The sequence below is a fragment of the Callospermophilus lateralis genome, chromosome 2 (assembly GCF_048772815.1).
Source record: "Callospermophilus lateralis isolate mCalLat2 chromosome 2, mCalLat2.hap1, whole genome shotgun sequence".
In the NCBI taxonomy this organism is placed as follows: domain Eukaryota; kingdom Metazoa; phylum Chordata; class Mammalia; order Rodentia; family Sciuridae; genus Callospermophilus; species Callospermophilus lateralis.
Genome location: NC_135306.1, coordinates 2688580 through 2966694, shown reverse-complemented (window position 1 = coordinate 2966694; position 278115 = coordinate 2688580). Strand labels below are relative to the sequence as shown.

Genomic DNA, 278115 nt, shown 5'->3' with positions numbered 1-278115 from the left:
GGAGTACATGTGGAGCGCAGGAAGCGCGGTCTCTGAGGCCGGGCTCCAGGGGAGCTCCCAACCTGACCCGTCTCCCCTGTGAACCGGGCTGTGGGGAAGGGGAAGGGGAAGGGGAAGGGGCTAGTCAGGGCCAGGCTGGCCTGCTGGAGAGGACAGCTGGGCCACGGCCAAGCGTGGTCAGTGACATGGCTTCTGATGACGGACCTGGGCTATCAGTCCTGCCCAGGGCCCCAGAGGTGCTCCCTGATGGCTGGAGACAGTGGCCCCGGGTCCCTTGGACACACCCTCTGGGCCCTCCTTGGCCTCACCAGGGCTCAGTAGCTCAGGTGGTGGCTCTTTGATCTGAGGGCAGAAGCAGTACCCTGAGAGTCACCCTGAGTAGCCTGCAGCTCAGCGATGACACTGTCTGAAGACCAAGATGTGTCCAGTGCTTCCTGAGGGCCTGCTGTGTGCTGGCCTATTGAGTTGCACTGAGCCTCCTTGCCGCCCTGGGGCAGTGGGGCAGGAGAGGCCTCGGGGCCACTCTGCACCTTCCACTCTGGGCTTCTCCTGAACTCCAGGCTTCTGGGGGCTGGGCAGGGGCAGGGGCAGGGCCAGGATGGATGACAAGGACCCCCTCCCAACTGGCCAAATGTGACGGATCCAAGCAGAGGCCAAGTCTGTGTGAGTTTCTTCCCCAAATACCCAAGCCTTCTGCTGTCCAGTGCACCCTGGCTCTTGAGGGAGCGTCCTGCGTGGCTCTGGAAACTTCCAGCCCCCTGGACTCCCTGGGAGGCATGTTGTGAGGTTTCTGATCCCTTCTGTGAGTCCCGGGGAGATTGGCCTCCAGAGGCTTCCTTGCCCAAAGCCCTTCCAGGTGGGCAGCATGGGGGAGGAGCAGGGGAGGGGGCTTCGGAGGACTGTGGCAAGAAGGATTGGCCTGTCCAGAGGCACTGGGAGGTGACTGGGCGGTGGCAACCTGTGGGCTGGGCACTATGAGCCCCCTAAAGAGGTGGGAGGAGGCTACGGGTGGCAGGTGGGCAGCTGCGTGGCAGAGGGAGGGGCCCAGAGCTCAGGGAACAGAGGCGGGCGGGGAGGAGACGGCTGGACGAGGCGCGAGACCCAAGGCCTCTGGGCACAGCTGGGAAGGCAACAGGGCAGCGGCCTTTGTTGGACTTCAGAGACCTGGGTTCCGGCTGCCCTGACGGCGCTGGCCCTGGGGCTGGCTTCTTCCCTGGAGATGGGCTGGTGCTTCTTGCTCTGCCCTTGTCCAGCTACGGAGGGTGGGATGAGCTGGTCCAGGTGACAACAGCTCCTCTGCGGAGGTGTCCCCAGGGCCTCCGTCCTTTTCCTGCAGCTGTAGCCGAGAGACGGTCATCGATAGGAAACTGGCCGGCAAGTCCAGGAGCAAGGCAGCGGGGCCTCGCTCTGCAGACGAAGGGCAGAGGGAGAAAGGGCCACACAGAGGAGAGGGGGAGCCCCCCTGCAGCACACCAGCCTCGCGGTGACAGCCCCGACCCAGGAAGGCGCTGCCTCGAGACCGTCACTTCTGAAAGGCCCGTCTCTTGATCCCGTGCCAGCAGCCATGACATCCCCACTTGAGCTCTGGAGAGGCGTGGCGGCCACGTGCTGGATGGAGGACACTCCCCTGGTTCTCAGTGCCCGGCCTGCCTTGAGAGCTGCCTGTCCGCACAGTGCCCTGGGCCCCCCGGCCCCATCGATGGGCAAACCAACCCTCCTGATGCATAGATGCCCCCTGTGGATGCGACACCTTGCTGGGCCCACAGCCATGGCGGACATCACCAATTCACTGCAGAACCCCTTCCTGCGGAGGGGCTCTGCCCCCCGAGTCCTTGGGCTCAGCTCTGTAGGTGGATCCCAGGTGCTCCCAAGACACGCCCCCACCCCCACCCAGGCCGAGCATCCACTGAGTTGCTGGGTTCTGGGACCGAGCAAAACAGAGGGCCCAGTCGCACGTGCCGACCTTTGTCTTCTGAGGACACTCTGTGGAATGCGTGCTCTGGGCAGGGGCCAGATCGCCTGAGAAGGAGAGGAGGTCCTGTCGGGGGCATCTGGACACCAGACGTAGAGGTTGAGCTCATCCTGGTGCAGGGCCAGCCGCTCGCTCTTCCCGAGGATCCTGGAGCCAGGCCAGGCCTGGGGTGGGGGTCAGGGCGGGGTCTGAACCGTCGCTACATGGCTTCTCTAGAATCTCAGAGGGTCAGTGGTGCATGGGCAATGTGTTCCCACTGTGCAGAGAGTGGCTTTTCCTTGTCCTGGGTTCTCAGATGTTTTGGGCACAGGAAAATGGGGACCTCGGGGAGGCCTAGTGGGCCAAAGGCCTTGTGTTTATTCCAGGCCATCACCACCATGCTGTGTGGCCATGGGCACTTCTGTGGCCCTCTCTGGGACACTGTTTCCCCATTTGTGACTCTGTTTCATCCCTCGATGGGCATTGCCCTCATGGACTCTGCTTTCTAGGCCAACAGTTAACACTGCATAAATGAAGAGCTGGCCGAAGGAACCTGGCCTACGGTGTGAAGTGTCTTGGAAGACATCGGAAGAGGGCTGGGATGTGGCGCAAGCCGTAGCGCGTTCGCCTGGCATGTGTGGGGCGCTGGGTTCGATCCTCAGCACCACATAAAAATAAAATTAAGATGTTGTGTCCACCGAAAACTAAAAAATAAATATTAAAAAATTCTCTATCTCTCTCTCTCTCTCTCAAAAAAAAAAAAAAAAAAAAAAAAGACATCGGAAGAGATAATGAAGGATCCCAGGAATTTTTCTCTCCTGCCCCCAGATCTGGTTGAATCACCAGCCCAGCTGGTCCATGCAGGAAGAAATCCAAGACAGCTAACAGAGAGGGGTCAGAAAGCATCATTGATGGCACTGATCGGTACAGTTGGCTGCCCCTAGGCGGCGTGGCCAGCGGGTGGAGGGAGGGACCTCTGAGATGTGGTGGTGGAGGGGAACTTGCATATTCCCTGTCACACAGCAGGGTTTACGGTCACATTGCAATCTCCGGGTGCCCCTGGTCATTTCACACTGTCAAACCATGTCTAAAGTTGTATTTTAGACATGGTTTGGGCCATACTTTTTTTTTTTTTTAAGTTGTAGGACACAATACCTTTATCTTTTCATTTGTTTATGTGGTGCCGAGGATCGAACCCAGTGCCCCAGCATGCAAGGCTGTACCTTTTAATATGGAAATGCACTTCAATCAGGGTCACTGTCCCTCAGGCGTGGTCAGTCCTCTGGGTCGGCCAGATGTGTTCTTCTTCATCTTGGACGGGCTGTAGCTGGGCCTTTCTGTCATCCGTCTCAAGCATCAGGCCGAAAGGCACGTTCCTTCCCACCGTCTCCAGCTGACCCCACTCCTCGGCTCCCACCCCTGCTGTTCACCGTGGCGTGAAGCACGAAGAGGTTTTCCAGCTCCAACCTGAACCCTGGGCCCCTGCCTGGGCAGGGCGGGCGGGCGGTTTGCAACTCCTGGGTAGCCACCGTGCTCTGGAAGGAGGGCTCTGGGAGCCAGCGGGCGCTGCAGGTGAGTGCTGGTCCCTGTTTTCAGATGAGACTCAGAGGAGGGCAGGCCTTGCCCAGGGCCCTGCAGGCTGGCTCTGCTTGGGTGGCTCTGGTCCAAAGAAGGTCACAGTGGCGCTCTCACCGGACCCCAACGCTGTCTCCTTGACCTCCTCTGGGACACGCTTCTCCCTCAAGAACCTCCCGGTCCCAGGAGGCCAAATCGGAAGTTGAAGTGGAGTCAGGGGCCCCTGGGAGGGTCAGGATCACGCCTGCTGGGCTCCTGCCCTCCTGCCCCAAGGCCAACGACCTCATGCTGTCAGTGTGGGGTGGGACAGACGTCTGGGGGCTGGACATGCTGACTGATGTGTGCTGAGCACACCTCACTCTAGCCGCCCCCCACCGAGTCCTCTCAACAGATAGGGCAGATTATATCACCCCCATTTTATAGACAAGAAAGTGGAGACCGTGAAGGGCAGCGACCCCCTGCCCACGTCCACACAGCAGTTTGGTGTCAGGTTGTCAGGGACCTTGGCCAGATTGGGCTGTGCGCCCCCCAGAAGAGGCACACTTCCGCCAGACGTCAGGGTCCTGCCGCTGAACCAGGGAGGGTCTCGCGATGCTGGCTGGACAGTGAAACGCCGGGGAAGCCTGCCAGCACCAGTGGGCCTGGAGCCAGTGGTGTGTCCAGTGCTCGAACCACGTCAGCTCGGCCTAACCCTGTGTGGGGCCCAGATGGCCTGGCCACTTCTGTACATCATCGTCTGCCTGAGATATGTGGTCTGCAAGGAACACGATTCACACAGAACACTGGGCTCCAGGTCCCCCAGGGCCCGTGGCGGGGGGGGGGGGGGGGGGGTGTGTTCTAGCAGGGCAGGAAGCGAGCGGGGGTGGGGCCGCGCTCCTCACGCAGGGAGATTAGGCCGTCCTGCCCAGCCAATCAGCCTGCAGAAAAGTCCCTTGGCCTGCACATGTGCAGGACAGAAACGGCCTACGTGGGGAGCAGTAAGCATGCCAAAGGGTGGACCTTCTCTTCCCAGTCCCCAGGCCCAGCTGCCTGTGGGCTGTCGCCTGGAAGGGTTCAGGCACCATATGCAATGGAGCCCTTCTGCGTGTCCTGTCCCTCCGGGACTCCTTCCTGCACACGGGCTGCTTTCCAGGGTGCTTTTCCCCATAGGCTTTGCATTTATTTATTTACAGATTTTTATCACAAGATGCATTTTAAGTGGACAGTAGCAGCTGGAACACAGCGTGATGTCTTACACGTATGCAAGGTGTGACCATCAGATCAAGGTGATTACAGGAGACAAGTCATGATGTCAACTCCACTGCGGTGAGCATGGGGGTGCTTCCCGCCCCCTCAGCTGCACCCTGTATCCATGGCCACGTTCTTTCTACCGCCTCTTCCTGCCCTCTTCCTGGAATCTGGAAATCACTCTTCTCCTTGGCATCCAGGAGATCATGGCCAGCAGTCTAGAAGGCCTGAGAGGCAGAAAGCATGCCAGGGGAGGTTCAAGCTGTTTTGCACCCACCCCGAGAGGTTCTTCTCCATAGCTGTGGCCTCCAGGCCAGGATCCCCCCAGCACAGCCGGCCGCTGGTATTGGGAGGCCAACCACGCCCAGTGGAAGCTGCAGGGAGATGTAGGGGGACAGCCAGGCAGTGGCATCCGACAGCTGTTCCCACCTAGCTTCATGAGTGACCCTGGGCAGCACAGATCCCTGGGCACATCCTGCTTGTTTGCTTGTTTGTTTCTGCCCATTCACACCTGAGCGTCACGGCACCAACACGTGAAAAGACTGTACTTTCCCACTGAATTCTCTATATGCCCAGTTGAAAAACACCCCAAACTATGAATTACTTACGCATAAATCTTACAAAACATGCACAGGACTTAGAGTGAGAAAGTGCAAAACATTGGTGAAATAAGTGGAAGATCTAAATATACGGGGAGAAGACAGGAATGAGAGACTGAAGAATCTTATGTCGGATTAAGGAGTGTCATCCAGCACATACCAGGAGCCCTAGAACTACCAAGAAAGCCAACCCAACTGAAAATGAGCAAAACATCTCAACAGACTCGTACCAAGCAAGAGATAGAGCCAATGAGCTCGAGAATGCTCGGCGTCATCGGGCGAGAGAAAGGCAAACGCAGGCAGCAGCGAGGGCTCACCATGCACCTGTCGGAGTGCCCAGCGCAGCCACCGGACCCTCATCCGAGTGAGGATGCAAGATGGTGTGGCACCTGCGGATTTCCCTCCACCCAAGGCAGACCTGCCCCGTGAGCCAGAGTCGCACTGCTGGGGGGTCACCAGGTGAACTGAAACAGCCCACACCTGTGTGTTTGTAGGAGCATTACTGAGATCCCCAAAGACAGGAGGCAGCTGTGGTGCCCTCTGATAGCCCACCACGGGCCCTCCCTACCCAGGAAGCCTCAGCCATGGAAAGGGGCGGGCTGTTGGTTCACGAGCGTTAATCTAAGGCGTGAGTCTTAAATGCATCTCATGGGAGAAGTCGGGTGGAAAAGCCCACACATCGTGCTCTGTTTGAATGGCGCCCCGGAAGAGGCAGAACCGTGGGCAGAGCAGATCTGTGGCTGCCAGGTTAGTATGGGAGTGTGGTTAGTGCTGAAGGCCACACACAGGACACCCTCGTGGTGACAGGGTGGAACGGCTGGACACAGTGGCTGTGGACACTGTGTGTGTGAAAACCAGCAGCTCACGACCCAAGGGGCAAAATTCATGCATGAAATTAGAAAAACTCCCGACCCAGATGCTGAGGGGATCCCAGGATGAACTGCAGGTGGTGAAAAGAAGCCGCAGGACACAGCGTCTCTGAGGGCTGGGAAACTCGGGGAACAGTTTGGACTAGCTGGGACCCAGGAGAGGAAGAGCCCAGCCGGAGCCCAGGTGAGGGGTGCTTGTCACAGGAGTGGGCCACAGACCCGCCGACGGCCTGGGTTGACCAAGTACCCTGGGGCTAGCGGTTCCAGGTCCTCCCGTTGGAGAGGCAGTCTACACAGGGGCACGGGCCACAGTCGACGGCGCTCTGAGCTCCTGTGAGCTCCACGTAGCCACCAGTGGACAGATGCAGAAAGAACTAGAGAGACCGTGGCTACGTGGGCTGTATGGACCGTTGACATTGTTCCTGGGCCGTCTGCTGACAGAGGCCTGGCACTACAGTGGCCCGTGCTGGCAAAGGCACCAGGTCCAGACCTTGGCTTTGAACACGATTCTCCGCCAGAAGGGACCAGATGAGCATGGAGCCTCCTGTGCTGCCGGAAGCAGAGAAGTGGGCAGCACCCCCAAGGCTGGAGTGGGTCCCAGGGACGCTACCTCGGGAGCACCCTGTGGCCAAAGCTGGAGTGATCTGACTTGTGTTGGAGTAAAACCCAAAGTATCGTAAGAACGGACAGCTATGGTTCCATACCCATGGGCATGGACGACCGGCCACATCAGCAGACGGGAAGGGGCACAGGGGAGCGCAGGGAGTCAGCAAGATGCCCACCCCCGGCCGCCACCTTGGGTGGGCGCTGCACTTGTTCCTGAGCCCAGGAGTGAGAGTGGGAAGTCACATCAGGAGAAGCTCCAGAAGGCCCGTCCGCGGATGCATGCACCTGTGTGACACAGGGTGGGGGGGCACCTCCCTCCCACACTACCCTCCCTCGAACCCGAATGGGAGCACGAGAGGCACGTGGGACCATGTCCATCTGGGAAATGCTGGCCAAGTGTATCCGACAGAGGCAGACAGAGCTCAGCCCGGAGGAAGCAAGGGCCACGGTGACTAAATGCCATGCAGGTCCTGGGACAGAGGAGCGGGGTGTGTGTGTGTGTGTGTCACGGTTGCTCGTGGACGGACGTGCGGTGATCAGTCGCTGGGACCACAGTGGAAAGATGACCGTGGGGTGCTGGCTGTGGGGAGAAGTGGATGCGTGTCCCTGGGAGCTCTGTGGGTCCTGGCAGATTTTCTTTAAATTCAAAACTATTTTAAAATTTAGAGCCCACTTTTGGAAACCATTCGAGTGTATTCCTGTGGTTCTGTTTCCAGACTTTCTACCCCACCCCCTCCCTGGGTGGATGGACCCTTTGCCATCAGGGGTGTGTGGCTTTAGGGAGTGACTTCGAGCTGGGCAGCACCAGTCCTCCCTGAGGGTGATGACGGGGGACGTTCTGGGTCCCCTGAGCACATGGGGCTTGCAGAGGGCTTCCGCCTGCAGGCTCTGGAGGCGGAACACCTGCACCGGGGGTCAGCTGTGTGACCTTGGCTGACTTACTCAACCTTCCTGTGCTTGTCAAACAGGAGACGCTCAGAGCTTTCAGGGCTGAGCAGAGTAGAGTGAGCTCACGTCCACAGAAATGCTGAGAGCCGTGCTTGTGCAGGGTAAGGGCTCAGGGACATTGGCTCCGGTCTCCTTGCCGTTGGCACTGGCATGTTCAGGAGGAATGCATGAATGGTGGTGGCAGGGACTCCTGTGTCCTCAGTGCCACTGGCCTCAGGATGTGGCCCTTGAGGGGAGGGTTCAGGGGTCTTGCCAGTGAGTTCACGTGGGGGTGGCCTCAGCTGCCCATGCTGAGGGTAGTGTGGCAGTGGCCCTCCTACTCAGCTCGTGGCTCCGGAAGGCTACTGGACATACAGTCATGTTGAGATGGTGACCAATGACCGCTGGACAGGTGAGGACAGAAACTCTGCCCTGCCTGGTGACGCCTGCCCTCTGTGGGAGGAGGGAAGTGGGGATGCGCCCGGGGAAGCCCAAGCTCACCCCAAGGCACGCTCCTGCTCCTCAGACGCTCCTGAGGCTGTGCCAGGAGGAGAAACCATGGACCTGGGCAGCTTGGCCTGCCCTGGCGACCATCCAGGTGTGGCACCTTCTCACAGTGAAATACCATTCAGCAGAACAAAGCAGCTACAGCAAAACAAAACCACAGACCCACGCGGAGGCACAGGGACAGACCGAGCCACACGGGACAGCATGCACACACCCAGAAACATAATTGCAAGGGGAAGGAGCCAGACTTCAAAGAAAACTGACTGTGGGTTCCATTTATATGACATCGAGCACAGACAAAACTGTACTATATTTTTAGGGCTGCAAAATTAGATAGTAAATCTCCAAAGAGAAGAGAAGGAGGCAATCACCCCAGGAGCCTAGCCGGTGGTTATCTCCGGGAGTGACACACAAGGCTGGCATCGGGGCAGCAGTGGGCCGTTGACCTGGGCGCTAGGCGCGGGGATGTTCTCTCTGTGACACTCCCATGTGTCCTGGTGTGTTGTGTTTCACAGTGAAAGTAACGTCAGAAGTTAAGACATATGGGGAGGGAGGCCGTGTGAGCACCCTCGGAAGACACCAGGACACCTGGAAGGGCCCTGGGTCACGGGGAGAGCCAGGTCTTTGGACGGAGACGGAGCTGGGCTGAGCCTGACCTAGGCCTCTTGCAGCCAGGAGCAGGGCTGGGGGCCTGGAAGGCGCTGGAGGGCCATGCCTGCCTCGCCTACTCAGCTGAAGCCCCACAGATGGCACGGCACTGCCAGTGCTGCCGTCACCACAGTCCTCCAGACAGCCAGGGGCAGAAACAAAGGCCACCGTCCCCCGCTTCCTGCACATCCACGCCACCTCCCATTGAGAGGTGGTTAATTTCCCCTCCCCTGGTCCCCAAGGATGTCAGTCAATAAAACGTGGTCAAAGCAATGTCCAGGCCCTGCTGAGCTCCTCCTCAGGTCATGTGGGAGGGCTTCCTGGGACGTTGGCCGCTGGGCCTTGGTCCTTGGTTCCAGAGCCTGGTCTTCCTGGGCCCACAGCGTGTGCCTCTGGCTACTGGAGAAGGTGCTGAAAACCACCTGGGCAGGCGTCTTGCTGAAGGGAGGAGACTGGGTCAGTTTAACCTCACTGGCAGCAGGCTGCCCTCTTTCTGCAGAATTCCACCTGTGGAAGAGCCCAGATGAGGCTGGGGTGCTGGTCGAGGTGGGGCTTACGCAGGTACACGAGGAAGACTGGAGCTCTTGGTGCCCGTCCGTGGGAAGGGCAGAGGGTCCAATGCCAGGCAGCCTTGGTGCTCTGGTGAAGCCACAGCAGGATGCCCCCATCTGCCAGCCTGTGAGGGGGTGAAGATAAGCCAGATCCCGCCCTCGTAAAGGCCGGGATAAAGGCCCAAGAAGGACAGAAGGGGAGGAAGGAGATGTTGCTCTCTCTGGCTGCCTGCGACATTGGTCTTCTGCTCTTGAATTGGAATGGACAGCAGTGGCCTTTCTGGTCCTCAGGCCTTTGGAGTCAGACTGAACCCACACCACCAGCTCTGCTGGGTCTCCAGCTTGCCCATGGTGGCCCTTCTCAGCCCCCATAATTGCGCATCTGTTCCCATAATCTCACTGTCTCCGCAGCCAGAGCGAAGGTACCCCCAGACCGTAGGAGTCCATCCTGCAGAGGTACCAGTACATAGAACACCTGGAGCCAACGTCTCCTGTGGTTGTGTTTCTTGAGCGCATCCCGATCTCTTTGATTTCAGGGGAAATCACAGGGGAGGATTTCTTAGATGAGATGTGATGAGGATGCAAGGAGAACTAGTCAGTTCACCTATGTCAAAATGAAAGACCTCTGATCATCCCAAAGTGCCAAGAAAAAAACCAGACAGCCAGCGCGGAGGAGACGCTGAAACGTGTATGATGGCGGCAGATCCAGAGTCTGTTGGGGGTTCCAACCAGGCAATAACAAGACTCACGCTCCCCTAGAGCCCCAGATCTGGTCCACAGCACCCTGAGCTCGGGCTTATCCTCGCCCAAGGTGGGCCCTGGTGAAACGGCCATTTGAGGTCACACAGGTGGCCATGGGGCTTTCATATGTTCCTTCCCAGCAACCAGGGAAGCCCTGGGTGCAACACATGAGCTGCCCCGCCCCACACATGACCGTCAGGAAGCTCAGTCTGAAAATGCCATTGGCTGTCCAGGACGTGGCAGAGTTGTGGAGGCTGACGGCTGAGGAGCTGGGTGATGGCCCGGAGCTGAAGATGGACTGCCCTGCACCCTGGGGTGCCCAACGAGACAGTCACCATGTGGCCCTGCAGCTCCGCCCAGAACGAAAGCCGTCACTGAACAACTGCATGCTCGCGTCCACACTGGCATTGTTGGTAATGGCCAGGACGTGGGAAGAGCCCAAGTGCCCACCAGTTGAGGAGCATCAAGGAAATGGGTGGTAGCCACGCAGCAGCTGAGATGAAGCCTCTGCCGCCTCTACCTGGGGACTCTGGGGACCTGCCAGGGACACCAGCTGCCACGTCCCTCGGCTGTGAGGTCCTGTTGTCAGGGACACGTGGGCAGGGAATCCAGGGACAGATGGCAGAGCTCTGGTTGCTCAGGCTGGGGGAAAGGGTGGGGACAGCTAGAGAAGCAGGTCTCCTTCAGAGATGAGAGGCTGTCCTCGGTCGATGGTGGTGATGGCGGAGATGTGATCACACTGCAGATCTCGGAACTGTGGGTTGTAAACGGATGACACGGGTGACCTGTGCGGTAGGCGAATTACGTGTTGATAAGCCCTTGAGACAACAAGCAGCACCGGCCCCTGCTTCCTTCCTAACTGGACACCCCGACACCCCTGGGGCACCCTGGACAAGCACATTCAAAGGCCAGCAGCAGTAGCGCCTGGTCATGGAAGTCCAGAAGCCCCCTGTGGACACCTCACGAGGAAAGGGAATAAATGTGTGCAGGTGGCATCCACCCACGGGGGACTGGGGGTGGTGACGCTGCTGTGTGAACCAGAGCTGCACACGCCACACCAACAGGCAACTCAGTACTGAGCCAGACCATCAGAGCACAGAGGGTTGGAAAGTCCTGGCTCGCCGGCCTCTCCCCTGACTACGGAGCCCTCCCGACCCTCATGAAAAGGCCTTTGGTCCCCACTGGCCACCCAGGGCTGGATCTGGCTTCCAGAAGCCCCTTCATATGGGCTTGACCAGGCGGTGGATGCTTTCTGGCCATTTCTCACTGGAGGCCAGGGAACTGGACGGTGTCTGAGCCCAGCAGGGGTGGCCAAGGGTCAGAACAGGAACGTGTTCACTTTGTAGTGATGGTCACTTTCTGAAAAGAAAATCACATGCCTTTTAGGTTTTCAAACTCTGAAGGAATCTAAAAAACGAAGTTAGTGAGAGACTCTATGTCCTGTGTGTCCGGCGGTCACTGCTGTGCGCCAGCCAGAGAGTGTGATCCAACCCTGGTGTGCTGGGGCTCCTGTGAGCAGGAAGAGGGACACGGCACACTGTGCGCGGCGTGTCTCTGCCACACCTTACCCAGACATCGCATGTGACAAGACTGCACAGCTGGGGACAGGACCACTGGGGCTCCTTCACTCCGCATGGGTGCTGAGGCCGTCAGGCCACGGGACCTCAGCAGGGCTGCTGGCCAAGCACTTCCATGTGGCCCGGGCTTCTCACACCACGCCCAACTCTGGGAGGCAGACGTCATACTTGGTAGCTCTGGGCTCCAAAAGCCAGTGGGTCGGCAGACAGAGCAGACACTGGGTGGCCATCGTCACCCAGCTTCGGGTATCATGCACGTCACACTATCTCTATGCTCTCTTGGCCAGAATGGCCACAAGCCCACAGATCTGGACAGTCCCCATCTCTAGATGGAATGGTGGTCAGGTCACCTTGCAGGAGACTGGTGGGACGGAAGGCAGGATCACAGCTGTCCTTGGAAAATGTCATCTTCCGTGTCACGTGAGATGCACACCGCCTCTGGGTACTGGCCAGGGAGTGGAGAGATTTCTGGGGCTCTATCTTCCTGTCTTTTATTTACCTTTCTGGAATGTCGTCACTTTCTACCTCCCTCCCCTACTCCACCAAACAACTGTAGAGGAATAAGTGTCACAAACCTACAGTTGGATCCTGCTGAAATCCCCCCCAGGAAGCACCAGTATGCCTCTGAGATCAAGGATTCTGTAGCAGTTGCATATCGGAGGTGGTTTGGCCATTAATGGGATCAGGATTCTTGCCCCCACGTGACTGGGTTGGTTCTCCAGGCATGAATGAGTGCTTGCTCTTGAAGGACCGATTATGTCGAGAGTTGGTTACTAAAAAGCGAAGCCATCTTTCATGTTTCACTTCTGCACGTGGCTGCCTCCACTTCCACTTGAAGACCATGTTATGGAGCAGCACGGGGCCCCACTGAATGTCACCACCTGACTTCCCAGGACCCAGGACCAGGAGCATAAATAAACTATTCTCCTTTATAATTTTCCCAGTCTCGGGTACTCTGTTATAACAACAGAACAGAGACTAGACACAGACCTTCAGCCCAGACCACAGCCGATGTGACCACCACCCAGCAATCTACCCAGGTGTGTACTCATTTTTGTGTTTATGCAACAAATTGTCATAAGCAGAAAAGAAAGTTGCTCAAAATGATAGGATGCTGTACATTGGTCCTCAAATATTCACGGGTTGCGGAGGTAAATGAGGAGACCTGGCCAGTGCAGTCAACCTCACAGTGGATTGCCTATGACTCACAGTGTCCAGAGCCAGATAGGCCCTTGGAGCTACTGCATGTCCCAAATGGTGCCAGTGCGGGCTGGCTTTTCCACAGGTCCCTGGCAAGATAAACCGAATGAGAGCACGTCTCGAGGATGTCATAAAGCTCCATACAGTGTCCTGAGATCACGTTTTTTTTTTTTTTTTTCTATTGTATGAGATAGAGGTCTTACAAGATGTTTTCAACATTGACACTCCTCAGTTTGCCTCCTGATTTTCAGGGTGGGAATTATGCTGACAGATAAAGGCCTCAAACCTGGAAGCCTCTGAGATTATCCACCCCTCTCCCTGGTGAAGAGCAACACCACAAGGCAAAGACCACAAGGCCAGAGGGGCCAGGGACTTGGCCAAGGCCAGGTGGACACCATCAGATGCTTGTCCATGTGCTCTTGCTCTCTGTGAGCCCCATGCACAGACAGAGCACCTGCTGTGGATTCAGAGCTGACTCTACATCACACAGAAGGCTGCATGTAGCCTGAGGACCGTGACCAAATCCTTGCCCACTCCCACCTGCCACTGTAACCCAGGTCTTACCATCAGTGCCATCCCTTCTGTCCCTGGATCCCACAAGGTCATGAGCTTGATGATTTCAAATACCCTGAGTGGCCCTGCCTGGGCCCTCTCCAGCCAGGGCCCCCTTCTCTGCCCTGACCCTGGTGAACAGGACCAAGGCTCCTGGGGTGTACCAGCTCCCTGTGATTTCTGGGCTTTGTGCCTGGGCTTCAGTCTCTGCTGGACTCAGGGCTCCCTTCCCCATGCAAGTGGTAGAGGACTAACATACCTTAGACTTTAGAAGTCAAGGACACCGCTGTCATCTGTGGGCAGACACTGAAAGAGGAGTAAAAAGTGAATTCAGTAAGCTCACTAATTTTGGGATAGAAAAATTAATTCCATTCACCCACACCTTTAAAAGATTTTAAAACATTTAAAGATGTCATTCATAGTGGTATCAAAACACGTGAAGTTTTCTAAGCTATTAAAAATCGTGGAAAGTATCTTGATAGTAAACTAAAAACCTTAGTGGGATAGACGAGAGAAAAGCAAACAATGGCAGGATGTATCAATGCATCATGTTCATAGGTGGAAGACCCACTCACACAAAGAGGTTCATAGCAAAGACACCGAGACATCCCTGGAGAAAAGACAGGTGTTTAACAAAGGGTACTGGGACAACTGCTACCCATATGGAGAAGAAGGAGACTAGACCTTGTCTCTAACCTGCACAAAACCAACTAAAAATGGACCAGAGACCTGAGAATTAGACCAGAAACCATGCAACTCCTAAAGGAAAACGCAGGGTCAACACTCGAGCTTGTAGACACAGACAACGGCTTCTCATGGGACCCCTAAGCTCAGGAAATGATGCCAGAGTTAATAGATGGGATGGCATCAAATTAAAAATCTTCTGCACAGCAGAGGAAACAGGAACGTGAAGAGAGAACCCACAGAATAAAAGAGAATCTGCTAGCTGCTCTTCTGACAGAGGACTAACATCCAGATTACATAAAGAACTCAAAGAACTTTGCACCAAAAACCCAAATAGCCCAATTAATAACTGGGCAAATGAACTCTACAGACACTTCTCAAAAGAAGAAATACAAATGGCCAACAAATATGTGAAAAAGTGTTCAACATCATTAGCAGTTAGGGAAATGTAAACCAAAACTACACTGAGATTTCATCTTGCTCCAGTGAGAATGGTCACGATCGAGAATGCAATTATGATAAATGCTGGAGAGGAGGTGGAGGAAAGGGAGCACTTCTACACTGTTGGAGGGACTGCAAATCCCTGCAGCCCCTACGGAAATCAGTGTGAAAGTCCCCCAGAACATTAGGCATGGAGCCACCCTTTGACCCAGCTGTACCACTCCTGGGTGTTTATCCTGAAGAATTAAAGTCACAGAGATACGTGCACACCCAGGTTTATGGCCGCACAATTTGCAGCAGTCCAACTATGGAACGAGCTAAGTATTCACCAACAGTTGACTGGATAAAGGGAGTGTGGGGTATACACACACTGGAGTTTATTCAGCCATAAAGAAAAGGAGATTATAAGATTTGCAGGAAAATGGATGGATCTGGATAACATCACATTAAGTGAAATAAACCAGACTCTGAAAGTCAAGGGTCAAATGTTTCCTCTCATGTGGAAGCTGGAGAGAGAGAGCGAGAGCGAGAGCGAGAGCGAGAGAGAGAGAGAGAGAGAGAGAGAGAAGAAAAAGGGTCTCACAAAAGTAGAGGGAGCCGAGTGGAAGGTAGAGGAGGGAAGGGGAGGGTCCAGGGAAGGCAGGTGACCCACGATGCTGTCTGTGTAGCACAACGAAGCCCACTATCACGTGTCATTATAATGCACCAATTTTTTAAAAAAAGTTTGTTCATCACCAAATTTATCCACTTTTGGTAGAACTGGACCCAGAACCCTGGTTCTTTATAGTAATTTACAAGCTGACTCTAAATTCTACATGGGAGTGTGAAGGGCCAAGGGTAGCTTAGACGGTGTTGGAGGAGAAGCAAGGCTCTACTGCCTTCTAAACTTACCATGGAACCAGGACAAGGGTGGATATTTCCCAAGCACCTCAGGGGACCGAGGGACGGAGCACTGGACGGACCAGCCGCACAGTCCCTGGTAGGAGGTGCTGCACCAGGGGCTGGAAGGCAGCCTTCTAGGCAAAGGGGTCCATCTCCTGGGCATCTACACAGAAAAAAAGGTGAGAGAAAGAGAGAAGGGGCCTTGGCCCTGGCGCCGTCCCCAGCACCACTTCCAGGAGGCTGGAGGAGCCAAGAGCCGTCCACGGGTGGCAAGGCCGTCTCCATGACCCTGGGTGGCAGGCTCTTCAGAGACCACAGGAAGCCCCCAGAAAGCACAGGACTGCTCTGCAGGTGTCGACACCGGAAATGATAGTCGTCAAGACCTGGCTGGGTGACACAGATAGCCACAGAGCAGAGGAGGACGGGAGGACCCCGTGACCAGCAGGGCTCGGCTTCCAGGCACTGTGTGGAGCACTGTGTAGAACCAGCTGAGTGGCAAGGACCTGCTCCCAGAAGAAAAGGGCGGACACTTGAAAAGGGACTTTAGAAAGAGAGTGTTCAGGGGACACGAAAGGCCCCCTTCCTCCACCAGGAGGGGCCCGTTAAACCCCAGTCACCGCAGTGTGGTCCCTCCGTGCTCAGAAGGCCACTCAGCCAAGAAAAGGGCCGTGGAGAACACACCACCTCACGGGCAAGCCTGAAGCGTGGCACTAAGTGAAAGAAGCCAGACAGACACCAAGCTCCCGTAGCGGGTGACTCCCGTGACATAGAGACAGGAAGGAGACTATGGGCTGGGCTGGGAGGAACAGGAGAGCTGGCTCAGTGGGCGGGTTTGGCTGCAGCGACGGAACATTCCGGAACTGTAGAGAAGAGGAGGCCGTGCAAATGGTGACTGGACTAATGCCATGAGATTGTGCACCTGAAAACGGAGGATTTTATGATATGTCAGTTTCGCCTCAATGAACATTTGAAGCAAAACAGAACAAACCACACTGACACACTCCTCCAAAATGGCTCCCTCTAACAAGGCCCGACCAACCCTGGGTCAGTGGGAAAGTGGAGACACGGGAACTCTCTCGTGCTGCAGCGGCCGCGTGACTCCAGCGACCACTGTGACTTTACTTACTAAAGCCCACGCTATGCCAGCTCTGGACTAGCAACCTCGGACGTGAGCCGTGGGAGCGCGGTGTCTAACGAGACGTGCATTAGGAGTGTTCACGGGGCCTCGTCGGAGCACCCAGCTGGAAATCCCAAATGCCCGTCAACAGGACAGTGAGTCCACAAGCTGCTGTGTGCCCGAGCCCAGGACCACTCCAGAGTGGCAGAGCGGTGTGGGGCACCTGCAGGGTGGGCTCTCTCGAGAACACTGCAGTCTGTGGGCTGGAGTCAGGGCCGTGGCCACCCTTGGCGAGGGGCAGGGACAGGTCTGGGGACTTCCAAGACAGCTTGCGGCAGGATCAGATAGGACCAGTGGCACAGAAGGCAGCTGTGGGCCATGGCCGACCCCTGCGGGGGCAGAGGCCGAGCAGGGAAACTCCGTCGTGTCTGCAGGGAAGCTCCCAGCTGCCCACTCTCCCGTTCAGTCCCCGTCAGGGCTGCCCTGTGCCCTGGATAGCGCAGGCTCTGGCTGTGCCTGGTCCACAGCCAGGCTTCATGGGGCAGCAGCATGGACCTGAGGCCTTGGGCCTACATGTGTTCAGGCACCCCCCGGGTCCTGGAAGGTGTCCCTCCTATGAGGGGACACCAGTAAAGGATTCCACTGATTGGACACTACCAGACTTTGTGCCTCCATGACCCTTGGTGTGGACCTCATGGGCATCCTGTCCCTAAGGAGAGGAGAGGGCACCGAACTGAGTGAACTGCAGGGACCCAGGACTTGAGGGGGCTGCTGTGGGTGCCGCCCTCCTGGGTGGAAGATCTGCTCAGCCGTCCTCCCCTCTCTGTGAGCTCATAGCCATACTCTCCCCCACAGTTGTCCCGTTCTGCTCTGGGGCCTCCCCTTCGCAGCAGATGGCCCTGGCTGGCTTCATCTCACACAGAATCTGCACCCCGCTGGTACACCGCCAGTCTGGGAGTTGTTTCTGGACTGTCCAGAAGCATCATCCAGAAGCATCATCCGACCACCTGCCCTCCTGGTATCTGGGAGGAGGGTGATGGGCTGGGAGGCAGGGAGGTCACCCAGCAGCACAGAGTGTGCACTGTCCCCCAGGCACTGGTGACTGTACGCTGGTCATGGGCTGTAAGGGCTGCACTGTCTCACCTCACCTGAGGATCCCAGAGTGACTTCTGAGGGTCCTGCTCCCAGTGTGACCTGCGCTGGGGCGTGGCAGAATTGTTGAAGAAGCCTTGGCCTTTGGAGACAGGCTGAGTAATTAGGAGGAGTCTCAGGGGAGCTCGGAGGGCCCAGACAGCTGGAGCGGCTGCACAGCCCTCTCCGGGGAGTCCCTGGGCAGCTGGCTCCAGCCCTGAACTTCATTCTGGTCCTTAGATGCTGCCCATAAGCAGAGGGGCCTGGGCTGTGTGCTCCCTGGGACGCTCTATCCTGGTGCCTGGCTGTCTGCTGGCCTCCTTCAGATCTCAACTGACATGTCACCAGCCCTGGGAAGATTGTCCCTCCCAAGCCCACTCCAGACATGACTGGCCTTTGCTCCCAGGCCCCTGGTACTGACTGGGCTTTATATTTCCCAATTTGCGTGTGTCTCCCCTGCAGCCTGAGCGTGTCCTGCGGCCACTGCTGTCTTCCCTGCACTCCCAGGGTCTGCAGCTCCCAACCCCAGTGTACAGTGATCCCAGGAGGAAAGCGCTCACTGTGCGAGGAGAGTCCAGGGGCTCCCAGAGGCCAGAGGACCTCCCTAGGGCACCTTCTCTGGAAGGAGGGAGCCTGTGCAAGGAGGTTGTGTGGGTTTATGAAGCAAAATGAAGGGTCAGCCTCGCTCAGGATGAATGGCCACAGGATCAAGGTGACCACTGGGACGAAGCAGGTCCAAGGGCCCAGCATCAGCGGGTGCCAAGGTGATGAGGGACAAATACAGGGGAAGGGTAAACTAGATCCACTGATTCCCCACAGCCCTGTGGTCACTACCCCGTCTCCAGATGAGGACACTGAGGCTCAGGGAAGCCAGGGAGTTCCTTCTGGAATTTTCTACCTCAGGAGTCTTGGGACAGCCTTCCAACGTTACTGAAGGAAAGTGGGGGACAGACTGGGCGAGTTTTCCCCCATTGTCCCTGCGGCTATGTGGGCAGGGCAGGGCTGTGACGCCACCTCTGGGCATGGTCTAGTGGACACAGGCCCCAGAGGAGAGCTGTGTGTCCCTCCTGGGTCCCCACCTGCTCCCGCCAGGCCTGCCCATGGACGCTCCCTTGGAGTGCCCCGGGCGGCTCAGATGGCACTGTGCAAGGGCACACCCCGGGGACACTGTCTCAGGGCCTTGTTGCGGCTGTGTGGTGGGTACAGCACCCTGAGCCCTTTGCTCCCCTGTGCTCGGGGGATGGGCTTGCCAGAGGCTTGGACGCACACAGTAGGCAGAAACTTCCGGACTCTTCTTGCCCATCCTCCCAGCTCTGGGAAGGCAGGCCCCAGCCAGCAAGAGGCCTGATGGGATGGTGACCTCCGGCCATTTCCTCTGACCCAGAGAGGCCCTCAGCCCTGGCCTCACTGCCCTGCTCCGGCTGGGTCTGGCAGTGTGGTGGGAAAACCCCTCACCCGGCTCCTGAGCTGAGGCCCAGCCTGTCCTTCTGCAGGTCACTGACTCCTGGGCTCCCTTCTGTAGAATGCTGTCTCCACAGGCTGTTTCCTTGGGCTGGTCAGAGGCTGCCACCTCGGCCAGAGCCCCCTGAGGGGGTTGTCCTGAGTCCCCCTCTTGCCAATCTGAGGTTCTTGCCCACTCTGGGGGTTCCGGGCACTCTGCTGTGTCGGGGCGTAACTGATGGGTGGCAGATAGACACATGCACTCTTGAGATGTGGCAGGGAGCATGTGGAGCTGGAAGCGGCTCTGCAGAGGGTGCAGCTTGGCCCTGGCCGAGGCCCTGTCCAGGGAAGGGGACGGGGCGGGCTGTCGGGAGGGTACGTGTGAAGTACCTGCTCCTGGTGCCCCGGGAGCAGCTTTGCATGGCCCCCAGCAGAGTCCCCTGAGTGCCCGGGTGCCGCACTGGCCTGGGTGGCTGTGGCTCAACCAGCCCCAGGCTTGTAGTTGGCCACAAACCCTGCGAGGACCCGCGGTCCCCTGCTGCCAACCCACGAGCTGCTTTCAAACCCCTCTGTTGTGCCTTCTGCCTGCCAACCACCCCGTCCTGAGCACAGGCTATCCACGTCGCTCTCCGGGCAGGCCCAGCATGACGCCCGCACCTGCGTGGGTGAGCCGCGGCTGATGGAACGGGGTTTGAGGACACCTTCCTCCTCTCCCGAGCTACTCTCAGCCAGGCCCTGGCCTTGCCTGTGCCTCCCCTGCCTGTCCCTCCCTGTCTCCCTTTGGCAGGGAGGGAAGGACCCTTTACTCTGCCTCCAAGGACAGTATATAGTGACAGACCCACATCTGCTCTGACTCACTGTGCAAACATCCTCCACAGCCGGCTGCACCGCGCCCCCACCCCAGCCTGGCCACGAGGTCCCCCGGGTTCCCAGGCTCAGGCCAGGCTTGTGCAATGTGAGGCCCAGGACCTGGCACCCCACACAGACCTGCCGCAGCAGACGTGCAGGCCCACGGTGAGCTGGCTGGCCTGTGGGGCTCTGGAGCTCACCCAGGGTGACCACAGAAGCTGCTGGAGCCAGGGTTGTCCTGAGAGTAACGACCGACCCCTCTGTCTGCTCTCGGGTCTGAGAGGTCCCGTCCCCACCTTCCTCAATTGGCCCACCCAGGACACCCTTAGAGTGGCCGAGCAGGAATCACCCACAGGACAGTGCAGAAAGCCAGGGGCACAGGACGGGTTCTGCTGTCCTCAGCCTCAGCCTCCCCCGGCCCCTCCTCCACTCCCGTCTGATCTCATTCTTGACCTGCAGCCAGGGCTAAGCCAGCATGGTCCTCGGGACAAGCCCCAGCTCCTCAGCAGATGAGACCCGCTTCACCTGGGCTCTGCCCGCCACCTCCGCCAGGGCCACGTGGCCTCCTTACATCCTGAGGATGGCCTGTGGGCATTGCCCTTGTGCTCCCCCCTCCAGCAGCCTCTGTGGATGGCCTCCCGTGCTCTGGGCCTCCCTGGCCCCCAGCCCCATGGTGCTGGCCTGGGTTCAGCTGGCAGCCCTGGGACCTCACCTTACACCTCTGCCCACCCCTCCTCCCTTGCCCACCCCCCACCAAGTGTGGACCCCACCACTGGCTCCCTGCCGTCCTGCCTCCAGTGCCCTGACTCTCAAGACCCGCTGTCTTCTGGGTGCTGGAGCCCAGCTCTACCTCTGGGCACCCTGGCCACTTGACCATACCACCTGCCCTCATCTCCTCCACCCGGTTACTCAGAGGCCCTGATTGTGCCCCTCCCTCCCACCACCTGCTTGCTCCTCTCTTGGGTCTCATCGTAGAATGTGCTCCACAGTGTTTGTTGAATGACTGACTCAACAAGCAGTCTCCAGGGAGCCCTTGAGGCCTGGGTCTCCGTAAAGAATGTGCAGGTCCTGTCCCCCAAGTGTCAGGCCCCTGTGAACTTCCTGATGGTCCCACAGTGAGAAGAGCCATTGAGGTGGGCCCCAGGGAGCCGCAGGAGCACCGCTGTGGCCGTGGGGTGCTCAGGGGGAAGCACAGAGGAGGCTGTGGCTCCAGGTGTCTGTTCAGCACTCCAGGGACCCACTCCTTCCCCCTGAGCACCCTCCCCTCAGCCACCTGCGCCAGGAAGGAGTGGCCAGTGGGCCCCGCGCAGGCCCGCCCCCCAGGGCATCCAGTCGGTACCCATCAGCCGCCCTCGAAGCTCCCCTCTAGCCCCTCCACCCTCTCAGGCCTGGACCTGGACCTTCCTGGGCCCCTGCCTGAAGCACCAGTGCCCCGTCCTGTCCCAGGAGCTGGGGGCTCTGCCCGCCTCCTACCAACCCCCCACAGGTGCGCCTCCAGCCGTGTGGAGGACCGCCCGCTGTGTCCTCAGAGTCCCTGTGCTGAAGCCCTGGCCGCATGGGGCGGCAACGGAGGTTGTACCTTTGGAGGGAGTTAGGGTCAGATGGGGTCACGAGGGAGGGGCCTCAGGGTGGGACCAGTGCCCCCCAAAGAGGAGGCACCAGAGCTTGCTCTCTCTACTCCGTGTGAGCTGCGCCCATGGAAGATGGAGCTCCAAGACCCGCCTCCCGGACTCCACTGCCGTTCCTAGGCCTCGGGCTTCCGGCCTCCAGATGCAGAGGAATGAAGGCTGGTTGGGTTTTGCCACCTGCAGGGATTCCTTACGGCAGCCGAATGGACCCGTGCTCTTCTCCCTGGACTCCTCTCAGGGCCACCAAGCAGGGCGCCCTCCCTCTCCCAGCCAGCTGGGTGCTCCCTGTCAGGATCCCAGGGCACCTGCCCACGGAGCGGGAGTCAGGCTTGTTGAGGGTGCTGGCACCCGGCACAAGCCCCAAGGACGGGCTCCAAGGGCGACGGGGACCTGCGCCACCCACTGTGGTGCCCACGCTCCCTGCTGCTGTCCCTCTGGAGGCGCACAGCATGGGACTAGAGTGAGGGCACCTGAGATGGCCTCGGGCTGGCTCAGCATGGAGGACAGATGAGCTGAGGACACACGCAGCCTTGGGGACACTGGGGTCACCTCCTGAGGGCCACACACGCCATTTGACCTTGGCCAAGTTGCTCCTGCTCTCTGGGTCTCTGGCATCATCCCTAAGCTACAGGTGACGTGGGGCCCCCGGCTGCAGGCTGCGCTGGCCCTTCAGGCACTGGCACCCAGTGTGCGAGCAGATGCTCACCTCGGCTCTGCCCTGAGGGTGTCGACATCAGGCAAGGGCTCACCCAGCTGCACTCTGCCAGCGGCCAGTGCAGGGCCGAGGTTTGCCCAATGAACTGGACGCAGCCTCTGATCCTGCCTGAGTGTCCAGCCTGGTTCTCCTGTGGGGACAGGCTCTGCCTGGCCAGCACCCTCTGAGGATTATGTCCACGTGTCAGCTGGATGGGGCTGCAGGATGCCCAGAGAGCCAGGAGAGTGCTGTTTCTGGGTGTCCCTGCCAGGCGTTTCTAGAGAGACTGGCACTGAATCCGTGGGGGATGCGGTGGGCACTGTCCAGTCTATTGAGGACCTGAGCAGAGGGAAGGCAGAGAGAGCTGACCTCCATCTCGTCTCAAGCTGGACATTGGGCTCCTCCTGCCTGTGGACACTCGAGGCCCAGGCTCTGGTTCCTCGTGGAACCCCAGCCTGCTGGAGGGCCATTGTGGAGCCCATCCCACCTGGACATGTGCTGCTGAGACCCAGTCCCCGGGCTTAGCGAGGGCTCCACCACCGGAGCAGGTGGCACAGACGCCAGGTGGCCCACTGAGGGACATCAGAGCACATATGATCACCAGTTGCCCACGGCTTGCTCACCAAGTGCTGTCCTGTGTCAGAGCGCCAGAGCTGGACAGACAAAGGGCACTGGTCCCCTAAAGCACCTTGGTTTTGGGGCCTGGTCCTACTGAAGTTCTGGGTTTCAGTTTTCCAACCGTAGTCTTCCTTAGTGCCCTAGTCCTGCCCTCCTTGAGGACAGAGAGCTCTCCCTAACTGGCCAGGCCATGGTTCACCATGGATGGCCGTGCAGGCTGTCACGGCCCAGCTGCAGGAATGTGTCCAGGGACCACAGTGGTGCATCCTCTAGAGCTGTGCAGGGATGACCTGCATCTCCTGGGCAGGGTCCCAGCTGAGTACTCCCCCATTCCCACCCAGTGCACTGGGGAGCCCCGGTGGCTAAGGGTGACCCATGGTACTTCCCACTCCGATGCTTGTTGTTTCAGTTCAGTGGCTGCGAGAGAGCCACTCTGTTCCATGACCCCGTGTTCTTCGCCCAGCTGGTCTTTGTACCCAGATAGCTAAGAGTTTAAGGGGAAAGTCCAGAGTAAGAATCAGGAAGCTGGACAGGACTGGAGCCTCCTGTCCCCCACTGCCTCAGTTCCACTGGCTGATCCTCCGTGGTCTCTGCTCATTCTGAGCTCGGGCTCTACAATCCCGGGCCAGTCAGAGCGGCATCCCGACTGGTGCCTGGCGTGGCAGCCACTGTCTTTTCCCTCAGGAAGGGCCTCACCCCTCGGCCGCTCACAGCTGGGCTTCTCACTGGGGGCAGACCCAGCACCTGTCCTGGCTGCCTGCACCCCGAGGTCCCTGCCTGACCTGGGATCAGGGAGTCTTCCCCTCCAGCTCTGCTCTCGCCCCGCGGGAGAGAAAACGCATGGGATTCTGTTCACGGGGAAGGAGCTAGGCCTCGCCCACCTCTGTCCCCATCTTCAAACCTCCCAGCCTGAAAATCTACTCAGACAAAACGCCATCAGAAGCACGCGAGCGTCTCCGTCCCACATGGTCCCCACCTCCGGTGAGTGAGCAGTGTGGGCTCCTGTCCCGGGGTCTTCAGGATGGGGGCAGTCAAGGCCCGGAAGATGGCTGGTGGGGAAGAGCCGCAGTGAGTGTGGGAACTTTGATGGGCCCAGCCTGGGCCCTAGCGCTTCACCAGGGCACTCACGTTCCTCTTGCTCCAAGGATGGACCTGCCCGACCAGAAGGGCCGGGAGATGGAGCTGTGGACTCCCCAGAGCGCCGTGTGCTCTGCTGTCTGGGTCACGGCCCAGGACATGTCCTCGCTGGGCAGGCTCAGAGGAGAGTGCAGGGAACATGCGGCCTTGGAAGAGCGAGGTGCTTGGCCTGCCGCGCCCACCGCGGTTCCAGGGAGTCTGCGATCGTCATCAGCCTGCTGGTCTCGGACCAGGGGACACCGCCAGCTTGTGGACCGGCTTCCTGAACAGAGGAGACAGCAGCCTCCATGAGGCGCATGTTCCATGAGCTGGGAGCCCTCTGGGCTTTGGGGCAGTTGTCGTGCCAAGGGTCTCAGGTCTGCTCCAGAGAGCTGGGTCCCGACATGGCGCCTGCTGGTCTGGCCCCTAGCAGAAGGGTGCGCTTCTCTCCCACGGCACCCAACAGGTGGCTCCCAAGGCTCCAAGCCGCAGCCAGCTGGGCTCCAAGTCAGTTGTGCTGCTCCCTGGGGAGCGGGGGACAGGGAGAGTGGGGGACGGAGATGAGGCAGAGACAGAGGGAGAGGGAGAGAGAGACAGAGGCAGAGATAGGGAGAGACAGGAACGGGGCAGAGACAGAGGTGCTGACAGGCAGAGACAGAGAGAGAGAGGCAGAGACAGAGAGAGAGAGAGAGAGGCAGAGACAGAGAGAGAGAAAGAGGGGGGCAGAGACACACAGAGACAGAGGCAGAGAGAGACAGAGGCAGAGGCAGAGACAGAGAGGCAGAGACAGAGAGAGAGAGGCAGAGACAGAGAGAGAGAGAGGGGGGGGGCAGAGACACACAGAGACCGAGACAGAGAGAGACAGAGGCAGAGGCAGAGACAGAGAGGCAGAGACAGAGAGAGAGAAAGAGGGGGGCAGAGACACACAGAGACAGAGGCAGAGAGAGACAGAGGCAGAGGCAGAGACAGAGAGGCAGAGACAGAGAGAGAGAAAGAGTGGGGCAGAGACACACAGAGACAGAGGCAGAGGCAGAGACAGAGAGGCAGAGACAGAGAGAGAGAGAGAGGCAGAGACAGAGAGAGAGAGAGAGAGGGGGGCAGAGACACACAGAGACCGAGACAGAGAGAGACAGAGGCAGAGGCAGAGACAGAGAGGCAGAGACAGAGAGAGAGAAAGAGGGGGGCAGAGACACACAGAGACAGAGGCAGAGAGAGACAGAGGTAGAGGCAGAGACAGAGAGGCAGAGACAGAGAGAGAGAAAGAGGGGGGCAGAGACACACAGAGACAGAGGCAGAGGCAGAGACAGAGAGGCAGAGACAGAGAGAGAGAGAGAGGCAGAGACAGAGAGAGAGAGAGAGAGGGGGGCAGAGACACACAGAGACCGAGACAGAGAGAGACAGAGGCAGAGGCAGAGACAGAGAGGCAGAGACAGAGAGAGAGAAAGAGGGGGGCAGAGACACACAGAGACAGAGGCAGAGAGAGACAGAGGCAGAGGCAGAGACAGAGAGGCAGAGACAGAGAGAGAGAAAGAGGGGGGCAGAGACACACAGAGACAGAGGCAGAGAGAGAGACAGAGGCAGAGGCAGAGACAGAGAGGCAGAGACAGAGAGAGAGAAAGAGGGGGGCAGAGACACACAGAGACAGAGGCAGAGATAGACAGAGGCAGAGGCAGAGACAGAGAGGCAGAGACAGAGAGAGAGAAAGAGGGGGGCAGAGACACACAGAGACAGAGGCAGAGAGAGACAGAGGCAGAGGCAGAGACAGAGAGGCAGAGACAGAGAGAGAGAAAGAGGGGGGCAGAGACACACAGAGACAGAGGCAGAGAGAGACAGAGGCAGAGGCAGAGACAGAGAGGCAGAGACAGAGAGAGAGAAAGAGGGGGGCAGAGACACACAGAGACAGAGGCAGAGAGAGACAGAGGTAGAGGCAGAGACAGAGAGGCAGAGACAGAGAGAGAGAAAGAGGGGGGCAGAGACACACAGAGACAGAGGCAGAGAGAGACAGAGGCAGAGGCAGAGACAGAGAGGCAGAGACAGAGAGAGAGAGAAAGAGGGAGGCAGAGACACACAGAGACCGAGACAGAGAGAGACAGAGGCAGAGGCAGAGACAGAGAGGCAGAGACAGAGAGAGAGAAAGAGGGGGGCAGAGACACACAGAGACAGAGGCAGAGAGGCAGAGACAGAGTCAGAGGCAGAGGCAGAGATACACAGGGAGAGGCAGAGACAGAGAGAGACAGAGAGAGAGGCAGAGACACAGAGAGATGGAGGCAGAGAGGACAGCAGGAGAGATGGCCGAGCACAGGTGCTGGGCTGCGGGGGCTCAGGGCTGGAAGCCAGGTCCCCCTCCTGACTTCTGCCCCATGGTGAGGTTCAGACGTGACCAGATGCTTCTGAAAGATGGGGGCAGTGAGGCCATCCTTCCTTTGTGTCCCTCAGCAGTCAGATCTGGGCCTCCATCAGGTGACAAGAGTCCATAGCAGCCCTAGAGGAGTGAACGGGGCCCTGCCTGGGCAGCAGGAGTTGGCCTGGCACCCCTGGGTGGCCACACCTGGGCATCTATACACCTACACACCTGGGCACCTGGGCATATGCCCACTCCTCACCTTCTCAGGGAAGCATGGTCATATTCTTGTCCTCACTGCCCGGCTGCCCAGCTTCTGGGCAAGGACCGTAGTGCTTTGGCCTAGAAGTAGCCCCTGCCCACGTGACTGGCACTGGCCCATGAAGCAGCCCCTCTCACTTCTGAGCAGAGGCAAAGGCAGAAGGAGCCACCACCTGACCCCCCACCTTGGCAAAGGCCATATCCCTGGGCCAGAGCCACCAGTGGCTGGGATGGCCAGCGAAGGCTTCAGGAGACGCAGCACCCCCCTGCTGTCCAGGTGCCCAGAGGGGCCTCCCCAGCACGGCCAAGCCTGTGTCCATGAGTGCAGTGCGTTTATGTCGCCACGAGATGAGCCAAGCATGACTCGTGAGCGACAGCCCAAGGTCAGCCGAGCTCGGCCCAGGCCTCCTGGCCGAGGTTGGGGAGCTCTGGGGACCTGGGCGGGGGGCTGTCTGTTCCTCATGGGCAGCGCTTGCCCCTTTCCTCAGGTTCCTGTCCCCATGTACATCAGAGGAGCAGCTGAGTGGACCCAAGACCTCTCTGCAGCACGAAATGCCCCCTGGAGCAGCATCCAGCGAACCCGGGAGGACACTGGTGGTGACTACATTCTGTACCTCCGTGGCCCTCTGTGTGTGATGGCTGCAGTAAAGCAGTCTTGGTGGCCCTCTGGGAGCACTTCTGAAGGATGTATCCCTGCGGTGCCAGGTGACAAGACTCTATCAGGGTGGCAGGGAAGAGGGGACCATGACGGGCTCATCCAGGATAGTCCTTGGGGATTTGGTTATGAGACTGATCATCCTGAAGGTCACACAGGAGCAGACGCTAACAGCTGAACTTCCTAGAGTAGACGAGGGCGTGAAGTCTGTGTTGTGTGGCCTGCGGGGACCTGGTGAGGAGGGTCCCTTTCCCTGATTGGGCCTTGGTTTTGGTTTGCAAAAGGGAGAAATGGGCATTCGTCTCTGGAGGCTCCTTACCATCACGGGGGACGGGACTTCCTTCTGCTGTGAGCCGTGGGACGCCCCGCACCCCTGCTGGCCCCCTGCCCACACCCGGGATATCTTGCCTGATAATTCACTGAAGGTCCCAGTGTGCTTGGGGACCTGCGGTGAATTATCAGGCAAGAAAATTACTGTTTCCAGGGGTGCTCCCTGTTCCATCCTGACACTCCTTGGGGAAATGCAGATGGGATGTGGGAGCCGCACTTGGGGTGTAGATGGTGAACTGCATGGGTACGGATTCCTGGGACCCCTGTGGATGTGTGACGAAGGCCTGTGCTTGGCAGGCAGCACTGTCCCCGCCCCAGAGAGTGGGAAGCGCAGCAGCTTCTGGAACAGCCCCCGGCGGCCCGCCACCGCGCCTGGGTGGGCCCCAAGCCTCAGTCGGCTTTGCTTCGGCAACTTTTTCCAAAGGCGAAGCGTGATTCACAGCCAGTGGAATTTCTGAAACCCGAGAGCTGAGGTACCGTCTGCGTTTCTGAGTGGTCCCAGCTCCCACCTTTGGGGACAGCCTGGAGAGGAAATGGGGGACACACACTGCATTCTTCCTACATGAAGCACTGTCCTTATCGTGGAAAGCAGGGCAAATGGCCCCAGCGGCTCCCGCCTCGCAGCTGGCTCTCTTAAAATCCACTCAGAGGCATTTTGTTGGACAAGCCCAGTGATTATCTGGCCACAGGATGGCTCAGCCTGTAACATCGCCATTTCCTGGCAAATGCCACGGTTCCCTCCTCTTCCCACACTGTCCCCTTCTCTTCTTGCAGAAAGAGTTGTGGTTAGGGACGAGGCGGGCCCACCTCCACGCCGGCTGCCCGCCGGCCAAGTCTCCTGAACAAGGCACTCCCTGTAGGACTGATGTTCAAACCATGTTCTCAGGACCTGGTAAAGGGACGAAGGGCCTGGCCTGGCTAATTGCTACTGGAGTTCCACACGACACCACAACATGTGGTCTCCTGTGCCTTTATCTGCTGTGCTGGACAGCCGGGACTGGGCGGGGTGGCATGGCCCTGGCCTGAGCTTGGAGGCATGGAGATAAAGGACAGAGAGGCAGTGGCCTCCTTGGCCTCGGAGTGACCAGAGAGCAACAAGGCTGCATTGTGAAGGGCACAATGGCACAGCTCTCTGCTTCTGAATGTGGAGGGCCACAGGGAGAGTGACCAGCAGGCACTGCCACCAAGAGGGGCTTGATGGGGAGCGCACCCCCGTGGGAATGTGTGAGGGCGAAGCAGAGGGTGGCAGGTCAGCCTGGTGGAAGTGGAACCCCAGGTGACCAAGGTGGCCATACAGCAGGGGATGTTCCTGAGGCTGGATTCTGAGCCACTTTTTTGTAGGCTTAATGTGGACATTGACTTGGGACTCAGCAGACACTGATGGTGTCTGAAAGGAAGGAAGAAAGACAGGCTGGAGGGACTGGGGGGAGGGAGGAGAGGGACGGGGAGGGAAGACTTTCCAGGGAACACAGCCTCTAATCTGCTTCTCCCCGGCTCCTTCACGGGGTCCTGGAATGCTGGCCCTTGGGAGGTGCGTGGTGTCTTGGCCCCAGAGCCTGCTCCCCGTGGAGCTGGGGAGAGCAACGGCACAGCACCCCGGCCCTCAGAGCCCTCCAGGTGCCGGAGCCCGCAGGACCCCTCCAGAGTCTCCCCCTGCAGCCCGAGGAGGGTCTCTCATTTCTCCAGTTTGCCAAAACCCCATGTTGTAGGGAAAGCGCAGGCCACTGTGCAGGGCCAAGCTGTTTCCAGGAGCTGGAATTTGGAGTGAGTTCACTGTGGAATTAAAATTCCATTCATGCACACTCAACTTCAGCTTCAATTTCCTCCTCAAGCCCCATCCTCCCCCGCCCCCACCCCCACCCATTGGGGTCCCATGTGCTTTACTGCACACGCACAGAGATCCCGGCTGGAGCGCCGCGGAGGGTGTGCAGGGGAGCCCCGCCTGGTCACTCCTGCTGCAGCCTGGGCAATTTCCTGCAGCTGGAGGCTACTCAAAGCCTGGTTTTTATCCCCCTTCCCTTCATTAAATCAGATACGGACAAGACTCAGGGCATGACTCATCCTGAGGCCAGGCTCCCTCCAGCTGGGAAGCGGTGGAGTCAAGCAGTTCCACGCTCCAGAAACAGCCGTTGGACGGCCGGGGACAGATGCTCCCTTCCAGGGGAGAAGTAAGAGAAAGGCGGGATCTGGCCCTGGGAATGAAACCCAACAGGGTCCCCCATCTCCAGATTCATGAGTATTCTTCTTTGACTCCAAGTCCCACTTCTGAGCACACTGGGTCCGGTGGCCTCCCATGGCCCTTCTGTGTGGCTCTGCTAGATGCAGCCTCCCATGTGGCCCCAAGTCACATGACTGTGGCTGTCCTACATGCCAGTGGCTCTGCTGGCCTGGGACTGAGGGGACAGCCCTGTCCCACAGCTTCTCCAGGTTCCCCTAGTGGGGACTCTGTGGTGACCCCACCCTGAGGTGGTCCTGTGCTTGGGTCAAGCTCCTGAGGCTCCATGGGGCCTCTGCTTTGAAGTCTGGGTGGAAGGTGGCCGTAGTCCAAAGGCTCGTGCATATTGCCAGCTGGGAGGTGGCACGGAGCACACGCAGCCTGGTTTACCTCTCTTGAGTGTCTCTGGTCATTCCTTGGCTTGGTGGCCTATTTCTTTGTGGCTTTGAACAGCATTCTGTTACCTGGAGGCTTCATGGTGTGTGCACCCACGTCCCTGCTGGAGGACATCTTGGTTGCTTCCCAGTTTCAGCAACACTCAACAGTGCAAGTGTTTGTGTGGCTAAGTTCCGGGAGTGACTCCTTTGCCTGGCTATGGCACATTTAGCTTTGTGAGAAATGGTCACGCTTTCTCCCAAAGCTGTGCCATTTTGCATTCCCAGCAGGAAGGGATGAGAATTCCCACCACCCAGCATCCCTATCCACAGTGGGCACTGTCAGTGTCTCGGCTTTTGGCCACTGTCACTGGTGTGTGGTGGCACCTCACTGTTGGCTGGGCTCACAATGCCCTAATGACGTGTAATGCTGGACATTCGTGTGTCTTCCTTCCGTTTGGTCTGTTGCCCATACTCACGTTGGTGGTTTTCTTGTTGTGAGTTTAAGAGGTCTCGTATGTTTTGGAAAGCGAGCCTTTATCAGGTTTCTTTTGCAAACATTTCCTCGCAGCCTTCTCTTCTCACTCCCTGGCACCGTCTTTCGCAGAGCAAGAGTTCGGGCTGTGAATGAGCTTCGACTTGGGGGTTCCTGCCTCTGGGGCTGTGCCTCAGGAGTCACCGCAGCACCCAGGGTGGCCGGGTCCCTGTATCTCCTGGAAGTTCCACAGGCTTGTGTTCTTTGTGGAGGGCTGTGATCTGCCTTGAGCTGGTCCTGGTGGAGGGGGTCAGTGCCTGGAGTCGTCTTTGTACTTGTGGGTGTCTGGTGTGGGACCTGGTGAGCGGTTCCCTTGCTGCACCACCGCCCTTGCTCCTTCCTCCAACGCCTGGCTCTTCACGTCTGTCTTGCCAGGGCCACATTCTCGGGAAAGACCTAATGTGTAGGCAGCTGCTGTCATTGGATAGGGCTTTGGGGTTGCTCCTCTTTCTCTGTCACGCTCTCTTGACCTCAGCTGATCTACCTGCAGGAGGGGCTGCAGGGCCAGGGCACTGGATGCTTCCCAGCTCCTAAGACATCATGCCAAGAGACGCCCAGACCTTGCCGACGACGGTGTGGTCACTAAACACCCGGGGGTCTAGAAGCTTGCTTGGCGACATATGCTTCTTTGATTATCAGTGAACTTGAGAATTTCTTTCAAAAGTCTGTTGAGCATTTTGGTGTCAATTTTCTGTTTGTGTCATTTTAGCCTTGTATATTACTTTGCATGAGTTCCTGTGTTTCACCATATTTCCACATATTTCCCCCAATCCACCTCTGCCGGAGGTTTGGTCCGCCACGTTCTCATATGGGCAGAAGTGCCAGAGCTCTTTATTTCGCTCTCAGCTTTCTTCCTGTTCTTTCTAGCTGCGTTTGTCTTCCCGTGGAGGCTGGTACGTGTCGCCCTCCCCTTTGAACATCCTCTCGTGTTTCCCTTCTCACCTTTGACTCTTCCGTTCCCTGGGCCGTTCTGTGTGAGGACGACCCTGACTGAACAGCTTCTTACAGTGGCTCCGGTACCCAGCCTCGAGCCTGTGGAGGGCCCCCCGTGTCCACTGCTCACAGGACAGGGCCTCTTCCCGACCTTTCTTTGTTCTTCCTGATCTCGGCTGTGGCATGAGCTGAGGCCATGCACCTGGGATAGCTGGGGCTTCGTCCCACCTCGCGGTGGTACGGTCATGCCACAGTCCACTGCGTGTTTTACCCAGGGCCTGTTAATGCTCTCACCTGGTGATTCTACAAGACTGATTTTAAACTCCTGCTTTGTCAAGGTGCCTTCCATGGCAAAATGCCCCACACCAGGACAGGCCTTTCCCCGACACCTGAGGTGAGTGCCCACTTCTGTGTTCATGGCCTCCCAGGGGCAGGGGGACAGCAAAAGGCCAACATCTGCCCATCAGGGAGACTATGGGGAGCCTGCAGAAGTGGCTCATGTCAGTGAGAAAATGAGACACGTCCCCACCATGGCCTGGGGAAGCGCCGTGTGAAGAATTTGGCACTGGGTGGAGAGGAGGAGCTCTCCTGGAATCTGTAGCCAAGGGCCAGCCTGCACAGAGACTGAGCCATGGTCACAGACCAGCGTGGGACAAAGAGCCTCACCTGGAGCATCAGGTGGACATGTGGGTCGGCACCTTGCAGCTCTTTAAAGTAAGAAGTGATTGCAAATCCCCTCTGGAGAAAATCAACTTCAAATCACGCCTCCAAGTTCTCCCCAAATAAATCCCTGCCAGGGGTTTCAAGTTCACAGTCAAAATCACATTACATACGAGGGAAGAGAGCCCTGGAAAGAAGACCCAGATGGAAATAAAATGAAACAACCAGAGAGCAGGAGCCAAGAGACATCACATCTTGGACGTATTAGACAATGAACGTGTGGTTAAGGCAGAAAGAGGAGGTCGGAACCGACCGAGGAGCAAGGCGAACTGAAAAGAGCCAAGCAAATCACTAAAATGGAAAACATCTTAAATGAAATGAAAAACTCCGTGGCTGGGTTAGACCCCACATCAGACACAAGTGAGGAGGGGTTAACGGCAGGGAGATGGAGCTGCAGAAGTCCAGAGAGAAACAGGGCAGGAGAGAGAAGAGAGGGACAAGGAATCATGGCATAAGGTGAGAGGGCTTAACCCACATCTGTCAGAGGAGCGGGAGGAAGAGGCCACGCCTGGTGAGACCAGGGCCAGGATCTCCCAGGATGCATACGAGACCCTGATGGCCATACTCACCAAGCCAGTTCAACACAAGCAGGACAGATAAACGTCCCTGCATGACGAGAGACCTGAATGGAAAGGCAGAGCCCCGGTGAGCAAGAGATGGCTTAAAACACCAGAGGGAAAAGACAGTCCCCACAAGACAAGTCCACTGGACCAAATCCACGCCCACTGGACCAGGTCCATGCCCACTGGACCAGGTCCAGATCTTTCTACGTCAGCAGTGGGACCCTGAGAAGTGGAATCTCCACTGTGCTCCCTGGGAGAGAAGAGTCCATCTTGAACACGCGCCTGCCACAGGAAGCGCCTCTGAAGAGTGGAGGCAGCACGGGAGGGAGAGGCGAGGATGGGTGGAGACCCTGGCGCATCGTGGCCCATGTGGCCGGACGCTGACCTCAAGGCCGCAGAGCCTCAGGGTCTCAGGGAAAGGGAAGTCAGGGAGGGGCTGGGCTAACATGTCTGAAGTTGTTGGGGGCAGGATAAACACACTGATTGAGTTTGAATTTTGATAATTTTGGTGGATTTATTAAAATGCCTAAGGTAGACATTAAAGTACTAGAAACATGTTTAACTATAACACTAATTTTAAAAGCCATTGATTTAATACAAAAAAAGTGGAAGAGAAGAAAAAGAAAGAAAAATAAAAAGTACAAAATAAGTGATGAAAATAAACCCACACATCAGTGGCCAAAATGAATGTAAATGAACAAAGACTCCACTAAAAGATAAAAATCACCCAACCATATTTTTAAAGATCCATATTTTTAAAGACCTGTTTAAAAGACAGGCATAAAATGCAAGCAAACAAAGAGGTTGAAAGTAAATGATGAGAGTTAACAGACGCAGGGCAAATCAATAAAAATAAAGGACACATCTGTGCTGGTGTCGATAGGCTTCAAGGAAGGGTGCTGCTGGGGTCACTTCCCCCCAAAGGCTGGGGCTTCACACTAGTACCTCCACCCCCCTCGTGACCAGAAGGACAGTTCTGGTGCCGTCATAAATGAGGAGGGTTCACCGCCACCTCCCTGCATGTCTACCTCCTGGGACTCTTCCGTTTTGTGTTGCTCTCTGGGTCACTCTCCTCTAACCTGAGAACTCTCATCTGTGCTGAGTGCGCTGCTCACTTGCTGGTGGCAAACTATCAGCTTCCCCCTTGCTGTGAGAAACCGTCACTGTCCCCTGTCATCTGCTGGCTGTGGGACTCTACAGTGGCACCTTTTCCCTGAGGCTCTGAAGAGGCTGTTCCACCGCCTGTTGGCTTCTACAGTTCTGTTGGAAGTCAGCCGTCGCGCTCACTGCTCCCTGAAGATGGTACGCCTCACCCCTCTGGCCGCGTGAGGTTTCACCTGGGATTCCTGGCACTTTCACTACGATGTGCCTAAGAGACTGCCGTGAATCAAAGATCCACAGAGTGATCCATGGAGTGATTTCTAAAGCATTCACTTAACTGAAAAGCTGAGATGGAAAGAAAACGATTTTTATAGATACTTAGCAGTTTATCCTAAAATTCATGTGGACATGTGAAGGACTTAAAATAAATGGCCAAAATAATTTTGGAGAAGGAGAAAATGTAGGAGAAATTGCAGCACCAAATTACACACATTTTATAAATCATGGTCTTTATGACAGTGAGACAGTGTGACCTTGGTGTAAAGTAGACATAGAGATCAATGAGATAAGGTAATCTAGAGAGAGACTCACATAAAAACATTAAGTGAATTTAGTGGGGAAAATTGAAGTGTTTCAGCAAACGGTGTCAAAGTAACCGGACATTGATACAGAAAAAAACAAAACAGAGTCTTCATCGTCTACTTCATAATACGAACCAAGATGAATTATATATGGGTCATTCACATAACCAAGAAAGCCAAAAGTAGGATCTTAAGAAGGAAATGTCTGACAATGCCATCACAGTCTGGGGGTGGCAGAGACTGTCCAAACCAGGTCATCAGAGCAACAATGGGTAACACTGAACCCAGTAAACACTTAAAGCCATTGCTGCTCAGAATATAGGGTTAAAAACACAAAAGGCAATTGGCAGAGGAGGAGAAAATAAAATATCTACAATGCATTTGTCTGCACAGGATTTGGATCAGAATACATAAAGAATTCCTGAAACTAATTCGTAGAGAGATTTTCAAAAAGAAGCTGCTATAGTTTGGGCTTTGAATGACCCCCAAGGCCAACTATCTATGTCCCCAACCTGGGATGCTAGTGGGAAGTGGGGCCTGGGGGAGGGAGGTGAGGTCACTGGGGTCAAGCCCTTGAAGGGGAGCCTGGCCCCACAGTAGGACCAAGGACTGTGGCTGACACTGTGAGCTGACGTAAGCCCTTCCCCGTGCAGGCTGACAGCCATTGGGCATTCTGTCAAGAACACGAAGCTGGCAAGCCCAAAACCTAGATTTAAAAAGGGAAAAAGTGTTCAGTTCAATGTCGTAATAAAAGGTCCTGAACAGTCATGAGCACAGATAGGCGCTCACCATCCACAGCCATCACAGGAGACGGATGTGAGCCAGAGACCTGCGGGTGCAGCCCACCAGAGCGGCTGGCCCTGGGGCCAGCGGTCAGTCCTAGGCAGCACTCTGAGAGGGTGCGAGCCCCACCCACACAGACAGCAGGTGACGTCCACAGGAGCTTCTCTCCCCTCTGTCACAGCTAAAAGCCATCTTCAAGTGTTGCAGAAGAGAAGAGGCGTGTGAGTTACGGCCCAGGCATACCAGAATAGTTGCAGCTGTGAAGACTAGCCGCTGCCAACACAGGGCAGCATGGTCAGTGGCCAGGACCGTCCTGGGAGAAGAAGGTGGGCACAGAGGAGGCCTGCTGCATGCAGCCCTCTGCATGGAATTCCAGGGTATGAGGGGCAGGAGTGCAGTGCTGGTGGTACCCACACACAGGCAGGGGGTCAGCTGCAAGAGGTGGGCAGAACCTTCCAGATAGGTGGGAATGTCAGACACTGGATCTGGCAGGCAAAACTTGGAGGTGCTTTAAGACAGACACTGAGGGTCTTGCAGTTAACCCTACTTAATTATACTTAAAATTTTTTGTTGTTGTAGATGTACATGACACCTTTTAAAAACTTTTTGTTTACTTTATGCAGTGCTGAGGATTGAACCCAGTGTCTTGCATGTGCCAGGCATGTGCTCCACCACTGAGCTACAACCTCAACCCCTTAATTCTACTTTTAAAAGACGCTATTAGCCGGGCCCCATGTCCCATGCCTGTAATCCCTGCAGCTTGGGAGGCTGAGGCAGGAGGATCATAAGTTCAAAGCCAGACTCAGCTACTTGGGAGGCCCTGAGCAACTTAACAAGACCCTGTCTCTAAATAAAAAAATAAAAAGGGGCTGGGGATGTGGCTCAGTGGTTAACACCCCTGGGTTCAATCCCTGGTACCAAATAAATAAATAAAGATGCTATTAAATGTTATCATTAATAATATCTAAAAGTAAAATACTCAGAAATAACTTAAATTCAAATATGTACAAATCTGTCCTGAAGGAAATTTGTGAATTTTCAAATAAATGAAGAGATACCATGATGGAGAAAGATTAAGTCTCATGCCAATTCTTCACAAAACAATCGACCCTCCTGTGCAATTCCAGTAAAGTTTGTGTGTGAATACTGTGGACTGTGTGTGTGAATGCGTGTGAATGCGGGTGTGTGAATGTGCGTGTGCACGTCACTGTGCAGCTTGAGAAGTCTCCTACTGGAATATCGGTAGCACCACAGTCACTCTCTGGGAAAAGAACGACATGGCGGGAGAATTGGTTTTCCGACTGCGGGAATCGCTTGTGAAGGAATGGAGTGTCGCAACCCTGCGGGAACAAACAAAATGACTAAGGAAACACAAGAGCGAGCCCCACCGGCCTGCCTGCCTCGGAGAGCTGGGCTGTGGGCGGAGACGGCATGAGTTACCCCAGGGTGTGTCCTCGCCTAAACAGGGGAACAACCGGACCCCTCACACTGCTTCCTAAAGTCCATTACAAGTTGACTCAGGGTCCAGCTGAATGGCGCGACCTTTAGAGGGTAATGTAGGTCACTACACGTCCAGCCTCGGGGCCGGGGAGGAGGCGCCCTCCCAGAAGGTCAGAACTCCGCAAGGGGAGAGAGGAGTTTCCCTGGCTACATTGACATTCAGAACTGGAAACAGTGAAGAAGCAAATCTCCAAGAAACCATGTTAGTAACATGTGTAGCCAAAAGGTGCGACCGAGTTAGTACCTGAATCGTAATGAGCTTCTGTCAACCAACAGCAACAAGAGATGTGCAGGAGTGGGGTCAAAAGGGTTGGAACAGGTGCTTCAGAAAACAGAAACCTGGACTCAAAGCCATAAACCAATGCAATCAACCCCCACGGCCCAGCCTTCCACCCGCAGCACACTGGTAAGAGCTGCAAGCCACCAAGTCCGCAGGGTGAGACACGTACGCGTACGGTACTCACAGCTGGTCTCTAGCTTGGCTTGACCACGGGACACCTGGGCGCGGCTGTGGACGTGGAGTGGGTGAGTGGGTGTGGGCCCCTGAGCCCCTGGAGGAAGGCCATGTCAGGTGCACACTCGGGGGTGCCCAGCAGATCTGTCGTGTCCACAGGGAAATTGCCCCCAAACCCAGTGGTGGGAGGGACACTCACGCCGCACTGTCTTCCTGTCACGGAGCACACCAGGAGCCAAGGAGGAGGGACCTTCGAGCCACAGACTCCGTGCTGGGCACGCACGCAGAAGTGCCAGATAGGGTCCCACCTGGGCGTCCTGGGTCAGTGGGCACTCCTGGGCACCAACAGACTGAAGGTACAAGGGAGGTCCCCCAAGGTGCCTGAAGCTGACAGCTTCCTGCCGCCCAGTGACATCTTGGCCCCTGAGGTGCCACACGCAGCGTCTTTCTGACATTTGTGGCAATGCTCCTGTGAACAAGCCGAGGGCACTGCAGTCCCACGACGCAGAGCTCAGACAGTGGGCACAGCACGTGACGCTTCGTGACAAGACGACGTCCTGTCTGGTGATGCGTCTGCAGTACTAGGCTTTTTATCAGTACCTCAGGGTGCACCCTGAGACTGACTTAATAAAAGCGTCCACTGGGCAGCAGTCTGCGGGTTCCACTGTCACCTCGGACACCTCCAATCCCATTCAGAGGCCCCATCAGGTGACAGATCTGTGCCATCAGGTTCCTGTAAGTGCACTCTAGCAGGTTTGCACAGGGACAAAATCGCCCAACGAAACACTTCAGACCACCCCCCTTGACTAAGTGGTGTGTGACTGTATTTCAAAGCCCCCGGCGTGTGTCCTAAAACCAGCGGAAGGCCCCGGGTGATCCACATGGGGCTCAGGAGCAGGGTCCCGGGAGGGAGGAGGCCGTGTTGGACACTGGGGTCAGGTGCTGTGTTCTTGCCTGCGGGCTGCCGAGGGTCTTCCTGTAACTAGATTCTGGGTGACGGTTCGTCAGTTCTGTGTTTCTTCAGCCCAGTATTAAGTGAAAACATCCCCTTGGAACCTCCTCTCGTCCCTGATCAGAGCCCACGGGGTTCTAGGGCACTGAGGGGAGGCACTCAGGGCCTCCCACAAGGCCACCATCCTCAGCCCAGGGAGGCTGGCCCCGGTTGAAGCCACTCCTGGTGGTCCTGTGGTTCTCCACCTGGGAGGAGTCAGGGGGGCATTTCCCGGGTGAGAGAGGACACAAGGTCCTCAGCACTTCAAACAAGCTTAAAAGTTCAGGAGGGACCCAGTGCTCTCCAACCCCAGGACACAGACTGCGGCAAGCCAGGCTCGGGGCCACAGAGCTGCTGAACCAGCGCTGCCTGACAGCACCGTGCTTCGAGACCTTGACTGCCCTTGGCCACTGCAGTAGCCTTCACTTGCCTGCAGACAAAGCCTCCCTTGGCTAGGACTGGTGCTCCTTCTCATGCAACCCAGGCAGGATCCTCCAACCAACTGTGAAATCTCAAATCCACTTTTCCACTGGGCATCGCCTTCTGAATCCCAGGCCCCTGTCTGTGGCCTGCTCGTCCAGTCTCCTGCCCCCCTTAGCTCGTCTCTGGTTCCTAGACAGGGCATTTGGGCAGTCGAGCTGCAGGGTTGCCTCTGAGCCTTCTCCCGGAGCCTGCAGCGCCAGGCCACGTCCTGTCCCACTTTCCAGATCGCCATCAGGAGCTTCCTGCACATGTGGATTCCCGAGGGAGGGAAGCCAATCCCGGCCCACTGTGTGTCCGACCATCTGTGCGGGAGCCGGCAGGCCAGGCCAGAGCCCTCCTTGGTTCTCTTGCCAGAGGAAGGATTTGATGTTTTCCATTTCCTCAACCCATCGCATGTTTGTCCTCGGGCTTGTGCGCTTCCCTTCCTAGGGACTGCAACGTGTCCAGCCTGCCCGAACCTTGCTGGTGAGCAGGGTGGACACAGGCCTCGATTCCCACTCGGGGAGCAAGCCCCTCACCCTCCTGGTTCAGGACACCTTGGGGCGGCATTTAGCGGGGCTGGGGACATGGATTCCTTTGCAAAAGGCAGTGGAGCAGGCGGAGATCCTGGGGGTCGGTACCAGGCGTGGTGCCCTCTGTTCCCTGTGAGGAGCGCCTGAGGGTGATGGGCACTTCCTGCCCCCACCTGAGGCACAGCCATGGGAACGTGTCATCCGTAAAGACGGACATCACATCAGGCTGCCACCCATGAGCACGGCAGGATTAGACAAAGCCCTGCTCCCTGAGGACCAGACCTGGGTCTGACCGTTCCTGGGGTAGAAGGGGCCAGCAGGTGTCTGAGCCTGATACTGACAGGTGCCCTGTGCCAGTGGGCAGGGGATGAGCCCCTACATCAGCCGGCCCAGGGGGCCAGAGCTGCCTCTCTGGAGACTGGGGCACCTGTGTCGCAGGCTCAGGAAGGTCTGTGGGTAAGTGGGTGGGAGCCAGGACTCGAGGGAGCCATCTGAAGCCCCACTCCTGCCCCGTGGGATGGGAGAAGCCCAAGGACAGCCCCCTCTGACTTGCAGAGTCAGATCTGAGGAGGACCGGACTGGGTGGGCAGGCTGGCAACACTGCAGGTGAACCACAGGACCGTCTGCTCAAGCCCTGCTCTGTGCTGAGGGAAACAGCCCAGAGGGCTGGCTGTTGCCCAGGGCCTCCCATCTTTGGGGGGTGGGTGTCCAGGCTGTGCTGACACCCGACTCCGGCCTGGGTTTGATGGCCCTTCCCATGCCCCTGTGCCAACTTGTATTTCACACGTGGAATAGCTGGCAGTGTCTGGATGGCTCATCCTGCTCTCAGAGCCACAGGGGGCTGCTTGGCAAGAGCCCCAGGTCTTTGTATGGCACAGTGTCCAGGAGCCAGAACAGGCCCCTGGTACATTCCGGGGGAAGGTGTCCACACTGTACCCCACACAAAACTGCGGCATGTTGGGGCAGACCCTGTGCCTTGCCCAGTGCGAGGCGTGTGGTGGGGCTTGGTCAGGACATTTGGCCTCGACTTGGGTCCCTGCAACTAGCCTGTGCTCAGACCAGCTGTGCTTGATGGGGTCGGGCTTCACGTCCTGCCTGAGGCTGGCCTGCCAGGCCTGCCCGCGTGGCCTTGCAGACTCCATCCTTGCCCACAGACAACATGTCCTGCCCTCGGACAAAGCCCTGGTCACTGCCTCACGGGGGCCCTAATTGTGTCTCGGCCTCAGCAACCCCAGATGGGAGTCCAGCAATTTTGGTTCCTGGCTTTCTCTGCACGGCTTACAAGTGCCAGTTTAGAAGGAAAGATCTGAGACAGGCATGAAGTTGCCATCCTGAGCTGTCCCAAAGCAGCGCTATAAATAGGGCAGACTGGTCTCCGAGGACAGAGTCCCTGGGGGCGAGTGCTGCAGGCTGGCTTTGTGCACCGGGGCAGGAGGAGACAGGCTGGGAGCCCCTGACCCGGGGATGGAGTTGTCTTCCCTTCCACCGATGCTGAGTGGCGGGTTCTGATAAGCACAGGCTCTTCCTGCCCGCTGTCCCATTTGGGTGCTTTTCTCATGGAGCAGGAGGATCCCCGGTCACTAATTAACCCAGTTCTTTCCCGTAAAGCCAGTCTTCCCTTCCCAGATGCTCCCGCCTGTGCTGGGCAGAGCCAGTTCCACTGTGTCCCCAGAGAGAAGATGCCTGGGCTGACCCCAGGGTCAGGGTGCATGGCCCAAGGTGGGCAGGGGCAACAGGGCCACAGCCTTGTGGCCAGGACATTGGTGCAGCTCCCACGGGTGCCACGTGTGGCTCCCGCTGCTGGGCCAACCCATCTGCAGAGGCAGCAGCTTAGGCTACAGGCAGCTTCAGCCAGCGGCCAGGTCCCATGGCCTTCATCCCAAACACCTGGAGAGAGAAAGAGGAAGAGTATTTCATGACACATAGAAAGTTCAGGAAGCCCAAATTTCAGGGTGTGTAAAGAAGAGCTCTCTACACAGAGGGACCGCTCCTCAGGGACTGTCTGAGGCTTGTGCATACAAAGCTAAGCTGGGTAGTGGCCTCACAGACCCATGGCCACAAAGTCAAAAATAGTCCTGTCCCATCCTTCTCAGAGAAGCTTCCGATGTTTCCAAGTCGAGGGCATGACCTTTTAAGGACGGGTCCCTCTGAGTCTGCTGGGAGTGAGGGTCACTCTCCTCCCCAAGAACAGGGTACACATTACACACTCTGCAGCCTGCTGGGAAGTCTAGTCTAGGACCCCTGAATCTGTGGTCCTCAATAAGGGGCAATATGGCCCCAAGAGGCCATGTGCCATGTCTGGGGATGCTTTCTTACGTCAAATGCGGGGAGGCCACCAGCATGTGTGGGCAGACCAGGGAGGCTGCTGTACATCCTATAGGACACAGAATGTCCCAGGACCCTAGTGACCTGGCCCACACACCCACAGCACTGAGGCTGAGAAGCCCTGCCCTGAAGAAGCCTGGTTCTGCCTTTGTGAACCGGCGGCCAGGCCTGCATCTCAAGGTGGGGCATGAATACAGCGGGACCCAGCAGAAATGGTGGTTAGGTCACTGCCCCTCGGGGGCATCTGGGTCGGAGTGTGTTCTGCCTGGCATGAGACCCCTGAGCCTTTGGGCTCCCTCTCAGGGCACCTGTGTGCCAGGCCCTGTGCTCAGCCCTGAGGAGCAGAGGGTACAGGGGAGCTGACTTTTCACCTAATGACAGGGGACAAAGGTACCATGAGTGACTGACGGTAGACTGTTCCCCATTGCCTCCTGGGGCCGTCTATTCTCCTATTCCGTGTGCAGACTGGGGGGAGGTCCTCTTCACTCTGTCACCGGGTGAACTTCTGTGCGTCCTTGGGGCATTTGGACATCTGGCAGCACAGGCGCTTCTTCCTGGCAAAGCCCATCCCCCTCCCTCCCCCTCCCTCCCCCTCCCTCCCCCCCTCTAATCCTCCACCCTGGTTTCCCTCCTTTTCTTCTTCCCTCCCTCCCTCCTTCCCTCTCCTTCTGCTCTGGGTCTCAGCCTCTCTGGGCACACCTCTTTGTACAGCAGATAAGTGTGTTTTGCACAAGTGTGGGCTTCTAGAAACGGGCCTGCGCCTATCCCTGCTTGATGCCACAGCACCACATGGTCCTGAGGAAGAGGCCAGCTTTGGACAGAGTTAAAGAGAAGGTCCTTGGCAGTGGGGCCAGCTGTGGAGGGTCGTGTGGGCTGGACTGGAGAGGGAAAGCTCCCCAGTCCAGAGCAGCAGCAGCCACCACAGAGCCCGGCAGATGGGCATCCAGAGCCCTCCTCTGGGTCAGGCTGATGTATTTCCCAGAACTCAAGCGAATCCAAAGCAGCTTTGCAAACTCTGAATGGATAGAAATAAGACCAGTTATGTACAGACCCAGGGCCCTGCTCCAGCCGGCCCGACGTGATTCATTTTCAAGAAACAGGCGCTTGGCTGCCCTGCCAGGCCTCGCTGTGTTGGAAGACAGTTCCAGCGAAGCTTTCTGCTGCTTTTCGTGGTGACCACATTGCGCAGCTCAGATGCAGAGCACTGAGCGGGTGCAGCCCGTGGTCTCCAGCCCTGGTGGGGGCAGTGCCTGTTTCTAGCTGAGGCTTGCAGGGTGTGAGCTCTGGATCCCACGTGGGAGAAGCTCAGGTGGGAATCATCCCACTCATCCCCACCAGACCCCAGGGACCCCTGAGCTGAAGGTTGATGGAGTAAATTGCTCAAGGTCACACACTGGCCAAGAGTGACATGCACATTTTTAATCCATCTCCAGACCATTTGAAAACTCCTGCTGCAATGGCTTCTTCTACATGTGGGTATTCAAATTCTCTCAGTGAGACTCTCTTCAGAACTGGAAAAAATAAATCTCCAAACCTTATAAGAAAATGGGGCCAGAAACCCCACAGGCCGTCTGACCCGCCTCTTGTAGCCTCAATGCACAAAGGGCCTGCAGAGGTTCCAGAAGCCACCATGACCTCTTGGAAGGCCAAATGCAGCTACCATGTTGCTTCAGAAGGGCTAACGCCATCCAGCCTTGCTCAGATGTCACCCAACCTGACCCCATGTCCCTGGTCCTGCACCATCCTGCATGGTCCTCCTCCTGCTAAGGCCCAGCTACATTAGGATCTGTGTGACTGGGCCCCTTAGTCACCGGCTGGCCCTGCCAGGGACTGGGGTGTGACTTGTCTATGGACTCGCCCTCTCTGCAGGGGGAGCCTCTGCCTCAGTCCTTCCAGAGTCCCACCAGCCGCAGGGCTGCTCCTGGCCAGGGTGACGGAGGCTTTCCTGCTGGTGGACTCGCCTGTGGGGAGCAGCGGCCATCAAAGGGCACAGTCTTTCTGGAGTTGTAAGTCTCATCCCAGAGAAAAGTAGGTCAGCCAGATGGGTTAGGAGACAGGCGGACCCCACGGGGCCTCTGCCTCTGCAGCTGACGTGTCCTCCAAATTCACACCTACCGACACTGCGTGGGCTCACGCTGCTGTGCTTAACACATGGCCTGGTCTCCCTGACCCGAGCCTGGCTAGCAAGTGGTCTCTGCACAGAGGGGGAGCTGGCTAGTCACCTGAACTGGGTAGTTGCTTAAGTTAGAGGGTGAAGATTGGGACCAGAGCACGGCTGCCATGCTGGGGAGACTGGATCCCAGCTCCAGCTCCACTGTTCCCTCCCCTCCCCCAGCCTCGGGCTCATCTAAGGCAAGGGTGGGGTGCAGAAGCCCCCAGGGTGGTTGCAAAGATAAACTATGGCTTTGCTTCTGGGGCCCCACACAGCACCTGGAGACCCCAGACGTTCAGATCATGGGCTCCGTTACTCGCACGATGCTGTGGTTATTGCATTTGGGAGGCAGCCCTTACTTAAGGGGATAGAGGCGGGGCCAGTGGTCAGCGACCCACAGCTCCCGCCTCAGCCTGAAGGCTACAAGGTGGGGTGACCTTGGCCTCTGCACACCTCTGCTCCTCGTGGACTCCAAGCGAGATGCAAAGGCTGTGAGGTGCCTGAAAGCACAGGGTCAACAGCAGATCAAGGCCCGCATCCACTGCACAGCGCTGCCTCTTCTCTCAGCCCTCGTCCTAAGCCAAGGTGACTGCTGTTCCTCCAAGACAGTGAGTCAGCCTCGTTTGAAATCCAGCATTAATTGCTCTAATTTGCTTAATGGGTAAACAAAGCAGAGCAGTGGGGTTTGCACCTGGGCTGCCTGGTTGCTGGTCTGGCCCTTCGTGAAGGCAGCTCTAGATCCCACTGGGGCAGGAGACAGTGCAGAGCCCAGCGAGCCCTGGCCAGGAGCTAGCCTGTGGCCTCCTGGGGCATTGCTAAGAGTGACCTCAGCAATCACTGGCACCCAGCAGCCCACCTGTGGGCCCCCTGACCCGTGCAGACACAGCCCGGCCCTGCCATGCACAGAGCACTTGCCAGGCCTGTGCTGCAAGCTGCACTTGGCTCCGTTTCCGGGAAGGATCTGCGTGGCGCCTGCAGGAGGGTGTGGTGAGGGACTGGGCAGTGGAGGCACCCCCTGGCTCCAAGGTGAGAGGTGTTTTGTGGGACCCTCAGACCCCAGAGGAGGCCAGGGAAGGGCTTGTGAGTGAAGGCAGGTTCCCAGACGCGTTCGCGGTCCTCTTCTCCTCCTGGCCCATGAAGACCCTAGGGAGGAAAGTCAGGTCCCGAGAGCAGAGTGCGCCTGCTTTCAGCCTTCCGTGGGTAGCAGGAGGACCCTCCCTCAGCCTCACCTTAGGGCCTTGCTGTCCACCCTGCCCCTGCCCAAGCTCTAGGAAGGTGGACCAACACCAGCGACTGGGATGCCTCAGGGAAACTACCCGAGTGGGCTTTGGTCTATTCCTGTGCCGTTGGTTTTAAGCATGACGAGATGTCACTGATGTGACTGTGGGTGGATGACACCCAGGATAAGCCAACCGTGGCCCACCCCTGACCCCTCTTCACACCTGGAACAGAGACAGACCTTGGGATCACATAGGGGCTGCCAGGTCTACAGGGGTGAAGGAGCGGCTCATCCAGAGGCCTGGCCCCTGGGACCGTGGTCTCAGCGGCTGCAATTGATACCAGCGTCTATGCCTCCAAGTGTCTGAGGTTTGCAGCTGGCCAGTTCAGAAATTGACCTGCAACCCTGAGCACCCCACTCAGGGCCCTGCTGAAGCCTGATGGATGTTGTCAAGTGTGGAGGGAGAACTTTCTGCCCAGCAGGTTATCAAAGCACCTACGACCTCACCGGATCCTTGTGACAACTTACAGATAAGGAAACCGAGGCATGGTGAGGCTAACTCTCTTGCCCAGTGTTCCACGGTTTCAGGAAGCACTCCGTTCCTCATGCCGCTCCAGGCAGGGAAAGGAGGCACTGTCTTCAAGGACAGGGAGCCCCAGGGGGACAGTGGCATCAGGTGCTTGTAGCTGAGGGCCGTGGAGTTGGAGGGTGAGCTCCCGGGTGGTGTGCGGGCCAGGCACGCTGCGGTCTCTTCTCCCTGGAGCGTCCCTCTTCCCTGGATGCCTTCCCTCCATCTCCATGTCCAGAGCCGGCAGCTGTCCTGCCTGGTGGGAAGCTGCTGCTGTTGGGACCTGCAGGAGTGGAAAATCTGCAGCCTCAGATCTGCTGGTTCTCATTAAAACCCATCTCCTTGTTGACGAGAATAAAGACGGCCAACTCTAGGCCAGCATGCTCGGTGTGCGTTGCCTTGTTCTCCTGCAGGAGCTGGGCCCTGCATTCCAAACTGGCACAGGCCCACGGGCTTCAAAGTGGGGAAAATTCCTAATCTGGTAGGGCTTTGGCGGGGTGCCCCACTGAATGGAAGTGCCTCCCGGGGCAGCAGCCCAGAGATGCCCCGGCCCAGGGTCTCATTAACGCTGCCCGGCATTCCAATTTGTTTTCCTTGGCACGTGGCGTGAGGTTTCCTGAGCCAGAGGTGGGATGGGAGTGTGGAGTCATGGTCATGGCGGCTCGGGCTACAGAGACAGCACTCTGAGCCGAGAAGCCACTGAGGAGTGGTCAGCTCACGGTGTTGGTTCCTTCTGTGACTGCCCCTGAAACAAGACAGACCCAAACAGCAGCTACTGCTGGACAGAGGGGAGCTGGGTGGGCAGCCGGCGGGGTGGATACTTGTCACCACCTTGGCTCTGATGGGCACCTGTCGGTCTCTCACAGCTTTAAAGCTTCACCTCAGCTCCAACTGGGGATGTGGGGAACCTAGGTGGTGTGGCCAGAACAAGTGCCACAGATGGGGTGGCCTCAAGCAGCACAGATTTACCCTCCTGAGTCTCAGAGGGCAGAGGTGAGAACTCCAATGCCCTGAGCTGCAGTGGGCCGCCAATCAACCCCCCACACGCAGTAGTTAGCAGGACGCAAGTCCAGCACTAAGAAGAGGAGACGAGTCTGCCCCAGACCTCGGGCACATGGCTCTTTCTCAAGGCTGGTTAAGGGCGTGAATCCTAGCAGTGACGTGTCGTGGTCGGCAGCAGTAGAGCTCCTTGGGAGCACCTGTGGTGCACCTGCGCCTCCCTCTATGACGGGAATACTCTGTGCTCATGCCTCCCGTCCCGTCGAGCCCCACACTCGGCCCATGGGTAGCAAGAGGAGCACATAGCCTCCCCTGAGCTTGCGGTTCGCCAGGTGGCCACGGTGCCTGTCCCCGCTCATGGCCTGCCTAGCTTCCCAGAGGAAACCTAGGTGGGTTCCTTCTGCTGAACCCACACTCTCAGCTGATGAGAAGCTATCAGAAGAGAATTTCCAGATCCCACTTCTCTCTGAAATCCATGCTCTGCTGCACGTCAGCCTCACCTTGCCGTCTCTGTCATGGACATGGGTGACAGGCTGTGCATGCCACCTGGGTGGGTCCTCCCCTCCTCACCTGCTTCCAGCCTCACCCTGCAAGTCACCCCACCCACTCCCCTTCCAGCTCCTCTGGGCTGTGGGCGGTGGTCTCTGTTTGTGAGGATACTGTTGGCAGCGTTTGGGGCTCACCCAGGACCATCTCTTTACCTGGGGAGGGGACCTCAGATCAATGGCACCTTCCTAGACTCTTTTCCAAAGCAAGATCATGTTCACAGGTTTGGGGTTAGGATGTGGCCCTCTGAGAGCCATCGTCAGCTTGCTGTGCCAAGCTTACCCGGAGTCCCCAGGGTAAAGGCACTCCCTCCCTCTGGACATGCCTGTCCTGTTCCCCACCAGGCCCCAATGTCAGCTGCCACCTGATTGGCACTGTTTGTGCTGGAAGGTGGAGTGGAAAGAGCATGTCCCCTGGGGATGGGACCCTGGCTCCTATCTGGGAGCTCCCTGGCCTTGGGCAGCTCCAGTGCTCCCAGCTCAGTGCTCACCCCTCCTGCCCCCCAAGCCCCACACAGCTCCTGGAGGTTCCCAGGGGACCAGGCCCAACGGCTTTGAGGAACGAATGAATTCAACTTCTGGGCGAGACTCAGGCTTGGGAGTGTTCGTTTTACACTCCAGAATCCCTTCAACTTCCCCTTATGGAAGAAAATCTCATCTGGGAAGTGCTTCCATTAAAAACATTGATTTAATATGAAAAATGAAAACAAACTCAATCGGAGCATCCTGGAAAAACCAACAGTCCCGGATGGCGCTTGGCAGGCGGGTGCCCTCAGACGCACTGTTGGGCCCAGCAGGCTCATCTCCCTGCCATCTTGGGCCCTCTTGGTAGGGACCTGCTCTCGGGCACAGGGACTGCAGCCAGCTGCAGGGAGCTGTCTCAGCCTCCGTGAGCCAGGGAGTGTGTGACGACTGCTTCACTGTGTTCAAGACAGTAGCAGGTCTGCTAGAGGTCCCCCAAGCGCATGTCCACATCCTAAGCTCTGGGCCTTGTGAATGTGCCGTATTGGAAAAGGGGTGGTGAAGGTGGAATTAAGGGGTCTGGCAGCCACCTCCGTCCATGGGGCCTCTCAGAGTTACAAGGGCACCTTGTGGAGTTGACAAAGTGCTTGTGGCAGGGCCACCTCTCAGCTCACAGAGCCTCTGAGAGACCTGTGGGGTACCTGGTGTGAGGATGAGCTCACAGTTCAGGTGGAGACAGGGTGTCCCCAACACCCCACTCCTAGCTCAGTGCTTTAACTCTCTGAGGTTTGCGGCCACCTTGTATCAGAAGGTGAGGAAGATGGATGAGGTGCCCACGTGGGGTGTGGTCGCAGAGACCTTGGAATGCTCCTTGGATCTGGGTGATTGTGCTAATCCTGAGACCAGCTCACTTCCTCTCTCTCCACCTATGCAGATGCTTCTTAAAGAGCTGACAGGGGCCCTTCCCCATGAACTCAACCTGCATGTATAAAACATTCTCCGGAGGATGACACGCCACGCTGGTCTCTGTCTGGAAAATGTGCCTCCGTCGGCCATTGTCTGAATTAATTGCAAACTCATCCTCTCCGTCTGGAGTCCGCCTGGTGTCCGTCACACCTGGAAACTCCATCATTTGCAGGCTTTACTAGGCACCTGACAGGGAGATACCCCATCCAGGCCCCGTGAAGCTGGGCCTCCGTGGACTTGACCCAGGAGCAGCTGTGCTGGGGAGGGGCCCGTGCAGCCGGGGGACAGCCAGGGCTGTGCTGCTGCCCAGTGTCTCCTGCAGTCCTCAGGGATGTGTGCTGCTCTGCCCCTGTGCTGGAAGGGGACCCGCTCCTTGGCTGGGTGCCCTGTTTCCTGCCCTGCATTCAGTGCTCTCCAACCAGCCTGTCAGACCTGTGTCTGGTCTGAGCGGCAGGGCCACCGTTGCCTGGCCTGCATATGTTATGGGAGTCCTGGTGCCATGCAGTCCTGGATGGGAAGTCTGGGAGGAGAATGCTCCCTTTGCTGGACCAGGGGTTGGGGAGGACGAGGGCTTCCCGTCCTGGATGGAGAAGTTCAGATGTGGTGGAGGAAGTGCATGGGTAAGCCGTCTGAGCAAGACCATGGAACCTGACGGGCTCTGGGCCCTGCAGCTCAGGGTGGACACCAAGGCCAGAGCACAGCGCCCCTTCCTGGCCTGCTCTTCACACTCACTGCACCTGCTCTGGCTCACGCGTCCTGGTGGAGCCCTGACGGAGCCACACCTGGGGATGCCCAGCTCACTTCTGTGGCTGCTGTGCCAGAGGCGGAGGGAGCCACAGGCCCCTCTGGACATGACCTCATGGCCTTCTGGGGCCTGCGCTCCCACCCATGACACCTATCTGTGTGTGCTCCCTGCTCACCGGCTCCCGTACACACTTGTTGCAGAGACCTGTCTCCCCATCTAGAGTGAAGGCTGCTCCTACACAGGCTGGGCACCTCATTCACAGCACAAGGGGCAGCCACTGTGGGTGGAGGGAGAGGGGAGGCTCCCAAACGGACTTGGCCTCTTGGCTTTGTCTCAACCCATGTCTGGCCTCCTGGCCGGCCCCGTTCACACCCAGGCGGACAGTGCCACATGGAGGGGAGGCTCAGCACCACACTGAGGGAGGTGAGGAGCAGGGTGACAGCATGCCCATCAGAAGGCTGTCCTGCTGCATGGTGCTGTCCCCCATGTCCACCGTGCATAGGCGTCAGGGTCCAGTGGCAGGAAAAGGCCTTGGGGGTAAAAAGTTCCTTTAATCCCCAAAAGAAGCCCTAATCCCTGGACTTCTCCAAAAGCCATAGGCTGGAACTGCCAAGGTATTAGGCTGAGTTACATCACCTGAAAATTCATGTTGAACGTGACCCCAAGTGTCCTCGGATGTGACTGATGGAGACAGGGTCTTTAAGGAGGTGGTGAAGGTATGTGGGGCCTCAGGGCAGCCTCAGCCAACCTGCCCATGTCCTGACAGAAGAGATCAGCACCCACAGGCACAGAGGTTGACTCCATAAAGACCAGGGAGACGAGGGATGAGGGCTCAGGGAGCCCCTGTGCTCTGACCTGGACCTCCGGGCTCCGGGATGGTGACAAGGTAGATTCCTATGGCTTAAGTCACCCTGCGATGGCAGCCTATTATGCAGAGCCCTGTGCCAGGATGCCTGGTGATCCTGGGGGCTTCCTTGGCCCGTGGGCAGCCCATCCAGCCCTCTCTTGCACACAGCCTAATCTTTGAAGGAGATTTCCCAAGTGATGCAGAGAGCTCCGCGATGACCAGGGTTCCATTTCTCCCCACACGCCTGGCACGCAGGGAGGGTCCTGCTGGTTCCATGGCAGCAGAAGCAGAAAGCGGGACTCCTGGGGTCCAGCTGTGGACTGTCCTCTGGCTGGCAGCATCCTGGAGCAAACGGTTTCACCTCCTACCTCAAAGGGCCATTCCTGGTCCCCTGTTCCTCGGCTGGATGAGCTGAAGCCCAGAGGGATGGCAGCTGGTGGGGAGCCTGCCCCAGCTGCACAGGGCCTCGAATGTGCCGACCTCCAGTGTGCGCAGGCCCCCTCACCTGCCCTCTCCTTGGGGATCCGAGATCAGCTTCCTCATGCCCAGTTCACAGGGAGCAAGCGTCTCAGAGTTGGGAACACGGGTGCCCCAGGCCTTGTGACTAGTGCTTGGAGCCACTGTGCACTGAGGTCTAGGAGACCTGGCTCCTGTCTCAAACCCTGACTCCACCATGGATGTGCTGCTGATTTAAGTAAGTCCCTCTCCTTCTCTGATCCCCATCTCCTCATCTGTGAATAGGAGAAATTCCCTACTGTGGTGCCCACCGCTGCTGCAGGTGTGGACGCAGAGTGGGAGGCTCTGGAGGGCCCACGCTGTGAGGCCTTCAGGGACAGCTGATATTGTTACCACTGCCAACAGAATTCTGATTGTCCAGATACTGTCATGGTCCTAGGGCAGCAGACTGGGCTGCTGAGTTTGGGGACTTTTCTCTGAGTTTCCTGGAGGGATAGAAACTCGCCTGCTCACCTGTCCCTAGACTTGGACAAGGGTACAAACCACGTTTGTCAGTGGGGACAAGTCGTTGCATGGCTTGCACCTCTGGGGAGTGGCAAGCCCATGCTTCTTATTGTTCCAGAGAGGAACAATAAGGTCCTCTTGGGGACCTTGGAGAGGCTACCTGAGCTTCAGCCCTTGAGAGGCCAGTTGCATGAATTCTGGTCAAAGTTCAGACACAGGTTCTGAATGGCAGATGTCTGCAGGGCTAGCTGACTGCACAGACATGAGTGTGTGGCTCTCCGAAAAGCAGGCCACACGGGTCGGGGAGAAGAACAGCGCTCAGGCCTGCCGCTGGAAGGTCTCCTGAGAGGTGCTGCGCAGGACCACTGCAGGGAGGAGGGGGACTGGAGCTGGAGCTCAAGGCTTATTAGCTGGAACTAACCTCTCACTCACTGAGGGGCACTGGAAAGTCAGGACCAGTCCTGCCTACCAGCACTCACACATAGGCACATAACCCACACGCAACATGCCTTGTCTCACTCTCAATGCCACGCACAATTTCTCCCGATTACATACATGATTTATATAAGTTGTAAAAAAAATCAAAATGACAAAGAAATGTAAAAACCAGAATCAAAACTTTGCTATGCTTCCTGCATCTCAAGTGCACTTGGTCTGCGTTTGGATCCTGCGACCCTTATTCTGTGAACACTTGGCACCAGTAAGGCTGTGTGGAACTGGGGAGATCAAAGGCTCAACTGTAAAGTCAGCGCCCCAACCCACCACTCAGATCAAGGGCCTGCCTGTGGCCATCCAGCAAACCCACCCTCTCCAGGATGACAGGTACCAAAGGGCATTTGGGGAATTTCATGCCTGGCCTGGAGATGTAACTGGAGAGGGGAGTCCCAGCTCTGTCTCATGGCTAAGGAAGTGTTTGTTCAAAGGCAATGGGGGTGGCTCAGAATTTGAAAGCCTTCTTAATTCACTTGGATTCCTTTTCTAAACACCAGCCCTGCAGAACTCCAGGAAAGGGCTATGAGTCAGGCTTCAGGGGCCTCCAAGGCCTGGGGAAGCCTGGGGAGCCTCCCACCCCCACCCAGCACTGGCAGGCCAGAGTCCTGCTCCCTTAGCCCACTGCCTCACAAGTCAGCCTCCAGAGGGGATGCCTTCACTCTCTTTATGTTGGAGGGGCGGCTACCGGGGAGCAGGCAGGGGCGAGGGTGGGGAGCTTGGGGTCTGCAGCCAGACTTGTTCTGATGAGTAACCCAGATGTTCCATGTCCAAGTAAGTTTGGGGCCCTCTTGGTAAGCTACACCCCAAGTGGGCATCCATGCCAATCTGCAGTCCAGGGCATGGTGGAAGACAGATCCTCTGTCCTGGCTGACATGTAGGCCACGCCACAGTCTTGGGCGCCCCATCTGGCTGGATTAGAAGTTCAATATCCACCCAGAAGAGGAGCTCTAAACTCCTCCATGTAAAGAGAAAGTTAGGGCGGGTGAGCTATGCTACGATCCTTTTTTTTTTTTTTTTAACCCAAGTGATCAAACTTTGGGGCCCCTTCTGTGCTGGTTCTTGGAGGTCGGCCAGATTCGGGCACCTGGATGGGAAGAGCTGGGGAGCCAGGTGGACCTCGGAGTTCCGAGGCTGCCCAGGGCCTGCTGGCCCGCGCGCTGGCAGAAAGAACAGGGGCGCCGCGCCCGCCCCACGTCCGCTCCCGCCCCGGGCCAGCCCCTTCCTCGCCGCGACTCGCCCGCTGTCCCCACCCCCTCGCCCGCGGCGCCCAGTGGGAGGCGGGGGCCGGCCTTGGCGAGCCCAGCGCCGGGCTCTGATTTGCTGAGGGGGTTGGGGGATCGACAGCCTCCCCGGGTGCCTGCCAGGAGAGAGGGAGGGAGGAAAAGGGGGAAAAAAGTGCACGGCGCCGAAGGCGAGGATCGCACTCCTCGTCCGCCGGCTGGCGCAGGACCTCACTCCAGCGGAGCGCCCACGGGGAGCGGGTCGCGGGGCGGCGGCGGCGAGGAGGAGGCGAGAAGGACTAGGAGGAGAAGGCCAGGGCCAGCGAGCCGTGCGGGGTCCCGGCCGCCCCGCGGGCCAAAGTCGAGCCCTCCTGTCCGTGGGCGAGCGCGCCAGCCGCCCCTTCCCGAAGAGCTAACGCTGCAAAGGAGAACAGGCAGGCGCCGAGCTCCCTATGACTTCCTAAAGTTGTGCGCTCCCCGCTGCGTCCGCTGCCAGGGCCGTGCCCCGCGCCCTCGTGCGTCCCGTGCGCCCCCAGCGCCCTCGTGCGCCCCGGCCCACGCCCCGCCGGCATGGATGTCCACACCCGCTGGAAAGCGCGCAGCCCGCTCCGCCCGGGCGCCGGGCTGCTGTCTCCGCCGCTGCTCCTGCTCCTGCTGCTGCTGTGGGCGCCGCCAACGAGCCGCGCAGGTAAGGGCTCCCCGGGGCGCGGGAGGCTCGGGCGTGTGGAGGCTGTAGGATGGACGCGGTCCCCGGGGCCCTGGCGCCGCTGTCATCCCGGGGCGCCTTCGCTGCGGACCTCTTCCGCTCCTGCAGAACTTTCCCCGCTCGGTTTGTGGAATGCATGGGCCAAGACAACGAATGCCATTCGTTGGGGGCCCCCAGAGAGGGAGACGCGCCAACACAGCCCCTGTGGGCGCGCCTCCGCTTCCTCCCCTAACGGGCAGGCCGGGAAGGGTTGTCGTGCAAGCAAAGAGAGGGCAGCGTATCATCGGATCCAGAGCGGTTGTTCGCAAAGTGGGCAAACTTTTGTCCTGAAACCTTGCATTCTCTATCCCACATCACAGGCGGGCAGCTCTAGCCCACACAGCCCTACAGCTGAAAACCGGGAAGGGTCGCCCCCTAGAGTCACAACCCATCAATTCGGCCAGGACTCCTGGGGTCGGGGAATCCCAGAAGTTTAAGACCCCAGCTTTGCACTTCCCGCTTGGACACTATCCCCATAAGCAGGATTGGCTCTCCATAGGGGCAGGGTTTCTTGCAGTCCTGGACACCCAAGTGTTCAGGGGCACTGGGGAGTCCTAAAGGGAGGTAAATCAGCCCTACTGCTAATCCTACCCCAAACTTCCTGGACCCCCTCGAGAGGCAATTTTTCTTGGGTTTGCTGCTCAAAGCTGGGGTGCGTTGAGCTAAGTCAGGAGATGGCCTGGAAATCTGGGCTGGGAGTCATTCAGATGAAGTGCAGATGTGGGACTCCTCCTGCCAGGGTGGGCCCTGAGAAGGAGCCCTGCTTCTGTGGGAGGGCTCTGGGAGCGGGGCTGACTATCCCTGGGGTCTCTTGCAGTTCCAGCTTTCTGGCCCAGCCCCCCAGCAGGGGTGTTTCCCAGCCTCACCTTAGGTGGTTAGCTGTGGGACAGGTTTTCACAGACCCTCAAGCATAAGAGCCCTAATCTGAGGAAGGTCCCCCCGAGTCCCTGCAGATAAGTGGGGAGGCAAAGGCTCTGGTGGCTGGTCCAGGGTCTGAAAGAGCTGTGGGCAGAGGGCTGGGCTAGTGGGCGCAGCAGAGAGACAGCTTTTCTCTCTACTTCTTGATTAAGAATGCCTTTCCATGTTCCGCTTGCCAATTAAAATATTCTTTTCCTTTTTTTCTTGGCACAATTAGTGCTTGGGGGGCTCAAGTGGATGAGCAGCAGGCAGGGTGTAGGGGCGGTGGGGCCCGAGGGGGGTGGAGAGAGGCCTGGCCTGAGTCCCGGGGCCTGGGATCTCACCCCTGGATTGCCACCAACTCTTCCATAATTGGGGGCTAACTGGCCTTGTATTTCTCCAAGGGTCAGTTGAAAGTGGCTGACAGTAGAGGCCCCCAGAAAAATGGTGTGGAGAAGAACGGGAGGATGTGCTCGGGGGACCCTGTTGCTGCCCAGGCCTTGGCCCCGTCCCAGCTCCTCTGAAGGGGTTCCCTCTAGGTTTTCAGAAGGAAATCCTTCAGGGGAACCCTTGTCCCCGGAGTCTGGGGCTGGGGCTGGTCTTGACTGTGCCTGGTGGGTTTGGACTGTTGGCTCCATTCTGTCCCTGCCTTCTGCCCATCTGCCCTGCTCCATTGTCCCCGTCTTCTTTGCTGTGATTTTCCTTCCTGTTTGAGGGGCAGCTTCTTGGAAGGACAAGTGTGGGGCTGGCTAGGTGGCTGCCTGGCTGAGTGCTTTTGTCAGAACAGACTTTTAGAAACATGCGGACTTCCCTCCACCTCCCAGGGTGGGACCGTCTTGAAGTCATCCTCAGAACTGCCAGCGGGGGCGGCTCGGCTGTCCACTGGAGGTGCTGGGGAGGCGGGAGCAGCCACAGCAGGCCCCTGTTCTGTCTCCATCTTGGGATTTGCCAGATGTTTTCTGAGTTTTCTGTGAACACAGCTTTTTCCTACCTTCTTCGTGGCCAAGTGTGTGCAGGGGTGGAGAGCTAGACCGCATTCGGGGCTGCTGAACGTTGTAGCGGGACAGAGAGTATGGGAAATGAAACGTGACCCCAATATTTGGAAATTGAGGTCATCTCCTTGGTGCACCATTGGTGGGCTCTGGTCACGTGATCGTCTTTTGCAGTAATTCGTGGGGAGAGTCGGCCAAGTTTTTGAGACATGACAGATATCAAATAGTTAATCTCCTCTGACTCAATCCAGTTGGCTGCAAAGACACCCTTTCCATCCTCCTCCCTCCCCTCCCCATAAAAGAACAAGCCAGTGGGCGGAGATCAGCGGCCAGCAATTCCCTCAAGAAGCCCTCTCCCTCAGCTGGTCCCCATTTCCCCGGCTGGAGGGTGTAGTTGCGGTCACGGCCCCAGGCCGTGGCCACCAGCTGTGGCCCCGCAGGGTGTCTTGCTGGTGCCAACCTCACAGCCTCTTCTCTGATGTTGTTGCCCTGGGGCTGTTTCTGGGGTGCTGGCCAGGGCTGCCCCTTTACCCCACCCATGGATATTTCTGGATGCTCCCCACAGCCACGCCCTTAGCTCAGCACAGCTGATGCCCGCTGCCCGCCCTGCCCTCTGGGTATGGGCCTCTCCCTGTCCTGGACTCTTCCCTGCACCACCCGCCCCTCTTTCTGGGTTGCACACTTTGCTGGAGGTGGGACAGCGAGCTTGACTGGAGTTTTGAGCCCCTGGAGGGCTGGGGTGTGTCATCTACCCAAGGGCACTGTGTTCTCTGCACCCCACTGGAGCCTGAGCCACTAGTGTGTCCTGCAGGGTAGGGGTGGCCCTCCTTGCCACATGTGGCCCTGCAGCTGCCTTGGGAGATTCACATAGGGAGGAAGTTGCTGGCTCTTCCTGGCCCTCTGTTGTGTCTGTCTCCTTGCTGGACAGAGGCCCAAGAGTCAGGAGCAGGGATCCCAAGTCCTTTGACTCCTGCTCTGTGCCCCCAACATCCCAGTGAGCGGCTGCCCTCCTGCTGGGCACGGCCACTGTGACTGCAGTTCATCTTCTCCTTCACATCTGTTTATCTGCTCCCCCCGGAGAGGCCCAATGTCCTGGGCTGCAGCCCGGGTCAGTCCAGACCAGGCCCTGGGAGGGACGAGGTGATCCATTTGTTTCCCTCCCTCTCCTCCTCTGCCCCTCCTTCCCTCCCTCCCCCTCCCCCTTCCCCTCTCCCCTCCTCCCTTCCCTACTCCTCTCCCCTCCTCCCTTCCTTCTTCCTTTGGTACTGATCTAGCCACAGTCCCTACCAGTCCTTTGTGGCCACCAGGCCCCCTTTCAGCCAGCTTGGCCCTCCTGGCCCTGAAGACTTCTGCTTTTGCACTTGGCCTGGGGGACTGGGGAGACAGGGGCACCGGGTGCCCTTCCAGCAGGGGACCTCTTTTTTTTCACTGCAGGGCCCAGGTGGGATGCACTGAGTCTCCTGGAGCAGCCTGGGAGGTCGACTGCTCTGTGTGGGTGGAGGGCTTCACTGGAGGAGGGTGGCCGACTGGTCAAGGCTTGCCCTTCCACTAGAGGCAACTGTGAAGGCAGCTCAGCACCTCTGGTTTTAATCTCCCTTGTCCCTCCTTCCTGGCAGGACATTCCAAACTCTGTCCTGGGGTTCTCTGCTTTCCTTGACTGGAAAGTCCCTCGTTAACAGGGTTGGTGGCCCCCCAGCATGTGCCTGCCTGGGGGCCGTGCCAGGAGAACACACGTGCCACTGAAGTGGAACGTGGGGTCCCGAGAGCTTCTCTAGCCTGCAGGCGAGAGGCAGGCTGGCAGGGAGCACCGGTTCTGCAGAGGCCTGAGGACTGTGGCCTTGCTTGGGGTGTGGGGGGCTCTGGTGAGCTGGGGGGTGGAGAGGCCAGTGCCCTGCGACCTGTGAGTCTCTGCCTCTGAGGGCTCTGGGGTTGGCTGGGCCTAGACCAGCCCCCGTCTGTTAACCTTCCTGTAAATGGGGAGAATCACACCTCTGGGTATGAGGTGGCTGAGAAGCTGAGCACAGCAATCCCTGGGGACAGCTCTGTGGAGTGCCTGACGTGTGTCAAGCTCGGGCAATGGGCAACGAGAGCTTGCTGCAGCCCTGCGTTGAGGGTGATGTGCCAGAGGAAGAGCACGGCACCCCGTCACCCTCTGTAAATGTCAGGGGTGTGCGCGTGCAAGGAGGAGCGCCCTGGGGGACCCCGCTTCTGTGACCCTGCAGACAGCACACTGCCCACGTCTCCCATGGTGCTTTGCACGGCCACCTGCGTGGCACTGAGGATGCTGTGCAGTCTGGTTTCAGGACTGTGCTCCAGGGCGCACGGGTGTGCAGGTGGGATGCGCCTGCTGTGTGGGCGCACGTGTCTGCGTGTGCATGTTTGTACGCGTGTGTGTAGGCATGCAAACACACGTGTGTGCTCATGCACGTGTGCTTACACAGCTGCCCCCAGGGGCTCCTGCACGCAGCACCTGGGGACCTGAAGAGCCAGGGGACGGTCACAGGCTCTGGCCCTGCTGCGGGGGGAGCTGGCTCTGACTGTCCACATCTGGCGAGTCCTTTTATCTGTAGGAGGGAGGGAGGGCGATGTCAGGTTACACCTTCTGCTCCGCCGCTGTTCACATTCTCCTGCAATCGGCTCCTCTGGTGTCAGCACTTGGCCAAGCCCCAGTCTTAACACTTCTGGCTCAGCTCAGGGATTTCTTGGGATGCTGAAGGTGGGGCCTGCCTGGGGCCTTCCCATGGGCCTTCCCCTGGGCATCTGCTGCTGTCCTAGGACACCCTGGGACGCCCCAGGACATGGCGTGGAGACAGGGTGTGGCATGGGCTGGAGGGCCACGAGGCCGGCCGCTGTGTCCCTCCTTGGACCAGCTGTAGGCGTATGGCCCCAGGCCTCAGTGTCCCCACCACTGGGGGGCGATGATCATAAGCGCAGCAGAAGTTTGGTGGGGGCTTTCTGTGAACCCACCTACAGCACAGAGTGAGCCCTGCTCATGGCCGCTGCGGCCTTTGGGTTTAGGCTCTCAGCTGCCTGCTGTGTCACTCCTCCCCTCCCGTGTGGGGCCACACCGTGGTCTCTCCCACAGGGTGGGCACAAGAAGGGTGGCACAGAGTGCTCACTGGGGAGTGTCGCCTTCCCAGGGTCCTGAGCCAGCCATAGAGGTTTGTGATTGTGCAGCTGTGGGCCAGGCCAAGTTCAGTAGCCCTCTCCCCAGGACCCCGCTCTACCCGGAGGAACTGGGGTCTAGGGGTGGGGATGGATCTGTGGGCATCCTACCCAAGCACTTTAGTGTTCTGCCCATTCTTGACTGGGAGGCAGCACACACTGAAAGGGTGGGCACAGGGCTTTGCCACTGTAGATGGCTCCTTCGGGGGCCTGACCCGGGGTCCCAGGGAGAGGTTTATGGAATGAATGAATGGTCAGTGGAGGCACGCTCGGAGGCACAGAGCCGGCAGTGGGTCATTTTGTCATCCATGTCAAATACTCGGAGTCGTCAACCCGTCAGCTTCCTATCAACACAGTCGTTTTTCTGGCACATTCCCAACTTCAATAATAACCTCACATTAGTGGTGAATGTCACCATCCTTTGGTGACTCAGGCCTAAGAAATGGAACCGCAGTCTGACCCACTTTTTTCAAAATTCAATTACACAGAACTCCAGGGGCATGCGCCCGGCTGATCTGTTGGCAGAGGTGTCTCTGTGACGTGGAGGGCTCCTCTGTGTTCTGTTCACCAGACAGAAGGAGAAATCCAGCCTCTGTCCTTTCCTATCCCTAATAGCACCTTGGCAACAGGGATTTTGTGGCCTCTTTATTTTTTTAACCAATGCCACAAAATGATATCAAAATGTGGGCTGTATAGGGAGATTTAAATGGATAAATGCTGCCCCTGACCTTGGAAGAGAGGGACCTTCCAATGGAAGAGGGTGAACATTTTAACCACCCCAAAGTGTGCGTGACTCTTGCGGTCTTCTGTGGGGAAGCTGAGGGGACTCTTGTGCTCTGCTGTGGGGAGGGTGGGTAGAGGGCACAGGCCAGTGGGAAGGAATTGGGTGGCGGCTGTTTTGTCTTGTGGACTCCTGACACGAATCAGACCTGTGCCAGGTGTACAGGTGAGCAACAGGTAAGCAACAGGTGAGCCGTGCCTGGCCCACAGGAGCCTCCGGTACACTTGAGCAGCCAATTTTATCAAATGAAATGCAGTTGGAGTGACAGGAGCAAGAAGCTCATTGGTCAGTAGAATGTGGCCATGGGCCAATTGGAGGGAGGCATCTGCCAGTCCCCGTGAGCACTGACCAATCAGGGATCAGCCTGCTTTTCCAGGGCGTGGCTGCAGACCTGCTGGCTTGAGCGCTTTGGGGACCCCCTTGCATGTTTGAAGGAAGGTGCCTGGATGGACACTGGGGGACGCTTTCCCCAGTGTGTTCTCTCTCTGGCTCCTGTTCATGTATGCGCTGGGCCCTACCTTGCGTTGGTTGTCACCCCCGCTGTGCCTGTGACCCCAGGCCTGTCCCAGGTGGGCGTGGTCTCATCCTGCAGATGAGACCAGTTGGCAGGAGCAGTGAGCACCGCCCTCTGCCATGCCCCCCCAAGCACTGCCCACATTTTGATGCACCTCATTGTGGTCATGTGCAGGGGGAAGGGGTGGCCTCCCACTCCAGCTCAGGGGGAGGTAAGGTGGGGCATGTGTGGCTCAGCTGCTCCCTGCTCTTGTTTGGGTCCTTGGGCTCTGGGAAGCCCCGTGGCCCCAGCCAAGGGCCTGCAGAGTGCACCCAGCCTCGGTTCTCCTCCGGTTTCGGTGCACATGAAGGTCCACTGAGACCTTCCAGTGATAAGCCCAGTTAGCTCACAGAGCCCGGCTCCCTGGGGTCAGTTCCTGGAGCCCGCTGTGGGCTTGGGGAGAGCTGGCCTTCTACCCCAGAGGCCTGCAGAGTGCGGCGAGTGAGATGGGGGCAAAGCAAGCAGGCTCACCTAGCAGACTCAGCCAGGTGGTTCCCGGCAGGCACCTGAGCTCCTGTGGTCTTGGGATGTGGAAGCCATGGTGGAAGGGACCCTTTGGGGACGTTCTCTGCCTTCTTAGGCTGCTGCACCCACTCCATGCTGCGGGCTTGCTTCTTCTGTTTCTTTTTTTCCTTAGGGAAGGCTGAGTGGCTTCCAGCCGCCTCTGTCTCTGTGCTCCTCTCCTAGGGAAGGGAGCAAGGAGAGGTCTGTGCCTGTCCTCGGAGACGCTGCTCTTCCTTCTCTGTAACGGGGAGGGCGGTGCCACCCAGGGCTTCATGGAAAGGAGGAGGCAGAAGCGCCATTCCCTCCAGTCTTGGGGGCAAAGGCGGAGGACAGGAGTTGTGGATGAGATTGTCTTCTGAGCAGTTATTATTAATATGATGGAGGCCTGTGGTTTCAGTAATGGCCAGTTGGCTGGAACAGTGCTGCTCTGCAGTGGCCACAGCTCGTTGAAAATGGAGACCAGCTGTGTCCCCTTGGGCCCACGTGGCAGCAGCATTCAGGTGGGAACCGCTGGCTGGCGGGAACCGGGCCCCAGTGCCCGCAGCGTGGCAGCACCGGTGGGGGGACTTCAGAGGATGCTGCAGGTGGCAGGGCTACAGCCACCCAGAGTTGGCGGGAGGCCATCATCTCTCCCTTCACCTGAAGCAAGTGGACTGCAGGGGTTCTCACGAAGGCCATTTGCCCCAGGGGACATGTGGCAAGGTCTGCAAGTTTCTTGATGGTCACCTTGGGGTGGGTCAGTGCTCTGGTCACAGTGGGTGTCCAGTCCAGGACTGCGGCTGACACCGTCCAGGCACAGGCAGTCCCTTCCCCCCAAGAACTTCTCAGCCCCCAGTGAGGGTGCTCATGTTGAGAAGGGCTACAGCCTCCTGTCCCTTGCCCAGGGCTGCACACACTCTTCTCCAAAGGGGAGACCCCGCTTGTTCTGCAGACTGCTGCCCAAAGGTCTCAGGGAGCAGGGGGCGGGGCCTGGAGAATGCTTGGAGAAAGAGGTCCCTGGGTTTGGCTGTGACAGTCTGTTAGTGCTGTTGTCACTGGGAGAATTTCAGACTTGGCACGACAGGCCCCTCTTCTGCAGGGTTCCACAAGGGTCTGCCTCTGGCTCACCTGGTCCCACACAGCTGCCCACCCAGACCACCCCACCCACTGACTTTAATCCCTGACGTCCCCTCCTTCCATCGATGACCACTTAAACAGGTGTCCCTAGAAGACCCGGTCTCCTAGACGGAACCTGTTGGTGCCAACCATCACACATCTCCTGAGGGATCCGTCCCTGGGAGGTGGGCCTGCAGGGCTGGGTGCTTGCAGGAAGCTGGGGCCTGAGACTCTGCAGTGTCATTTTTGTGACACAGCAGCGTGGGAGGCCTGAAGCATGTCCTGCCTGAGGCACTCAGACATGGAGCCGAGGAAGGCCCCAAGCCAGAGGGGTGGAGGGCGGCTGATTCCCACGCCCTTCCTCCGACTGCTGGCTTCTGAGCAGGGTGGGCAGGGCAGAGCCCCACATCATACTGATCCTGGGCGCCCGGCCTGAGCACAGTGGAGGAAGCTAAGCAGCAGCACCTCTCTGTGCCTTGGTTTCCTCATCTGTAAAATGGGCATAAAACAACACCTGTCTCTGAGCTCTGCTGGGTGGATAAAGGAGTCCACTCACATGGATCACACAGAGGCACCGCAGTGCTGGCTGCCATCATCGTCACTGTGTGTGACAGGCAGGACATGGGGTGTGCCCTTGCCTACGTCACATCCAGAGCTCCCACACAGATACTGAGCTGCACGGGGCTTGTTAAGGTGCCCCAGGGAGACTTGGGGCCACTCTTCTTTGGCCTTAGGTCCATGCAGGGTATGGCTGGACCGATGGAGGCTCCAGATTCTTCCTCCAGCTCTGGAGCCCTGATGCAGTCCCCTGAGGCAGGTATACCTGCTCAGCTGTTGGAAGGGGCCTGCAGTTTCCCCAGTGAACTCCCCCGTGGGGCTTGAGCAGAGCCAGGGACAGTCCCTCCCAGCCTCCGAGCTGGCAGCCCCTATCTGGGGGTGCAGGCTGCTGAGCCCCTGGGAGCCTGCAGCAGAGACAGAGCATGTGGCCAGGTCTGGCTCAGCCTGAAGACTGTCGGGAGGACCTAGGGAGGGGGCACCTGGTGTCCAGGGCGCAAGGGGCGCTGTGGGGTGCTGTGCCCAGCTTCAGGAAAGCCCTGCCCTGTGGGTCACTGCTGCAGTTCAGCAGGAGGCCCTGGCATAGAGGGCAGTGCTGGGCTTCTGCAGAGGCCTGGGTTCTTGAGGCCTGTGACCCTGCCGGGGTTGCCAGGAGCAAAGGAGAGTGGGCAAGGCCTGTCTCCTAGTAGCCTCCAGGGTCTCAGCAGGAAACTCTGCAGGAGGGAGCCACAGGCAGAGCTGGGGCTCTACACCGTGAGCTTCAGAGGCCCGAGGACCCCCTTGCAGATGGGGACCCCAGGGTCTGGGGAGGAGCCGTGGTTCTAGAAGCCCCCTGGCTTCAGCTCCCTGAATTCTGACATGCGTGACCCGTGGAGGGCACCTTGAGAAACACTGGGTGGTAGCCGATGGGGTATCCCTATGTCCTCTGGGCCTGTCTGACCCTTGGGTGGGCCTGCCTCAGTTGTGGTGGGGTTCCCTCCTTAACTTTTGAAAAGGGAATTCCGGGGAGGCGGAGGGAAGCAGCATAGTGATGCTCAGGGATTAGGCACAGGGGACTTTGGGGGCCAAGGGAGCAGGTTTGGCTGTGGGACCTTGAACACATTAAGTAATCTCTCTGATCTGAACTACTGTATCTGCAGGTCAGAGGCAGTAGCAGCACCTCCTACCTGACAGGTGGCTTGGGGGCTGGAAGAAAGTGTTTTTCAGTGGGCATGATGCCCAGGCACAGTGCAGCTGCCCCGTGCCCCAGGCAGGTGCCAGGTGCCAGGAGCCGGTGAGGTTTGCTGCTGCTGTGCCGAGTTATTATTAGGTAACAATTGTTACTGTAGGTCATTATCATGACCGTGATTGGCAGAGGTCAAGGGGCAGGAGTGAAGCTGCTGTCTGCAGGTGCCCGGCTCTCGGGCGGCTGAGCTGGGGTGCAGAGGGGTGCATTCAGAGGGGCTGGGGGTGGTTTACAGAAGAGCCCGGAGTGCTGTCCAGCCTTGCTCAGCATGGAGCACCAGGAGGTGCTTCAGACGAAGTCCTCTGCCCAGGAGTGCGAGGGCCTGTGGGAGAACAGGGCAGACCCCTGGAGGAGGAATCAGGTGGACGCCTTGGGGAGAGCTCTGGAGCTGGAGTCTGGCCTCTGGCCTTGTGGCCATTTTGCAAAAAACCTCAGAGGACTTGGGGTTCTTGGGGGTCACAAACAAGGGAGAAGAGAGGGACCAGCCCTGGTATTCTGGGGTGGGCTTTGCTGTCTTGTGATGGGCCTGGCACCGAGAAGCTGGTGTCCTGTCTCTGGAAGGAGCAACCTGGCCATCTTGAATGTCCACCATCAGGGCATGGTGTTTGAACCCCCAAGGTCTTGGCTTGGCCTGGGAGGGCTGAAGGGACCCCAGGCTGTCTCCTCCGGGGCCTTCAGTTCAGCCCTCCCCAAGCAGGTGGTGCTGGCTCCAGAAAGTGCTGGAACCTGCCCTCCAAAGCCCATGATTTTAGTTATCACCCGCCAAGACACAGGGCTCGAGGTCTTCTGAGCTCCTCCTGCTCACAGTAGTAAGTGAAAGCAGCCCAAAGTGGGCAGGCTCCTCTGCCTCTTGGTCCTGGCCGTCTCTTCAGTGTTGCTAGGCCCGGCCAGGGCGGTGCAGCACCCGCGGGCCTGCCCTGGTCCCCCAGCCTGGGGTCAGCCTGTCCTCGCATGCCCTGTGGCTCCCTGGGCCCTCCAAGTGCACATGCCCCACCTCCCTTCCTGGGACTAGGGCCTGCCGGATTGCAAACAGCTGCCTGGCCTGAGCCAGCGGGCACGCAGGCTCTGGAGAGAGTGCCGGCCAAGGGCAGCAGTGTGGCTGAAAGGCACACGGGGTGTCTGAGTGGGAGCCAGGACCTCCTGCTCCCTGCCTGGGGGCCGGACTTACCCAGAAGTGGGGTCAGGTGGTTTGCCTTGCTGTTCGTCTCTGATCAGGTGGGGTCAGCTTTGGAGGGTCAGTCTCTGGTCTGGATGGTCACTGGGCTTTGAGCTGGCCCTGGGGTCCTGCTGCTCCCCAGGGCCTCTCCCAGACCTGGGACTGAAATGTGATTTATGTAGAAAGAAGACACATTCCAAGGAGGCTCCTCCCCTCCTCTCCCCCTTTCCCCCTCCCCTCCTCTCCCCTCCCCTCCCCTCCCCTCCCCTCCCCTTCCCTTCCCTCCCCTCCCCTTCTCTCCCCCTTTCCCCCACCCCTCCTCTCCCCTCCCCTCCCCTCCTCTCCCCTCCCCTCCCCTCTTCTCCCCTCACCTCTTCTCTCCTCCCTTCTTCTCCCCTCACCTCTTCTCCCTTCACCTCCTCTCCCAGTACCCTCCCCTCCCCTCCCCTCCCCTCCTCTCCCCTCCCCTCCCCTCTTCTCCCCTCACCTCTTCTCTCCTCCCCTCTTCTCCCCTCACCTCTTCTCCCCTCACCTCCTCTCCCAGTACCCTCCTCTCCCCCTCCCCTCCTCTCCCCTCCCCTCCTCTCCCCTCCCCTCCTCTCCCCGTCCCCTCCTCTCCCCCTCCCCTCCCCTCCCCTCCTCTCCCCTCCCCTCCCCTCCTCTCCCCTCCCCTCCCCTCTTCTCCCCTCACCTCTTCTCCCCTCTTCTCCCCTCCCCTCCTCTCCCCCTCCCCTCCTCTCCCCTCCCCTCCTCTCCCCTCCCCTCCTCTCCCCCTCCCCTCCTCTCCCCTCCCCTCCCCTCCTCTCCCCTCCCCTCCCCTCTTCTCCCCTCACCTCTTCTCCCCTCTTCTCCCCTCACCTCCTCTCCCCTCCCCTCCTCTCCCCGTCCCCTCCTCTCCCCCTCCCCTCCCCTCCCCTCCTCTCCCCTCCCCACCCCTCCTCTCCCCTCCCCTCCCCTCCTCTCCCCTCCCCTCCCCTCTTCTCCCCTCACCTCTTCTCTCCTCCCTTCTTCTCCCCTCACCTCTTCTCCCCTCACCTCCTCTCCCAGTACCCTCCCCTCCCCTCCCCTCCCCTCCTCTCCCCTCCCCTCCCCTCTTCTCCCCTCACCTCTTCTCTCCTCCCCTCTTCTCCCCTCACCTCTTCTCCCCTCACCTCCTCTCCCAGTACCCTCCTCTCCCCTTCCCTCCTCTCCCCCTCCCCTCCTCTCCCCTCCCCTCCTCTCCCCTCCCCTCCTCTCCCCTCCCCTCCTCTCCCCTCCCCTCCTCTCCCCTCCCCTCCTCTCCCCATCCCCTCCTCTCCCCTCCCCTCCTCTCCCCTCCCCTCCTCTCCCCGTCCCCTCCTCTCCCCTCCCCTCCTCTCCCCCTCTCCCCTCCCCTCCTCTCCCCCTCCCCTCCTCTCCCCCTCCCCTCCCACCAGGTGCTTTCATACTAGCTTCATCCCATAGTCCTGTAAGAGGTGTCACCCCCATTTTACAGGTGAGAAAACTGCAGCCCACAGAGGCCCTGCCGCCAGTGAGCGGGGAGTGGAACCTCTGAGGTGGTCCCCAGAAGGTGACTCTGCCCAGCCTCTTGGGAACACACCCTTGCCAGGAGTCAGGCTCTCTGAGAGCCCTGGGTGGGAACTGAACTGAGTTTCGGTCCCCTCAGAGACATGATTGGTCACTTTTTTCTTTTTGGGGGGATTTCCATCCCCCAGGGAGGTTGGGAGAAGGGAGGAGGTGAGGCTGAGGACTGCCACCCCTGTCCTCCGCCCTCCCTGCTCCTCTGCCTCCTGTGAACCTGGTGGGGTGCCAGCCTGGGTTTTAGGAGGAGCAAGGCATCTGGCTCCTGTCATCTGGCACCCACTTTCCAAAGCCACCCTGAGCTCAGGGCTCTGCTGTGCCCTCCTTTGACTGTCTCAGATGAGCTGGGTCGGGGGCTCTGGAGCCCTGCGTCCAGCTGTGGCTAGACCCCCCGGGGGGCTGAGTGGGCCTGGGCTGAGTCATGCTCTCCATTTTAATGGGAGGAAAGAATGATAGGAGAGGGTTATGGCCAGGTAGGTGCTGCCTGTTTAATGTCAGTGGACACCCGACGGGCGGAGTGTGGGGGTCTGTGCCAGCAAGCCAAAGGCTGCCTGAGGCTGGGTGGGGGTTGACCAGTGGGCTGGAGGTCCCAGGGTTAAGCTGGTGTAGCTCAGCCATAACATGGCGGGGCGGGGACCAGCAGCATTTCAGCAAAGGAAAATAAAAGCCCAGGAGCAGAGTTCAGAGGCCTGGTGCTCAGTTGCCCTTTATCTTATTAGCAGAGTGTCCCCATGCTACTGGGGGTCCACAGGCTCTGGGCACTGAGGCTCTCAGGAGTATTATGCTTGAATTTGCTCCCTGGGCATCCCCCGTCTCCACTGTGTGCCCCAGTCAAATTCTACTGGGAAAAGTGGAGGAATTTCAGTTTATTTGAAAGCAAGAGAGTAGGGCTCATTTGCATGCGTGTCTCTAGGCATTTCCAGTTTGGGGTCACCTGGGCAGCCAGAACCTGAAATAGACATGGCAGAGCAAGGCCCAGCTCATTGCAGGGATCTTGAAGCCCCCCTCCCCCTCCCTCCCCTCCCCTCCCCCTCCCTCCCCTCCCCTCCCCCTCCCTCCCTCCCCCCCCAGGCCCCCCCCTCCTCCTTCCCCGGGGTGGAGACCCTGGGTGGGGGCCACCTAGAGGCTGAGGCTGGCATTGCACCCCAGCTCTACTGGGCGTGGCTCGTGGGTCTGGTGCTGCTGGGCTCAGGGCCACCACAGAGCCGTGCTTGTCTTACCTCAGCTTCCTCGTGTGCAGAGTGAAGATGGGTGGACGTTAGGGGGCCTGGGTGCCCCGACCCATGGCTGCCTGGGCTGCTCTGCAGGAGGATGGTGGGTCCAGAGGTGACTGAGCTCTCCACACCTCACCTCACCGACGGCACGCTCAGGTGTGCTGGGCTTGATGCCCCTGAGAACTGGAGGAGAGGGTGCCTGGGGCCAGCCCAGGGTCACCTGGGGAGCGTGGGGAATGCCCTCCAGGGGCGGGGCCAGGACCCTGCCCACCAGTGTGTGTTGGATCAGAAGCTGTGGGCTCACACGGACCCCGTGGCACGTAGACCTGGACTGGGGATATGTGTCATGCTCCACTGTGCCATTGGGAGCCCCCCAGCTCCTCGGGGGTCCCCAAGCAAGTGGCTGGTTTGTGGCGGGCTGTGTGAGGTGACGTGTACCCAAGCAGATCACGGTGCCTAATTTTCTGGATCTCTGGTCAGTCCCGTGGGCATATGGCTGATGTCTTGCGCTCTCCTGGGTGCTGGGTGCACTGCTTGACTAGGAGCAAGAGTGGGGGTCGCTTGTGGCTCTTTTGGACTCCAGTGTCCCTCTCTGCAGTGCCCTCTCCACCACCCTGCTCACCAGCCAGCCCCGCCCCTCTTCCCGAGGGTGTCCCCACACCTGACCCCCAGACAGTTTCTGCAGAGGATTCTCTCCAGACCCTTTCAGCCCAGGGCCTCCAGCTCTGGCCCAGTCTTCTCACCCCATAAAAACGTCCAGCCATGCTCTGGAATTCTCTGGATGCTGCCAGCCCTTGCTGCTCTTCCTCAGGTCACCTCCCCACTCCTGAGCCATCGCCTTGGACAGCCCTGCTCCCAGGACTTGACGGGCTCACTCTGGACCCCTCCGGGTGCCAGACCTTGCCCTTGCACCTGGATGTGGGCGTGTGCTCCCGGCCTCCCTCCTTGGGCCGGCTGCTAGGCAGAGGCTGGGCCGAGGGCGGCTCCCCTTACTCCCCTCGCCCTGGCCCTCCCTGGGCTGAATGTGAGGCTGAACAAAATCAGCGGGTTCCTGGCACGTGCCGTTCTCCATAAACATCGGTGCCTGGTCAGTGTCTTGGCCAGCAAGTAAATTCCTTTGCAGAGAGGTAGTCTGGTCTCCTTCCATCACTGGTGAACATATTTCCTGATCTGATTTCTCCAGTGTCGTAGCAGCCAGCCCCTAACTGCGCCCAAGAGCGTCCCTGGCGCCCCTGCTGTTCTCATGGCCGTCAGCCCCTCCCTGGGTTGCGTCAGGCAGGTGATGGGCACATTCTTCTCTGCCGATGCTGCCGCTCCTTCCCAGTCCCACTGCCACCTTCCTGACCATGTCCCTGGGGCTCTGGGCTTGCAGGGGGCAGTGGGACCGGCTTCCGCCGCCCCAGTGCCTCCTGACTCCTAGCCAGGTGCATGGTGCTTCCTGCCAGGGCTCAGACCTTGTGGACAGGGACGTTCCTCATGGAAGTGAGGGCAGACGTGCCAGCAGCTCAGGGAGCAGGGCCTCGGGGTGGAATTCGGCACCCTCCTGCCCTCCTAGCTCCGGCCTCTGATGCGTTCCAGGCTGAGCTTTCACGGCTCTGAAGTGAGATGGGGACGTGGGCAGCGGCCAGTCTGGATGGGAGAGAGCCCGTGCACACGAGCTCTGGTCTGGAAAGCCGTGCTCCGGGTCTGCTGTTCATCAGGTCTCTGTGGGCCACACACTCTGTGCCAGGGTCTGAACTCTGACTCTAGACCTGCAGCTGTTAGCAGTACAAGAGCCTCACCTGCCTTGTCCCTGGACCCAAGGACTGTTGGCTGCACACCCACTGTGTGCCCTCTGGGATCAGAAATCCACCCACACTGCAGCCTCTAACTCTGAACTCCCGGAGCTTTTTTGTGGGCACCCAAGGCCCTGTTCATGGCTTTGTGGAGGGGCAGCTTTTGAGGCCACCATCCCACAGTGAAGCACAGCATCTCCTGCGCTTGCTGTGTGTCATGGTGGCAGGTGAGTTGGCAGTGGCCCCTGTCCTAGGAGAAGAGCAAAGTCCCAGCCCAGCATGGTGGACCCTGAGGCCTTGGAATCTGGACTTTCCAGCCTGGGGTCAGGCCTGGAGGCCTGTGGGTTTTCCCAGTGCGAAGCACATACCACCTCCCTGTGCCCGTAGTTCTCATGTCAGGCCAGCGGGTCCAAGGGTCTCACTGGCTTAAATCAGACTCCAGGGTCAGAGGTCAGTTTGTCTGTGATAGCGCAGGGGAGCCAGGACTAGGCTGGGCTGGACCTACCTGGCCCTCCTGCCCTCCAGTTCCCTCCCTGAGCCCCCTGGGTCTGTCTGTAGCCTCAGAGAGAGTGTTGGGGCGAGTTGCTGGGCACAGAGGGTCTGGGCTGGGGGTTGCCTGGAGCCGGGGCCCTTGCAGGTCCCAGGGGAGGGAGGTGCTCAGCTAGGGAGGAGGGCGCTGGCCGGGCCACTGGGTAAGACTGTGCAGAAATCTCAGCAAAGCCCTCTGGGAAGGCCCGGCCTCTGGGGGTGGGATGGGCCCACTCTCCTGCCTGGGGGGTTCCCCCCCCCACCCCAGCAATGCACCTCTATCTGTTGAGAATATATATTTCATCACAGTCATTTTGGAAAATACGAGACTGTATAAAGGAAAAAATAAAAAATAGCCCAAAATCTCCAAATTCAAATTCTGGTGGCTCTGAGCCCAGAGTCCAAGGAGTGGAGGGAAGGCGACGGGTGGCTGATGGCCCGTCGCGTGTGGCCGCTCGGCCAGGGCCTGTGCCCTCGAGCCCGCCCTCTGAAGGCTGTGCTCAGGTCAGAAACAGCCGCATGTGGCCTTCCCGTCCAGAGCAGGCCTCCTCCTCCAGCCCCAAGACCACTGGAAGCCCTGGGTGACGGAAGCACCCCCTGTGTCGGTCCCTCCTGCTTCTGGCCTCCTGAGCGCTGCAAGCAGTGCTGCCGCCACCAGAGGGCCCTGCTGACCCTCTCCCGCTGCCCTGGGGCGGACAGCAAGTCCGTCAGCTGGGGGTGGGGTGTGCACAGCTCTGGCCCTTAAAAACCAGGCCACTGGCAGGAATTAGGGTTCGGTGAAGGTGACAGTTTCACATGGGCTGGGAAAGAAAGGATTAGTCATTGAACTGGGCTGGAACAACAAAGAAGCCGTCGGGGGACAAGGAGGTTGGATCCTGCCTGCATTTTGTACCCAAATGCACTCCAGATGGATCAAAGATGTGAACTTTAAAAATGAGACCATAAAACTACTAGAAGAAACCATGGGAGACTGGGTTTTATAACCCTGGGATGAGAAGACCATTCTCAGTCTGACATAAACCTCAGAAGTTATTATAGAGAAAATCACTCTGTCAAAGTCACAAGTTTCTGTCTGGCAAAAACAACAACAACAACAACAACAACAACAACAACAACAAAACAAAACAAACAGCCAATAATTCTAAGAAAAGATTACGAGTGTATAGATATAAATATATAATAGAAAAAGTTGATATGCTGTAATATGCAAACAGTTCCTAAAAATCAATAAGAAAAGGTCAACAACCAAACATGAAAATGAACAACAGACAGAAATAGTTCTCAGTAAAAGAAAAAAGAACTTTTAAACATGAGAGACGAAGTTTCACCTTGCAAGGAGAGAATGCAGGTGAAACCCATGGAGATCACATTGCTCAAGGGGCCAGGTGCACAGAGCAGACACTGGGAATGTGCACTGCTGGCCTCCTTGGTCATCCCCACTTGTTGGGGTGTTTGCCGTAGACACGTACTTGCCTGCTAGCATCATCACGCAGTGCTGTGGGGAAGAAGCCAGGCTCTCAACACCCACGTACCCACTGAGGGGAGCCACTTGTTTAGGTCTTTGTACCTCTAAATGGAATGCAGTGCCAGGGTGGGAAGAAAGGAGTTTAAATGGCTTCAGAGTCGCCAACGTGGATTGGTCTTGGAGATTTACTGTGTGAAATGGCCGTGGGGCCATCTCCTAGGGGAGGAGAGGAGGCACATGTATCCAGGAGGTGCACGCCTTGGGACGGAGATCTTCCTGGAGTGGGCAGGGGGTGCATGGGGTGGACGTCTCCACTGTCTTCGCGGAGAGGTGAATGGTGTGTCCAGCGGGTGGGCATCTGGACAGCAGATGGAGACAGAGTGGACCTGCCGCTCTGGGAACCGCGTGCCTCTCCTGCTGTTAGGGGGTGCCGTCTGGCTGGAATGACTTAGTCAGTTAAAAGAAAATTTTGGCCTTAAAAGATAAGAATTTAAGATGAAATGATACCGATACAGAAGGGGACGGGCTGGTGGTCCACCTGCCACTCGGCCGGGCTCTGGAGATAGGTCGGGGCTGTGGACTTGCAGACCCGCAGCATCCTCCACGGCCTCCAGCCACTCAGCTGAGTGGGGACTGAGCCTCCTAGAACAGCTTTGCTCCGGCTCGTGGCCCTCTGCCCTGGAGAGTGCGTTGGCCTCTGTGGGTCTATTCAGGAAGAATTCTTCCCCATGTCCCCTTATCTACGGGGACGCGTTTCAAGGCCCTAGGTGGACGCGTGAGGCTGTGGACGGTTGCAAACCCTACATAGACTGTATTTTCCCTGTGCACGTGTCCCTGTGATAACGGTGACTTAGGCACAGGTAGAGGTGGACAGTGATGAATGACACCGTGGGACAATGATAACAGTATCCTCTGACAAAAGTTACTAAAGCTTACGGATTATCTTTTTCTAGAATGTCCCATTTAATATTTTGGACTTTGTGATCAACCTCAGAAACAGCAGGTAGGAGAAGTGTGGGTAGGGGACCTCTGTGTCTTGGTCGCCGCGAACATCCTACCATGTGCTTCCTTAGCGTTCTCCTAGCTGCTTCTCCCACATGGGGTCTGGTTTGTTTCCGACCGATGGCTGTTATAAATGACACTTGGATGGACGTCTTCCTGGTAAATCTTCTGCCTCTCTGAGTATTTCCTCAGGGCGAGTTCCTAGACATTGACTCACTGCATCTGAGCACAGGGAGATTTCAAAGCCTTTTATTGCAGAATCACATTCCGCCTGACAGTGGGCAGTTATCACCTGGCCACCGCACCCTGGCCAGGGCCATCCTCAGGTGTTAACGGGTGGTTGTAGAGCTGGGCTGCTCCCCCGGGTCTGCCAGGCATGTCCCCTTTCTGCTCTGGCAGAGGCTGTAGGGAGCCGTTATTTAATGTTTAGCACTGGCTGGGTCATTTCCTGGGCCTGGGACAGGTCCAGTCCCCTGGCCTTCAGGCATGCACCAGCTTCTGAATCTGCAGAAGGGAGCAGTGTCCTGCGCCTCAGGGTCACTGTGAGGAGCTGACCCACGTGTGCTCGGATCTTTACACCCCTTTTGCCTTTATTGGGAAAATGTGGTGGAGTCTTCTAGAACCCAGTAGACACCCAGCAGGTGCTGACTGCGCCCCATTCCTAACCCACCTCTCTAGCCAACACCGTTTGCTGCGTTCCTGCTGTGGCTAGCCAGGCAAGCAGACAGGATTCTCCTATCCGCCAGCTGGTCCCAGTGAGTGGACACCTGCCATGCAGGGGGTGGGCTGGAGCTAATGTCTGGGGTGCCCTGGGAGGGTGGGGAGGGTTGACCTGGGCAGGGAGGGCAGGCTCAGGGGTTGCTCTGACCTCTAGTGCAGCAGCCTGCTCTTGAGATGAAGTGTCCAGAGTGAGGGTGGGCCCTGCAGCCCGGGCAGCTCCACACTGAGCCTCCGTACCCAGGGGGACTGGCTGGGATCTGGAGCCTGCAAGAGGCGGCACCGGGAGAGCCCCAAGGTGGAGGCCAGAATGTGCCGCTGGGCTGGAGGTGTGGGCTCCTGAGTGGCAGCCACAGGCCGCTGGAGTCCTGCTGCTCATGAGTGACGTATCCTTGGGGTATTTTCCCTAGTCCTTGGGTGGCTATGGGTCACTTAACGTCTGGTTCTGGGTGGTAGTTCAGTGTTTGGGAAGTTGCGTGGTTCTAGTGATTTAAAGATGACCCCTGCTCCAGGGGAAGTTGGGTAAGAACTGGCTCCAGGGCTCAGAGTGGCCTGTGCAGTGGCTCTGTACTTACATCAGAATTGAACACAGGAGTTTCCAAGTTGTGCCCATGATAACCTCATGATCACGGAGACAAAGGGCTTCCCGGGTTCCCCAGTGTTGTTGATAATGGCAGACGGTCAGGGGCAGCCCAGCTCGATACAGAGAACCACAGAACCCCCGGGACTGGCCGCAGCCCCTGAAGCAGCAGCAGCATCCAGTTGGCTTCTCTGGGAGCTGCGCATCTGGGTGGCATGTCAAGGGCCACCAGTGGGCAGACGGCTGCTGTCATTTGTAACCAGAAATAGACTCTGTTGGGCTCCGTCTGTCACCTTGGTGGCTTTTTAACAGGTGCTAAGCCAGCTCTGGGGCCAGTTTCCGTCTCTTTCTAAAGCTGCTTGTTAACAAGAATTCAGAGGCGAATGCCAGCCTCTGCCAGTGCGGGGGAGGGCTGCGGCCAGCAGACACATTGGCCTTTTGTCCATATTTCAGTCCGCAGGGCAAGGGTGAGCCCGGCCCAGGCCTGGCCAAGGGCCCTGTGAGGAGCCAGCGAGGGCCCTGTGAGGCCACCCCAGATGTCACACTCCTGTGAAGTGGAAGTTTTCCCGAGGGGAACTTGCCCTTTGGTTTATAAAGACCAGTGGAAGACAGTCTGTTGTCCAGGCAGGGACTGAGGGAGGGGACTGTCTTGCAGTCCAGGTAGAGAGGCCGGGGGTCACCTACACAGGGCTGGGGCCTGCGGGCCCTAGGTGGCATTCAGCGCTCCATAATCTGCCACAGAAGCAGTGTGTGTCCACCATGGAAATGGCAAAAGCCACCAAAAAAGAAAAGAAAAAAACGAAAGTTGGTCATGACCCCTCACTTTTTAAACTCGTGCTGCTGCGATGTTGGTTTCTCTTAGGAAGTTCAGCCAAGTGAATTACTAAATGAGCATTAAAATGTATTTACTGTTGACTGTTCTATGCCTGTTCTTACAAAATTGGAATTATATGCCACTTTGTAAGAGTTTCAAACTTACAATACGATAATCAAATTTGAGTAAGTGGGGAGTGAAAGAGGACGTCCTCAATCTGATAAAGGCCTCTATGTAAAATCTGTGTGCTGGATGCTGCCCTCTAGGGTCAGGAAAGGGCAAGGCGCCTGTGCCCATCACTCCCATTCAACCTTGCATGGAGGGCCCAGCCTGTGCAATAAGGCAGGAAAAGGAAATAAAAGATGTACAGATTGGAGAGGAGAGAAAAAAAAAACAAACTGTCTTTATTTGTGGACCACATGATGGACTGCATACGAATCTTGAGGAATCTACAAAACAACTTCTGAACTGATAAGTTTAGCATGGTGACAGGTTCAGAAATCAGTTGCATTCTAGAGAGTAGCAACGATCAGTTGGAAATAGAAAATTTAAAAGCCATTATAATAGCACCAAAAGCACAAGATTCTTAGAGATAAATTCAACAAAAATGTGCAAATCTTATAGTGAAAATTACAAAATATTGTTTAGTGAAATAAAAGAAAATCTGAAGACATCCAGAGATTCACCATTCTCATGGATAAGAAAGCTCAAAATTATTAAAGATATTTCTCCTCACATGATGTACAGATTCAATGCAATGCTAATTTAAAATTCTATCAGGCTTGCTTAAAACAGAGATCAACAAGGTAGTGCTGAAACTTATGTGGAATTGCAAAGAACCTAAAACAACCAAAACCGTTTTGGAAGGGGAGAGCATTGGAGGACTCGTGCTAGGTGATTTTAGACTTGCCTAAGTCTACAGTGACCAAGGCAGTATAGTGTTGACAGAAAGATGGGGACCAGTGGACAGAGTCCATAAATACACTCAAGGCAACTCCATGGCAAAAGGATGGCCTTGGTCAGTAACTGGTTCTGAAGCCATGGACATCCATTGGCAAAGAGGTGAACCCTGACCCCTACCTCAAATAGCATAGAGAAGTAAGAGGGATCATAGATCCAAATGTGAGTCTTAAAACCGTAAAGGATAAAGCAAAATCTTTTTAACCTTGAGTCAGGCAGGTTTCTATGTTAGACACAAAAACTAGGAGCCCTGACAGATAACAGAGCTGCTCTCTGAGACTTTACCAAAGCAGAACCCATGCTCCCTGACAGACACAATGGGAAAATGGGGGGTCACGAGATGGGAATCAAATACTCACAAAACAGAGAGCTGATGAAGAAGCACAGGAAAGGAATCTAAATTTAAACTTAAAACCAGGCCAAAGGCTTCAGCAGGTGTTTCACGAAAGGAATCCAGAAATGGCCGTTGTGTGCCTGTGCCTGGCTTCAGCCCTCAGAGTGTGCAAGTCAGAGCTGTAAGGAGATGTCACCATGGCACACACGTTGGTGTGTGCACACGTGGGTGTGGCTGTGGGGGAATTTGCAGGCTATTATGAGGATGGGGCGGCCCCTTTGGAAAAGTCAGGCAGGTGTTTTATGAAACCGTGGGCTATTCCACTCCTAGGTGTTTACTCAAGAGAAATGAAAGCCTATGTCCACGCTAAGTCTTGTCCTGCATGTTCATATGCTGCTGTGTAACAAAAACAAATATAGAATATGCAATGGTCACAGACTGGACATGATCCAGCTGACCCTTACCTCACCCATGGATGGGTGAATTGTGGACCGTCCACACAAGGGCCACTGCTTGGGACGGCCACCTGAGGCCTTCATGTGCATCCCAGTGCCTAGGAGAGCTCAGGCACAAGAGACCATGCAGACGTGACCCATTTAAGAGACCTTGGAGAAGAGACCAGGGCTGCCAGGGACCCTGGCATGGGGAGAAGACCAGAGGGACCAGGAGGCGTGACCATGCTGTCTCTGGGTTGTGTGGTGGTCCTAGGACCACACGTCTGTGAGAGCTCATTGCATGGGAGGCTTGAAATGAAGCCTTTACTTCCATGAGTCATGTCCAGTAAGCCCATTGACCAGGCAGAAGAGACCTCAAGCTGTCCACGTGAGCGGGACCCGTGCTCTTGCTGCCCATGGCTGCTCATTGCTCGTGCGCCCAGCCCGGGCTGGAGCGCGCCCTTGTCCCAGGGCACGTGGGTCTGCGCCTCTTGTGGTGCGAGCACCTTATTGTGCTTCTCCCTGATGCTGTGGTGAGGTGAGAGCCGCAGGTGCTTCCGAGAGGAGCAGGACCAAGTGCCAGACTGTGGTGAGAGCGTCGCTCAGACCCCAGGTGTCCTGAGGGGACTTGCACCCTCGCCACTGTGTGCACATGAGGGTGTTCTGCCAGTTTGAAAGGAGACAAGTCTCCACCGACTTGTGTTTAGCTGCCAGCCACGTTGTCGGGTCGCCCTTCCCTTTCCAGGTGCAGGGGTGTATTTCTGCTGCAGAGTGGGTCACGTGCCGTGTGGTCATCTGTAGTGCCTGACAGCTGGGGGAAGTCTCAGGGTCTGAAGGCAGCAGCAGTCTCTTATTTTAAGCCGTGGCTGCTCTCTGGGCAGCGCTGGTCAGGGCGGTGCCTGCGTACCTGGCTGCAGGTGAGTGGCACTGTGGGCTGCCCTGGTTTCCCCTATTGGCAGTGGGCCTGCAGCTGCCTGGGGGCCTGGCTTCCCCTTCACATGGGACTGTCCAGGAGCAGCTGGGCTCCCCACTGCATGGTGCCTGGGTTCAGAGTGGCAGGGAACAGAAGCTACTGGTTTCTTGAAGCTTCAATCAGAAAGCCAGCCATGTGGCCCGTCACGTGTGTCCAGCCTGGCTAGAGGGGGGTATGTGATGGGCTCTGCGTTCAAGGGCTTGTGCCATTTAAAAACTTCCATGCTTTAAATTTTTATCATGGTTCCTTTGGGGGATTAGTGGAATTGAGCGGGTTTATGTGGGTGTACCCTTCGAGTTTTCAGAAGTAGGTGCGTGACGAGAAGGGCCAGCTCACGTTCCCCTTCACTTTCTCCCAAATCTCCCAGGGAACCAGGAGCCCCGTGGTGGATGTTGCTCTGGGCTTGTGAGCACGAGTCTACCGGGCGGTTTTCAGATTGCGTGGACACGTTTTACTTATTTTTACTTGAAAGGGACGCTGTCCTCTCAGGGTTTCTGCCCCTTGCTGTGTTCACCTGGTGGCGGGTCTTGGCCACCCCGAATCAGGCTGGGTGGGTCGTCCCCTTCCTGCCCCACCATCAGGGAGCCCTGGAGAGCTGCCGCTTGCAGGCATAACTGGTCCTTGTTCCCAGTTCACACCTGGGCCTTGGAGGTCAGGGAGCGTGATGGCCCAGAATGGCCCTTCAATGCTTGCGGCCCGGGGTCGGTTTCTCCTCCTCCCTGCGCTTGCTCCTTGGCCGGCTGTGCATTTGCTCTCTGGGTTCATTTGAAGGCACTGACTTGTTCTTCACTGGCTGGCTTAGCCCTTTGTCCCCCTCAGAGCCCTGAACCGCACAAGTGCCAGGGCCCAGCACTCTTCCTGCTCTGCAGTGAGGTCAGAGGTGTCCCTCATCACGGAGCTCACAGGTGGGAGCAGCTCCTGCGTGCTCAGGGCTGGGGGTGCTGCAGAGGCAGGCCTCCAGGAAGTGGAGTCTGTCCTGGTTCCCAGCAGGGCTGCTTGTTCCCCTCCAGCTTCCTTGAATGATGGGGCTTTGATGAGTCAGAGTAATTACTGAGAGTGGAGGGAGCCTGGGTCTGACCTCATTAGCATTGCTAATTGCACCTGCCAGTCTTTCAGAAGTGTCTTGGTGTTGCACATAATGGTTGCCAGAGGCATCTCAGGTGAGGCACATCCTCTTATGGCAGGGAAACTGAGGCACAGGGTGGTGCAGCTGCTCGTGGTTTTAGGGTACATCCTTGAGCCTGGATTCATTGAACACAGCACAGAGAACCTTTATCATTGCTCCTGAGTCCTAAAAACTCTGCCAACACTGCAGGAAGCCCTGGTGGGGACGGGCCATGTGGAAGTGCCCAGATTGTACAGCGAGGGCCAGCCCGTGGTGTGGACCTACGCATGCTCCGACACACAGCAGGTGCTTAGCCCTGGTGGTGGTTTCAGTGGCCCAGAGCTTCCTCTGTGTCAAGAAGCCACTTAGAGCTGGGTGCAGTGGTGCACGCCTGTAATCCCAGTGGCTCCAGAGGCTGAGACTAGAGGATCATGAGTTCAAAACCAGCCTCAGCAACAGCGAGGCACTAAGCCACTCAGTGAGACCCTGTCTCTAAACCCTGAGCCAGGGTTGATGACAGGCTCAGTGGTTGGGTGTCCCTGAGTTCAATCCCCAGTACCAACCCCCGCCAAGAAAGGAAGCCACTTGGATCAGCTGGGCCTGTGAGAACCTGACTTGGGGCTGAAGTAGCTCCATGATGGTCTCTCGCCTGTCCCCGTAGCACAGCTTCATGGCCATTTCCTGGTGAGGTGACTTAGAGGCAGGTCACTCTGCCAGTGTGACCCCCACTGGCCCAGTGGCAGTCTGCCCGCTCTGGATTGTTCTGGAAGCAGGTGGGATCCCATAGAACTCGCCAGGCAAGCAGCCTACCCTGGACAGAGGAACCGGGCTCTGCACCCTCACCCCCACCCAACGAAGAGACAAAGGACCTTTGAGGAGTCAGGATCCCCATCTGGTTCTGCACCCTGTCTGCAGGGGCCACTCTTGGGATGGCCAGAACCGGCTGGCAGCGCCCATGTGCACAGAGCAGGCCTCTGTGGTGCGCGTCCTTGGCAGTTGGCTGTGGGCATCGTGTCCTGGGCATTCCTCCTGTTCTGTCCCTGATTCTTGGAGGAATGACAGCAAGACAGACATGTCTATTAACAAAGCAGATGGAGAGTGGCCATGGCCGGCGGGAGGGAGCGCTCAGCAGATGCAGGAGTGTGGATGCGTCCTGGCCTCTTCCGGGGAGTGTCCCTGGCTCGGTGAGGCTCTTCCTGGTCTTCCACCTACGGCCTCAAGCCAGTCTTTGCACCCTCACCATCGGGACAGTGGGAGCTGCCCGCTCTGGATGGCCTGGCCCGGTTCCCTCGGCTCTCTGGCCTGCGCTGTCCTGTGCCCGTTCCCTGGGTGGCCCAGACTCTGCCTGTGACATTGTGCCTTCCTCCCATCTGCTAAGGCTGGCCAGGTCCCTTGCAAGAGCCCTTTCCTGTGCCCTGCTGTGTCCACCTGCCTCTCCCAGTCCTGGCTGCAGGTGTGACCACTTTCCAGGCGCCGTGTGTCTGAATCCTGCTGAGCTCACAGCGAGAGGTGGCACAGCTGGGCGCAGTGGTCACCTTGGGGTGGCAGGTGTGTGTGGTGGGCCTTGCAGAAGGCTCGTTGGCCCACGTCTGGCCACGGTGTGTGGATGATGTGATGACACCAAGGGCAGATCTCAGGTCAGCCTCGATGCCAAGTGGAAGATGGGCAGTCACAGCCCGTGTTCCGACAGTCCCCGTGTGACCTGGAGTACAAGTGAAGTGCCTCCCCACTGTGGGCCTTCTGTAGTGACTGTGTCCCTGAGTAGCAGGGTGACCCTTGCCCCTGACCTGAGCCACAAGTTCCCATGAAATCCCCCCCAGGACACCATGGTCAACAGCTTCTCGGATCCTTGACTTTCTGACCAGGAAAGTAGAAGCACTGGGAGAGGGAGAGCGAGGTGGCCAGCCCCAGCCACGGAGCCGTGGTGCTCGGCTGTGGCCTTGATGGCGGGGGCTGGTGGTCTGTCCCCAGCCGCCTCTCCTGGGTGGGGTGCTGGGGCACGACCCCTGCTGGCCACGGGGTGCACAGCACGGGGCCTGCAGGCCGTCCCCTCACCCTTCACCGTGACGCCCTCCTGAGCCACGCTCCTGCTTCCTTCGTCCATCCCTTCCTCTCCGTGCCCAGTGGGCCATCCTGAGGTTTCCCGGGCACCTGGGTGGCCCTTTGCCGAAGCAGAGTGCAGGCAAGAGCGTGTCTAGGGGCCGTGTTTCCGGGTCATCGAGAGTGGGACGGGGAGGCACTTCTGCAGCCTGGACCCTGAGTCCGTAAGTCAGTGAGCAAGAGCTCTCCTCCCTGGAGCCAGCCTGGCCCTGCCCTGTCACTGCCCAGCACTGTCCCGAGGCCCTTCCCGAGCACAGGGTGGCAGCTGCAGTTTGTCTGCTGGGTTCTGGAAGCACCTGTTATGCCCGTAACTTGGAGGCCCTGGGCTGTGACTCTGGTTGAGACCTTGGCCACGCCCCCTCTGCTCCTTTTCCTGCCTTCACAGGTGGGCTGCCCAGATGGGGGGTGGCAGGAGGCTGGGCATGGGAGGCCTGTGTGTGCTGAGCCTCAGCTGCCCCACCAGGACAGGACCTGGCAGCTGCCCCAGAGTCCCTCTGGGTGAGGATCAGCCTCCGCCCTGCGGCCTGCACCCTGGAGGCGCCCTCCTCTGCCCCCGCCGCTCCCCCGTGGCCTCTGCCAACCAACAGGTGTCCAGTCTTGCAATTAGTGGCTGCTGGGCAGCAGGAGAGCTGGTGACCACAGCCCTGCAGCCCCGGAGGACCCTCACCCCCCACCCCCAGCAAAGACAGGGGCCTGCTGTCTGCCCAGGGCCATGGCCTGCTGCCTGCCTGGGGACCCTGTGATGGGAGGTGGGCGGGGCAAGCCCGCGGGGTGGCCCAGGTGTGCGCCTGAGGCTGAGCCAGCTCCTGGGCAGAGCCCTGCAGGCTGTCCCTGTGTTCTGATGGGTCGGTGCCTCTGCCCTCTGCTGTCGGAGACGCCCCTGGGCGTCAGTTCTAATCCATTCTTCACGCATTCCAGCTCCGACTGCACCCTCACACTGACATGGGGCATCCTGAACAGGGCCTGATCACGCTGTGTTTTTCATTTCTCGTCTAATCCCCGTGACGGTCCACTGTGGGAACTGGTGGGGGTGCTGGGGACATCCCTGGCCTGGGGCAAGGGCCAGACTGCAGGCTGGTGTAAATGAGCTAGCACTGCCCATGTGCTCCAGGCTAGCGTGGCCCTTGCTGTCTCTGCCCTGGTGACGTGTCCCTTTTACAGAGAGTGACTAGGAGCCTCCGGGCTCTGCCCAGGACCTTGGGGCTAGTACATGGGGGTTCCGAGATCAAAGTCAAGTCTGACCCCTAAACACCAGTGCTTTCCACCACCTGGGGACTCGGTGGTGACAAGTGAGGTGGGCGCTCTGAGCTGGCTGTCTAGTGCAGGCTCAGGAGCCCACGTGCCGTGTGCAGACAGCAGGGCCATGGCGGCTCCCTTAGTGAGGGTGCTGTGGGCAGCCGCTCTGGGGGTCCTCGGCTCCTCTCTGGGGGCAGGAGCACTGGGCCAGGAGCACGGATGCTCAGCGTCCCTGAGCCGTGGAGGGGACCACCGGGGACTGCGGTTGAGCGGTGTCCCTGAGCTGAGCTTCTGGTCACTTCCCCAGCCTCAGGGAAGAGTGGCTTGGTGAGCAGAGTCTCCTGTGGCTCCAGCTCTTGCCCTGAGGGCTGTGGTGACTGCAGGTGGTCAGGGGCCTTGTAGGGAAGGCTGGTGGGTGCGGGGGGGGGGGTGGTGTAAGGCCTCCAGGCCTGGGCTGCTACCAGGCTGGCCTTGACAGCCATTCCAGCCCGAGCTCCACACCATAGCTGAGGAAGACTCGGCCCCAGTCCATAGCGTAGAGGGGCAGGGCCAGGTTCAAGGGGGTCCAGCCTTGCCCAGCCCCAAACTGCTGATCTCTTGTGCTGTGCCCAGGGGTGCAAATGGCCTTAGGCAGCACTCCTGGGCTGGAGGAGGAGGGTGGGCAGGCTGTGCACTGCGCAGCTCCAGGTGCCTAGTGCATCATGGTGAGGCCCAGCAGCCCTGTGGTCTGGTGTGGAAATGGGTCAGCCCCCTCGGGGCTCTGGTGAGGTCCCATGGGACAGGGGCTGGGGAAGGCAGAGGAACCAGGAGTGGGTGAAGCGGGGCCGAGGAAGAGAGTTTAGGGGTTCAGGGGTGCGGGACCTGTTTTTGGGTGTCGGTGATCCTGGGCCTGGCCTGAGCTCAGGTCCTGTGCCTGCACAGCCCTGGGGGCGGTGGGGGAGGAAGATGCTGCCCGCCCAGCCCCTGGCCTCGCGGCCTCCTCCCCTGCCCTCCAGTGTTCCCTGATCCCGAGATCCAGCCATCTAAGAAGGCCCTGGTGGGGCCTCCCAAGCCTCCCCACACCCCTGTGTTTTCCAACCTGCTGGCGCTCTGCCAGGGGGCCACCGCCTGAGGAGGGCTGGGGGAGGTCCTGGCAGGACCCCTGGGGCCACCTCCCCATGGCTGTCCTCAGTCCAGCCCTTCAGAGGGTGGCCCCCAGGAAGAGCAGGGGAGTAAGGGAGGGGTGGGGGAGCAGTGCCCTGTGGCCTCTCTCCAGGCGCTGTGGCGGCCTGCTCTGTGCCAGGTGCTGTGTGATCTTGGGGGTGGCTGTCCCTCCCTCAGCTCATCTTCTCTGTCACAGTAAGGCTTGCTCGTCCGTGACCTGGCCTGACTCTGGGCTCCAAGCCCAGGTGGCTCTGTGCTGTGAACTGAAGATGCTGGCCATTGTTCAGAAGGCCTGTTTTCTCTTGAGGACAGCCGGGCCGCCGTGGAGCACAAAGCCCTTTTCCATGTCCCTCTCCCTCTAGTCCACGGACATTTGGTCCAGGCCTTGGTGTCTGAAGACGACAGCCCTGGTGTTGTGGAGAGGCAGAGTGCCCTCCTGTCCCAGGGGGTCTGGAACTGTCCTGCCACCTGTAGTGGGCACGCTGCCCTGGAGCCGGGGACTGCAGTTGCAGGCCACGTCGATCCCAGCAATGCTGCCTGGCCCCCGGGATTCTGAGGCTGTGTGTGACCAGAGTGTGGCTTCCTTCAGCTCAAGGGCAGTGGTTGTGTGCATGGGACTGTGCAGATGACGTGGGGACAGAGGGACCCGGGCTGGGCCAGCATGTTTCCCCAGAGGTCCCCCCTCAGAAGGAGGGCCCAGTGCCACAGGGCGTGGGCAATGACCCTCTAGTGAGGTAGAGGCAGCACTGGTGACACTGGTGCCCCACCTCACCCTGCAGCTGGTGAGGCCTGGGGAGGGCAGGAATGCAGGGAGGACCTGGGGACAGGCAGGGAGGACCTGGGGACGGGCAGGGAGGACCTGGGGACGGGCAGGGAGGTCCTGGGGACGGGCAGGGAGGACCTGGGGTCGGGCAGGGAGGAGCCGCCGCACAGGGACTGCCACCCGACTGCAAGGTGGCGCCTCAAGGAGCAATCTGGGGGTGTGTCTGGGACTCCAGGGGCTAAGGTGCTCCCAGAGCGAGAGCTGCAGGAAGGAGCAGGCGCCTGCCCGCAACCTGGACAGAGGCTGGCCGATCGGAGGCAGTCCGTCACTAGCGAGTTCTTGGAGATGTGTCGCTGGTTCAGACACAGGTCAGGAAAGGCTGAACTGGAGCAAAGCCCCAAAGCCACCCCCACCTGGCCCATGCAGAGGGGCTCCTCAGGCCGCCCCTCCCAGGCAGAGTGCGGAGCAGTGTGTGTGCTGGACGGTGATGTCCAGAGCTCTCCAGGGTGGGGGCAGCTTGACTTACAAAGCGCAGGAGCAGCAGAGGTGTCCTGTCCTTTCTCCCGCAGCCTGCCCCGTGGGACAGCTGCTCACTCACCCAGCAAGCAGTCAAGGGCTGGCCAGTGGAGGCCCCGCCCAGCATGCAGGCCCCACCCCTTCTGCTGTTTCCCGGAGTGCTCTCCAGCAGTGCCCAGTGGGCGGGGGGAGGATGGTTAAGCCCAGGAAGCAGCTCCCTGGAGTCTGCCCCGTGGGCCTCAGCGCTCAGGTGGGCCTCCCTGCTCTGCTGGGCGCAGGAGGCGCTGAGCAGCTCTGGTGAGGGTTCCCTCTGAGCATTTCCATCCCTGGGGCTGGCAGGACAGTGGTCACATGGAGTGGCAGACCTTGGATTCCAGATTGCATGCTGGGGACACATCCCAGGTGGCTCTGGAGGGTGACTCAGGCCTCCCCCGTCCTGAAGGCAGGCTGTCTTCTGTGGCCTTGGCACGGGTAGCTGTGAGGTGTCCTTCTCTGAGGGACTTAGGTCCACAGGTAGGGGCAGCTGAGCCTCAGATGTGCCCTCCAGCAGGGTGGGCTGGCGTCCCGGCCAGCTTCAGCCATTCCTTGGTGTCCTGTCTTGTCCTAGCTGATGACCAGGAACCAGGAACCAATGTAAGTTCCTGCCCAAAGCAGATGTCTCATTTCATCAGCTCTGGGAGGTGCTGGATGCCCGTGCAGATGCTCAGCAGCCCTTCTTGCAGGGGAGGGCAGGGGCCCAGCATTGCTGGGCTGGGCTCCCTGCAGCTGCCCTTGGGCCTGATGCCAGGCTGCCTCTGACCCTCTGTCCTTCCCTACTGGGCAGGGTCCTGTGTGTCAGGCCTTCAGTAGAGTCCAGGACCATGTCCTTGTGCCTTGCACCTCGAGGTCATAGTAGCCTACTGTAGTGCAAGCTGGGGAGCCCAGTGCTGTGTGCTGCCGTCCTTCTGGAGGCCACTTCTGTGAAAGGAGGGGATGGTGGGCCCCAGGGTGCCATGGAGCTGGATAACTCCAGGTCTCAGCCCTGGAGGAGAGTAGAGCGGTGGCCGGCTTTTAGGCTGATGGTGGAGGAGCCTGCTGGGGAGGCACGGCCACCTGAGGGCAATCCCGGGGCTGCCCGCTGGCCAGTCCTGAGAGCTGGCTCTGGCACCTCTGCCGCCTGATTTGCCACATTGCCCTTGTTATTTGCTCGATGATGGATTCCCTCGTCTGTCCATGTGTCTCCTCTGTCTGGGCCCCGAGGTGGCACTGTGCCTGCCCTCCTTGTCCCCAGACCCTTCCTCATTCGCCCTCTCCTTCCTTACGTCGGCCTTACCGAATCCCTTCCGCTGCAGTTTGGGCACGCAGCGCCTGCTTACGGCCTCCGTGAGATGTCCCGAGGACGCGGGCACTCTGAGATTGCATGTTGGCACCGAGTGGAAGCACATGGACAGAGTGTCCAGCTTCCCTGACCCTGGCCCCTGGGGGGCCATGCCTGGGGCTGATGGAGGAGAAACAGAAAGGAGGGGCAAAGGTGCGGAGCCTGAGGTGCTGGGAACCAGGCCACTCTGGCTGGTGCCTGCAGCTTCTCCCACGGGTCCCCCCAGCCAAGATCCTGGGGGGTGCTGGCTTCTCACCCACGTCCTCTGTCCCCAGAGCCTGTGTGATTCCAGGTGGGCTCTCAGCCTGACAGAGAAACTGCCCCTGAGCCGAGGCCCAGGGTGGGAAGCGGAGCTGGAGGAGCCCGTGCTGCCTGACGTGCTTGTTTGAGAGTTGACATTTCGTGTACTCTGGCACAGGAAGGTGCTGGCCGTGGAGGGTGGCACCGGGCCTGGAGGCCTGGGGGCCTTTTTCCTGTGGCAGCAGGTCTGTACCCATGGCCAGGAAGGGGCTGAGACAGCCTCCGCCTTAGGTAATGGAGGGAACAGACTCGCAGCCCCAGGTCTGGGAAAAGCATCTCGGCCCAGCTCTGATGTGAGTCCAGGAAGCCCCGCCCGGATCCCTGATCCCTTCGCAGGCCACTGCCAACCTTGGAGCCGAGTGCCGGAGATGATGGGGCCGCGCCGCTTCATCCCCGCAGGTGTGCTGGCGGCTGGCTCGGCCATCTCTTCCCACGGCCGGGTCCAGGCCTGGGACTGGGCCACTCGGCCTCGCCAGAAACCTGTGCTCAGCCCAGCTCTGCTGTCGGGTGGACCAGTGCCCGGTGAGGGCTTTGTTTTCGATGTTGAGTGCCCCAGAGGTGCCACAGATACACGCGGGATCGGCCACACATGTGAATCTGGGCCCTGGGTCCTGGCCGAGGGCATCCAGGAAAATCAAAGAGGGGAAAGCCAGTGACTTGGAAATAAGTAGCGGTTGCCCTGGACCAAGTGTGCTGGCTGTCCGTGCTGAGCCCCTTCTGCCCCCTAATGGTTCCCTGCATCCCTTGATCAGATGGCAGGACGCAGCGGGGCCGGGCTGCAGAAGTGACATAGATAGGTGGGGGACTCAGGATCCGCAGCCTGGGTAACCGGCTGCCTTCCTGAAAACAGCCTGGAGACGGCTTCAGGACGGAGAGGAGCGCCAAGTCCCTCCCATGAGGACCCAGCTGGGCGCTGGCCGGGGGTCCCTGAGTCCCCGGGTGGCGCCCAGCCACACACTTGTTCTGCAGCAGGTTGGAGTTATTTTCTCTGCCTGAACCCCCAGGGCGCCTCGAGCTTCTAGTAACAGGGGGGCCGTCTTTGGTTTGGGGGTATGTTGAGCTCTCCAGAAGCCCTTGGCTTTGCAGGTCCGAGGGTCAGCTTCTCGCAGGCCCTCAGGACCTCTGCCATCCCTGAGCAGCCCCTGAAGGCTGGTGGGCAGGAACCTTCCAGAAGGAATGTGGGGTCCTGCTCCTCTTCCTGTGTATGGTCTCTGGGCTGATGGAAGCTGTTGTGGGAGGTGACAGCTGATTGGTCAAGGGGATAAAATTTGCCAGTAGCAGTGGAGACTCGGAGGGGTGGGTCCTCTGGGGGTCGCCCAACAAGTTCTTGAGCTGTCAATCACTCCTATTGCATCTAACAGCACCATGAGGGTGGTCCTGGCATGGTGGGTCTTCTGTAGCCCCCAGCTTCTGTCTGGGGACAAACACACCTCCTGTGCCACCATCAGAGAGGGTGTACTGAGAGGCAGGCTCCCGAAGCTCTGGCCACATGAGGATTGGGAGTAAGGGCCACTCATGCACAAATGGGGACGGTGGCAGCCATCAGAGGGGGCAAGCAAGGTATGCTGCTGGTGTGGCTACAGGCTGTAGCAGGCCCCACTGTCCTGAGCTGGGCCCTCAGCGCTGCGGTCGGGTCTGTGGGGGTGCAGCGCGGGCAGTCATCAGAGCCCCTCCTACAAGTGCTCCCGCGACACTCCTTCCTCTCTGGCTGACCCCAGTCCCTCTCATTGCAGCTCAGCCGGCAGATCTCCTGAAGGTTCTAGATTTTCACAACTTGCCTGACGGGATAACAAAGACCACAGGTTTCTGCGCCACACGACGATCTTCCAAAGGCCCAGACGTCGCATACCGAGTCTCCAAAGACGCCCAGCTTAGTGCGCCCACCAAGCAGCTGTACCCTGGTAAGAGACGTGCGGCTGGGCGGGGACCCTGTGGACTCAGGTCTCCAGCAGGGAGTCCAGCGGAAGCCTGGTGTCCGCAGAGGTCAGCATGGTTTCCTAGAAGCCACTCGTGGACCCAGTTTGATTTCAGGATAGTGAAAGCATTATAGCCAGCCACGAGTGACCGTCACTGTCCACCACCAGAGCTGGGCAGGGAGGCCTCATCTGTGCCCTTTGCTTTCTAAGCAGGTGGGTCTCTAGACAGGCTGCCAGGTCTCCAGTGCACAAAGGAGACGGATGGTCCCAGGGGACGAGGCTAGGAGAAAGCTCGGGGACCCAGGAAGGGAAGCGGCTACCGACAGAAGCTTAATTGGGGACAATGACATTAAGAGATACATGAATCAAACATGGTGACTCCCAGTGAGCGGCCTGAGGCTTTAATGAGAATCTGTTGCCAGCGCCAGATCTCTGCTTTTAATTACATACCCTGGGGGGAGCCTCGCTAGCTGTGCCATGCACCCTCCACATTGTCCCTGTCACCAGCGATGGGGCAGTCATGTCATCCCCTCCCAGGCGAGTTAATTAAGCCCTCCGTCTTATCTGGACAGGTGTAAGTGGCTGGGTGATGGACACCCTCCTCGGAGGTGCTGGTGGCCTGGCCTGACTTAGGGGAGAGAGGAATGGCTGTGGCAGATAAAGTCACCTTGTGAGATGTTTTGTGGTTATTAGGAGACTGTGCTCCATCTCTCTGGTGGCCTGGATGTGACCCCGACATTGAACGGGAGTCGGGGCAGTTTTTCACAGCAGTGGTGACTGTTAACTGCGTGTCCCCACTGCGTCCTTGAAGGACACTCTTGCTGGCTGGGCTTTTGCTTTTTTTGGTCCTTTCTCCTTGTCCCTGTGCCCACAGCTCCCCCCAGCCTTCCTCAAGTCCATCTTGACTTTAGAGTTTGTCCCTGGGAGTCCGGGCCTTCATCCAGTGGTCATTTAGCATGAGCCTGCTCATCTGGTGGCTCTGCCAAGGTGTGGAGCCTGTGGGGAGCGTGTCCTTAGGAACCATGCCATGGGCTCACTGTGTCTTTGCCCAGTGCCTGCTGTCCACCCCGTGGCCCCAGGCTTAGACGTCCTGACCTGGGAGACTGGGCCCAGGCAGAGGCCAGAGGGGGCTGACGGGGGCCCTGTGACCTGAGCCGTAGGTCGTGCCCCTACCCAGCAGCACAGGGTGACGCTGACTTTCCGGGGCGAGTTGTGGGGGTGGGGAGGGGGCTCCCAGCCTGGCAGATGAGCTTTAGCCAACTTTTGGTTGGTTCATTCTGGGCAATGCCACTAATTCACAGCAAATGGACCACGACTGTGCCTTGGACGCTTTTCCTCACTGGATCATCTTGCAGCGGGGATGGTCACAGACCTCAGGACCAGGCTCAGTCATCAAGACCAGGAAGGCTTCCTGAGCAGTGGGAAAGGGGCGTTTTCTCCTGTGTTCTTGCTTAATAACTTGATCAGACACTTGACAAAAGTGCTCACCCCTGGTAATAGTCAGGTTGTGTGGTCCCCACTAGGGCAAGTGGAATTGAAGGGCACTTCGGGATGTTCGGGGGAGTTTCTGTGGATGGAGTCCCTTCTGAAGGTCCCGAGCATTCAGCCTGGGAGGCATACCATTGGGTTCAAGGGACACCACTGAGGTTTGAGGGACACTGTTCAGTCTTGAGGGACATCGCTGACCATCAGTGCAATCCGACTTTGAGGACCTCAGGGGATAGCACATTCTGGATTCCTGGTCCTTCCTCATGACCTCTGAATAAGCGGCCGTGATCCTGTGCCCTGACCTTGGGACATACTGGCAGGAACTTGGAAGGTGCATCAGGATTGGAAGCTCTCAAAGTAGAGGTCACATGGCCCTGATGTGGTCTAGTGCCAGCCATTTCAGGTGGTCTCCCAGAGGGCCTCGTGGCTGGGACAGAGGCCCTGCCTGTAGGTGGCTGCACGGGAAGGGCTGGTTACCCTGGTGGCCGCAGTCAGGGCTGGGCCACGGACCCCTAGGTCTGTGTCGGAGAGGCAGAGAAGCCCACGGCTGGGGCTTATTTCCAGCCACCACAGGTCCCCTCAGCAGGCCCGGTGGCTGGTCTGGGAGCCTGTGGCTGAGCTATGCAGGTACTTACAGCCTGTCTGTGTCCCCCTGGTGGTAGCCCAGACCAGACAGCTGTCCACCTTGCCCAACAGCTGTGCCCCATGCCTGACTCTGGTCCCTGGGGATGCACGGTGACCCGGACGGCCTTGAATTCCACCTTCTCCTGCTGGGGGCGAGGTCCCAGGCTGACTTCTAAGGAACACCCTCCCTGCGTTGCCAGTGCCTCTAGCAGGCAGCAGGCCGGGGACCGGCTCTTCTCCCCAGTGCTAGGAGCTCCCTCTCCTGCTTGTGCCACTGATTAGGATCCTGAGGTCTGTTGCACTAGGGCTCAACGCCACGCTGTCGGCTGCTCCTGGGAGTTGGACTGCGCAGTGTCACTGCTGAACTGGCTCAAGGACTAAAGCAGAGCTGGACCCTGCTTTGAGGGGGTTGACAGACCCAAGAGGGGCTGCTGGCTCCTGGGAGTCACGGGCCTGTGGTGTTCTGCCTGTCTGTGTCCCCCTTGTGGTAGCCCAGGTAGCCCTGTACAGTAGGAGCTGGGGTTCCTGCTGGATGAGGCTGGCCTGTCCCTGGCTCCGTATACAGTAGGAGCTGGGGTCCCTCCTGGCCAAGGCTGGCCTGTCCCTGGTTCCCATATACAGTAGGAGCTGGGGTCCCTCCTGGCCAAGGCTGGCCTGTCCCTGGTCCCGTATTCAGTAGGAGCTGGGGTCCCTCCTGGCCAAGGCTGGCCTGTTCCTGGCTCCCCTATACAACAGGAGCTGGGGTCCCTCCTGGCCAAGGCTGGCCTGTGTCTGGCTCCCCTATACTATAGGAGTTGAGGTCCCACCTGGCTGAGTGGACGCCCTGCCCTTGGCATCTACTTGAGATAGGAGGCCATCTCTCCCATTGTGGTCCCAGGGGTGTCCTCGGGATGGGCCAGCACCAGGTTTTGAACCTCTCTCTGTTAGTGACTGGCAGTAGAGCCAGTCCCTGCAGAGGGCTGCCCCTTATCCCCTTGGGCCCAAATCTGGAAGGAGGACACAGAAGCAGAGGTTCCTTCATGTGGCCTCCCAGTGCTCCTGAGCCACTGAAGCTCCAGCTCCCAGGTTCTGGCCACCTGTCCAGTTGGCCACACCCTGAGGTCACTCTGTCCAGCCTCCTCCATCACCCTGCTATTACGCGGTTTGATTATTGCTGTTGTACCTCCCTTGTAGAGATGTCACTTCCTGAGGGCAGGGAACCGTCTGTCCATTGACTGTCTTCCTGGAGCCTGGCACTTAGTAGGGACCAGTCAGTGCTTATTGATGATGTGGTCAAGTGAAGCCATCAATCAGTACGCCCAACATGGCTTAATATGACTTGGCATGGTGGCAGAGCATCTGTTAGGCCCCTGCTGTATGCCTCGGATGCTCTGGTGCCGTGGGCCTTGGCTGAAGAAGGCAGGACCTGCCCCTCTGCTGTCCACCCCCAGCTGGGGTTTCTGGGAGAAATGCAGTAGGGACCTTGGGATCCACTTCTAGGCTGCCGATGGTCTAGATCAGAGTGTGGACGGCCAGGCTTGTGTCGTGATGAGAATGGACCGTCTTAAAGTGACAATAAATCCATTGTTATTTTGCCAGGAGAGAGATTAATGTTAGACATAAGTTATCTTTTCAGGTTTTATCTAAGCTGAGAAAATTTGTTACCATAGAGATTTTTAAAATGGAGAAACAGCATTTTAATGAGCTGGGCAGGATGAGGTCCGTGGTCCTACACAGTATATCATGCTGGAGCAGTGGACCCTGACAACCACCCCTTCCCACTCCAGACAGGACGGACTCTCAGGGACAGAGTGTCCTGAGGTGGGATGGGAGCAGATGGCCCTGGAAGTGAGGGTGAAGGCATTGCCAGCTCAGATTGCAATTGCTAAGGGCTCCCTGGACAAGGTCAGTGACCCCTTAGCTTCAGGTAAGGTGACCCCTGGCCTTTGGGGCCCACCTGCTTTTGGACCTGGGACCTGCTGCTGGCCTGGCTAGTTGGGCACTTTGGCACCTGGCCACTGGGCATGGTCTCTAATGCTCTCATGGAAACAGTGTGAGCCTGTGGCTGTGTGGTTTGGTGACCTGTGGAATCTCTCCCTTGTTGTTGAAGGTCAGCCTCAGTCATTCCTCAGTGAAACCTGCCTTTTGAAGATGACCTCACTGGCCACTGTCACCCACCCACTGGAGCTGCCCCAACACTGTGGCCCAGGGGCCCTGGGGTAGCGGGCCATGGCACTGGGCTCAGCAGATGGACCTGTGTGTATAGCTCTTTGTGGGTGCCTCCCCTGCTGCTGCCCCAGAGACCTGTGGACCTGCAGCAAGGGATCCGAGACCCACTGGGCGGGCTCCTCCACCTGCCAGGTGCCATCTCATTCCAGCCTTCAGGACCCAGCTGGTTTTACTGGAGCAGCTGTGGCCTCTCACGAGATCTCTGCCCGTGTCCTAGCGTGGAAGTGCAGGCTGCAGCAGGCCAGGTCTCCTCCACCCCCTCTGGAGTCCTAGAACACTAGGGTGTGGTGGCCTCTGATGTCACTTTCCCCACCACTGGACACCTGCAGTGCCTCATTCCATCAGCAGAGGGAGCCCCCAGATAGCTTTGGGTTGGAGCTGCTGCTAGTCCAGCTGTGCCACCCAGCAGTGGCCTCTGGCTGTCTGGGCCATCTGGTTGACCTGCTCCATTTCTACAGAAGGGTGGGGCTGGCAGTGGAGCCTGGTCTGCTCCAAGCCCGTAAGCCTGACTCTTGCCCTTTCTGGTGTAATGAAGGATGAGGTGGCTCAGGCAGGTCCTCATCCCTCTTTTTTAGCCAGTGTCCCTGCTGACACCTCGCTGTGCACAGCTGTCTCTGTGGGATCTGGGCACACTGATCTGGGGCACTTCCGGCTGACTCCACCATGTATTAGCCAGCTGCGTGTCGTACAGCAGCCCTGGGCTCTCAGCAGGACTACAGATTGCACCAGCGAGGGCATCTGTCTCCAGGGTTGACAGAGAGGAGGCCGAGATTCCCACCCTGCCGTGGGCAAGGCAGTGAAGCCAGTGGGTTTGGACACCCAGGGACCTCTGGGTCTGGCTTAATGAGCTCAGATTGCTTCTGCTTCCTGTTATGAGGGACATCTCCTCCTGTCAACATAGAAGGGATTTGTATTTGAAAATTTAAATTTTGGATTTGAAGTCTTTTGACTTCTTTCTATTTTCTCCTTGTTTTGCACATTAACCAGGAAATCTGGAAAAGCACAGTTCCAGCTACAGCCCCTGCCTGTGGCCTGTCCCTTCTCCAGCCCCCCACTTCCCCCCCGTGGTGGGTGCTGGGTGTGCTTAGACACTACAGAGGACAGAGATGCGGAGGCAGCGTGTTCCCGCGGCTGCTCATGGTCTGGGAGGTTCCAATTAGGATCTATCTACAGGTTCCCGAGGTGCGGGAGCTAAGGAAAGGGCACCGAGGCTGCCTGCTGGAGGACTAGTCGGTCTCCTGGAGGAGCTTGCATTTGAAGTAGAGGGCAGCTTGGCCATGTGGCGCTGAAGGGCCGCAGGAGCAGTTCAATCGAAGGGCAGCTGTGCAGCCCTGGCTGTTTGGCACTGCAGGCAGCAGCAGTGTCCGATCCCTGAGTCCGTCTGTTTGCACACAGCCGTGGGAGGCAGGGCGGGGGCTCCCGGGGGCTCTCTCACTCTGTCCTCTGTTCCAGCGTCTGCATTCCCTGAGGACTTCTCCATCCTGACCACTGTGAGAGCCAAGAAAGGCAGCCAGGCCTTCCTGGTGTCCATCTACAACGAGCAGGGCATCCAGCAGGTGGGCCTGGAGATGGGCCGCTCTCCCGTCTTCCTCTATGAGGACCACACAGGGAAGCCTGGGCCGGAGGACTACCCCCTCTTCAGGGGCATCAACCTGTCGGATGGCAAGTAAGTGGCACAGGGGTGACCTGTTGGAGTGGGGAGCAGGCTCCCTGACCTGCTGGCTGGCTGGGGCACTGCAGCAGGGGGGCAGCCAGCAGCACTGTGACACCCACGTCACCAGCAGGAGATGGCACTGAGCTCAGAGACCTGAGGCTCAGTGGACTTGGCTTATGCTCTAGGGCTTTGGGGGTCCTGGCTCCTCCCTGGGCCTCATTTCCCCTTGTAAAACCCACTAACTATATCAGATGCTGGCCTCCCTGGATCAGAGGGACGTGGGGTTGTGTCATTACACCATCTCCTTCAGAAGGGGCTTCAGTGTCCTTCCCTCCTTGTGGAGACATTGAAACCCTCCTTGTGGAGCCATGATCTAGAACCCAGTTGAGACCTGCCAGATCCTGTTGGCGGCACACCAACCCGGGTGGCTCGAAAGCCAGCCAGCCCTTGTGGATGTGTCTGGGGCCGAGTGACAACCTGGGAGGATCTTCGGAATGTGACCTCAGTGTTCTCCTTGGGACTCGTGTGCAGATCTGTTGGGCCCGTCACTTCTGTCAGATGCAGTGGCCTCTGCAGCAGCCCGCGGTTTCTCGTGGGTTCAGTGGCCACACTTAGGCTGGTACTCTCATGCTAACATGTGACTGTGACTGCAGCCTCCCTGCGGCTTCTGCTGCGGGGTGCGACAGTGCTGCAGGCCAGCCTGCTCGGAGCCTCCACACCTGCCCTGAGCTCTCCATGCTCCTCCTTCTCGGGTGCCCCAGGAACTCTGGGGGTTTGGATAACTCTGAGAGAGGAGGGTTTGGGGCTCTGCGGGCTGAGTTGACCTCACGGTGGCACATGGAGGCACAGGGATTCCTACCCAAGCTTATGGCTCCAGAGGCTGAACCGTAGCCTGCTGTGACGATGAGGGAAGGGGCCCCCTGGACCTGGAGCACTCTGCATGGACAGCCCTCAACACAGGTGGTAAAGTCTGTGTTGCTTCTTTGCAGGTGGCACAGGATTGCTCTTAGCGTCCACAAGAAAAATGTCACCTTGATCCTCGACTGTAAAAAGAAGACCACCAAGTTCCTTGACCGCAGTGACCACCCCATGGTGGATGTCAATGGCATCATCGTGTTTGGTACCCGGATCCTGGATGAGGAAGTGTTTGAGGTAAGCTTGGGGGTCCCGTGGTCCCTGTGCCCCCTGGGGCGTGTGCCGTGAAGTGCTAGCTCCTCACTAGAGCCGTGGGAGCCTGTCTCATGGCTGGGGACTGGCTGGCCTCCTGTGTAGTCAGTTTTTGAGGCCTCTGTTGCAGCCCCAAGGGATACCTGTACCCTGCAGGCAGGGTGGCCAGTCAGGCTGCTTGTGCAGGCCATGTGGGGACACCAGTGACTGTCTCCTCTGAGGGCCTGGTTGCATCTCCAGGACCCCATCTTGGCTGGATGGACCTGAGGTTCTGGAGGCACAGGCTGCTGCCTTCTGATGTCCAGGGGCCGTGCTGGGAAGCGGAAGCACCCTCTGAGTGCACTGGAAGGTCAGGTTGGCATATGCTGGCCCATTCAGAGTTCCAGTGGCCTGTGGAGCCTGCTTTGCTAGGAATGCTTTAGAGACAGGGCCAGTGGCTGAGCGCCAGCCGTGGAGCCCTGACTCAGTGTGGAGTCCTAGATTGGGGTTCATCATGATGCAGGCATGAAACCCGCCCTTGGCCAGGTTGGTTCAGAGTCTTTCAGGCCCAGGTGGGGGCCGCAGAATCAGGTGGAACCTCTGAAGGTCCAGATCCCAGGACCCCAAGGCCACCCCGGCATGCTGGGGCAGCACTTGGAATCTGTCAGGGACCGAAGCCCCTCTGCTGGGCTGGGCTCCTTTCTTTTTACGTGACTTGGTGTTGCAGAGATTTGGAGGCACCTAGGACGCCATGGCTGAAGTGTGTTTGGATCCTCTGGGTTAGATGGTCTCTGAGAGCTATCTTAGCCCCTGGACTTCCTCCCCAGGGCCCCAGAGCCCCAGAGACAGGACAGAATGGGGTGGTGTTCCCCAAATTCCTGAGAGCCAGTGCAAACTCCCTGGACCTGCTCACCCGCATAGCTGCATGTGTACCCACCCACCCTGGGTCTGGCCAGCGGTCTCAAGGCTGGAGTGGGGTCCAGGGCAGTGTCTTTTCAAGGACTTCGGGCCTTCCAAGCCAGAGTCGGTGTGGACAGTCCTGGGGCTCTGAGGGCAGGAGCAGGTGTGGCAGTGCATGCTCCTGTTTGTGCCCATGCACATGTGGATGGTGTCTGCTGGTGGAGGGGAGAACAGGGGAGGAGCCTGCCACTGCCCACATGAGGAGCGTCATCTTGCTGTGAAGCCACAGCATTGCACAACAGTGAGCCCAGGTCAGCAGAAAGCTGGCCCAGGAGCCCCTGGCTGGACTCAGCTCTTGAGGTGTCGGGTGTGGGCCTCGGCTGCTGCCTGTTCTCAGCTTCTCCCTCTGTGAAGTGGAGACGTAGCTGTGGCTGCTGCCAGACCTTGGCTAGAATCACGTGGGGTCAGAGGCACGGCCCCCAGGTAGTAGGTACTTTATGACGCTGGCTCTCACGCTCTGGGTGCTGTCCAGAGTTGGCAGGAAGGTGGGACAGAGCCCTGTGGTCCAGGGTGACCATCTGGGGACCAAGACAGCTGTCTCTGCATGGAAATGGCGTGGGCTCCGGGACAAGGGCAGAGCTGTGTGTGAGGCGGGTCTGCTAGACCCAGCTGCCCTTCTGGGGGCCAGGCCTCCAGGCTGCAGCAGCCCAGGGGCTCTTGGGGCCGGCCAGCAATGACAAATCGAGTGTGTTATGGAGGCACACCCTCTGGGAGACTTCCGACGGGGCTTGTCCTGGGATGAACTGCAGGACATCTGGGGCTGTCCTCAGCTAGGCGGTGGCCTCCGGGTTGTTCGGGGGGCTGGTATTGAGAGGTGGCATGGGGGTTGCATGGCTGTTTTTACCTCTTGGCTGGTGGGGGGGTCTGGCAAAGCAGTGGCACTGGGAGCTTCAGGACACTTTTGCACAGCGTGATTGACAGCAATGGGGCATGCACTCGGGCTCTGCTCAGCCCTGGGAGCCAGGGCTGCTTCTGCTGCTGTCCTTATATCTGTTGACCAGAATCTGCCTCTGGGAGCCCCCTGAGGCTGGGCGGAGGCATCGGGTGTGAGCCAACCTCCAGCGTTTCTGCGCTGTGTGCTGTTGTTCTGGGGCCTGTGTGTGCTCTTAGCGTGCCTTCACTTTAAAGTTTCAAGGAAATCTTTTTTCTCACCGTAAGAAATGAATAGGACTCTGACGCAGGTGCTGCTAACCTGAGCTCACTGGGCATGTTGGGAAGCGTGAAGGTGCAGAGGCTAGGGGAGCAGTGAGTGAGGGGGGCCGGCCTGGGTCCCAGCCATGAGAGGGCCACTGAGTTCTCCAACCTCTCTGAGACCCAGTTTCCCCATCTGTAAGAGGAGGACAGTAGCTGCGCCCTTTCTGTGTGTATGCGAGGCGTGTGCAGGAATCAACCCGGGAAGCGTGCATCCTGTGGCTTCCCTCTTTGTGTTGTTAGAGTGAAAACAGCTTTTAATATTCAAAAACAAACGGATCTTGAAAGAAGGACCCAGCTTCCTCCTCTGGTTTGTTCTTCCAAGAAACAGGCCGGTCTCGCCCCGCAGCTCTGGTGGAATGGCAGGCCACAGACGCACCCCGGGTTCCGTGCCTCCAGCGACCCCTGCCCTCCCGTTGGGGAGTGTGATTGAGTGCGAGGGGCTGCCAGGGGTGAGGGATCCCCGCTGACCACAGGCTGTGAACGTCTGAGGGCGGTTTTCCCAGCCCTGGGTTTCCTGGCTGTTGGCTGGGTTCACAGCGGGAAATTGGACCTGTGTTCCTTAATGAGGACCATGGAGCGCAGCAGAGCCGCAGCACCGGGACTTAACACGGTAACGATGAGGCCGGCGAGCTGGCCTCGTGGTCTCGGCTGCCTTTGGCCTGGGTACAAGTGGAACTGAATTTTTAATTTTCTTGAAATAAAAGGGAGTTTAACTCTTGTCTTTCCAAAAGGCTCCCAATAAGGACACTTCCCATTTTAGCCGGTTAGCCTTTCTAGAATCTCTTTTTCCTGCAGCCACCGTTTTCCCTGTAATATGGCTTCCGCTCATTGCAAGCCAGCTTGTCCTGTGGTCTGCGGAGCTCTGGGCAACCAGGGGGCTCAGAGGTAACCGGCTGGTGGGGTAACTAGAGGGTGCTGGCTAAGCTCTGTGCCCGTGCTGCCTCAGACGGGGGCTTGCCGAACCCAAGAGCTTGTTTGGGGCCCCAGGGATTTTTATGGGTGGCTTTGTCCAAAATGAAGTCCTGGAGGGAGAGAGCCGGGGACAGAGACTCTCAGGGCCGAGGTGAATGCTTCTCCTGCAGTGCAGAGCCCAGATTTATTTTTATACTTTTTTATTTATTTTTGGCCCTGGGAATGGAACCCAGGGGTGCTTAACCCCTGAGCTGTGTCTCCAGCCCTATTTACTTTTGATTTTGAGACAGGGTCTTCCTGAGTTGCTTAGAGCCTCTCTGAGATGCTGGGGCTGGCCTTGAACTTGTGACCCTCCTGCCTCAGCCTCCTGAGTCATTGGGATTACAGATATGTGCCACTCTGGCCAGAGTCCAGCTTTAGCTCATTGGCCCTGCACAGTGGGCTTCCCTGGCACAGGTGCTGGGCCCAGATGTGTGGCCTTGGCAGGTGTCGACAGCTCGTCTTCCTTGGGCCCTGGCTGCCTATCTGGCTGAGTCTGAGATCAGCCCAGCTGTGAAGGCAAGGTGGGTGCTTCAGTCCCTTGAGAGACCCCAGAGAGGAGGCCAAGTATGTAAGAGATGACAGCTCTCAGGCCCACAGCCTCCCTCCTTTCTGCCTCCTGTGCTGAAGACTCTGACCCCGGGGTCTGCATCTGTATAATGGTGTGGTGGGGGTTGTGGGGTTGTGGGGTTGTGGGGTGGTGTGGAGTCTATAAAATGCCGGCCCCTTCGAGGGCTGAGCGAGCCACACTGACCCGTGCTCTTGGTGGCCAGAAATGGCATCTGTCTTTATCTTGGCCTTTCTGCTCAACCTGAGTGTGGTGTTGCGAGACCATCTTCAGAAGAAGACCCTGGCCCTCCAAGGATGGAGCCCTGTGGCCATAGCCCACCTAGTTCTGGGCCAGACCCCCTGGGGAATGAACTGGTGAGGGTCAGGCGAGGTGGAGCCCTCTTGCCAGCCCTCATGGCCCTGGTAGCAGGGGTCTTGCTGCCCTTGCATGGCTGGGTGCTGGCACCTCAGGCTGACTAACTGTCAGAGGTCACCCAGTGAGATGGCAGCAGAAAGGGACCTCGTGACATGCTCCTCTTCAACCAGGGTGGAATCCAGGGCCAGAGCCAGTGTGTAGGCCCAGTTGCCCTGGCGGTGCCTGGTTGCTGGTCTTGGTCTGGGCCTTGGCACTCTGCTCCGTGGCCCTGCCTAGGAGGACTTTGGAGGCCTGGACCCTTCCAGGAAGAGCTGGAAGGCTGTTTGGGGGGCAGGGCTCCTGAGCTGTCCTCCTGTTGTGACAGTACCTCTGACCCGCTGAGCTCTCCTTGTCCAGGCACCCTCAAAGCCTGGGTTAGGATATGGAGCTGCTGGGCTGCTGACAACTGACTGCGGACACCCTCCTGAGCCCAGCAGGTCTGTGGGCCTGGGGCCACCAGCATTCCCAAGGGAAGGGAGGGCAAGGGGTGTGGGGAGTGAGGCAGGACCTGTGCCCTCGGCTTTAGAGTCCTGTGGTGGAAGGACCCTCCTGGGCTGCACCGTGAGGAGAGCATGGCCCTGGTGGCCAGCTAGCAAGTTCTGGGCGGGGAGCCAGTGTGCTTTTAAGCTGCTGATGGTTTCAGGGGCAACAGGACCAAACAGACTGTAAACTCGAGCCCTCTCTGTGAGCCTCGGGTGCCGCTGGAAAAGGGATGGTGTCAGATCCAAGCGGCCAGCGGTCCCCCTGCCTGCCGCCTCACCGTATCCTGGGAAAAGCCAAGTGGTTGACCTAATCCTGATTCCGTTTTCCAGGAGCCTCTCTTTTCCACTGACATGTTCTTTCCTGGAATCCCGTGCTGGCAGGAGGGAATGGGGCCTCTGCTGGGGAGGCCCTTCTTGGCCTTCCCAAGGAGGCCTGGATTCCTTTCCATGAGCAGGGTGCCATCCTCCACCATGAGTGGGTGGTAGCCAGGTCCTTGGGGAGATGGCACTGGGTGTGGCTTTAGACCCGGGTCCAAGCCCCAGGTCCTGCTCCCCAGGCTGTGACCCCTCTGAGCCTGTAGGTGCTCCCAGGAACCCTGCCGCCAGTCGCCTGCTAGCTGAGGGCCTCCCTGTAGGCCTGTGCTAGGCCTGGGGACGTGGCCTGCAGGCACTCAGCTCAGGCTGCTCACAGTCCAGTGGGGCTCACCAGCTGATGGGCAGGTAGCGGGTGGCAGGGGAGGGCTGAAGACCGCAGGCCGTCATAGCATACAGGAGGGGTGTGCTGGGACTGCAGAGCCACAAGCCTGGGCACAGAGAAGCTTGCGGGTGTTTGCATGTCTTGGCAGCAGTGTCCCTTGGTGGGGCGGCTGTGTGCATGCGCAGCATGCTCCCACTGGGCTCCTTAGCTCTGGCATCCATCAGCCTCCCAGTGGCTTTGGCCACGTGAGTGACCCACCGTCTGTCAAGAGGAGCTGTGGGGCCTGGGGTGCTTCCTTTGCAAAGGCTGACGGGGCTCCTTGGCAGGGCTGCCAGGCCCACTTGATGTCAGCCCAGCAGGCCCCAGGTGGGCTCAGGGAGGAAGCTGCCACTGGCAGGCAGCTCTGTGGCCCCTGTCACTGTCCCCACCAGTCAATGGCATTGATAGGCCAGGTGTCCCACTGTAGGGACCCTGGGGTGGCTCGTGCAGGTAGTCCCTGCCTGAGCCCTGCCTGAGCCCTGCTTCTGCAATGTGGCTGCGGTGGCTGTGTCGAGCAGCCCCCCAGAGGGGACCCATGCCCAGTGCTGCAGAGACCCCTGTTAGCAGAGCTCTCTGTGCCAGTCCAGGCCTGTTATCCCTGATAGAAGGAAGCTTCCAGAACTAAGTCACAGGCGCAGGGCCCAGCAGTGGGCAAGGGAACTCAAACCCAGGCTTCCCAGCATGCATCCTGGTGGGGTGGAGTGGAGGGCAGCCCACGCCCACCTAGGCGAGCAGGGCACCTGTGCTGTCTGAGGGAGCCACACTGGCTGCTTCGGGCCACCTGAGGTGGCAGCTGGGCCTGCACGGCATGGAGGCAGACCCGAGGTGCCTGGGCTCTTCCCCTGTGGGAGGCCGAAGGGCAGCGGCGAGTTGGGGGTGGAGCCCCTGCTGCCTTCAGGTCTGTGTGCTGCACGGAGCCTACGTGCCCTGTAAGGCCTGGGGTGTTGTGTGCAGCAGTCTCCTGGGGCTGCCCAGCATGCTGTCATACGAGGTGGCAAAGCAAGGAGTCTGCCTCTCCTCTCCCTGTCCAGAAGGCCTGCAGTGCAGGACTCAGGAGCTGTGGGGCACAGGGTCCAGGAGCTCATCTGAGGGGGAGAAGCAGGCTCACACTAAACCTAGGATATTCCCCATTTCAAAGTCCGTGGCTTAACTCCATCTGCAGGGGTCCCACTGCCAAATAAGAGACTCTCAGGGTTCCATGGATGCACCTTTTTGGAGCCCCCGTTTAGCCCACATCCCCAAGCTTGTCTGGAAAAGGGATGTTCTCCCATGAGTCCCCATAGAGCATGGGTATGTGCAAGTGAGTCTCGGGGCGGGAGTGTTAGGTTGGTTTCCAGTCCTTGCTCTCACCAGGGGCAGAGGCCGTGGCAGGGGACATGCTTCTTGCAGGGCAGTCGGGCAGCCCTGTGTGCGGCTCCCAGGCCTGGCAGCATGGCCAGTATGCAGGTGACTCGGAGGTGTGACTTCATCTCTGGCTCTGGCCAGGAAGGGCGGGCGCTGGGGAGCAGGCTGCAACCTGGCCTGATGCAGGTGGCTGGCAGCTGGCCAGTCAGAGTCCGGTGGCCCTGCTCAGTGCTCTGTTGAGCAGGGTCTCTGGCAGCCCCCCAGGTGAAAGGGCTGTACTGCAGGCACCGGTAAGGAGGGGTCCAGAGAGGCCCACAGAGCTGTGCTGGGATCGGGCCCACCAGGGCTTCAGGTTTGTTCCGTGGAAAATCTGAGCAGCGGGGCCGTCTCCCAGCTGGAGAGGGCTGACGTAATGTTGGAAGACCAGCCTCATCCAATGACATCATGCTGGGCAGATGGTGGACACTCTGACCTGGGTCTCCTGAGAGGCTGGGTAGAGGCTCCTGGAAGGGGCTCCTCAGTGCTGTGGAGGGACCAGGATAGGCAGGGCCACATTGGAGGAGGGACAGAGGGGCAGTATGTCTACCTTCAGGAGAGGGCACCATGGTCAGGGAGCCCACCAGAGCCTAGGAGCTGTTGCTGGCAGCTGATGGTGAGGGGTCCTGCCACGAGTATCTGTAGTGCAGGGCCCAGGGGTGCCATGGCGGGCTGTGCTCAGGGCCAGCCTCCCCTTTCCGTTTGTGTGGCCCTGGTTGGCCTCAGCTAGAGAGTGGGCACTGAGGTCGGGTGCACATGGGAGAGATAGAGCTGGCGGGCCATGTCCTGGGGTCCCACCAGGAGCCAGCAGACACGGGCCCTGCTGCCCCTCAGTAAGGTCACACCAGTCTCTTCTGACCAGTTGTGGGGGTCGGGCTGCCACTGTGGCCATCTGCAGCAGCAGTGTTCCCGTCCTGTGGACGGCAGGGAGGCCGAGGGGTGCAGGGTCCAGGAGCTCATTGAGGGGGAGAAGCAGGAACTGAAATGGCACCGGAAGGGCCTAACTGTTGGGTGTAGATGGTGTGCGATGGGCATGGGGGCAGGAGGAGCTCCTGACGCTGGCTGAGGCCCTCACGTGACTGTGGCCCCAGGTGGGAGTCGCCCACTCAGCCCGTTCTTTCCTCAAGAGAAGCAGCAGCTGTGGGCAGCAGACAGTCCGGGCTGTGGAGGCCCAGGGCTGCCTGGCTGAGCCCTGTGGGTGTGGGCTGGGGCGTCTTGCTGAGGAGTCGTGTGGAGTGAGTTTTTTGGAGTCTGTGATTTGTTTCCCCTCTGAATCTCCATCTCTGAACACCTGGAGCGTCCATCTCCTTGCACCCTCTGGATTGGCTTTGAAGCTCTCCTCGAAGCTGGGAAGGACTGGCATTCCCTGGGGCTGTCCTGTCCACTCTGTACCTTCAGGAGCCCAGGCACTAGGCAGGAGTTGGGGTGGCTGCAGTAACCACCATGGGTTCAGGCAACCCAGGGCTCCGAGACGGAGGCACAGAGAGCTCACACAGCTGGGAATGGCAGGGTGAGAAATTGGAGCCCAGGGCTGGGTCCTCCTGGGCAGTGAAGTGACAGGCTCTCTGTAGAGCTGTGTCCCTTTCTTCTCATGCCCAGACCCCTTCCTGCCTCCAGCCAGCACCTGCCCACTCCCACTTCAGTGGACACCTGCTTGCCCATCCTCAGCCCTTCCTGGGCTCCGAGACCTACAGGTGCCAGCAGTGGGACTCCTTTTCTGCTCTTCTCCTTCCTGTCCCCTTCCTCTCCACCTCCTTTCTGCCTTTTCTGTCCTTCCTCTGTTCTCCCTCCTTACTGTCTGCCTGTGTTTCCTGTCCCCTTCTCCCCTGCTCCTTTCTTGCCTGTTCTCCCTCTCTCCCTCCTTCTTGTTCTCCTTCCTTCCTCACTTCCTGTCCCCGCTTCCTCCTGCTCCTCCTATTCTTGTCCCCCCTTCTTCCTGTTCTCCCTCCTTCCTGTCCCCCTTCCTCCTGCCCCTCCTATTCTTGTCCCCCCCTTTCTGTTCTCTCTCTTTCCTGTCTCCTCTTCCTCCTGCCCCTCTTATTTTGTCCTCCCTTCTTCCTGTTTTCCCTCCTTCCTGTCCCCTCTCATTCTTGTCCCCCCTTCTTTCTGTTCTCCCTCTTTCCTGTCCCTTCTCATTCTTGTCTCCCCTTCTTTCTCTTCCCTCTCCTTCCTGTTCCCCCTTCTTCCTGTTCCCTCCTTCCTGTCCCTTCCTTCCCTGCCCCACTCCCTGGTGTTCCCACCTTTACCTTGGGTCATGGCCCCATGTTCAGAGGCCTTCTTTTTGTTCTCCACTGGGATCTCCTTGACTGTGAGGACCAGGCCTCCCCAGGACCCCTGCTCAGGCCCATCCAGGTTTGGCCACAGCTCTGTAGGGTGACTAGGCAGCAGCCAGGACTTGAGGGTGCTGTGGTGACTCGTCCCTCTGAAGGCCTGGGGCAGCTGCGGGGTCTGCTTCCCCCAGAGCCCTGCCTGGACACCATGGTGCGTTGGAGCTGCTTCTCCAGAGCTGAACATGCAGGTTCTCCCACAAGCTAGCTACACTGCCACCCCCATTCTTCCTGTCTGTGAGTGAGTGTCACACTAAGGGCCGGGCATGGGGGCACAGCCCTGGCCTTGTCTCCAGTCAGCCTCATGGCCTTGCTAGCCAGTGCCTCTGCCCGCGCTGTTGGTTGAGTGCTCCAGGCGCTGATGGGCAGAGGGCCCTGGGTGCCTCACAGGTGTGAGCGGTGGCACACAGGAGCCTGGCCTCAACTCTGCTGCCTCGCAGGTACGTGTGCACTGTGTGTGGAGGTGAGGCTCCCTCTGATGGTGGCTGGCGTGTGGACACAGCAGGAGCTGGGTCATCTCTGTCACGTGCCGCCAGGCCATCTGCTGGTTGACAGGAGCGGGACCCAGGAGAACTTCTAGGCTGGCTCTGTGTTCTGGAAGCACGAATGGGAACCGCTGCCCTTGGGTTTAAAGCAGCCAATTGCATAAGTGCAGGATGAGACGTGGCAGCCAGAGCCTGAGGGGAAGGCGTGGGGTTTGGGGGTGGCAGTCCAGGAACGGGCACTGTCACAATGACACCGGGAACAGGCAGGTGGCATGATCCTGGGTGTAGAAACCATGAGGAGCAGGGCCAAGGACTAGGGGTCTGAGGAGGTCAGAGAAGGAGGGTGGGGGAGCTGTGGGCAGCAGGGGATGAGGCCCAGAGAGGACACCTCCTCCTCCCTGGTGCCTCCCTTGACCCCCCAGGCAGCATTAGTTACTTTGTCATTTGTGCTGCCTTCCAGTCAAGCACAAAGGGCCGTTTTCTTCTCCCTTTGGCTTGTAGTCGGGACGCCAGTTTGTCCACCTGGTGTCCCTAGGACTCATGGGAGTGTGTCAGGATGCTGGTTGACGGAATGATGGGTGAGTGCCCATGGCGCCTTACTGTGGCCTTCATGCTGTGGGGGCATTCGCATGAGTCAGTGAGCCTTCGTCAGGTTGAGCACTGTGGTTAGTGGGGGTGAGGGGGGAGGCCGGGCCTGGTGGTGGTGGGAATGATGGTAGTGAGTGTGATGGTGGTGATTGTGGTGTGTGTCTGCTGCCGCTGTTGCTGGTAGTGATGATGGTGCTGTTGTTCTGGAGAGGATGATACTGTTGATGGTGGTGATGGTAGTGGTGATGGCAGCGATGGTGGTGGTATAGTTGTAATGGTCATGATGATGGTGATGCTACTGATGGTTTGGGCAGTAATGATAAATAATGATGGCAGTATGTAATGATGGTAGTGGTGGAGGTGTTGGTGATGGTGGTGATGTGGGGTGTTGGTGATGGTGGTGATGGTGGGGGTGATGGTGGTAGAGCTATTAATGATGATGGTGATGGTGAGGGTGAGGTGTTGGTGATGGTGGTGGAGGTGTTGGTGATGGTGGTGATGTGGGGTGTTGGTGATGGTGGTGATGGTGGGGGTGATGGTGGTAGAGCTATTAATGATGATGGTGATGGTGAGGGTGGGGGTGTTGATGATGGTGGTGGAGGTGGTGGTGATGGTGGTGATGTGGGGGTGTTGGTGATGGTGGTGATGGTGGGGGTGATGGTGGTAGAGCTATTAGTGATGATGATGATGGTGAGGGTGGGGGTATTGGTGATGGTGGTGGAGGTGGTGGTGATGGTGGTGATGGTGGGGGTAGGGGGGTGTTGGTGATGGTGGGGATGTTGGTGATGGTGGGGGTGTTGGTGGTGATGGTGATGGTGTGGGTGGTGATGGTGATGGTGATCATGGTGATGGTGGGGGTGTTGGTGGTGATGGTGGTAGAGCTATTGGTGATGGTGATGGTGGGGTGGTGGTGATGGTGGGATCGTGGTTAGGGTTGGTAGCAGCTGAGGTAGTAGTGATGGTGGTTGCTGATTGTTCTGGGCAGTGCCAGCAGATGCAGTCCTGCTTAGCCCTCAGCATGCTCCTGTGATATGAGTCTTATTCTCTTTTATTGATCACGGGAGGCCTGGTATGCCTAAGTCCTCACATCTGAGGAAGGAGGCATCTAGCATTCAGGCTTCTGTATCAACACCCACCCCCCACTGTCTCTTCCTCTGGACCCAGGGACTGAACAGTGTCCCTCCTGGAGCGTGGCACGAATGTGCGTCTCTTTTGCAGGGAACACAGTTCCCACAGGCTTGCTGCTCCGATATTTGGGTGGGAGTAGGTGGACAGCTCACTCACATGCTGCCTTAGCCACGAGTGTGGACTTTTGTGAGGTCCACAGCCTTTGAGGGCCAGGCCTGTCTTCTGAAGTCCCCCCATTGGAGCCGCTACCCTGTCTTCAGCTTGCAAGCAGATCTGCCCTCTGCAGGCTCCCTAAGCCAACCCTTTAGTCAGTGCAGCCAGCTTCAGAGTCTGCGTGAGGCTGTCCCTTGGTCGTCTTCCCGTCCCGCATGCCTGTCCCTGTGGTAGAGACACATGCCAGACACCTGGTGCAGTTGTGAGCAGATTGTAGCCTGGACATCCCGGGCTGGTGCCCAGTGAGGGTTAGACAGGGGCGGAGACAGCTGATCATCCATGTGCACTCTCAAGGGGACCTGGGGTGGACAGCAGGAGGACCTTCCTGACCACATGACTTGTTTCCTTAACACACTGTCGAGTATTGCTAAGCTCACTCTGTCCCCCAGGTGCCCTGGAAATCATGAGACTCGGTATCTACACCTCCTCTGTCTTGGGCACTTAGTTTTTCCATTTTGTATGACTCCTGGGGTAAAATGTCAAAGCAAGATTTTAAAAGTGACTTGTTTGGGCTCATGAGGGGGCGTTTTGGGGCCTCTTCCATGAGAAGCCTCTGAGCACGTGAGGAAACATTCCCTACAGGAGGGAGGCCCACGGCCCCAATGGCCCTGCTGGGTCCTGCCTCAGACCCAGCTTGGCACAGGGGCTGCAGGCCTGTCCGTTCCCATGAGCATCCCTGACACGTGGCCCTGCAGTGCTGGTTCCAGGATGCTTTGGGGTCTGCAAGGGGACCGTGCTCCCTGCCCCTGGTGTGGGCCCCTGGCTAGGTACCAGTTTCCCTCAGCCTCAGAGGCCACCTTCTTCCCGTCCCACCACACGGTCTGGGAAAGCAAGGCTCGATGTGATCTGGGACAGGTGCGCCTCAGTCACTGGGCCTAGGAGGGCCTGGTTCAGACGTGACCTGGAGAGCCCAGCTCTGGACCCTGCACGGCCCCAGCTTCACCTTCCTTCATCCCTGACGGCGAGCTGGGGTGCCCTGGGACCACCCAGGTGCTGTGGGTGCCAGGGACCCAGTTGGCACCAGTACTCCATAGGCTGTGTTTTGCCGGGTTGGGGGAGGCTGGGCCTCTGCCAGTCCTGGGGACTGGTGCAGGGGCAGCTGAGGCGGGCTTCCAGCAGCAGGGGCAGAACACCTCCCCGTGGCTCTGCTCCACGGAAGGCAAGCCGGCCGCCTCTCCCGCAGCCTCGAACAAGAAGGGTTTGTCTTCTCAGCTTCTTTGTGAGTCTCCACTTCTAAGCACAAAGTGTTCTGGCTAAAATTAGGGGAAGAAGCCCACAAGCCAAGCGGAGCACACTCAGCAGGGCCCCTATGGAGCCAGTGTGGGCTGGAGGAGGAGTGGCCAGCGTGGGCTCAAGGCCAGGCTGGCTCCCCGGGGTTGGGTGAGTGGAAGGAGGCGAGGAAGTAAATGGGCAGGGAGGGGGCGGAGGCCACACGCCCCTGGAGCAGCCAAGCTGCAGAGCTTCGCTAATGGGGCTGAGCTTGAGTTCCGGCTGCACGGTCCCCAGGGCTGCAGACTCTCCAACGAAAACTTTGCAATTTCCTCAACTTACACTAGTGCAGCCTGGTAAAATCTCATTATCGGCAGGGGCAGAACTGACTCGCTCGGCAAAATGCTCCGGGCTCTGTGAGAGCCACGGACAGCAGCCCCTGCTGGGTGGGAGCCCAGCCTGTGCTGGGGTAGACGCACAGCTGGTGCCCGGGCACGGGCTGTGCAGCTGAGCCGAGCAGCTGTAATGAGTGCTGGGCGTGAGGCCGGAAGCTTCTAGGCACTCAGCAGAGGGTTACTGGCCTGGCAGGGGCCAGGAAGCGGGTTTGTAAGAGGGGAAGTGGTGGCCAGTCATCAAAGTGGGGGATGGCGCCCAGACGGACGGCACCTGCTCCTCCAGGCAGGCCCCGGGCAAACAGCAATAGGAGGACCCGGCTGGGACCGAGGTGGGGCTGACTGGCCCTGGGGAGGGCTGCACAATGGCCCGTCGGTGAGCAGAGACGAGCCCAAGGTGGGCTGTGTGGGTCCTGTCACTTTCACCTGGCGTTGAGCAACTCCAGGGTGGGAGACGGCAGGGACTGGGGACCCCCACTCTGCCCTCCTGCCCCATGTGGTCTGTGCAGTGACCCCACTTCTCTGAGCCTCCGTTTGTGCATCTGTGAAGTGGGGAAGAAGGGACAGGAAGTGCCACCACCTTCCAGGAGAGATGAGGAGGGGGAGGGGTCAGTGTGAGGAAAGTCACCCTCACAAGACTGTGTGGGCTGGGGAGGGGGTGGGAGAAACACCGGCCTTAGCCAAGGCACGCTGGGCAGGTTGTGTATGCTGACAGCGCCTAATGTGTGAGAGCAGACATCATGCTGTAGCTGGAAAGCATGTGGGGTGGTAGTGCCCTGGGAGACCCACAAGCTGTGGAGGGGGGACCCAGGTGTCTTCTGTGGGTCAGAGCCTGCTCTGTGCCAGACCCACAGGACATCGTGTACAGGGTGTGTGCACACAGCACTGCATGTGCATGCCTATACCACACCAGGTGTGCATACACACCCATGCACTGTGTGCATACATACGCACCCCTGCACACGTACTCACCCATGTACTGTGCACACACACCTGTGATTGTGCACACACCCCCCCATATACTATGCACACACACACACACGCATGAACACATATGCACCTGTGCACTATGCACACACACCTGTGCACTGTGCACACAAAACCGTATACTATATACACACACATACACCCATGTACTGTGCACACACACATGCCCCCGTGCGCACACACACCCCAGGCAGCCACAGACTTTACCCTTGGCCTACAAGTTTGGGGTCATGTGGTCCTGAGGAGGGCTGGGAATCGGGGACGTGGAGGACAGTGGGAAATGACCTGGTGCTTCCGAGTCTCCTCCCTGGCAGGTGGGGAGGCACCTGGCATGGCACCTGGGAGTCCCGGGGGTATTGGCTGCTGCCTTCCAGTCATGGGGTGGGCACAGAGGGGGCGAGTGGGGTGGAGTAGGGGGCTGGGCCGGGAGAAGGGGTGCGAAGGTGGAGGAGAAGGGTGGTCTGAGATCGCTGGGGGCTCTGTCCTGGCCAGGCCTGGGCCATTCAGCAGCGAGATGTGACCTTAAGGGAGGCCACAGCCAGCAGTGAGGATTGACGTCAGGCTGCTCCCTGCTGTGGCCTAGACTGCCCAGGCGAGGGTGGGGGGCCTTTCCAGGATGCTGGCCAGTTGCTCATAGGTTCATAGGGGCTAGAACCCACCCACCCAAGAGGGCATCTGGAGCTGAGAAATCCCAGGGGTGCCCTCTCTGCCTCCAGAGGGGTCAGGCTGCCCACACTGGCAGCACCAAATGCCAGCCTGCCCGCTGGAGGCCTGGGGTGGTCTTGTGAAGCTGCAGGCCAGAGGCCTCCCGGCATGGTCTCGGAACTGTGGACGAGTGTCATGACGAGTCCATGTTCCTGCTCCCTGTTCCTGTCCCCAAACTGCACCCCGCCCCAGGACTGCCCTGTGACTAGTGCTGCTGGGCTCTGAGGCCTGCCGGCGCCGCCCCCGGCTCCCAGCTCCTAGCAGCTCCCCACAGCATACCCTGCGGAGCCCCCGTGAGGGCCGCGGGCCGTGCCGGGAGTTGTGTTTCTTACGAGGCATGGTGGACAGGCCTTCACATCCAAGAAGCTGGAATGTTACTTTCACCTTTGAAAGGCAGTCTGTGCCAGACGAGGGGTGCCTGGGCCCCTGGTCCTGGGGGATCCCTTGCATCAGGTCCTGGCGGGGTGGCTGTGGGAAGCCCCGTTGAGGACTGAGGCTGAATCTGACTCCTCTGGCTTCTCACAGAGCTGTCTCTGGTCCACACAGACCAGGGGCAGAGGTGGCCTGAGTCTCCTCAGAGAGCTCAGGATGGCTCCCCACCACGGCTGCCACGATTCCACCCATGGGCCCTGCTAGTGCTTTGGGGTCCAATTTCTGTCCTGTGTCCTCCAAGGACAGTTGACCTGCCGCTAAGGGAGCCTAGGTTCTGGCCTAGGCCCCAGCCTGGCGGCAGAGTTGGGGTTTAGTGTATCTGGCTCCTTGGACTTAGTTGGCCCAGGGCAGAACAAGGGTCTTGTGGAGCCCGGAAGGCTTGCCGTCTGGCTCCCCTTCTCCCTGTCTGTGTGGGGTCTGCAGCAAGAGAAGAGGGGTGCAGATATCATGTGCCCTCTTCCCGTCCCTCCCAGCCCCACCTGGAGGTGATGCCGCAGCCCTGTGGGACGTGCAGCTGTGGGGCCGGCTCTGAGGGGTGTTGGCAGAGCCTGCGCCAAGCCATGGCCACCCCAGGGTCCTGCAGGAGGCTCCTCCCTGCTCCTTGGCATTCTCAGTGGGCTCCTGGGTGGGGGAGAAGTGGCAGGTGGCCAGAGAAGCCTGGCCAGGACCCAGGTCTAGAGCTGACCTGGTGCCTGCAGGACTCTGAGCTTGAGCCTTCGTAATTGCCTCAGTTTCCCCTCTCCATAGTGGCTGTGGGGCCTGGACGGACCCCCACCTTTGACAGTGTGCCCACAGAGCCAACGGGCGCGTTTTCTGGTGTGGAAATCCATGAGAGTTCGGTGGACAGTGATTTAAGGCAGCCCTGGCATCTGCAGAGTGTCCTGGGGCATCTGCAGAGTGTCCTGGGAGGGCAGGGGCTGATGCATGTCCACTCCCAGGTGGGGACAGGACTGGCTGAGCGTGGGTCCACCTGGATTCCAGAGCCCTGTGGGCACAGGGAGCCCCTGGGCTCTGTGGCCAGCCCTGGGTGTGTGTTTTAGCCTTGGGGTGGGATCGTGGTCTAGGGGCCTGGGGTGGCGGAGGTCACCATGCTGGGATGTGGAAGGTGCTGGGTGTGGAAGGTGCTGGGTGTGCAAGGTGCTGGGTGTGCAAGGTGCTGGGTGTGGAGAGATGCTGGGTGTGGAAGGTGCTGGGTGTGGAAGGTACTGGGTGTGGAAGGTGCTGGGTGTGGAAGGTGCTGGGTGTGGAAGGTGCTGGGTGTGGAAGGTGCTGGGTGTGGAGAGGTGCTGGGTGTGGAAGGTGTGGAAGGTGCTGGGTGTGCAAGGTGCTGGGTGTGCAAGGTGCTGGGTGTGGAGAGATGCTGGGTGTGGAAGGTGCTGGGTGTGGAAGGTACTGGGTGTGGAAGGTGCTGGGTGTGGAAGGTGCTGGGTGTGGAGAGGTCCTGGGTGTGGAAGGTGCTGGGTGTGGAAGGTGCTGGGTGTGGAGAGGTGCTGGAGTATGGAAGGTGCTGGGTGTGGAGAGGTGCTGGGTGTGGAAGGTGCTGGGTGTGGAAGGTGCTGGAGTATGGAGAGGTGCGGCCGAGGGGCGGTTCTCTCCGAGGCGAGCCCCTGACAGCATCACCCCGTGTGTTGGCTGTTAGATCTCAGGGAACCCCTGGTGTCATGGAGGCTTCTTCCCTGGGCGTCTGGAGAGCACCCGTCCAGATGCCACGCTGCCCACTGAGAGAGGACACCCTTGTTTTGAACTGGACGGAACCTTAGCAGCTCGGGTGGCTTTGATCCGCTGCTCCTGTCACAGGCTCCTGCTGTGGAAGAGTTTAAAACCTGGGCTGGGAGCCTTGACATGGAAATAGCAGGGAAGGGGGGATGAGCGAGGGGACAGGGAGGTAGGAACAGCAGCGAGCACTCATTGGAGTGCCTAGTTGGGGGCCCGAGAGGGAGGAGAGTGGGGTGGGTGCTGAGGGGCCTCTCCTGCTGTCCCCCTGGGGTGGACGGGAGCAGGGGTGGCTTTCTGCAGCCTCTCTCTGCCTGCGCCCTCCACGCCCCCTTGAGGCTGCAGCCCTGGAGCTGGGGGAGGGAGCGGAACCTACCGCCCGACCCCTGCACTTGCAACTGAGAGATGCCCTGGCCTGGGCAGAGGTGAGCTGGGCTCCTGCTGTGTCCCCCCACCGGCCCCCAACCCACCCCTCTCGCACAGCCGCCTGGCTGGTCCTGCGGCAGGAATGGGCCTGGCTCTGGGGCTGGCTGTGCTGTGTGATTTGGGGGATGGAGGGGCCGCGGCCCCCTGAAGGCAGCACTGAGGGGCCAGGGAAGGCCCTGCTGGGGCTCAGCCACCCTCTGGCGAGAAGAGCATCATTCTGTCTTGGTTACCTGCTAAGTGGAGTCGGGGGACAGAGGGGCAGTGGGGGACTAGCAGGTGGTCAGGGGCACTGGGCTCACAGGCCCCAGGTCCTGGCCACCAATCTGTGGCCCACCCCGTCTGAACCCTTCCTTATCTGTCATACTGAGGTGACAAAGTCACTTGAGTGGATGGCACTTGGTGCTCTGGGCTCCAGGCCGACCTCAGTGAGCAACGTCTCCACTCTTCTGCGAGGCCGAGGCTTCAGCAGTAGCCAAGGGCTGCAGCCGGGCTTGGCGCAGTGGCACTGAGGAGGCAGGGTCCCCCTGCGCGCGTGCTGGAGGCAGAGTGGGTGTGGCATGGGCCGAGGTGAAGGGCCTGCGTACGCTGCTCTGCAGACTCAGGCCTGACGGGGGTTCTGGGCTCCCCACTCATCCAGCTGGGCTTTTCAATCCCAAACCAAGGGCCAGTGGTACGGAACCAAAGCCCAGGGCTCAGGCAGGCTGGTCTCCTCTGCACCGTGGGACTGTCCCTCAGTTCTGCTGCAGAATCACCCCCTCTTCAGCTGTCTCTGGGCCAGTCTTCCTATCTGGTCTCTGGAAGCTGGGGGTGTGATGGATCTTGTCCCCCATGCACACCACCAGCACAGCACCAGCGCCCTGCTTCACGTACCCTGGGAAGCCAGCCAGGGACCCACACTGTGACTTCAGGTGACACATCCCTCAGCATTGCCTTGGTCCCACCTGTGAGCCCTTCCTGCCTCTCTGCCTTCCAGTCTTGGCCTAAGGTCTAGCTCACAGAGAAAGGCTCACACTTCATCAAGTAAAAGGCAGGGCGGTGTGTCTTCTTGGTCAGGCCAGGGGTCGGCTGCTCTTCAGCTCAAGTTCACAGGTACCATGCTCTCTGGCTCTAGGTCTCAGAAGCCCAACAGTATGGGAGGGTGAGGTATTATAGGGGCACAAATCAAGTATGCAGCACTAGGGGGAATGTGCTCACTGCCAGACGGCAGCTCTGGGTCAGGTTGTGTCCCCAGTGTGCGATAGATACAGTGGCCAGAACGTGGACCCTTGGTAGCTTTTGAATGAATGGAAAGATGAACAAGTGGATGGACAGATGTGTAAAGGAATGGATGGTTGGATAGCATGGATGAATAGCATGAATGGGGTAGTTGGGTGGATGAATGGATGAATGATTGGATGAATGGCATGCTTGGATGGGTGGATGAATGGATGGGTGGGTGGATGAATGGATGGATGAATGGCATGGGTGCATGGATGGATGGATGGATGGCAAGGATGGCAAGGATGGGTAGTTGGATGAATGTCATGGGTGCATGGATGGATGGACGGATGGATGGATGGATGGATGGTAAGGATAGGTGTTGGATGAATGGCGAGCATATGGATAGATGGGTGGATAGGTGGGTGGCATGCATGGAGGGATGAGAAAGAGCTGGGAACTTCACCTACAGTAATCACAGTGGTGTGCCACCTTTTCCTCCTCTTCTTGGGTGCTGAGAGCTGTTTCCTGGTGAGTCCCCTCTGTGCCCCTCTCTGTGGCCCCATGACCTTGCCCCTAACCCTTGCACATGCACCTGCTCCTTGCCTCTCTTTCAGAAGCGTTGTCCTGGGGCCCTGGTCTCCTCCCTGCCACCCATATGCCTGCTGTTGTGTCCCCACTCCTCATCTTGCCGGGTGCTCTCACTGCCTATCAGTGACTCCAAACCCTACTGTCCCTTAGGGCTTTTCTTGAGCACACAGCCCCACTGATCCTTGAATCTTGTATATTGTTTGCCGAGCCCCTTCTGTGCATAGGGAGTTGCCTGGAGTACTCGCAGGTCTTATTTTTATGGTTATTTAGGGCTCAGAGAGGTGAGCAGGAAGCCCTGGCTACACACCCAGGAGGCAGCAGAGCTGGCAAGTCGTAGCCTGTCTGGCTATATCTATATGCTCTTTGCCCCTGTTCCCTGTGGGTGGGATTCCCTTGCCCCTGCGGCCCCCACTCCTGCTCTGAGCTGGGAGTAGTGCCTGGGCAGCACAGCTGTCCTGCTCTGGCAGACCTCAAGGAGAAGAGCAGCCCTCAAGATGAGATGGGGTGTGCCTGCAGAGCTCCCAGCCACGAGTGTCCCCAGCCCAGCCCAGGCCCCTAGATGACTTGCCAGGATCAGAGGTACATAGCACCAACTCCCCCCAGAGCCTAGGATGCAAGGGGGAGGGCATCCATCTTCCTGGTAGAGGCAGGGGTCGCTGGGTGCCCAGCCTGGAAAGGGGCCTGGGCAGCTGGGAAGGTGGTACCCGAGCCAGGTAGAGCAAGGTTCGAGATAAACCTAGAGAATATGGTGCCTTCAGATGCGGGCTGGGCTCCCTGACCTGGCAAGCAGCCCTGGGAGAGGGTTTCATGGCAGATTCAGGGTCTGTCCTTAACTGCTGGGCGTGATGTGTTCTAGAAAAGTGCGGGATGGTGGCAGCATGGAGAGATGGCTCTGGAGTCAGAGAACTCCTCTCCCCCACAGCCCGTCACCCTTGCCTGTGGCTCCGTCTCCAACCATATGACTCCAGCATCCCAGCATGTCCTCGAGCCCTGTGGGTGGGCAGTTGTCAGAACCTTGGCAGACACCTTGAGCTGACCATGGGCTGCTGGGCAGGGAGCCCTCGGGCCTTGGTCTCTTCAGCTGTAGAATGGGGATTAATAGGACAGAGCTCAGAAAGTTCTTGTGGGCACGGCCAGGAGGCCTACAGGGCCTTCACCCATGCCTGAGCGTGCTGAGCTGCCCTAAATCATAGTCCCTGCCATGAGCAAACTCACTGCTGTGCCCCGTGCACCGGGCCCACAACCCTGGGGTCCTCAGGGCCCTGCTTTTCCTTCCTTGTGCTCTGTGTTGTCCACGTCTTGGTGAGGGGAGGTGGAGAATGTGCATCAGCTCAGAGACAGTGCTGCAGCAGGGCCTCCCCAGAAAGCTCAGTGGTTGGCCGGGTGGCCCTGGGCTTGGTTCCTCTTGACGCCTAAGTAGCATTCCCTATGTGTAGGCTGTACACATAGAGAATAGTGGACTCCATCCGTCCACTCCTCTGGGATGGACATTGGCCTGCTTACACTTTGGGGCTACTGTGAGCACTGCTGTGGATGTGTATATACATGTGTTTGAGTCTCTGATTTCATTTTTTGAAGGTGAACTGATTTGGGTCAATTGTTTGTGTTCCTAGGTTGGGATTGCTGGGTCCTGTAGCAATCCTGGGTAACTTAGTGAGAAACCAAAGGTTGTCTCTCTAACCCTGACCCCCAGTGTTTGAGGGGACGGTGAAGGAGGCAGAAGAGCTCCAAACCATCACAACCTAGGTGGAGGCATTTGCAGAACCACTATAGCTCTGAGCACTGGTCTGGCACCTTGTAGGTGCTCAACACGTGTTTGATGGATGGGTGGCTGGATGAATGGAGACAGGTAGATATGTGGATGGTATGCGTGGATGAATGGGTGGATAAATAGGTGGATGGATAGATGGATGGATGAATGCATGGGTGGTTGGGTGGATGGGGTGGATGGACAGATGGGTAGATGGATGAGGGATGGATAGGTAGATGGATGAGCGGATGGATGGATGGATGGAGGGAGGGAGGGAGGGATGTGCAGAGACATGCATGGGTGGGTAGGTAGATAGATGATGGATTGGTGGATGGATGGGTAGATGAACAGCTGGGCGGGTGGATGAGGTGGGTGGGTGGGTGACTAGATGGGCCAGCCTAGCTCTAGCACCTTCTACACCCAGCAGCTTCCTGGGAGAAGTCTGGCCCTGAGGACTGCTCTTGAGGTCTGGCCTGGGGTGCTCTCTGTCCCGGGGCACTGAGCTGGGTTTCCAGGGACCCCCATGTGAGCACCCTATGCTCTCTGTTCATGCGTTTTTGTCCTTTCCTAGGGTGACATCCAGCAGCTGCTCTTCGTCTCAGACCACCGGGCAGCTTATGACTACTGTGAGCACTATAGCCCCGACTGTGACACAGCGGCCCCTGACACCCCCCAGTCACAGGACCCCAACCCAGATGAATACGTGAGTCAGCTCTGGCTGGGTTGACAGTGGGGAGTGTGGGAAACCACCTGGGATGGGCCAGGGTCAGGCAAAGGGAGTTTGTGCAGGGGTGCAGAGCCATACCCCCCATTTTAAACGAGCCCTCTGGGCTAGGGAGTGAGTGGCCAGAGGTCACCTATGGCTGTCTTGACTCGCCTGCCCTACAGTGCTTCCTGAATGATGGAGACACCTAGGGGCTGTCAGCAACCCTGTCCTGTCACCTCCCATGAAGTCCCTAGATGGCTGCACCCAGGTGCCTCCTACCTTCTGTGGGTGGCCTCTGCAGTGGCCTGGGAGGAGAGCTGCCCGGAGCCCCTTGGGCTCAGACAGCTTGTGCTAGGGTGCTTCCCCGTAGAATGCCTGGTCCTCTGAGGCCAGAGTGGCGGCCACTCTGCGGACAGCCTCGTCCGGAGTGTTTTAGAGACATGCCTGGCACCTTTGCCCCTCTTACTGTGGCCCACTCTGGTCCTTGGTGTCTCCTCACTGTGCCCCCTGCCCGCAGTGCCTGGCTGGTGGTACTGCAGTGCCTCTGGCACTTAGGGGTGAACTCCCCGGCCACGCCTCGGTCAGACCCACTCTGGTGACAGAGTCACGAGGTGTCCAGCTCTACATTTCCCCTCGGCCTCCCTTCTCTCACCAGGTGGGGAGGGGGCTCTCAGGAAGCCAGGCCCAGTCACCCTTTGGCCAGTTGTCCTGGCTCTGGGTTCTACAGAGTCAGACCTTGTCACCTTTTGGGGTTCAACTTCCTCTGACTTTGCTCAAGGGGTTCTGGGGTCCCCCATTATCTCCCTTGGGCTTCTGGGACGGCCCTGCTTCCCAAGAAGCTTCAGAGGGAAGAGCTCATCCAGGGAGCCCAGCCAGGGTCATGCCTGGGGCAGGCAGGGATTGTGGTGTTCGGTGCTCCTGGGGACCCGAGGCAGGGGGGCTCCTTCCTCACGTGGCTGCCCTCACCTGCAGTACCCGGATGGAGACGGGGACGGTGAGACCTATTACTATGAGTATCCCTACTACGAGGACCCCGAGGACCTGGGGAAGGAGCCCACCCCCACCAAGAGGCCTGTGGAAGCTGCCAGAGAGACCACGGAGATTCCTGAGGTCTGGGCTGGGCGGGCTGCACGGGGCCTGCTCCGGTCCTCACCCTGTGGCGCAGGGGAGGGGGGGCTGTGCCTGGCATGGAGACCTGGGTGGCTTGTGGAGGGCAGGGACTTGGGTGAGGGTGGCCGCTCAGCAGGGGTGGGCTGCCGTGCAACACTGTGCTTGGTGCTCATGGGGTCAGCTGTGACATGTGGAGACAGGGTGACTAGGAGAGCTGTCTTCTGGTGGGGCCAGACACTGGCTCCTGTCCCCACTGCGTCCACAGCTGTGTGGTCTTGGAGGCCTCGGGAGCCTCAGGCTCTCTGCTGACTGGTTGCAGGGCCTCCTCCCTGTGCTGTTGTCTCACCTGGCAGAGGGTGTGTGGGCAGAGGAGAGACCCCCCGGGGACGTGCCGAACAGCACACGGGCCTCGGGCACCAGCTCAGAGAGGGGTGTATGGCATCCCCACCCAGCCCGTCAGTGGGGCCAGGGCCGGGAGGCATGTGGGTGGGGAGGGCCCTGTCCTGCATTGCTCCAAGAGTCTGGAATGTTCTGCTGCTGTAAATGTTGGGATGTGGCTCCCCCCCGCCCAGTGCGTGCTTAGGTGTTTCCAGTCACAGCAGTGCACTGGGACCGGAGGGGCTGCTGCCTTCCTCCCGTGGACTGAGGGCCTCTGCACCCAAGTCCACAGGGCTAGCTGGACCGTGGGTCCAGGCTGTGCCACTCACTCTCCAGCTGCAGTCACACCTGGACTGTGACTTGTGGGAAACCCCAGACCTGGCACCCTGATTCACCTGTCTCTGCCCTTGGCTCCCAGGAGCTGACCACAGCCCCCACGGAAGCCCCCAGAGTGCCTGAGGCCAGCGACAGGGTGGGGAAGGAAGAGGACCCTGGCATCGGGGACTACGACTACGTGCCCATCGATGACTACTACACGCCCTCCCCCTATGACGACATCAACTACGGCGAGGGTGTGGAGAACCCCGACCAGCCCACTGACCCCAACGCGGGGGCCGAGACCCCCACCAGCACCTCGGTCACCTCCAACTCCTCCAATGTAATTTCCTTCCTGCCCTGTTGGCTTGGTCCAGGGGACGGGGCAAGGGCTAGGCTGGGGGTCAGGAGCCCTGAGCTCAGCCTCTCTCTGCGTCCCACCTTGGATGGCTCCTGTGTGCTGAAGCCCACCACACCTGGCTCTTGGGCCTGGGGCAGCCCCAGGGGGCTGCTGCTATGTGTGCTCAGAGCCCCAACTGGCTGAGCTCAGCATGTCAGCATTTCTTCTTCAAAATGGGCTCTCGGGGTCCAGGGCAGACCAAAGAGGAGATGCTGCCTGCAGAGAGGGCCCTTCCTGGGCCAGGGGTGGACTTGGTACAGGTCAGACTTTAAGGCTGGGCAGCATTGGTTGAGACAGTGGACCTTAAACTCAGGGAGACAGCCTGAAATCTCTGCCTGTGGCCTTGGAAATCTGCCTGGGACCTGGCCCCTTCTGAGCTCAGGATCCCTGTTGGCAACATGTCGTTGCTAGTGCTCCCTCAGGGTTGCTGTGGTCCTCAGCTCAGGGAGGAGCCTCGCCCAGCAGGCACAGGGCAAAGGCTCCAAATAGCTAGAGAGGACTTCAGTTTGGCCCCCTCACGGAGCAGACTTCCCAGGCGAGGGGCACAGCTGGTGAGGGGCGCTGAGCCCTGGCTCTGCCTAGCTTGTTGCGTCCCCTTGGGCAGGCTTGGGGGACAGTTTCCATGGTGAGTGGGAGGTGCATGGAGGGGCTCCCGGGGGCTGTAGGACTCCCAACTGGCTGGCCGCTGGCTCCAGGTGTTCTGCTGGTAGGGGCTGCTGGCCTGGGTCCAGGAAGCGGCCATGGTGCCCGCTGTGCTGGCACAGTGCTTGCAGAGCAGAGCTGAGGAGCGCGGGGCGCCTTGTGGGGTGACTCCTCTCCATCCTCTGCCCTGCAGCCAGCTCCGTCCCCAGGGCAGGGGAGGGATGACGTGGAGGGCGAGTTCACCGAGGAAACCATCAAGAACCTGGATGAGAACTACTATGACCCCTACTACGACCCCGATGCCAGCGTCTCCCCGTCGGAGGTCGGCCCAGGGATGCCGGCGAACCAGGACACTGTCTACGAAGGGGTGAGCGGCCTGGGCAGCCACAGTGGGGCTGGCGCTGGGTGGGGCTGGCGCAGCGCCTCTCCCTGGCACAGGGAGGGCGCAGCGCTGTCTCCAGATGACGTCTATGGTGCGCTCGGGGCTCCCGGCCAGCTGAGCACACCACACGGCTCGCCCGACTTTGATGCCACGAGGTCCTCTGTCAGCTTCAGACACACGGCTGCCCTGCTGTGGGGCTGGGAGAGATGATCCAGCGCCCCTCGTTGCTGGGCCCAGGGGCTGGTTAACTGGGCTCCTTTCTCCTTCTCTCTCCCTTCCCTCACCTGCGCTTTCTCCCCCCAGATTGGCGGACCTCGGGGCGAGAAGGGTCAGAAGGGAGAACCGGCCATCATCGAGCCAGTAAGGACTTCCTTCTCGTGTCTGAGTCGGGTGCCTGCTGCGCAGGCCTGTGGCGGGTTGTGTGTGGTGTGACCAGCTCTGCGGGGCCTACACCTGTGTGCACAGGCGTCCCGGAGCTGCCGTCTCCCGCCCCCGTGGGCTCCACGCCTGACTCGTCACCGAGGCTCAGGCAGGGCCTGGGTGGGGTATGTGCTGGCGTATGCATGGGTGGTGGGAGGTGCATCTCTTGGTGCTTTCAGGTGTGAGGGAGCCTGAGCGTGTCTTGCACCCATGCACCTGGGATCATGGGAAGAGCACTGATTCTGCCCTAGGGATGTGGCTGCCCCCGCTTGTTGTGCACACACCGGGGCCAGTGGGTGAGACACCGTGTCCAGGAATTAACTCGCACAGTGCGGGGCTGAAATCCCAGCTGAGTCAGACTCGGCTGGGGCAGGCAGTGGGCTCAGGTCAGCTAACAAAGTGTGCTCAGGATGTCTCAGAGCGTGGGAGGAGCCCAGGCCCTTTTCCCTGCCCCTCCAGGGTCACTGGATTTGGTGGATATCCTTGTCCCTTAGGGTGTGGTGGCCTGGTTGGGGGTCCAGGGTTCACCCCATGGTCTCAGAGCAAACAGGGTCAACCCTTGACCCCTGGAGGGTGAAGAGCTGAGTGATGGGCAGAGCTGGTGCCCCTCAGCTCAGGCAGTGGGTGTGGTCCAGGAGGATCTGGTTGCCGAGGTCCACTCCCACCATCTCATCCGGGTGCCCAGTGGAGGAGACTCATGGCCTTCAGAACTGTGGCTGGTGATGAGGCCTGGCTTGGCCGTCACCTCTGCGACCAAGGCTGGCTCCTAAGGGCTGAGCTCAGGACATGCTCGGGCTGCCTGGGGTGAGGAACAGCTACAGGACACTCTGTCCTCTTGCAGAGTGGGGAAGGTACCTTGGGAACCTTGGCCAGTGGTGCCTTCAAGCCCTTGTGGCCCAGAATCTTCAAGCCCTGTGGCCAGGGCAGGCTGGACACGCCCCACCTATGAGTGGAACTCCAAGAGCAAGATGGGGCGGAGCTCTCCAGGCTTGGCCTCTTGCCTGTGTGTGAGACGCTTCTGTGACTCCATGGGGCTCTGCCCTCTCCCAGGCCTGCGCCAGGGGTGGCACCTGTCAGTTCCCACCATCCTCTACCCAGGAGGCTAGAGGGTCAGGGCATGCGGTCTGTGAGATGATGCTAACTCCAGGGAGTCCCTTGCTCTCAGTCCTGAGTCCAGGGGCAGGAAGAAGGGCCATCTGGGCAGGATGGTGGTGGTGATGGGCTGGGTGAGCTCATCCTTTGGAATGTGGCTGGGCTTGTCCCAGGACTCACCTGACTGAGGGGCCACAGCAGAACTGACCTGGTGGCTGGGCCCTGCTTACCTTCCTGGGGTGCTTGGCCTCTCTACAGCCCCTCCACAGATGGGCTGGCTCTCAAATGGACTTGAGGTGGACTTGAGTGGACTTTGGGCTCCTTTCGTGGTATCCCATTGCTGTGGGGAGAAGGAGATGCCTGAGGCTCTGCTGGCCTGGCTCTGTGTGGGGCTGGGCTCACACCTATGGAAGGTTCGCGTCCACTTGAAAGGGTGGAGCCCTGTGCAGAGGGTGTTCTGCTGGCACTGCGTGAGCAGGGTGGCCCGGAGGCCCGGCTGAGAAGGCAGAGCCCCAGCACGCGCTGTCTCAGGGAGCCCACCTAGTCCTCACTGGGACGGAGCCAGCCACCTGAAGGCAGTTTAGGACCCCCACCAGCTGCGTTTGCTTCTTCCCAGCCCCCAGCCCCTCCGAGGGTCACAGGACCTTTGGCCAGTCCCCTGGAGAGATCGTGTAAACAGTTGGAATTTGTGAGCCGGGAGCAATGCCAGATGTCCCCAGAGTCTCAGCTGTACATAGACAAGTGGCAGTCCTGGGGGACCGCTGGGCACCCCCATTCCCGGGTGGGGCGGCTGGTGTGCCTCCTCAGGCACTGCCACCTGTGATCTGGAGTTGAGGCTCACCGCACAGTGAGCTCGCAGGCCAGGTCGGTGATGTGGGCACCTCGATGTGCGGACACCCCAAGCCATAGTTACGGTGACAGAACTGCCTGTCATCTGGGTCCTTTTCCTGTTCTCTCCCTCTCTGATGAGAGAGAGACTTTAGCTCTAGTGAGAACTTCTCCTTGGCCCTAGTGACTCTGGGGCTGGTGGTGGGGAGGGAAGTGGCAAGGCGAGGACGGTGGCCAGGGTGAGGACCCTGGGAAAGCTGGGCCTCCTTCGGCTGCGCTGTTGGCCAGCGTCCCCAGCTTCCTTTCCATGCCGACCTGGAATGGTCTGGGGGGTTGGCCTCTGTGAGATCTCAGCCCAGCATCGCCCCGTCCCCCAAGACCAGCAGCGGGTGTGTCTGGGAAGACAGCTGCAGTCCCCGGGGCTCTGCGGTGGCCAGTGGTGTCTCACTTAATCCCTGCTTAATTTCTGAGTCCTGCATTGGTCAGAGAGACAGTGGGGCAGCTGGGCTCGTGCTGCTGTTTAGATGGACTCTGCGTATATTGCACATGCAAATATTTCTCTGAGCGTGCATCTGTGTAAACATGGTGTGACTCTTCCCAGGCTCTGGGACCCTGGCGGGCAGGATGTGGGGGAGTGTCTCCACAGACCCCTGGCTGGTGTCTCTGCCAGGCTGGCACCACCTGTGGAGACCAGCCTGCTGCTGACTGAATGCTGAGCGAGCCCAGGGCTGACAGTGGGCCACACACTTTCAGGGACATCTGGGCACAGTCCCAGTTACCCCTACAGGGCAGCACTTCCTGTTTCCCTCTGGTCTGGGGGGCAGGAGGCAGGGGATCTGTTTCAGGGCCAAGACCTCGGCCCTCTCACCAGTTCTTCTGGTCCTGAGAGGAGTAGCTCTTCTCCCTGCCCTGCCTGTGGCCAACACGGGCAGCCTGTGGGTGCAGCCAGCCCAGGGCCCACAGAACACTTGTGACCCCAGGACTCCAGGGGCCAGCCCCTCTGCCCTTGCTGTTCAGACCCCTGCCGCGGGGAGGCCCTGTCCCTCCTGGGGAGGGGCTTGTCTCATCCCCCGAGGTGGGCTGGCACACAGGACATTCAGGGTAGGGGTCTTTGCTGCTGTTGCCAGGAAGTCAGGGAGGAATTGAGAGAGAAGCCTGGGAAGAGGGACTGGCCATGTGGGTCCCAGAGGAAGCCCCTCCCAGGTGGGCAGAGGGCTAGGAGGCCTGGCCTGTTTGGGGTGTGAGATGGTGAGTCCTGGGGGCCGGAGGCTAGGCCTGGGCACAGGGCTGGTGGTGAGTGGAGAGCTTGTGTCCAGGGGCCATGGCAGGGCTTGCTGTGTGCTCTGGGCTGCTGCTGGGTGTCTGGAAGAAGCGTCCCCCCTGCAGAGACAGCTAGGGGCCGTGGGCCTGGGGCCAGGCACTCCTGCTGGGCAGGTGTCACACCAGGGCCTTGGCCATGGGGCCCATTCCCTTGTCTTCCCTGAGCCCACCTGGACCCTTGTCCTGTGCTCCTCTCCTCCCTCAGTGGTTTGGCCCAGCGGCTCTCCTGGGTGTCTTGGGAAGATGGCAGGAGACTGGGGACAGTCTGGGGCCCTTCCTCTCCTGGTGGCATCTTAGGTGCATCTCTAGAAGCTGAGCTTGGGGAGTTGGTCTCCCCCCAACTGCTGGTCAAGGCTCATCCTTGTGCCTGTGAAAGTGGGGACCATCATTCATTCCCAACTGCAGACAGTGCTACATGGCAAGATGGGGCTGGCCTCTGGTCAGCTGGGACCTCTGGTCACCTGGCCTGAGTATAGCCTCTTGCCCACCCAGCTGGGAGGCACCCTGCTGCGGGGTCCTGGTCTCAGCTGCATTCTCTCTGTCTCTGCAGGGCATGCTCATCGAGGGGCCGCCCGGCCCGGAAGGCCCTGCTGTGAGTGTCCGGTGTTACTTCCCGTGATTGGAGGTGGTGCTTCTGGGAGGGTGCCCCTTAAGTCCTCCGGCTGGAACAGTCCTTCCCAGCCTCCTCTGGCCTAGCTGCAGGGCAGGGGCCTAGAATAAGTAGGTTGCATCTTTAACTCTGTCCTGGTTTTAATTCCAGGGACTCCCAGGACCTCCAGGAACCACGGGTCCCACTGGCCAAGTGGGTGACCCTGGAGAAAGGGTAAGAGGTCGGCTCAGTGTCCTGAGACCAGGTGCTCCGTGGGCCGTCTGTGTCCTGTCCTGGGCTGTCCTGTCCTCTCTGCTCCGTGTCCTATGTTGTTCCTCCTTGTGGAGGGAGATGGTCGACCTCGAAGTGGACCACCTTGTAGTGGACCATCCGTCAGATGGTGGACCTCTGCTTCAGACTACCCCTTGCCCCAGGCACACCTGATGCCACCCCTCAGACTGTTTCCAGCCCTGCACTGGGTGGGCAGTACCTGAGGAGAAGGCCAACCTGGGCCGGGGCTCCTGGGGAGGTTCCAGCCCTGCGTCAGGGCCGCACAGACAAGGGCAGGAGCCAGAGCTGGAGACCGTCCTTGCTCTGTGCCTCCCGGGGCACCTGCAGTGTGTGGGAAGCTGCACCGTTCTCTCTAGCTGCTCCCCCCTTGCTCAAACCTCAGGCTGCAGGGGGCTTGTCCTGGTGGGCACTGGCCTCCTGTGTCCCAGCAGGAGGCACAGCCCTCACCCGCATGCAAGTTTCTCCTGACACCCGGTGGCGCTCAGCAGTACTGCAGCCTGTGGCAGCCGTCTTTCCCTTTGTTTTTCTGTTTTTCCTGCGGATCTGGTGAATATCAGTGTTAAGGACAGTTGGATTAAGAGCTTGTAAGTGGACGGCCGAGTTGTAGATGAGAGAAACCAAGGGTGTTTGGGTGTTAATGGGTGGACATCTGTCCCAGGGTGGGCACTGCCTGGCTCAGAGTGAGGACCTGGCGGGTGATATTTGGGAGGGGTGGGGGTCTGAAATCACTGGGATACACTGGCAAGTTACAAGTGGCCTGTGCAGACGTTCCTAGTGACCCAGTGGTGCTAGTTCTTGCTTCTTTGACCCAAATCCCACCCAGGTGGAGTGCCTCTGCTGGCCCTGTGATGGGACCAGGTCCCACCAGGGTGGGGCATCTACATTAGCCTCAGAGGTCGCCCTGCAAGGCCTCTGGTGGCTGTCACATCCCCTCTGTGCACAGATGCCAGGACAAACAAAGGAAAGCCCCTGGTGGACACCAGTGATTTCTTAAGCCCTGCTCCTCATCCCCCGGGGAGGGGTGGCGGAGAGGGCCCTCCTGTGCCAGGGCTTCAAACCGTGTTTCCTGGCCATGTCTGGGCATCCGTTCAGGGCAGCTGATCAAGTATTAGAGAAAAACACGTCCAGGCCTGGAGATGGCCAGGCAGTAGTTCTGATTGTGCCTTTGTCCCTGTGCTGGAGCTGAGGCCCATCCAGTGACTCTGTAGCAGTCTGCTAGAGTGTCCCTTCAGTGTCTGACATCAGCCATGTGACAGAATGAGAGTCACATTTCCAACCTGCGCCTAGCGTCAAGAGAATGAAAGGTGGCTTTGAGAGCAGCCTTGTCCTCCCTCTCAGGGGACCAGGCTTTGTGTTGGAGACACAGTGCATGGCAGAGTTTGCTGGCTTGGGCACATGGAAGGAGGGTGGGGGGCAGCCCCCCTGCCTTCCCTGGGCCTCCACGGCTGCGGGCTGGTGAGATCTCTGCGGTGTGTAGGGGTGACCGTGGCCAGCAGGCAGTCTGATGCCATTGTGGGTCTGATCGCTGTTCTCTGGGTTCTGTGGCGGGAGTCCTCCTGACACTCGGTGGTCACTGGGTAGCTTGAGGTTTCCATTTAGGAATAAGCTCACTGCTTCCCACCTCTTGGACTCCCAGACATGAGCTGGTGTCGGTTGGCCTCCAGGTGGACCTTTGCAGGTGGCCAGTTGCTGTGTGTTTATTATTTTTGGTTAAAGCAGTGATCGGTCTCCTTGTCTGTGAATGGCTGGAGTCCACCCATGTGCTGGAGAGGGTGGGTTAAATCAACGCCGAGCCCACTGTGTGCGGGAAGGAGGCAGAGACGCACACAGGCCATGGTGTGCAGTGAGCAGAGAGAGGGATCCCAGGATCCTGGTGGACAGTCCTGCAGAAAGCCAAGAGAGAGAGCTGAGTGGCTGGCCAGCCAGAGGGCGTTGGGGAGTGTGTTGTGTGGCCCCAGCTCTTTCTCTGGATACATATATGATTTCGGCTGGTGTTTGTGCAGGAGGCAGAGCCTCTCCCTGCTATCCCCGTAGAGCCTACAGCACAGCATTTCACAGGCAAATGGGCCACTTCGTAATGAAAGTCAGAAGAGTTCCAGAGAATTCCACCCCGTCCAGATGGGTCCACGAGGACAGCTGAGGTCCCCTTAGCTCCCAGCTGGGAGTTGGCTTGTGCTTCTCCCTGGGGGCCCCTGGGGTGAACACACCCCCCAGTGCTGCCGTGGCTGGTTTAGGAGATGGAACTGCACCTGGGGATGCCGGGGATGGACCACTGGGGTCCTTCCTGGGGAGGGCAGCTAAACATCATCTGGATGCAAAGCAGGCCTCACACCCCTGCTGGGCAGGAGTCGCCCCATGTGTGGAAAAGCTGCCTGAGAGGGCGGTGACTTGCCAGTCCTTGTCCTGGGAGCCTCACACTCATGCGGTCTCGAGGCCGGCCAGAAGCCCTCTGGAGGGTCCAGTCCTGGGGCGGGCTGTCTGGTCCCCCTCGGAGACCAGGACAGCCGTTTGTGCAGGTGCAGCTCCTGAATGCTCGGGTGCCTTTGAGCCGGCTTTACCTTCCTGAGGACGTCCTGCTGTTGATGCCCTTCTCGTGGGTTGCCCAGCGAGGGCGTGCTCCGCCGCCTGCCTTCCACAGCTGTCCATTCCTGTGCACGTGGCGATGCAGAGGGTGCTCTGAGTGACAGAAGCCCCTTCCCTGCCCAGCTCCAGCTGCAGTCCTCCCCGTTTCCTCCTTGAATTCCTCCAGGCCCACCTCAGCCCTCCAGCCTGCGGCCTTTGCTGATCTCAACCCATTGTCATGCCTCTCCCTTCTCTGGGCATGACATGAGTCTCCGGAACATTCTGTGCTGGGTCCTTGCATTCCCTGTGCTTGTCCCGTGTTGTTCGGGTGGGTGGGTCTTCTGATCCCTCAACCTGGCTGCAGTGGGTGGACTCTGATCAGCCCCGCCACTCCCCATCTGCAGGGTCCCCCTGGACGTCCTGGTCTTCCTGGGGCCGATGGCCTGCCTGGTCCTCCAGGGACCATGCTCATGCTACCTGTGAGTATCCCCTGTTTGTGGGTGTGTAGCAGGTGGGCCCAGGGAGGGGGAGAGAGGCAGGGTGCTGTGCTGCTTGGGGGCCGGAGGACGGGTCAGGCCTCTCCCTGGGACCTCCTGATCACCTGCTGCAGAACCAGCCTGGGCCCAGGGGGACATACAAGGCCCAGCAGTGGCCTTCCCTGCTGCTGCCAGCGTTGGGGCCTTTGCAGTAGCTACAAGGGGACCATCAAGGGAAGGGCTTGTGACCCTGACTCCTGAGTAACCTCCAGAGAGCAAGCCGAGGACCCTGAGGAGATGCCTTGGGGTGGAGCTGTGGCCACAGTGACCAAGGGAGGTGGGGCTGGGCTGCCCACCTGAAGGAGCCCCTCAGCCTCCTGGTTGGCCCCTGATGTCCCTCAGGCCTGACAGTGTGGGCCTCGGGACAGGCTCATGTGGAGGAGGGGAGGATTTGCCCTCGTTGAAGAATGTGATATTGGGTTCTCAGGCCCTTCTCTGGAAGAAGGACCATCTCTGTTAGCCCCAAATGCCTGTCACACGTGGGGAAACCCAGTGGGGCCAGGGGTCCTCTCTAGGCCTGCTGGGTTGGGCCCTGTTCATTGTGCCTTTGGCTTTCCTTGCAGCAGCTAGGGGCTCTAGGTGCCAGGGTGAGAAGCTGCCCAGGCCAGAAAGGGTGTGGTAGATGCAGGGAGGGTCTGGAGTGTCCCTGGGGCTGAAGTGGCAGGTCTGGCAGGGTGTGGAGCAGAGCTGGGTTTGGGGAGGGTTTGGGGCTAGATGCCAATCCCTGGCCTGCAGGCCTCCATGTCACCTGAGAGGCCCCTGGCCGCCTCCTGGGCTCCGGGTCCAGCAGGGGTGCTGCATTCGTGCACCCGGGTAACCCCTCTTTGAACTCCTGCAGTTCCGGTTTGGAGGAGGAGGTGATGCGGGCTCCAAAGGCCCCATGGTCTCGGCTCAGGAGTCCCAAGCCCAGGCCATTCTCCAGCAGGCCAGGGTGAGTAGCTCCGGGTGCCTGTGAAGGGGACAGCCTGGCCCCCAGGGTGGAAGCAACTGGGTGACTGGATAGAGCCTCTGCTCTTGCCCGTTCACAGCCCTGGGTGGGCCTGGTTCCCCGAGTTCAGCTGGGGAACTCCAGGGAGGTTTCTTGGGGTTCCTTGTCTACGGCGAGGGTTGAGGGCCTCGGGGACCCTCCAGCTCATCTGACCCAGTGTGCCCATCTCCCTGTTTGCAGATGCGTGCCTGTGTGCCAGGCCCTTCCTGGACTCTGGGAGTGGGAGAGAGACTTCACGGGGCTCTGGGCAGGGCCCTTGCTGGGGACATGCTTCCTGGCCTGTGCTTTGGGGGGAGCCCTTGGCCTAGGCCCTTTGCTCAGTCAGGTCCTGAGGAGCAGGGTCCGCCAGGATCCTTGCCTGTCTTCGGGAGTTAGCTAGTTAGTGAACTAGTGACTGTAGTTGCTGATGGCCTGTGACAGTAGGGAACACTGCCCCTTAGAGCAGGGTGGCCAGTGGAGGGAGTGTGCAGGGCAGCCCACATGGCTTTGATAGCACAGTGTTTATGTGGCTCCAGCTTGCTCCGTGGATGTGGATGACCAGAGCACTCAGCTGATCACAGGACCGTCTAAGCAGCCAGAGTTGCTGTGCAACAAATTGCTGAGTGTGCTCTTCAGGCCTGGCCAGCGTCACCTGGGGCTGGAGTTGGTGGTGTGGCCTGCTTGGCCGGCCTGTCCAACTGTGGGTCTAATTGAAGCCAAGTGGGCGATGGGCTTAGCAGGAGATTTTATAGTGTAAAAAAACTTCCGGAATTAAAACCGTGTGTGTGGGACTCACGATCCTGCAGCAGAGGGGCACTTTGGCCAAGCAGGTTGACCTGTGCCGTGGCAGGTGGGAGCCACACGGGGGGCCAGGCAAGAGCAGAGAGCCCAGGTAGCTAGGCTCCCAGCTTGCCAAGAACCTCCCAGCCGCTGGAGAGCACCTGGAGTGCCTCCGCGGGGAGTCGAGCCAGTGGGAGGGCCTCTCCTGCTTAGCCCAGAGAGGGAGGCCTCGAGGGGCCAGGGCTGAGACCAAGTCCCTGTCCTTCATGGTGGGCGCCGAGAGCTTTGAGGAGCAGGGACCTTGCCTGGCAGAGCCTCCGTCCTTCCCTTTCCCAGCTGTCCTTTCTGCCCTCGGCTCTTCCTCACCACGTCCCCTTCTCTTTGCAGCTGGCGTTGAGGGGACCAGCTGGCCCTATGGGTCTCACGGGGAGACCTGGTCCCATGGTGAGTGGCTGGCAGGGCGGGGGGGCAGGAGCTGCATGGGGACTCTGCCTGTGTCCCCGGGGAGATGGTGGGCAGCTGTGTAGCCATGTAGCATGGGTGACCCTCCAGCCAGTGCCCTGTGGCCCTCAGAGATGAGTGGCCTCTTGGTGCTGCTCCCCTAGGGTGGAGTAGGTGACTCCAAGGAGCCTTGGGTGCCTGGGAGCCCTGCGATTCCTGGAGACAGCCCTGCCCCATCCTGAGTGGGAGTATCCCAGAGGAGCCCGTGTGGGGCAGGGCACAGCTCCGAGCTGCTCTCCCTCGTTCCCCTCAGCCGCAGTGGGTGGGGTGGGCAGACACTTTGAGGGACAGGGTCCTGATGGGCCAGGGGGCCAGGGCATCCTGAGGCCAAGCCTGCATTCCTGAGCTGCCCATGAACAGGCCCGAGCCTCAGTCTTCAGGGGCTCCCTCCTTCCCGAAGCCATCTCAGAGTCAGGGACACTGGTTTGGGACCTGGTCCTCTGCAGGGCCCTCTCAGCCCCAGATGAGCATGGCTCGTGTGCAGAGACACTCAGGGCTGGTCCGGGCTGGCCTCCCACGTCCAGACTCCAGCCTTGAACTGGCCCACGGGTGTGCAACTCCGCCCTGAGCTGGAGCCTGTAGGGAAGAGTCAGGTTCATCCTGGAGAGAGAACCCTCTCCACGAGCTGCGTGGCTCCTGTGAGCCCAGCCCTGGAGCCGTTCAGCCTGGGAAGAGATCTGAACAGCTGCGGTTTCCACCTCCGCGGTGTTGCTGTCCCCTCTAGTCGGCTGAGGCAGAGCGGCTGTGTGTGCCGCCCCTGGGACACAGCAGCGCTGCTCCACACGCTGTGTGGGCCCTGCCCTTCCCCTCCTGCCCCTCACTGCCGTGGTCCGCGTGCCCCTCGTCTGAGCACGCACTGATCCTGAACTCTCTCCCTAGGGTCCTCCTGGGAGTGGCGGTTTGAAGGGCGAGCCCGGAGACATGGGACCTCAGGTACGTGGGAACCCATCTCTGTTCCCAGGGGAGCACCCCTGGTTTGCTGCTAGTACCCCGATTGCCACACGAGTGGGACTTACCGTGTATTGACGCAGCATGAGCAGAGAAGCAGCTCTGACTTCTGTGGTGGCAGGCTGGCTTGTTGTCCCCAGCCCTCACTGGGGATGTGACACCAGTGCCCTGTCCCTGAGCTGCTCACAGAAGCAGCTGGGACCGCAAAGCTACGCCTGGGTGATGAGCACAAGGACAGGCTTTGCTTTTCCCTCTGGAAAAACATGGGCTTGCTGCTGACCCTTTGTCCTCTGATCCTGGCAGGGTCCCCGAGGTGTGCAGGGTCCACCTGGCCCGGCAGGAAAGCCTGGGAGACGGGTGAGTATTTGGTGCTGGTAGCATGTGGCTTGGGGACTGCAGCTTTGCCTCTGATGGAGCCCGCAGTGGGGTTGTCCCCTCGGTGCCTGAAGGAGTGGACCAGGCTCTGCTGCTGGGCTGGTCGTGCTGTCCACTTCCAGGCTGTACCTGCCGTGTCTGGGATGGAGGCAGCTCACCTGGGCCTGCAGCCCAGCTCTGTCCTGCGCACGTTCATCTGCTTAATGAAGGCCATTTCCCAGCCTCGGGCAGCTGGGGTGCAATGAGCCACGCTGGCCGGGGCCTCATGTCTCGGGCAGCCTCTTGTTCCAAAAGTGGCCATGCTGTGGGGGAAGTGTCCAGGCACCTGCTCAGGCTTTCCGCCTGCTAGTTTTCCCTCTTCTCCTGGGATTTTGTGTGGAGTGAAGTGGTCCTCAGGACCGTGGCTACTGAAAGAGGGCACGTGGGCAAGCCGGGGAAATCCTGCAGTCCCGTCAGGCTCACAGATGGACCTTGGTTCCTGTGCTGCCGGTGAGCGAGGGGATGCGAGTGCGCCATCAGGCCTGTGCTCTCCAAGGTGCTGGGGCTCCTGATGGCTGCCGTGGCTCCCAGCACACAAGGCGGACGAGGGTCCTCCCTGATGATTGTGACCTCCTGGCTCCGGAGGGAGTTGTAGGTGGAAAGTGAAAAGTTGTTCCTGTGGCCTGGGGACAGTGGAGGGGGCCAGGCAGGAGGCAGGGCCGAGTGGAAGTGGAGGAAGGAGAAACGCCACCTCCTCTGGTTCTCCAGGGACAGCCTGGCAGTTGCCTTGGGCCAGGTTCTGAAAGGTGCTTTGTCTCCTTAAAGGCTGGGAGGGGCGCGGGGGACAAGAGCAGGACTGGTTGCCAGTGGGTGTGTGAGTGTGTCTTCGGAGGCGCCTGAGCCTCAAGAGAAGAGAGGAGGTGGTGGTGGCCAAGGGGCTCTGGGCTGGTACCTGTTTCCGAGGGCCTGAAGGGCCTCTTGAGTTCTCTGCCAGCATGGCTCCTGGGGAGCATGTCCTCGTGGGTGCAGAAGCTTCTGGACGTTTTGTAGGGCAGTGTCATGCTGAGAAATCCTGAGAACTGTTAGGATGAGTCTCCCTCGTTTCTAAAACTGTTTACAAATTTTGGGGGAGGCTCTGATGGGCAGGGTGTCTGCCGGGCAGGGCAACCGCACCTGCCCCAGGCCTTTTGGGACAGGTCTCACCCTTGGGCAGCTCCTGGCTCCCTGTTCCCCTTCCTGGGACAGGGGCAGCCGTCTCCTTGGGGTCTGCTTGGGTCTCTCTCCTCTTCCCTTGGACACCACCTTTGCTGTCTGTGGCACTTGGAGACCCAAAGCTGCTGCTGTCCAGGTGGTTTTAGATTGGCGGCGGCTGCCAGACCATGGCCCTGTTTGACCAAGGGCGCATGGGAAATGGAGAAGAGGGCCACTGCTGGGCTGGCGCCTTTGTGCCGAGCCAGCTGGTGTTCCTCGTTAGTGAGCGGAGCTTGGCAGAGTTTAACAAGGCTGGCTGAGCCCCTGGCCCCTGTGGGTCTCTCCCCGGGGTGACTGTGGGGCCTTTGTAGTAGACCCTGGAGGTCCAAGCCCTGCCCTCCAGCCCCATGGCCAATCAGGTAGGCTCTGTGGGCTTGTCCATGGCTGGAGGTCATGATTTTAGGAGTGGCCAGCAGGGGCAGAGTGACTGTGCCTTGGGGTCGCTGTGTGGCCTGAGTGAGATGTGTCCCCTCTGGACCTTTTTCTTCCGTGGTCAGACGGACTAGCCAGACAACTCTTTCCCTGCACTCCGAGAGCGAGTGCCGTGCAGCTAGTTGGTGTGGATGGTCCCCAAGCCCACGGGTGGATGGTCCCCAGACCCAGAGAGGCAGGTGGCGTCCTGCCCCTTTGGCAGTCAGGACGGTGAGACTCAGCCAGACGGCACCCTGTTTTGAGTGGTTGGGGTACAGCGTGGCATAGCTGGGGGGCTTTGACCTATGGCAGTACCCCTCAGTGGTACCCTAGGCCTGGTGAGGGCCTCAGTGGGACGCCCGCTCCTGGAATCGACAGTGTGCCTCCTCTGTTCCAGGGCCGAGCTGGGAGCGATGGAGCCAGAGGCATGCCTGGACAGACGGGCCCCAAGGTAGGCAGCCGCCCGCACCTCGTGTGCCCCTGCGCCCCGCCATGTTGTGGACAAGCAGGCTGGTGTGTGATCATGGGGAGGGCTCATTTGGATCAGACTCGCTGGCTTGTCTAAGTTGGGCTGGTGGGTGACTTTAAGGACAAGGGTGATGGCTGCAGCCATTTTCTGGAGACAGCTTACTCCTTTTATGGGGGTGCTGAGCAGGGGAGGGGTGGGATCCTGGCCATGAGAACCACTGTGAATGTGCAGGTGGCTAGGCCACCCGGGGACATGTGTACCCCGAGGTTGTCAGAGGACATACTGACTTTCTTCTCCACGGAGGAACCACGGTGGGGATAGCAGTGTTTGGAAGGGGAATGGAGCCTGGTCGTCAAGAACGCCAGGTGCCCTCCACACTGGTGGCCATGAACTGGCAGAGCTCTGAGTGCTTCCTGAGAGTCTGAGCCAATGAGATACTGTGGGCTTTCGTGCCCTGGGGCGGAGAAGATCAGAGTCTTATTGGATCTGTCTCCATAGTTTATGGTGTTCTTTCCTCAACAAAATTATTGAAAGCTTAAAATACCCTACACTTGACCCCCGCCCCACCCTGGGAGACGTGGACACTGCTCCCGGCTGCAAGAGGCATGGCCGGGCTGGCCTGGTGTCTGTGGAGTGTGGGCAGCCCTGGAGGCCTGAGGCCGCAGCAGTGGGAACACAGGCAGGTGCCCGCCCTCGTGGGCCCTTCTGCAGGGAACCGAGAGTGGACAGGCACACACATCACGGCAGCCACTCCAAGTGCTGCAGTGTCACTGCTGGTGGCCACCCACGGCCCGCGGCTGTCTCCCTTAACAGCCTCTGCTGGTGTCAGGGCAAGAGGGGCTTGCAGACCCCAAGCAGAGGGTTCCAGTCAGTGGGCTGCCCGGGAGTCAAAAAGCTCCTGGTGCAGGGAGCAAGACACTGCAGTAATCTGCCCATGGGGTGGCCACCACTGTGCCCAACTGTGTGCGGTGACAGTTCTCTTGTCCCCACAGGGTGACCGTGGCTTCGATGGCCTGGCGGGGCTTCCGGGAGAGAAGGGCCACAGGGTGAGTGTTCTGTGTGGGAGGTGGAAAGGTCAACCACAGAGCCCCTTCCCGAGCCCCTTCCACACAATGGCTCCCTTAGGGGGTTGCGTGGTCACCCAGCAGAGCACAGCAGGTCAGCCAGTGGATCTGAGTCCCGAGACTTTGTCTCTGTGGAGGGAGAGTCAGCCAAAGCAGGGGATTTGTCATGTGTAGTGCATAAGGAGCGGTCCCAGTGGCCCTCACTCAGGGACATGGGGGGCTGGAATCGAGTCTCCCTGTGGAATCCGCGCTCTGTTTTGCTCTGACTCAGCTGAGCCTTTCATACCCTTGTTCCATGAGCTGCTGAGCAAGGACACCTCCCTGTTAGGGGTGGTCTGGGAGGGGGATAGTCACAAGTAGCCGTCCCCGTTAAGGAGGGTTGGGGTCAGGGCCACCCTGGCTGCTGCCCTGGTTTTCTCACCTACCTGGGGTGGACCCGCATGGTGCCCCCTGTGTCTCAGCAGAGGTTTCTCCCTGACCTGTGCCTCTTTGGAATTTTGCATATTGGGGACCTACAGACCACAAATGTGTGCACACGTGGGCACGCGGGGTCTCACCGGGAGACGGGCGCGCTACCCGTGGTGCAGTGGGAGTGATGCGGTCCCCAGCTGTGCTCTCCAGCAGCCTCGTGAAGATGGGGATGCATGGCTGCGGCCACTCTCTGACTCAGTGCCAGTCCTTCTGACTGACGGGCACAGACAGGGCACCAGCTGTGTGTCGCCTGAGGCCACAGGAAGCCTGAGATGGAGCAGCCTCACGCAGAGCCCCAGGCGAGGGTGGGTCACACTCTGCCTGGTGTCCAGGGGACCCTCATGCCTGTGGGCCCCCCAGATGGCCAGGTGCTCAGCTAGCCACCGCAGGCCATCCGCTCAGCACACCCAACCTCCGAGGGAAGCCCCCACCCTGACAGGCCCTCGGGGGCTGGGGATTTTCAGGACCAGAATCGCAGAACCAGGAAACCAGGGCTTGACACAAACTGAGGGTGACCTGCTCAGGAGTGACTCACTTTGACTCTGGTTGACTCCCTAGGGTGACCCTGGCCCTTCTGGCCCACCAGGACCCCCAGGAGACGACGGAGAAAGGGTAGGTGTCCTGTCACATCTCAGCTGCAGGTGCTGCCCTGCTCCCCAGAGAGCTTGGCAGGAAAGCCACAGATGGAGCCCAGCAGCGCCCTGCGTGGGGCGCCAGTGTGGGGAGGGCCGGCGGCGGTGGAGGAGGAGGGGTCTGAGCATGTGGGCTGTGGAGAGGGGAGATACGAGCAAATCCCAGACATTTACTTTGCTTTATCGTCCTGCCCATGCGGAGAGGCCAGGAGTGCCTTTTACCTGTCACAGGTCTCAGGAAAAGCACCTCTAATTGCAGGAGGCAGGTGCCCCAGATCACATGGGAGGGAAGGTGCCAGAGGCCTAATGAGCTCTGCATCCGCTGATGGCGTGTGATGAGGTGTCAGGGGTGTGCAGGAGCCGCGCTGGCTGGGGCGGCTGGAGCCGGAGGGTGTGGGGCATGATTGTCCTCGGCCCTGGGGGGGCAAGTGGCTGCACATGTGAGCAGAGCGAGGGGGGCAGCTCCCCCAGATTTGGGAATACAGGCTGGAGTGGGGCCGGGCTCTCGCACCAGAGGTCTCTCTCTGTCACTGCATCCCCACGGGGGCTGGAGGCCATGTTACCCCGTGACAGGGGTGCTGAACGCTGCTGCCTTCTGTGCACCTGTCGCTAGACAGCCTCTCGGGGGAGGTTCAAGAACCCCGGGAAATGAGAGGTGCAGGCAGGGCACTGGCAGGGCCACTCCAGCAGCATTTCTGTCCACCAGCTTTCACTGACCTGTCAGGGCACCTTCTTGGTCTGGGCCTCAGCACAGTCGGCTGTAAGATGAGAAGGAAGAAGGGTCCTTCCAGATGCCCCTGCCTCTTGTGTGCATTTTGTGCACTGGTGTGCATGTTCATGGCTGGGTGTGCACGCAGGTGTGTGCATACTTGCATGTGTGTGGTGTGTGTGCATGACTGTGTGTGAGCGTGTGTGCAGGCAGGCTATGTGCTTGCATGTGTGGGGAAGGCAGGAGAGAGTGGTGGCCCATGAGGACCAGCGTGCTGGCCTGCGGCTCTGGCTCCGGCTGGGAGCCAGGGGAGCACTCCTGCCCAAAGCCAAGAGGAAAAGGCTCTTGGTGGTTGGCCCCTGGGCTGCTCTGGAGGAGACTTCAGGCTCCCCAGGGGTTGGCAGGGACTCTGGTGAAGAGAATCCCAAGATTCTCCCTGATGTCCCTCCTTCCCAGATTCTGTCATTTGCCAGGGTAGCCAAGACCTGTGAATTCAGGGAGTCTTCTGGCCTGCTGCCCCCACTGTGGCTGAGGCCTGTGAGCTCCTGAGTGGGGCTTCTCAGAGGTTCCCTGTCACCTGCACATCTGTGCCCCTGCTGCTCCCGGGGCCTTTCCTGCTGCTACAGGACTAGTCACCTCCATGTGCTAGAGCTGCCCCGGCCAGTGAAGCCTACTGCATACGGGAGGGAAAGTTGTCTCGGGTGTCCCAGCCTCACAGCTGTCCCTGAAATCCCACCTTCTTTTCCTCCACAGGGCGATGATGGAGAAGTCGGGCCCAGGGGGCTGCCTGGGGAGCCTGTAAGTGTGCCAGTGGGCGCCATCTGGGCCTGGTGGGGTGGAGATGGGCTGCACAGGAGGTCGCCTCTGGAGCAGCGTCTGGGGTCTACTGCAGTAAGATTAGAGAATCTCAGCCTGAGGACAGAGACAAACCCTGGCACTTCCCTGGGAAGGAGAGGAGAGACCACCTTGTGGGGCTGGAGACTCCAGGGAGAGCACACCAGCCTCCCTGCAGGAGGAGGCCTGGGCCCTGGAGGGTTGTGGCAGGCATCCAGGGGCATCATGGCAGGTGATCAGGAACATCATGGTGGAGACCTAGGGACATCATGGTGGGTGTCCAGGGACATCATGGTGGGTCTGCACACCTCTGCCATGGCGGGTACCTGGGGACAGTCACAGGGCCTGCATCAGCTCAGGTTCTGAAGGGTGCACTTTCCCACGGGGAGCTTCTAGCAACACCCTGTCTGACCCCCAGGCAGGGAGCTCGCTTCTCTCAGCGGGCACATGTTTAGGCCCAAAGCAGATTTCCTTAATGATAGAGGGACGCTGATTTCTCTTCACTGAGGGTGGCTCCGAAACCTCCCTCGTTACCCAAGTCAGGCGGCTGTTTGCATCTGGCAATGTTAATTGATGAGAAATATTGCAAACGCTGTGTAGAGGAGAGTGCAGGGTTGGCTTGTGCGGATTCACTGGGACTAAATTATACCCTGGATGTCTGATTAGCCGCTAAGGGGAATCCATCAACACCATTCTCCTTAGTGCGCGTCCGAGCGGTGCCTTCTGGGTTATTAGCTTCTGGAAAACATTAATATGACTGGGTATTAAAATAATGAAGGAAACACTTAAGAGGCAATGGACGTGGGAGGATTTCTCCTCTACTGAATTTGGAGAGGTTCTGTTAAAGTTAAGGGTACCTGAAATCCATGTGGCTTGGCTAAAGTCTCCCTGATTCTGCCCCCCAGGGTGGGCGCCAGCCAACCCCGTGGCAGACAGGGCTGGATGCTTGCTACTAGAATCTTGTAAGCCTTTCCAGGTGGCAGGTGCCTTGGGGCTATGCTCCCTAGCTCATGGGACCATGTGCAACTCGGGAGTGAGTGATGGCCATGGGACGAGATCCTGGGTTCCCAGCAGAGACCTAGTTTCTCCTGACCCTGCTCCCTGCAGCCTTGGACTCTGTGAGACCAGAAATAACAGCTCCTGTTAGTGTGCACTGGGACTCAAGAGAGCCGAAAACAGGAACTGGACAAAGTGCCCTGTGCAGTGCGGTGGTGCTTCTGTGGGAGAGGTCTGGTCCTGCCTGTCCCAGCAGGTGTCAAAGGCGATGTCCTCTGTTCCCCTGCCTCAGTTCCAGGCACCCCCTGCCTCTGATTCCCAGCACCAGGGTGGAGAGGTAGGGGGTGAGAGGGCATCTGGGCCAGGCTCCCCAAGACCTGGGTCACCCGTCAAGCACTGGGATGAGCCAGGCTGTGGGTCACAGGATTCGTGGGGGCCTGGGGATGAGGGCTGGGACTCCTGACAAGTTTGACCCTTCCTTGCTCTTTCTTGCAGGGGCCACGTGGTCTGCTTGGGCCAAAAGGGCCCCCAGGCCCTCCAGGACCTCCCGTAAGTCCTGTCTCCTCATGTTGTGTGTTCCCATGATGGCCTTGGAGACCCTGCCACCCAGCTGGTGGCTCACTTGGGCACTGGGAGAGCACATGCAATGTGACCCTTCTGCACAGCTGCCTGCTGCTGGTGTGAGGGGCGTGGATGGGGCTGGAGGCTGGGGTTGCGGCAGGCCAGCTCCTGCCTGTCCCCATCACATTTCCATGTCCACTCCCTGGCATCAGCACCTGCCGGGTCTTTGTCAGCAGAGCCCCAGGGCACCATGTCCTGAGGGACCTTCCTGCAGCTCCTGTGCACGCTCTGGAAGGAGGCAGAGCCCTGGTTCCCATGGGGCTCTTTCCTGGGGCCTGCCTGAGGCCCTTCTAGAAGGCGCTTGCCCACGGGATACTGGGGTGGCAGCTCGGCTCGCCTTTGGCTGAGGGCTAGGGTCTGGTCGGTGGACCTTCTGCAGAAGGGATTTATGATCAGGCCTTCTGCTCCTCTGGGGGGCTGCCCTCTGACACAGTTTTCCTTTTGAGCATTTCTAATGTACCATGTCTTTCCCTTTACATCCCCTGCAGGGCGTAACGGGTATGGATGGCCAACCAGGCCCGAAAGGAAATGTGGTGAGTCTGGGGCTGCCAGGGCTGGGCTTCATGGTGACAGCCCTGGGCACACTCCGAGCCCAGCTGGGGAGCTCTGGCCCTGTCCACAGCAGCTGGCACTGGGGAGCAGAGGGCCAGACTCAGAGCCCCCAGTGCTAAAAGCTGAGTTGGTGTTTGCCCATCCCATGCTGCTAAAGTCAGGGAGGCTCAGAGGAGGCCACCCTCTTCCTGTTCTGGAGGACCTGACGGCAAAGCCATCAGGAGATGAGTCCCGGGCCCTGGTCCTTTCCAAGGGCACTGGGGAACATCAGCATGACAGGAGGACTGGGCACCAGTGTCCCAGTGCCCTCTACACTCCTGCTGGGAGGTGTCCGGATGTGTCTGTAGGAGCACGTTGTCTCTGGGTCGAGGTGCCGTCCAGGCCCTGCTCTCTGGGGAACCCCACCTCTTTCTGCCGGTCTGACCCCACACATCAGCCTCTGTGCTGCTGTCAGGAGCTAAGAACATATGGAGAGGATGGGGTGCCGGGATGGGGTGACCCCACCCGAGGGACGGGGTGCAGCTCCCTGAGCTCCTCTCAGGGCTTACTCTTGTTTCCCACAGGGCCCCCAGGGAGAGCCTGGCCCCCCCGGACAGCAGGGTAATCCTGGTGCCCAGGTAAGTGGCCTGGGGACACGGCTTTGGGGCATCAAGCGTGGGGGCTGTGGGTCTCCAGCCAGTGCTCTGGGGGTGACGGACTGAGCTCTGCCCCCCAACTCTCTGTCCCCACTTTGTGCTGATGGGACTGGAACCTGGGTTGGTGCCTGTCAGCGGGAAGGGAGGAAGGCCGGGGGCTCCAGCTTAGCCTTCTCCTCCCCTCTCCTGGCTCTTCCCACAGGGTCTTCCAGGCCCCCAAGGTGCAATCGGCCCCCCAGGAGAAAAGGTAGGTGGGCCTGAGCTGGGCCCGAGGGCTTTTTGGTGCAGGCATGGGAGGCCAGCTGCCCTCACCCGCTCTCCCTGGAATTGCAGAAGCTCAGCCACAGGGAAGTGACAAGTCAGCCGTGGGCAAGGTCTCGGGTCCCTGTCCTGTGCGGACTCCTAAACACACTCCTCCATCCTTTCCTTCACTGGCCAGCTCTGCCGTGGGGGGCTGGATTTGGCAAGAATAGAAAATACATGACGCATAGTTAAATTTGAACTGTGTCGATCTGAAACTGGACATTGTGCTTTGTTTTGCTAAATTGGCAACCCTAAACTCACCACCAGTACCTGCTGAGTCCCGTGCTGGGACTGTTTCCACAGGGGCCCCATGCCTGGCTGAGGGTGGGGGCCTGGGTCCTCTGCAGTTGGGGGCTCGTCCCAGCCTGGGCATGTCGAGTACTGCAGAGCACCTTGACCAGCACAGCCAAGAACCACGGCGGAGGTGGGGTGCCGGTGGTTCTGAATGAGCCAGAATCCCCGGAAGGGCTGGTTCCAACCCAGATGGCCACTGGCCGGGGCCCTCTGAGTGTGGCACAGGATGCTGATCAGTGACACTGTGTGGCTGTGGTACCAGGCCTTCGGGGGCCAGGGAGAGGCGTGAACAGATCCCCTGGTGTGGCAGTTGCCCTGTCTGAGGAGCAGAGGAGAGCTTCCAGCAGGCTCCCAGAGAGCCGGCGGGTGGGAGGGGGTGTTAGCGAGGGTGGGTGCAGCACTAGTGAGGGTGGGAGTTCTGTTCCCAGGGCTAAACCAGAGCTCTGGCAACAGAGGGAGGAGGGGCTGTCCTTGAGTGCTGGGGGCAGCACAGAGGGGTGCCTCTGAGCAGGCTTCTCAGCAGAAGAACCTGGGGCGCAGCGAGGACTGGGCACGCCTAGGGGTGAGGTAAACCAAGGCGTGTCCCCACAGACTCTGTTTCTTCTAGGGTCCCCTGGGTAAACCAGGCCTCCCAGGAATGCCGGGCGCTGACGGACCCCCGGTGAGTAGCCTGCCCACGCCACCCCACTGGGACTTGGGGGCTGGGAAGCCAGGCTCTGGGAACGACACGGGTGCCCCCGCCTGCCTTCTGTGGGGATGGAGGTTGATCCCGTCCGGTCTCGAGCTTGATTGCTCAGAACTGCTGGGTTGGACACGCTCTTCAACCTGCTCCTGTGGAAGGGTGGTGGCTGCACCGGTGGCAGTGTCAGCTCCTCACTGGGGTGTGCCGCTTAGTCACCCTGAATCTGGGACTGTAAAGATGGCTGGAGCGACCCCAGCCGCGTGCACGTGGTGTGTACTCTCTGGTCTGAGCACAGGGTGGGAGGGCGGTGCACCAGGGTCTAGCAACGTGTGAGCCTAGCGTGGAGCCCGTCCGACACTGAGGGCAAGTCCCCGTGTGGCCACGTCGTGGGGAGGGGAGCTGGGGGAAGTGGGACCACTCAGAGGCCCTGTGTGCACGTGGTGTGCGCCACACGAGTCCCTCCGTCCCTTCCTGTGAGATGTTGCTGCTGTGGGGATGGTTTTCTTGTTTGATTTTTGTTTACCTGGGATTGAACCCAGGGCTCTTAACCCCAAGCCACACCCCCAGCCCTTTTTGTTTTATTTTGAGACAGGGTATTACTGAATTGCTGAGGCTGGCTCTTTTTTCCTGTCTCGGCCTCCAGAGTTATAGGCAGGTGCCACCACACCCAGCTGGTCTGGGGGTTTTTAATAGTTTTCAGCTGATGCTGAAAGAGAGCCTGTTTCAGAAAACAAGATTAGCTAAATTAATTATTTAAGACCATGTATTTTATTGTTTTAATAACACCCTTAAAAACTAAACAAAAAAGTTAAATATATCAACCATTAATTGGTTCCTGTTCACTACACATCTGTCTCTTTGCACTCCAGGGCTGAGGATCATTTAGTCCAGTGAATCTAAAAATCCCAAATTGTCCTTTTTAATCTGAGCAACGAATTAGAGTCACTCTGCTCCACGTGGAGTTTTTTGAAAATATGTAGGGACTTGGCCATGCGGGAGTTCAGACACTATGAGATCCATCTTTACCAGGATGTCATTTGTGAACCCTTTAATTTATGTCTCTATCTAATTGCATTTTCTAAAGATAAAAATGGCATGTTGTTATAAACGATTATAAACACAACGGTGACGTGGAGTCACCCTCCCGTCTCCCAGGGTCTCTCTGTGGGCCTGGGGCTGCTGTTGCCTTCTGAGCAGGCCAGGTGTGCCTCAGGCCCCTGCAACATGGGACGGGGATGGCCAGCCCATGCCCTGCAGGGAGGGTGCCCCTCCCAGATGCACCTGTTTGGGTCTCAGCCTGGTCCCTGCACCAAAACCTCCACAGAGTGGGGAGAGAGGGCCTCCGACTGTTCCCCTGGAGCCTGCAGGTGCCCAACTCCCTGAGCTCTCCAAACCAGCAGTGGTGCTTTAAAATAGCACACAGGGCTGGACACTTGGGTGTGGTGTGCTCACAGTCGGGACCACAGGTGGATGGGAAGGCCCTGGTGGCCCCAGAAGCAGCCTCTCCTGAGTGCCCAGAGCGGGGAGATTCGAAAGAGCCTTCCTACAGCAGCACCCAGCTGCCACCCGCCAGGGGCCCGTTCTGCTTGGTCTTTGCTTTCCTCTGGCTGGACAGTTCTGGTTTTGAAGACAGGGAGATCGATGTTAAACGGGTGAAGAAGCAGGGAGCACGTGGAGGCCCTTGCAGCACCCAGGTGCCAGTGTTCAAGCCGCTCTCAGGCCTCGGGGGAGCAGCAGGTGCACCGGGTCCCTGGGACAGTATGGAGTCAGTAAAAATCCACTTCAGCTGAACCCAGCAACTCGAGGAAGGCGCACTACACGCTCGCTAAGCCAGACCCGGTGCGTGTGCAGAGAAGATGGATTAGAGCTCCCGTCACACAGTCAGCCACAGTGGCTGTGGCTGCGGATGTCATGAGGGCCTCATCCCTCCCCACCTGCCTACAGTGAATGTATATTACTTTTTAATCAAAAAAAAATATCAAGTGCAAATAATGGGAGCTGGATTATTTCCCATCATGGAAGCAGGGCTCCGCCGGAGGCCCAGCGCCCACCATTTGTTCCGCCTCCTGCCTGCCCTGCCACCGGACTGGTTTTCCTGGGGAGGGAGGAGCTGGAGCACTGTGACCCTCACTGCCACCTCTTAGGAATGCCGCAGAGGATGGGATACTCGAGGGAGGTGGCACTGACTAATGAAGGATTTCTCCTTTGTGACAGGGCCACCCTGGCAAAGAAGGCCCTCCTGGAGAGAAAGGAGGCCAGGTGGGTACCGGCCATGGCCGCTGATGGCTGTGCAGGTCCTGGGCTAGGGTGGGGAGGCAGGGGTACCTCCCGAGAGCCCTGGATGCTCATCAGCAAGCCCTCTGGCTGCTGAGGGACGTCCCTTTGTGGAGAGCCAGCCTGTCCTCCCGTGGGAAGCGGCCACTTTACCCACGGCCTCTTGGGGGGTGCATGTCTTTGGTGGCAGCTCTGTCCTTCCAGGCACCCGTGTTGCCTCAGCCCGTCTTGCTCCAGGACCTTCCCTCACTTCCAGACTGCTGGTGGGATGCGGATGTCCCCTCTCATCATGTGACACTACCCGCTGCCTTTGACGTTAGGGCAGGGGCCGCTGTGTCCCCCCAGGCCTCTGTGGGGCCCGATGCTGGTGGAAGCCGGGTCCGTCTCTCGCTGAGGGACCTGGAGTTGGCTGCAGTTACCCAGGTGCCTAAAGGAAGTTGACGGCATTTTTCCTTTGGTTTTAGGGCCCACCTGGCCCCCAGGGTCCCATCGGTTACCCAGGTCCTCGAGGAGTCAAGGTGAGGAATCTATGGAGCCCCGACTTCCTGGAGGTCAGGGTGGGGGGAGGGCACGGCTGGCTGACTCGGGGGAGCTCTTCTGCAGCTAAGCCTCCCTCCTGCCTGGCCCCGGAGTAGCCTGGTGCGCCATCAGGTGGGACGCTGTGGGTCGACAGTACCCGGAAGGGCAGATTCAGAGCAGGGCACAATCTCCAGTCAGCCTACGCACTGCCATCGGTGGGACAGGAGAGTGTCCTTTGGCCCTGTGTGCCATGCTCTGAGCCCGGCGGCTCTCAGACTTCACAGGCCTCAGAGCCTGGGGTGTCTCCACAGGGAAGCTTGGAGACGTTTCTCAGAGCCTTTTGCATGTTTGAAGGGTGAGAATGGAAGTCTGCCCCCCTCCACAGCAGTGGGCAGAACAGAGCCCTTGACAGACAGCCTTGCAGATGGCCACTTGCTCACTCGTGTTTCCACCTGGAAAATGCCCGCTACCTCACTAGGGAGGGCGCAGAGCCCCCGCAACATGGACAGCACGGTCCCACTGGCCCGCCAGCACTGGCCGGGTCTGCTTGGCGCTGTGTGGTTTAATCAGCAGAGGCTTGGGTTCACGTGCTCTCTTCTTTTTCTATCTGCGCAGGGGGCAGATGGCATCCGTGGTCTGAAGGGCACCAAAGGTGAGAAGGTAAGTATCTGCTCCTTCCAGCCGAGAGCCTAGCCTGGCCAGAACAGGATCCGCTGGGTGGCCCCACACCAGCATGTCAGCATGGCCACCGGAGGAGGTGTGGCTTCTGAGTGCTGAGGGCAGCTGAGGCCACTCTGCAGGGAAGTGCACCAGGGGAATGAATAGTTGAGGGCAGGCCCGGGGTCCCCTGGGTGCATCCTGGAGGGCCCCGTGCATCTGGTTCGCGCCTCTGCCCACGGGCTTGGTAGTTAAGGTTCTTCCTGGGCAGCCCCCACGGCTGCAGAGGTGCACACTCCTGCCGCTGAGCTGGGCCAGGCGGGAGACTGGCTCTCGGGTCCCCGGGCTCGGAGGGCGCTGCCAGCCCACAGCCCTGGGCACGCACACACACGCCCACACGTGAGACAGCACGCCCAATGTGAGTTAGCACAAAGCCCCCGCTCAGCACACTGCTCTGTCCCGCGTCATGGGTCAGATTGGGCACGGGTCAGATTGCATCATTCTGGTTAGTAAACATCTGAGATGGGCCACTGTACGTGCTGGCCGGGGTCAGTGCTCAGGGACCAGCAGTGGTGACGTCCTCGCCACATGCAGTGGTGGGCTCACCTCATCTGTCCTCTCAGTTCTGGACAAGGCCCAGAGCCACCTTCCAGGCCTGTCCCATGGGTGGGCTCCAGGGCTGCGTGGCCCTGGCCCTTCCCATCATGGCCACCTGTTCTTCGGCGTCCTTAGAGGTTTTCCACAGGGACTTTGCCTCCCTTGCGGGTAGCCTGTGAGGCTTCCCAGGGGCTTGGACCTGGGGCTGGAGGGCCGGGAGGCTGTGGGCAGGAGTCAGGTGGCCTCTTCTCTCTCTGGGACAGTGCTCATGCCCGCTCTCCTTGCTGGGCCCCTGGGGACCTGCCAGCCTAATCCATGCTCACGTTGGCACATCAAGGGCTGCCACTGGACCTGAAGTGAAAGGCGGTGGAACACGGTGGCCCCACCCAGCCCGTGCTCTCAGTGGGCTGTCCTCAAGAAGGACAGTCCAGGCCCGCACAGGCCCAGTGCCCTCCAGAACACACTGAGCCAAGGCAGGACCCCTGGTTCCAGGGGATTTGGGGCTGCTGAGCAGTTTGGCCCGGGATGGTGCCTGCAGACACCCAGGGCCTTAGGGACAGGCACAGCCCCTTAGGAACAGAGGTCCCCCCAGCAGGTTCTTGTCACAGCCCTTGTCTCAGAATCCCCATGCCCCTGGTTCTTAGGGTGGCTCTGTTGTTTTGAAGGTGGCCTCCTGGAGTCCCAGCTTTGTCCTACCAGCAACAGAGATGCTTGGGAGGATGTGACTGAGTCACATGGAGGCAGCCATCTTGCCAGGACAGTCCCTGGGCTGTCCTTAGGGGTGCTGGAAGGGGTGGGAAGGGACGTGGGGGACTGTGGCTCTGGCACTCCAGCCGACTCCGCAGCCACAGCTGGCCAGCCGTGGGCACTGTGTGAATACTGGATGGGCGCCTCGGGGCCCGCTGGGTGGGAAGTGGGCCAGTCTCCAGGCAGCGAGGCCTGACCCTCAGGCTTCCCGATTCCTCCTCTTGGATGGAGGCCTGGCCCGGAGCAGGGAGAGAAGGCCTGGCCCCCTCCCTGGTGCCAAGCTCAGCCTCTGTGGAGGTCAGGGGTCTTTCTCCCTGTGGTCTCCTGGAGGGGACGTCAGACCAGGGCCTTGAAGGGACAGGAGGTCGCTCACCCTTGACACCTTCCCTGTGGGTCCCCGAGTCCACAAGTGGCACAGCTCATGTAAACGCCAGGGTTGCCTTCTTCTCGGCTTCTGGTGACGCTGATTTTTTATTTGCAACGCCACCAGAGCAGCCCAAGTCCCCTCCTCAAGTGTCGGCCCACTCACTGCTCCCGGCCTTCAGTGCTGAGAGGACACAAAGCTGCTCTGAGAAACAATGCCCATGGCTGGGGCTTGCTCAGCACAGCACAGGCAAACCAGGCCGCTGACCACCAGGCCCGCTGACCACCAGGGCAGCAGCCTCAGCTGCCAGGCGCTGAGCCCGCGGGTTAGCAGGAGCACGCTTTACAAGGCCGAGCACAGGGCCCCCCCCGCCCAGGCTCCCGCCGCAGGTCTCCGTGCCAGTGTGGGGGTGGGGAAGCAGTGCCAGGGAGCGGGGGCTTGGCTCTGGGTTAAGGCCGACTCTCGTCCCCTCCAGGGTGAAGATGGCTTCCCTGGATTTAAAGGCGACATGGGCATCAAGGGTGACCGGGTAAGTGTCCAGCTAGGGAAAGGCAGAGTGGCACAGGGTCCTGGGGAGGGGTGTGGGGTGTTTGTGGCTGTGGAGTGTCTTCTCAGAATGGAGGTGCCACCTCTGTGGGGACTCCTGGTCCTGAGCCGGGGTGGTCTGAGCCCTGGAGCCGGGCTCTCTGCAGTCCTGCTCACCTCGCCCTCAGTTTCCAGCTTGGAGGCTGGAGTGCTGTCCCTGTATGACCCTGGGGACAGGATGGCTGTGGACCACCCCTCTGCCCTGGGTCCCATACAGGTGGGTCCACGGGGACTTGTTACTTCCCAGCTGATCAGGTGGGTTATGGAGCAATTTGTGACTGCAGGCGGGGAGGTGGGTGGCCAGGGAGAGGAGAGCGAGGTTATGGGAATGAAGCAGTCGGCGGAGTACCTCCCCAGGCCACAGCCAGTCACCAGCAGGGCCACACCCTGCTCAGCCCTTAGAGCACCCGGCGTGGCCCTGGTGTTGGACAGTCTGGTACTGGCCCTGCGGGAGAAGCCCCAACAACCTGGCTGGTTCTCTGTGACCCAGCACTGGGGGAAGGTGTGCTGGAGAGCAGGGCTCGCAGGTGACAGGCGCCGGGCCGAACACCGACTGTGCTGTCACATAAGCTAGGAGAGGGTGTAGGAGTGACCCAGAGAGGGTTTCCAGTTAGTGGCCGCTGCCTGGTGGCTTCCCAGCACCTCCAGGCTGAGTCGGAGCCCAGGCAGAGGGATGAGCTGCCTGTGCTCAGGGGCCACGCCCACTGGGCTGACCTCGTCGCTGACGTGGCCTGTCATCTGCTGCTGTGCTCATCCTCCAAAGCAGGGCCTGAGGGCGCCTCATAGAACATGCCAGAACCAGAGGCCCTGGGTACTTGGCACCTTGTCCCACCTGGCAGGCAAGTGCCAGCAGCGATAGCCCGTCCCTGGAGGGAGAGCAGGAGGGCTGTCTCAGTGTCGTCCTGGCTGCACCGCTGTGGGCGGCCGGCGCTGCAGACCATGCCTCCTAGTGGAGGGCCAGCCCTCCTCACCCCTGCCCTCCGATGACTCAGCTCACAGGCTTGGGGTCCAGGTGACAGGCACAGCTTTAAATACAGATGATTTCCCCGGGTCTCAGCTGCAGCCAGATGAGGGTGGGAGGGGCTGCAGGGTGTACCCCTCGGGGGCAGCTGGCACCATCACACTTCCCAGAGCAGGTGTGCCATCACGCCCAGAGCTGAGGCTCATTGAGGAGGACAGAGGAAGGCCCCTGGGCTCCTGTTCTCCCACAGACCAATGAGGCAGCCGTTGGTCTCTGTCCCTGCAGTGCACATTTTTGGTGTGGGCTCTTCAGCTGTTCTGCAGCTGCTCTTGGAAGCAGTTGGTCAGGGGGACTCACCACCTGACCACCTGCTTGGGCAGGTCCTGTCCACTCCACCACTGACACTGGGACAGCTATTCAGAGCCAGAGTGGTGCTGCCCTCGGCCTCAGCAGGCTGCTGGGCCCCCTCCTCAGCCCCCGCCTGTCACCTGAGGGTGTTGAATAGGGCAGAACGAAGCCCACTGTCCCCAGCATGTGTTCTGGGGGTCTCGTGTGTCCTGGTTTTGCCCAGGTAGCTGCCAGTTGGAGGCTGCCCATCTCCAAGGCTGCTGGGGTTTCAGAAGAAGGCAGGTCCCATCCACCCGCTGCATTTACGGAGGTAGCTGTTCAGCGCCTTCATTGTTAACAGGTTATTTCAGCCAAGAGGCCCTTGACGTGGGCGAGGTAATTGGGAAGAGCAGGCCCTTGAGCATGTAGCGGGCACACTCGGTGCAGAGGGGCAGCACACCCTCTAGCAGCGCCCGTGATTGGCCACATGATGGGCTCTGGAGCAGGCCCTCTGCTCAAGTGAGGCCAAGAGGCCAAGTGGCTCTTACCACAAGAGGCCTCCATCCAGCCTCATGCCCGGGACCGTGGCTGGAGTCCTCAGCCTGGCGGAGACTGTGGGGTCCCCCATCACGTTCTCTGATTGATTGCAGGGGGAGATCGGCCCACCTGGACCCAGGGGAGAAGATGGCCCTGAAGGCCCGAAGGGTCGTGGAGGTCCCAATGGTGATCCCGGTCCCCTGGGGCCCACTGGGGAGAAGGTTTGTAACACTGGGTGGTGGGCCATGCCTGGGAGGGACTGAGCTCCGCTGAGGCTCTAGATAGGCCCCTGCTGATGATCCCGGCCCCCCGAGCCCCCAGTAATCCTACCCCATGGCCATGCACATTGACTGATGGGTCATGTGTTGTCCTGCATCTGACCCTTCTGCCCCCCTTGGAGGAGGCTCTTCCCCAGGCACCTGCAAGCTGGGCTCTGAGCTCCCGCAGCCAGATAGAGAGTCTCCATCCTTGAGTTCCTGCCTCCCACTGAGGGTATCGGCACATCCCTGCCATGGCAGGAAGGCACAGCCCTCGATGGCGGCCATTCTTCAGCCTGCCCTGTGCAGCTGCGGGAGGAGCCACCCTGTCCTACCTCGTCCCCTCTAATTAGAAGGACTGGGAGTACAAGTGTCTAAAACTTCCCACCTGACCGCGCGTGGCCACAGGAGGCTGAGCCACAGAGGGAGGACGTTCTTGCCCGGGAGCACTTGGGGATGGCGCGGCACCCAGCTCCTCCCTTGGGCCTCTGCTCCTCCGTCAGTGCAGGGACCATGGGTGCTGTTGTATCCCATGGGTGCTTAGAGGTTCCACCCCAGAGGACAGCAGGGACTCTGGTGATGGTGTCTTTGGATGCTGCCTCCAGCCCCAGCCCGTTGGCTTCCTCTCGGCGCAGAGGAGAAAGCTGAGGATGGCGGTTCTCACCACGATGTGCTTCTTTCTTTTCCCCAGGGAAAGCTCGGAGTCCCCGGATTGCCAGGGTACCCAGGAAGGCAGGGGCCAAAGGTACTTTGAACCGTGCTAGGTGTCTCGGCAGGTGTGAGGCTGCCCTGCCCCACCCGGCACTCCTTCATCTGTCCCTTGACCTGGTGGCTTCTGTGGCCCCAGGCTGGTGGTACCATTCCTGGGGCTCTTGTCTATTAGCAGTTTGTGTTGATCTGGCCAAGTTCAAATGAGGAGACTGGGCCACCAGTTAAGCCTTCCAGAGAGGGGCAGAACCTAGCCTGGCCTTGGGCACCTGGGCCCTGGTGGCCCGCTGTGGCCTTCGCCCATTGGCTTGTCCACGGCCAGAGCTCCTGGAACAGTAGACCCCCACCTCACTTGGAGGCTTGGCAGAGTTCGCTCCTGGGGTTGGTGCTGCGGCTCCCTGAGGCTCTGACCAGGTGCCTTTCTGCCGCCGGGTGCCATGTTCCAGATGGAGGCTCCTTCTGCAGCCTCAGGGTGGGCAGGAGGGTGGGGAGCGGGCCTGTTGAGGCTCAGTCCCAGGGCTTCGCTCTGGAGTCCATGAGATGCTCAGGAAATGTTGAGCTGATGAGCATGGGTGCCAAGCAGGCAGAGAGGTGGGTGGCGGTGCGTGGATGGTGCATGGGCATCGTGCAGGGTGGCCATCCTGCGGGCAGGTGGGCAGGTGCACCGGTGGGTGGGTGGAGCTGATGTCACCCGTTGGGGATGCAGCATAGCACCCCTCCTGGCCCAGCTCTCCTGCTTCCTCCTCATCTCTCTCTTTCAGGGTTCTATTGGATTCCCTGGATTCCCCGGTGCCAATGGAGAGAAGGGCGGCAGGGTAAGGACAGCCCTGGCCGGGCAGCTGTTCTTTTTGCCTTGCTGTGTGGCGGTTGCCCAGTGACTACCTACTTCTCCCCATCCTGTCCCTAAACCACTTTCCAGACGGCTGTTCTTGAGCCCTGGGCCACTCCCAATGCTGAGGACTCTTGCAGATGCTGGGGTGGCGGCTCTGTGATAGGCAGGGGCAGGGACAGGAGTGGAGAGAGTGCTGGGAGGGAGCCTTCGGGCTAATGCCCGTGGCAGCCCCAGCTCCCTCTTCCTGCCCGAGTCCCCTCTCCAGGCCAGCTTCAAGGGCAGGGTGCTCACCAGCTCCTGGCTAGGCTGGCATCCCTGTGGGACCAGGTTGCAGTGCGAATCTCCAGGTGCATTGTTCCTTGGTGTGCTGTGGCTGCGCATGCGCCTAGGGTGCCGAGACGTCCTGCTGTGGTTAGTTAACAAAGGCCTTGTGGGGACTGGGCTAGGGAGCCATGTCCCCAGCCTTAGGTGGAGCCCCCACTGGCCCAGCCTTCTTGGCAGGAGCCACTCTGGATGCTCCTTGGTGGAGCCACAGTGCCTGGGCATCACCCGTCAGGAAGGCAGGAGCCACCTGGTCATCTTGGCCCTTGGACTCTGAGCTGCCTGGTCCACGGGCATGCCGGGGACAGAGCAGCCACCTGTGGGGCGTCCACAGAGCAGGCTCCTCCAGCTCTGCTGCCACCCAGCTGTCCCAGTGCACAGAGCTGTGGACTGCGGCTCCATCCATGTGTGGCTCCGGGAGAGTGGAGCAGTTGTGTCCCAGCGAAGGCCGAGGAAGACCAGGGCAGCTGAGCAGGTGACAGTGAGCACGTGTGCTCTGCCACTCAGCCACAGGGAAATGTGGGCACCCTCCTGGGCAGGGCAGGGCTGGCGCGGGGGGACAGCCTCTGTCTAAGCCTCGGCGGTCTGCAGACCTGCCTGCCGCCCACCTGTCCGTCACCTCCTGTGTATCATCTACCTGTCTGTAGCACCTGTCACTCACCCGTCTGTCACCTGTCATCTGTTTATCGTCTTTGTACCTTCTTTCATCTAGTGTCTACCTGTCTTCTGTTTATCATCGGTTCACCTGTTGTCTGTCTGTCTTCCTCTCGGTCATCTGTTCACCTGTCTGTCACCTGCTGTCTGTGCATCTGCCAACTACTTACCTGTCTTCCCACCTGCCATCTGTTTATCCCCCTGTCTGTCACCTGTCATCTTTCCTTCTAAGGATGGCCTGACTGGTGTCTTTGGGGAAGGCTGTCCTCTGAACACGTGGAGGTGCCTATGGCGAACAGTGGCCTGGGTCTCCTAAATGTGGGACACACTGGCATGGCAGGATGCAGACCCCCGTGCCAGGACCATCCACGTGACACTGTAGTAATGAGAACCTTAAGGAGAGGGCACGTGACCACCAGCTGCTGGTGTTGTGGTCTTACCACAGCCTTCCACGGAGGACCACTTGGGGCCAGCTGAGGCCGTTGCCCCCATAGCTCAGCCTCTCCCTCACTGACCCTGTGAGTTTGGACGCTGGTCTGGGTACCCGCTGGCCCCCACTGGCCATGTCCACAGCATCAGCATTGTGGGCCACCAGACAAACTAGAAAGCCTGAGTCATGCCAAGACCTACCAGGCACCTCCAGACACCGATGCCTGAGCCCAGGTGGGAGCCACTCGCAGCCTCTGTGTGGCACCTGGACGTCCAGCCCTGATCAGGGATGTTCTATCCACTGCTGCTCCAGCCCCGGGCACAGCTCATGACACAGACGTCAGGCCAAGAGGTGGAGGCCATCTGTTTCTTTGAGCACTTTTGAGTACAGGGTAACTGAGTCCGTGGAGCTGGGTCCCTGCCACTTTGCCTTCCCATCATGCACCTCCTGTCTAGGACACAAAATGTAGCCGTCCTGCTGGAAACCTGTGGAGTCTTGCTGCAGAGAGAGGTCTGCAGTACTGGCCTTCTTTTTGACAGGTGGTTTGGGGGATGACAAAGATGGCAGGTACCTTGGCCCGCTGGGTGGGGTGGCCTCCCCTGTGTGTGCAGGAGCTGGAGGCCAGCTGTCCTGGCAGGGGGGCCCGTGTTCTTTTGTTCAGCACTGAAGCCTCCCTTGGTGCTGGCTTGTCCTCAGAGCCTCAGTGACCTGAGCCGTCACAGCTCCGGGTTGTGTGTCGGTGCTCTGCCCTTGGCCTCTGGACTTCACGGTCACACCGGCTTCTCTCGGAGGCAGTGTGTTCACTTAACAGCACACGTTTCTCAAGTCCTTGCTAGATGCAGACACTGCTGGGCACTGGGGACTTGGTGATCACACAAGATGTACCCCTGCTGCCCAGAGCAAAGCCCCCAAGGACCGGCACCCAGGGATGACAAGGGACGATGAGGCTCAAGGATGCACTGGGTGCCCCAGTGCTCCAGAGTGTAACTCTGAGACCTGAGGGCCTTCGCAGTGGTGGTGACACACCTACAGTGACCTGCAGGAGGGACGGAAGAGGGGGCAGTCAGGGCCGTGGGAGGTGGGAGGAGACAGAGGAAGCTGGTATGTGCTGGGCCCAGGCAGCCACTGGACACCCACTGCAGGGCCGGCCAGGTCCACAGGGAGGCTTTCCCGGGAAGCTCTGTCCCAGTGTGGGGAAGGGGCTGGGGAAGAGACCAAAGGGCTGGAGTGGGAGCTGGGGGGTGCTGTCCCGGAGGCTCTTTTGCTCAGATATTCTGCTCAGTGGTGACCTCTGGGTCAGTGCTGGGGTGCTGCACAGCCTGTGGCTTCTGTGTGTCTGCCTCCTGAATAGCTCTGTCCTGGCTTCTGCAGACTGGTGGCTGGCTGCCGTGGCCTTAGTGGGGGCGGTTAAACAGGAAGAGCATCAGGGACATCAAGCTGGTTGCAGCCAGGCACAGAAGCCAGCAGAAGCAAAGCAATGCCCATCAATGGCCTGCCCCCACCAGGGGGTGGGGAGCAGCCTTTTGGACACCCCCTGCCACTGCAGGGCTTCTCCTGCCTAGGCTTGGTTCCTTGGATCCGGCAGAGAACGTCAGTAGGGCCACTTCTGGGACTGTCTGTTCCTTCCCAGCAAGAACAAGAGGACGTGCGCCCACCGGCAGCTTGTGAAGGAGACTCGGGGGTCACATTGTGTTTAGTGGCTCCCCCCAGGACCAGAACCCTGGCTTGGGTTGGTTTACAGTGAGCGCTGGTGCTGTCTGAGTCCAGAGGAGCTATGGCCAAGACCCCGTCCTGCCCAGGCCTCGGACACCATTGGGTCAGGGAGCCTCATGTGCCGCGAGGTTAAGAACGAGATCCAGGTCATGGCCTAATCCAGGTCATGGCTAGGTCATGGCCTGGAGATCCAGGTCATTGGGTTGAGGGAGGGCAGGGGAGAGGCCTGACCATGGAGGACAGCCCCCACAGAAGGGTGTGTTCGGGTGGATCGAGGACGTCCACTCAGGACAGCATTCTTCATTGAAGACGCAGATGTTTCGCTAATTTTCATATGCAAATATTTATTTGAAGCCAGAGGACACAGCCATGGAATTAAAGCCCTGGAACCAGAGTGCACTGTTAAAAAGGAACATAATTAACTCATCGTCATAAATGGTCTCGTTAAACGTGTTTCGAATGGGAGACTCGAAAGCAGTGGTGATGGAAGGTGGGGAGAAGAAATGTGTCCCTTGGCCTCGGCAGCACGGCCCTGTCCTGGGCTCTGTCCTTAGGAGACCACGAGAGGAGCAGAGAGCAGGCCCCGGAGGGGCCCGACCCTGCACGAGGCAGGATGCCTTGAGATCTTCACTGCCGAGAAACAGATGCCGTGTGTTTGCATTCTGTGGTTTGGAAAATGCAAAACAGCAACAGGAAAAGGAGCCTGGATCCTCAGAGCAGCGACGGCTCCTGGATCTGTGATTTATGGGTTAAATTGCAAGTTTGCTTGTCGGCGGAGCCTGCTGAAAATTTAATGGCTAATATTCTTAACAGTAGCAAAAGTAAATTATGTATGAAAGGGACTGACTTCCTTCTCTCTTTTTGTAATAATGATCCCCCCTCCCCCACTGAGAGGGAAGGGGGAGGGAGGTGGGGAGCTTTGCGGAGAGGAAACAGGTAAGTAGTAAACATCCATCAGGCTGGGCGGGAGCCAGCTCTCAGTGGGCACGTGCAGGGCGCAGGCACTGGGTGATGCCCTCCTCCCCCGGGCAAGCCCCATCCCAACTGTCCAAACCAAGACGGTCAGGTGGCTGGAGGCCGCACCCTGCCTGGCCCTGCCGAGTCGCTCGGTCCCTGGACACCGGGGAGGGTGGGCTCCTGAGCAGAGCTGGCTGTACGCAGAGTGACTGACAGCCCCTTCTCTGCTTCTAGGGGACACCTGGAAAGCCTGGACCCCGGGGACAACGAGGCCCAACGGTAACCTCCCTGTGGCCTGAGGGCCATCCTGGAGAAACGGAGTGTGGGGCTGGGGCAGGGGACAAGGAAGGTGGCCTCTCTGGCTGTGGGCATCTGAGCTGACTTACCCCTCTTTTCTCCATCTGTCCAGGGTCCGAGGGGTGAAAGAGGCCCACGGGGCATCACGGGCAAGCCTGGTCCCAAGGTATGTCCTTGTCCCTCTCTGGTGACTACACGAACCCATGTTGCAAGGCTGAGATGACAGAATGCACATGGCAGCTGTCTGTGGCCTTTCCCTGACAAGGAGGGAAGCTTTCCCGGACCTGTGTTAGGAGGAGCTCCCTCCAGCAGCCTGGCTACGTGGCTCAGAGGACGAGGTCCCTAGGCAGACAGAGGCAGGACAGTGCCCACGTGTGGGGACTCGGGTCCCTGGAGGCCAGGCCCATCACAGACCCGCCCAATTTTGTTGAGCAGGCCTTATTTCTTCTGTGGAAAAGGGGTCTGAGGCTGCAAAGAGATTTTTACTAGAAAGTTCTTTCTCGGTGGGTGGACACTGAGCCTCCTTGCCTAGGAAGCAACTCTGGCTGTGACGCTAAAGACAAACCCAGCATGGCAAGCTGTCCCTGCCCTGTCCAGTAGGAATTCCAAAGGGGATTCCTGCTGAGATGAGCCTTCCAGGTGACAAGGGGCAGCACTGGCAGACAAGGAGGCCACTGGCCTTCCTTTATGCTGAGCCCTGGGTGCACCTCTTGCTCCACCGTGAGAAGGATCCCCTCCTCAGGCAGCTGGTGCCCTGTGGGGTGGGGCCTGAGGCAGGTCCCTGTGTGCAGTCCTCAGTGGCTTTGGATGTTTTTCTTGGCTGAGTGGGACACTGTTTTGGAAAGGTCATAGCCCTGCAGATGTCAGCTGCCACTGCACGCACAGGGGACAGGCAAGCTGTGGGAGACGTTGGTCAGTGCCGAGCTGTTCTGCCCTCTGCTAAGGGCCAGGACACCCTGGAGAAGGGCAGGAGCCAGTGTGTGATGTGCATGTTCGGTGATGTCACTGGCCAGGGTCTCCATCTGAGCCCTCGTCATAGCAACGCCTCTCTCCCTCCCTTCCCGACTCCTTCCCAAGGGCAACTCTGGAGGTGATGGTCCGGCTGGCCCTCCTGGTGAGCGGGTAAGCTTCCTGCCCATGGCTGGGGAACCCCTTCAGGAAGGTAGCTGCCCCAAGAGCCCCTGGCACCCCTGCTGGGGCAGTCCAGGAGGGGAGGTGCCCTGACCCTGCTGGGGATGGGGTGAGGCCTTCCGTTGCTCAGAGACTCAGCTCTGTTGGGGTCTTGAGGTAGTTGAGACAACAGGAAATGGGGTCCTGGGCCCCGTCTTGCCCCCAAGGGCCCTGGGACATTGCTTTGCGACTGGCCCCCTGGCATCCCTGGCTGGGCCTCCCACAGCGGAATAAATCGGGAGAAGGCTGCAGGAGCGGTGTGCTCCGAGTCCAGTGAAGGTGTGGGCTGCTGGGCGAGGACTTCTGTTTTCAAACTGGCCACTCTCTTTCCCCAGGGACCCAACGGACCTCAAGGACCCACGGGATTCCCTGGACCAAAGGGCCCTCCGGTAAGTAGAGCTCCCCACCTGGACAGGCTTCCTGGGGCCCTTGTCTGTCCTTTAGGGCCTGTTGGGGGTAGGAAGACACCACCAGACCCTGGCTGGGTTGGCAGGAGGGTGACAAGCCCCTGGGCCAAGGCTACCAGTGGGTGGCCCCTGGCCACGCCCACCTCCCTGGAGAGCAGCGTTATGGAGGCCTGTCGTCCAAATGCCAGGATGTTCTGTCTGGGGTCTGCCTTCTGAGGGCACCAGCCTCAGGCTTAGGGCCACCCCTCCTGCCCAGCCTCAGCTTGGCTGGGTCATACTGGCGGACCCCATTTGCAAGGGGGCTCACACAGGTTCTGGGGAGAAGACTCCAGCATGGCTTTCTGGGGACCCCGGTTAGTCTTACAGCTCAGTCAGTGTATTCCACCTCATGCCCCAGAACGTGAAAGGGCGTCCAGCAGCGGGGACGCTGCCTGGTGCTGGGGGTGCTCAGGAAGGAGCTCCTCCAGCTGGACAGACCTGGCTCCCAGTCCACCTGGCCAGCTGCCTGCCAGGCCTCCAGAAGTCGATGGGCCTTCCCTGCCCGTGTGCCCCTGCTTGTCCCTTGGGCTGCAGTGAGGTGATGGGTAGGTGCCATCATGGCACCTGGGACAGGCTTCTCTGAGGTGCTGATTTTCGGTGCCTTGGTGACTTGGACAGTGACCTTTCTCAGAGGAAGCTCACGAGAGACCACGGAAGTGCGATGGAACTTTCCGTTGGCTTGTGTGGCCATAGGTCCACTGAGGGTGGCTGTTTCTCAGAATGGAATGAAACTTCCTTCCCTTCTCCTTTCTTCAGGGCCCTCCAGGCAAGGACGGGCTTCCTGGACACCCTGGACAGAGAGGCGAGACGGTGAGTATGTGGGTGCTGGGTCAAGGCTGTTGCCTGGCTTCCTGCAGGTTGGGTGTCTGCGGCCCTGCCCGTGGGTGTGGTAGGACCCAGTGCAGGTGAGGGGACCTCGCTGGCTTGGGAAAACCAGCTAGCCTCCCATAGGCGTCCCGGGCCCGCCCTCTGCCACTGACTCGGGGTCAGGCTGTGGGGACGTGAGCAGGCCAGCAGTGTGCCCCGTGACACCTGAAACAGGTCCTGGCGTGTTGCTGGTTGTAGCAACTCTGGTCAGAGGCCACACTGCAGACCATCGGGGCCTGAGCAGAGGCTGATGGGCCTCTGGAGCCTTGTGCTTCCGACCTGTGCCTCCCTGAATAACAGGGGACAGCACCTGCAGCCCCCGTGTCCCCACGGGAGAAGGGCTTGGGGAGGCTCTCATTTGTTGCCCAGTTACTTCCTGCTGCAAGACTTGAAGCGAAGGCTGCCGGCCTCGCTCCTACCCCAGCCATGTTCACCTGGGAGGGACAGGGGTCGAGGGGACAGGGGTCAGGAAGACGCCTCCGGTCTCTGGACGGGCACCCACCTGGGTGGACGTTTGGCCTCCCCTGGTTGCTCGGCTGTGTGCACGATGGTGATGGCGTCTCGCCCGTGGCTCGCTCTTCCCTGTTTCAGGCTGTGTCACCTCGGGTGACGGAGCTCACCATTTGCAGCTGGTAGAAAAAGCCTTAATCAGAAATGTGACCATTTCCTGTCCCCATCAGCCACCGGAGATCTGTCCCCATTCATTGGAGGCACATCCTGGCCCCCCTGTGACCTTGGCCACACCAGCGACCTTGGGGCTCCAGGCTTTGAGCAGCTGAGGTCTGCAGTGCCGATGGCTCCTTGTCCCTGTGCTGTGTGCCGTCCCTGTATGCCTACCTTGTCCAGCTTGGAGGACAGAGTGCGCAGAGGGGCCCTTTCCCACCAGGGAGAGCAGGGCACTCAGGGATGGGCAGCCAGGCCACATTGTCCTCTGCAACTTCCTTGTGCCTGTTGCTCTGGTGGTCCCTTCCCGCTGATGCTGGCCCCTGGGTGGCACGGGTCTTGGAATGCCACATCAGGTGTGTGCCTTTAAAGACAGGATCCCTTTTGTCTCTGATGCCTTGCAACCAAACCTCTTTATCATACCTTGGCAGTGTCTGTGCTGCCATGCTGGCTGAGAAGTGGAGATGACTTTGCTTCTTTGTTTATCGAGAAAGATTAAAACATTTCCCCTGTGCTCTGCACATTTTCTTGAACGCCTTTCCAGGAGATGAGGTAGAGGGTTGTGCACATTGTGTGCTTCTTCCTCCTCCGTCTTGTTTTGGAAAGAGCCTGCGAAACAATTCAGCTGCTGCCTCTGCTGGGGAGGTGCTCTCCAGAGCTCCTCGGTGCCTGCCACCTCCTCAGATGCAGGGGTGCCCATCCCCGTGTCCCACCTGGGCAGTCGAGTCTCCTGTGGGCTGGTCCAGATGCCCCTGAGCACAGTCCTTCCTGAGGGGTTGGCTTTTTAATGAACACAATGGCCGTCACTGCTCCTGATTGGCCCGAAAACCTACTTCTCAGCAGGGGGTTGGAGACAGATTGCATCCTGGTTGGCCATAGAGGTCCCCTGAATGACTGGAGACCCAAAAGGACATCTTCCTTGCCTTTACCAATAACGTTGGCATCAGCAACTTCACAGGGCCGCTGCCTCCTTGGGCACTCCCCCCTCGACCTGTCCATCCCCCTGGTTTCTGACCTGGAAAGCGCAGGCTTCGGTCAGTGCTCTAGCCTTTGCCCGCAGCTGAGCTGTCCTTCCAGAAGAGAGTCCTCTGAGGACTTGCAGAGAACCTGAATGTGCCCTGTGCCCTGTGGGCCAGGGGCTTGGTGTGAGACCCCAGTGCTGTGGCCAGGCGTCCTGACCCGGAGGCAGCAGGCCCAGATTAGTGTGTGCCCACCCATCAGCCTTCCCTGTGACCTCACAGCCACCCACTGCCCTCCCAGATCCAGAGTGTCCCTTCTAGGCCTGGGGCAGAACAGCACGTCCCAAAGCACCTGCCTCAGTCCGCTGACGTGACCTGAAATCAAGCTCACGTTGTCTCAGGGTAGCTTCTTCCTTCAAAGGAGAGGTTGGGCAGCACAGAAGATGCCCCAAGTCCAGCCAGGACGTCACCTAGGCACGAGCATAGCACAGATGGGACGTGCTCACTGAATCCAGTTAAAATCCCGCAAAGACCGTATGGCCAGGTTCTACCTGTCCTAGACACACCCAGGAGCTGGCCAGAGGGTCCCCTGGTATGCGCCAGAGGAATCGATGACCAGAGCAGGAAAATCCCCCAAAATCATCAACTAGGACCAGCCCAGATCTGGCTCCTGAGTCGGCTCAGAAAATGAGCACTTAGTGACATAAGAAGGACCGATGGCTTAAAATCTATTTCTCAGCACAAAAACCCGGTGCAGAACCAGCTTCTCTGGCTTCATTGCCACTTGGAAGTGTAGCAAGAGGAAGGGCCCTCTCACGTGAAGAGGGGAGCATCCGCCATCTGGGGACCGGGTGGGAGGGGGCGGGCATCCTCAGGAGTGGCGGCGGGGTGGGCATGGCGGCGGGGTGGGCGCTTTCGTGGCCTCAGCTGCCCACTTTCTCTACAGGGTTTCCAAGGCAAGACTGGCCCTCCAGGACCGCCCGGTGTGGTCGGCCCTCAGGTGAGACACAGCATCCTGGTCCTGGGTATCCGGTGTCCCTCAGCCGTGTGGGAGGAGAACCAAGGCTCAGCGTCAGCTCCCGATTCTGGAGACGTACTTGCCACTAAGGGAGGAGCTGAATTCCTGGGGTGCATGTTAACAGCCAGAGATTTGCCACACAGGAAGACACCCCAAGAGAAAGAGCCAGGTTTCCTGGGCGTGCAGCGTGGGTCCAGCAGGTAGAGCCAGCATAGCCAGCCCAGGAACCCAGCTTTCCCCAGTGCCGGGCCGGCTGTGCCCACTTGTGCTTCCGTGGGTGCCTGAGGCAGCCACATTCTGCCACTGGCTCCTGCCAGCGCCACAGACCTTGGGTCCCTGTAGGGACCCATCAATGAAGGTGTGGCTTCCAGCCAGAACAGTGGCTTTGGGCAGCAATATGGCAGCAGGAGCCTGCTTCATAGAAACTTCACACCTAATGTAGCGAGAAATAAGATGCTGGCCTGCTGCTGCCGTGGCACTGGGGCTGGTTGCTGTGGCCCCTGTGGCTTTTCTCCCCGGGGGCTGACATGGATGTCCCCCGGCTGGTTTCCCATTACATCATGGAAGTGCAGCCCACTGGGCCTCTTGAGAGGCCTGGAGGCAGGAGGAAGTGCTGGCCGTGCCTGGGGCTGGGCAGCGGGCTGCTTAGCAGTGTCCACCCAGCTCACTTTGGTCTACTGCATTTTGGCTGAAACAAGAAGTGCAGAGGAATAAGGTTGGTTGGCTATTGGTCTTTACCTGTGCAGTCAGGACTGTCTTTGGATTCTGGAAGAGAAGGTTCCCCTTTGCAGGTCACTTGAAACTGATCTGTGGTGCTCACTGATTTTCCCTTAGGGTCCCACGGGAGAAACGGGTCCGATGGGTGAGCGTGGCCACCCTGGCCCCCCTGGTCCTCCTGGTGAACAGGGGCTCCCAGGCCTTGCTGGAAAAGAAGGGACAAAGGTGAGTTTCTGGAAGTTTCATGTCAGGCTGGCCCTTTCCTGAGGGGCCATTTAGGACTTTGTGTTTCCTTTGCTCCTTTCTAATGGAAGGGTGATCTCCCAAATGCCCTTCATGTCAGTGCACTCCCAAGCCTCGGATTCAGCCGCGCTTTGCTTGGCTTGAGCGGGGCCTGAGCTGGCCTCCTGGGGGCTGGAGTATAAAGAGCAGCAGCACATGGGCATCAGACTTCTGCAGGCCTGCTGAGAGCTCTGCCCCCAGCTGCCACCCGCTCCCAAAATAAATGAAAAGCTCTCGTACTTCACAAATCCCGTACAGATTTGGCAGAAAGAGATCCTTGTACGAATCTCCCACTGCTCAAGGCTGAAAATAAACTCAAAAGGCGAAAAACTAATGTGTTTCTGTCCTCGCTCCTGGTGCTGGATCTCACTGTCCCCCTTATTAGCTCCTCCATGGGGCACCCCAAGTTGGTGGTGGTAACTTCCTCTGTGTTAGCATGAAAATAAATTTCTCAATAAGGGACACAGAAGATACAACCTCTCCAGCCCCTTATGTGACCACATGCAAGAGTAACTTAGAGAATAGAAAGCAGTGCAAATACAGCAATACTGAGAAAACCACACACACACACACACACACACACACACACACACGGGAATATGCTTGAGTAAGTATGTACATGTGTGTGTGAGAGACAGACAGAGACAGAGAGTGAGAGACAGCGGGGTGGGGGAGTGGGGTGGGAAGGGTATCTGTTCCAGACACACACAGCTCACCGAGTCTGGAAGGCAGGCCAAGGGCAGTTGACCGATGGCTTGGGAAGATCCTTGTGCGCCCAAGTGTGGACCTCAGGGAGGATTCTGAAAGACGTCAAGCTGTAGTCTCTGTCGGGAGAGGGCAGGCTCAGACATACCTCTTCAGAAAGCATAGGATTTCAGTCCTGAGGCCGTGGCCAGTCCACTAGGGCAGTACTTCTGACAGTGTCAGCCCCAAATCCCTCAGCACCCTTCTGTCACTAGTCCCCAGTACTAGAAGAGGTGGCTGACCCCAGCTCCTGCTCTGTTCCCCATGGCTCTGAAAGCTCTTGGGGGCCTCCATGGAGCCCAGGGACAGCCTCACAGAGTGGCTCCGTTCCCTGGGTCCACGTGGAGCCAGCCTGGGTAGCAACTTCCAGGCCTGGACAGGTGGAGTGCCATATGAGGTCCGGGGTTGAATCCCCAGCATAAGACAAAACAGAAAATTCAAACAAAAGGGAAGAAATTCCTCTGAAAGCCTGGTGACCAGGGAAGCCCCCAAACGTCCAAATTCTAGGTGGACGCTGATGTGGAGGCCCCGCCTGACTCCAGGAGAGGCCTCTGGGCATCTGCAGCAGTAGGAGGACTGCAGTCTGGGGTTCCAGGGTAGCTCATCCTTGCTCTGTTTTCAGGGTGACCCAGGCCCTGCTGGCCTCCCTGGGAAAGATGGCCCTCCAGGATTGCGTGGCTTCCCTGGGGACCGAGGTCTCCCTGGTCCGGTGGTGAGTACGAGGCCAGGTGGGGTTGGAGCAGGACAGTGCCCACCCTGGGGGCTCTCCCTGGGTGCCTTTCGCCCACATTCCCACTGCTTTGCAGGGAGCTCTTGGACTGAAAGGCAGCGAAGGCCCCCCCGGCCCCCCAGGCCCCGCGGTGAGTCACAGCCTCTTGCCCTGTCACCTTTCTCCGACCTATTGCACAGGTGACGCTGGGAGGGTGCTGGAGCGGAGGGACTTTGGCAAGGATGTGGACCACGTACCCAGGCTGGTGGCCTGAGTGACAGGGGGTCCCTGGGGAGCCAGGAGAAGGCCCCACACCTGTGGTGGCCCTACCTGGGCCAGCAGGGGATGGATGGGCATGGTCTCTTGGACTCTGAGGACACCTGCTGCAGCTGGCCACCAGAGGCCAGGTGAGCCCCCAGCAGAGGCAGAGGCCCGTCCCCAGCCTGCCAGTCATGGCTCTCGCCTGCTGCCTCTTGGACAAGATGGTCCCTCCCAGCATTAGTATCCCACCCATGACAGGTTGTGGTCCTAGAGAGCGGGGCGAGGTGGCCCCTCAGGTGCTCGCCCACGGTCCCTCTGCTCTCAGCCGAGGGCTCTGGTGAGGGCAGGTGGCGTGATGAGAGTGCCTTAGGAACTCTGGGCCGGGTGGTCCAGGAGCCTTTGAATGAAACCCTTTTCCTGCCCTCCCCAGGGATCTCCAGGGGAGAGAGGTCCAGCGGGTGCTGCTGGGCCCATCGGGATTCCAGGCAGACCTGGGCCTCAGGGTCCTCCCGGGCCAGCTGGAGAGAAAGGGGCTCCTGTAAGTACTGCCTCGGATCAGAGGCCTCTCGTTGGAGTTGCTGGGCTCCCTTCAGGGCCCAGCCTGTCCTTCCCCCATGGTGTCCCTGGGGTACATCCCTGTGGGCTTGCAGGAAGGGGTGTGTGTGCTACAGAGCGGTGTGTGTGCCCCGGGTGCCACAGGAGGGTTCCCTGCAGTGTGTGCGCAGTCCACTCCTGCATATGAGCATCCAGCTTGTGCAGGCGGAGCGGGCTAGACCCCCTGTCCTCTGTGGGGGTCCCGTCCAGCCTGGGCCATGTGTGTGCAGGGCCACAGTGTCTGCTGAGGGGACAGCCCTTCCCATGGGCCCACCTCCCAGCTGGTCTTTTAGGACAAAGATGGATATCTGGAAGCTGCTGCTCCCTTGGTTTACCTGGGAGCACAGGTGGAGGGAAGCTGGCAAAGAAGGGTGGGGCTCTGGGGAAGACGGATGCCTCCTCTGCCCCCACAGTGGGCTGAGCTCTTGGTGAACCGAGTTCTGTAGCCACTGAGAAACCGCGGGAGCAGGGGGAGGGGTCTGGCCACCCAAACCTTGGTCTCTGTGAAGGGGCTCAGTGGCCACACTCCTTCCTAGCTTCCCAGGGGGCAGCTGTGTGGAGGGGGTCAGTTCCACCCATGAGACTCCTGCCACAGCTGTGCAGCCACGGGGACAGCCTTCTCAGTTTCCCCTCCTGGTTCAGGAGGAGCCTGGGCTTGGGGGATCTTCTATGGCTGAGGCCTGTGTGCTGGGGGACATGAGTAAGCAAGGAGACTCCTGTTGCCCCGCTCTCAGTGCTTAGGGCTAGGAAGAGCCGTCCGTTCCATGCCCTGAGCAGGAGGCCCCCGTGTAAACACACTGGGGACATCTGCACCCTGGAGAAGGCTTTCATCACGTGATGAGCAATTTTGACGGCATCTGATCATTTCCATCTGGATTCTATGCCAGACAGCAGAAGCCTTTTTGGCCCTCTGTGCATGTGGAGCACACGCAGACCCTGGTGGGGACGGCTTGGCTCATTGTTTTGAGAGAGTAAATATTTAAGCAGAAGCCTTGCAAGAGCTTCACGGAGCAGGGAAAAGCCCACCAGTCCCCGAGAGCTCCCCAGAGGAGGAAAGGTCACTGGAGGGTGGGAGCACCCCTGACTGCCTGCCCAAGGGGCTGCCCAGGCAGGCTCCGTGGAGCCGGCCTCCAGCCCCAGCATTTCTGGCTTCTTTGGTGTGGACGTTTTATTGACAGGGACCAAGTATGAGGGGTGAGGAGCCAAGGGTGCGGCAGGAAGGGGTGGGTGGGCCAGTGAGCAGGCGCCCTGCCAACCACATAGAGCTGCGTGTGCATGCTCTCCTTGTGTCCCCTCCCCAGGGCGCACGCCTTTTTCTTCATGTCTCTTGGAAGAAAGGGGTCCTGGCTGGGGTGGGAAAATGCATGTCACTCAAAGAGATGAGGTGGCTGGGTAAAGGGCACAGCAAGAGCTCGGTGAGGATCATGTGAGTCACCAAGGGCCAGGAGAGGAAAGCCATCAGCCACGTGTACAGGGAGGATCAGGGACTGGCGTGTGTGCATGTCGGGTACCTGCATGTAAAAACACGCCTGTGTGTGCACACACGTGTGTGTGCATGAGCACACGGTGTGCACACACGTAGTAGCTGTGCCTCACATTGTGCATGTCCTGTGAGGTTTGCACAGCTGTGAGCTTGTTATGTGTGTGCATGTGTGTTCTGTGTATGTGAGTGGCTCATGGGTGTGCATGCATGTTAGCGACTGCACGTGTGTGTGTGCACACGTGCGCACACACACTCGCAGGTGAGTATTTACAAAGAAGCCAAAGAGTGATAAAGCTGGTGGGGGCTGAAGTGCAGTCTGTCCTGCTGGTCCCGAAGCTTGGCTCCTGCTTGAGAGCTGGACTGGTCACACAGGCTCAGGACATGGTGGGCGGGGTCTGAATGCTGACTCTGCTGCTCCCCAGCCTCAGTTTCCTCGTCTGTAATGGGTTGGCCTCCTTAGGATGTGTGTGGGTAAGGAAGTGATTCCACAGCTGTCTGTAGCCCAGGCCTGGGCTCAGACTCGGGCATCCGTGTCCCTGGTGGCCTGTTAGGACTGCCGTGACAGCCACTCACCCAGAGCACCCGCGTCTGGCCCACAGGCCTCCCTCTCGGGGGTGAGGAGCTGCTGTAGATGCTGCTGTGAGGAAACCACAAGTGACAGGGATCTTCTGTCCTCTCTAGGGTGAGAAAGGGCCGCAAGGCCCAGCTGGCCGAGATGGTCTCCAGGGTCCCGTGGGGCTCCCTGGTCCTGCTGGCCCTGTGGGTCCCCCTGGAGAAGATGGAGACAAGGTAAGGAGAAGGCAGAGTGAGCCTTGGCGGAACCTGGCTGGCAAGTGAGGTGGGAGGGGGGTGCCGGACAGGACGCCGGGTAGAGGCTCAGCCCCAGAGCCACCCGCACCGCACTGAGGTCTGGTGGCAGCGGGCGACTTTGAGGAGGACGCCCACAGAGGCCCTGACAAGGCCTGGTAGGCTCAGGGACCTGGAATCCTGTGTAGAATCCAAGCCCAGATCCTGTGCTGCCGGTGCCCAGAGCAGAGGAACACTCCCTGCCCCCTGCCGAGTGGTGTCAAGTTCTGACTCTCCAGAGCTGGAGCGAATGAGGTTTTCCTCAATGTCTGTGTTTAGAGTCTCCCTTGATTATCAGGCTCCGCATCACCAGGAGTGCGCTGTGTGGCCTGGTGCTCTTACTGAGCTTGTATCTATACCTCATTTAACGACGACAGAGGGACTTAGCCCCTTGGCTTGGCTTTCCATTGGACCACTTCTGGTGATGGCTCTGACTTTGTCACCTCTGCTGGAGGGTGCCGGGCCTCTCGGGTGGGAGACAGCCCTGCCCTAACAGAAGCACTGGGGAAGACTGGATGCCTTCTTGGGGATCTCAGCAATGGCGTTGCCCCCTGATCTGTTGCCACGTGGGTGGTCCAATTCTAAAACAAAGCAAATGTCTTCAGTGTGACGTCCCCATTGCCAAGTCTACTGACATTCTGTGCAGAGTCAGATCCCACGCCTGCACCTCCTATCCTGACATTAGAAAGGAAGTTGTGCTGATCCACAGAAGTGTTTCTTCTTATGTGAGCCACGGTCACCTGGAGAGCTGACTTGCTGTCACCAGAGAAAGGGATAGTGGTGAGCAGAGGAGGCCCAGTCCCTGGGGCTGATCCTCTTTCCCCTCTGCCCTAGGGAGAGATCGGGGAGCCGGGGCAGAAAGGAAGCAAAGGTGACAAAGGCGAGCAGGTAAGCGCTGTGGCGGAGTGCGGGTGCCCCTCAAAACGGCCATGCGCCAGCGTGCCGGGCGCTGCCCTTGGTGGCCATGGGTGGGAAGGCTGATGGCTCTTTTCCCAGTAAGCTCCTCTGTGTGTGAACCTGTGAGCGTGTCTCGCTGCTGAAGTGTGAGCAGGCCACGTTCACAGGTCTTGAGATAAAGTGGGCTCAGTGCGCTTGCCCCGAGGCATCTGTGCCCTGCAGACCCTGCCCCTCGTGCTGAGGGGTGCAGAGTGCCTGCCCCTCCCATGTGTGGAGGGGCGCAGAGTGCCTGTCCCCCACCACGTGCTGAGGGGCGCAGAGTGCTCAGCCCCCCCGCCCTGTGTGCGGAGGGTCGCAGAGTGCCTCTAGTGTGACACTGGTGGCAGCTTCCTTGCCATCTGTCATAACATGCTCATGTTGGAACTGAGAATGTGGACAACTTTCCAGAGCCTGTGGCCTGGATGTTGGACATCCCTCTGCTGAGTGGCGGTTTGGGGACTGACCTTGTGTGCATGTGCCCCCTGTACTGGTCCACCTGGGCTTGCAATGAGATTCCCTCCTCTCTCGACCTGATCTGCGATCTACAAATCAACCTGGATCTCTGTTTGTTCCTCACAGGGTCCTCCTGGGCCCACAGGTCCTCAAGGCCCCATTGGACAGCCAGGCCCCTCCGTGAGTATCTGTGGCTAATGACCTCCACAAGCCCTGGCCCTCGAGTGCTGCTCAGCCTCACCATGCTCAATTCTTACCTTGCAGGGAGCGGATGGTGAGCCAGGCCCTCGTGGCCAGCAGGGCCTCTTTGGGCAGAAAGGAGATGAAGGCTCGAGAGGTTTCCCTGGGCCCCCAGGGCCGGTGGGGCTGCAGGTAAGCAGGGTTTTCACAGGGCTGGGGCTCTACAGAGGGCTTTATGTCTTGCTGGGCCCACTCCTCCCGTCATCTTAAGAAAGGAGAAACTCGGGCTCCATGGTGGGGATTGGAAGTGCTGTCACTTCCCAGAGCAGGTCCACTGCTCGCAAGCAAGGCATCTGTGTCCACAATCACGGGAAATGCTGAGCAATTGTGAGGAAAAAAAGCGACGTCCACTTCTGCATGTGTCCCCAGCACTGAGGGCCACCTGCCTGAGGACGGCCCAAATGTACGTGTTCACATTCACCTGGGCGAGCAGGAGGCTGTGTCTTGTGTTTGCAAAGTCCAACAGGCACACCCACAGGTCACATGCAGAGTTGGTACCCAGCTCTGCGTCCTAGACGGTGGGGCGTGTCAAACGCTGTTGGATATTGTGACGTTTTATTTATTTGGAAAGCAGTCTTTAGTTACTGTGTGGCATCCCAGCATATGCTGGACACATAATTTATCCGACGTTTCCCTGCTGCCGGCTCATTAGGTTTATGGTTTTATGGGATGCCACCATACGTGCTGCTGTCCATAAATCTTTGCATTCTTCTCTAATTATTTCCTCTGGCTAATTCCGGGCCTTGGTGACTAGGGCTGTGCTTGCGTGTAGACGCCAGGAGGCACCCCCTGGGGGCGCCTGTGTGCACTAGCAGAGTGGCTCCTAACCGCAGCTCCCTCTTCTAGGGTTTGCCGGGACCTCCAGGTGAAAAGGGTGAGACAGGGGATGTAGGCCAGATGGTAAGTGTGACCAGGCACCCAGGCCAGCCGTGCCAGCTGCTGCATGTGTTTGGGGAGGTTTTTTGTTTTTCTGGGCTCAATGGCCACTTCTTCTCCTAGGGCCCTCCTGGTCCCCCCGGCCCCCGAGGACCCTCCGGAGCCCCAGGTGCTGACGGCCCACAAGGCCCTCCAGGAGGGATAGGAAATCCTGGTGCAGTAGGAGAGAAGGTGATGTTCCCTGTTGGGGCAGCAGCTCCGAGACCCTGTGGGGGACCACCATGTGTGTGCACGTGTGCGTGTGCCTGTGTATGCAGAGGCACGAGGACCTGGTTGGGTCATTCCTTCCAGTGTGCTGTGAAGCTTAGAAGTGTATTCGTGAACTGGAACTGGGAACTCGGGCACGTCCATCTGAGACGGCCTCTTACAGAATCAAACTGCACCTCTGGCAAAGCCCCGCCCCCTCCCCAGGATCTGGCCCTGGTGGAAACTTGCGCCCCCTCCTGGGAGGGCTGTGGCTACTCAGCTGTGCTCCCAGCCCTGGTCTTCTCTCATGCTGGGCCCTTGGCCTTCAGTCTGGTGGATATTAGACCTGGGCCCTTGAGACCCACATGTGTGCCTGTATTTGCACGCGAGTATGTGTGTGCGTGTGTGTCCATGAGTGTGCGCGTTCATGTGTGCACATAGTGTGTGTGCTGTGCATCGAGGGCCAAGTCCCCTCATGCTCCTGGGCTCGCGCTGTCTTAAGAGCTGTGGATGAGCTCTGGAGGTGAGGGCAGGGCACACTTCAGGTCCCCCACCCTTCCCAGAGCTGGCTTCCTGGATGCAGGCCACTCGGTGGGAGCAAGCGTCCATCATGCTCCTGGTCACGATAGGAAGGCTGGGGAGAAATACCCCACAGAGGAGTGGCCTCTGCTTCTGCCCTGAGAGGTGTGGCCCCCCAATTCCCAGCATGTCCCTGTCGATGCTCCATGAAGGTGGCCTGTGATTGTCCCCTGCCTTGCCCTACAGGGTTCCCACCTACAGTGCAGCCCCCATCTTCTCATAATTATTCTCCAAATCCCTCGAGGCCCCTGCCCAGGAAAGCCTTCACTGACCATATCCCTCGTAGCCTGGACGCCGTCTCCCTGTGTCCATCACATGCCTGTGTCTAACACTGCTGGCCTCCCCTGCAATCCTGGGAGCCACCTGGGGATGGTGGCCTCTGTCCTGCCAGCCCGGGTCCCAGTGCCAGGCAGCAGGCAGGTGGAGCATGGTCTGTGCTAGCCACGGGACCACTGCTGCTGTCCTCCTCTTGACTGCTCCTTCTCTCCTCAGGGTGAGCCTGGTGAAGCTGGAGAGCCTGGCCTTCCAGGAGAAGGGGGCCCCCCGGTGAGTGTGTGGCTCCGGGCAGGGTGGGAAGTGTCCACATGGGAGCTGGTTGGAAGCTCCCTCCCTGCCTGGGTCTTCCCACCATGCAATGGGAGTCGTGCCCTACTCTGCTGACTGGCAGCTGAGTCACTCTTAAAAAGAGGGTCCGCTTGGGGACCTGACCTTGTGTGTGCGTGCACGTGTTGGGGGCACACACACCTGTGTTTAGGTGTGTGTGTGTGTGTGTGTGTGCCCACCATCAGTGGCTGCTGCTTACCTGGCCGTCTCTGGCACCTTGGCCTTGAGTGTGAGGGTGACTTGTCACCCCAGACATTGGGGACCAGACTGAGAATATACAGGCCTTCTGAGGTCAGGTGAATGTCCTCTGAGAGGCCACCCTGAATGGGGACCAGGTTTCCTAGCCTTCCCGATGCCCACTGTGCCTGAGAGTCAGGAACTGAACCTTGGGTTCCCCGCTGCCTGCTGTCTGGTCCAGGAGCAGCCCCCCACTAGAGCTGGGCCTCAGAAAGCCAGGGGTTCCTCCGGCCCACCCAGAGGTGCTGGGAAGGGGCTGCGGGATTTGATGAGGCACAGAGCCCCTGGAGGCCAGCGCGTGCCTCATTCTGGGCCAGTGCTCAGTCAGCTCTGAGAACTGGACTCTGGCCATTTTTCTTCCAGGGACCCAAAGGAGAAAGGGGGGAGAAGGGCGAGGCAGGCCCCTCTGGTGCTGCTGGACCCCCAGGGCCCAAAGGACCCCCTGGAGACGACGGCCCCAAAGGCAGCCCTGTGAGTACCCTGTGGTGCCTGGTACCCTCTTGGGGGTCCCTGCCAGGCCCCCTGACACGGGGGCGGGGCATATGCTCAGACAGGGCCACATGACCGCTGTGTGCCGGGGGTGACCGTTGAAGGTTTGGAGGGTCCCACACCAGCTACTAGGCACATGGGTGAGGATGAGCCGGAGCAGACCTGCACCAGAAGCCCAGAGGTTCATCCTCATGGACGGGGCAGCAGCTGATACAACACCCACTAGCCTTGGGCCCTGGGCACATCTGCCCTGATTTGGCATCAGGAGGGGCTTCTCAGAGCCCTGATCTAGAAGTCTGAGGTGTGGGCTTTGGTCTCAGCCTGGAGCTGCCAGGGTGGACGTGTGGGCAATGTGCCTGCACCATGTGTCTCTGGACAGCTGGAGGCTGCTGTCCCTGGTTGGGCTTGCTGCTTCCTGGGGAGCTGCACGAAAGGGCCTCCTGGTGGAAAGTGCCTGAGGTGTAGGACTGTCCCAGCTCCTGGGTAGTGGCAGTGGGGTCCTGAGGCGGTGACCAGTGGACAGGGTGTGGTCTGACTGCTGATGGCCTGGGCCTGCCTCTCTCTTTTCTTCAGGGTCCAGTTGGTTTTCCTGGAGATCCTGGCCCTCCTGGAGAGCCTGGCCCTGCGGTAGGTGCTCAAGGAAGTCCAGTCTCTTAGACCCTCCAGTCCCTGTCTCCACGGCCCCTCTGTCCCCACAGCCCTTGTCCCCCCATGGCCCCTGTCCCCACAGCCTCTCTGCCCCCATGGCCCCTATCCCTGTAGCCCCTGTGCCTCTGTGGCCCCCGTCCCCACAGCCTCTCTGCCCCTCAGCCCTGTCCCTGTAGCCTGTCCCCTCCTGCCAGCTTGCTCTGATGTTCTTTGGGGCTAGCTCCCTCCCTGAGGTGATTGCCCCCTGCTTTGGGGCACACCTATGCCGGCACTGGATTTATCAGGTTTAGGGAGACTCGGGGGGCACTATAGCTGGAGGAATTGGGGCACCTATCCTCCGGGTGACAGTGGGGAACCTTCTTTTCCCCTCAGGGTCAAGATGGTCCACCTGGTGACAAAGGGGACGATGGCGAACCTGGACAGACGGTGAGTCTGCAGTGCTGCTCGACCCCTGGTGGAGGGTTCTGTGCTCGGGGGACTCTGCCACTTGCTCGGCTCCTTCCTGGAAGTCCAAACCCAGGTCCCAGGTGCTGACTCTTGACTGTGGCGGGACTCCGAGAGCCGCCAGGGCATCTAAGGAAAGGCTGGACCCTGTTCCAGAATAAAGAGATGCCCACACAGTCCTATGGGGGCTACATGCAGCTCCCGGGGTCCACCCCCAGGAGCCTGGGGAAGTCCCCCTCAGTGCAGCACACGGTGCCGGGCGCCAGTGGGGGCTGTGCTCGGAGGCCAGAGCTGGGTGCGGAGGCTGCAGGGCTCCTCCAGGGCTGGCTGTGCTGGCTCAGAGCAGGGAGGCAGCTGGGCTGGTGATGAAGACTCACCAGAGGAACCCGAGGGCCTCCTCAGCTGTGGGCCAGCCCTGACTTGGGCGCCCTCTCCCGCCACCTGACTCCTAACGCTCTGCTCTTTGTCTACCCAGGGATCCCCGGGCCCCACTGGTGAACCTGGTCCATCCGGCCCTCCAGGAAAGAGGGTGAGTCCCTGGGGAGGAAGCTGGGCTGGGGGGCGTTCCCTCAGCTTCCTGGGCTCACGCTGGGCTCACGCTGCTCTTGGATGATGGACATTTCTGTTAGGCCAGGCCGTCCATTCACAGTCAGTAGATCCAACCATCTGGGAGGAAATCACCCACAAAGCTGGAAAATGCCTGTCCCCTGGACAGACCTCCTGGAAAGTCAGCACAGTGGAGGGGCATCTTTGCACACTGAACCCGCTGGTGGCTTGGGGACTGTGAGACTGAGCCTCCTGCGCAGCACAGGCCGGTGCCCCCAGGTCTACCCGGAGCTCTTTGCCTGGGCCTGGAGTCACTGGGACCCATTATGAGAACCTGTGTCCAGGCTGACCAGTGGCCCAGGAGTGGCCTCAGGCCCCTTTCTCCAGCCCAGCCTTGACTCACTTGGGCTCCCACCCCTCTGGGGCCCAGCTCACCACCTGTGTTCTCTCGCTTGTTCCAGGGCCCCCCGGGCCCCGCAGGCCCCGAAGGTAGACAGGGAGAGAAAGGAGCCAAGGTAAGGAGCCCCACACCAGAGGGCACAACTGGGACGCAGAGGTGGTGGACTGGGCTGCGGAGAGGCCAGGTGGAGCCGTGGGGGGTGGCCTGGGCGTTGGGGTCTGTCTGCCGACTGGTCTAAGGGAAGAGGAATCAGACAGGGGTGCAGGAGTCAAGAGACCCCTGAGCTGAGGCTTGTGGGCGGCCCTTGACCTCGGATGCAGAGGGCATCCTCCGAGCCCAGCATGGGGCCTGGTACCCAGGCAGTGGGTCCGTTCTATGAGTGAGTTCATGGCCAAGATCTGGGCGGGCACCACTGGCCTTCCCTTGGGGAGACTCCTTGTCATCAAGTGGGACAGTAGTGGTGCTGGTCCTGCTGGGAGGTAACTGCCAAGACCCACTGTAGTGATTGGCATGAGCAGCAGGAGATGGAATCACTTGGCTTAGGAAATTAGTGGGGTGGGCATTGGCCAGGCAGCCACTGGGAGGAAGGTGGGAAGCCTTGGGGGCAGCCCTGGATATCTGGGGGCCACCCAGGGTTTCTGAGCAGGTGTCCTGGGCCAGGTGCCTGGAGCAGCTGAGCACCCAAGTCCCACTTCCTCTGCAGGGAGAAGCTGGCTTGGAAGGCCCTCCTGGGAAGACTGGCCCCATTGGCCCCCAGGGGGCCCCTGGGAAGCCTGGGCCAGACGGCCTGCGTGGGATCCCTGGCCCTGTGGTGAGTGGACTGGGCAGGCCAGGAAGGGGGAGGAGGGTTGCCAAAAGCAGGACCAGGGGTGCCGGCTCACACCGGGGGTCTCCGTTTCAGGGTGAACAAGGTCTCCCAGGATCCCCAGGCCCTGACGGACCACCTGGCCCCATGGTGAGTGACATCCCTGCAGTGTGTATGGTCGGTGTGGGTGTAGGGGACTTGCCACCAGAAGACCCTGGGATGAGGGCTCTGATCTCTCTCCTCCTCCTGCAGGGTCCTCCAGGGCTTCCTGGCCTCAAGGGAGATTCTGGACCCAAAGGTGAAAAGGTGAGTAGGGACTTCAGCAGTAGCCCTGGCTCAAGCCCAGCAAGCCTCAGTCTACACCCTGCGGCCTACTGTGGCCCAGAGTGCCTGGCGGAGAGAGCAGGAAGGATACACACAGCCTTCAAGGCTTGTCCTACCTTCAGGGGCCCCAGGAGATGTGGATAGCTCTTCAGAGACCCTTCCCTTGCAGAATGACCAGAACCTTCTGGCTGGGCACAGAGGTCCTGGCTGGAGGGCATCCAGGACCAAGGCAGTAGGCGCTCGCTCAGGACACATCCACACCCGTGCTGCGGGGTGGCACTGGGCTGGGTAGCGTTACTCTTGGTGGTGACCTCTTCCTCCACTTACGTTCATTTACAAACATCAAGCTCACCGCCAGCGGTGGTACCTGGAGAAGGCAGTGGGCTCGCTCCTCTCCCCACATCTACCATCAGCTCACCGCTCCCCCCCCCCCCCGCCGCCCTGCATAGTGGAAGCTGGAGGGACCCTTCCAGGGCTCTCCTGGGGCTCGTGAGGAGCAAACCCACGTACAGAGCAGGAATTGTCCCATTGTCCTTTCAAGATGTGACGAGGGATTATAGCATCCAGTTCTCTGTAGCTCCGCTTCTGGTACAAGTTTAGTTTTGGGTCTTTATAGGGAAAAGCGTGTGTTTCCTCTGCATGATTGGAAGGTATGTAAAGAGCCACACGGTATTGCTCAGAGAAGCCCTTTGTCACTGGTTCCCGTGTCTGGGTCTGCACGTCTGTCTCTTGGGGTGGTTCTCGTCAGACCTGGCACCCAGTGTGTCTTTTGAAATTATTTCCACTCCTGCAGACATTGATGGTGACACGGTGACTCGTGCCCCTGGGCATGGCTGTGCCACCACATTCCTAGGCCTGCTAGGGTGGACTTTGGGTAGTGTCACCACACACAAACGTTCTTTCATGCCTATTTTCTGACAGGGTCACCCAGGCCTGATCGGACTCATTGGCCCTCCAGGTGAACAGGGTGAAAAGGGAGACCGAGGCCTCCCTGGCCCCCAGGGCTCATCTGGGCCTAAAGGAGAACAGGTGCGTGAGGTGGAGCTCCCTGTAGCCCCTGCTGTCCCCAGAGCTGAGGGCCATCATCGTCTCCAGGGCTCAGTCACCCGCCTTTCACACGGGGACAGTGAGGTTTGGGCTCACCCGGGTCCATGGGAGCTGGGCACACGGCCCCCAGCCCTGCCCTGGCTGCAGACAGGTGCCCCTCACTGCTCTGGTGGCCTTGCTGCGGGAGGGAATCAGAAGTCTGCCCTTCCCACCTCCCACTGATGGGCAAGAGCACGTGACCAGCTCGTCCCCAGGAGGCCTTTGCGACTGCAGCCTGTGTCCCTGCATGGAGGGGAGTGAGTCACATGTGTTCATGCCACCTTGCCCAGGTGACCACTCCAGCTCTCTGGACACACTGCAGCTCGTTGGAGTTTGTAGCCCCCGGCAAGCCACCGCAAAGACCCTCGCCAGGGGCTTCATCCCCTGCCATTGTGAGCCCCTGGGACGTGGCCACAGGAGGGCAGGAGGAGAAGGACCCAGGCCTGGGCAGGATGACGTGCACCTCAGAGGCAGAGGAGGGGACTCGGTACCCCTGGGCATGGCTGTGCCACCACATTTCCAGGCCTGCTAGGGGTGGACTTTGGGTACTGCCACTGCACACAAATGCTGCCCTAGCTCTTCTCCCAGGGAAGGCAGCGTGTCCTGGTTCCAGTGTGGGACTCTCCACTTCCCCAGCTGTGTGACAGGCTGCACACCCGGGGACCTTGCTCACCTCCACCCCACCTTGTCCAGAGGATGGCAGGACATGGGGGCCAGCAGGGAGTGGCGAGAGCCCTTGAGGCTGGGGATAAAGCCGCACCCGTCCTGGGGCCTGTGACAGATGTGGACAGCTCCTCAGGGACCCCTGCCTTGTGCCCAGAGTTGTTCTGTCATGGCCTTGGCCGTCTTCTGACCACTCAGTGTCCCCTGGACATGACCACAGCCATGGAGGAGAGTTGCTGTGTGCATGGTGGCACATGGACACGAGAATTAGACACTCAGGGTCCCCATTCCAAAAGGATGGCTGCCCTGTGCCCACCTGTCCCCCCCAGGTGCTCTTGGTGGCTCTTGCTGACAGAGGATGTCTGTACTGTGGTGCAGGCTCCAAGTCATGGACTCCTAAGAGGAGCCCCCATCAGTGGTCCAGGAGAGGCATGTGCCCTCCTGGGGGAGGCTGGCTGTGACCTTCACCACCCTGGCTGCAGCTCGAATGCCAGCGGGATGTCTTTGGGACACAGATCTCCAAGTGGAGACAGTGGGGTGGGGTGGAAAGTGGGCGGGGGGGTCTGCGGCACCAGGTGGTCAATGCAGAGAAGTCATTCTGCACCAGCGGGGCCTGAGCTTCATGGGAAGGGATGGTCAGAGGTCACACAGGCTGGACAGGGTGGGACACATGGGGCCCAAAGCACTCCCAGCCCTCCCTGCCCTGCCTCTGCCTTGTTGTGGCAGGGGGACTTGGGGGACAGGATCATGGACAGGAGCAACAAGAGAGAACAAGCGTGTGATGGAGTGTTGGACTGGTCATTCTGCATTCCAGTGGGACAGGCTGGAGCAGTCTAGCGTGGACAGGGCTGTGGGGCTGGGCACGGCCAACCCAGGCCCAGTGAGAAGAGATGTCTGCTCTTGTGGTACAGCAGCCCCCACATCAAAGGGCAGCTGCCTGCACTGCAGAGGGGCAGCCAGGGGCTTGGGGACCCCGAGGCCCTGCGGGTCAGGGCCTGCTTCCTCCGCCCACCCCTGTCTGAAGGCCGTAACTGCTCTTTCTGCTTCTTTTCAGGGTATCACTGGTCCTTCGGGCCCGATTGGCCCCCCTGGGCCCCCTGGCTTGCCGGTGTGTATCTGTGAGGGGCCTGGGGTCCCCGGGTTGTTCTGTGGGTAGCAGGGAGGCTGGGGTTACAGGGAAGTTACAGAAACGGGGGCCCAGGGTTGACACGTTGAACCCGCACTGGGCTCCGGGAGGCAGAGGCTTAGAAGTGGGGTTGATGGCCCTGACTGGGGACGGGAGGCAAGGAGGGCCTACCTCTATGGCTGGGCACCCAGGGGCTGTGGAAGCTGTCTGTAGGCATGTGGTGAGTGTGAGGAAAGCAGTGTTTGGGCAGGGCCAGCCTGGGCAGGCATGAGCTGGGCACCCACCCCCAGCACCCCAGACTGGGCCTCCCTGGTGCTGGGCAGAGCCAGCCCTGCCGAGGCTCTCCCACAGCCCTGAGCCTGTCCTCACCCACCCCGTCTGAAGGTCAGGCCCTGGTCCATATGCCCAAGGTGGAGGCCCTGGCCCCGGGCCTCTGGGTGCTGTGGGGTGATGGTACATCATCAGGCACTCTCCACTCTTGCTTGGAGGCCACCAGAGTTGTCATTTCCCAGCTGGGTGGATGGGCAGGCTGACCTGGGCTGAGCAGGACAGGGACCGGAGCAGCTTCCCCTGCTAACGCCTGACCTCTACTCCCTGCAGGGTCCGCCAGGTCCCAAAGGTGCTAAAGGCTCTTCGGTAAGTGGAGCTGCCTAAGGCCCCACCTGGGGAGCTGCTGGGGGAGGGGAAGAAGCGAAGTCCTGGGATGAGGCCCCTGCACCCCACCCTGCCCGCTCCTCCTCCCGTCTCTCCCCATTCCCCACTGTGCATCCTGACGTAAAGATAACCTTTAGCTTTGGGTTTGGGGTGTGTTTTTTTGGCACTGGGGATTGAACCCAGAGTTGCTTAACCACTGAGCCACATCCCCAGCCCTTTGCTTATATTTTATTTAGAGACGGGACCTTGCTAAGTGGTTGAGGCTGGCTTTGAACTCATGGTCCTCCTCCTCAGCCTCCTGAGCCACTGGGGTTATTCCTTTCCGTTTTTTTAAAGACAGAAATTATATTGCTACATTTACTGGGTTTCAAAATTAATTATTATTCTAATTGTACAAATGTATGGAGTGAATGGTGACCATTCGAATCCAGGTGTTCAGGGTGTGATGATAAACTCACAGCAGTTAGCGTTTCTGTCCACCTGAACATTTGTTAACCCTTTGATGGCATGTGGTCACTGCCTGGTCGGGTGCAGAGCGATGCTCCAGCACGTGGCACAGAGCTTCCTGCTCAAACCCGTGCGTGTTCACTAAGGAGGTGTGGGTGCCGTGGACGGGTCCCGTGCTGTGGGGCACTGGCAGGTCTCCTCCGCCTCGCTGTGCTTGGCTCCGAGGTCCCGGCCCACGTCCCCAGCCTTTAGTAGTCGCTGCTCTGTCCACGTGGACTCCACTAGCATCACACACGAGGGCGGCCACGGGGCATTTGCCTTCTGCACCTGACAGTCTCCCATATTGCAGTGTCCCCAGCTCCACGGAGCCCCCGCCAGTGATGAGCTCCCTGCCTTCGTGGCCGACTCACACCCCTGAGCACACGTGCCCGTGCCTTTTATCCTCTGGCCCATCGATGGGCACCCAGGTCGGCTCTGCTCTGAGCAGCACTGAGCAGCCGCCGTGGGCGCGGGGCCTGTGTGTGCAGAGCAGGGTGGCTGGGTCGCAGGGTAGATCTGCTGTCCGCTCTTTAGGGAGCCTCCTCTGTTCTCCACGAAGGCTGTGCTGACTACACTCCCAGCAGCCGAGTCCAGAGCTCCCTTTTCTCTGCCTCCTCTCCAGGGGCGGTTGTGTTTATCTTTTGATAGTGGCCTTCTCCCTGGTGGGCTGAGACTGCGTGTGATTTTGACTTAGCTTTCCCTGATACTGATGAAGGGCTTTCCAGCCATTTGAGTTTCTTCTCAGTGTCCCCTTCTGACTTCTTGAGCTGCCCGGCACAGCCGGCCCCAAGGTGGATGGGCTGCTCCTCCATCTTGGAGGACACTGGCCCCAGGTTCCCTCCTCAGGTGTTCAGGAGAGCAGAGCCCTGCCATCCTTGTCTCCACCCCCACCTTCCCACTGGTTTCCAGACCCTTCTGGAGCCCTAGGGGACATGTCAGCTCTTGTCACACTTCTGTGACCAAGGGTTGTTTTTTGTCTTTCTCTCCAGGGTCCCACTGGCCCGAAGGGTGAGGCAGGCCACCCAGGACTTCCCGGCCCGCCCGTGAGTAGCCTGTGACGTGGAGGAAGTGGTGGGGACTGGAGGGAGGTGTGTTCACGAGGCTCCTTCTGAAACATTGTGGCACCCACGTGGCATGCCTAGGGCCTGTCACAGGACACAGCAAGGGAAAATGAGTCACACAAGGCCACATACAGGCCACACAACCAACTCACCCCCGGGAAGAGCTGCCCAGGGGAGCGGGAGGGAATCGTGTGTGGGGGTGCCTATGTGTGTGCATTTGCTTGCCTGTGGGTGTGCGTGTGCATTTGTGAGTGTGTGTAGGTGTATGCTGGGCACTGGGTAAGGCTCCAGAGGTGCAGCGGAAGCTCCCTGTGACCTGGGGTGCGGGAGCCTCCTCTGGGCCATGCTGACTCAGCACCTAGGTCGTAGTGCGGGGTGCCTCCTGGACGCCATGTTTCCCACATCAGCAGGCCTTTATGTGGCTCCACTGTGTGCAGCCCCACCTGGCCACAGAGAGGAGGAGGGAAGTCCAGTCACTCTCCTGAGGCTTGGCTCCTAAGGAACCAGGGACAGTAGACAGGCGAGGCCCTGAGCTGGTTCCCATGGCTCTGCAGAGAAAGGGGTGTGCTTGGAGGGGACGTGCAGTGCAGGCAGGAACCTGCAGAGCAGGTGGGCGAGGGGAGAGAGCCACGTTGAGGGCAGACGTCCAGCCAGCCCAGGACACCGGCCCGAGGGGGCCGGCCAACTAGGCCCTGGCTGTGTAGCTCCGTCCTGGCCTGGGACCTGTTCCTTCCCCTCCACTCACCACTGCCTTCCTGCACCCCAGGGCCCCCCGGGTGAGGTCATCCAGCCCCTGCCAATCCAGGCGTCCAGAACTCGTCGGAACATCGATGCCAGCCAGCTGCTGGACGACGGGGCAGGCGAGAGCTACATGGACTACGCGGACGGCATGGAGGAGGTCTTCGGATCGCTCAACTCGCTGAAGCTGGAGATCGAGCAGATGAAGCGGCCGCTGGGCACGCAGCAGAACCCCGCCCGCACCTGCAAAGACCTGCAGCTCTGCCACCCCGACTTCCCAGATGGTGAGGGCTGAGGGGCGCCTGACCCATGGGTACCCGGGCCAGGACAGTCACCTCCCGGCTTCACCATCTGTGGGAGGACACACAGGCTGTCCCTTTGCCAACTTGTGGAGGCCACAGGGTGAAGTGACAGGTCAGAGGAGGCCAGGGAGAGAGGCCAGGCTCCCAGGCGGGCCAGACCTGGATTCTGTCCCTCTTGGCCATTCTCAGGGGGGTACCTGTCTTGCCCTGAGCCTTGTCATTCCAGGTCTGCAAAATAGGGACAAAAACCTCTGCCTGTGAGAGGACAGGTAAAGGGGACATTGCATAAGATGCCCTTGGCCTGGCACTTAGCAAGGGCTGGCCTGAGGTTCAGAATTTGCAGCCATTATTGGTGAGTTGTAAAGAATAATAATAATAATATAAAGAGGAGACAGAGTGCAGGGGCAGGAAGGTGGCAGAGTGGCTCTTTGTCCAGGCCACGTTTATTTACACCAGTAGGTCACATTGGGTCGTTATACCATAACCACACTATTGTTTAGAGTACCAGGAAGGTTGCTTATTCTGCAGTTACATTTCACAGTTACAATGTGCAATGTCGGGAGCTTTGTGCAGCTCTCCAGAAGGTCCACTGTCTGAAGTTACTGTTAGGCGGGCAACTCCAGGAGCACCAGAGCTTGGTGAGATATTGTAGTTATGAAGCAAGCAAGTCCTTTATTCCCAGGAGCTATGTGCCTAAGAGTAAGGTGGAAGCTGGTAAGACTTCAGCAGGCAGGGCATTGCCATAGCAACCGGGCATCCTAGGCCTCTGCTCAGAAACTTTGCCATACCCTGAAGTCATCAGGGACCCCAGTCCCAAACACCGAACCCCCACAGTGAGTGGTCTACACTCTGGATCATCAGGAAATGCAGGTCTGTCTGGAGCCACAGGACGGGCACTAACTGAATGACACAGCCCCCATGGCTGCCTCCTGGAAGACCCAGGGATGTCTGTGGTCCCAGGAGACTCTCGCTCCACAGCCATGAATTTCCAGAGCTCCCTCCAGAACATTCCCTGCCTTCCCATCATTAATGGTCCAGCTACCTTCCCCTGGTCACCACACACCTGCCCAGTGTGCTTCCTGCTGTAGCTCTGTCCTCGGTGGACACTCTGTCCCCTCTCTTAGGGGCCCAGCAGGGAAGGCAGCACAAGGAGGCCTGCATTGGTGGCCCTAGCTGCTCTGTGATGCCAGACTGGGGTGTTGAAGCAGCTTCTGGAACTGTCCGGGAGCAGTCCTCACAAGCCCACCTCCCTGTCTCTGAATCCAGGTGAATACTGGGTAGATCCCAACCAAGGGTGCTCCAGGGACTCCTTTAAAGTCTACTGCAACTTCACAGCCGGAGGGTCGACGTGCATCTTCCCAGACAAGAAGTCTGAGGGGGTGAGTACCGCCTCACCCTGTGGCCCAGTGGGCCTCCGTCTCACGGCAGGGCCAGACCAGGGTTTGGGTGCTTCAGTGCGCACAGATTTAAGGCTGAGAGCCAGAAACCCAGAAGAAGACCTAAGTTGCTTTCAGAAGAGGTCTTGTGGCTTCAAGTGGGCACGAGCCTCCTAGGGCTGTGAGGGCTGTGCAGGTGGGAGGACAGTAGTCTCTGCCTGGGGTTTCACCCTGGGAGCCAGCCGCCTTTCCCAGGTGACCTGTGTTTCCTGATACTGGCCTACAGCCCAGGAAGGACATTTGACACAGGTGTGATGAAGTGACCCTAAGATCCTCAGGAAGCTGCTGTGTCCCTGAGTTCCTGGTGCCAGCTCTTTCCCAGGGGACTTGCTCTACGCCTCCTGAGGGCAATGCGCTATCCTACAGTCTGGGGGCAGGTAGCAAGGTCTGAGTCATTAGGCCATGAAATGCCACTTAAGTATGCATCTCTGTGTGACTCTGTCCTGCGTGGACACGCGTGGGCATGGTGTGGGTGAATGTGCACGCAAAGGGTGCGTCTGAGCAGGGGCCACTTTGGTCTGCCCTGCTGCTAGCTGAGAAGACCAAGACTGCAGCCTCAGGGGACAGGTGCTCCTCCTCAACGTCCCCAACACAGCTGGTGGGTGTCACGTGTCCTTTTTCTGGAGACCACAGCAGGCTCAGCACCATGAGCCCCATGCAGCTTCCTAAGGGCCTCAGGGCCTGAGCAGCAGTTTCCTACTAAAGGGGAACAGTTGTGTCCCCAGGGCCACTGCCCCTCACTCCCCAAAGCACTCCGCAAACAAGCAAGCACCAGCAGCCCTTGGGTCAGATGCCCGTGGGCAGCAGCAGGAGCTGGAGCACGGCTGGAGGTTTGTGGGCACCTGTGTTCTGATCCACCGTCCTCCAAGCTGACCTTCCACACCCTGATCACCTGCCTCCCCGGTGACAGACCTGGGCTTGAAAGAGAGACAGACAGACAGACAGGCAGTTGGCACAGAGACCTCCCCAGTGGAGGGAGGTCTTCTTCTTTCCTTCTTTCAGACAGAGGCCCAGAGTGACGTTTCTCCTCCTCCTCTGCTCTGTCCTCTGCCAACAGGGCAACCACTCCCTAACCCAGGGCAGACAGACCTCTCTGGGTGGTGCTGGGCCACTGCAAACGAGCTGGAGCAGGTTTGAAGCAGAGGCTGGGGGTCCCTGTTCACGGGGAAGCTGCTCCCACAACTGGGCTTGGCCCTGACAGGCAGATTTGGAAAGGAGAGTGGGGCTGGGGCTCTGGGCAGGACAAGCAGCCTGGACACCCTTTCCCCCAGCAGGTGCCCTTTTCTGGCTCCTGGGACAGGGCCAGCTCAGAGGCGCCAGCCCAGGCAGTGACTAAGGATTCTAACTGGTGTCTCTTCACCATGAGTCCCGTGGGCTGGGTCCTGGCCACAGGTCCTTGAGGGACTTGGTCAACCCAAGCTCAACCCAAGCTGGCCCCGAAGGCTCTCAAAACTATAGTGCTGGGCATGTGTCGCCGTAGAAAGGCCTCACTCAGCCATCCACTCACTCGCTGTGCTCACCGAGCCCAAGCCACTGGCCAGACCTGGGCACCTATGGCCGCAACCTCTACAGAAACAGTCCTCTCTCCAGAGCCTCTGGGAGCGGGCAGCAGCTGTCCCTGGGGTGCATGCAGGGCCTTGGCTTGGCCCTGCGATCCCAGGAGACATCCTACACAGCCCTGCTTCTGCTGTCACAGCAGGCCCAGGTGTGGCCGCAAAGACCCACAGCCCCAGAGGAGACCCAGCACACACACACTCACACACCACACACAAACACACAACGAGCATGACACCATGTGCACTCGCAACACACACACAGTGGGTCTGTCTGTCCCAGCACCAGCTCCTCGGCAGAGGGGAGGAGTGAGGTGCCCACCCCAGCCCCTCGGTCACACTGGCTCTCATCCCGGCTCTCTGTCGTGGTCTGAGGGTCTGCCGTGTGCTCGTCCACCCACAAGCTCTGCGTGCCCACTGCTGACGTGCAGTGTGCGCCCTACACTGGCTGCATCAGCACTAGTCCCTGGACAGATGGAGCTGTCACCCTGCCTGACCACCAGGGGCCTCCTCCAGGGGCCTCAGCTCTTGGAGTGGGCAGGCGCTCCCCAGGGGACCCCAGGGGCCGGGGAGAACGGGGGACGTGTCCAGGAGGCAGGAGAAGTAACCCTTTCATCTTGTTTCTCTCCCTCCCCCTGCCCTGCCCGACATGCAGGCCAGAATCACTTCTTGGCCCAAAGAGAACCCGGGTTCCTGGTTCAGTGAATTCAAGCGTGGTAAACTGGTAAGGTGGCCTTTTTCTCCTTTGCGGTTGCCACTTTAAACCCGCCCGTCTCCTATCTTGCAGAGTAAAATGGCCCGCTGGCCCAAAGAGCAGCCTTCCACCTGGTATAGTCAGTACAAGCGGGGTTCCCTGGTAAGTGGCCGCCTCGGGGCTGCCTGCTTGCCGCTCGGCCTGGCTCACGGCTCTGCATGGACTGCTGCCGCCAGGCCACACCTGCTCTTGTCCTTTTGGCCGGACTCCTCCATGTCCTGTGACGTAGGCTCCAAGGGTGTGGAGCTCCTTCTGCGCACCTGTCCCCCTGCTCCCAACCAGAGCTCGTCCCAGCCTGGCAGTAGCTGATGGCAGTAGCTGAAGGGGTTGAAACTCGGTGCCACAACTGGGTGTGGGCAACAAGCCTGGGCTGCCAGGCTGCCCACAGAAGGCACAGCCCAGGTGCCAGGCCCCGAGGTCAGACCACAGCAGGACTTTCACAAGTCCAATGGTCAGGGCAAGTGAAGTGGGTCCTGTCCACATAAAGGACGAGCGCTGTCCCCAGGACCTCGCCACACTCACCCCTGGGGGCTGCTGACCCAGCTGTGCAGCTATGCGGCCGGGCCCTCCACAGCCATGTCAGCCCGTGAGGGATCCCTTCTCAGGGTATACAGAGCTTGGCGCTCTTGAGAGAACCAAGTGGGAGGTTCTCTGGCCTAGACGGGTGCCAGCTTGGACGGATCTCAGTGAGGCCGTGTCCATGTCCCACAGACAGCTTTGCCCCAAGCACCACGGGCTGCTAGGCTCCGTGCCCTTCCACGTGCAGCCCAGACTCCCTTTCCCACCCAGCTCTCAGGCCCAGTGGGCAGGACCCTAGGGTCCATGGGCATGCAGGAGCCAGCTCTCGGGTCTAGGCGTCCAGCCTGGGGTTAGCCCAGCTTGCTCGCTGCCTCCCGAAGCTCCTGTCCCAGCTCTGGACACAGAGGCTGTGTTCCCCCGAGGACCTAGAGCTGCCATCTCTGACTGCCTTTGCCGTGTTCCCCTAAAGCCTCGTCCCTTAGCCTGGGACACGCCTGGCTCAGGGTCAACGTCTCAGGCCTCGGATTCTAGGCACCCAGCCCTGTTCCGACGCGCTGAAGGCCTGTGCTCTCTGTGGCCACGTCTGGCGGCCTGTGCTATTTTGTCTCTGTGGACACCAACCTTCCTGTCCCTTTCTCTCCCGCGTCTCTTTCTGCTCCCCCCACTGTGCTGTTCAGAAAGCCCACCGGCACACAGAAGGACCTGAAGGGACAGCGTGGTGGGAGGGCTCCATGGCAGCACCTGCAGCGGTGGGAGAGGGCCAGCAGAAGGGCCAGCAGGGATGAAGCCGCCAGGCAAGCCGGCAGCAGGCCCTGCCCTGGTCCTGGGCCTTCTCCTGGGAGGCCCGGTGCCCAGTCCATTTCCTCACCCTGAGGAAGTAGTTGTGGATCACACATTTCTAGCCATCGGCCCAAATGGCCTGCCCACCTCTGACCTTTGTCCTATTTCTCAGACAGTGGACAGGAACAGAGATTCAGGGCGACCCAGGGGAGTCCACCTGCCTTGTTTCTGGCCCCCTGGTAGAGGCCACTCTGAGATGTGGGCCCCCTGTCTGGTTCAACCAGACATGCCACCACACAGTGCCACAGGCCATTACAGCTCCCTGGGCCTCAGGGATTCTCGCCCTCAGCCTGGGCCATGGGCCCTGGGCCTTCTGACCACCTGGGGCACCGAGGGCTTCAGGTCCTTCTGCGTCAGCTGCCCTGGCTGCGCCACATGCCTCCCTTCAGTCAGTCTCCTTTCCTCCCAGGAGCGCTGGACGCTGGACTGTGGTGGGTACCCAGCTTTCCTCCACAGGGTCTGGCGGAGGCCTCTGAGGGCACGGCATTGGCCCTCCACCTGGCGGGAAGCAGCGGGCCCTGGGCCTGTCACCACACACTCCGTGCTCTCTAATCATACCCCCACCTTCCTGCTGCCCACTTCCCACCCCCAAGCTCCCATGGAGTAGCCACCCACGTGCTCATGCTCCTCTTGGGTGCACTGACACAGACAATGTGGAGCGTCCACGGCCCAGGGGTGGACTGCCAGTGTCAGACCTGCTTCCCCAGAACAGTGCCCAGGGCAGGAAGGGCCAGCCTGGCTCTCCCAAGAGGGTCTTTCCCAAGACAGGCCTCAGGGTCCTGCCTGGGCCAGGAGAGACAGGGTGCTGTGACCAAGGGGCTGAGGGACATCTGCACCCCTGGCAGCAGTGACCATTTCAGAAAGCTTTGAGTTTGCAAAAGAGATGCAGAACCCGAGCCTCACCTCTGGGAGAGCCGGCACTGCCCCATGCCCAGGTGGGCAGACCTAGCTGGTGGTGCTGGAGAAGCCGTCCCTGGCTTGCTGGGGTAGGGGTCCCACAGGGAGGCCTGTGTGGCCAGGCCCCAGCCTGCCCGCTCTCCTGGGAGCCCAGCCGGTGAGGGGGGGAGCGGCGTGCAAGATGCCATCCTGGAGCACCCCTGTGCCTCCAGGGCTGTGCAGTCACCCCAGTGTGGACATAGCCCTGACCTGCTTCAGGCCAGCCTTCCTGCATGTCCCCCACGTGACCTGAGTCGCTCTCTGAGGTCTCCTGCTCCCCATAACCCCAGATTCTCACAGGCTCCCTGCCCAGGGCCTTGTACGTCCTGGGTTCCTGACAGCTACCCTTCCTCCGTTCACAGAAGTTCATGGGCACCTTCCTTTGCTGGCCTTGGAGCACAATGACAGGGACATATGGGCCCAGCTTCTGCCCTCACAGTGCCCTCTGTCCAGCCAGGGTGACAGATAGGACCCCGGCACCTGGGTCTCAGGGCCAGTGCTGGACTGGAGGAATGCAGAGAGGGGCCAACACAGCCAGTGAGGGCCACTGAGGGCTGGAGCAGGGAGTGGGAGTGGCCAGTCCTCCCTGGGAGTGTCCAGCAGTGCTCCAGCAGAGGGGCTATGGAGGCTCAGGGCAGAGGGTATCTCATCCCACCTGGGAGTGGACACAGAAGCCCCAGGAAGCCTCCTCCCGCTCTCTGGTCCTGGTCTCTGGTGCATCTACCAGGAGAGGCCAAGCCTTGCCCAGGTTCCTGGCACTCCAGCCCAGCCCTGGAGACGCTGCACTGCCCCTCGGGGGCTTGTCCAGATGGTCCCTGTCCGTTTAACACGTTTAAGCCAGGCAGACCCTGCCATCTGGGAAGGAGGCCAGCAGGCTCCTCAGAGGCCACAGGGCATCGCCTGGAGGCACAGGGGTCTCCAGGATGGCATCTCTGGATAGAGGCAAGATGTGGGCTAGGAGGGTCCCCAGGCTGGAGCGAGGCTGGGGAGGGAGTTGCAGCCTCCTCCCATTCATACTCCTGGGGAGAAGACCCCGCCTTTGAAAGGCAGAGGGGAGGAGGTCAGTGGGTGGAATGAAGGGAGGACAGGTGCAATGGGCATCCCCAGAGGACGGGGCTACTTCCCTCAGGAGGCCTCCCAGCCCAACAGCAGGCTGGCTGGCCATGGCAGCAGGCTCTGTGCCCCGGTACCAAGCAAAGGGGCCACTAGCCTGTTCTCTCCAAGCTTGGTCTAGGGAGGACACAGAGGTAGCCCCGGCGGGGGGAGGGAATTGAAGGTGGTCTTCCTGGAGGAGGAGCACCAGAAATCTGGAGGGAAGTAAGATGTGGTTCACTGTCCTTAGGAACCCTAGAGAGCCAAGTGCTGCCTTGGGGGACGTGGGGACTGGGAATCCCTGCAGTGTCCTCAGGGGAGACAGGCAAGGGGCGAAGTCCAGGGCCAGTGGACGTGGGGCTCTGGCTGTGGCCGTGTGCCTGGCCCTGCTGAGTCCACCTGCTGTCCTGCCGGCAGCTCTCCTATGTGGACGCCGAGGGCAACCCTGTGGGCGTGGTGCAGATGACCTTCCTGCGGCTGCTGAGTGCCTCTGCCCACCAGAACGTCACCTACAACTGCTACCAGTCAGTGGCCTGGCAGGATGCCTCCACGGGCAGCTACGACAAGGCCATCCGCTTCCTGGGCTCCAACGACGAGGAGATGTCCTACGACAACAACCCGTACATCCGCGCCCTGGTGGACGGCTGCGCTGTGAGTGCCGGGGCCCCGCCCCCCGCCTTGCTCAGTGCAAGCTTATGGGGCACCTGGGCTGTGTGCCTGGGTGTTGGGACATCCCAGAGCCCCGGCCTGGCTGGTGTCCACGTGGCTTCCTTAGGCAGATCCCAGACAGAACCAGCGCTGGCACATGTTGCCCCCTGCAGCATAGCTGGTGAGACAGGCAGGCGAGAGCGTCCTCAGCCCCCGGCCCACACAGAGCCCTTCCCTTGGTTCCCTGGTCAGGAGAACTTTCTGTGGTCCCTCCTGGTCTTCCCGGTTCCCAGCACTGGCTGCTGTCAGAGCTGGCCTCAGTCTCCCTAGCCCAGGAGGCCTCCCTGAGCCCGGCTCCTAGAGAGGAGCATCCTGTCCACCCCATCAGCTCTCTAAGCTCCTGGTGGCCTCGGAGCATCTCTGGATAGAGGCAAGATGTGGGCTAGGAGGGTCCCTAGGCTGGAGCGAGGCTGGGGAGGGAGTGGCAGCCTCCTCCCATTCATACTCCTGGGGAGAAGACCCCGCCTTTGAAAGGCGGGGAGGTGATGGCTGAGAACAGAGTAATCCGTGGTGGGAAACCTGGCCCCGCGGTGCAGCCCAGCCCAGGAGTTCAGGTGCAGGGAGCAGCTGGCCGAGCGGCGCAGGAGCCAGGGGAGCGCTCAGCCTGGACCAGACCAGCGAGGGCTCCACCCACGAACCCCAGAGAGGTTCAGCATGATTTGAAAGGTCACGACCCTCTCATTTAATTACAGAGCTCCCACGGGGGACTCTGGCACCCGCACGCGGGCCAGTCGCAGGAGGTCTGCTTGACGCATAGTGTAATAACAGCTCAGGAAATTGGAATTCCAGCTCTGGCCTCGTTTGGCTGGGTAGCCTGATTGACGGGGCTGCTGAGCGGCTGGCCCTGTGGAGGGCCACAAATCACCGGGCAAGAGGGCCAAGGAGCTGCGCCACATAAATCCCGTTGTTTGTGCAGCTTTGTGCGCCCCCCGGGGCTGTTGCCAGCCCATAATGGTTATTTATGCCTCTGGAATAACGGGGTAACAGAGCAGCGGGCGGCAGCCTACTTTAAATACGCCCCCTCTAAGTGTGCTGATAATTGGAGTGGAGGGGCCCCATAAATCCAGCAAATCACCTGCCAGCTCAGCACATGCTGCCCGTCCCTTGGGTGGACAGAGAGCAGTGCTGCCACCATGGGGGCCTGTCCCTCCCTGCGCCTGGCGGGGCAGCAGAGCAGGACCGGTGGCCCTGGGGTCAGCTGGCTGGCTGGCGAAGGTGCAGCTCCCTGAGGCTGAGGTCACATGGCTCCCGAGGGTCTCAGCCTGGGGATCTCGTTCGATTCCCAGTTGGGGACAGGTGGGAGCAGAGTCCAAGGAGAGGGAACTCGGCTGCTCCTCGCCGGCTGGAGAAGGAACCCCTTCTACAGGAGGGGCGTGGGTGCCAGATACTATGTCCAGCTCAGGCCGCCCACCCCATGCTTCTGAAAGCTGCAGAGGCACACCTGGCCTCTCCCTCCTCTCCCCTCAGGCAGCCTTGAGGGGCTCTGACACCTGCTCGGGCTCTCCTGGCCAGGCAGCCCCTAGGCTTTGGCTCCTTGGAAGCTCAGCAAGGTTCTTGTCCATCAGTGTTAGTGCTGTCGAGTTCCTGAGTGACCCGGAGTAAGTCCTTCAAGGGGCAGCCAGCAGACCTCAAGGATCAGAGTGTCTGAGACACGTGTGAAAAGTGCAGACTTTGAGTCCCTCCCGGGAGGGAGCTGCTGGATCAAGACCTCCGGCTGGGCTGGGGCTCTCCCCGGCTGGCTTTGGAACTGCAGTAGGCGGGGTGTCCTGGTGGGGTGGGGCAAGGCAGCGTGGGCCTGGGGTGTGTGCAGGTGGGAGGTCAGGAGGCTGATGCGCGTGCTGTGGCAGGACCCAGGCAGCAGCCCGCATCTTGCCCACTCGGTGCAGCCCGTGGCCCTCGAGGACATGGAGTGCAGAGAATGCGTTCGCTGTCTGTCGCTTCTAACAAGTTGGTCCCCCAGCCGTGGCCGCTTCAGACAGGAATTTGTCATTGCATTTAGTTCTGAGAGCTGGGCATCTGGGAGTGTCTTGGCAAGCTGGCCTGGCTCAGGTCTGGTGTGCTCCGGCTACCCTGACAAGCCACCGCAGCAGCCAGTGTGCGGTTATTCATGGCTTTGTGGCCTGGAAGGGCCAGGCTAGGGTGCCAGCAGGGTAGGGATCTGGGTGGGAGGTGGCCGGCTTCTTGCTGTGTCCTCATATGGCAGAGAGAGGATGAGGGGTCTCCCTGGGGACACTCATGGGGCACATCCCTTCCTCACCTCCCAGAGGCCTTGCTTCCTACCATTAGCCTGGGGGCGGGGGCTCATGTAGATCCAGGGTTACAACTCGGCCCTCACAGTCGGGAAGAAGGCCTGAGGCCTATGCTCCCCACTCAGGTAGGTGGACAGGGCAGAGTGGGGTGATGTTGGGGTCTCTGGCTCAGAGTGGCCTGGGACCTCTCAGGCTGCACCCTGGCCACATTGGCTCTGTGCTGGCCTCCCTGTTTTCCCCTGGATGATTTCCACCAGGGATGGGGTGGTGGAAGGAGACCTCCTGGGCCAGATTCAGCTCAGAGTATACACCAGTCTCCGTCTAAAGTGGTACAGGCCACTGTCCAGGACGGGGGGTGGGGGCCCATGGTGTCCCGAGGTCCTTGGGAAGATGCAGATTCCAGGGACCCCTGGGGGTAGAGGGGCTTGAAGAGGCTGTAGACGCTGCCAGGTCCTTCCCGCAGTGTGTGACACATCTGGACTGTTCCATTGCCCTCTGACGCCCACCCCCACCCCAGGACTGTGCCGTGGGTGGTGGGATGTGCCCTGGATTGCAGAGTATGGGGGGTGGGTCTGCCGCCATGCGGCTCCTCACCAGTGGGCTGAAGCTCGGGGAGGAAAGGGGCCCTGAGCCTGGTTCTGGGGCCTGGGCCACCCCAAGGGACCCTGGCTCTGACTCGCTGTCTGCCTGCGTCTTCCTCCCCAGACCAAGAAAGGCTACCAGAAGACGGTGCTGGAAATCGACACCCCCAGGGTGGAGCAGGTGCCCATCGTCGACATCATGTTCAACGACTTTGGTGAAGCATCACAGAAATTTGGATTTGAAGTGGGGCCGGCTTGCTTCATGGGCTAGGAGCTGCCGGCCCGTCTCTGAGAGCAACCTTGTGACCTCAACACGCCCTTCGTGAGTGTCTCGTGCACGACATCCTGGACAGTGAAGGTTTCTCGCTCCCCTCCTGCCTGACTTCATCTGTGCCTCCGCACCTCACGGCGCCCACCCCAAGCCCAGAGGGAACAGAGGGAAACAGTGGCGTCCCCACCCAGAGCCGAATCACATGACCTAGCTGCCACAGCCTCAGCCACGCCCACGTCCAGCCACCCCGGCCACAGGGACGGCAGCGGGCCCACGATGCCCTGGCCCCCGCTCTCCTGACCCGTCATCCTGGTGTTCAGGACAGTTTGCAGGGGGTGGGGGTGGGGGGCTGCAGTATTTGGATATCACTTTTTTAAGAATTCAACTTGAAGACATGTATCTGCCCTGACCTTCAAAAAATGTTCCGAAGCAAGCCTTGTAAAGGTCGCCAAGCCTCCGTTCCCAACCACCCTCCACACGATCCATGCAGAGGCCAAATGTCATCGCTTGTGCCTTTCCCATGGATTAAAGGTGCTTATGTTTTTGTGAGTTTTAAGTAAATATTTGTATTGTATTGTTATAAATGTTAAGTGTGCCTGACTTTCAATCGTGCGTGGAAACCCAGCCCCTGGCCCACTGGGAGAGCAGGCAGATGGGTGAGGTGTCCACTCCAGGTTGCAGGCCGGTTTGGATTGGCAGTGGGAAGCCTCCTGCCCGCCTGTCAGGAATGTGCAATAAATCGGAAAGTCGCCCAGGTCAGCAGGAGGTGAAGCTGCCGCTGAAAAGCAGGTGCCCGGGCCCTTTTCCAGATGATTTTTTGATTAGCTCTGGACTATTTTTTTTAATGGGGAGGAAAAAGGAATTTGATACTCTGCCTTTTCTACATGCACTTAGGTTCAAGCAGGCTTAAATTAATTTTGATTGCTTCCCTTTTCCATTTTCCTTCCTGCCGAGCCTGATGGGAAGATTCCAGGGCAGAGAACCGCATTCTCTGTAGTGGAGAATCAGGTGAAAACTGGTGCTGATGTTCACACTTCTCTTGTGGTGCTATGTGTCCTGAGGTCCCCAGGGCCTCAGGGGGCCTGGCCAACACGGGGGCCTGGCCGACCTCCTCCTCCAGGCTTCCCCATCCCAGCCCTGGCCTCCGCCAGCTCAGTGTTTGCCAAGGACCCTGAGATAAGCGCGGTCACCTCCTCCCCAGTGGGCTCGAGAGCCGCTGTTTCTGTGGGTGGTGGGGAAGCTGCTCCCGGAGCCTGTCACCAGAACCGGGTTGTGCCTACACAATTTGAAAACACATGCAAAATAGACTTTCTGCCTCGTGCATGGTGTACCCACAGCAGGTTGTGTTCAGTTGCCGAATGTTGTGGTGCTAATTTCTGTCTGTTTCAAGGACCACGATGAAGCTGTGGGGTGGCCCCAGCGCTGCCCCAGCAGACTGAGAACTGTGCAGTGGACTCTGAGGCTCCCCAGGGCTGCGCGGCGCCGCTTTCCCATGAAGCGTTTTGGGTTTCCACCTGCACAGGTCCTGGATGTGGGCGTCAGCCGCTCTGGAGCTCAGGGCTGGAACGGGACCCTCTGGGCATTGTCTCTTCTCCCCGCTGTCCAAGGCAAGGGGGCCTCTTGTGCGGGCAGGAGGACCCCGAGACCAGCGGGAGAGGCAATCCCTTCACTGTGAAAAGCTGCCCTCCGGCTGCGTCCTTTCCTTCCACCGTGGGAAACGCAGGTGGCCTGGGAGTGAGCCTGGTTCATGCTCCAATGCAGTCCTTCCCGTCCCCGTGCGGCTCAGGAAGCCACAGCAAAAGCACCCGAGGCATAAAGGACACCACTGACGCCAGTGTCCCAGACGTCCCTGGAAATCAAGTCTCACTCTTGCCAAAGAAAAGTCTGGCTTGGAGATTTCTCGAAGCCGGGATGCCAGGATTTGCCGGTGACAACCATGCTCATGTCCTGTGAGAAAAGCCATATTGGAGGACTGCCCTGTGATGCCCGTGGATTCCGTCTAGGTCATGTGATTCTGTTTCCACTTCTCGCCCCATCCAGTGTGTCCTTTTATTCCGTCTTTTCCTGTCGGTCCCCTCACAGTGTTGTGATTTGTACTGAAGTCCAAACCTGTCCTGTGCCTGACCAACTTCAGCCCCAGCGTATTGCAATAAAATTACTTCTTGTATTTGCAGACACTCTTCTGGAGTATTTTATTTTTTCTTCCCCACATATAAGGGGACAAACCTTGGTGAGAAGAAAAAAGTTGGTAAACAGAAAACCTGCGGGAATGGCTGTAGGGCACTGGGCCCCCACAGTACCCCGCTGGCTGGCACATCGAGCATGTCCTAATGATCCAGCAGACATGTCATACGACCAGGAAAGGCGTTCCAAAGTGTCTCAAACCTGTGTAAGCCAGGAATGATTGTAATGGTTTTTCAATAAATCAAGTTGACTGTTTCCACCGTGAACACATGTGATTGGCTGTATTCTTTAGTGTGGCCAGGCCCCCGCTGCATGACGCCAGTGTTTAGTGCACGGTCCCAGGATGGTAGGAACCCTCAGTGTAATGGCAGTGGTCACAGGAGGAGTGTGGCAGGGACCTGGCGTGACAGTCATACCCTTGGGAGGAGGGGAGGGTGTGGCCTGCAAGGAGGCTGAGCCTCAGCAGGCTTGGCCTCAGCCCGACGGTGTTCCGGGCTCACTTTCCACCCTGGTTACTCGGCACCCTCCTGGACATGCCTGAAGCTCTCCGGTGCTGCCCTTCCAGCCCTGTGGCAGGAGCGACTCCCTGGCTTGGTGGCTGTGGGGCAGCATGTGGCTTGTCTCTGCCAATGCCCTTGAGCACATGGACCCCTGCCTCTGAAGTCTGGAGGTGTGGTTCCCTCGCACACCAGCCAAGTTCTGCCAAGTGAATGCCTTGCTGGCAGGTCCTGGGGACGCCCTGGCCGCCGACCCTTTGAACTCCTGGTGTGGCCTGTGGGAACATCTTGCTGTTGTAAGCCACCGTGGGATTGTGCACTGCTGCGGGTAACCTAGACCATTGGCTCTCAGTAAGGCCACAGGTCGTCAGCAGCATATCACCTGGTCAGAGGGGCCCATGACCAGAACCTGAGACCTTCTGGGTCAGAGGCTTTGGGGAAGGGCCTGGTAACCCTCCTTCACAAAGCTTTGGCACAGTCCCATCTGTGAACACTGACCCAGACACCCCTCATCGCAGAGACATGGCACTGAGGGGGGGCAGCACCCACTCAGGGGAGCCTGCCACATCACGGTCCCTGTTCTGGGGTCACAGTGCCAGGCTGTGGCAGCACACAGGCAAAGCATTTGGTAACTGTCACTCACACCTCCGAGGCTAGGAGGCAGATCCTGAGCTATTAGCTGCAAGCCCTGGGGCTACAGATTGGGAAATAGAGTGAGGCCACCCACGCAGCCTGCTCCTGACTGCTGGGCAAGGGATCATGAAGAGAGAGAAGCTCTGCTCGGAGCAGCTGCCAAGGACAGCAGAGTCTAGGACTCGGGACTTGCAGGGTTGGAAGAGGCATCCGTTTGCAGATTGAGCAGTGCCCAGAGGGACCAGCAGGCAGGACTCGGCCCTCTCGGATGGGAGCTGGGAGCGGCGTATCTGTTTCTCATAGGGGGTTCCTGTGGCGCCTAGAAAATCTGTGCATTGGAGAGAGAGGTTTAGAAAAGACCTGTGAGCCGTGTGACCCCATCCGAGACTGACAGGTCTGAAGGCCCTGCAGGGGAGTCCCAAGGAGGAGTGGAGGCAGGTCGGAGAGAAAGGCAATGTGGGTCCAGGGGAGCTGCAGGTGGGCCTCAGCCCAGGGAGTGACTGGACCTGCAGAGGCCACCTAGAGAGAGAACCTCTGGCCAGATGTGGGAAACCAGTGGATGAGACTCGCAAAGTCCCTGGACCTGTGGCTCACTGGGGCACCCTGTTGGGGGACAGTGTTCAGCTCTGAGGGCCAGCTCCAGAGGTGCTACGCATGGAGGGTGGCACCTCCTCCTGGGAGAGACAGTAGGACAGGTGCTCGGCCACGGACCCAGAAGCCACGCACATGGGCTCCTTTCCTCCCGAGGTGCAGGGCCCCGGACCTGGACGGAGCGATTTCTACCAATAGACTTAAGATTTCAATGGCAGGTCCCAGGTTAGAGGTCCACACCAGAGGCCCGCTCCTCCTGGGCCAAGACCCAGGGTAAGTAAGAAAGGAGAGCCTTGGGGACAAAATGACTCTCATCCCCTTGGGTCACAATGTGACTCCTCCCCTCTTCCAGTGCCCTACAGTTAGCAGAGCTCATGGGAACCAAGTTTCTTGGACTCGGCCTCCAGAAATACTCCAGAAAGAGGTGGGTGCTGAGCTGCAGGCTCCTGAGCGAGGCCTCCAGGTGGCCCTGGGTGGTGGGCCTCAGAGCCCGCTCTTCCCAGAGCACCTTTCCATCTCTGAGCCAGCTGCAGCAGCGCCTGAGCTCCCAATGAGCACCCCTCGGGTAGAGCAGCAGATGCGGCCAGAACCTTCACCCCCTGCACCCCGCAGTGCATCCCCAGTGACCCATCAGCCAGGAGCGGAGGCAGGAGGCCTGGGCTGTCCTGGAGGAGGGGAGATGCTCCCCGCCACAGGCTGGAGTGTCCCTGCTGCCCATCAGAGTCACCTAGGAGCTCCTGCAGATACAGATTCTAGTCTTCTTGAGCACCCCTGGGTGGGGGGCACTGCTAGAACCTTGGCATTTAGGGTCCCCCACCACTGCACAGGATTCTTTAATTGATACGGCTTGGACCCACTTCACTCCTGACACAGAGATAAGAGCCACCCTCTCCTGCCCACCCTGACTGCCAAGACCAAGGTCACCCTGCAGAGCCCAGACATAAAGAATCCAAAACCTAAAATCAGACAACTAGAGATGCCAAAATCATACTGAATAAAGTCATAAAATACACTTAGTGATAAATACTTAATATACATACATAAAACATAAACATATATCTTGTACATATAATATAAAATGTCCAGTGGGCATGCCTATGGTACTAGATTTAAACATTTCCACCACAGCAAAACCCTGTACAGAGCATTCAAAGGCTCATCCTTTGCCATCTCACAGTCTCACAGAGGAGATGTCCTCACGAATACCACTTCACAGAAAGCAACCCCAGGAGCTCATGTGGAAGCCGTGTGGCTGGCCAGATGAAGTCTATGCACTGCAGCAGTGTCCCCAAATCACAGAACACGGAAGACAGAGCCCAGCGCATGCTGACACAGCCCCACGCAAGCCCTGAGGCCCACGTGGGATTACGGACGCCCGTCTGGACTTACTGAGGTGGTGGCCAGGGAGGTGAGAAGGAAGGGTGGCTGCCCTCCACCCTGGGCTCAGGAACCCATCCAGTCCTGCTCCAGAGAGGGAGGGACGTTTCTCCAGCTGTGGGCTTCTCCAGGGGCACAGCTTGGACAGGTGTCCAGCCTGCAGCCCATGTCCCCCTGAGGAAGCTGGCTGTCTGGAGAGCTGGGCCTGGCTCACGCGCCTCCCCGGCTCCCCTGGAGCAGGCTGGGGACATCCACAGGCAGCCCTGGCTCCGCTCCAGTGGGCTGCCGGGAGCCAGCAGCCTCCCTGGAGCACGCGGGTCTGTTTCTGTGCCTCAGCCAGGAAACATCACTGCTCAGTTGTGTCCCAGGAGCGACTGGTTCAGAGCCCCTGCCCACCTCCGTTTCTCCCCCATATCAACAAATGGCACTCACGCAGGTTTGGGAGAAGCCAGCTCCCAGGCATCTGTTGAGGACTGACATGTTCAACAGCACAAGAATCCCACTACCCTCTGGGCCTTCCCCAAGTTCATTTCAAACTGGAATCTTCCATACTGAGAACCCCTTCAGGGCAGGACTGCTCGGAAGGTCTTTCCACAGTGGGCGCTGGACCTCGGTGGGTGCACTCGTGCTGCTGGGAGCAGATTACCCCGACCCGAGCTCGAGACAGCACGGGCACCTCACAGCTCTGGGGCCAGGGGTCGGGGACCCTCTAGGCTGGGTCGTTGGGCTCTGGGTCCTTCCCCGCGTTGCGGGCTGCTGTCCCCCAGGGAGGGTTGCCTGGGGAAGCCTCTGCTTCCAAGCCCTCCTCCCTTCTCCTACATGGTGAACCATCTCTTCATGATTCCAGGTCCCTGAGTGCTGCTGACTGCAGGCCACTCTGAGCCCTGGCCACGTGGGCCTTTCCCGCACCGCTGGCTTTGTGCAGCCAGCGAGACCGCCCACAGTCCCCACCCCTCACCACAAGCCACGCCCCCTCGCCCAGCTCTGCTCTGGTGGTTGGAAGCCATTGCTATGTCCAGTCCACATTCAAAGGGAGGGGCCACACAGGAGTCAGAACACCAGGAGGGCAGTGGTGGGGTCCGCTCGAGGCCGGCCTGCCACCATGGTCATCACAGTACTCCTCATCAATGTGGGGACCTTAGCGTGTCTCTGAGCCCTGCCTGCTCAGGGACAGGTCAGAAATGAGGTGCCCATCTGCTCGTAGACAGTTGAGCTTGCAGGGTCAGCTTGCATGGGAAGCGCTTTGTCCCTGGCCTTTGTGACTGTCACGCAATAGCCCCACACACCCAGCATCACCACACCAGTGCCACCCACCGTGGCCTACCCAAGAGCTTTCAGGGTGCTCTGCCTGCACCTCTGACACTTATCAACAGGTGGTCTCAACATGTCCAGCTCCTGCTGAAGCATGAGTACCTGGAGCGGGTGAAGAAGGTCCTGCCTGCAGTGACCTCACAACTCAGCTAAGACCCCAGAGAGCCACCCAGGCCAGGGATCTCCAGGCTGAGAGGCCTGAGCAGCGTAGACCGGAGGCTGTGGATGTGATCTTTGACAGGGGTGGGATTTGGAACTGTGCAGGCCATGTCATTTGGACACCTTTGCGAGGACTGTCTGCCTCTGAAGGGCTGCCTGGGATGCTCGTCTGCAGAAGAGGCTCTGCACGGGCCCCAGAGCTGGTCCTCTGCAGCTGATACTTGGAAGGATGTGAGAAGGACAGGAGGGGAGGTGTCCCGCGGCTCGGTGGAAGGAACACTTCCCACAACTGGAGGCAAGGCTGCCTGGGTAGGGCCTCCAGCCACGGGGCCTGGGCCTCCTGGATCCAGCTCCCCTGGCCCGCGGCAAACGCCCTCAGACGATGCAGGCTCCTCCCCACACTCAGGCACCCACAGCCCGCAGAGGCCCAGGGTCATCGGGTGACCGCTGCGCATGTGCTGAGCTGCCACTGCCCACCAGTCACAAGAAGGCTGTGAGGAGGACCACAGGCTCCATGTGGAGTGGGTCCCCAGGGAGGGAGGATGACTCCCACGTCCCCACTCTCTCAGGTCCAGTTGGACGTCTCCCCGCAGGCCGTCCTGCCTGAAGGAGCCGCACAGAGCTGCCTGGCTGGCAACTGGCAAGCCTCCCGGCCACCAGCCGCTGTGGCGTCATCTCTGCAGGCGAGAAACACGAATCCCCAAGTCCACCCCCGCAAACCCGCCCCCACACTTGGCTCACCAGCCATGACTCACCTCTCGCCCACCTGGGCTTCACGACAGGCACGGGACTGGCTCAGAGTAGGGCCTACGCGGGAAAGACTGCTCCGTGGGTGCTGGCCGTGACCACCTGCTCTGTGCACTGCCCAGAGGTGCAGGTGGACCAGGAACTTCCTGAGAGCCAGCCTGCCCTGTCTCCTTTGTGGTGGCCACTTGGAGCAGAGGGGCTGTCCAGCAAGGCTCCATATTCTGGCTCCTGGGTGGTGTGGAGGAGTGATCAGGGCTGTGGGGTTTCTGGGACCCCGTGATGAGAGAGGCTTGGAGTGAAGGGGAGGTTTGTCACCCGTGAGGCTGGCTGCCTGTCCTTCACCCCGGGAGGCGCAGGGCCTGGGAGGCTCTGGGAAGGGCTGGGCCGGTTCTCACGGCCTGCTCGGCCTTCCCAGGAGGGCTGCCAGCCTCCACTGCACTGGGGCCCAGAGCCGGTAGGTCTGGGGTGGCCCCAAGAATCTGTATTTCTGGAAAGTTCCCAGGTGGAGTGCAGCTACCTGGAAAACACAGGATCTTGTGGGTTTCCAGATTTATGCCCCCCAAACCCAGCCCGGGCAGAGTCGAAGCAAGAACCTCTTAAACACTGCTCCAGGGGGTCCAGAGCTGCGGTCCCAGGCTCCCCCCGCTGAAGTTTCATGGGAAGGGTTTTTGCCCCTCCTGCACAAAGCTGGGGACCTCACTGAAGGGCAAGTGTCTCGAATCCCGAGGCGGCAAGGTTCTGACTGTGTAGAAAGGGCGTTGACCCCGTCTGCCCCCATCATTGTGTGCTGGGAGTGGTAACTTGCTTTTGGTTTGGGGGCTCACCGCTGAGAGTCGCCTGAGTCTCAGAAGAGACTTTGGAACAATGCTGAGCTGTCACGATTCACGGACTCTGCAGATGGACTGGACGCCTTTCACACTGTGAGCTGGACACAAGACCCTGGGGACTGGGGTGAGACGCTACGTGTGGGTCTTGAACGTCCCCTGAAGGCTTGTTTGCCAGACCGTGGCACTGCTGGGGGACAGCGGGACCTTTAGGGAGAGGAGCCGGGCAGAGAAAGCCATTCCCAGGGCGTGCCCTTGACATGGACATTGGGACCCAGGCCCCTCCTCCCTCCCTGGGCTCCCCACTGCCACAGCCTTCCTGCACCATGTGCTCCTGCCGCCAGAATGTCCTGTGCCACCACAGGCCCAAAGCAACAGGGCCAAGTGACCAGACTGAGACCTCTGAAACCACAAGCCAGGATACACCTTTCCTCCCCCTACGTTGATTTTCTCAGGTATGTAGTCACAGCAACAGGAAGTGGACCTCCACAGCCACCTGAGGTACGGTGGGATGTTGGTCCAGAGCCACAGCTGAGGAGGGACCCAGCGTGGCAGGGCCCACCCGCGGCAGGAAGCCGGCACTGCTGCCGCACGGCCTGGAGCACTGGCTCCATCTCCCGAGTCCCTCACCAGGGGAGCAGGGCACCGTTTCTCGGCCCCCACCCTGTGGTCGCAACCGTGGCGGGAGGGGATCAGGCTGTGCAGTGGGTGGTGTCACCTTGTGTGAGGTCTCATCTCTGAAGTTGACTTCAGTTGTCCACTGGATAAAGAGAATGTGAGTGAAGAACAGGATGTCTTTATACCTGCCCTGGACATCCACGTGGCCAGGAGAGGATGCCACTGCCCTAGCACTGGAGGTCCCATGTAGCCTGGAGAGGATGTCACTGCACCCATCACTACGCCAGCACTGAGGTCCCACGTGGCCAGGAGAGGGCACCACTGCACCTGCCCTGGAGGTCAATGTGGCCAGGAGAGGACGCCACTGTGCCTGCCCTGGAGGTCCACGTGGCCAGGAGAGGGCGCCACTGTGCCTGCGTGCGGCCACCCCACCTGGCTCAGGGTGAATGTCACAGATCTGCAGAGCTGAGATCTTGGACTCGCCCTCCCAGCCCTCCTTTCCACGGCGGCTCTCCGACACCCTGGGCCCTGATTCTTCTGGACCCTCCCGGGCCTCTTCCTCTTCCTGCCAGACCTCACTTAAATACTGCTTATCTGATGTGGGTCTTTCAGTTCTCAGCTCAAATATCACCTCTTCAGAGAGACTTTGTGGAACTAAGCATTTGTAAACACTTGACCCTTCGGACTTCCGGCATCTTGGATGATAGCTTATGTTGGATCAACTTTGCTGTCAACAAAGATGATCCAGAGATCTAAGAAGACACAACTATTTAAGGCAGACAGAACCTGGTGTGCACTGGGGCTCCTCCTGAGGGCCCTTCCCAGCGGCAGGACGCAGGGACACACTGCTGCAGAAGGGCATCGTGGCAGAGAGGCTGGAGAAGGGGTGGGAGATCCTGCCGAGAGAGCCACCTGGGAACACTCCCACACCTGCCTAAGGTCCCTGCTTGATGCCTGGTCTCAACAAGCTCATGAGACTCCACTACCCCCGGAGGAGCAGGAGGAAGGCCGATGTGGCTGAAGGGAAGCTTCCTGGGGGCGGGAGACAGATGGAGCTAAAGTCCCACACCCCAGCTGGGTCGACACTTAGGTGAAAGGCCATATCCCCAAACTAAAGCTCATATCCTAGGATTAGGACAAATACAGCCCTAACAGAGTCTGGAGCCAAGCCCCGCCCCCCACCCCTGGGATCAAAAGTGACCTGCCAGCCACAGCCCTGGCTGCCCCCACAAAGCTCAGCTCCTCCCCGAGGCAGCGTGTAGCGATGGTGCCGCGACCCGAACTGCGTGCCTGGCACAGAATCAAGCCTTACTAGACACACAGAGGAGGAGACGTGCCCCGAAACCAAGAGCAAACGGCCCAAAGAAACCCAGGGAGTGGCAGTGTTGGGATCTGCAGGTGGGGACTCAAGGAGGAAGGGTGAACATGTCAGATAACGAGCAGGAAAAGACGGGGGACAGGATTTCAGAAAGACATGGAAATTCTAAAAATGAACCAGATGTAAATGCTCAAAATAAAGATGATATATAAAGCCAAAAAGTCGGTGGATAGACAGTGAGTCAGGATCAGGAAGCCAAAGGAGCTGTTGCAGCGGAGGCCTGCAGAATCCAGTTTATAACCAGAGCAGGAGGCCTGGACTCCAACAGGGAGGGGGACAGGAGAACTGAAGTGTGACCTCAGCCCAACAGGAGGGCAGGGGAGGGGCAGAGAGCATTTGAAGAAATCTCTAAGCCTGACCTTCAGCAGGACCTCCAGGTGAAGGGTCCAGAGAGCCCCCGGCAGGGGAAACACAAAGGAAAGCACACCATGGCTCTGGGAGCAGTGGTCAGGGCTGCCTTCCTCAGCACCTTGGGCAGGAAGGGAGCCCCGATCAGGACGAGGGTTCCTGCCACCCGGAGGGAGCAGCCCAAAGTCCAGAACCCACACCTGGCAGGACTAGGTCCAAGAATGAAGGGGGAATAAGGGCTGAGAGAGCGGGTTGCCATCACACACCACAGCCCCACAGGGGCCACCTTCCGCTGGGTGACACGCCCTCAGGGGGACACGCAGGGCTAGGGAGAGAGTGAAGAGCCACAGAAGAGGCGGGTCCCAGGACTTCCTGTGGCTAAAAGACCATTTGACTTTTTGAAATAAAAGCAAAATCATGTTCTGGGATTTACAGTTTATGGAGAATCAAAATCCAAACCCACGGTAGGGACACGGCAGCTAGAGGGAGACGGAGGAGGAAAGGATGGACACAGTCCATGCGGCACCCACTGCAGAGGCTGAAGAGGCGGGCCAGAGAGGAGGAGGAGGGGAGGCTGAAGCTCGTGGCCAACCCCAGGAAGGTGGCCCGGAGGACCCAGGGGCCCTGCTGGAGCCAGGCAGGTCAACGCCAGGTGCGGACCCACAGAGGCTCAGCAAGTCTGCTAGGTGGACAGGAATAAAGCAGGGTCCAGGGCGCCTCCAGGGACAGACAGAATGAGGGGGGCGCGTGGGAGACTCAGGCCATGCTGACCGCTGGACGCTCCCTCTGGGCAGCTCCGTCTGCCTCCTGGGTGCTCAGCAGCCCCTGCTTCTCCTGCCCGGGCCACACACCAGGCTGCTCCCCCAGCGTCCCCTGTGGGAGCAGGCTGTGGTACAGGTCCCCTCGTTGCTTGCTTTGTTTCTCAGGGTACATGACAGGAGGGACAGGGTGTTCTAGAGGGGTGTGTGTGTGTGTGTGTGTGTGTGCGTGTGTGTGTGTGTCCTGGCCTGCTTTTTCTACCTCGGCAGGACAGGTTCTGGGAGCACGTGGACCTGCCTGCCTGTTCCCCCCACCCCTCAGGGAGCGGAGCAGCTGGTGGTGGGTGCTCAGGGAACATGAGCACCCTGTGTGCTAGCCAGGGGTGCAGAGAGGGGCCCAGAGCCCACTCCAGATTCTGGAGCAGGCCCAGGTGCAGGGCTGCCAATCACCACGCTGCAGTTTCTGACCCAGGTCCCTGAATTTGATCTTTGATTTTCTCCGCAAATGACTTCAGCTCCTGCCGGGAACCCCCAGGGGAGCAGGGACATCTGGGTGGAGCAGGAGCCATGGCAGACAGGGCTGAGCAGTGGGATTACCAGAGCCGGCCTCCGGGCTGCTGACTAGTGGGGCACTGCGGAGGGCAGGGAGGCTGGGGGCCATGCAACTGAGGCAGCTCCTCTCCACCTGGACCTCCGGTTCCCCATCCAGAGTGAGGGATGCCCCTGGAAGGGCCCACAGAGGCCGGGGCTCGGTCCTGGTCCTGGTGATGAGGGGCTTCTCCTCTGTGGCTCTTCATGGCTGAGTTTGGTGTTATTTCTTACATACTGGGTTACCTTATTATTTTTTTTTAAAAAAGATCAATTCAAATATAATTTGTTCAGTGAATTAAAATTATAATTCCAAAAACCCAAATGCTTTCTTCAGCCTTTAAATTTGGCTTATAAAACTTATTCTTTAATAGGCAAATTTTAATAACTTCCTTTAAGGAGCCTGTGAATAATTCCTGGTCCATTCACTGATTTAGTTAATTTAACAGCTTTAAACGTTTTGATTGCATTTACAAAATGAACATATTCAAATTTATGTCTCAGTATTTCAGTGCCGATCCTTAACAGACCTTCCGAGTATAAGCTAATTTTAAAAATCTGATGATTTAAACATATGAATGCGACGAGCTGGTGGGTTCTTAAATGTTCTGAAAACAAGCACACCCAGCAAGACCCCCACGGGTAACCATAGGCTGCTTCCCTCCATCCTTCAGTGCCCTGTTCTGAGCTTCTCCCGTGGTCACCTACCAGGCCAGGTTCTCTCCAAAACTGCCAGGACTCGCCTCCTACAGGGCGAAATTGACATAGATCTCTTTGTGCTGAAATACCCATTTGGGGATTTCCATCTCGATCCTGTCTGGCCGCGGGGAGCAGTGCGTCTGCAGAGCTGGGTGAACCTACCTGGGGATTGGGCCTGGCTGCCTGGGGTTCCGGGATCCCAGCTCCCCGGCTCCTGGCCTCGGGTTTCCTGTCGGGGATGTCCAGGAGGTGGAAGACCCTGGTCTTCCTTCTCCACACCCCCAGGTGCCTGCCCCTCCCAGGCGGCTCCTCCTGCGGGGTCTGGCGTCTCCTTGGCTGGAGAGATGGTGTACAGGTCTCTGAGGGCTCCGCACTCAGGCCCTGACTCAGCGGCTCTGTCCGAGGCAGGCTGGTTCTGACCCTTCTAACATGGCCCAGAGGCTGCGGGCCTGGGGGGCTGGGGCCACCTCTTGCCCAACACGAGCGTCTGCCTAGGGTTCAGTTTACTCCAGTGCAGAACTTGGGGCCCGGGTGCTCCTCCTGCTTCCCCAGGGCAGGTGGGAGGATGAGATGGCAGAGTAGAGGAAATGGTGGCCGCAGTCATGAAGCAAGGACTCCTTGGGTGGCCAAGGCAGAGCCCTGGGGCCAGGGTCCTTCTCTCCTGAGCATCGCCTTCCTGGGCACCAGGGCCTGGACTGTTGGCACCTGTCCAGGTGAGCAGGACCATAGGGTGATGGGTCCCTGGAGGCCAGTGGCCTCACCATAGTGACCGCTCATGGTGGACTCCTGCCCTGTGCTTGCAGTGGCTCAGTTAAGCATGGCTTTTAGGAGAGGAGACAAAGCTCAAAGAAGAAGAAGCCGCTGGACACCGGGCTGTGGCTGGAGCCCCAGAGCCAAGCTGGCCAGGGCCAGACGCTGGTCCACAAACCAGGGTCCTCCTCCGAGCAGGGCCATCATAACTGTCCCACAGCAGAGGTGGAAGGTGCAAGCAGGCAGCACCCAGCCCTGCAGACACTCAGTCTAGGACCTTTGAGGACCGGGGGTGGTAGTTCCCACTGTGTCTCTGATTTGGCAGAACAAGGGTGACATGGCCCCGTAGGCTCTGGACCCCTCCCCCTGAGTTCCTAGGGAGCACTTGGGGCCCCTGTCCATCAGCTCCTGGGCACAGCTCTGACCCTCAGCAGGCTCTGGCTCTCAGGTTTCTTGGCCACAGCAGAGGAGTTTGCTTTGCATTTCAAATAAGGACGCCCTCCACACATCAGTGAGCACTGCAGTTCCTGCTCCCTGCTGTGTGGCTTCCAGCCTGCTGCCTGCTGCTCTGAGCCTCCATTTCCTCCTCCACCACCCAGCATCTGCAATGAGACCTCATGCCACGCTCGGGGCACCCAGCCTGCTGCTCTGTGAACTATCAGTTCCTGCTCCCATTTGAGGCTGGGGTCTCCATGCTGTGGCAGTCAGCCTGGCCTACTCTCGAGTCCCCTTGAGCAGGTCTTTCAGTGGAAGGTTGATGGCCCCGTGGACTTCTATCGGGATTGAGCCACACACAAGCAGGGCTTCGGCAGTGAGCTGGGGGAGTATGCAGGCCCTGACCACCCAGGATAGGCAGGCAGCGCTGGGCATGGATGGCCATGGGCCTGGATGGAAGGGCTCTGCCCTTAGACCAGGGGCATCCAGAGCAGAAGTGCCCCAATCCCATGACCCCAGGTGTCCAGTGGGCACAGGCAGGACCTAACCATGACATCCCAGACATGTGTCCCCTGTCAGGGTCTCCCAGAATGCAAGGATGAGGGAACTCAAGGACACAGCTGGGCACTTGTGCATTGTGGGCCGCTGGCCTCTCAGAACCTCGGATAAGAGGGTACAGGGGTCCCGTGCCCAGTGCTAGTTCTCCTCCACTCCCTCCACTCCCTGCGCTGCCTCTCAGGAGAGGCTCAAGTCTACGCTCTCCCCTGCCAACCTTCAGCCAGACCCTGAGCCAGGAGCAAGGGGAAGGTGACAGCTTTGTCCCCCCACCTGCCTTCATCCTAGGAGCTGCAGAGCGGTCACCTGCCCAGTTGCCCCTTACCGTGTGCTAAGTGGCTCCCCATCAGGGTTGTGGGTTCCTTCCCAGGTCGAAGGCCCACTGCCGCTTCCCGACTGGTCAGCGGGGGCTTCACTTCTGTTCCAGGAAATCCTCCCCTGGTGCAGCTCCGCGGTGGTTGGCCCCGTTGGAGGGACGAGCAGGGACCACCGTGGGCTTCATTGGCATGTTCACGCAGACCCCACCTGCCCCAGGAGCACCATGCCCCAAGACCCCGGGCGAGCAGACCAGGGAGGCGAGGACAGGGGGCCAGGAGTTCCCAGGCCAGCCCTCACGCACGGGCTGCTGATGCATGGAGTTCTCTGCACCTTCAGCCTCTGGACCCGGAGCCCCGTGCCCTGGTGACCTCTGTGGGATGAGCCCGGCACCTGTACAGCCGCAGTGAGGCCCTGACCTGGCACCCGCTGTGCGTCCTGTGCTGAGCCAGAGCAGCTGGGAGGGAGAGGGAGGGGCCCTGGGCAGAGCCCCCCAGGAAGCCAGGTGGACCCGCACTCATGAGCACGTGGCTGGGGCTCACTGTGGAAAGGAGGGATCCCAGGGCCGGACCAGGGAGCCCCCCCCAGACGCTGGGCCACGTGGGTGTCTTCTCAGCCTCTTCAGACCCTGGCACCCAAGACTCTCGACCCTGCCCCTCACCCTCCTGGCTTGGGACCTGTCTTGCATCTGACTGTCCCTGCCCTAAATATGTCCCCACTTTTATGAGGACCCTGGTGACATCAGTGCCACCCAGCTAAGCCAGGGCATCTCCCCACTCCCCACCATGAGATCCTTACTGGCACCTGGGTTTTGGTGCTGCGGGAGGCAGGCTCTGGCTCTGTCACTCAGCCAGCCAGTGCTTTCTGTCTTTTTCTTCCCTTAACCGGGTCTTTTGAAGAACAGAAGGGTTTGATTTTTGATGCAATCTATTTGTCAGTATTTTGCTTTTGGAGCTCATACTTTGGTACCCAATCCAAGAATCACCTTCCATTCTACAGAGTTGGCTGCTGAGGTTCCGACTTGGACTGGTTGCATCTGTAGCTCTACCTGGGGCCAATTGGCATAATAACATCATTGAGACTTCTGACCCATGGCCTAGGGGTATCTCTCCATTGGTTCAGTTTTGTCCAAAAGTATTTTGTAGATGTTTTGTGTAAGTCTTACACGTATGGATATTGGATCAATCCATAAGTATTTTATATTGTGATTCTTTGGAAGTGGTGTTCATGTTGATTTATGGTTGTTCACTGGCGGCATTTGAAGAACAATGGATTATTATGTTGAACTTGTATTCTGCAGCCTGCGAGACTCACGAGTCCTGGTGGCTCTCTGGTAGGTTCAGATTTTCGACATAGATGATCATGTAGATGATCATGGAGGAGCCCCAGGGCAGGAAGTGCCGGCTGCCTCAGAAACCAGGCGCCACCCAGGTCTCCCTGCAAGAAAGGAAGCCTCGCCAGCCACCCTGCTCTTGCTGAAGGGGTGAGACACTCATTGCCCAGCTAGTCCCCAGTTGAGTGCAGGCCCTGCTGGTGCTCTGACCGCTGCCTGCGGGGACCCTCCACAGAAAGGCCACTCGACCCACAGAAGCCACGCCATCAGTGCGCCCCCCAGGCTGCCCCATGAGGGATTTGTCCTACAACCACAGAAAACCCAGGCCTTCATCCCTCAGTGCTGAGAGCTGTGTCCGGTCTGGAGTGGAGGGAGACCACGGTATTTCTCTGTGGTCTTGAGGTGACCGTGCGGTTTTCCTTTCGGAGTCTGTATGATGAAGAATTGATTTTCAAGGGGTAAACAAACCTTCCACTCCTGGCCAAGCCTCGCTCGCTCATGATACGTTCTTTTTGTATATTGTCGGGTTTGATTTGCTCAAGTTTTGCCTGAAATCGTGGTGTTTATGTTCATGGGGGATATTGCTGGATAGGTATTTTTCCTTGTAATGGTTTCTGTCTCCTTTTGTGTCTGGGGAATGTCGAGAACAGTTGCAACTTCTTGATTTTCAGAGCGTGTGTGGAGGAGACTGCTATCGTTTCTTCCTTCAATGTTTGGTCGGCGTGGTCTGCGAAGGCCCCTGGGCCCGGTGTTTGCCTGTGGACTGCGTCGGTTCCATTGATCTGGTGTCCCCTCCACAGCAGACCGCATCATCTGGGTGAAGGTCCCCTGTAATACCAACAGCCTCAGTCATCATTTCAATTCAATATGGGGCTGTTCGGCACGGCCCTTCTTGAGTAACTTCAGTAGTTCAAGGAAATTGATGCTCCGTTTATCGGCACAGGATCGTAGATAATGTCCCCAAGCTCCTGTTCGCCTGGTTTCTTGGAGGAAGCTGAGCCCCGGGCAGCGGCCTTTCTTGCCCACCGCATCTCTCCCTCAGGACCCCCCAAGTACGGCGCCTGGTGCTGCCCACGGATTCTGCCACTTGTGCTCCTGTTTCCATTTGGTTTTAAACTACTTTTTCTCCTTCCCTGTCTACGCGTTATTTAGAAGAATCTTATTCAGTATCCAAGTATTCGGGGGTGGGTTCTATAGATTTTCTGAGATTTTATTTTTTAATCACTGATTACCTCCACGTGGCTGGACATTCTCTGTACAGCTGGGCTGTCCAGGCTGCGGTTTTGGTGGCTGGGTGCTGAGTGGCCGTCTCTGAGACACGGCGGCCCCCCAGGAGTGTGGAAGCACTGCCCGCGCCCACAGAGCTCAGGGTGGTGTGTGCCACGTCCACTCCTGACCTCTGTGGCCCTGGCCAGGCCCCCCGCACCTGGTGCTGTACCGGGTGGCAGGTTTGGAGGGGGAGTGCCTGCGGGGGACAGGGGGCTGGCGTGACCCCGCCTCTCTGAGTCTCAGCTTCCTCGTCCATAAAAGGTGGCACAGGCAGCTCAGAGTCCCCACGACGCATGTTGCTATGTCTGTTCTCCTTTGTGGGCAATTCCATGTTCAGCAAAGACTCTATCTCCCTTTGCTGTTCAAAATTAATCTACATTTAATTATTTCTGATGATTAAGGATGGCCCTGTAAGACTGAATTCCACCTTCATGTTTTGAAGCGTGGCTCAGAAATCTTACTACTACTCCATCTTGAAATCTACCACATGTACGAACCAGGGAATAATTCAGTCCACTCTCAGCTTGGCTAACCAAACACCTCCAACCGCCAAACTGCATTTACACACTTACAGTGTCTACTTTAATCCTCCTTTAGAACCTACCTTATGTTAACAGATCCTTCTGCACAGGAACTGTTGGAAATACCATCATATAAATTCACATAATAAACTCCAGCATTCCAATAAACTGCTCCAACAGTTTATGTAAACTCAGTACGATTTCCCATAAAATCACTCACCGAGATCAATTACCCGACTGGGCACTTCTGATCAGAGTGACCCTGCAGTTACTCCAATAGGTCAGATTCTTGATCATTATGAATACTTGCAGTTGTCCTTTTCCCAGATTTCTAAGCACTAAAATATTAATCTGATGTCTGGTGCTTCCAGACTTCACCCAAGTCTTCTGACTTGAGAGGTGAGTCTACAAAGAAAGCCAGACGTCAAGCAGTTGGGCTTATCGGTTCCCAAGGACCAGGAACTGTGGCCAGGCTGTTGCTGGGGTCTCACGGGCAGCTCTGAGGGTCTGGCTCCTCTGTCCGCGACCACAGAGCTCAGAGGGGGTGACCTGAAGCTGCCTTCCAGAGTCTGTCTCCAGACCAGGCTCATCTTGGAGCATTTTTGGCCTTGCCAAGGCTCTGGACACGTCCAGTGTGCTCTTCACCCAACCCTGGGCGCCAAGGGACGGGACTGGCACTGTTCCTGGGACCCCACACTTCCAAGGACATAGAAACCACATCTGATGGAGCTTGGGCTCCTCCCGTGGCCTTGTGGCACTGGGGTCATAGTGAAAGCCCTTCTGCTGATAATGCTAAGGATGGAAGCCTGGGCAGTGGCTGCTGGTGGGTGGCTTGGGAGACCCTGCCTGGTTTCTCTGCAACTGGGGGCTCTTGGTAGATAGGAGAGTGGGACACAGCCCTGCCACTCAATCCTGGAAGTGGGCTCAACCCTCCAAAGCCCAGAGCCATCCTGCAGGCAGGATGCCTGTCCCTGCACAGGAGGTCTGTGGCCCCTGAGGGTGCAAAGTGTCCACTCTCAGCCCCGCCCCCCCAGATGAGAGTCTGCACTTACCCTGGACCTGGATTGCGTGTGCCCTGGGTCCTACCTCAGGAGAGTCCTTCCCTCCTGCTTGTGTGCCACTGTGGTTGGAAGCCCAGCTCCACCCACTGTCCCAGGAAATGCTGAGACCAAACTCCAGATGTCCTCACCTCCCCGACCAGCAGCCTTCCTGGACCCCCCTGTTGCAGTTCCCAGCCCAGACAGTGTCCCAGTTCTGTAGCTCTGGGGTTCCTTGCACCTGGATGATTGTTCTGCCTCCTCCCCTGGGGACCCTTAGAGGGTCTGAGCTGCTCTAAGAACCACTCCAGCATGCAGGGTGCTGCCTGTCAAGGATCTCTGTAGGGAAGAGTCCGTGGTCTGCGGAGTCCTGACGTCTGCTGTGCCCTGGGGTCCCTGAGATGGCTCTTCCTGGAACGCTTGGTAGGCCTGCGTCCCAGAAGAGCCAGGGCAGAACCAAGAGATGGTCGTGGCCACTGGAGGGAGCCAGGGGCCATTCCTCCCTCTAGGACCAGCAGGATGGGGCCAAGTTGAACCACCTGGGGGATCTCTTACCTGGGACAGAAACCATGAGAGAATGAAGGTGACAATTGGCTAATGAGGGTGTGCAGCTGCAGTGGATTGGTCCCAATTTTAGCTCTGTCTCCTAGGCTCGGTCCCTTAGCATGCTGGCAGGGTGACAAGCAGCCTGTGGCTGCTGACTCTACTGGGGGACATGTAGGTCACCATTCCCAGTCAACACTCTGCATGTTTGGGCAACAGAGGGCTAAGTGGTCACACTGGGGCCACCATTAAGACATGACCAGGGATTCCAAAAGCACCTTCCTCCCAGTTCTGTGTATTTCGCTCTCTGTTTTGCAGGGACGAGGCCTCCAGATGCTGAGAAAAGTGCCTGTCCTCTGGGCTGCAGGGGGCAACCTAGAGGCTAACCCCATCCTGGACTTTGACTGTAAAGTGCTAGTCTCAGGAGGGGGCGAGCTGCAGCTATGATGATGAGCAGGAACCCTCCAGAGAGGGCATGGAGAGAGGGCATGGAGAGAGGACCTGGAGAGAGGGCATGGAGAGAGGGCATGGAGAGAGGACCTGGAGAGAGGGCATGGAGAGAGGACAAGGAGAGAGGACATGGAGAGAGGGCATGGAGAGAGGGCATGGAGAGAGGGCATGGAGAGAGGGCATGGAGAGAGGACATGGAGAGAGGGCATGGAGAGAGGACATGGAGAGAGGACCTGGAGAGAGGATCTGGAGAGAGGACATGGAGAGAGGGCATGGAGAGAGGACCTGGAGAGAGGACCTGGAGAGAGGACATGGAGAGAGGGCATGGAGAGAGGGCATGGAGAGAGGGCATGGAGAGAGGGCATGGAGAGAGGACATGGAGAGAGGACAAGGAGAGAGGACCTGGAGAGAGGAGATGGAGAGAGGGCATGGAGAGAGGACATGGAGAGAGGACATGGAGAGAGGGCATGGAGAGAGGACATGGAGAGAGGAGATGGAGAGAGGGCATGGAGAGAGGACATGGAGAGAGGAGATGGAGAGAGGAGATGGAGAGAGGGCATGGAGAGAGGACATGGAGAGAGGACAAGGAGAGAGGAGATGGAGAGAGGGCATGGAGAGAGGACATGGAGAGAGGACAAGGAGAGAGGACCTGGAGAGAGGAGATGGAGAGAGGGCATGGAGAGAGGACATGGAGAGAGGACATGGAGAGAGGGCATGGAGAGAGGACATGGAGAGAGGGCATGGAGAGAGGACAAGGAGAGAGGACCTGGAGAGAGGAGATGGAGAGAGGGCATGGAGAGAGGACATGGAGAGAGGACATGGAGAGAGGGCATGGAGAGAGGACATGGAGAGAGGGCATGGAGAGAGGACATGGAGAGAGGGCATGGAGAGAGGACATGGAGAGAGGGCATGGAGAGAGGACCTGGAGAGAGGACAAGGAGAGAGGACCTGGAGAGAGGAGATGGAGAGAGGGCATGGAGAGAGGACATGGAGAGAGGACATGGAGAGAGGGCATGGAGAGAGGACATGGAGAGAGGGCATGGAGAGAGGACATGGAGAGAGGGCATGGAGAGAGGACATGGAGAGAGGGCATGGAGAGAGGACATGGAGAGAGGGCATGGAGAGAGGGCATGGAGAGAGGGCATGGAGAGAGGACCTGGAGAGAGGGCATGGAGAGAGGACATGGAGAGAGGGCATGGAGAGAGGACATGGAGAGAGGAGATGGAGAGAGGGCATGGAGAGAGGACATGGAGAGAGGACATGGAGAGAGGACCTGGAGAGAGGGCATGGAGAGAGGAGATGGAGAGAGGGCATGGAGAGAGGACATGGAGAGAGGGCATGGAGAGAGGACATGGAGAGAGGGCATGGAGAGAGGGCATGGAGAGAAGACCTGGAGAGAGGACCTGGAGAGAGGAGATGGAGAGAGGGCATGGAGAGAGGACCTGGAGAGAGGAGATGGAGAGAGGGCATGGAGAGAGGACCTGGAGAGAGGAGATGGAGAGAGGAGATGGAGAGAGGGCATGGAGAGAGGACCTGGAGAGAGGAGATGGAGAGAGGGCATGGAGAGAGGACATGGAGAGAGGACCTGGAGAGAGGACCTGGAGAGAGGAGATGGAGAGAGGAGATGGAGAGAGGAGATGGAGAGAGGACCTGGAGAGAGGAGATGGAGAGAGGAGATGGAGAGAGGGCATGGAGAGAGGACCTGGAGAGAGGAGATGGAGAGAGGGCATGGAGAGAGGGCATGGAGAGAGGACATGGAGAGAGGACCTGGAGAGAGGACCTGGAGAGAGGACATGGAGAGAGGACCTGGAGAGAGGACCTGGAGAGAGGAGATGGAGAGAGGGCATGGAGAGAGGACCTGGAGAGAGGACCTGGAGAGAGGACCTGGAGAGAGGACATGGAGAGAGGACATGGAGAGAGGACCTGGAGAGAGGAGATGGAGAGAAGGCATGGAGAGAGGACCTGGAGAGAGGAGATGGAGAGAGGGCATGGAGAGAGGACCTGGAGAGAGGAGATGGAGAGAGGATCTGGAGAGAGGACCTGGAGAGAGGACATGGAGAGAGGAGATGGAGAGAGGACAAGGAGAGAGGACCTAGAGAGAGGACAAGGAGAGAGGACCTGGAGAGAGGACCTGGAGAGAAGACCTGGAGAGAGGGCATGGAGAGAGGAGTGTTGGGGTTAGTGAGCAGAGTGACAGCTGTCCACCTGCCTTACCCTGCTGGCTCAGTCATCCTCCCAGACTCCTGCCCCTCTGTCCTGAATGGGTGATGCCTCAGAACTCCCCAGAGACTGACCAACAGGACATCAAGAGTAGCATGGGTGGGAAGCAAGCCCTGGTCACAGGCTGAGAAGTCCCTTGGTAGGTCACACCCTGTGAGAGACCCCAGGCAGGCAGTGCAGGTGAGCCCAGCCCAAAGACCCCCGAACCAGGAACCCTACAGTGACCAGCCAGAACCCGAGCGCTGGAGGTTTGGGGGAGGTCCTGGAGGCCAGAGCATGTGGCTGCAGTGCTATGGCAGGAGAGGGCATTGCCCCAGCCCCAGGAGACAGACGCACACGCCCTATATTTATTCTCTCTAGACGCCCAGCTGATGGGATAGTGCCACCCACATGGAGGGTCATCCTGCCACTCAGGACTCCCACGATGATTTCTGGGAACACCCACAGGATGCCCAGCAGAGCACCACGCCATCTGCAGGTGCCTGAAGTTGGGTGTCACATGGGCCAACTGAGAGGAGCCTCACTGGCTGCAGAGAAGAAACCTCAAACCTGGGTCCCCATCCTCGAGGTCAGGGAAGGCACATTGACTGGGTGTTACTGGCTCTTTCCCATTAAAAATGGCACAAGTTGTTAGCAAGGAAGATGCGGATGCGCCATATCTCACTGGTTCCTGGAGCATCTGTGGTGCGAAGTCCTCCCCGGGGCCCAGGGTGTGGACCATGCCCGGCAGGAGCTCCTGCTCTCATCGGGGTGAGACGCTCCCGTGGCATCAGGGAGGCCTCAGGAGCGGGACTCTAGGGGGCACAGCTCGGGGCACAGGCTCAGCAGGGTTTCTCTGAATGCTGGGGAGGCAGATTCCCTGGTTACATCCTCCTGCCCTCGGGCCAGCGGGCCTCCAGTCGGTGGCTCAGAGGGCAAGGCCACCTTCCAGCAGGCTCTCAGATGGCGTCGGTGGGGAAGGACAGGACTCTCCAGGCCTGCTCTCTTCACGCTAGGAGAGTCCTGGCAACGTTGCCTTCTGTGCAAGGTGTCCTTGCTGCGGCGGTGAGGCAGAGAGAGTGTTCTTGTCAACCTCTGTCCTCCTGTGGACGCGGGACAGTCACAGTTCTGCATGCCTTGTGGTTAGATGGGGCCGCACACTGGAGAGTCGATGAGGGAGGCCCACAGAGGCCAGGCCAGGGGTCTTCCAGGACTGGCCCAGAACCTCCCGCACCACGTCGGGGAGAATGCTGGCCCCTGCCCAGCTGCACGGCAGTGTGGGGTGGGGTCTATGGTTTTAGCAGCTGGCAGCCCTCAGGCCGACTCCTGCCGGTACCACAGGAGCCACCCTGGTGGCCTGGCCTGGCAGCCCCATGGCAGGTTGGAGGGCAGAGGTTTGAGTCTGATAAAAGCGTTGCCTCTGACCACACGGAGGTGGTGGCTGGAACACCCAGGTGGCTCAAGGGGAGAGCTTGGAAAGCAATTTGAAAGTGTGTGTTCACTTTTCTGGGTCCTCTGATGACATGTTACAAGGAGAAGGAGAGCCCCGCGGTTTTCAGGGAGAGAAAGGACAAAGGGATTAAAGAGTCGGGGAGGCTGACCGGCGGCCGTGGAGAAGGCCCGACATCTAGACGCCCCCGCTGCGCAGAGCGGCCTGCGGGCGACTCGAGGTGCGTCATTTATTTTTCTTTAAGTGTCTCAGCCCGTAGTAAAGATCCCTCCTGCCAGACCAGGGAAGTCGCCTGAGCTGACAGGCAGATGGGGTCGGGTGAACTAGTGGGACCTCAGGAAGACAGGTAAGGGAGCCGGGTGGCAGGAGGAGCCTGGTGCCTGCCCCTGCCGGGAGCCCTGGCCCTGCTCACTGCGACCTGGACCTGGGTGGGAATGAGCTGCGGTGGCCTCTGACCCCGGCTGCGGAGGTGGCTTGCAAAGGGCAGCCGTCTTCAGGGAGAGGCAGAGCTGGGAGCTTCCCACACCCTCTGGGCTTCCGGCCAGCGATGCCTCCTATCCTGTTCTTTAGCTGCACTTGAGCTTCTCTGGTTGTCATTGTCACCATGACTAGTCAGCCTGAGGCATATGGGTGGGGGGCGGCTCATGAGCCATTCCTGGAGCTTGCCCGAGGCTGGGCTCCCCACCGCCCACCACAAGATGTGGTGAAAGTCCCAGGCAGGAAGCCAGCAGGACCAGGAACCATCTGAAAAGTCCTTCTGTCCCAAGGTGGCACGCAGGGCCCCAGAGAGCTGGGTCTTCAGTGGCGAGAAGGTGCCCTATGATGAAATCGGGGTTGAAATGCAGGTCATCAAATCCCAGCGCTCGGCTCCAACCCCACAGACCCAGACTCCGTGTCCCAGTGGCTCCCGACAGACCCAGGTCCACTCAGCTGTGTTTGGAGACCTACAGGCCTAGCCCGCTCACTGCCACCTTAAGATGCCACAGGATGGTGTGGCCAGGGCAGCTGCTCCCAGCCCTGCAGACCTTCCTCTTCCCAGGGCAGCTGTGCCCTCATGAGAGCTGACCTTGACCTTGACCTTGGGAGTGCTCTGTCACTGGGCTTGCAGCTAGGACACAGGAGTCAAGGACTAAACCACATTAGCAGGCGCAGCCCTGACTGCCCGTCCTATGTCTGGGCACTTGGCCCTGGGCCAGGCGCCATCCTCCCATCACTAAGTGGGCAGAACAGAGAAACCGTGGGCCTGCACACAGGGGGCCGCCTCTGCTGACCCTGTGGCCCAGCCTCTTCTGGGGGCTGTGCCCGTGGGGCTCTAAGGAAGCTCTTTACCCTGACTGCCTGGACCCTCTGTTCCCGCACGGCCATCTGCTCTACCAGGAGCTGCGCTGTGGCGGCCGGGGGTTGGCTCATCGCTGGACCACGGGCACCCTGCGGGCCACACAGCTCCCTGGATTGGGCACACGTGTGACTCCAAACTTGACTGCCCTCAGAGCCACCTGGGGAGACCAAAAATGCTGTCATGGGCCCTCCTCGGTCCTGGGAAACCCAGCTTTCAGGGGGAATAGCTGGAATCTGATGTTTTAGAAAACTTTCTGGGGATTCTGATGGTGAGCCATGGTGAGAGCCACTGTCAGCATGTTCAGCAGGCAGAGTGATGGCCAGGCCTTCTCCCACCCGCCAGCCGCATGTCCAGGGCCCCTGCTATTCCTGAGTCCAGGGAGGAAGATGCAACCTGAGAAAGCTCATGTGTGAACAGGTGGCAGGTGTGTCACCTGACTCTCTGCGGAGCAGACCTTCTAGGGAATCAGTGTTTAGAAGTGTAAGAATCTAGTCTAGAAATACAATGAACCTAAAGTCTCTCAGATTCCAAAGCAGGCTATAAAAGCACCAAGATTTACAAGTCCAATCGTAAGACTAAGTCAATTAGTTAGCTCTATATTTCAGTCGGACTTATGAGACCTTTTTGATAATAGGCCAAATTCCTTATGCCTTATAAGATTATGAAATACCAAGCCCATCTAGACTCCTAAATATAAAAGCTGTAATTCTGTGTCCTTAATGGGACCTTGTTGTCCCTGGGGATATGGGGACCTCTCCCTGTAGTCACTGAGTCAGGGACACAGGATGCCAGGGAAAGACTTCTGTGTCACTCCTATCCCTGGATCTAAGCATCTCTGTTTCTTTAAAAATGATTCAAACCATTTTAAAAGATGTCCCCGGCAGCTCCTGTGCTGAAGGCTTGGTCAGGGCTGGATCTGAGGGCTCTGACCCTGGACTCATCTGGTGTGCAGTCATCCACGGGGGCTGGATGGCCTGCTGCAGGTGGCAGCTTGGGGGAAGCAGGTCACTGGGCTGGGCCGTCCTCTTCCCAGCCCCTGGCTCTCTGCTCCCCAGCTGCTGTGAGCTGGGCAGCTCCCTCCGCTGTGCCCTTCTGCTGAGATGTCTCTGCCCTGGACCAGCCGACCCAGGCCTGACCTCTGAACCCTGAGCCGGGGGAAGCTGCCTCCTCTCGGGGGTTGGGGCTGCAGCTGGGAAAGCCGAGTCACACGGGGTGTTGAGGGGTGCAGCTGCCTCCTTGTGTTGCGTGGACAAGGTCAAAGGGGTCCGCACAGGCCTTACCCAGTGTCCTCCTGAGTGGCCTTGGGGTTGCTCCAGCTCAGGGCTCTGTGGGCGCACTCAGTGACACTTCCAGGCCACAGAGGGGAACCGTCTGGGAGCGAGGTGTGTGTCTGCTGCCCTTAACTGCATACCCCGATATTTCCTGATTTAGTGCCTTCACCATGATGCGACCAGCAGTATAAAAGTCCCCGCGTCCCTACACTGGGCACTGAGGGTCTTTCTCACTCGGGCTGCGGAGTGAGGAGCAGCACTTGTTCTGGTTATGAGCTGCGTCTACCCAGTAAGTAATCAGGAGGACCTTTTATAGGAATGTTGACCGCCGGCTTCCGCACAGCTTCTGTTCAGACCTCATCCCGTCCTGTGCAGGGTACTGGGAACCCAGGGTCTCCACCGAGGCCTTGCTCTGCCATGGAGGGGCACCCCGCCCTGCTAGGCATGTTCCACTGAGCTTCCAGATATACCTCTCTCTCCCCGAGGAGCCAGCCCTCTCCACCCTCCGCAAGTAGCTCGGCAAGACCTTGGTGGGGCTCCTGACCTACAGAACCTCAGGGCACCAGATCCCGCTGTTTGAAGGCACTAACTGCTTGGTGACCCGTGGAAGCGGGGCTGAGAGTCTAGACACAGGCCTGTGGCAGAGGTCCCGTTCCCCAGGACCTGCCTTTCCTCTCTGAAAGTCTTTGGGAAGCAGAGTCCTGGCCTTGACATGGCCACCCCTCCTTCCCCAGCCCTCACCCTTCCTCAGTCCTACAGAGAGATTTCTCCCTGACTGAGACAGGGAGACCCCACCCACCATCTCCCAGGACGTCTGCTCAGCTCAACTGAGTTAGGCCCATGGTCCCAGGAGGAGCCGGGCACTGGGCAGGGCAGGCCAGCTCTGGAGATGGCTCCGTCAGCTCCCGGGGGGCTGCCGTTATCGGGCGCAGGCACTGGGGTCCCTTGGCCCAATGACAATGGAAGGCTCCCACTAAGCCCTGCTCCTTATGGGAGCCTCCAAGTTCCAAAGTGTCCTTAAAGGTGAGTGAGGGGCCGTGAGTCAAGAGGGGGCTCAGGAGAGAGGTGAGTCACCCATCAGGGGACAGAGCTTGGCACTGGAGGTGGCAAGCCAGGGAATAGGCTCTTAAGCCCTTTGGGACCAGGGAGGTCGTCTGCTAAAAGGGCTTCCTGACCGCTCCTGACCTACCGACCCCTAGAGCCCCGTTCCAGGGCCCAGATGTGGGAAGGTCTTGAAGCCCTGCCACTCGAACACCAGGAGTCGGCGCTGCAGCCTTCTGGGCACAAAAGCCTCCTCAGAGTGGTCCGTCCAGTGAGGTCTGGTGTGGACTCAAGGGCCAGGCCAAGGGCTCCACAGGCCGTGGGGAGAGGGGAGGCGGGCGGCAGTGTGGCCCTGTAGCTGGGACCAGCTGAAGGTTTGTGACTTCGACGCAGACCCTGGGGTCCCTTGGCCCAATGACAATGGAAATGAAACCCAGTCAGGCAGGGAAGTGGACACGCAGGAAGGACTTCTGCGGGGACGCCCCTTAGGAAGGGAGACTCTGTTCAGGCGGGTGTCAGGGTGGCTCTCTGGTGAGCGAAGGGGCTGCTTTATTGGTCACGGGTAGGGGCCGGCGGGCTGGTTGGTCAGGTGCACCCAGTGGAGGCCCGTGCTGAAGAGGAGTGCAAAGCACCCGACCTCAGAGGGCAGAGCCCACTCTGGCTGGGGGAGCTCAGCCAGGCCCCTGGGTCTGCTATCTGTCGTGGGTTTGCCCTCGCCCCTGTGGTCCTGGTCTCACTGTCCCCACCTGCTCAGGTGGGAGAGGCCCGTGGGAACTAGGTGGGCCGCACCTTCATCTCCGACATCTGGTAGCTGTAATTGTACCCCTTCCCCGTCTTCCAGTTGATGCCATTGGCAAAGGTCTCGTGGTCACCCTTGAGGTAGAGGCCATTTAGGTTGGACAGGTGGCATTGAGAGTGCCACCAGGCTCCATGATACTTCTCCGCACAGTTGAAAGGGCTGATGTCATTGTCCTGGTCCTTGGTGGAGAAGAACCTGTTGTTGTGATACGTCAGAGAATCACCTGCGCGGGGAAAACGTGGGTTCTGTGGTGCTGGACGCCGCCCTAGGTCCTCCCCGCCCTGCCTCCTGCTCCCAGCCTGACCCTCACCCTGAGCACACATGCTGAGGCCCAGGAGGATGCCCGGCCTGCCCAGGCTTGGGGAGGAGGAAACCGCAGGTGGGTCCCCCCCCCGTCCCTGCAATCTCGGCCTCCCTCCTGCACCCGCTGCCTGCTCCCCGCAGGGCTGCCCAGGACCATCAGAGCTGTCCCCCCTCCTGCGCCTCTCCCATGGACTTCTCCCCCACCTGCCTGGTGGTCCCCAGGGAGGCACAGCACAGCCCCCACATGGACCCACCCTGCTCCATGCTGGGCGGTGGCACCTCTGGCTCCTACCGGGGGCACTTCACCCACTAAGCCTTACCCCCTGCAGAAGGCAGTCTGCTCCCTGCCCGCGGCCCTCCCGGGGGTCTCAGCTGACAGTGAGCAGGCGGAGCAGCCGCGGACCCAGGCTGTGGGCACGGAGATTCCCCAGGCCATCCAGCACTGGGTCCCGTGCAGCCAAGTTGGCTTCATGCACAGCCATCTCCAGAGGCCGCAGGGGGCACCATGCCCTGGGAACCCTCCACACAGGTGCTCTGTGGGACATGCCACCCAGAGTTCTGTGGCCAGAGTCCCTTTGGGAAAGGATGTCCCAGGGACATGTTTGGGAAGCAGGGGTCCAAGGACCTGTGGGAAATGACTGTTCTCTTCTGGGGTTCACCCGTGACAATGGGCAGTCACTCGGCCCCTCCCCATGGAGGGGACATGGCCTTGGAGTGTCAGCTGACTGCATCCCAGGCCCCACACTCCATAAGGACATGGGTCTGAGCATCTGCTTTTGCAGGTGGGAAAACCTCAGCCGGGTCCTCCCCACTCCCACTCCACTCTCAGCCTCAGCCCGGCCCCAGGCGGACGCTCACCAGCACTGCCTCCAACAAAGGCTCCTAGGGTGAGCTTGTACTTCTCTGCCTCCCCCGCCACCCTGAACGAGCTGTACTTGGCAAAGTCACGGTTGCCCTCAAAGTCCACCAGGTCCACCCGGAGCTCGCTGGTTCCTGTGGGGACGGTCTGATCTTAGCCCTCGAGATCTTTATGCCACCAGTCACGAGAGGTCCCCACGTGGGGCAAGGAGCGGCCACGTCTGGACTGGGCAGTCAGAGGAAGCTGTCTGGGGCATGTCTAGGACCTGGGGCCATGGAGGACCTGGAGTAGCCCCTGGCTCCTCAGCAGCCTCCCACCCCCGCAGGTCATGCTGAAAGGCCACGTGGGCCCCGTCCTGGGAGGGCGTGGACAACCAGGGCACAGAGGCTGTGTGGGCAGGGCCTCTTGTGTGGACACTTCCCCATGACCACGGGGCAGAGGGCAGGAAAAAGGGCCTGGCTTCTTTCATTTGGCCACAGGGCAGTGAAGGTGTGGATCAGAGCGGGTGGGAGAGCTGTGCTGCTTGGGAGCCGTCGGGCCACTGTCCTGGAGGCCACTGTCCCACAGGACAGACGGCAGGGGACACAAAGCCTGTCCCCAAGCCTCACTGTCCTTGTACCCTATGATCTGGGGTTCTCAGATGCCAGTGGCCCACCCTGTGTCCTGTGTTCTGGGAGACCCCAACAGGGGACACATGTCCTGGAATGTCACAGTTGAGCCCTGCCTGTGACCACACTGGACACCTGGGGTCATGGGGCTTGGTGCTTCTGCCCTGGAAGCCCTGGTCTAAGGGCGGGTCCTTTCTGTCCAGCCCACGGCCACCCTCGCCCAGCGCTGCCTGCCTACCCTGGGCGGTCAGGGCCTGGATGTTGTCATTGCCCAGCCAGAACTCCCCCAGCTGACTGCCGAAGCCCTGCTTGTACGCGGCCCAATCCCGATAGAAGTCCACAGAGCCGTCGAGCCTCCTCTGGAAGACCTGCAGAGCAGCAGGGGACTCGAGGGGAGGCCAGGCTGACTGCCACAGCGCAGGGACCCCGGCCTCAAATGGGAGCAGAGACTGATAGTTCTCAGAGCAGCAGGCTGGAGCCCCGAGCATGCCGCGAGGTCTCATTGCAGATAACCCATGATGGAGGAAATGGAGGCTCAGAGAGGGTAGGCAGCAAGCTCAAAGTCACACAGCAGGAGGGTAGTGGGCTTCCTTGGGATCTCCTCCTATCGCCTGGGCTTTTACCCACAGGGGTCACCTCCCCGTCACTTCTCAGACTCTGTCCCCAGTGAAGGAAGGGGCCAGAAGGCACCAAGGGAAATGGAATCCCACAGGGTCTGTTCTCCCACCAGCTGCAGAGCCTGGCCTCTGTGATTCTTCGGCCACTGCCTCTGCCTGAGGGCCCCAGCTGCCGACTCACAGTCCATCCCCCACCGTCAGTGTGCATGTCACACAGCACAGTCAGGGGCTGGCAGCTGGACAGGTAGATGGTGTACCAGCCGCTCAGAAAGTGGCCTCGAGAGAGCAGCTCCTTACAGGTCCGTGGTCCTGGGAAGAGAACCAGGGAATCAAGTGGGATGCGGCCCTGGGCGGGTGGGGGGTGGGGTCCAGGAGAGGGGAGGCAGGGACAGCAGGCATCCGCAAGGGCAGAGGAAGACTCCTATGCCAGGGACAGAGAAGCTCCCAAGGTCGCCTGACTGCCCCCTCCAGGACCACCCAGCCTCCTCCCCGAGCCTCCTGGCCCCTGGGGTACATCGCAAGGTCTTCCCGAGGTTGCCGTGGAGCGAGTCGTCCAGCCACAGCTGCCGTGCGCTCGGGTAATCAAGGGAGTGAAGTGTCCGCTCTGTCCCGGGACTGTGGCTGTGTGTATGCAGCTGGCCCAAGGTCTGCTGGGCTCAGGCACAGGGCGGGTGGTGTGGTCACCTGTGGCACATGACTGAGGGTGCCCAGCGCCTCCTGTTTGGGGAGAGGGACAATGGCCATCAGTGTGAAGCCACCATCCCTGTCCCCTTCAGCTCCAATTGCTCCAGGAACATAGCAGAGTCTTTTCAGGACTGGCCAATCCAGCCCTGGCCAGTGGTCACTAGATCTTGCTTCTGTGGAGCACGTGGCCCCACTGCTGTTTTCCTCAGTGGCCTGGTGACAAGCACCCTCCCTCTTCAGCCATTTCTTTGGGCCCCCTCAAAGAGCGGGGTGAGCTGGGTCCAGCCTGGTCCATCCCTTCTGCCCATGCTGCACCAACTGTCCTGTCCTCAGGAGGGACGGCCGGGTGGGCTGATGTCCCCGGCATTGGGACTCGGCTCTGTGTCCTCATCTTGCAGTATTTAGTTGTAGACAGAGCACACGACTATGTCTTAGAGTTTAGTAATTTTGCTTTTCCTGATTTTATAATTTTTTAAAAAAATAAGTGAGCATAAACAGAACAAGAATTAAAAGCACTCAAACGTTCAAGTTCACACTATAACGCCATCTTCGTCTTGCCAATCGCTTAGGCTGACTGTGGCAGATCCCGGGTTCCGGCAGCGGGCACTGGGAGGACCAAGTGTGTCCGGGCCCCTGCTACCCTTCTGCTCCTTGCTTGGACAAGGGGAACGTGGGTGGAGGCCCTCACCCACCCCCGGGGAGGCCGTGGGGCAGCTGAGGCCCGAGAGCCCTGCCTTTTCCTGCCCTGGCAGAACCCGCGGGCACCCGGGGCTGAGGCTCACCTCTCTCTCCTGGCATCCCCTTCTCCCCGCGGTCTCCTGGAGACAGGCAGAGCATGAGATGCCGATGCTGGGAGCCCCCAGGCCCAGGGAGGGGGAGTAGCTGCCTGGGCACCGCGCAAGGGGCAGGCGATGCTTGGGGAGGTCGGTGGAGGGCAGCAGCCAGCTGGGCAAATGCAGCCTCTGGCCCGGGGCAGCTCCCAGCCGTGGTCCTGCAGGGACTGCGGGGCTGAGGTGCTGGTGGGGCAGGCGGGCCTCATCTTGCCTCTACCCCACCCCATCTTCCGGGCAGACTGAGGTCCTCTCAGCCCACTCAGCTTGATCACACTGTCACCTTTGGGTCCAGGTGGTCCTGCTTTCCCAGGGGCTCCGGAGGTGCCTGGCTCTCCTGCAGATTCCAAACACACCAGGGAAAGAAATGCCACCTCGACAGTTGTACCTGAGATCGACGCCCAGGCAACGAGCCTCGACCCTCCCCGCAGCCCAGCGGTCCTCTGGGCGGTCAGCTGGGGCTCAGCCTGGCAAAAGCTGCGAAGAACACCAGTGAAGCCCACTGTTGCTGACCAGAGCTGGGGCCCCAGGCAGGGCCTTCATCTGGCTCACAATTGCTCTTAGGGTGCAACCTGGGTCCCACCCTCTGTGGATACCAAACCTGGGGCCACACAGGCCTCCCAGAGCTGGACTGTCCAGTGAAGCCTCAGTCCGGGGACAAGAACTGTATCCTCAGAGGTCCTCAAACTAGGGGGTCACCACACAGAGAAGGGCAGGCCTCTCCCACGGTGCCCCATGTAGGAGGATGTGGCTCTGTGTCACGCCCAGTGCCCTGGACACAGTGGAGATGGTGACACAATCACACAGCCCTTCATGGCTGTTCTGACCAGAGGAGCCACCAGGAGCCACATGGCCCCCAGACCAGTGCTACCAGCATGTGTGGGTCCATCTCAGACAGCGGTCACACACAGGGTCTGACTGGGCTGCCCACTCAGACCTCAGGCCTGGACACTCAGAGACTGTACGGGTCAAGCTCGGTCATCCACGGTGGCCCCACTCAGTGTTGCCAGGCACCTCCTTGAACACCTCCAGGCTTGGGGAGCTCAGCAAGGCAGCTCCCCGCTGAGCTTCCTGCACCAGGTTGGGGCAGCGAGGGCCCCGCACAGCGTCTGCACCTGTGCTGGCTTGGAGGGGCACTGCCCCGTGACCAGGGCTCGGACTGCAGCTTGAAGCTGGGACCTGCTGTGCCCTGAAGCGGCCCTGGGTTGGCAGCTGTCCCACTCTCACTGGGTGTGAGCTCAGAAAGGACCCCCGATTTTGTCATCTAAGATGGGCTGAGAAGGAAGTGGCCCCTGATCTTCAGGTGGGAACATGGAGGTGCATGGATCGGGAAGTCTCGCCGAAGCCCAGAAAACCTGATAAGGATCCCGGCCTGGAAGCCGACCTGCTGAGACTCAAACCTCGCGGGGTGCCTGGGGGGAGCCCCTCCTGCAGCGTTTTCAGAACCCAGTGGCACCCGGGCAGTCAGCTTAGCCACTCACCCTAGCAGGGGCCAAGGCCAGGGGCGCCCAACCTGGCACCCAATGTCAGCAGAGCTAGAGTCGGTGCCCCCCTGCCACACTGCCAGCCACCCACCGGCCAGCACTCACCTCTCTCTCCCTTGGTGCCAGCCTCTCCCTTGGGCCCTGAGAGGCCGGGCAGCCCGGGGCAGCCCCGGAGAATGGTGAGCTTGTCGGAGCCCCCCAGACCCACCAGCTTCACCTCTGCAGAAAAGCACAATGTGGGGCAGGGTCGTCAGCTTGGCCTGAGGTGCCTGGACTCCAGGGCACCTGTCACCGCAGTGACGTCAGACGGCTGCTGCCAGTCTACCTGCTCAGCCGGAGGGCTGGCCTGGAAGCGAGGTCCCTGCCGTGGGGAAGTGGTGTGTCCTCGCTCAGGCTGGAGGTGAGGCAGAGGAACTCGGGGACAGCCCAGCTCCCCAGGGCTGCGAGTTATGGGGCTGGTCACAGCCGAGAGCTTGGTTTCCTCGGCACCAAGGAGGGTGAGCACAGGGAGGGGCAAGGTCAGAGGGAGGAGCCCAGTAGAGGAGTGGTCACTGCAGACTCGGGGAGGCTGGGAGCAGGTAGATGGTAAAGAGTGGTCAGCAGGGAACTGGGTCAAGGGGACACTTTCTCTCCAGACCTCGGGAACTGAGCATGGGTGGGGAGGGGTCTCCTAGGTCTCTGGGGAGGGGACACATCTGACCCAAGGACACAGAGCACAGACGGAACCAGAGAGAGTTTTCTTTGAAAAATATTGTTGTTGATTAGAAAGCAAATATGTCCCAGGAGGACATCTGACCCTCGGACCAGGGCTGTGCTGGACACGGCAGTGGCCAGCTGGGCAGTGTTCCTTCTGTCTTTCCAGCCTCCTCCCACTGGAGCAGGCTGCAGGCCTCTGTTTGCACTTCCTCCATCACACACTATGTGTGGAGGAGGCTGCTCTGTCCCCAGGAATGACCTCCCCTGGGGGTAAGAGTGGAGATCAAGGCTCCTGGCCCCCAGCCCTGCCCAGCTCCGATGGGGACCCCTGCTCTTCCTAAGACTCCCTGAGGAAGGGGGCAGCCCAGGATGAGGGAGTCTCAGGAGCCTCCCTGCCAAGAAGTAGGCAAAGTCCAGGGCCCTTCCTGCCACCTCAGCGCCACACTCAGGCACTCCACAGGCTGCGCCCCCTGGAAGCGGTGCCCTCTGCCCCTCGACCTTGGGCTGCCACTCAGGGTCTCCGTGCCTCCAGCACCTTGTCCAAGGAGGAAGTCAAGCTTCAAGTCTTTGCAAGAAGATGTGGGTAGAGGGTAGGTGGGCAATGAGTGGGTGGTCACCCACCTGCAGGACCAGAGATTGAGTCTGGCTCACCTGGACAGGTGTCATCAGCCTGCACCGTCGAGTCTTTGACGAACAGCAACAAGACGAGTAGGACAGTGAGCCCTGGGGCCATGGCGACTCTGCTCAGCTCCGGTCCTCCTCTGTGACCTGGCAGAGGCCCCAGGTTTTATAGGCGGGGGCAGCCCTGGCCTGGGCTAGTTTCCCAACTCCCCAGGGCTCACCCACTTCCTACGGCCTGGGGCTCACAGCAGGAGTTATGAAATTAGGTCAAAGGATGTGTCCTTCCAGCCAGGTCGCAACTGGAAAGTAAGCTGCCCACCTGATGGGGCTCCATTCCCCTTCAAGGACACCCTCTTCCCAGAGAACTCCCAGGGTCCCCTCTGCTGGAAGGGCCTTGTGGGCAGCTCCAGACCTCTCCACGGTTTGTGCAGGGCTTCAGCCTCGGGGAGAGGAGCAAGCCGCTCTCATGGCCAGAGCTACTCAACACGCTGGGATGGAGCTAGACTCCAGCAGGAGCCAACTCAGGGCTTAGTGTGTCCCCAGGCTTCCTGCGTTGGGATGCATCAGAAGGGACACCTGAGTCCACCGTGCAGTTCAGAGGTGAGGCTTTGGCAGGAAGTCAGATCAGGTAGCCATGTGGGTGGGGCCCAGGGGTGAGTCTAAGGGCTTTCTAAGAAGATGGAGAGTCCAGACCTGAATGCATGCATGCACATGCACACACACTCACACACACACACTCACACACACACTCACACACACTCACACATACACACACACTCACACACACATACAAACACACACACTCACAAACACCCACTCACACACACAAACACGCACTCCCACACACTCACACACATCACACTCACACACACTCACACACAAACACACACTCACACACCCACACAAACACATACTCACACAAACACGCACTCACACACATACGCTCACACACAAACACACACTCACACACACACTCACACACTCACACATACAAACACACACTCACACACACTCGCACACACACTCACACATACAAACACACACACACTCACATATACAAACACACACACACTCACAAACATGCACTCACACACACATACACACACACTCACACACATACAAACACACACAAACACACACTCACACACCACCACACACACACTCACAAACACACACTCACACACACACTTACACCCCCACACACACAAACACACACTCACACACTCACAAACACGCACTCACACACACATACACACGCACTCACACACATACACTCACACACAAACACACACACACACCCACAGAAACACACACTCACACACACCCCCACACAAACACACACACACACTTGCACACACACTCACACATACAAACACACACACTCACAAACACGCACTCACACACATACACACACTCACAAACACGCACTCACACACATACACACACACACTCACAAACACGCACTCACACACATACACACTCACACACACACACTCACACACATACAAACACACACAAACACACACGCACTCACACACATACACACACACACTCACAAACACGCACTCACACACATACACACTCACACACACACACTCACACACATACAAACACACACAAACACACACTCACACACACACACACACACACTCACACACATACAAACACACACAAACACACACTCACACACCACCACACACACACTCACAAACACCCCCTCACACACACACACTCACAAACACGCACTCACACACACACACACTCACACACACACCCCCACACAAACACACACTCACACACACTCACAAACACGCACTCACAAACACGCACTCACACACACAGAGTCACACATGTCCCTGTCTCTTGCCAAGTGATGCTCAGGGCCAGAAGCAGGCATCAGCAGGGCTGGGCTGTGCCTCAGTGGCACGATTCAGGCCCCGAGTTCCAGCCCAGCATCAAACACACAACTGTCACCAAATGTGCCTCCGGGTCTTGTGCCTCCAGAACAATGCGCCAAACAAACCTTTTCCTCTGTGACTCACCCCCTCTGTGCTGTTGGGATCCCAGCCACACAAGACGGACGGACGGGTGGCCTTCCAGTTGGATCAGTGACTTCCGCAATGGCCGTCTAGGTGTTGGGGTCACCTGTCCCACTGAGGATGACCAGACAGAACATTAAAAGATTTGCTTGGGGGCACAGACCAGCCCACCCAGCCCCAGGAGCCACAGAAACCCCACGACATGAGCCAGCTTGGAGGCCTCTCTGCCGTGAGGTTTGCCGGTCACTAAAAGACAGCTGGGGGCTGGGCAGTCACCCCAACAATATAGGGCACAGGTCAGGCCTAGGCCTGCAGAGGGCAGGGACTTGGTCTTGGGACACAGGAGGGCTGCTCCCTAGGACTTGGGGTGCGTGGACAGCAGCCAGTCCTCTTGGGGACTGCCAGCTGCTTTTGAGACAGCAAAGTGTCCCAGGGAAAGACTCCACTCCTGGAGTGCCTTCAGGTCCTTACAGGGTGGTGGTGTCCTCAGGCTCCTGGGGGGACCACAGGCTTCTTGAATGGCTGTGCTGTGTTGGCTCTTCTTTCTTTTCATGTCAGGACGCGATTGAATGAAGAAGTTCATGAGGAGGAGAAGCAACGCGTCCCACGACCGTGGGGGACAGATGGGAAGCAGATCCGCAGGTGCTGTGGGGACTGTTGGGGACATGGCAAAGTGGCCACCCTCCGAGGAGGCTTGTGGCCGCCTCCTGAGGAGATAGCACATCCCTGGAGGCTGGGAGAGGTGGACAGAGCTGCCCTCCTCAGAAGACATGACTGACCCGTAGGCGGTTCCAGGGTTCCAGGAATCAGCCGTCAGGACGAGCAGTTTACAAAACCCAAAGGTGCTTCTAAAACAAGTCACAAGGAATTAAAAGGAGCAGTTGAAAATCTGCAGCACAGCACTGAAGTCAAAGAGCTGAGACTGGAACTAGAGCTCCCTCCATCCTCTGTGCAGGAAGCTTTCAAACAGGGACCAGGAGACCTAAGACGGGAAGTCCAGCCCACAGTCACGGGCAGTCCACGTGGCCTTGTGCTGATGACCTGAAGGTTCACTGCATTATCAGTTAAATTCCCACTTTCTGGTGATGCTGGACAAGAAGAATTTAGCACACACGTGAAGCAAGATGGCCTTGCTCAGGAGCAAGGGGCAGATGGCTCCACTCAGGGTAGAGCTCGCTACAGATCTGCAGGGATGGGACCACGGACCCTGGCGCAGGCCCACGCAGGCCCACGGAGCCCAGCAAGGGGCCCAGAAACAAGCCCAGGCGTGTTCTGACCTTTGGCTTAACAACAGCAGTGGCTGTGCAGAGAAATGGGGAAAGAATTAACTTTAACACATTCCAGGAACAAAGGGACCTTCCTATGAGAAAACGAGAAGTCAAGAAGTCAACTTGGCTTTCATCATACAAAAAAACAAGAAAAAAAACCAACAACAAATCAATGTTGGGGGAATTACAAACCCCAATGTGGAGGTAGAGACAGGAGCTTTAGATCAAATTATAAGCTATCAAATAACTTCAGAGGTATTTTATTCAGGACAGAAAATCACTAACCACAAAGGGAAAGTTTAAAAACTGACACAAAGATTAAGGACGTTTGTTTTTCAAAATACACCACCAAGAGAGTGGAAAGACAAGCCACAGGGGACAGAGATATTTCAACACAGGCGTGTGACAAAGGACTTGTATCTGGAATAAAGATCCCTGTAAATCAGCCCTCTGCCGAGCAGAGATGGGCAAACAGGCTCTGGTGGACTCCATCAGGCGGCAGGTGGCAGGGGGCGGAAAAAAGGGCTCCTGCCCAACTTCACATGTGACCAAAGTCACTGAAGCTACGGGAGCACACCACCCACACCACCTGCTCCACCAAGGGCAGGTGTGTCCAGGACAGCGCCGTGCACGGTTCTGGTGGGGATCAGAGGAAACTGGGGCTCCTGTGCTGGGCCGAGGACGCACGCTGGCCCAGGCATGTTGGAAGACCATCGGCGTCCCTTCCTACGTGGTCTCCTGTGACTCTGCTCAGCAGAACAGTGCCCAGTCACAGAGCAGACACAGCAAGAAGGCCCAGCCCGTGATGGGATGACCAGGATGTCCATCGGCTGCAGAACGGGCCCAGCCCAAGGCCAGTCGGTTCCCAGGACTCCCCTTCACCAGTAAAATCCACCAATCCCAGCTTCCTGCAGAAGCTCTGTGGGAATTCACAAACGGAGGTTGAAGGAGACAAGACCGAGCGAAGAATGCCAACTATATAACTGTGTCTGTGCGACGTTCAGAGGGTGCAGGCCTGGAAGGGCTGCGGGGCTCGCCCGGCTGCACCCGTAGTTCCTGGTGTCCTCGGTGACCGGACATCACGTTTCACTTAAAACAACAACAACAAAACACAAACAAGAAACTAACAATAAAAGGGAGTGTCAGTAAGATGGATGTCCTCCGACCCTGCGACCGCCTGCAGAGGGCGTGGACAGCCTGGGAGGGTAAGCCTTGCCGTCCTGCCGCTTTTCTTGCTGTCATGAGCCAGCCAGGTCACCAACAGGCCAGACACGTCTCTGTCCCTCCACTGCGTCAGAACTTACTGAGTTAATCCCCAGGTGACACCACTCTCATCAGTGGCAGTTCAGTGGATACGTGTGGGTCCCTGGTGTCAAGCTGGGCAGTCACAGGGTCATTCAGTCTTGATTTCTACATCTGTAAGGCTCAAGTCACACAACACACTCTACACAACTATATGTACAGGCTACAGAGAGGCTGGGAACCGTGCGGCGGCCTCAGGCTTCAGGAGGCAGATAGCAGGTACAGATAGGGTCACCACAGGTGGTCGGATGAGATTAGAAACCACCGAGAACCTGTGCAGGGCGCAGGGCCGTCGGAGCACAGGAACCTATTCTAGGCCAAGGTCCAGAGAGTGCCAGTCTCATGTCAGCTTGGAGTGTCAGCCTGAGGTGTCAGCTTGGAGCGGGACTTGCATGGTCGTCACTGGCAGGAGAAACTGCTCTGCTGAAGCCCCTGACAGAGAACTGAAGGTTCATTGCTGTGGTGACATTCCTGGGTGAGGCTGTGATGAGTGACCAGGTGACAGGGTCAGCGTGCTGCTGTGTCCAGGCTCAGGTGCCCCTCCTTCTGTGGGTCTCGAGCGAGGGGCTGCATCCTGAGGTGGTTCCACTAGCTCCTGGGCCTGATTTTTCCAATATGAGTTTGATACACCCACACATTCATGTGCTTCTGATTAATCTGTAAGTCACAGGTGGTCATTTTTATGAGCATGATCAATTTATTTATCAGCATGTGCCTTATGGTGGTGCCAGGCAGATGGTGGCTGTTGATTTGCACAAACAAGGTACGGAGTTCTTGCCCTGATTAGAGCAGCCCAGGGCAAACTGGGGCTTTATGAAATGGGGTGACTCAGGGTTAGGCTGAAATCAGCTGTTCTGTCCACCATGGAGTCACAAAGGGAAGGGCGCAGCCTGAGAGCTGCTGTTCCGCACACCATGGAGTCACTCAGGGCAGGCACAGCCTGAGAGCTGCTGTTCTGCACACCATGGAGTCACCCAGGGTAGGCACAGCCTGAGAGCTGCTGTTCTGCACACCATAGAGTCACTAGGGCAGGTGCAGCCTGAGGACTGCTGTTCTACACACCATGGAGTCACCAGGGCAGGCACAGCCTGAGGACAGCTGTTCTGTACACCATGGAGTCACTAGGGCAGGCACAGCCTGAGAGCTGCTGTTCTGCACACCATGGAGTCACCCAGGGTAGGCACAGCCTGAGGACTGCTGTTCTACACACCATAGAGTCACTAGGGCAGGTACAGCCTGAGGACTGCTGTTCTACACACCATGGAGTCACTCAGGGCAGGCACAGCCTGAGGACAGCTGTTCTGTACACCATGGAGTCACTAGGGTAGGCACAGCCTGAGGACTGCTGTTCTGCACACCATAGAGTCACTAGGGCAGGTGCAGCCTGAGAGCTACTGTTCTACACACCATGGAGTCACCAGGGCAGGTGCAGCCTGAGAGCTGCTGTTCTACACACCATGGAGTCACCAGGGCAGGTGCAGCCTGAGGACTGCTGTTCTACACACCATGGAGTCACCAGGGCAGGTGCAGCCTGAGAGCTGCTGTTCTACACACCATGGAGTCACTCAGGGCAGGCACAGCCTGAGGACTGTTGTCCTGCACACCATTGAGTCACCAGGGCAGGCGCAGCCTGAGGACTGCTGTCCTACACACCATGGAGTCACGAGGGCAGGCACAGCCTGAGGACTGCTGTCCTACACACCATGGAGTCACTAGGGCAGGCGCAGCCTGAGAGCTGCTGTTCTGTACACCATGGAGTCACTCAGGGCAGGCACAGCCTGAGGACTGCTGTCCTACACACCATGGAGTCACTAGAGCAGGGACAGTCTGAGGACTGCTGTTCTGTAAACCATGGAGTCACTAGGGCAGGCAGAGCCTGAGGACTGCTGTTCTGCACACCATGGAGTCACTCAGGGCAGGCACAGCCTGAGGACTGCTGTCCTGTCCACCATGGAGTCACTAGGGCAGGCAGAGCCTGAGGACTGCTGTTCTGCACACCATGGAGTCACTCAAGGCAGGTGCAGCCTGAGGACTGCTGTTCTGCACACCATGGAGTCACTAGGGCAGGTGCAGCCTGGGGACTGCTGTTCTGCACACCATGGAGTCACTAGGGCAGGCTGATCTGTACACCATGGAGCCACGCAGAGTTGGAAACAGCCTGGAAACTGCTGTTGGATGCCTCGTGGAGTCACTCAGAGAGCACAGCCGTTCTCCACACATTCTCTGACTTCTAGGAGGCTGACCACTGACCACCGCTTGCTCTGGCTCCATGTGCTGGATCTGCAGCCTGAGATGAGCCTCAGAAGTGTGGTGGACAGAGGAAGTGGTCCTTCATCTTGGCTGTGCCCACACGCCCAGGCCACACACAGTTGGTGGGACTGAAACTCCGTGCTGTAAGGGGACTCTTTTATTCAGTGAGGTCGTGCTGTGGTCACATGACATAGTGGAGCCTAGTGTCCCCAGCCACAGGAAAAGTGCTCTGTCTGGAAGACAGCGGGTGGCAGGTGGCCGTGTGGATCCTGGGAGGCCTCTGGCTGCACCCACCTCCTGTGCTCACAATCAGGCCACCCGTGGGGCAGACCCTCTCCTGGACCTGGTGGTCTTTGGGCCTGGGCTGCTCCTCCAGGCCTTTGGGACGCTACACCTTGAGAATGTGCTCTGTGGGACCCCCTCCTCTCTGGAGCCTTGTGCATGCCCTGGCCTGGGCTGCCTGGAAGGCTGTGGGAAGGGAGGCTCACGTAGTTGGACCTGGCTGGGGTCCTGCACACTGGTCCCTGGGACGCCTTTGATGACTGTGTGACATTCTTACCTGGAGCCCTTCTGCTGCCAAGTCCAGCCCAAGAGAGCAGAGTCCACCAAGTTTCCTCTCCCCCAATTTGTAGATGTTTTCTCTTTGGGGGAGAAGAAATCAGGACTTACTCTGAATGATGCTGGGTGTTCCCATACCGTGGGGCCCTTCTCCCCAACCGCGGGACACCCCACCGGCCCTGCTTGGGGTTTCACTGGTCCTCCTCCAACCTGGGCTCAGAGGTGGCCTACTTCCTCCTTCTCTCTCCCCAGAGGCCTGTGCTGTGCTGGTTCTGGGTGGGGGGTCCCACCATCCCGAGCCTCTGGGGAACCTCACGTCACATGCTTGTAGGAGCCTGGCCCACCCAAGATTATTCCTGGACCAGTCCTGGGGAGAGAGGCCTGGGGATCCCTCCTCCTGGCCACGTCCACTTTGTCCGCAGAGGCAACATGGAACAGCGGGTACTCGGGAGGGTGGGGGACAAGAGATGGCACTGCCACTACCGAAGGCAGCCTGGCAGCTGTGGGGACAGCTAGCACTCCACGTCCCAGGGGAGGCCACGGGAAGTGAGACCCCTGGGCACACACCCACCCTCGTCATGGATGATTCTGCAGACCCAAAGCAGGAGCAGCCTGCAGGCCCATCCCTGGTGAATGAGCAGGACACTGGCAGGTGGGCTATCACCTGGCAGGGGGACCTTCAACCCATGAGATGAACCAAGCCACAAGTGGTGGCCACTCCCACCAATGTCCAGAACAGGCAGATTCACAGAGAAAGCAGACCAGGCCTGGCCAGGGCAAGGGGGAGGGGAAAGGGTCCAGCAATGACAGTCCAAGGGTCTGGATGGGTTTCGAGGTCAGGACTGTGTTCTAGGCCTGGGATGTTCTGATGGCTTCACAACTCAGAGAGTCCCCCAAACACCACTAACTTGTCCACTTCCAGGGGGTGAATTTTATGGTCTGCAAGTTACATCTCAATAAAGCTGTTAAAGAAAAAGGATTCCAGGGGGATTATGAGGGGTGAGCTTCCCTGACTCCTGGGACCCAGCCCAGGGCCCCTGGACACTGGGCAGGGGGCTTGAAGGAAGCATCATGGGGCGGGAGAGAGTCCACTCCTGCCAGAGGCCTGGCCTCTGCCTCCCACCCTCCTTCCCTTCCTGCCTCCCCTCATCTCTCCTGGGTCTTGAACCTCCTCCTTGCCAGGACCTCACAGCAGGTAGTGCTGATGACATTGAAAAGCCCCTTCCCAGCTACAAAATAGTCCAAGGTGCTTAGCGGCCCTCGGGAGCAGCAGAGGGTGAGAGCCAGGACCTCAGGCGGCACTAGCCGCAGGAAGGAAAAGTCCCTCTTGAAGCGTCCCCGGGGTCAGCCAGGGCACAGGACAGAACCCCCAGGGCTCTGGCAGGAAGCTTCCTCCTGCCGTGGCCCCTTTTAACTTCCCAGAGATAATGCAGGTGCAGAGTACCTGCCAGGCCCCTGGAGACAGATGACCAGTGTTTGCCGGGAAATAGTTTGTGTCAGAGCAAATTGGAATTTATATCTCAGGAGGCAGGTAATCCCCTTTAGAGTGCTCCAGCGTCCCCAGGACGAGCGGGCTTGCGCAGGGCTGGCGGCTCGCTGAAGACAGACAAAGCCGTGCGCCTCCGAAGAGCCCTGCTCGCCCAGTCCTACTCTGGATATCTTAATTGAGTCTGCAAACCCTAGGACACCACGGAGAAAACAAGCCTCATGAAGTCCTCTTCCAGCTCCGCACAGGATCAAGGTCGTGTTCACCTTCGGGAAACCCAAGAAACAAAGCAGGGAAGGAGTTGTCTTCCTGGGGGTTGGTTTTGTGTTATGCTTGTTCTTGTTTAGTTTTGTGTATATTTTTAAAGCTTGTGAACAGAGGAGAAAAATCCAGGGGCATGTTCCCACTAAGTTAAACTAGTTGTTTTTAAAATCCCAAATCCTTCTACAGCTTTTTATTCCCAAGGACCAGTACACAATCTGCTTTGCTCTTGATTTAAACATGCTGACAAGCGGCTGCCCGCTCGCCTGCGCAGCGCGAGAGTGGATTGGGGCTGTCATATATAATGCATGAGACCGGGAGCCGCGGATGCAGGGAGCGGGGACGGGATCTGCACAGGACTCGAGGTGATCCGCGTGCAGCTCTGCGCCCAGAGTCACTGTGCAAACATATTTACCCTGCATAAAAGAAAGGGATGAGTCTGCGCAGGACGATTGTCCACCGGAGTGGATTTAATTTCTAAACCTGCATTAGAGCAGGATTAACCTTGCTGAAGGGTACCGTGACGTGGGCAGAATGTATAAAGCTAACCCTGGGTCCGCACAGCCAGAGAAGGAGCACTGGATGGAATTAAACATTTATTGCACATAAATGCCTTCTCCGCAGCCTCCCTCCTCCCTGCCCAGTCACCTCTGTGTTGCAGGTTCTCTGCTGGTGGAGCAGGACACAGGCCCCTGGCTCAGGCCTGACCTTATGCTGCTTTCTGCATCCTCCCAGCATCCCTGGTCCTGCTCCTTCTGGTGACAAGAGACAGCTGTGGACAGGGGCTGGGTTTGCAGGCTCACATAGGCACAGGCACATGTACACAGGTTGAAACACAGTCCCTGCTAGGGTTCTCTACCTCTATGGAGGAGAGATCTCTGGAAGGCCGAGAACCTGGCCAGGAAACACATTGCCTGTTTCCTGTTCTGTGATTGGGAGGCACGCCCTGTGAAGAATCCCAGGGAAGGCTCTGATTGGCCGTTCATCAACCAATCGTCACAGCTGAGGAGGAGGAGAGAGGATCCTGAGCTCCAGGCAGCACAGTGGGAAATGGAGGTGGAGCTCAGGCAGGCTGTCTCCCTTGGTCAAGGTGTGAGCAGTGAGTCCCCCACATCCCAGGAAACCCTGCAGTTCTGGGCACACCAGAACGGTTGGTAACTGTCTGCTCAAGAATCCATCTAGAAATTTCCAAATCTGATGAGTGAGTTGGGCAAGCAGGTTGTAGCCTATTTCTTATTTCACCACAAATTGTTTCAATAACGGACATTTCAAAAGGAACAACAAATAAGAACTGAAACAGGGTCACAGAACAACTTGTGGTTTCCTTACTGAAACACGAATCCTCAGTTCATCGTGTGGTTTAGCCGAAGCTGCCTTGGGGGAACTCCTGCTGCCCCAGCCCCATACCAGAGGCACGTTTCTCTTGGACGCACTGCCAGGGGTACACCTGGGGCACTTGGGAGTCGGCTTCAGGTCTTTTCACTCCTCCAGATCCAAAGAGACAGCCCAGGGAGTGCTGTGCCCCTGAGGGAGACGTCTGGAGAGTTTCAGTCTCTTTCCCTTTGAGCAGGAGGACAAGGCCCGAGCCCCTGAATTGCCCCATGACCTGCACAGAAGAGCCGTGACGAGGACAGAGCTGGTGATGGGAAGGACCTGAGGGACTGACTCTGCCTTGTCCTGTGCTGGGCCTTGGGCCACCTGGGCATGCTCATTGCAGAACAGGTGTTCGCAGCTAGCAGAACCAAGTGGGTTTCAACCACCCTTGATGTAAGAAGTATGCACAGTGACATAATGAGAGATGGCATCCTTCAAGGACATGGTGGGATTGTGCTAGTAGCCAAATCACCTTACTTTACCCTCCTGGGGGGGTCTCCTTCATTCTCATTGTACATTTGATGACACTGAAGGCCCCTGGAGGGGGTCACGCAGCAGACCCTGGGTGTGGGTGAGCACTGGGTGCATGTGGAACAGCGGCTTGGCAGGAGGGAGATTCTTACTTTCTCTGGACAGGGACCTCTGTCCCCAAGGTCACCCCCAACAACATCCTCCTAGGATACTCCCTGCTTGAGGCTCAGCCCTCAAATCAGTCCGGCTTCCTCCACTCTTCTCTCCCTGGTTTGGCTCAGCTGAGAGGATGTAAAGACGATGTGATTACAATAATCTCCATGCTTGTGCAAGGACCGTAAGCTCAGCCCGGAAGGGAGGGTCTTGTTCTGCGTTCCCTTGCTTCTGAACATGCTTCGACTACCAACTGGATAATTATGTCAGGGAAATGATCAATTAAGTTAGGACATTTCCCCATCCCTGCCTGACCAGCCAGCCTCCCTTTCCCTCTGCATTCGCATACCCTGAAGAGCAGAAGGAACGGGTGGGGTGTGTTGGGCTGAGGGAACGTGCCCAGCCCTACCCTTCAGTGTGGACTGGGTTTGTTTTGGAGTCGGAGCTCAGGCTCAGCTGCAACAGAGAGAATGTCTGAGAGCCCGGGGCGCGGCCCTCTGAGGCTCCTCCGGCTCTCAGTGGGGCTGCTGAGCACCTGGTCTGGGATGGCTGAGGCCCCAGCAGGAACCAGACAGGATTGCTCAGGTGCCCCCTGGGCCGGGGCCGCTCAGTGCTTTCCTGCTTTGCTCTGTGGCTGCAGATCCATCCCAAGCCTGATCAGGACAGGGGCCCTGCCTGAGGGTGGGCTGCTCTCCCCTGTCTGGAGGCAGGGAGGGCAGGTCCCTCATGGTGCGCAGAGGGCAGGATTGGCCGTTTTGCTTTGCCTTGAGGCAGAGGAGGGGGAGGGAGGATCCTGAGCTCCAGCCAGCACTGTGGTTGCTTGGCAGAGCGGGTCAAGCTCAGGTCCCAGCTGTCACCCCCACTTGTCAGGTCAATAAGTGAAGGCTGTATCAGGAGGCCGTGTGCCAATCGCCACCAGAATCGGAGTCACCACGGAGCTCAACTCTGGAACTCAAGCTGGAACAGCGTGTGCCACCTGCCCGTGAGGTGCCAGCCTGCTCCTCTGCCCTCCACCTCGTTGTTCCTGGAAGGAAGGCCATAGGCTGGAGTCACATGTGCTGTGGCCCTGGAGAGACTGCTGACAGCCCCGACCTAGAGGTGTCCCAGCACCTGGGGAAGCTCCGCTGGAACTGGTCAGGCTGGTGAGGCCTCTCCAGGTTGTGCTGAGCTTCAACTGCCCCACCCCAGGGGAGGAAAGGCCCTCGACACCCCAACACCCCTACCCAGTCTGCCCCCCACCCGGCTACAGGTCTCTCCGCCCGACCTGGTGCCCAGGAACCCCCCTCCTCCCTCCCCTCCAAAGCTGCCTCCAAGGTGGAGCCTGGAAGGTCCCTGTGGGTCCCCGCTGGCCCCCTCTGAGGCCTCCCCTGTCCTGGACTCACAGACTGGGTCTGCTCTCCTGAGCAGGCCCCTGCAGCCCTGGCCCAGGCCTGGGTGAGCTGGGGATCCACAGTGACTGTTGGGGAGAGGACAGACGGGGGTGGGAAGGCTGTGTCAAGAAGTCCTTCCATTCCTCCAACGACTCAGGGACTTGATTTAAGGCAGGTCTTGCTCTCAAGCAGTGACCAAACCACCTTAGGCTGGGAGAGGACAGGGACCTGGCAGGGTGGCCACCTTGAAGATGCTCCCAGGCTTTGGGGGAGAGTGGAGCAAGCACCAGGTAGAGCCGGTGTGATGAGTCCCCAGAGGGAGCCTGGTGTGTGGGCAGCAGAGGACAGATGTGACCAAGGTGGGGCTTGGACCGGGCCATGGCTGGGTGGGGGTCTGAGCAGTCTGGCTGCTGGCCCGTTCCTCCACCACGGTGCTGGGCCAGCAGCCAGGGCGTCCTCCGGTTTTGCCGCGTGGGCTGCAGCTCAGGTGTGCGGGCGCCAGGGGGACTCTGCTTGCTGTTCTGCTGAACGCTGCTCCGGCACACCATGGTAAACAGCGTGGTCTTTCAAGGGTGTCCAGAGACCAGTGGACACTGAGCAGGACTCCACACTGGAGAGGCCTCTCAGCAGTGGACACACAGGTCCAGGTTGAAATGTTTTTCTCCAATTGCATTTGGCACTGAATGGATTGAAGCCCCTTGGCCTGGTGGCCTGGTGGCCTGTCTCGCAGTTAACCCTGCATGCTCCACACGGGTCACACGCAGCACAGGCTGCGGCCACCTGCCCTCTGCAGGGAGAAGCAGCATCGCCCGGGTGGAGGCCCTGTGCCCAATGGCCTCAGGGCTCTGTGTGGCCAGGAAGGACCCTCGTCCTTGGTGCTGTGCGTGCCCATGGGGACGGCAGCTACACAGGGACAGAGGTGGCAGCACCCTCACACCAGGCCACAGGGCCCTCTGTGGCCTCCTGTCCACAGCAGCTCTGTGGGCAGCCCACGTGTACCTCCCGAGCAGCCCTGACGTGGCCCCGCCCTTACCTGGAGTGGCCTGTGGGTTTAGGTGTACTGAGCACTGACCCTGGGCCCGAACACAAGGCAGACCCCCACCCCCAGGAGCTTACTTACCTTCTCCTGGGTCGGGTGCAGAGGACAGGCACGTGGCTGTGCATTGTCAGGTGGAGATTAACGTTTGCAGAAAGGTAAAGTGGGGTGAGGGGACAGAGGAGGACAGAGGGCTCCACCTCACACAGAAAGGCTGAGAACAGCTTCGACCAGGCAACACCAGGGCAGGACTCAGGTAGGTCCTATGATCTTACCCCCATATATGATCCTTGCAGCAGCCCGGTGGACAGAAGAACAGGCTCAGAGAGGGTGAGGAGCCAGCCCAGGGGTGCACAGTGTTGATGGCAGAGGAGAGACAAAGTCTTGCCTATTCCAGAGCCCTTTTCTCCACCCTGAGTGGATAAGCCAGAAGACCTTAGAGGAGGCCACACGGAGGAAGTAAGTGCACAGAGAGGACAGAAAGTGGACGTCCCCATAACTGGCAGGCGGTGTGGCTTTCCCACTTCTTTGTATTGCTTCTCCTTAACTTTCCAAACTTGTTGCCGTGGAAATTTGTACCTCTAATGACCAGGTAAGAGAGAAAGAAAGCAGGCAAGTCACCTGACCCATGTCAGAGCAGCTTAAATGTCCCCTTTTTAGGATAGGATGGCTGGGACGATTTGGAGTGACCGGCATCTCTGCAAGTGCTGACAGGAGTTGAAAGATGTCCACTAAGTGCACTGGGACCCCCACCCCCACCCAGGCAAGTGCCCTGTGGACCTTCTCCTCCAGGGAACTCGAGGACCCACACGCCTGACGGCAAGCTCTCAGATAAGCAAGAACGGGTGCCCAGGGGTCACCACCTGAGGCTCAACAGGGCCAGCCCCCAGCCCCCTGGGAGAGAGACTGGAGGTGGCCCTGTCCTCCCAGGACCAGCTGGGGGCTCAACCCAGGTTCAGCCCTGCCCTGCCCTGCCCACTGTGTGTCCTGTCGAGGGGCTGGCTTTGGAGGAATCAGGATGGAGTCCTGTGTTTTAAATCCCCACCTAAGAGCTGCTTCTGCCTCTCCCCGCTCCGTGCTCTGGAGCCTGTCCCTGCTCCGTGCTCTGGAGCGGGGACGTCTCCATCTGCATCTGCATCTTTTGTCCTCCCCCTCCGGAGCACCCCAGGCTCTCTGCTGCTACAAAGGGGCTTTGATTCTCTGCCGAGAATCTGGGCCACAGGCTCCAAACGAGACCGTTCCTCTTGGGAGGAGCAAGAGGAAAGTCATTTTGCAGGCTGTAGGTAATTAAGTCACCACACAGTTATGGAGCACGAATTATATGATGATTAATCCCGGGGACCGCGAGGAGATTTTTCATCTTCAAAGCTCTCCCGGTGCCTCATTAATCATCTCAGCCCAGGGGGAGGGAAGGGCTGGTTCTCTTCCTGCAAGTGGGGAAACTGAGTCAGCTGTGCCTACCCCACCGCTCTCCCTGGGGACAGGGTGGGAACAGCCCTCCTGGGAGCGTGGAGGGGTGTGCAGGGCTCCTCCCGGTGTCTGGATGGTGGCTTCTGCCTGCTTCCCAGCCTCGCCTGGGCACGCATGCAGGAATCAATAAAAATGTTATTTTAAATAAAAAGAAAGCCAGCCAGCTCTGCTCGGGAGGCTGCCATCGACTGCCACCGCTCTTCTTTGTTCTTTTTCTCGGGTACCTGCGCATTTCCAGCTCACAGCCTCCCTCGGAAAGCCGCCTGTCTTCCCATTTTCTTAGCGAGCAGTTTAAAGGAAAGCAGCGTTTTGCTCTCAAATGCCTTCCCTTTCCAATTGGGACACACTGCTATAAATACAGCGCATCCTGTTTTGCATTCAAATTGTCCTGGAAGTGTGGGGCTGTAAATAATACGCTCTCGCTGCTCCAGACAGGATTATTATTATTTTTCTCTCCCCACTTCTGGAGCTGGTGATAAATTAAACATTTCTTTTGCTCCCCACGCCCCGCAGCTGATGTGCAAGATGGGGTGGCTGGCTCTGCACCTGCTGTCAAGGCTTGGAGGTGACCTGAGGGTCCCCAGGAGGTCAGGGGAGCAGTGAGGCCAGGGTCAGGAGGGAGCCGCTCTGAGCTGGGTGCGGGTGGGGGTGGGCGCGTCTCTGAATCAGTGCTTCCTTTGGGGGTTTTCTTCCAGTAATAAGGAGAGTGCCCCAGATCCGAGGGCGTCCCTTACACAGGGGAGAAACTGGAGATTTGTTTCTCGTAGAGGGAGGGAGAGTTGTCCAGGCCACAGGTGGATGGAGGCCTGGGCCCCCTCTGTCAGGAGCTTCCTTCTCCAAACCCAGTGACCACAGTCTGCTCCGGGTCTGCAGCCTCACGCCAGCCCGGGCAGGGGATGGTCCTCTGGGATGCTGGGCTTGTGGGGGTGGGAGTGGCCACTTCCCTGGGCCCTTCCAGGCAGCAGCAGGGGTCACGGGTGTCTAGCGGGAGGACAAGCCCCCCCAGCTGGGGCAGATCCTCAAGCCCGGGTCACCTCGCCTCGGGCACCTCTCGGCATCTGGTTTTCCTCCTCTCGATTTAAAGTGCAAACAAACAGCCCTCCTCGGGCCTGGGGAGACCCCAGTGACTGACGACCACAGATCTGTCCAGGGCGATGGACACCACCAAGAGCGGCGAGGACCCATGGGGCCAGGACATCTCAGCCCTCGCAGAACCCCAAGGTGCTTTTCTCATTGGGAGACCTCCCCGTGTCCATCTGGAACCTTGCGCTAGACAGCACTGGTGGCCGGGTCACACCCAGATCTGTCCTGCTTCTGCCCAGGCTCAGGTGGGCGAAGGCCCTGTCGTGGTGGGCCCTCCTGCTCTCCCCTCCAGGCCACCCAGAGGGAAGCCGTTTCCGTTTTGACTCTAACTGAGCCACAGTCCTCAGGCCACCCTTCCAAATGTGCCAAGTGAGGGCCCCGAGGCCCCGAGGCCTGGGCAGGAGATGGAGAAGCCAGAGAGCTCCCACGGCCATCCGCGGAGCCCTGCAGGTTCCCGGCGAGCTCCAGGGCCAGGCCTGGGTGGCGGCTCCCCTGTTCCCCACCTTCCAGGCCCCTCAACCTTCCAGGTAGTTGTAGGAATGCAATGCCCCAGGGACAGCCTGTTTCTGTAGCAGCTTGGAGCTGGTGGGCAGAGGGGTGGGGGGACAGGTCTGAGACAATAAATGGAATAAATCCGGCTTCCTGAACGCATTTCCCTCCCAGTCTGGGCAGCTGGGCCTGCACACCTGGGCCTGCACACCTGGCCCCGCCAGGTGCCCCTGGCTTCCCGGCTCTGCCGGTGCTGTCGCTCCTGCAGGCTGTTGGGCTGAGCTGGAGAGAGGAGGAAAGCTTGGCCGCCGCAAGGGGCGACAGCTGCCGGCTCACACTCGGCTTTGCCAGGAGCCCTGTTACGCGCCAGGAGTGTCTGATCCAGAAATGTCCCACAGCTTCTGTCTCCACCTTTGTCCTGGGGCGGGTGTGTCCACGCTCCCTGCCCGCCGTTCTGGAGCGTTGGACGGCACCTCGGCAGCCTCGGTCCTGGTGTGCGAGGAATGGGGGGTGAGACCCCCACCCCCAGGCTTGCTCTATCCTGCCACCTGCGTGTTGCCACCCCCTTTAAAAGTGAGGGAACTGAGGCCCAGAGACATGGAGGAGTCAAATGGGCGTGGTAGACGCCCAGCTGAAGCCAGATCTGCCAGGCTGGGAGGCGGAGATTGGCTCCTCCGAGCCTTCCCTGAGCCTGGCACCCGACAAGCCTCAAATCCCACCCTCAGTGACCTCTCCCTGGGCAGCAGTGTCCCCACAGGCTGCTCTGAAGGGACTCGGAGCCCACCTGAGCGTGAGTGGCCTGGTCACAGGGCTCCCTCGCGGGCTGCCACGACTTTCTGTGCTGGTGGGTGTGGGGGGTGCACTGTGCGGACTCAGGGGAGAGGAGGGAGAGGTCAGAGGGGCAACTAAACCTGGCCTGCACTCCTGCAGTCCCCAGCCCCCGGCGTCACCTTGCACTTGGAAGATCTGAGCCTGGACCTCAAAGACATGGAGACCTCCCTGCCCAAACAGAGCCCCGGGCGTAGAGGGAGGGAGAGTTGTCCAGGCCACAGGTGGATGGAGGCCTGGGCCCCCTCTGCCAGGAGTCCCTTGCTCTATCCCCTCCCTGGGCAAGCTGTACTCGGTCTGGGGAAAGCCACCAAGAGGGCAGAGGGCAGGACGCCCCTCCACCTCTGCCCGCACAGGGGTGCCCAGAGGCCTAGCCCGTCACCAACTTTCAGGACCCTCTAGCTGGGCTCCTGCAGAGCCAAGACCCTTGGATCACCAATGACCTCAGATTCACATGAGCCACGGGGCCTTGTGACCAGGGTGCCTGGGCTGGAGAGGGCCAGAGGCAGGACTGGGTGGGTCCCCATACCCTGGGCCGCTGCTGGAGAACTCCTCCAGGGAGTCGCCCCCCCCCTCGCCAGGCGGGGACATTGACTGGGCCACACTCAGGCCCCAGGGCTGAAGCAGGGGGCAGTGTCTTGCCCCGGGCTCCCCTGTGCAGGTGTGGCCAATGCTTCCCGCCCTCTGATGGGGCCACAGGCGCTCAGGTGGAGACACACGTGCTGACACCCCGGGCCGCACACCCCGCACTCACGTGCCTCGGCCACTGTGCCTTCCGTCTCGAGGACCCGCCGTGTCTGGACTGTCAGGCTAAGCGTGGTCTCTGTGACAGGCTTCTCTCCGCCAACCGTTTCCAGGCTCCATCCCTGTCAGAGAGTGGGGTGATGCCGCTTTCTTTGTGGCCAGTGACCTCCCGTTCTGCCTGCGCAGGCTCTGTTCACTCCTCAGTTGATGGGCCTGGGGCTGAGGCTACTTTCTGGCTGTTTTAGGTGTTGCTGCCCTTGGGAGGGGACAGACAGGTGTAATGCTGGGAACGGGAGGTGGGGAGTGATTCTATACCTAGGCCCCTGTGCTGACCCCCACGTGCCTCTTTTCTAAGAAGCAACTGACCCTGCAGCCTGTGTGGCCCGAGTGGACAGGCGATGCCGCAGTCCTCAGCAAGCTCCCTGTGGTTATCTGCAGGAGAGATGCCGGCCGGACACCGTGACGCCGAGGTAGGAGGAGGCCAGGTTACCCTGCAGGGGGCCTTCCATCCTCTTCACAGATCAACCCCAACCCTCAGGGGGATAAGGAGGTTCCTCCTAACCCTAAAATCTGTGAGAATTCATGTTTAAGAATCCAGTTAGAACGGTCAGCATGGGCCAAGGTGGCCTCGAGTTGCCATGACAGTGGGGAAAGTCTGTGGTCACCCTGCTGTCAGTCAAAGTCGAGAGGTGGACCTGGGCTGGCCAAACTGGAGTGCAGGGAGACACGCTGTCCCTCTCCTCTCAGAGGGCCACTCTCTCCCTTGAACCTGTCCCTGTCCCTGTCCCTGTCCCTAACAAACTCATCCCTCTTACTCTGAGAGGCGTGTCTGAAGTCTCTCTGACTTGATCACAGGAACTGGGGCTCTAAGTGCGGGTCTGTGCATTGCCTCCGTGTCCTGGAACACCATGAACACGCGTGTGCAGGTTTGTACGTGAGCGTGTCTTCCGTTTGCTTTGGTCTACACTGAGGGGCAACCGCGAGGCCCTGGCGATTCTGTTTTAATCTGGGGGTGAGCCACCAGGCTGCTTCAGGACAGGCTCAACCCACTGTCCCCGACACTTCTTATTACTGGCCTTGTGGTCACAGCTGTCCACGTGGGTGTGACAGGTTTGTTCTGTGGTTTCGACTGGATTTTCCCTGACAGCCAGAGCCACCGAGTGTCTGTCCATCTACCAACTGGCCCATCCTGGACCTCTGGGGAAGTCTGTATTCAAGTCCTTTGCTCTTTAAGAAGAGCCTGGGTGGAGGAGTGGCTTCTGTGTTCCAGGCCCAGGTCCCTCACAGGGGCCTGGTTCCTAACCTCTCTCCCACTGTCTACCGTCTCCCTGCTCATTTCTCAACAGCAGGAGGTCTGGGTGTTAACAAGTCCAGCTTTTCTGCGTTCTCCTCCTCCTCCTCCTTCTTCTTTGGTTTGGGTGTCAAAGAAAACAGGGCCCGATCCAGGTCCGCCCGCCAGTGCCTGGGAGGCCTTCTGTTAGCCCCAGGTTCACCTCCCGGGTCTGCTGTGGATGATTTCACCCAGATGACCGCACGTCCATCTGTGGACGGCCTTCTGTCGGGACACTGGTCTCCCTGTGGTGTTGTCTGGAGCTTGTGGAAGATCTGGTTGGGTCCTCCAGACCCCAGTGCCTTGATCCTTGGCCAGGTCTCGTGCCAGGGCTCTGTCCCCATGGCAGCCACCTGGCACTGGGTCTTGCCACAGGACTGAGCCCTCGGCCTCTCCCTTCCTTGTGTTTCCAGGACGGCGGTCGGCTGTGTCCCTCGCGTTTTAGCTCTAACAACAGAGGCCAGGGGGGTTCTGATAGGAACCAGGTGGAGTCTGTGGCCATGTCGGGAGGCACTGCCGTCCTGATGGCCCGTCCCCATGGCCCGTCCCCCCTCAGACTCCCCCTCCTTTCAGCTGCGTCTTCTCTCGCTGCTGTTCAGACGGGCTGTGGGTTTAGGTCTAAGCCTTGCCCATCTTCAGCTCAATTCAGGCTCAGTGTTTTGCTCTCCTTATGTTATATAAGTGGATTTAAGTGGAATCATTTCCTGGGTCCATGTCTGCCTTGTCCTTTGTGAGCATGTGGTAGAAAGGTCCCTATAGGTCGGTCTTGTGTCCTGCCACCTTGGGGACCCGTTTACTTGCTCTAAGAGGTTTGTAGTGGAATCTGGAAGTCCCACCACCTGCAGACCGAGGTAGTTGTCCGTTCCCTTTCCTATCAGGATAGCTTTTGTTCTTTCTCCTGCCTAATGGCTCTGGATAGACCCTCCAGAGCAATCGTGAACAGAATTGACGAGAGAAGATGGCTGTGACCACAAGACCAGTAATAAGAAGTGTCGGGGACAGTGGGTTGAGCCTGTCCTGAAGCAGCCTGGTGACTCACCCCCAGATTAAAACAGAATCGCCAGGGCCTCGCGGTTGCCCCTCCGTTTTGTTCCTGGGCTCAGGTGGGAAGACTTCCGTCCTGTGTTACCTGTGAAGTCATCTGTGGGTGCTTGATCATTTTTAAATGATGCCACAGACATTCTCCTGTGCTGTCTCTGCAAGTCTTGACCGTGAACCCCCAGAACCCCAGAACCCTTTACTCTTTCTCTGCTCCTCCAGGGGCATCCTCCTCCCTCCTCTGACCTACCAACTGCTTCCAGTGCCACTCGCAGTCCTTCAGCCAGCTGGAACCTCAGGACCAAACCTGGGTGCTTAGTGCCGAGTCTCCTCGGTGACTGATCTCAGCACAGCAGTTGGGTGCCACCTGACCTGAGGCAAAGAAAGAGCAATATCAAAGGCCAGAACCTGCACCCAGATGTCACCTCCTGTTAGACTCGCAGCTGTCAGGGACTGGGGAGTGCACCGTCAGGGGTGGTGGAGGGTAAAGAAAGCACACTTTCTCATTCAGCTACCCTCGAGCATGGGACGGGGGGATGAAGACAGGAGCAACAGGGACTCTAGCAGAGCTTCCCCTAAAACCCTTGCGAATTAGCTAGTTCAGTGATGTCTGTGCCGCTGTTGTTCTGCACCTGGCACTGGGCAGAGACTGGAGGAGAGAGAAGCCTCCCCCGCGCCTATGCCTGGGGTTCAGAGAGTGAGGCCAGGGCCCGCCAGGGCGGGCTCTGTGGAGGCTGCGTCTTCTGGGCCACTCATCTGGGCCAGAACATGGCTGGCTTCTCCCTGGTTGGGCCAGGGTGGACAGAGAACTGCATTCTAAGGGACCTGCCTTGCATCGCAGCTTAGAGAGCCCCCTGGGGTGGGCTCAGGACCCGATCCAGAGAAGAGGACAGGCGGCTGGCGGGATGGCAGGGAGGAGGCCCCCCGCTCTCCAGTCTGTCTTCTGCATGGCCCTGGACTTGGGGCTGGAGCAAGAGCTGAACGGGGGCCAAGCCTGGTGTGTGCCAGAGCCCTGAGGACGGTGCTGTCACCTAGGAGCAGCTGTGTCTGGGGAAGGCGACGATCAATGGACAAAAGCATTTTCTCTGTGAATTTTGTACTAAGCTCTGGGATTCATGCCACCCTGTTAATCACAGGGGTCTCTTGTGGGTGCCAATAACAAGGGGTGCACACAGCCTGAGCCCTCAGGAATGAAGGGGATTCTGGCTCTTTCTCTGCCCTGAGTCCCCAGGGCTCAGCTGACAGAGGGGCCTGCAGTGATCCTTCTTGCTCTCGGGGGCTCTGGAAGCCAAGCTGTGAGCTCCCTGCACGTGCCACCCATAGCACAGTGCTGCAGCGTCTGTGGTCCCCAAGGCCAGGCTGATGGGTGGCCACAGGTCTCTGTGCACAGGGACTTCTCTGCTTGGCTTTTGCAGTGAAGGAGCTCCCAGGAGGGGTGGTGGTCTGCACCAGGACGTCTCTGGGCGGAAAGCAAGGAGGCAGCACAGGGCGGCCCAGACTGGCGGGGCGAGGCACTGCCCACTTCGCAGCACCAGGGGAAAGGCCCACGCTAAGGACACTGTGATCCCCTGCAGGGGCTGCCCTGGACCTGTGCACACTGGAGTCCTCACCATCTGGAAGGTCGCATGACATATTCTTCTGTGGCACTTTTCCCTCTTAAGGTTTCAAAGAATTGGCAAGAAAGGCTGGTCTACACGAGGTCTCTCTCGAGGTGACGCTTCTCCTGGCTTGAGGTCGCACTCTCAGACGGAGCGCAGGAGGTCTTTCCCTGTGCGTGTATCAGTGTGTGCACGTGTGTGCTCTGTTCAGGGCCCACTCCTCAGGGCAGCCGGGCCGTGGGCACAGGGGCTTAGCCTGGCTGCTCCAGGGCGTGGGGATCCTGGGCTCTTGGGTCAGCTGGTGCAACACAAGCCTGCCCCGTGCACCCCGTCCACCTGGCATCCACCTGTGGCTCCTCAACACATTTCGCCCAAATAAAGACAAGAGCAAAGCCCCTGCTCGTGCCCGACGCGGCACACTATCTTCCAGACCCCTGAGGCTCACCTGCCTCTGCCCAGAGGAGGCACTGACGGCTTGCTCTGTCTTTGGGGACAGTCTCTTCCAGCCAAGTCTCACTGCTCTGTGGATGTCCCAGGTCCTAAATCCCAAGTGTGTTAGCTCTCTGTGGCTGTGTGACAAATGACTCCAAAGATTGGGCCTTAAATCAAGAGCCACGCATCCTGAGCTTGGTGGACAGGACATGGGCGTGGTGGGCGGGGCGCCTGTGGCTCTGGGCACCTTGCCAGGCTGCCTGGAGGTTGCAGAAGGGATGTGCTCTCCTCTGGGGGCCGGTGGGGGCAGGATCCAGTCTCAAGCCCACGCTCTTGGCTTGAGTCTCGAGCTTCTTGCACCTGGGGCCTCTGCAGGGCAGCACTGAACCCGGCAGCAGGCTTCTCTTGGGCCCAGAGCTGAGCAGCGGGAGAGAGCAGGTGAACAAAGGGGCCAGAAAGATGAGGGTGACAGTCTCTGCACTGTCACCTGGCTGCATTGGCACTACATGACCCTCTGTCCCCGACCCCATGCAGCAAGCCCCGCTGCAGCCTGTGCTTCCTCGCCTGGTGGGGTGGCCCCTTCTTCACCCCCGAGCCTGTGGGCTGTCACTGGACTGTGCACCTCTGTTTCCGTGTGGTGCTCTTGAGCATCCTGAAGGGGCAGCAGTAGCTCCAGGCCTGGGCGGCAGGGCTTTCAGAGGGAGTGAAGCCCCTCTGGGGGCTGCCTGGCATCCTGGGCTGGGTGCGCAGGGGCTTTGAGTCTCGGTCACCTGCTTCCTGGCCTCCCAGTGGGATCATCAGCTCAGGTCAAGGCCAGGTGTCCCTCACCACCTTGGCCCGTCTGCGTCTGGCCCCGCCCTGGGCAGCATGCAGCATCATGGCCCTCTCGGCCTCCACACAGACGGCTAGGGCCTGTCCCTTCCCTCATCTGATGGTTGAGCAAAGGCCTGGGAGGTGCTGGCTTCTCCAACGCTGGCCCCGAGCAGCCAGAGGTGCTGTGGCGGAAGCCGCCCTCCAGGGGAGAGGGACACCACCCGGGACACTTAGTCCGAGTCCATTTCAGATGGTGCCAAAGGCTCCAGATACAGTGACAAGGTGAGGCCAGGGAGGGGACTCCTTGGAGGGACATTGTCGCCTAGGTGCTCTGAGGGGGACCTGGGTGAGGGACGGCGTCCACCTCCCATCAGGCCTGAGCCCAGCTGTTTCCCCGAGCAGGAGAGGGAGAGGCCCGGCCCTCCAGGAGGCCTCACCTCTTCGAGCGCCCAGGAAGAGCTATCCTCCCCCGGCCTTGGGGACAGAAGAGGGCCACATCCAGGTGTTGCCTTGAAGCCAGTGCAGAGCCAGCCTGTCCCTCCCCACCCCAGGCCTTTCCTGGACACCAGAGGGCTGCAGAGCTAAGGCAGGGCCGACGAGAGGTTAGCATTCCCGAGGAGGGTGGCCAGCATTAGGCCCTTCTGCAGATCTTGCCACGCAGGCAGGGTGGGGGGCCTTTCTCCTGGGTGGCACTGTGGCAGCCGCTGGCTTGCAGGTACCCCGGGACTTCTGTCCACACAGTGTGGATGAGGGACAGAGGGGCTGGCCCAGCCCTGCTGCTCCCCGCATGGCTCACGGATGGGGCTCCCTGTCGGGTCCAAGCTCGTAGTGAGCATCCTCCTCCCTCCAAGGGCTCCGGAAACTTCCTAGCACAGCCACAGCCTGTGCCTCATCAGAAGGGCCTCTTGGGTGGCAGGAAGGGGGGAGGAGGGGCAACCACCCAGAGCCACTCAGAGGGACACCCAGGGGCCCCCAGCCCTGCTGCTGCTCCTTCCTGTGTTGGAAAGTTATAGAACTCTCCGGATGGCCACCTCCCAACCACCTCTCCCAACCTCTCGGTGTCCTGAAGGGCAGGCCAGGCCAGGAGCTCTGTGACGAGGACCACACAGTCTGATGGCTGAACTGGCTAGGACCCTGGACTGCTCACGGCTGTCTGGAGCTCAAAATGAGGCCCTGGTGGCCACTAGCTTGTACTGACCATGGTGCCAAATGGGTTCTTTGGGAGGTCATCTGTTGATGCTTTCTACAAACTTCACGATGCCCTGGGACCCAACAGCCACCTGGGCCTGTTGTCCCAGGGCACAGCCCCCCATTGCCACTGCTCCTGAGTTCTGTGCCCTGAGACTGAGGCTCCCCAGGGCCCTCCCTAGAGCCCCTGTGACCGCCTGCCCTCCTTTCCCATCTCCTCACCTAGCCCCTCGGGACAGGTACCTGCCTCACACCTGGGTGGCACTCCACCCTGGGCACCCGTCCTCACACACAGGGCTCTGCTCCTCAGCTGAGCTGGGAGCACTGGGGACAGGCCTTGGATGCCCGTCTGGCCTCTGCCCCTCCAGGGAGCTCAGCACAGGGGACCCCAACAGCTCTAGTCACTTTACAGGGTCCTGTGGCAATTGGCCAGCGCTTCCTGTGCCACCCCCACGTGGAGGGCTTGTTCAAATCCTCATCAGGATCTCACTGGGAGCCACACTGGGGACCCTCACGTGGCCCCTCTCATGTGGTCAGCAGTGCGGGAGGCCCTGCTGCTCTACCCGGGAGCAGCCATCTTGGCTACCCACAGGGTGGCAGGTGCACATCTGGCCCATTGCAGCTCCTGGGGGGACAGCACGGAAGAGTGCGTGGGCCGGGTCGTGTCCATCCACCCCAGTGCAGAGCCTTCTGGGAGGCCACCTGGCCGGCTCCTGGGCAGGGGTGGGAGGAAGGCAGGGAGCTCCCTCCCCGACAAGCCCAGCCTGTGGACTCCACAGGAACAGGGAGGGCAGCTCTCCCACGGGCCGCCATAAACTTTAACTGGGCTTTCTGAAGGCCACAGACGCCAACCCCTGTCCTGGAAGCCATGCTTAGGACATAGAGGTGACCCTTGGCACGTGCTGATCTGAAATGCCGGGAGGAAGATATCTCCCACGTAAGCTAACGCCTGTGTCAGACACTCCCGAGGCCCCCAGGCCAGGTGGCTGCCATCAGGGCCCTGGACCAGGCCCTCCCACCCAGCCTAGGGCTGGGCTCGGCCCTCGGGCCCCCCGCTGCGCTCTCCTCTGTTGACAGGTATGATAGCTAGGTCTCTTCCACCCTCATGGGACACTGGACATGGTGGTAGTGACAGCCAGGTGCTGTGCTGAGTGCTGTCTGCACCTGAGGCCCAGAGGGGTTAAGTGACTTCCCTCCACCCAGAAAGTGGCCGAGCCTGGACTTCGCCTGCAGAGTCCTCCATGTCCAGGTGTGAGGGGCCGTTGTGGCGGTTGCCAGGACCCCGTTGGCGGCTTGGAGGCCTCTGGGCCTCCCCTGTGCATCCGCACCCGCTGCACGTGGAGGCCCCCGTGCCAGCCCAGCCTCTCCCTGGGACTCATCCCGGCCGCGACTCCCTCCAGGAGGCCTGGGATCACACCAGCGGCGTTTCACGGGAGGAGCTTCTGCTGGAGAGGGCTTCTTCCAAATGGGGATAATTGGGCTTCCAGGGCTCGACACTCACTAGTAATGAAACCTGCTGACGTTTCAGTGGTGCGGAAATAAAACGACTAAAAATGGGATCCAGAGCCGCTAACGAGGGCAACTCGGCGGCTTCGGAGACAGTGCGGATGGCAGGGGGCTGGGCACATATGGGCCCTGTAACCGGGACAGAGGGGCATCTCTGGGCCACCTGAGTGAGGGGCTGTGTGGGGTGGGCCTTCCCGATCTCGTAAGAGGAACCCCGGGATCCTCAGGGCACCCGGCTCAGCCTGGGGCATCCCGCCCAGCACGGCCACAAGCCCGAGTCTCCACAGAGCCCCACAGGCTGGCAGCTGGGACAACAGACGTTTATTTCTCACAGATCTGCAGGGTTGGAGTCCAAGGCCGAGGTGCGACAGGCAGGACTGGTCTCTCCTGAGGCCCCTCTCCCTGGCCGCAGACAGCTGTCCCTCCCTGTGATCACATCATCTTCCCTCCAGACAGGTCCACGTCCACATTCCCCCTGTGAAGAGGACACCAGTCATGGCCAGGTGGGTGGGTCAGGCCCACCCTGACGGTCTCATGTTAACCTCTGTGAAGACCTATCTCCAGACAGTCACCCCAGAGGCACTCGGTCAGGCCTCCTACATAGGAATCTGGGACACAATCCAACTTGGATGTGTCCCTGGGCCAGGCTGGCACTTGATAGTTCCTGTGTGCAGTGTTCTCAGGCCTCCTCACGAGCGCCAGCAGGGACTCAGCTGGCCACGACAGAGCTGCCCTCCAGGAGCCCAGCGTCCAGTGCGGGAGGAGGACCACGAACGGACTGAGGGCAGCGAGGCTGGCCAGGCCACAGTAGGGTTGGGTTACCCCTGCCTGGTGGGCAGTGCAGCTCCAGGGCACCCACGGCTGCAGGACAAGTGAAGGACACCCTCAGACGTCCATTCACACACAGCACAGTCCCTGGAGGGGGAGTGCGAGCACCAGTGTTGGTCCATCTAGGCCCTGCCTGGTCCCACAGCAGCAAGAGCCTATGCGCCTACGCGGAGGCCAGGTCCAGAGGCCGTACCTCTCCACGCCTCGGCCCGCGCCTGGCCTCTCCCCTCTGCTAACAGGCCGGATGCGAGGTCATTGTCCCAGAGTCATTAAAGTGGAAATGGAACGTGCACTTGCTAAGAAGAGCTGGTCGGAATGGACTGGGCAGCCAGAGAACAAGGCTAATGGGCCAGGGGGGAGGGCCTTTCAGCTAATGGGCCTTCTCGGAACAGGTCCTGCAGGGCTGGGCCTGATGTTCCTCATGGTGGGCAGGCACCTGGTGGCCTGGGGCTGAAGCCTGTTAAGAACTGCTATTCCAAGCCCCTGTTTTTCCAGTCACAGTGAGACCCCTGGATGGCGTCTGGGGGGGGGTCCAGGTGGGCCCCCCCAACCTCGGGGCCAAGCCAGCCTGGTCCACAGCTTGCCCTAGGGCCAGAGCAAGGAGTGCAGCTGTGTGGAGCCCACTCAGGCCTGCCCTGCATTCACCAGCCACCACCCCGATGGGGACATGGCCGTGCAGGCTGGGTGGGCAGCAGCAAGGTCCAGGCTGGCCTTGTCCTTGACTCTGAGTCCTCTCTCCATGAAGCTGGAAGCAGCCTCCCTGGGCCCTGCAGACCCCATGTGGTTCTGGCCCAGGGAACGACGTTGGAGTGAGGGTGCCCCGATGTGAAAGCAGTAAGTACACCCCAATGCTTCCCAGTGAGACGGGGCAAGAGGGGCTCCCAGCTCCCCAGCCTCCTGGGGACAGCCTGAGCCCAGGTCCCCACCTGCAACCTGGGGACAAGGCCACTGTCCCAGAGCTACTGCCAGGCACGAGGGGGAGAAAGTCTCCCCAGGAGCGCTGGGGTGGTCTTTGCTGGTCACTGGACACGTGGTTCCTCCTCGTTCTTTCCCTGGGTGCGTCCCTTTAGTCGTCATTTTTTAAAGGCAAATCAAAATGCTGCTCAGCCAAGCGGCTTTGCCACCCGACCTTGAAGGGGTGACCTGAGCCCCATGCCATCCCTCCTGGAAAAGCTCACTGGCCTCCTTGGGCAGTGCCCCTGTGCTGTCACCACCCCTTGCCCAGCCACTGCCACCAGGAGGAGGGGCATTACAGAAGCTGTCTGCCCAGCCGCCTGCGTGGGCGCCGCTGTCAGCAGCAGATGCAGACGCGGCCCTGCCCCCGGCGCCTGTGGCTCAGACCCCGCGTCGCGCTGCCCACCAACACCCAACTGCAGCCTCAGCAGAACCAGTGGCGCGGATTAGTTTATCATTTGATTAATCAAGGGAGGAAGGGCTGCCTGGGAGGCAGGTTTATCTTTTCCATAGCGGCTCCTCGGCTTCCTCGGTGTGTTAATTTTACGCAGTGCTAAATTCTGGCTCCTTCTCCTTTTTTTTTTTTTTTTTAAAGAAAAGCAGACATAATTGGGACAATGCTCTTCTCGTGCCCCTCTTACTCCACCCCAGTGCCTGCTTTTAACAAAGCCATTGCTTGCCGCTTCATGGACACAGCGCAGCGATGAGAGGTGAAAAGAGCAAGCCGAGAGTCCACCCCTGCCCTTCCTCCGGCCTCCCTGGTGCCCTCAGGCCCATCTCCATCCTCCTGCGGGGAGGGCCCCAGCCCCCGCCCACACCATTCCCTGTGTAGGAGGCTGGGTTTGCTTATGCTACAGGAGGCCCAGCAGAGTCCTGCCAGCCTGACGGTGCAGACCTGCCCTTCGCCGCCCCACAGTCACTGCACTGGTGGGACGCTGCTCTGGGTAAGGAAAGGAGACAAAGACCAAGTGCAGCAGCTGCTGGGGGCGACGCCTCCAGGAAACTCCAGGGCACTGGTTCCCCCACCACCAGGTGCTCTTTAACACTGCCACCTTGGGGACCTCCTACAGTTGGAATGCGTCTGGCCAGGGCCATGTGTCTGGGAAGGTGGAAGAAAATGGGCATTGGGGAGTCTGCCCTATGCCCAGCAGGGAACTAAATATTCAGCACTCAGTGTCTCAGTGGTGGCTCCCAGCATGGCTCAGAGAGGTTATAGGAGCTGCTCAAGGTCACACAGCAGCTGAGAAGTAGAGGATAAACCCATGGGGACACCCCCCACATCCCAGGTTGGTTGCCAAGACAGCCCAGTGTGGGAAGGCCTGGCTCAGTCCCTGAATGGCCTCTGGGTCTGGTTGAGCCTAAAGGATGCACAGGAGCCACAGCAAAGAGCAAAGGCTCCGAGGGCCTCCCTGAGGGCAGCTCAGCCAGGAAGGGCCAGGAGCCCAGCCACTGGGGCAGGAGTGGGAGTGTCAGGACTAACACCGCCCAGGGACAGTGAGGGAGTGGGAGGCGCAGCCTGGCCCCAGGTGGAGCTCCAGCGCAGATTCCCATGGAAACAGTGGTCAATGGGGAGGGAGGGCGGGAGAGCTCAGAGGCCCTGTCCCTTGGAGCAGGCTGGCCGTGTGGCCCACGCCAAGGCCCTCTCCCCAGGAAGCCTGCAGGTCCCTGATTGAGCGCGGTGTGGGAGGTTCTTGGTGGTCTTCCATTCCTGACACGTGACAAGGGGCGCGTGAGTGTGGGCGCGTGAAGGAGCCAAGCACCTGGGACGGCCCTCTGCTCTGTCTGCGGTGACCACTCAGTCCCAGGAGGACCATATGACATCACCACTCCTGGGGGGACCCTCTGATCCTTAGACGCCCATCAGTCCACCTGCAATACTGGGGTGACGTGAAGCCGCACGCGGCGCCCGTCTATTAAAGTGCCGTTGTCTTCCTCGGGAACACACCTGAAGTCAGCTGGGCTCTGGGCGGCCTGCGTGGGCCCTGAGCGTGGGCCCTAGGCGCCTGGTACCCTGACCACCAGGCTGACCTGATTTGTAGCTGAGGAACGGCCGGCTCTCTCCTGCCTGGCCCCGGCCCTCCAGGTGGAGAGAGCAGGCTGCATCTCGGAGCAGTGCTGGTGTTGACTCAGAGGAGCAAGGGTGGAATCGTTTATCATTCAATTAATGGTGTCAGCAGAGTCATTATTTAAATGACCAGCCACATGTGTAATCAATCTTTAATGAAACAATAATTGTACTTCCCAGTCACCGCCCGGTGCCAGTTTCCGAAGCCCTTCCCCGGTAAGTGACAAATGCAGAGGGTGTCACCGGCAAGGGCCGAGTCTTGGTGGGTTGACTCTTTAGAAGACAGGCTGGGGGGACAGCCATGGTGCTGGGGAAGGAAGAGCCAGTAATGTGTCCCTGCCAGGACCACTGCCACCCTGCCCAACCCCAGTCACACAGGGGCTAGAGTCCCCTCCAGATACCCTGTGGCCAGTGAGGAGCCCCTGGAACTGAGCCTCAGGGGACTGGGGAGTCCCCTCCTAGACAATCCACATCTCCCCATGGGACGGAGACCCCAAACCTCACTGTCCCCACAAAGGGCAGGGCAGGGAGACTGGACCCCATGTGCTGCTTTTCTTTGAGTATCTGGGCTTCACAGGGAGGGAGGAGGACAGGCCACTGGCTGCTAGAGGTGCAGGTCGAGGCTCTGCCTCTGCCTGGATCCCCGTCCACCTGGCGGGCACCTGTCGGCCTGGCTCTGTGGCTCTTGGCACTCAGAGCTGTGCTTGCCAGCAGGAGGGACGGTGCCAATCCCCCAGGGATGTCCTGAGCCTCCCTCCTTCCTCTGCTCCCTTCTTCCAGGACCCCTGCCGCCCGCCTGGTGCATCCAGCAGCCTGTGGCCACTCGCATCTCTGCCTGACTCCACCAATGAACTCATCACAGGCCACCTTCCATAAACACCGCGTTGACGTCTGCGGGGGTGTGCCAGCTCTTGTCCTGACCCCTCACAACAGCAGTGGTCAATCTGTCTCTCACCTCTGAGGGCAGGGATCCTGCCTGTCTTTGCTACAGCCCCCTCTCATCCCCAGTGAGGCACCGGTGTGTTGCCATCCAGTAAATAAATATTCAGAGAAGAAACATTACTACAGAACCTTCCTTGGTTGAGCAAATTAAAAAATAATAACAATGCAGGTTCTGGGCAAGATAGACCAATGGGCCAGAGGACCCCCTCCTGAGACATGGGGTTGGGGGGCCAGAGGACCCCCTCCTGGGACGTAGGGTCATGGTTTGAATCTGGACTCTCCCCAAAGCTCGTGTACTTAAAGGCACGGGCCCAGTGCAGTGATGTCCAGAGCTGGGACTTTAGGAAGTGACTGCATCGTGACACTCCAGCCTCAACAGGGGAGGGACCCACTACTGCTGGGAGGTGGGACCAGTTGGACGGACAAGTCACTGGAAGGTTTACCCTCTCCCTGTCCCCTTCTCCACCCGCTCTCTGCTTCCTGGCCGCCATGAGTTGGCAGCATATCCTTCCACCAGGATTTTCTGTCATGCTCAGGCTCAAAGAAATGGAGTTGGCCCACGATGGACTGAGACCTCTGAAACCGTGAGCCAAATAAACCTTGCTCAGGCATTTGTCACGATGATGAAAGGCTGACTAGCAACGTTCTGTAAATCAGGGGGTGTGAAACCAAAGAGGTGAGTCCTGCCGCTCTTCTACCTCACTGCCCAGAGAAAGTTTCAGGTTGCAGCACGGCAAGGGGAGCCCAGGGGACCCTGAGGTAGAGGAGGCAGAACCAAGAGCTGGGAGGACAAGGCAGCTGCAGAGAGACTCGAGGGACCACCGAGGCCCTGCGTTCCCAGGGAATCCACAGTTATGTGTGAAGACACTGCCTGAGGCCAGGGGAGCCATGCAGAAGGACTATAGGGAACAACCTGGGAGCTCAGAGGGCTGGGACAGTGCCCGTTCCCAGGAGCCAGCTGTGGGGCCAGGTGTCACAGGGCACCAAGTGCACATATCAGGGAACCATTGCTACAACAGTGAGAGAAGATGGCTCCCGACTACATGCCACACTGTTTCCATCTGCCAGGGCTGATAGCAAGGCCCAAGAGGACAGACTGTTCCAGAATAAGCTCAAGGATATCTCCACCACCCAATAATGTAAAATCCATGCTGTCTGCCAGTGTCTAACATTTAACCGAGACTTACCAGGCACACAGAAGACAAGAGCATACATCCCATACTAAAAAGAAAAATCGATCAAATAAAAGTAACCCCAAAATGGCACAGATAACAGCATTTGCAGATGAGGACATTCTGCAGTCATATAACTAATTCCATATGTTCAAAAAGTACAGGGAATAATAAAGATATTAAGTGGAGACATGGAATATGTTTTTAAAATAATCAAATAAAAATTCTAGACATAAAATGTTCAAGATGAGTTAAACACTGGGTTGGATTAGTGATGCTTTAAAAAATAAAAGATTAACAAATTTAAGGCATGGCAGTGGAAATTTTACTAAATAGAACACAAAGAAAAAACATGGGAAAAAAGTAACAGAGCACCAGGGTGTCATGGACAACTTCAACAGCTTAACACATATGTAACTAGAATCTCAAGAAGAGGGGGGGGGGGAGAGAAAAGCATCTGAAGAAACAACGCACAAATATTTTCTAAATTCAACTTTAAAAAGCCATAAATCCACTGACCTAAGGATCTCGATGAAATTTAAGAGCAAAACTACACCAAGGAACAAAATAGAAAACTTCTTTCAATTGGTGATAAAGAGAACAATCTTAAAGGCAGCCAGAGAGAAAAGACACATGGCATAGAGAAGGACGAGGTGGTGAGGCAGACAGGAGAACAGGCAGAAAGAGAACGAGCAGACAGGAGACAGGCAGGCAGGTGAACAGGTAGAAGGACAACAGGCAGACAGGACAACAGGCAGAAGGAGAATAGGCAGACAGGAAAACAGGCAGACAGGAGAACAGGAAGACAGGAGAACAGGCAGACAGGAAAACAGGCAGACAGGAGAATAGGCAGGCAGGTGAACAGGAAGACAGGAGAATGGGCAAACAGGAGAACGGGCAGACAGGAGAATGGGCAAAAGGAGAACAGGAAGACAGGAGAACAGGCAGACAGGACAATAGGCAGACAGGAGAACAGGCAAACTGGACAATGGGCAGACAGGACAACAGGTAGAAGGAGTACAGGCAAACAGGAGAATGGGCAGACAGGAGAACGGGCAAAAGGAGAACGGGCAAACAGGAGAACGGGCAGAAGGAGAACGTGCAGACAGGAAAACAGGCAGAAGGAGAATAGGCAGACAGGAAAACAGGCAGACAGGAGAACAGGAAGACAGGAGAACTGGCAGAAGGAGAACGGGCAGACAGGAAAACAGGCAGAAGGAGAATGGGCAGACAGGAAAACAGGCAGAAGGAGAACAGGCAGACAGGAGAGGAGGTAGAAGGAGAACAGACAGACAGGAGAATGGGCAGACAGGAGAATGGGCAGAAGGAGAACAGGCAGACAGGAGAGGAGGTAGAAGGAGAACAGGCAGACAGGACAATAGGAAGAAGGAGAACAGGCAGACAGGACAACAGGAAGAAGGAGAACAGGCAGACAGGACAACAGGATGAAGGAGAACAGGGAAATAGGAGAACAGGCAGACAGGAGAATGGGCAGACAGGAGAACAGGCAGGCAGATGAACAGGTAGAAGGAGAACAGGCAGACAGGACAACAGGCAGACAGGAAAACGGGCAGACAGGAGAACAGGCAGAAGGAGAACAGAAAAACAGGAGAACAGGCAGACAGGAGTACAGACAAATAGGAGAACGGGCAGATAGGAGAACGGGCAGACAGGAGAACAGGCAGACAGGAGAATAGGTAGACAGGAGAACAGGCAGACAGGAGAACGGGCAGAAGGAGAACGAGCAGACAGGAGAACAGGCAGACAGTAGAACGGTTAGAAGGAGAACAGGCAGACAGGAGGATGGGCAGAAGGAGAACGGGCACACAGGAGAACAGGCAGACAGGAGAACAGGCAGATAGGAGAACGGGCAGACAGGAGAATGGGAGGAAGGAGAAAGGGCAGACAGGAGAACAGGCAGAAGGAGAATGGGCAGACAGGAGAATGGGCAGACAGGAGAATGGGCAGACAGGAGAACAGGCAGACAGGAGAACAGGCAGAAGGAGAAAAGGCAGCATTTTTAAAGTCTGAAAAAAAAAGCAAAATTGTGGGGCCGGGTTGTGACTCAGTGGTAGAGTGCTCGCCTCGCAAGTGTGAGGCCCTGGGTACGATCCTCAGCACCATGTAGATAAATAAAATAAAGATATTGTGTTCAACTAGAACTAAAAAGAAATATTTTTTAAAAAGCAAAATTGTCAAACTGGAATTCTCTTCCAGCAAAAGCGTGTTTGGAAAATGAAGCTGAAATAAAGAACTTTTCAGGTCTACAAAACCCAAAACAAGTCATCACCAACAGACCTGAGTCGTGGGGAGAAGGGAGCCTGTCAAGCAGAAACAGTTAGGCCACGAGGATGCTGCTTTCAGAGAAGAGTGCACAGGCCAAAGTGAAATGTGTGGCAGCAGCAGCAGCACAGGCTGGGAGAGGGAGCCGGGGCCGTGGTGGTCTCCATCTGGAGTGATTCCCGAATCTCACTGGGCTCCTGGGCAGCAGGGTTCAGAGTTAGGGGTTTTGGGAAGTGACTGGAATATGAGAGCTCTGACCTCATCACTGGATTAATCCGTTTGGTGGATTCATCATTTGAATGGACTACTTAGAGGACACAGAAACTGTAGGTAAGTAGGCAGGTCCTGGGGGCACGTCCTCAGGAACTATTTCTCATGCCCATCATAGCTCATATTTCCCTCTCTCTCTCCCCCCTCTCCCTCCCCCTCCCCTCCCCTCCCCCTCCCCTCCCCTCCCCCTCCCCCTCCCCCTCTCCCTCTCCCTCTCTCTCCCCCCTCTCCCTCTCCTTCTCCTCCTCCTTCTTCTCCTTGACTGTCATGAGCGGAGTAGCTTTCCTCGCCACACCTTCTGCCATGATGTTTCTGCCTTGGAGCCAGCCAACCATAGATTGAAACCTCAGAAACTGTGAACCAAAGTAAATCTTTCTTCCTTTAAATTGTAAGGTTCCTGTGACGTAGGCAAATGTAACTATTACTTGAAGGTGGATTTTGATAAGCTTAAGATGTATATCATAAACCTCAAATCAACCAACAAAATGTCATGACAAAGGATTATGGCTAATCAGCCAATAAAGGAGATAAATAAACTTGTATTTAAAAAGTCACAATTGATTTCTTAAAGGGTGAAAATGAAATTAAAGGAAACAAAGAATATATGGAATAAGTAGTGGGAAAAAAAGCAAACTATTGGTGATAATATAATTGATAACTAAATGTAAATGGCCTAAACACCCCAATTAAAAGGCAAAGATCAAGAAATTGGGTAAATAAGCAAGACTCAGCTATATAAGAAATTCAATTTAAAAGTTCAATTTAATTGATAAAAAAGATATATCATACTAACACCAGTAAAAATAAAGCTAGTATGGTCATATCACTATATGACAAAGAAGATTTCATAGCAATGATATCATCAAGGAAAAAGATGGTCTTTTCTAATGAAAGGGGTAAATATTGGAAAATGAAAGGGGTAAATATTGATAAAAAGAGCATAATAATCATCAATATTTGTGCTTCAAAAACACAAAGCTGGGACTGCAGTCATAGCTCAGTGGGAGCACTCTGCAATAGCATGCGCAAGGCACTGGTTAAATCCTTGGCACCACATAGAAATAAATAAATAATATAAGATAAAAAGTATCTTTTAAAAGAGCCAGTGGAATGAGGCTGCATGTGCATAATGAAAACAACACAGAGCAAAAGCTTATAGAAATGCAAGGAGAAAAATCTACCCACAACTATAGTCAGAGACAACAATTCTTTTCTCTTGGTAACTGATAGAACAAGTATCAGAAAACCAACAAGGGTGTTGAAGACTTAGGTGATATCACATCTTAGGTGACATTCCTACCGATTTCCCAGATACAAAAAGAATAACAGTGAAACACCATGAATGATTTTTGTCGGTGAATTTTTAAAAATTAAGTGAAATGAAGATGTGAAAGACAAAAACCACCAAAACTACCTGAGAATGAATAGATATCATTAATTATCCTATATCTATGAAAGATTCTTAATTTCTAGATAAAGCTCTCCTACAAAGAAATGCCCAAAGAAATGGAGTTCACTTCACTAGTGAATTCCACAAAATAAAAATGTATTTTTCATAATTTTTTCCAAAATCCTGAAAAGGAAGTAGTATTTCCCAAGTCATCCCATGAGGCCAGAATTACTTGGAAACCAAAGGTAAGCAAAGACAGGACAAGAGAATGAAACCAAAGAGTAAGATCCCTTATAAGCATGGATGAAGCAATCTGGACAACACGTTAGCAGGTGGACTCCAAAATTGCTCAAAAAGGGGAGACCTTCCCTGGTGAAACTCTTTCCAGGATGCAGTTGAGAAATCATAAAATATCTAAGATTACAAAATAAGCCACTTGCACTAAAATACTAATGTCAAATATTGATCTAAGATTTTAACAAATCAGTGTTATTTATATTAACAAATAAAAAAATAGAAACCAGTAACTCTCAATAGATGCAGAATGGCTATTTGACAAAATTCAGCATGCTTCCTGATAAAAGCTCTCAGCACAAATTAGAGCAAAAGGAAACTCATTCATCTAGTCAAGGGTATCCATGAAAACCCAGCCAGTACAAAACTAGGTGCTCCCTGAGATAAAAAGTAAATAAGAACATTGGCTCCCACCTTCCTATTCAGCTTTATATGAGAGTCCTAGACCTTGCAATAAGGTAAGAAAAAGAAATCAAAAGCATCCTGGTTGTACGGGAGGAAGTAAAATTGTATTCACAGAAGATAGGATTGGCCAGAGCCGAGTGAGTTAGACAAAGATGCAGGACACAAGATAACTATGTGACTGTTGTATAAAGTTTGGGTAAACTATTGTGTCTGTCCATATTATTAACTAACAGTTGGAAACTGAAACTCAAAACACAAAACCATGTGCACTAGCATCAAAAACCATGAAACAGTCACTTTGAGATAATTGGGACAAAAGTCATCCAAGGCCTATATACCATGTAGGCTCAGAACCAACGCCAAGAAAGGGACTTCCCGAACAGCAACAGAACAGAGCAGAGAGGCCAGCAGGGGACTGTGTCAGCAAGATCCAAGGTCAGGTTTGTGGAGAAATGATGGCACATCAGGACTGCACCAGAGCACATACGGCATCCCATGAAGGAGATGAAGGAACTTCTAACCACAGCTGGTGCCGCATGCAAGAATCGACTGGCGGATCACCCCAGCTGTGGAATCTGAAACTCGTATCAAGAAATCAGAAGAGAGACCTCTGTGATCCTGGGTAGGAACGATTTCTTAGTTATGACCCTAAGAGCGTGAAAGGGGAAATTTGGATAAACTAGATTCCACTGAGCGTAAGAAATTCTGCTCTTCAGGAGACAGCGTGAGGGGAAGGGAGTGACAAGCCACTGTGGGGAGATAACTGAGTCACACATCTGATGAGGACCTCGTATCCAGAATACGTGAAGAAAGGCAAGCCCAGCAATGAGTAGCAACAGCCAATCAGAGGGGGGAACAATCGAATGGGCAACTTACCCAAGAAAACAGACACGGAAAACCCATGTGTAAAAGTGCTCCCTAGACTTGGTCCCTAGGGAAGTTGTTGAAGTGGCTACGTTCACTAGGTCTGCTTAAACGGCCTGTTAACAGGCTTGACCGGAGGGTGCCAAAGCCCTGGACACCTCACATTGCTGCAGGGTGCAAACTGGAACTTTTAGAAACACACTCACCTGCCCGAACCCGAGAATGGACCGAGAGACACAGGTACAGAGAAAGTGAGGCTGTAACAACGGTCTCGTGACATGGGGTGTCTGGAGCAGGCTCACCCAGAGCACTTACAACTGCACTTTACCCCGAGAGTGCAAGCCCCCACCTTGGCTGAGTCCCGCGGGGTGCACAGTCTTCCTGATGTCACACCTAGGGTTTACTGTCTCTTATTGGGCTGTTTAAAGAAATGTACCTTTAGCTGTCCCCACCTCCCTCTGTTCCCCTGTGGCAGGAGAGTCCCCTTGGATGGAGTGCATTTTATCATGTAGGCAGTTTATTTCTGTTGGTGAAGGTACCCCTGCCCTCCCCTGTCTGTCAAGGGGCCGTGAATCTTTACCCTCTGGGTGACCTCCGCGTAACGTCCATCCTGCCCTCCCCACCACGGCCTTTCCTTTATCCCCAGCCATTTTACATTTAAAGCCAAAAGCTGTATTCTGAAAATGTACACGGGACTTTCTATTTCTCACACTCAGCAGTTTGAACACTATATGGAGTTTTCTTAAGTAGCCAAGCATTCACCGACCTAATGGCCCGGCCCTCCTCCTGCGCCTGCGCGTATTTACCCAAGTGCAAAGTCGTGCGTCATGCGAAGGTGAGCAGTGGCATTCCATCTCCCTTTGCCTCAGTCAGGATCTGGAGGAGCCCCGAGGACCATCAGTGAGTAAATAAACCAATGGTGCAACCCACACCTGGGAGCTCTGCACAGCGACCAGGAGTGGACGGCCGGTGAGTGCAACCGAGCCGTGCTGAGCAAGGGGCCATTGTGCAAAGCTAGAGTGCAGACTGCTCTCCCGGGGCCAGAGTAGGCCAAGGGCTTCCTGGAAGGCAGGTGGGTACGGAGTGGTGGGCGGGCACCTCTGGGGAGTGGGGTGTTTCCCGTGGAGGTACGGGCAGTGTCGTCTGAGCAGACGCTGGTGGTGGGCCTTACTCAATACCGCAGTCTATACGGGCAGTGCACGTTGCCTCCACCCACCTCAGGAGAGCTGGCGAAGAGTCAGGCACATCAGGTCGGAGCCCTGGGAATCCGCTTGCCTACTTTGAGGATCATGGGGGAGCCGGCATTTATGGTCACCCCAGCTTTCTATTCTCTAAGAATTGGTCCAGCCTCCCCCAGGCCTGGGTCAGTCCCCCAGGCCCAGGAATCGCCTGCACCCTCAAGGGACCTCAAGCCTGGGGAAGGGGCTTTTGACAGCATCGGGCGCAGCTCGGGAGGCCTCTCCAGGACTGGGCTTTCAAATTCCCGGCACAAACTTCTCAGGGTCGCAGAATAAGCCACTTGCACTAACATGCTGTGGTCTCCAGCTGAGGTTCAGTGGCCTGGCCCTGGTGGGCTCCTTGGAGAGCCACAGGTAGGGGGAAGTGGCAGGAGCGCAGCCTGGGTGGGGGCTTGGTAGAGATTTCACAGGTATGGCAACACCTGACTTGAAGTGAAGTCCCTGTGTCCCTGTCGTGGTCACTGTGCTGGGCTCATCTTTTCCCGTCACCAGGGGACTTTTGCAGCCCGGGCTGACCTGGAACTTGTCACACTCGTGCCTCAGCCTCCCAAGCAGCTAGCATCCCAGCGTGGCCACCAGGCCCAGCCAACGCCTCTCTTTCCACGAGCGCCTGGCCGTCCACTCCTTCTCACTGGGCTAAGCAGACGCTCATTTTATTTCCACAGCTAGACTGTGGACGGTCAGGACTGCGAACATGGGGACTAGGGGCACAGAGGGCAGCCGCTGGTTCTTGTTTCAGAGCCGCTCCCAGCGAAGGCGGAGGATTGGGCAGTCTGTGCGGGGAGCCCGGGGTCCCTGGCTTCAGCCGTGAAGAGCAGCTCAGCAGGGTCCTGAGCCCTAGGTCAGCAGAGGGAGCCCTGCGTGCGGAGGTGTGGGTGGAGTCGTTGGGCGTCCAGCTTCTGGCCACCCAGGGACCCCAGTTGGTATTTCCCGCTGTGAGCGTGGAGGATTCCAGGGCTTTGCCTTTGAAAGCGGTCCTCCCACTCCTGGACCAAATGACACCCAAGAGCCTCTGGGAATGAAGGCTGGTGGTGGGGCCACCCTTCAGGAGGGAAATGACTGGATGAGGCTCCCAGAGAAGGGACAGGGCCCTGCTGCAGAGGTGCCTGGCTTAAAAACGGGTCTCCACAGAGTCCAGCTTCGCTGGAGCTGGGCGTGGGTCATCTCCTCTTTGTGCAATGTCAAAAAGAGCAGGGTGATTCCCGGGCCTCCCTCTCCAGGGATGGCAAACCAAGGGCCACTCAACCGTTCCAAGGGCACGGGGAGATCGAGAGAGCAGAGGCGGGTGGGGAAGGTGGGAGAGGGCAGTGGGCAGGGGAGGCAGCAGGTCCCGGCCAGGGGCAGGCGGGAGCAGCTGAGGGCCGGTTAGCCTGACCTTTACCCCTGACCTGAGCTTCGGCCCTGCCTCCCTCCCTGTAGAAGCCCAGCAGTCTGGATCTCCATGCACAGTGGGCAGCGGAGGTCCCTCTTGGCCTCACAGAGGCTGGACCGCCTGTGCAGAACTGAGCCCCCCTGGCATGGAGATGGGGTTCCCTGTGGCTGGCTCCCTGTCCTGGGCTTGGCCATTCCTAGAGCACAGGGGGCGAAATGGGGCCCAGTCCTCTGCCCACTGAGAGGGGCAGCACCCAAGCCAGCACCCCTTCTGCCCCAGCAGGAGGCTACACCCCAGGTCCCAGGGCTGCTTTCCTCGCCCCCTGCTTCCCACTGGCACCCATGCAGGCCCCTCTTGGGCCCAGAGATCAGAGACTTGGTACCCTTACCTTCTGCCCATGAGTTCCATCCTGCTGTGGGGACACTGGGCCGACATCTCCCTAATGCCCAGCACTCACTACCACAGCCTTTGTCTTCTCAGGCACTAATGGGGCTAGATCTTTAGCAGGACTGGAGAAAACACAGTTATACCGCTCGGGGAGGCAGCTCATGGCCACACAGGGAGACCTGCCCAGGCCCGGTCTGCCAAGGGGAGAAGAGGTGGTGGGCTGCTCCTGGACTGGGGGAGTCTGAATCACGGGCACAGTTTAAGGCTGCGTCCAAGGGGGACACCAGGCCCTGTGTGTGAGGCCACAGCCGCTGGAGTGCGAGGGTAGGCAGAGTTTAGCAGGGGCCCTGGGGAGCCGGGCAGCAGGGAGGAGGGACAAGCTCACAGCTGGTGGCATCAGGTGATAGCTGAGTGCTCCCCTCACGGCAGCTCAGCTGGTGGCCTCTGCTGGCTCCTCATGGCCTCCCAGGGTCTGCAGGGCCCTTGCCTGGTGTAATGCCACCACAGAAGGACGCACAAAGAACTCGGGTGTGGTGGGAAACCAGCCCAGTGGGTCCCAAAGACAGAGGAGGTGAACTCTGAGATGGCACCCTGGCTGTGCTGACCTGGGCCCTGTCCCTCCAAGGCCCCTGGCCTGGACTGCGTGGGCTGCTGACGGCCAGCCACCCCCTCCAAAGACGTTCCCAGGGTCCCAGACTTGGGTCCAACAAGCCCACAGACTCCTGTCCCACTGGCTGAAGGACCTGGGCCTCGCACCTCGCCCGCAGCCCAGGAGGGAGGGCAGCCAGGCAGGGGGCGCACAGAGCCCTGTCTCCCCTCTCCTGCCCCTCTCCGGGGCTCCTGGTGGTTTGACCCCTCATTTTCACCCACACCCAAGGCCTTGAGGAGTGAGCTCTTCTGTTTCCTGCCCTTGGTGGGGCTCCACACCTTGCTCCGTCTGGGGGCTCTGATTCTTAACGAAAGTGTCTGGTGTCACGTGGCTGCTGTGAGCTGCTGCTGGGCACGGCTGGGGTCCTCCTGAAGGGGCTCGGCACTGCCAGGAGGCTTTGGCCTGGGGAGACTGCAGGCCAGGGGGAGCGTGAGGGCCACCGGTTACAGCGCCCTGGCGGACGCCCTTCCTGGCTTCCGAGCTGAACACTGCGAGAGCGTCCCGTGTCTACTTCATTAAACATTAAGCTTTAAAGTGGATTTACCATGAGGACCATGAATCCCCTTGTGCAGGTCTGGAGGACAGTGGCTGCGGTGCCAGTGGGACGGCAAAGGCACAGGCCCATCTCCTCCCTGCTCTCCGGGGTCAGAGCGCACAGTCAGCCCACAGGGATGGAGCCAGCCAACCTGGGGCAGCGGGAGCCCAGCTGCACCCCCTGCCCCACAAGCAAAGGGAAGCGACAGATTCTGCGAGTGGACGGTGGGCCCGAGGCCTTTGTGTCCAGCAGGGGAAGGTGCAGGAGAGGGGCTGGGGAGGCTCAGGGGGGTCTCCTCCCAGGGGCTTCATACCCTAAATGCTCTGCTTTGTAAGTGGATGTCCTGAGGAGATTTCTAACAAAATGCCAGGCCGTCCTCTGAGCCCCTGGACTGGCCGCACTGGTAGTGGCTGAGGTGACCGAGCGCTCACTCCCTGCCAGTGAGGCTGTGGTTTGCTCCGTCCTCAGGGAGAACCCACGAGGTAGGCACAGCACAGCCTCCACACTGTGCGTGAAGACTCGTGGTCACAGAGGATGCGAGTCACCTGTCCAAGGCTCACGGCCAGTGGGAGCCAGGGCCCCCCACCCTCTTGCCGGGGTCTCCAAGTGAAGCTGGGGAAAGGCAGGTCCCTTGGAGCCTCTTGCTGTGAAATCCAGACCTGCGCCTCGCCCGCGCTGGCTGGGCCTCTGCAGCATGTGGGAGCTCGCCCAGCTCAGGGCTCACTGGGGCAGCTTGACCACTGCGCTCTGACCACCATGGAGCGGGATCAGCCAGCCAGCCAGGGCATCTGCCTCTGCTCTGTTGAAAGCCAGGAAGTGTGTCCTCAGGAGTGCCTGGGGACTTCTCCAGCCGAGGGCCTCGGCAAGGGTTGGCCTGGACTGCCGCCATGCCGTTTTGCCTAGATTTCTAAATCCCAAATCCATACTTCTGGGAGCAGCCTGGGTGCCCTAGAGTTCACTCTGTTTCTTAGAACTTCTCTTCACGAAAGTCTTCAAAGTACTCAGATGCCGGGAAGAGACAACGGGGACTCGCCACACGCCGCTTTCCATCAATCACAGGGAGCACAGCATCATAGTCTCCCCACTCTCCCTCCCTGCCTCCCCTCCCCCGCTCCACCCCCACCTTCCTCCCTCCCCCCTTTTCCCTCCTCCCCTCCTTCCCCTCCCTCCTCCCCCTCCCTGCCTTCCTGTCTTCCCTCCTCCTTCCCTCCCCTGTCCTATCCTCCCTCCCTCCCCCTCCCCCTCCCTGCCTTCCTTCTTTCCTCCTCCCCCCTGCTCCCTCCCCCTCCTCCCTCCCCCTCCTCCCTCCCCCTCCCTCCCTCCCTTCCTGGGAATCAAACCCGGGGTGCTCCACACTGAGAGGCTTCCCCAATCCTTCTCACTTTTTATTTTGAGACAGGGTCTGGGACTTGTGACCCTCCTGCCCCAGCACACCCCCCACCCAGTCACGGGTGGATCATTATGTTTTGTCTGCGGAGAAGCTCCAGTGTCGGTCATTTGTCACAGCAGCCTGAGGCTGGGGCGGACTGTGGCGGAGGGCCTGTGAGTATGGCTCTGGGAGCAGAGGGACGCAGGCCAGTGCCCCTGCCTCTTCCCTGTGCAGCCCTGACGGGGCATTGGCCTCTCTGGGCGCAGTCCCCTTGTTGCACAACCACAGCAGTGAGAGTCCCTCCCAGGCTGGCCACCAGTTGGATAAGACACCAGATGCCCCACGTGCTCCCACAGCTGGCACCTGCTAATGCCCGACAAGCGGCTGCCTTTTTAGATTTATCTTTAGGGCCAGTGTGAACGTGAGAGCTCTGTAACCTGCAGTCGGCTGCCCGCCGAGGATCTGCCTGACGGCTGCCCCCAGTGACTCCTCACAGCTGCTCACGCATGGCCACTGGCCCAGAGGCAGGTCCCCAGTTACCAGCTACAGAGCAGCCCTCAATCCAGGCAGTCCCTCCAGAGGGCCGCAAGTTCCATTTTCCGCCTTGTCCATGCAGCCTGGCTTTAGGAAAACCTGAATCTTTAGCAAGCCCTGGTCCCTGGGGAGGTCTGTCTGCCCAGCTCCTTCGCTGATGGCTTGGCTCTGCATCAGTAAGACAGGCCAGCTGTTGCCTGCCGAGGTCCGAGCTCTTACACCCAGAATGGGGACGGAGGATGTGGCCAGGGGAAGGGCTGGGCCAGCGGGGCTGCGAGTCCACACTGGGGACCAAGGTCTACAGATGGCATCCACAGGGAGCATGCACTGGACTCTGGGGAGACCTTCCTCTGTCCACGGCCTGCAGATGCATCCGAGTAGGGCATGCTTCTGGTCCTGCTCTGTGGGCGGGGATGATGAGAGAGGACGAGGACATGGAGCAGGGCTGGTCTTCACTCTCACAGCCACCTAGGAGTGCTAAGGTCCTCGGCTGACAGAGCCCCGGAGGCTCAGGACTTAACAAGGCCCAGTGGACAGTGAGGATGGGGCCAGAGGCCAGGCAGGCCAACTCCTGAGCCCAGCTCTAAACCAGGACCTCTCCAGGGCTCACAATGTGGCTTGGGAGAAGCCCTCGGGAGCCAGGCGGGCCCACGGCGTCAAGGCCCAGGTGTCCTGCGTGAGGCTACAGGGAGGGTCTCCTTAGGGTGCACCACGGACGGATGTGACGGGCCTGCACAGACCCTTCCTCCCCCCCCTCCCTCCCCCTTGCTGTGTCCCAGCCAGATGCTCTGTCCCAGCATCAAGGGAATGCGATCACCAAACACCTTGACCCTCAGGAAGCTCAAGGATCGGCCTCTCACTCGTGTATGACAGACACTTCCCAGGCCCCCACAGAGGCAGGGCCCCTGCTGTCCCGTGGCTGATGTTCCCAAGCAAGGGGCGGACCAGGACAGACTGACATAAACGGACACGAGCGTTGCCCAGGCCTCTCTGTGCCTGAGCCGGAACTGGCTGAGCCTGGAGTTAGTGCTGAACAAACAAGAGGATCAGCTCGCCAGGTCTGCTGCCCGCCTGGCCATGCCACCGCAGAGTGGGTGCCCAGGTGCTCACTGTAGGCCTGCCGTGGGTGGAGCTGCCCTCGGGGAGCACCCCGACAGGACTCAGCAACAGTGGCACCGAGGGGTGGCCCGTTTCCTTTGGAATCCCAGGATTTCCCAATGGCCCTGGCCATGGGCAGCGGGAGACACTGTCCCGTCCCTTGATTGAACTCTGCTGAGTTGTACGATGAGATCTGGGCCAAGGAGCATTGGCTAAACAAAATGGCCTGTCCTTGCTGGGAGGGGGCAGCAGAATGTCCAGCCCCTGCTTTGGAAGGAGCCCTCAGGACGGGGTGAACCTGGCTTTGAGCCAAACCTGGCCTAAGCACTCCAGCCCCCAGTGTGGCCCAGCTTGCAGGTGTGAGGTCACACCACGGACACCCCAGGCCACTGTGGGCCAGGAACCAAAGTCCACGCTGTGGAGCTGCAGACGCTGGAATCACTCAACAGACACCCAGGGCTGGAAGGCGGTCAGTGTCGGCAAAGCCAGGTGTCCTCAGCTGCCATAGGGTGGCAACTCTCCAGACCCGGGAGGATGAGCCTGACCTGAGGCCCACCCGTCCTCAGCGCAGGGCACTCAGCTGGGTGGACAGCACTGGGGGGAGCCAGGGGTCCTCACTGGGCGCTGTCTCATAGCTTTGTTGCATTAAATTTGAAGGAGAACACGGAGCTGATAATGTTGGCACCGTCACCACCCTGCCTGGGGTGGGGGGCCGAGGCCCCTCAGGCTGCCGAGGACTAAGGTTGGTCCACCTAGTCCATTAAGGCCAGTCCGCCGGTGTCAGCTCACTGGAGTCCCCTCCTCTGTGCAGCTGTGCAGTGGGAGTGGATGGAGGCAGAGCCACCCTGGGCAGCACTGGGTCAGGGCCAAGCCACCTTCACAGGCAGACCACAAAGTGTCCCACGCCCGGGCCAGAGGGTCCTGGTGGCCTGGCCCAGCTGCACAGGCCCGCTCCTGGGACAGCACTTCTTGCTCTCATTTTTCTGTTCCTAGTAGGTGCCAGGTCGGGGACCTTATGGTGAAGGAGGGGAGGGACTAAGAAGGGCAGGAGGGGACAGAGATAATGAAAATGGACAGTGAGTGTGGAGGTCAGCTCCGGAGGCAGTAAGAAGACCATATGTTGGTTGGCATAAAAATGGCCAGGGGGCTGTGGACAGGGTCACTGGAGGGGCCTGCGTGGGCACTATTCAGAAGAGTGGGGTGGGGCTGGGAGGACAGCCGGGGCATCCTGAAGGGGCTGGTCAGCAGCAGGAGCAGGAGAGCTGGGGTAGCTGGGTGGGCTGCCTAGGGAATGTGGCTTCTTCAGCACAGGAGCCTTTGGAAGGCTCTGGGAACAGAAAGCTCTGCTTCTAACTGTGCTGTCTGGGGGCTGGCTCCTGGGGGGCTGGCTCCTGGGGCTGGGGTGGGTGTCCATGTCCTGGTCCCCAGAGCCTGTGACTCTCAGACCTGGGAGTGCCCCTCTCTTGGTAAAGGAACTAGCAGGTGTGATTAAGTCAAGGACATGGAGGTGGGGGCTGTCCCCAGTGTCCACTGTTCCACGTGGGTCCTCTTACGAGGTCGCGAAGGGTCTGGGTCAGCGGGAGGCTCGGCGAGGGAGGCAGAGGTTGGCTGATGTGCTTTGCAGGAGGAGGGAGGCACCATAGGCCAAGGACTCAGAAGCATCCAGAAGCTGGAAGAGGGATGGAAACAGAGCTCCAGGGACCCAGGTGAACCAGCCCGCCGACGGTGATCGTCAGCCTCTGACCCCAAAGCCACTGCATTTGTGACAATTTGTTATAACTACAACAGGAAACCACAAATAGCCAAATCAGACAGGGGGGTCCTGACCACTGTCACCGTCCACCTGGCTCCTGTTGGTTGAGTACTTGAGGCCAGACCACCCACATCCTGCGGTTTTGCTGGACTTTTGCTAGAGTTTTTCCCGCGTCAGCAGCACCATCACTTCCCACGGCTTCTCCTTGTTACAGATTTTTAAAACAAAGGACCGGTCACCCTGATGACCCTGCAGAAAGACAACCGGCTCACGGCCCCCAACCTGGAGGCTGGAACAGCTCGTGGCAGGAGCCCAGGGCTGGCTTGGAACCACTGAGTAATACGTAATAAAGGACAAGATCACAGATGCTAAGTGTCCGCCTCTCAGCACTGCATGCTGAGACCAGGCTGCCCGCTGGGGGCTCTCCTCGAGGTGCGCAGCCCCACGTGCTCCCCTCTTGTTCTCTGTGCCTGCGCCCAGGCTCCCTCGAGGGTCTCTGGGGAGGAAGGAGCACCTGCCCTGGAGAAGCTCTGCACCTGCCCCAACTCCCCAGTGTGGCCAGCACAGGACGCGCCCTCCTGCCAAGTGAGGAGGAGCAGGACATTCGGGAGCCTGGCTGTCCTGCTGCTCATTTGCCAGCCCGATTCCGCGAGTGCATTGATGCACACAAGCGGAGGGGACAAGGAGCTTGCTGCTGAGCAAAGGCCAGGAGACGGTGCAGGATCCTCTAAGAACCAAGGACCAACAGCTGGTGGAGCCTGCAAGACTCTGCAGCAGGGAGCGACACCGCAGGCTGGAGAGGGCTGGGGAGGAAGGGCTGGGTCTGAGTGCCTGCCACACCTCCCGCGTCCGCACAGGCCAGGGGGTTGAGAGGGGTCAAGGGAAGTTCTGGGACCTTATTTGGTCTCTGCAGATGTGATTAAGGGTCTCAAGGTGAGATCATCCCCGATCCCCCGGGTGGTCCTGAATCCAGTGATAAGCGTCCTTATAAAGGACACTAGAGGGTGAGAAAAGGGGAGGCCAGGTCGAGATGGGGCAGAGGCTGAACGAGGAGCCCGGGGCCTCGGGAGCTGGAAGGGGGAAAGGATGGTCCCCTGAGCTCAGGAGGAGCGCGGCCCTGCCACTCGCTGATCTTGGACTGGGAGAGAATAAACCTCTACTGTTGGAAGTCACTCAGTTGGTGGCACTTGGCTATGGCAGCCCCAGGGCACTCGGGTGGGGGAGGGGAGGTAGAGGAAGGTCCCCCGGTGCTCTGGTGCTGGAGGCTCCCGTGCGAGCTTCCCAACTTTCTAGAATCTGGGACTCTGGAAGGTCCCAGAAAGAGGACCTGCTTGAATTTGTCTCTGTGTCCACCACCATGCCTGGCCTTTGGCTGGCTCCCTCTGCCATGGGTCTCTGGGCACCAGCTCTGCTTGACAGTGGGCAGACTTGGGGCTGCACCACCCAAGAGGGATTGTCCCACCCACATGGAGGTGCTGCCGGCCTGAGAAGCCATCCCCTGCCCTCTTCCCAAGATGGAGGCCCCTGCAGCACCTCCCTCCCCCTAGGGCGAGGACAGCAGCCCTGTGGGTCACCCCAATCAGTGGCGGACCTGCGGCTGCCCCCCCCCCCCCCCGGGTTCACTGTCACTAGGGAATGATTTCCCAAAGGACGTGTCCGTCTCACAGTGGGATAAGTAGCTGGCGACTTGGGAACTTCTGTGAGCTCACTTGATTGAGTGACTTCTGACTACAGATTTTGCTCTGAGCGTTCATAACTGCCACCCGAGGAAAAGAAGCGCCCGGCTCGCCTCAGACGCCACCTCACCCCCCCACATCCAATTAGCCACACGGCCCCAGCGACTCCCAGTGTTGGTGCCAGACAGACCAGAGATCAATTTTTCATGGGGCATCGGACTGTAAATGATTTTTCTATTTACTTATGTAATTCGTACATAAAAGATGATGGTGTTTAATCAAATACAGACCAACTGCAAATTATGCTAGGTAAACAGTGTGAAAAAATTCAATATGCCACTGACTGCAGATATGCACATACAGATCTGTGATTGAGATACATTGAAGAGCAGCCGTCTTGTCCGTGGGGTTAACCCTTTGTGCGATAGTTACGCACTGCCAGGCCTTGGCTTGTGTTCCCGTCGGGCAGTGTTGAAACAGATTTTTGTTTAATCACTCGCACGCTCACTCCAGTGTCCCTGAGTTTCTGGAAGAAACTTCTAGAACCTCCTGGAAAGAGAAGCCCACACTTGCTTTGGTCTTTGCCCCGCAGCAGCAGTCTCTAAGACAGGGTTCTCGACAGGCGAGATTCCCCCGGAGGTGTTTGGCAATGTGCAGAGTGCTGTTTCCCTGTTGTATCTGGGGGTAGAGACCAGGAAGATGACTCAACAAAGAACCCTCTGATCCAGAAACAGCGGAGATACTCAGTATAGAGACCTGGCCCTGTGCGGTGTTGTGTGAGTGTAGACTGGGGTACGTGTGAGGACAGAAACCGACCCCGACTCAGCACTTCTCGGGACTACAGGCACCTGCAGGTCCACTGCCCCGGGAACTTTTCTCAGCAGATGTTTCTCCTCTTTAGGATGCAGCCTAGGCACCCGCTTCAGGGACAGCCCCTCCCCACATGGGGGCTTGTACCCTCTGCACAGGCTCTACACCCACTGGATCATACACTTACCCCAGGACACTTGCTGGGCTATGATCTGCTCCCCCAGAAGCTCATGAAGACCACAGGGGACTTAAACCCACCTTGTTCCTTTCTGTTCTCTCAGGAGCTTGTACAAGGCCCAGAGCCTGGTGGGTTCTGGATAAATGTTTGCTCTCTGGCTGGCTGGCTGGATGGATGGATGGACAGATGGATGGATAGGTGAGTGGATGGGTAGATGGGTGGATGGACGGATGATTGGGAGAGTGGGAGAGTAAACAGTTTGATAGATTAATTAATAGTGGGATGATGGGTAGATGGATGGATCAATGGATGGATGGATGGATGGATGGATGGATGGATGGATGGATAGGTGAGTGGATGGGTAGATGGGTGGATGGACGGATGATTGGGAGAGTGGGAGAGTAAACAGTTTGATAGATTAATTAATAGTGGGATGATGGGTAGATGGATGGATCAATGGATGGATGGATGGATGGATGGATGGATGGATGGATGGATAGGTGAGTGGATGGGTAGATGGGTGGATGGACGGATGATTGGGAGAGTGGGAGAGTAAACAGTTTGATAGATTAATTAATAGTGGGATGATGGGTAGATGGATGGATCAATGGATGGATGGATGGATGGATGGATGAATAGGTGAGTGGATGGGTAGATGATGGGTGGATAGATGGATGGATGGCTAGACGGCTGGCTGACTGGATGGATGGGAGAGTGGGAGAGTAAACAGTTTGATAGATGAATTAATAGTGGGTGGATTGGTGGATGGATGGATGGATGGATGGATGGAGGGAGGGATGGATGGATGGATGGGTATATTGGTAGACAGACAGATGGCCTCTTCTGTCTGCTGCTATTGGCTGTAAGACCCTCTGGAAGACAGTGTGGCCTGTGGGATCACTTGCCCACTTGAGGAGGAGTCCAGAGAGGGCACTGGTTTGTACTCCGTGTCGTGAAGCTCCTGGGAGTGCCCAGGGCCACCACAGGGGACAGGCTGGAGGCCTGAGAGAAAGGTGGTTAGATACAAAGCGACCTCTGAAGACAACCTGAATTTCAGAAGGATATCCTAAGTTTTTAGTATAACTCTACCTTAAATAATGCATGAGACAGGGTATCCGTGAGACAGGGTGTCCTAAACATCATTTGTTGTTTATCTGAAATTCAAATTTAGCTGGGCTTCCTGAAACTTCATTTGCTAAATCTGGTGGCCTTACCCCGGAGGCCTGGAGGGTGGGATGGGTTTCCCGGGTTCTCCTACACTCCGCGGGGCGCTCTGATGTACAGTCTAAGACCTGCTGTCAGACGCTCTCCAGGCCCGAGGCTCTGCATAGACCTGGGGGCATGAGGAGCTGGCAGGAGCCAGTGCCCTGAAGAGCAGGCAAGACCAAGGGCTGGCAGGCACTCCACCTCTGCCCACCCGGCCCTATGCAGGCTCCTGTCCCCGTCCCCCCAGGTCCCCAACCCCTTTCAGCCAGTTCCCAGGCCTCCATGGGAAGAAGAGGACTTTGTGTGGAGCTTCCTGGGACAACTCTAACCCCCTGGACTCAGCTCTGCCGTGAGACAGAGAAGTCAACCAGGACAAACAGCAAGAAGCCCAGTGCGCAGGAGCCTTTGTTTGTGGATCTCAGGGAGCAACGATTAAGGAATGGGGTAGATCACTGGCCCCTGCAAGAGACCCAGCTGGGAGGCTGGGGTGTGGGGAAACAGCTTGAGGCACAGCAGACAGAGGGCACCTGTGGTCAGGGACAGGGCCAGAGTAGCAGAGGGGAGAGCCGCCCTCCTGCCTGTCCTCCCAGCAGGACACAGCTGCCCAAGGCTTGGGGCTGGTGCCTGAGAACATTGTGTCCCCTCTGGCGGCCTCTGGGTTTCAGGGACCAAAGCCCTGTCAGGTGTCCCCACCTGGTAAATAGCCACAGAGGCCCTGCCCTGCAGGGAGCTCTTCTAGGAAGCACCTGCTCCCTGCCCTTGACCCTGGGGCCAGGAGTCAGGGAGCTGGGCACGCCCTTGGGAGGGTCAGGGAGATTTTCCTGAGAAGAGCGCTTCTTAGCCTCGTACTAAAAAACAAGGAGAGACTCCTGAGTAGAGGAGGGGGGCCAGCAGGCAGCAGGAGGCCTGGAGGAGGCCGGCAGCTGCCCACGTGGGACGCTCCGACCTGCAGGTGCCCTGGTGGGTGTGACGGCAGGAGCAGGGGGGCACAGTCCCGGCTCTGGCTGCGTGGACGGCAGCCGCTGACGAGACTACGGGGTCAGGGGAGCCAGCACTTGAGAGAAAGAGTCCACCCGTGGGGCCTTGTCTGGGCAAAGCTTCCCGAGGGACCCGCCCAGAGAGTGGGGACCGCCCGTCCCACCTTTCAACCTGGTGCAAGTGAGAGTCACCTGGCAACTTTGAGAGCTGGACACCAGGCCACACCAGGAGGCTGGGTGGCCCCCAGGTGGTGGCAACTCTCAGGGCTCCTGGGAATTCTGAAGGAAAGCCGTGGCAGGGACCCCGAGGCCCAGCTGGCACTGACCCAGGGCTGACAGATGCCCGTCAAACAGCCCGGACAGCAGATGCAGCCAGCACCTGGGCTTCTCCTCCTGGTAAGGCTCAGGCCTCTCCTGGCTGTGGTCTGCACAAGGGCAGCCAAGGTGACCTTCAGTTGGGGCATTAGGGACCTGGATACCCTGATTGTCTTTCCAGCAGGACACAGCAGCCTGGCGTTGTCCCTGGCACTCAGGCTGAGGCAGCCGTCAGTCTCGGTGTGTGTGGGACTCCTCTCTCCTGTCCTGGGACTTAGAGGGCTTTCTCTGCTGAGCTGCGGGCAGCGGGCAGTGAACTGGACTCTGGGGCTCAGCTTGGCCTGCACAGACACAGCCAGGAGCCCCGCCAGGTGAAGGTCCACGTCAGTTTCTGCAGCAAGAAGTAAGGTGGGATCAGCAGCACCAGCGAAGTTCTCCAAAAATAGACTTAATAACAGCTGCCGGGTGCCATCATTATTTTTCTTGGGATCTTAAAAATTCCTTCTTACAAAGATATTTTTTGCTTGGCTGAAAATAACCTTCACCAAGCACCAAGACCTGCTTGCATTAAGGAGATGGGGCCGGCAGCCTGGGCAGGTGTGTGGGAGCGGAGCAGGCCAAGGGTGGGCTCGGGAGCTGCCCGGCTGCACAGGGCCTGTCCAGGCAGGGCGCCCCCAGCTCCTCTCCCCACAGAAAGCCAGAAAAGCCCAGGGCTGCAGCTGGAGGGGAGGGAGGAGCAAGCCTGCGGGATTCTGGGCCCCTGAGAGGTTCAGACGTGTCCCCTGGAAAGGCCTCTGACCAACTGCACCTGGGGAGTGTCCTTCCTTGGAGAGGGCGTCTTTGCAGATGTCATTGGTTAAGAAGAGGCCATGCTGGGTTGGGTGGCCCCAGTCCAACGGGACTGGTGTCCTGATAAGAGGCAGATGCAGGGAGAAGGTGGCCACATGACGATGAAGGTGACATGGCAGTGGTGTGGCCTGGAGTCGGGGTCACCCGCAGCAGCGGAGGGAGAGGCCTGGAGCACACCGCCTGGCGTCTGTCTCCGTCTTCAGGCCCAGCACAGGGGAGGACTCTGCTGCGTGTGAGCTGCCCAGTTTGTGGCACTCTGCCGCGGCACACACCCAGGGAACACACCCAGGCTTCTCCTCCTGGGGCCAGCCCGGTGTTTCCCAGCCTCTGGCTGTGCCCCTGGGTGACTACCTGGCGTCCCCCCTGTTTCTTGGGGCACTTTGTTGGTAGTGGAGATACCTGCTGGCAGGTCCTGCGGCCTCTCTGAGCGGCAGTCTCTTCCCCCGTGACGTGCACTGTGAGCTTGCAGGTGTTCGGGGGGTCAGGGACGAGGTGGGAGGAGGGGCTTCGCCCTGCACCTGTGGAGATCCCAGGGCGGTTGCTGCCCTTGGGCATCGTCATCAGGAGGCCAATGAGCTGAGTCCCAGGATGTCCTGGGTTCCCTGCTGGTGACAGCTGCCTCTGAAATCTGGGGCTGGGAAGAGAGAGACAGGTACAGAAAACAGGCCAGGGTGGCAGCAAGCCTCCTGGGAGCCCCTGGTGGGCGGGGGAGGGTTCTCCCTTTGGGGGGCTGCCAGCCTTGGTCCCTCTGGGCAGGTGGCTCCGGGGTGACCAGGACGATGCTGGGAGGAGCAGCTTCAGTGGCCATGTGCACCCGTGGATCCCGCCCTCTGCTGCCCCAGCCCCGTCCTCTGGGTCTCACTCTGCACATGGAGACGGCCGAGCAGGCGACCCTCTTCACTAACCACAGGGCTTTTGCTTCTTCTATCTGGAGAAGGGTTGGGCAGAGACATGGAGGATGACGCCCTCTCACCAGACACCGCAGCCAACCAAACCCGGGCAGGGAATTCAGGGTCCCCCTGCCAAAGGGGACAGGGTTGGCCGGTGGCTCACATCCTGGTGTGGGTGTGGGTGAGGGTCCCTGGGAGCTCTGGAAATGTGCAGGTTTCTGGGCCCAGCT

At 58.9% G+C, this 278115-nt stretch overlaps 2 protein-coding genes across 6 annotated transcripts; one reads left to right on the top strand and one right to left on the bottom strand.

The window, feature by feature from the left end:
• Window positions 1–53147: 53147 nt before the first annotated feature.
• Window positions 53148–192224, top strand: Col5a1 (collagen type V alpha 1 chain). 4 transcript variants are annotated; one of them, XM_076845122.1, is made up of 66 exons: window positions 53148–53650; window positions 87240–87407; window positions 93195–93408; window positions 94386–94548; window positions 115924–116055; window positions 117031–117168; window positions 117965–118204; window positions 119097–119270; window positions 119589–119645; window positions 123496–123537; window positions 123706–123768; window positions 126792–126866; window positions 127762–127854; window positions 129058–129114; window positions 130051–130104; window positions 130423–130476; window positions 132533–132586; window positions 133597–133650; window positions 134698–134751; window positions 136234–136278; window positions 137806–137859; window positions 138420–138464; window positions 139047–139100; window positions 139321–139365; window positions 140323–140376; window positions 142612–142656; window positions 143136–143189; window positions 143806–143850; window positions 146031–146084; window positions 148079–148186; window positions 148914–148967; window positions 149692–149745; window positions 154072–154116; window positions 154247–154300; window positions 155212–155256; window positions 155640–155693; window positions 156507–156560; window positions 159186–159239; window positions 160092–160199; window positions 161623–161712; window positions 161807–161860; window positions 162401–162508; window positions 164729–164836; window positions 165728–165781; window positions 166409–166462; window positions 166547–166654; window positions 167369–167422; window positions 167522–167629; window positions 168716–168769; window positions 169427–169534; window positions 170126–170179; window positions 170573–170626; window positions 171120–171173; window positions 171652–171705; window positions 172294–172401; window positions 172492–172545; window positions 172648–172701; window positions 173641–173748; window positions 175523–175576; window positions 176195–176230; window positions 177724–177777; window positions 178562–178817; window positions 180102–180214; window positions 182612–182680; window positions 186383–186616; window positions 189628–192224. In XM_076845122.1, the coding sequence occupies exons 1-66, from the start codon at window positions 53533–53535 to the stop codon at window positions 189772–189774; spliced, it is 5532 nt and encodes a 1843-aa protein (XP_076701237.1). In that variant the 5' UTR covers window positions 53148–53532; the 3' UTR covers window positions 189775–192224. The 4 variants fall into 4 exon arrangements, with proteins under 4 accessions (XP_076701237.1, XP_076701235.1, XP_076701238.1 ...); XM_076845120.1 differs by lacking the exon at window positions 182612–182680 and adding an exon at window positions 182480–182548; XM_076845123.1 differs by lacking the exon at window positions 189628–192224 and having other exon boundaries at window positions 184347–186471.
• A 25285-nt stretch (window positions 192225–217509) lies between these two features.
• LOC143392208 (ficolin-1-like) lies at window positions 217510–227386 on the bottom strand. Of its 2 annotated transcripts, none has more exons than XM_076845118.2 (11): window positions 227006–227321; window positions 226538–226648; window positions 224526–224642; window positions 223284–223397; window positions 221978–222031; window positions 221647–221682; window positions 220865–220897; window positions 220362–220489; window positions 219802–219931; window positions 218955–219089; window positions 217510–218016 (listed from the first exon to the last, which is right to left on the bottom strand). In XM_076845118.2, the coding sequence occupies exons 1-11, from the start codon at window positions 227304–227306 to the stop codon at window positions 217769–217771; spliced, it is 1407 nt and encodes a 468-aa protein (XP_076701233.2). In that variant the 5' UTR covers window positions 227307–227321; the 3' UTR covers window positions 217510–217768. The 2 variants fall into 2 exon arrangements, with proteins under 2 accessions (XP_076701233.2, XP_076701234.2); XM_076845119.2 differs by having other exon boundaries at window positions 217796–217988; window positions 227006–227386.
• Window positions 227387–278115: the final 50729 nt, after the last annotated feature.

What these genes read in the sequence shown, in the direction of transcription:
- Col5a1 (XM_076845122.1), top strand. Translation starts at nt 53,533, where the DNA reads ATGGATGTCCACACCCGCTGGAAAGCGCGCAGCCCGCTCCGCCCGGGC. An exon ending in CCGGTGTGGTCGGCCCTCAG is followed by an intron (nt 159,240 to 160,091) that starts GTGAGACACAGC and finishes ATTTTCCCTTAG; the next exon opens with GGTCCCACGGGAGAAACGGG. An exon ending in CAGGAGAAGGGGGCCCCCCG is followed by an intron (nt 168,770 to 169,426) that starts GTGAGTGTGTGG and finishes TTTTTCTTCCAG; the next exon opens with GGACCCAAAGGAGAAAGGGG.
- LOC143392208 (XM_076845118.2), bottom strand. Translation starts at nt 227,306, where the DNA reads ATGTCTTCTGAGGAGGGCAGCTCTGTCCACCTCTCCCAGCCTCCAGGG. An exon ending in GGCTGATGACACCTGTCCAG is followed by an intron (nt 223,398 to 224,525) that starts GTGAGCCAGACT and finishes GCTTTTCTGCAG; the next exon opens with AGGTGAAGCTGGTGGGTCTG. An exon ending in TGGCACCAAGGGAGAGAGAG is followed by an intron (nt 222,032 to 223,283) that starts GTGAGTGCTGGC and finishes TGGAATCTGCAG; the next exon opens with GAGAGCCAGGCACCTCCGGA.